This window comes from Carcharodon carcharias, chromosome 2 (assembly GCF_017639515.1).
Source record: "Carcharodon carcharias isolate sCarCar2 chromosome 2, sCarCar2.pri, whole genome shotgun sequence".
In the NCBI taxonomy this organism is placed as follows: domain Eukaryota; kingdom Metazoa; phylum Chordata; class Chondrichthyes; order Lamniformes; family Lamnidae; genus Carcharodon; species Carcharodon carcharias.
This window is the reverse complement of record NC_054468.1, coordinates 6,779,560-7,033,605: the sequence shown is the minus strand read 5'-3', so window position 1 is coordinate 7,033,605 and position 254,046 is coordinate 6,779,560. Positions and strand designations below refer to the sequence as shown.

General features: G+C 43.9%; 1 protein-coding gene and 1 pseudogene across 2 annotated transcripts; both read right to left on the bottom strand.

The window, feature by feature from the left end:
* Positions 1 to 17,322: 17,322 nt before the first annotated feature.
* abcf3 (ATP-binding cassette, sub-family F (GCN20), member 3) lies at positions 17,323 to 173,937 on the bottom strand. Of its 2 annotated transcripts, XM_041182849.1 has the most exons (22): positions 173,805 to 173,911; positions 161,597 to 161,708; positions 151,984 to 152,128; positions 137,339 to 137,415; positions 132,808 to 132,863; positions 120,014 to 120,111; positions 110,939 to 111,061; positions 98,858 to 99,124; positions 95,437 to 95,517; positions 84,829 to 84,888; positions 82,692 to 82,748; positions 68,079 to 68,101; positions 66,895 to 66,950; positions 57,690 to 57,890; positions 55,888 to 55,964; positions 52,303 to 52,347; positions 50,686 to 50,818; positions 46,504 to 46,592; positions 43,354 to 43,445; positions 24,638 to 24,770; positions 19,987 to 20,074; positions 17,323 to 18,341 (listed from the first exon to the last, which is right to left on the bottom strand). In XM_041182849.1, exons 3-22 carry the CDS (start codon positions 152,001 to 152,003, stop codon positions 18,183 to 18,185), a joined length of 1,935 nt encoding a protein of 644 aa, XP_041038783.1. In that variant the 5' UTR covers positions 152,004 to 152,128; positions 161,597 to 161,708; positions 173,805 to 173,911; the 3' UTR covers positions 17,323 to 18,182. The 2 variants fall into 2 exon arrangements, with proteins under 2 accessions (XP_041038783.1, XP_041038782.1); XM_041182848.1 differs by lacking the exon at positions 161,597 to 161,708 and having other exon boundaries at positions 173,805 to 173,937.
* LOC121275541 lies at positions 91,076 to 91,247 on the bottom strand (annotated as a pseudogene).
* Positions 173,938 to 254,046: the final 80,109 nt, after the last annotated feature.

The following is a 254,046-nucleotide window of genomic DNA, read 5'->3' as shown; positions in this document are numbered from 1 at the left end:
GGTACAGGTACTGGTGGGGACAGGTCTGTCACTGTATAACACTGGGGTACAGTACTGGGGGGACAGGTCTGTCACTGTATAACACTGGGGTACAGTACTGGTGGGGACAGGTCTGTCACTAAACTGGGGTACAGTACTGGTGGGGACAGGTCTGTCACTGTATAACACTGGGGTACAGTACTGGTGGGGACAGGTCTGTCACTGTATAACACTGGGGTACAGTACTGGTGGGGACAGGTCTGTCACTGTATAACACTGGGGTACAGTACTGGTGGGGACGGGTCTGTCACTGTATAACACTGGGGTACAGTACTGGTGGGGACGGGTCTGTCACTGTATAACAATGGGGTACAGTACTGGTGGGGACAGGTCTGTCACTGTATAACACTGGGGTACAGTACTGGTGGGGACAGGTCTGTCACTGTATAACACTGGGGTACAGTACTGGTGGGCACAGGTCTGTCACTGTATAACACTGTGGTTCAGTAGGTGTGGGGACAGGTCTGTCACTGCGTAACACTGGGGTACAGTACTGGTGGGGACAGGTCTGTCACTGTATAACACTGGGGTACAGTACTGGTGGGGGACAGGTCTGTCACTATACACTTGGGTACAGTACTGGTGGGGACAGGTCTGTCACTGTATAACACTGGGGTACAGTACTGGTGGGGACCGGGTCTGTCACTGTATAACACTGGGGTTCAGTACTGGTGGGGACAGGTCTGTCACTGTACAACACTGGGGTACAGTACTGGTGCGGACAGGTCTGTCTCTGTGTAACAATGTGGTACAGTACTGGTGGGGGACAGGTCTGTCACTGTATAACACTGGGGTACAGTACTGGAGGGGACAGGTCTGTCACTATAACGCTGGGGTACAGTACTGGTGTGGACAGGTCTGTCATTGTAACACTGGGGTACAGTACTGGTGGGGACAGGTCTGTCACTCTATAACACTGCGATACAGTACTGGTGGGGACGGATCCGTCTCTGTATAACACTGGGGTACAGTACTGGTGGGGACGGATCCGTCTCTGTATAACACTGGGGTACAGTACTCGTGGGGACTGGTGTGTCACTGTATAACACTGGGGTACAGTGCTGTTGGGGACAGGTCTGTCTCTGTGTAACACTGGGGTACAGTACTGGTGGGGACAGGTCTGTCTCTGTATAACACTGGGGTTCAGTACTGGTGGGGACAGGTCTGTCACTGTATAACACTGGGGTTCAGTACTGGTGGGGACGGGTCTGTCACTGTATAACACTGGGGTACAGTACTGGTGGGGACAGGTCTGTTACTGTATAACACTGGGGTACAGTACTGGTGGGGATGGGTCTGTCACTGTATAACACTGGGGTATAGTACTGGTGGGGACAGGGCTGTCACTGTATAACACTGGGGTAGAGTACTGGTGGGGACAGGTCTGTCACTGTGTAACACTGGGGTACAGTACTGTTTGAGACAGGTCTGTCACTGTGTAACACTGGGGTACAGTACTGGTGGGGACGGGTCTGTCACTGTATAACACTGGGGTACAGTACTGGTGGGGACAGGTCTGTCACTGTATAACACTGGGGTACAGTACTGGTGGGGACAGGTCTGTCTCTGTATAACACTGGGGTACAGTACTGGTGGGGACAGGTCTGTCACTGTGTAACACTGGGGTACAGTACTGGTGGGGACAGGTCTGTCACTGTATAACACTGGGGTACAGTACTGGTGGGGACAGGTCTGTCACTGTATAACACTGGGGTACAGTACTGGTGGGGACAGGTCTGTCTCTGTATAACACTGGGGTACAGTACTGGTGGGGACAGGTCTGTCACTGTATAACACTGGGGTACAGTACTGGTGGGGACAGGTCTGTCACTGTATAACACTGGGGTACAGTACTGGTGGGGACAGGTCTGTCACTGTATAACACTGGGGTACAGTACTGGTGGGGACAGGTCTGTCACTGTATAACACTGGGGTACAGTACTGGTGGGGACTGGTCTGTCACTGTATAACACTGGGGTAGAGTACTGGTGGGGACAGGTCTGTCACTGTGTAACACTGGGGTACAGTACTGGTGGGGACAGGTCTGTCACTGTATAACACTGGGGTACAGTACTGGTGGGGATAGGTCTGTCACTGTGTAACACTGGGGTAGAGTACTGGTGGGGACAGGTCTGTCACTGTATAACACTGGGGTACAGTACTGGTGGGGACAGGTCTGTCACTATAACACTGGGATACAGTACTGGTGGGGACGGGCCTGTCACTGTATAACACTGGGGTACAGTACTGGTGGGGACAGGTCTGTCACTGTATAACACTGGTGTACAGTACTGGTGGGGACAGGTCTGTCACTGTATAACACTGGTGTACAGTACTGGTGGGGACTGGTCTGTCTCTGTATAACACTGGGGTACAGTACTGGTGGGGACAAGGTCTGTCACTGTATAACACTGGGGTAGAGTACTGGTGGGGAAGGGTCTGTCACTGTATAACACTGGGGTACAGTACTGGTGGGGACAGGTCTGTCACTGTATAACACTGGGGTACTGTACTGGTGGGGACAGGTCTGTCACTGTGTAACACTGGGGTACAGTACTGGTGGGGACAGGTCTGTCACTGTATAACACTGGGGTACAGTACTGGTGGGGACGGGTCTGTCACTGTGTAACACTGGGGTACAGTACTGGTGGGGACAGGTCTGTCACTGTATAACACTGGGGTACAGTACTGGTGGGGACAGGTCTGTCACTGTGTAACACTGGGGTACAGTACTGGTGGGGACAGGTCTGTCACTGTGTAACACTGGTGTACAGTACTGGTGGGGACAGGTCTGTCACTGTATAACACTGGTGTACAGTACTGGTGGGGACAGGTCTGTCTCTGTATAACACTGGGGTAGAGTACTGGTGGGGACAGGTCTGTCACTGTATAACACTGGGGTAGAGTACTGGTGGGGATGGGTCTGTCACTGTATAACACTGGGGTACAGTACTGGTGGGGACAGGTCTGTCACTGTATAACACTGGGGTACAGTACTGGTGGGGACAGGTCTGTCACTGTGTAACACTGGGGTACAGTACTGGTGGGGACGGGTCTGTCACTGTATAACACTGGGGTACAGTACTGGTGGGGACAGGGCTGTCACTGTGTAACACTGGGGTACAGTACTGGTGGGGACAGGTCTGTCACTGTATAACACTGGGGTACAGTACTGGTGGGGACAGGTCTGTCACTGTGTAACACTGGGGTACAGTACTGGTGGGGACAGGTCTGTCACTGTATAACACTGGGGTACAGTACTGGTGGGGACAAGTCTGCCACTGTATAACACTGGGATACAGTACTGGTGGTGACAGGTCTGTCTCTGTATAACACTGGGGTACAGTACAGGTAGGGACTGGTAAGTCACTGTATAACACTGGGGTACAGTACTGGTGGGGACAGTTCTGTCACTGTGTAACACTGGGGTACAGTACTGGTGGGGACAGGTCTGTCACTGTATAACACTGGGGTACAGTACTGGTGGGGACGGGTCTGTCACTGTATAACCCTGGGGTACAGTACTGGTGTGGACGGGTCTGTCACTGTATAACACTGGGGTACAGTACTGGTGGGGACAGGTCTGTCACTGTGTAACACTGGGGTACAGTACTGGTGGGGACAGGTCTGTCACTGTATAACACTGGGGTACAGTACTGGTGGTGACAGGTCTGTCACTGTATAACACTGGGGTACAGTACTGGTGGGGACTGGTCTGTCACTGTATAACACTGGGGTACAGTACTGGTGGGGACAGGTCTGTCACTGTATAACACTGGGGTACAGTACTGGTGGGGACAGGTCTGTCACTGTATAACACTGGGGTACAGTACTGGTGGGGACAGGGGCTGTCACTGTATAACACTGGGGTACAGTACTGGTGGGGACAGGGCTGTCACTGTATAACACTGGGGTAGAGTACTGGTGGGGACTGGGACTGTCACTGTATAACACTGGGGTACAGTACAGGTGGGGACAGGGTCTGTCACTGTATAACACTGGGGTACAGTACTGGTGGGGACAGGGTCTGTCACTGTGTAACACTGGGGTACAGTACAGGTGGGGACAGGGTCTGTCACTGTGTAACACTGGGGTACAGTACTGGTGGGGACAGGGCTGTCACTGTATAACACTGGGGTACAGTACTGGTGGGGACAGGTCTGTCACTGTATAACACTGGGGTACAGTACTGGTGGGGACAGGGCTGTCACTGTATAACACTGGGGTACAGTACTGGTGGGGACAGGTCTGTCACTGTATAACACTGGGGTACAGTACTGGTGGGGACAGGTCTGTCACTGTATAACACTGGGGTACAGTACTGGTGGGGACAGGTCTGTCACTGTATAACACTGGGGTACAGTACTGGTGGGGACAGGGCTGTCACTGTGTAACACTGGGGTACAGTACTGGTGGGGACAGGTCTGTCACTGTATAACACTGGGGTACAGTACTGGTGGGGTCGGGCTGTCACTGTATAACACTGGGGTACAGTACTGGTGGGGACAGGGCTGTCACTGTGTAACACTGGGGTACAGTACTGGTGGGGACAGGTCTGTCACTGTATAACACTGGGGTACAGTACTGGTGGGGTCGGGCCTGTCCCTGTATAACACTGGGGTACAGTACTGGTGGGGACAGGTCTGTCACTGTATAACACTGGGGTACAGTACTGGTGGGGACAGTTCTGTCACTGTGTAACACTGGGGTACAGTACTGGTGGGGATGGGTCTGTCACTTTATAACACTGAGATACAGTACTGGTGGGGACAGGTCTGTCACTGTATAACACTGGGGTACAATACTGGTGGGGACAGGTCTGTCACTGTATAACACTGGGGTACAGTACTGGTGGGGACAGGTCTGTCACTGTGTAACACTGGGGTACAGTACTGGTGGGGACAGGTCTGTCACTGTATAACACTGGGGTACAGTACAGGTGGGGACGGGTCTGTCACTGTATAACACTGGGGTCCAGTACAGGTGGGGACAGGTCTGTCACTGTATAACACTGGGGTACAGTACTGGTGGGGACAGGTCTGTCACTGTATAACACTGGGGTACAGTACAGGTTGGGACATGTCTGTCACAGTATTACATTGGGGTACAGTACAGGTGGGGACAGGTCTGTCTCTGTATAACACTGGGGTACAGTACTGGTGGGGACAGGTCTGTCACTGTATAACACTGGGGTACAGTACTGGTGGGGACAGGTCTGTCACTGTATAACACTGGGGTACAGTACTGGTGGGGACAGGTCTGTCACTGTATAACACTGGGGTACAGTACTGGTGGGGACAGGTCTGTCACTGTGTAACACTGGGGTACAGTACTGGTGGGGACAGGTCTGTCTCTGTATAACACTGGTGTACAGTAGTGGTTTGGGCAGGTCTGTCACAGTGTAACGCTGGGGTACAGTACTGGTGGGGACAGGTCTGTCACTGTATAACACGGGTACAGTACTGGTGGGGACAGGACTGTCACTGTATAACACTGGGGTAGAGTACTGGTGGGGACAGGTCTGTCACTGTATAACACTGGGGTACAGTACTGGTGGGGACAGGTCTGTCACTGTATAACACGGGTACAGTACTGGTGGGGACAGGTCTGTCACTGTGTAACACTGGGGTACAGTACTGGTGGGGACAGGTCTGTCACTGTATAACACTGGGGTACAGTAATGGTGGGGACAGGACTGTGACTGTATAACACGGGTACAGTACTGGTGGGGACGAGTCTGTCACTGTATAACACTGGGGTACAGTACTGGTGGGGACGGGTCTGTCACTGTATTACAATGGGGTACAGTACTGGTGGGGACGAGTCTGTAACTGTATAACACGGGGTACAATACTGGTGTGGACGGTTCTTTCACTGTATAACACTGGGGTGCAGTACTAGTTGGGACAGGTCTGTTACTGTATAACACAGGGTACAGTACTGGTGGGGACAGGTCTGTCACTGTGTAACACTGGGGTACAGTACTGATGGGGACAGGGCTGTCACTGTATAACACTGGGGTACAGTAATGGTGGGGATGGGTCTGTCACTTGGGATTGGAGCAGTAGATTTGGCCTGAAATTGGAGCATGTGATATTAACAAAAGGACCTCTTTGAAATTGTCTATGTAAATGAGATGTTTAAGCTGCTTGAACAGGGAAAACGCTTCATTTAAAGTAACAGGGATTTAATATGCCCACTGTGCAGTGTGCACTGCTGTCACACAATGTCCAAACACTGGTAGTATTTATGGCCTTCACTGCATCCTTCTCTGGTTCAATGGTATCTGTCATCCCCTTTTGGGATGTGAGCTCTTTATCTACAGGGGTGTTGCCTCTTTTCTCTGTCCACTTGTGTGACGTTGTAACACAGGGCATATCAATAGGATCTCCTTGTGACTGGAACGGACTAGTTTTATCTTTCATGTGCCCTCTTGTGCCTTCAATCTCTCCCTGGTAAAAGTGAGTAAACACTGACCCAGACTGGGCCAGTTCAGAGTTGCTGTGCCAATATCTAAACTTAGAGGGCACCACTGTAATAAAAAACACTTCTCCCTCTTGAATTCATACTGTAGAGAAATAAAATAATAGACTCACTGCACACTCAAATTGAATTTTCAGAATTAGTTTCTTGTCTGCCCAATAACTACTGGTAATACTGCATTATAGCCTCCTGCTAATCTGATTCCAGTGTTAACCTTTAATTGAAGTCACTCCCTCCAATATCCCACGTGCATGGTTTAGTAGTAAGTCCTGCTGAGTTCTAATGAAAAGCATTGTTGCAGCAGTAATAAATGTAAATCAATGATCACCTGAATATTTAACTAACTGTCATTGTTTGAATCACACTGGTTTCAGGTATCCTTTCTGAATACTTAACCATACTTCAAAGACTATGGGCCCTGACAACATTCTGACAAAGGTACTGAAGACGCGTGCTCCATTATAGCTCTGCCCCTAGCCAAGCTGTTTCAGTACATCTACAACACCGGCGTCCAGCTGACAAAATGGAAAGTTGCCCAGGTATATCCTGTCCCCACAAAAAACAGGACAAATCTAAACTGGCCAATTATCACCCATCAGTCTGCTCATAATCGTCAGCAAACAGATGGAAGGGGTTGTCAACAGTGCTATCAAGCAGTGCTTACTCTGCAATAACCTGTTCACTGATGTTTGGTTTCTGCCAGGGCCACTCAGCTCCTGACCTCAATAAACCCTTGGTCCAAACATGAACAAGAGCTGAACTCCAGGGTTGAGGTGACAGTCTCTGCCTTTGACATCAACGCAGCATTTGACTGAGTGTGGCATCAAGGAGCCCTAGAGAAACTGGAGTCAATGGGAATGAGGGGGGAAACTCTCTGCTGGTTGGAATCATACCTAGCACAAAGGAAGATGGTTGTGATTGTTGGAGGTCAGTCATCTCAGCTCCAGGACATCACTGCAGGAGTTCCTCAGGGTAGTGTCCTAGGTCCAACCATCTTCAGCTGCTTCATCAATGATTTTCCCTCCATTATAAGTGGGGATGTTTGCAATGTTCTGTACCATTCACAACTCCTCAGTAACTGAAGCAGTCTATGATTGCATGAAGCAAAACCTGAACAATATCCAGGCTTGGGCTGGTAAGTAACATTTGGGCCACATGAGTTCCAGGCAATGACCTTACACAAGATAATCTAACCATCTCCCTTTGACACTCAATGTCACCACCATCACTGAATCCTCACTATCAACATCCTGGAGGTTAACATTGACCAGAAGCCAAACTTGCCCAGTCACATAAATACTGTGGCTACAAAAGCAGGTCAGAGGCTGGGAATTCTGCAGGGAGTAACTCACCTCCTGACTCCCCAGAGCCTGTCCACCATCTACAAGGCACAAGTCAGGAGTGTAATGGAATACTCCCCACTTGCCTGTACAAGTGCAGCTCCCACAACACTGAAGAAGCTCTACACCATCCAGGATAAATCAGCCCTCTCGACTGGCACCCCATTGACCACCTGAACATTCACTTATTGCAACATGGACAAACAGTGGCGTCAATGTTCCATTGGTAGCAAGATCTAAACCCTGACTTAGGCCATCTGGAAAAACAAGGGCAGCAGATGCATAGGAAATCCACCATTTTCCTGCCTGCACCTCCAAACACACCCCCCCCTCCCCCTCCACTACCCCCTTAACCCGTGACTCCCTTGAGTGTCAACAATCTGTCTAACTCAGTGTTGGAAAAATTCAATGACCCAGCCTCCACAACTCTTTGTTGAAGAGAATTCCAAAAACTAAAGACCCTCTAAGCAGAGAAATTTCTCAACTCCATCTTAAGTGGGAGACCCCTTATTTTTAAACTATGTTCCCTGGTTCTAGATTCCCCACGAGGGGAAACATCCTCTCGAGATTTACCCTGTCAAGCCCCCTCAGAATCTTATATGTTTCAATAAGATCACCTCTCAATCTTCTAAACTCCAATCAGTATAGGCCCAACCTGCTTAACCTTTATTTATAAGACAACCGCTTCATCCCAGGGATCTGTCGAGTGAACCCTTCTCTTAGGTAACTGTATCAGAGCGGGAAGAGAAGTTATGGCACTTGATTTTCTTGTCCCAAGAATTCTGCGATCAGTTCTACATCCCCTGGCCAGCATTAACTAACACAGCAATAACACTTTAAGCAATGATTATTCTTTGTTGTCTCACTTCCCTCCCCTGAAAGCACAGTAGGACAAATGGACCATTTTATTGGCATCAGTCCCTTCTGCCATTTTACCTTTCTCAAATTAAATGTGTCCAGAAGGTTTTTCACCATGGAGACAGCATCCCTTTCCCATTTGCTGATCACAAACTTGGAGTTTCCAGTAGGGTTATAGTTCAGTGATGGGTGGGGTAAGCATCATGGTTCTGTGTGCCTGCCAACCCCAGGGGCACAGAAAACTGTTTGAATGCTCGAGTTATCCCCAGAACTCAGTACAGAACGGGAAGCTGATCTCATCATTCTCATCCGAATGGATCTTATATATGGCCTTACCAAACACCTTGCCTGAGTTGAAACCCTCACCCATACCTTTGTTAACTCTAGACTTAAATATTGCAATGATCTCCTGGCTGACTTCCCATCAGCTCATCCGAATCTTTGCTGCCAGCATCCTAACTCGCTCAAAGTTCACTTCACAGTTACCACCTGTGCTCACTGACCATTTTGGCTCCTGTTACAGTGCGGCCTTGATTTTAAAATTCTCATTCTTGTTTTCAAACCCCTCTATAGCCATCGCCCCTTTCCATCACTGTAACCTTCTTTAGCCTCACAATCTATGTTCCCTCCATTTTTTGTTTTGGAGTGTGCAGGTGATATTTTTAAATACATAGCCTCCTTAATTGTTTTTGCACAGCTGCACTTGCATGGTGACCTAAAGGGGTCAACTTGTGCAGGACCTGCATGAACACTTTAAGATTGCTGCACAACTGCGCATTGTCCACAACCTTGAGATCTGTGTTCCTTCAATTCAGGCTTCTTGCACATTCTTGATTTTAATTACTCCACCAGTAGAGGCTGTACCTGCTGCTACTTGGGACCAATGCTCTGGAATTAAGAACTACGAGTAGAAGTAAGCAATTCAGCCCCTCGAGCCTGCCCTGTCATTCAATATGATCACAGCTCATTTCTGCCTCAACTCCAATTTCCCGCCCTCTCCCCATAACCTTTCAACCTGTTACTAATTAAAAACCTGTCTATCTCCTCCTCAAATTTATTCAGGGTCCCGGCATCCACTGCACTCTGAGGTAGTGAATTCCACAGATTCACGACCCTTTGAGAAAAGTTATTCCTCCTCATCTCTAATTTAAATCTACTACCCCTTAGCCTAAAACTATGGCCTCTCGGTCTAGAACGCCCCACAAGGGGAAACATCCACTCCATGTCTCTCTCCTTTAGCATCTTATGCACCTCAATTAGATCTCCTGTCATCTTTCTAAACTCTAGTGAGTATAGGCTTAAACTGCTCAATCTCTCCTCGTAAGACAAGCCCTGCATCTCTGGAATCAATCTAGTGAACCTCCTCTGAACCACCTCCAATGTAACTACATCCTTCCTCAAGTAAGGGGACCAAAACTGTGCACAGTGCTCCAGGTGCGGTCTCACCAATGCCTTGTACAGTTGCAACAACAGTTCCCTATTTTTGTACTCTATTCCTTTAGCAATAAAAGCCAAAATTCCATTTGCCTTCCTTATTACCTCCATAAATTCCCTCCATAAACCTCTCCTCTCTCCTCCTTTAAGACACCCCTTAAAACCTACCCCTACCTTTTTGTCTGAGCTTTTGATCATTGGTCCAAATATCTCTTTCTGTGGCTCAGTGTCAAACTTAGACCAGTCCTCCTGCACCCAACCCATCCTAAATGTTTGATTATGTTCATGCATTATCATGACATTTGTTGAAACTTGTGCTGTGAAGATAGAATATTGGGATACCCCTTACACAGGACCAAGTCGTTCTAATCAATAGTTAGATTAGTGTGAAACTCAAAGCTGTACAATACCCAATTCTGCTAATCTGATGGGCATGAATACCATGGTAGATCTGTAGGAGTGAGCAGCTCCATTTTAATTCATAGAGTGTTCAGCTGGGGTTTGGAGCGACAGTATAGTACACTGTCAAGACCATTTATGGCCCAAGTACCCAAGAACCTACCCCGTTGAGAGCTAAGAACGGAGCAGCGCTCGTCAAGGACAAGAGAGGCAGTTAGCACTCGGTAGGAGGGCTTTTGAGGATATCCTCAGCCAAGACTCCGTCCTCGACATGAGTGTCCTCAACCACATCCCATAGCACACTAACCACCACCAGCTCAGCACAATCCCAGCCTGACACAAGGTTGCAAAGGCCATTCGACAGCTAAGAACCAACAAGGCTGCCGTCGCAGACAAAATACTAAAATAAGGCAGAAAAGTACCATTTGCACGAATACGTGGCCTCAGCTCCCTCATCTGGAAGGAGGGGAGCATGCCAGGGGATCTCTGAGACGCCATAATTGTGACCATCTTCAAGAAAGGAGACAAAGCTGTCTGAGGTAACGTTAGAGGGGTATCTCTGCTGCCCGCCACAAGGAAGGTTGCTGCAGGGTCCTTCTGAATTGCCCTCTCCCCACGGATGAGGAGCTTCTAACGGAGTCACAATGCAGAATCCGTCCATCAAGTGATACAGTGGACATGATCTTAACAGCAAGGTAACTTCAAGAAAAATGCAGAAAGCAGCAGCAACCCCTATGCATGGCCTTCCTTGACATCACAAAGGTCTTTGACTCTTATCAACCGGGAGGGACTGTGGAGCATCCTCCTCAAATTTGGCTGCCCACAGAAACTCGTCACCATCCTCTGCTTGCTGCACAATGACATTCAAGCCGTGATCCTTCCCAGCGGATCTGCCGCAGACCCAATACTAGTGCAAACTGGGGTCAAGCAAGTCCGTGTCATCACACCAACAGACTCTTCCAACTTTCTTGCTGCAGCACTCCATCCCATCTCCAAGAAGCTCCCCACTGTAGTGGAGCTACTTTACAGGATGAGCAGGAAACTACTCAACCTATGTCACTTCCATTCCAGAACCTAGACTATTGCAACATGTCATCGAATTGCAATACACTGATGACGCTTGCGTACATGCACACTCAGAGGCTGAACTCCAAACTATCATCGACGCATTCACGGGAGCGTATAAAAGAATGGGCCTTAGACTAAACATCTGGAAGACAAAGGTTCTCTAGTAGCCTGCTCCCGCTGCGTAACACTGCTCCCCGACTAACAAGATCCACAGCAAACCATTGTTCCTCTCCCTTACCACCCAGATACATTATCATTCCTGTAACACTCACAGAGCTGAAATCAGCCAATATCACAGACTAGCGCTTAAACCAGGTTGTCAGTTATGGCTCTGTGTACACTCTCTGCTGCCGAGTCAGAATATCATGGGTTCAAGTTTCTCTCCAGAGACTTGAGCACAAAATCTAGGTATGAAAGGGACATTGTGTTTGGCAAATCTGTTAGAATTTTGTGTGTGTAACTAGCAGAGTAGATAAAGGGGAACCAGTGGATGTAGCATACTTGGCTTCTGAAAGCACATTCAATAAGATGCCACACAACAGGTTCTTGCCCAAAATTAGGCTCATAAAACCGAAGGAGGATGTGAGTGGGTGGGGGGACACACACATATTAGTTTGCATGGAGGATTGGTTAAAGGACAGAAAACAGAAGGAATAAATGGCACTTTTTCAGATTGGCTGGCTGTAACTAGAAGGGCAATACAACAATCAGTACTTGAGCCTCAACCGTGGGGAGAGGGCAATTCAGAAGGACCCTGCAGCAACCTTCCTTGTGGCGGACAGCAGAGATACCCCTCTAACGTTACCTCAGACAGCTTTGTCTCCTTTCTTGAAGATGGTGGTACTTGGCATGGATGAAGAGCCCCAAGTGCAATGTAATCAAGTTTGCCGATGATACAAAGCTAGGTGGGTCAGTTAGGTACGAGGAGGATGCAATGAGGTAGAAATTCCGCTGGGGTGGTAGCCTGAAATGAATGGTATTGGATCAGACACATGCCCTGGTATTCAGTTTCATTGTAGTCAACTGCTGCTCCAACTTTTTACTCTTAGCTTCTGGTGGGAGACATATGGGAACACCACCACCTGGTCTTGCTAGTGACACCCACATCCCATAAAAGAAGAATATATAAAAAAATACTCCGACTGATTTATCAGTAGTTCCATCAGTATTGATTTTAATCCAATCGAACATCCAAACCTCTTCTGATCATTTAAATTAAGAGTAGTAAAAACCTTCTGTCAGTATCTGACCAGGCATCTTGACTCGAATTTTAATTGATAACATTCATTTCAGATATTGTGTGGCTGCTCTCCACCTCCCTGAGTCCCACCAGTTTCAAAGGCATTCTTGCAACTCTTGTGGTTAAAGGGCTAATATATACATTAGCCGGTAACTGCGTCTGACAAGGTTTCATCCCCCAGCCCCCAACATTGTGGCTATAACATTCCCATCTTCGAGTCCAAACACTCAGCTCAGGTTCCTTGGTCATAAATTAGATTTGCTGGTTCCTACCAAAAATAGAACAAGGGTGTGGATGCCAAATGAGAACAAATCAGGATACAGACTAACTTGCCTCGAGTGGTTGAATAGCTTGCCAAAATTCACTCTGCAGGCAGAACGGCGACTTAAGTGAAGTGTATCGGGCAAAAGGCATCTTCCAGCACCAGCCTTCAGGAATTGGAGAAAATCAGCACCAAAAAAATGCTTGAGATATGCTTTTCCCACCCAACTGTGCAGAGATTGAATGATAAAGAAATGAAATTGGGATTTCAAAAATCTATAAAGGCAGTGAAGAGGAGTCAATTATTAGTGGAATTTTACATGGGCTGTTTGCCCTGCCTGAGAGATGAATTGTTAGCAATTTGAGATGTTTACTGGAATTTTGTTTAAATCAGGATCGGTGTGTAGTCTCAGTTACTGCCGCTAATCTGAAATACAAGAGTGTCAAAAGCAACGACCACCTAAAGGAAAAACTGTTCATTTAAGAGAAATAATCCCACCCTGGAGTGAGCAACACATGGTCAATTCCATCAGAATTATCCTGGTAAGAGGTGGGAACCGTAGTTAAATGTTTGGATGCTCATATCACTACCTGATTCATAACCAGATTGGTGACACTACCCATCTTATCTGTGCTAGTTTTGAGATTCCCAGCATGAATCTGAACTGCTTTGTCCATGTGGACCTATTTCAATCTTAAAGCTGCACTCTCTCTGGATTTTAATCAAACTCCTTCAGAGTTGCACTGCATCCTGAGATTTTACTGCTTTAAAAGAGTACTTGTGCTTTGACTGCAGTCTGTGAATTTGCAGATTACTGTATCAGCAGCACTGAAAGATGTGATAGAACCATAGAAAAGTTACAGCACAGAAGAGGCCATTTGGCCCATCTTGTCCATGCCAGCCCGAGGAGACCCAGATGCCCTTTCTAACCCCACCTTCCTGTATCCAGCTCTGCAGCTTACAGCACTTAAGGTGCAGATCCAAGTACTTTTTAAAAGAGTTTAGAGTTTCTGCCTCTACTATCAACTTGGGCAGTGAATTCCACACACCCACTACCCTCTGCGTAAAAAAGCTCTTCCTCATGTCCCCCCTACACCTTCTGCCACTTATCTTGAATCTATGTCCCCTGGTTCTAGAATTCTCCACCAAGGGAAACAATTTTATCCTGTCCACTCTATTTGTTCCCCTCATAATTTTGTACACCTCAATCAAGTCACCTCTCAGCCTTCTTTGTTCTAAGGAAAATAACCCCAACCTGCCCAATCTCTCCTCGTAGCTACACTTTTCTAACCCTGGCAACGTTCTTGTAAGTGATGGGGCACTTTACAAGCCACATATAATCATTCATTAATAATGCCCTGGCCCGTCTCAAGGTAACTCACTGGTTATTCTTCATGTCTGGGGCTAAAGGGTTAAACTATGAATTCAGGCTACACGGTTGGTAGTTAATTAGCTGTAGTCCATGAGGGACCATAGGCATCTCTCTGTTAGAGAAAGACGATTGCTTAAAAAGCTTGAGCAGCACCATTCCACATCAAGCATAGGTTCAGCTGGAATGAGAATTGAACCTGCACCATTGGTGTTATTCTGAACCACATGCTAGTTATCTAGCCACCTGAGTTAACAAGTCTCCCAGGCTGTATGGACTAGTTGGAATTCCATTGAATGTAGATGATTAAGGAAATCGAGGGATATGGGTTTAAGACAGGAAGGTGGAGCAGGCTCAAGGGGGCCTACTCCTATATCTTACGTTATGATCCAATTGAGGTATTTGCGATTATTAAAGGTGATTTGATAGGGTAAAGATAAACTATTTCCTCTGAGGGAGGAACCAAGAACACAGGAATAGAGCTGGAACCCACGTAGGTTCCCACAGCAACACCTTTTATTTGGAGAAAGTAAGTTGAGCTGAAGGAGAAGTTGTTCAATGTGAGAACAATGTCTCCTGCCCTGTCACAGACCTTCCCTCTTGTTCTTTTTCCATCCTCTCCATTTTATCTGCTTAAAATCATTTCTAACTTTTCCCAGCTGCGAGAATGGATGTTTTTTAAAAAAATATTTTGGGGAATATTGTGTTATTCTGTGAAGAAGGCTGTCTGTCTGTGAAAATTATTTAATTAAACTGGAGAAAAATGACGAGACACATTGTCTGGGAGGTTTAAGACATGAAAGGATAGAGGCGTTAGGTTTGTGCATTTCTAATAGGATATTATGGTGGGTTTGAGATATGAGTAAATAGGTTAGATCTAATATTTGCATTTTTAGATAAGTTGAGAGCTCATTTGAATATCAAAGGGAAGTCACAGGTCACAAACATTTTTGCATCTTACAGGAATCCCATTGGTAAAAGAAGGAAAATTACATTTTATTGACCCAAAAGCAGAGGCAAAATAGAAGAATGAAAGATTTTATATTCGGAAGGGTTTTTAGTTTCAAATAAATGCGAGAACACGGGAACCCAAGGTGAAAGGTGGAAAAAGATATTTTAGAATTGGTTGTTGGCTGGGTGAGGAAGATCCCCTAGAAACAGTGCTAGGCTGGGAGAAGATTCAAACTGAATCAGCCATCCAGCCAAGCTAGAAAAGTCTTAGCCTGCAAAAAGTAGTCTTGTTCTGAAGTCTTGGATTTCCACAGCAGAGTAGAAGAGAGTTTAAGAGGTCGTGTGTTATGCCTTTCTTAAAACTGCAGCAGTCTGCCATGGGTAATATTACTGGATTTCTATAGTTAAACATCTATAAGGGAGTGTTGCCTGGAAGGTGTTTATTTGTGGGTCTGACCAAGTGGGGAGCCTTTTGCAGGAATGTGTTGTAAGACTAATTTTAGCTGTGTAACTGCAATCTTATGTGCCTAAGATTTTTTTTGTAATAAAACTTTTGATTTTAATTTTTAAAATCCCAAATCCCAGAAGTGTCACTGGACTTCTTGCTGCTGAGACCAGTATGTTTGCTTCTTGTTTTCAGAATACAAAAAAAAAAGGGTTTGGTCTATAAGCCAAGATTCACATTGAGATTTGGTTTGCAATTAACATCTGCTGTAGTCATAACACAGTTCTTTTGAAAGGTTATTGACCTAGAGTTAACCCTGTTTCTCTCCACAGAAATTTGATACAGGCACTCAAAATCATGAGGGGTCGAGAGAGAGAGTGGATAGGGAGAAACTGCTCTGATATAGGCTTCAAGGCAGGTCACCTCTCTGGAGTTTTTCCAGGTAATTCTGTTCCATCCCCACCCCCTTTCTGTTTCTTCCCCCTTCCTTTTGTTTTTTTCCCCCCAATAATTTATATAGATTTTTCTTTTCCCACCTATTTCCATTATTTTTAAATCTTTTATGCCCCCCACCCCCACTAGAGCTATACCTTGAGGGCCCTACCATCCATTCTTAATTAGCACAGTCGTTTAGATAATATCACCAACTTCAACACCTCTGTGTCCTTTTATTCCTTTGTCTGTGACATCTTTTGATGATCTGCTCCTATCACTGCTTGTTTGTCCCCAAAACCACACCAACCCCCCTCCAATTCTCTCCCCCCACCCAACCCCCCACCTTAAACCAGCTTATATTTCACCCCTCTCATTGTAAAGAAAAATCAGTTCTGTTGAAGGGTCATGAGGACTCGAAACGTCAACTCTTTTCTTCTCCGCCGATGCTGCCAGACCTGCTGAGTTTTTCCAGGTAATTCTGTTTTTGTTTTAGGTCACCTCTATATTTCATTTTAAGGTTGAAAGCAAAAGAGTCTCTACAGTTTCATCTAAGTTCAGTCCCTGTGAAAAAAAGCAAAAAGAAAATGCTGGAAATATTCAGGTCAGAATGCTGAAAGGTCATTAAACTGAAATGTTTCTCTCCACATATGCTGCCTGATCTGCTGAGCATTATTTGCTTTTATTTCAGATTTCAAGCATTCACTGTGTTTTGCATTTGGACCAGTCCCTGTGATATTGGGGATCATCCTTGTAGTTCTTATCTAGAATTTCCCCCAGTACCTTCCTGACCTGAACTAGACACAGTGCCTAAGGTGTGAAACTGAGCTGATGACTATACACTACGCCTTAGTCAATAGCAAGGCTCATCCCATGGATGGACTGTCCACAATCAGCACTTTTGAGAGAGATGGGGAAAAATTATTCTGTAATGGATAGTGGGGTGGGTACATGATACATCTGGTGAATCATTGGTAACAAAATACATCAACTAAAGACAATTTCTGAAAATATTTATGGTAGCCAAATGATTTGTTGATGTTACTCAGTTTAAGAGAAAGTCCACTCAGTGTAGCCTGGTGACACAGAGCAATCAGGACACATCCCAAAGCAGGGCACAAAGACACTGTAACAGCATAGTCAGTCATATTCCTCAGCACTCAAAACAATTTCACTCGTCGCCTAAAATCTCGTTCAGTGTTGAGACCGCAGGTTCTGGGGATTTCACCAGAACTGACCCAGTCTGCATTGAACAACAGGGAACTTGCAGCAAATGAGGTTTAGATGAAGAGTTGACTGTATGAGGTGGGCACATGGCTCCCCCACTCCTCAATCATCAGCTGGGGCCACCATTGAAGATGATGCTCTCACCATCTGCATGCAGAAACATTTCCCTGAACCATACTGAATTTCAAATTTATTTGTGTCCACAAACCTTACTAATAGGGATTGCACTTCTGAAAGTGAGCAGAGGGACAAATATTTATTAATTATTACAATTATTACATTAGCAATGGGTTATTGCATTGAACTGCCATCATTGCAGAAGGTTTCCAACTGATACTATCAGCTACATTTATTTAGCAGGTAACGGTGTAGAGGAGGTTTTGGGGGGAGGGGCAGGGGGCAGTATTTTAATTTATAGATAAACAAAAGTAATAAATGTTCCAAGGCTGGAATAGTGTAAACAAATCTCTGGTTTCTAATCTGGGGAACCGAGATCAGTTCCTTAAAGTGAAGAAATGGGAGGTGCCAAAAATCAGCCATATTCACAGCCCCGCTCGATGAAAGCAGCCAGTCGGAGTCAGTCCTCGCAGCCCAGCTCAGCTCAGCTCAGAGAGGTTGGGCTGAAGGTCGCAGTCTCATAGAAATCCCTCCTTGCGGAATTGTTCCTGGAGAATGTCTTTGTACTCGTCGAAGCCGCCATCCACTCGCTTCACAGTACCACAGCCACACACCCACAGCTCCTTACACACCCTCCGGATCAGCCTCTCGTCATGAGATACCAGGATCACTCCACCCTGCCAGAGCACACAACATTAATGTAGCAACTGCAAATTCAACTTCAGCTTCGTAAAGAACAATGGACATGGGCCCTGGCACAGTGGGTAACACTCTCACCTCTCAGCCAGAAGGTTGTAGTTCAAGCTTCACTCCAGAAAGCCGAGCTCAATCCAGACTGACACTCCCGTTGCCAGTCCTGAGGAAGGTGCCTCTTTCAGATGAGACATTAAAATGACCTCTCAGGTGGGTGTGAAAGATCCCACAGCCAATATTCAAACAGCAGCAGTGCAGTTCCCCCTTGTGTCATGGCAAATATTTATCTCTCAATTAGTCTTTATTGCAATAGGGATGGAATGTAAAGGTAGGGAAGTCTTGCTACAACAGTACAGGACATTTAGACCACACCTGGAGTGGAGGGCAGAGGGGAGGAGGGGGGGGGGGCGGGGGGGAAGAAAGAGAGGAGGGGTGGGGGGGGGGAGGAAGGAGGGAGGTGGTAAGGAGGGAGGGAGGGAGGTGGTAAGGAGGGGGAGAGGAAGGGGGTGGTAAGGAGGGGAAGGAGGAAGGGGGTGGTAAGGAGGGGAAGGAGGAAGGGGGTGGTAAGGAGGGGAAGGAGGAAGGGGGCGGGGGGGAGGAAGGGGGTGGGGGGGAGGGGTAAGGGGAGGAGTGGGCACTAGATAGTGATCAGGAATGACTGTGGTCATTCCGCCCCCACTTCACTGCCATCCCTCTAACTGTAATCAGGCTGACACTCCCAGTGCTAGTACTGAGGGAGTGCTGCACTGTTGGAGATGTCGGTTTTCAGATGAGACATTAAACCAAGGCACCCTTTGCCTCCACAGGTGTAAGTTAAAGAACCTGTGACACTATTTTAAAGAAGAGATGGGGAGTTATATCTGGTGCGCTGGCCAATATTTATCCATCAACATTAGAGAAACAAATGATCTGGTCATTATGGCTTTGCTGTTTGTGGATCTCTGCTGTGTGAAAATTGGCTGCCATGATTCCTACATTACAACTGTGACTCCACTTCAAAAATACTTCACTGGCTGTGAAGGGAAGATGGTGACATAGTAATCCAGAGACCCAGGCTAATCTTCTCGGACACAGGTTCAAATCTCTCCATGGCAGCTGGTGGAATTTAAATTCAATTAATAAATCTGGAATATAAAGCTAGTCTCAGTAATGGTGACTGTGGAACTATCATCGATTATTGTGAAAACCCATCTGGTTCACTAATGTTTTAGTTGACGGGCAATGTGATTGGCACAGGCTTGGAGGGCCGAAGGGCCTGTTCCTGTGCTGTACTTTTCTTTGTTAATGTCCTTTAAGGAAGGAAATCTGCTATCCTTACCTGGTCTGGCCCACATGTGACTCCAGGTCCACAACAATGTGGTTCACTCTTAACTGCCCTCGAAATGGCCTAGCAAGCCAATTAGCTCAAGGGCAGTTAGGGGTGTGCAGCAAATACTGGCCTTGTCAGCAATGCCCACATCCCATGTTAAGAAAAAAAGGGCTTTGGCAGGTCCAGTGGTCATGAAAGACATTACAGAAATGCAAGTCTTCCTTGTTACAATAATTTAAGTTTGAGTGTTAGCACTGACTAGTAAGTTGCCTGGATAAAGTTCTGATGTTTTTGGAAACAGCCCCTGCAAACATTATTACCTTAAACTTCTGTAATGCATTTCCCAATGCCTCAATGGTCTCCATGTCCAGGTGGTTTGTAGGTTCATCCAGTATATAAAAGTTCGGGCTGGAATTTGAAAACAAACACAAAATACTTCAGAGAAAACAACTGAAATAATGACACTCACAGACGATCAATAAGACAAGAAGGGGGAGATGATGGTGTAGTGGTAAAGTCACTGAACTACTAATTCAGAGGCCCAAGCTAATCCTCTGGGGATACGGTGGAATTTAAATATTCAATTACTAAAAAACACAAATATAAAGCGAGTCTCAGTGATGGTGACCATGAAACTAAATCGAGTGTTGAAAAAACCCACTTGGTTCACTAATGTCACTTAGGGAAGGAAATCCGCCATCCTTACCCGGTCTGGTCTACATGTGACTCCAGACCCACAGCAATGTGGCTGACTCATAACTGCCCTCTGAAATGGCTGAGCAAACCACTCAGCTCAAGGGCAATTAGGGATGGGCAACAAACACTGGCCTTGCCAGTGACACCCACATCCCATGAAGAATAAATAAAAAAAACGCTGAGCATAAAGGTTGCACATTTATCCACAGTTAGGATTCTCCCAAATGTCAGTCATTAGCTGAGAAACACAAGGAGTTAAAAAGGAAGCAAGGAAAGACCAGTTGATTTGTGCAATGAGAAATCTTCAATAGTCAGCACAGGTGCAATGGGGCAAATAGTCATCTTATGCATTTTACAATTCTGGGTCAGGAAGATTCTAGTCTGGGCTCAACAAGCTGATATCAACCGAGGGCGGGATAGAATTTACAACAGACTATATGTTCAGGAGAGAGGGGAAAATGATAAATCAGGGCACCTCCTCCTGATCATTATCCAGTGAAAGTGTGCATGTGTGGCCGCCATGTTGTACAGCAGCAACTGGGCTTGGAAGTAACCTGCTATACTCAGTGAATAATATCCACAGGGTAACAAAACCAGAGGGTGTTCTAATCCCAGCTAAATTCAAAGTCTTCAGGAGATACAGGAGGTACAAGGATAATCACGGGGGATTTTGACCTACAGATAGACTGGAAAAATCAGATGGGCAAAGATAGCCTAGAGGAGGAGCTCAGGGAATGTTTTCAGGATAGTTTCTTGGAACAGCACGTTCTGGAGCCAACCAGAAAGCTGGCTTTACTAGACCTGGTACTGTGCGACGAGATGGGATTAATTGATAATCTCAGTGAAAGCACCCCTAAGTAGTAGCGATCATATTATGATTGAATTTTACATTCAGTTTGAGGGAGAGAACAGTGGGTCCAGGGCTAGTATTTTAAACTAAAATAAGGACAATTATGGGGGTGTGAAAGCAGAGCTAGCTAGAGTGAACCGGCAAATGAGCTTAAGGGATAGATCCTTGGGAGATGCAGACATTTCAAGGGATATCTTAGAATACACAATAGATACATTCCAAAGAGAAAGAAAACTTCCAAGGGGAGGATCACCATCCGTGGTTGCCTAAAAATGTTAAAGGCAGTACCAAACTTAAAGAAAAAGCATATAGCTGTGCAAAGGTGGGTGGCAAGTCAGACAATTGAACAGGATGTAACGTACAGCAAAAAGTGACAAAATGATTAATAAAGATGGAAAAATTAGAGTATGAGAGAAAGCTAGCTGGAAATATAAAGACAGATAGTAAGAGTTTCTGTAAATATTTAAATAGGAAGAGTTAAAAGGAGAAAGTGAGTCTGAGGAATTAATAATGGAAAGTAAGAAGATAGCAGATGAATTGAGCAGGTATTTTGCATCAGTTTTCACTACAGAGGATACGAGTAACATCCCACAAATAGCTATAAATCAGGAAATGGGAGGGAGGAACTCAGGAAAATTACAATCACAAGAGAAATGGTATTGAACAAATTTTTGGGGCTGCGGGCTGACAAATTCCCGGGTCCTGATGGACTTCATCCTAAGGTCGCGAAAGAAGTGGCTAGTGAAATAGTTGATGCATTGGATTTAATTTTCCCAAACTCCCCAGATTTGGGGAAGGTTCTACCAGACTGGAAAATAGCAAATGTAACTCCTTTACTCAAAAAGGGAGGGCGACAGAAAGCAGGAAACTACAGGCCAGTTAGCTTAACATCTGTCATAGGGAAAATGTTAGAAGCTATTAAAGATTTTATAGCAGGTCGCTTAAAAAAATAAGGCAATCAGGCCCAATCAACATGATTTTGCGAAAGGGAAATCATGTTTAATCAATTTATTGGAATTCTTTGAAGGAGTCACATGTGCTATGGATAAAGGGGAACCAGTGGATGTACTGTACTTAGAGATTTCCAGAAAGCATTTGATGAGTTGCCACATCAAAGGTTATTGTGGAAAATAAACGCTCATGGCGTAGGGGGTAACATATTGGTATGGATAGAAGATTATTTCAGAGAGTAACCATAAATAGGACTTTTTCTGGTTGGCGGGTGTAACAGGGATCAGTGCTGGGGCCTCAATGTTTTACAATTTCACTTGGATGAAGGGACAGATGGTACCATTGTTAAATTTGCTGATGGCACAAAGATAGGTAGGAAATTAAGTTGCACCGCCGACATAGGAAGGCTACAAAGTGACATAGATAGGTTAAGTGTGTGGGCAAAGAATTGGCAAATAGAGTATAATGTGGACAAATGTGAAATTGTCCATTTGGCAGGAAGAATAAAAGAGAAGCATATTATTTAAATGGTGAGAGATTGCAGAGCTCTGAGATGCAGAGGGATCTGGGTGTCCTCATGCATGAATTACAAAAGGCTAGCATTCAGGTACAAGTAATTAGGAAAGCTAATTGTTATGACTGATGCAGTTGGTAAAGCTGAGTTATCTAAAAATCCCACAGGGAAATTTTAAACAACAGTCATAACCTATAATTTTAAGTGTTATGTTTGAGATGCGACTCTAAATTCAGGAATCAGATCGCTAGTTCTTGAGGTTTTACATTAAGATAAATGAAACATTTTATTAATTTACAGAGGTTAAAATATATATATATATACACATGGCTACAAATTACAACTATCATAACTTTTAACAAATTCCCAAACTAATCTCCATTAAGGGAACAGCAACCCATAGACTTAACCAGACACCAGGCAAAGCATTTTCACTTTACAAATTCAAAATTAGGTTCTTTTCAACTTTGGTTCCTGTGGAGCCAGTTGGAGGCTCCACAGGAACCAAATGGAGGCTTACAGCTGCCTTTAATCTCACATTGCCTCTGCTCTGTACCCCTGAAAACTGCTAAAGTTATACCAACCACCACAGATTGAATGTAAACTCTCATTGTATCAACAACCTCTGAAATAAACCTCTCTAACAAGAAAATCCCTTTCATAGTACCAATTTTATTAGTAATATAAACATATGGCTTGGTATCTGCTAGATAGGTATCATTTTTCACCCCACTTCTTGAATGCTGTATTCAAAAAAATGCAAATGCACACTATCTCTTTCATATCAAAACTAGTACACATCAAAGCACCCAGACTAGCTGGCTTTAATCCAATTAAGACACACACACAACACAGACTAAACCTCTATTTTAAAAGAAAAATCTTTTCCAATAATATTATATACATTAACAGCTTCATGGCACTAATAGAATTTTTTTGTTTATTGCGAGGGAAATTGAATACAAAAGTAAGAGGTTATGTTTCTGCTGTACAGGGCACTGGTGAGACTACATCTGGAGTACTGTGTACAGTATTAGTCTCCTTATTTAAGGAAAGATGTAAATGTGTTAGAAACAGTTCAGAGGTTTACTAGACTAATACCAGGAATGAGCGGATTGTCTTATGAAGAAAGGTTGGACAAGTTGGGCTTGTATCACTGGAGTTTAGAAGGGTAATAGGCAAATTGATTGAAAGGTATAAGGTCCTGAGGGCTCTTGACAGAGTGGACATGGAAAGAACGTTTCGACGTGTGAGAATCTAGAACTAGGGGTCACCATTTAAGACAGAGATGAGGAGAAATTTTTTCTGTCAGAGGGTCGTGAGTCTTTGGAACTCTTCCTCAAAAGGCAGTGGAAGCAGGGTCTTGAAATATTTTTAAGGCAGACTAGATCGATTCTTGATTAACAAGGGGGTGAAAGATTTTATGAGTAGGCAGGAGGCTACAATCAGATCAGCCACGATCTTACTGAATGGTGAAACAGGCTTGAAGGGCCCAGTGGACTACTCCTGCTCCTAGTTCATATGTTTGTATGAGACAACCGGGGCAAAAGAGAAACAAAAGGATTATCACAAGCTGCTTAACCTGCACAATCTCCTTGGACGTAGGCTGGAGAAAACCAAAGTTCCCCACCAGAAAAGGGAGGGTGGCAGAGGGAGAGATCAGGGTGGGGAAAAGGGATAGATCGGGGCAGCAAGGCAAAAGGTGACCTAGCTGAGAGAGAGAGAAATGGGGTGGGGGGTCACAATGTCCATGCTCATGTGTGAAAGATGAAGAAGGCAGTCGGTGCTATGGGAAACCTAAAGAATCGGCACCTTCAGGAAGAAGGAAGAGAAACAGTGAATGAGAGGAATGGCTGACTCTCCAGACTGAAAATTAGGAATTTAGTATTTATTCTGCAGCAAAAGACAGAGTGAGGCATGCGAACCAATAAACATCGACCAGGAAAGACATGATGGTTACCGGGCCATTGTCATCTGTGCAAACGCCACTCTACTCTTCTGTCCTCCTGATAAACTGGCAACTGGTCGGACAGCCAGGTCTCCCGATATCCCATAGCCACCCAGCTGGTGCCGGTACTCCTCCTCCGGCCTCCCTGCAAACACGGCAAAAACAAGTTAGAAGTAGCAAACGAGTAGTGTCCATCTGGTGCCTGTGATACAACGACACTCCAGCTAGTGTTCAGAGCACCAGGGCGCAACCAGAAACCAGAACCCAAACTCAGGAACACTGCACACACCTCTCTACTGCAGCCTCATACCTTGGCTTATGGAGGCGGCATGTATGAGGGGCAGGGCCTCCCAAAGACGAGTGGGGGGAGGGGGAGGGGGGCTTTATCTCAAGGAATGGTGGAGGGTGGGTGGGTTGCCCTGAGGAAAAGCTGGAGAAGAACCTCCCAAGGAACGGCCAGGAGTCCCTCCCAAGGTACGGGGGAAGGCGTGAAGTAGATTTACAAGGATGGTACCAGAAATGTAAGGGTATCCATTAGGGAATGTCAAATAGATTCAGCTCTTTTTTTCTTGAAAAGAGAATGCTGAGGGCATGATTTAGTGCGGGTCCTTAAAATTATGAAAGGTTTTGAAAGGTACATAAACACTGAAGTGTTGTGGGGAAGAGGAAAATTAGGGGTCATAAACATAAGATAGTCACCAAGAAATGAAATGAGGAATATAGAAGAAGCTTCTTTACCCAAGGAGTGGTGGGAATGTGTAATTCACTACCACATGGAGTGGTTGAAGCAAATAGTATAGGTACAATTTAAGGGAGGTGGTGTTGGTCTCGAGGTATTGTCACATGACTAGTAATCCAGACACAGGGTCATGCTCTGGGGACCCAGGTTCGAATTGAAATACAATCAATAAAAATCCAGAATTAAAAGTGTCACGATGACTATGAAACCATTGTCAATTGTCGTAAAAACGCAGGGAAGGAAATCTGTCACGCTTACCTGGTCTGGCCTACATGTGATTACAGATCCACAGCAATGTGGTTGACTTAAATGCTCTTTGAAATGGCCTGGCAAGCCACTCAGTTGTTCAAACCACCAGAAGGACAATAAGGAATGAAACTGGATTGCCTACCCGCACTGATCTAGGGCGGAAGCGATAGCGGCAAACTTAGCCCTGTCAACCCTGCAAAGTCCTCTCTACCAACATCTGGGAACTTGTGTAAAAATTGGGAGAGCTGTCTCACAGACTAGTCAAGCAACAGCCTGATATGGTCATACTCACGGAAACATACCTTACAGATAATGTCCCAGGCACCAGCATCACCACCCCTGGGTATCTCAAGGAACGGTGGAGAGTGGACAGATCCAGCAGAGGTGGCAGCACAGTGGTATATAGTCGGGAGGGAGTTGCCCTGAGAGTCAACATTGACTCCAGGCCCCATGAAGTCTCATGGCATCAGGTCAAACATGGGCAAGTAAACCTCCTGCTGATTATCACATACTGCACCCCACCTCAGCTGATGAATCAGTGCTCCTCCATGTTGAACACCAACTGGAGGAAGCAGAGGGTGGCAAGGGTGCAGAATGTACTCTGGGTGGGGACTTCAACGTCCATCATCAAGAGTGGGTCGGTAGCACCACTACTGACCGAGCTGGCTGAGTCCTAAAGGACATAGCTGCTAGAACAGGGAAAAACATATTTGACCTCATCCTCACCAACCTGCCTGCCGCAGATGCAATTCTCCTTGACAGTATCGGCGGGAGTGACCACTGCACAGTCGTTGTGGAGAAAACATCCCACCTTCACATTGAGGATACCATCCATCGTATCCTGTGGCACAATCAAACTGATAAATGGGATAGATTTCAAACACATCCAGCAACTCATGAGGCACTGTGGGCCTTCAGCAACACCAGAATTGTAATTAAATACAATCTGTAACCTTATGGCCCAGCATATCCCCCACTCTACCATTACCATCAAGCCAGGGGATCAACCCTGGTTCAATGAAGAATGCAGGAGGGCATGCCAGGAGCAGCACCAGGCATACTTAAAAGTGAGGTGTCAACCTGGTGAAGCTATAACGCAGGAATACTTGCATGCCAAACAGCATAAGAAGCAAGTGTTGGACAGAGCTAAGAGATCCCACAACCAACGGATTAGATCTAAGCTCTGAAGTCCTACCATATCCAGTCATGAATGACGGTGGACAATTAAATAACTCACTGGAGGAGGAGGCTCCACAAATATCTCCATTCTCAATGATGGAGAAGCCCAGCACATCAACGCAAAAGATAAGGCTGAAGCATTTGTAACTATCTTCAGCCAGAAGTGCCCAGTGGATGATCCATCTCGGCCTCCCTCTGGTGTCCCCAGCATCACAGATGCCAGTCTTCAGCCAATTCGATTCACTCCACGTGATATCAAGAAATGGCTGAAGGCACTGGATACTCCAAAGGCTGTGAGCACTGACAATATTCCAGCAATAGTACTGAAGACTTGTGCACCAGGACTTGCGCCAGAACGACCCTAGCCAACCTGTTCCAGTACAGCTACAACACTGGCATCTACTAGGCTATGTGGAAAATTACCAGGTATGTCCTGTACACAAAATGCAGGACAAATCCAACCTGGCCAATTAATGCCCCATCAGTCTACTCTCCATCATCAGTAAAGTAATGGAAGGAGTCATCAACAGTGCTATCAAGCAGCACTCGCTTAACAATAACCTACTCACTGACACCCAGTTTGGGTTCCACCAGGATCACTCAGCTCCTGACCTCATTACAGCCTTGGCTCAAACATGGACACAAGAGCTGAACTGCTGAGGTAAAGTGAGAGTGACTGCCGTTGACATCAAGGCAGCATTTGACCGAGTGTGGCATCAAAAGGCCTAGCAAAACTGGAGTCAATGGGAATCAGGGGAAAACTCTCCACTGGTTGGAGTCATACCTAGCACAAAGGAAGATGGTTGTGGTTGTTGGAGGTCAGTCATTTCAGCTCCAGGACATCACTGCAGGAGTTCCTCAGGGTAGTGTCCTCGGCCCAACCATCTCCAGCTGCTTCATCAATGATCTTCCTTCCAACATAAGGTCAGAAGTGGGGACGTTCACTGATGATTGCACAATGTTCAGCACCATTCGTGACTCCTCAGATACTGAAGCAGTCCATGTCCAAATGCAGCAAGACCTGGACAACATGCAGGCTTGGGCGGACAAGTGGCAAGTAACATTCGCGCCACACAAGTGTCAGGCAATGACCATCTCCAACAAGAAAGAATTTAACCATCGCCCCTTGACATTCAATGGCATTACTGTAACTGAATCCCCCACTATCAACACCCTGGATGTTACCATTGGCCAGAAACTGAAATGGACAAGCCATATAAATATTGTGGCCATAACAGGTAAGAGGCTAGGAATCCTGCGATAAGTAACTTACCTCCTGCCTCCTCAGAGCCTGTCCACCACCTACAAGGCAGAAGTCAGGAGTGTGTTGGAATACTCCAATTGCACAGAAGAGTGTAGCTCCCACAACACTCAAGGAGCTTGACACCAGCCAGGACAAAGCAGCCTGCTTGATTGGCACAGCACCCACAAACATTCACTCCCTCCAGCACCAAGCACAGTAGCAGCAGTGTGTACCATCTAAAAGATGCACTGCAGGAATTCACCAAGGCTCCTTAGGCAGCACCTTCCAAACCCACAAGGGCAGCAGATACATTGGCACACCAGCACCTGGAGTTCCTTTCCAAGTCACTCACCATCATGACTGGGAAATACATCACCGTTCCTTCACTGTCGCTGGATCAAAATCCTGGAACTCCCTTCCTAACAGCACTGTGGGTGTACCTACATCACATGGACTGCAGCGGTTCAAGAAGGCAACTCACCACCACCTTCTCAAGGGTAACTAGGGATGGGCAATAAATGCTGACCCAGCCAGCAAAGCTCACATCTGTGAATGAATAAAAAGTCCTAAATGACATAATTGCTAGACTTGGTCTGCAGCCAGCGGTGAAGGAACCACCAAGAGGGAAAAACGTACTTGACCTCATCCTCACCAACCTGTCTGCCGCAGGTAAATCTGTTCATGACCTTATAAGTAGGAGTGACTTTCTCCACAAAGGCTGTCCGGTGAAGCCCCAGCTTCACATTGAGGACACCCTCCTATGGTGGTAGACAATTAAACAACAACAAAGAGAAAGCCTTAGCGGTCAATTCGTCTAGGGAATAGTGTGTAGATAGCCTGGATCATGTTGAGATCAAAAAAGAGGAGGTGTTAGGTGTCTTGAAGAATATTAAGGTGGATAAGTCCCCAGGGCCAGATGGGATCTACCCCAAAGTACTGAGGGAGGCAAGGGAGGAGATTGCTGGGGCCCTGACAGAAATCTTTGTATCCTCACTGGCTACAGGTGAGGTCCCAGAGGACTGGAGAATGGCCAATGTTGTTCCATTGTTTAAGAAGGGTAGCAGGGATAATCCAGGAAATTACAGGCCGGTGAGCCTTACGTCAGTGGTAGGGAAATTATTAGAGAAGATTCTTCGTGACAGGATTTACTACCATTTGGAAGCAAATGGGCGTATTAGTGAGAGGCAGCATGGTTTTGTGAAGGGGAGGTCGTGTCTCACTAACTTGATCGAGTTTTTTGAGGAAGTGACAAAAGATGATCGACGATGGAAGGGCAGTGGATGTTATCTACATGGATTTCAGTAAGGCCTTTGACAAGGTCCCTCATGGTAGACTGGTACAGAAGGTTAAGTCACACAGGATCAGAGGTGAGCTGGCAAGATAGATACAGAATTAGCTTGGTCATAGAAGACAGAGGGTCGCAGTGGAAGGGTGCTTTTCTGAATGGAAAGATGTGACTAGTGGTGTTCCGCAGGGATCAGTGCTGGGACCTTTGCTGTTTGTAGTATACGTAAATGATTTGGAGGAAAACGTAACTGGGCTAATTAATAAGTTTGCAGACGACACTAAGGTTAGAGGAGTTGCAGATAGTGAAGAGGATTGTCAAAGGATACAACGGGATACAGATTGGTTGGAGACTTGGGTGGAGAAATGGCAGATGGAGTTTAATCCGGACAAATGTGAGGTAATGCATTTTGGAAGGTCTAATACAGGTTACGATTATACAGTAAATGGCAGGACCCTTAAGTGCATCGACGGGCAGAGGAATCTGGGTGTACAGGTCCACAGGTCACAAAGTGGCAACGCTGGTGGATAAGGTAGTCAAGGAAGGCATATGGCATGCTTGCCTTCATTGGCCGGGGTATTGAGTATAAAAGCTGGGAAGTCATGCTGTAGCTGTATAGAACCTTGGTTAGGCCACACTTGGAATATTGCGTGCAATTCTGGTTGCCACATTACCAGAAGGATATGGAGGCGTTGGAGAGGGTGCAGAGGAGGTTTACTAGGATGCTGCCTGGTCTGAAGGTTATTAGCTATGAGGAGAGGTTGGAGAAACTCGGATTGTTCTCACTAGAGCGATGGAGATTGAGGGGTGACTTGGTAGAAGTTTACAAAATTATGAGTGGCATGGACAGAGTAGATAGTCAGAAGCTTTTTCCCAGGGTGGAAGAGTCAATTACTAGGGGACATAGATTTAAAGTGAGAGGAGAAAACTTTAGAGATGATGTGCGGGGCAAGTTTTTTACTCAAAGGGTAGTGAGTGTCCGGAATTCGCTGCCAGAGGAGGTGGTGGAAGCAGGTACGATAGTGGTGTTTAAGAGGCAGCTTGACAAATACATGAATAGGATGGGAATAGAGGGATACGGACCCTGGAAGTGCAAAATGTTTTAGTTGACGGGCAATATGATTGGCGCAGGCTTGGAGAGCCGAAGGGCCTGTTCCTGTGCTGTACTGTTCTTTGTTCTAACCCACTGGAGGAGGAGGCTCCATAAACTTACTCATCCTCAATGATGGGAAGCCCAACAGACCAACGCATAAGCTAATGCTTAAGTATTTGCAGTCATTTTCAGCCAGAAATGCCATGTGGATGATCCACCTCGGCCTCCTCCAGAAGCCCCCAATATCACAGACGGCGATCTTCAGCCAACTGGATTCACTTCATGCGATAATAAGAAATGACCGAAGGCACTGGATACTGCAAAGGCTAGAGAGCTGACAACATTCTAGCAATCGTACTGAAGACTTGTGCTTCAGAACATACTGCACCCCTATCCAAGCTGTACCAGTACAGCTACAACACTAGCATCTACTTGGCAATGTGGAAAGTTCCCCAAATTTGTCCTCTGCACAAAAAGCAGGACAAATCAAACCTAGCCAATTACCGTCCCAGCACTCTACTCTCGATCATGAGTAGGAAGGGGTCACAACAGCGGCACTTGCATAGCAACAACTTGCTCACTGACACCTGGTTTGGGTTCTGCCAATATCACTCAGTGTCATGAAGGTATTAATGTATATAATGATATAGGAAAATATTTTTCTTTTAAAATAGAGGCTTAGTCTGCAGGTGTGTCTTAATTGGATTAAAGCCAGCTAGTCTGGGTGCTTTGATGTGTAATAGTTTTGATATGTAAGAGAGGTAGAATGCATTTGCATTTTTTTGAATATAGTATTCAAGAAGTGGGGTGAAATCTGGCACCAAACTAGCAGAGACCAAGCAATATGTTTATATTACTAATAAAATTGGCACTATGAAAGAGGTTTTATTGTTAAAAGAGATGGAGTTCAAAGAGACTGGTGATACAATGAGAATTTACATTCAATGAGATGTGCTGCATATAGCCAATAGCAGTTTTGTGTGTGCAGGGCAGAGGCAATGTAAGATCAAAGCAGCTGTAAGCCTACAACTGTCTCCACAGGAACCAAAGTGAAAAGAATCTCATTTTGAATTCCTAAAGTGCAAATGCTTTGCCTGGTGTCTGGTTAAGTCTATGGGTTGCTGTTGCCTCAATGGAGATTAGTTTGGGAATTTGTTAAAAGTTATGATAGTAATTTGTAGCCATGTATATATATTTAACTCGTGTAAATTAATAAAATGTTCAATTTAGTTTAAATAAAACCTCTTGAGAACTGGTGGTCTGATTCCTGAATTGCATCTAGAGTTGCATCTCAAACATAACACTTAAAATATATAGGGTATGACCATTGTTTGAAGTTTCCCTCTGGGATTTTTAAATAACTCAGCTTTACCAACTGCTGGGTCAAAACAACTGGGGGCTCTTGCCAGGATAAAAATATTTTAATTCCTTGACTGGTTTGGAATTGGTGAATCTTAAGTTTACAAGTACGAGAAGCACTTTGAATTCAGGAGTTGGCAAGGTATTTAGAATGCTGAGACTGCAAGATGACTTTTAGCAATTGCTAAGACTTGTCTGGGAGTACAAGAGATAATTCTGATTGGGTTGGAAAAAATAACCAAACGTAAGGTAACAGAATTGGCAGTTAAGTTAAAATTGGGGTTACCTGAGGGTGCTAGCAAAGCAGATATAATTAAAAATATAGCACAGCATCTACAGTTGCAAGTGAAACCTGACACTAGTGCGTCACAGCTGGAGGTAGTGAGACTTCAGTTGCAAATGAAAAAGCTTAAATTGGAAGCAAAGGACAGAGAAATGGCTTTTAAAAGGAATTAGAAATTGTGAAGTTAGAGGAGGAGGAAAGAGAAAAAGGAGAGGGAATTCCAACTGAAAATGTTGGCAGTTAAAAAAGAGATGTCTGTAGGTGAGGGGGAATTTTCGCTACAGTGGGACCCAGTGGGGTGATGTTTAAATTTATACAAGCCCTTCCAAAGTTTGAGGAAAAAGATATTGAAGCATTCTTAATTTCATTTGAGAAGCTAGCTAAACAGATAAAATGGCCACAGGAAAACTGGACATTATTATTACAGTCTAAGTTGTTAGGTAGGGCGCACAAGATATATGCTTCGCTATTTGAAGAAATAGCAGTGAATTATGATGCGGTGAGAAAGGCTATTTTGAGTGCATATGTGTTGCTTCCTGGCATACAGACAGAAATTTAGGAATATGAGAAAACAGCCTGGGCAAACATATACTGAGTTTGAAAGAGTAAAACAATGTGGATACGGGCATTAAAAATAGAGACAACCTATGCAGCTCTTAGGGAAGTCATTCTTTTAGAAGATTTGAAAGATTCAATCCCTTCAGTAGTAAGAACTCACATAGAGGAACAGAGGGTTGATTCTGTAAGACAAGCAGCAGAGATAGCTGATGGTTATGTTAGTTCATAGAGCTAAACCTGTTTTTGGTCACCCTTTCAACCTGGAAAAGGATAAAAAGCAGGAAAGAGCAAATGGAAGACAGGTGAAGTTTTAGTTGGAGTGGTAGAAAAGTTGCCCATTGCAGGGGTTCAATTTATTCTGGATTATGATATAGCTGAATTGCAAATGTGGGTGATGCCTATGGTAGTTGAGCAGCCTGCAGAAGTGTTTTCAACAGAGGTGTTACAGAAAGAACATCCTGGATTGTTTCCTGATTGTGTTGTAATGAGATCAAAGGCTCATAGGGAAGAACAAGACAAACGAGATAAGCAGGCAGTTCAAAGGCAAGAAGAATGTGTCAAAATCCAATTCGCTGGCCAGTGTGTTTGATAACATTGTTCAAGAGGAAGGGATACAGGACAAGTTAGCTGAAGTGTTTAACTCAAAGAGATTAATGGAGTTACAGAAAAAATGGTTTGCAATTAAAACTGTTATATCAGAAAGCTTATTAAGAAACAGAAGCAAAATATATTCCAGTATGTTATTATCTTCGGGAAGGTATTTTGATGAGAAAGTGGAGGTTGGATCATGTCTCAGCAAATGAAAGCTAGAGGGAGGTGCATCAGATCGTTATCCCATAGAGTACAGAAATGAGTTTCTGAGGATTGCTCATGAAATTCCAATGGGCGGACATTTAGGAATTAGGAAAACAGGAAAAGATAGAGGTATTTTTTTGGCCAGGATTGCACAGGGATGTAGTCAAATTCTGTAGAACCTGTTGTACGTCAAATAACAGGAAAATCACAAGCAGTGATTAAGCCGGTGCCTTTAATCTCAATGCCAGCATTTGAAGAACCTTTTACCAGGGTCATGATTGATTGTGTAGAACCCCTCCCTGAGACTAAAAGTGGAAATCAATATTTATTGACAATAATGGACGTGTCTACCAGGTTTCCTGAAGTGATACCTTGAAGAAATATTACAAGATTATGGAGGAGTTAATTCAATTTTTTTTTTACAAGATATGGTTTACCTAAGTAAATACAATCAGATCAGGGGTCAAATTTCATATCACAGCTGTTTAAGGAAGTAACAAACTTTTATCCCAAACTGTTCAAGTCAACAGCTTATCATCTGGAGTCACAAGGAGCTTTGGAAAGACAGCATCAAACTTTAAAAACTATGATGAGAGAATACGCTCAGGATTATCCACAGGATTAGGATACAGGAATTCCATTTTTTGTTATTTGCTATTAGAGACGTCCCTAATGCATCGCATGGTTTTAGCCCTTTTGAGCTAGTTTATGGTCATGAGGTAAGGGGTGTTACTCACAAGAAGAGGTTGTGGTGGAAGAATTAATCCAGGCTTGGTTAAAGCTGGTTTATTTCCAAGACAACAATTCAGTGCTACTAACTTCCTAGTAGCTTCTACACAAAGTGTTCCAGCTGTGCCTTTTTATTCTATTCAGTTGGATAATTAATGCCCATCACCTGTTTAACTATCAATTGGTTTTAACAAGATGATTGCCATCTTTTCTTTTTTAAATTAAAACTAAAACCTGAACACTTTTTTAAACAGAAGGAAATAATATCACGTATTTCCACGTCTATAATTCCCGAATTTCTTTTACACACAATTATGAAACAAAAACAATTTTTTTCACTGCATCATTATAAGACACCCCTTTTCCAACACATTTAATAATTTTTTTTAGAGCAGGCACTTCTTTTTGTAAAACAGTCTGATAGTTGGTGACTTGCTGCAACCCATTTTATCTTAGAGATCTCTTTTCTTTCCAACATCTCCTTTATGCTGGCTAGGTCTATTTGCAGTCTTTTTTCCGTGACACTTTTCATGGAATGAATGTTGTCCCAAAGAGACTGGTTATCAACATAACATTCTGTGGGCAAACCTTTTCCACATTGGCCCTTATATAATATTTCTGTCAGTATATTGGATAAGTAAACCCCCATATCTAATGCCTCTACTAAGGTTAATGATTCAGCAGCTAAGGTGCTTTTCATTACCCTTTTTATTTTCTTGACCTCCCAAGCCAGTGGACAACATTTATCGTTCTTTCCCACCAAGGATATGATGAACCCGGCTGTGCGAGAGAATATGATGAACCTGGCTGTGCTGGAGCACCCACCTGGAAGACTGGCATGTGAAGCATCGCTAAAAATGACCAACCTCATATCTTCCGGATCACCCCAGGCTGGAAACTTAAAAAAAATTAAATCTGAAAGATGTGTGCTCAAGTGTTTTATTTGCTCTCAGAACGTGCTCAACAGTACATTATTTCATCATGGTACTCAGCTCCAACACATCATTAACTAGCGTCAGGCCTAGTCCGAGTGCACAACCAGTTCAAAACTGCCCAATCAAACTTCTCAACTGCTCCATTTCTTCCTTGGTAGCTGGATCCTCTTTTTGTGAGGATCTACCATGAGTTATTGGAATATAATTAACATTTTCTAGATAAGATTGTTGATTCAATGTCACTCCTAACTTGCTCTGCTTAATGTCTAAACCCATGTATTTAAAAGCCCCAGAAGCCTGACTTCTGACCTGAAACTTCTCCTTTATCTTCTCAATTACCCACCGTTCAAGTTCTACAGAGCCTCCCCACAGGAAATCACCAACATGCATGATAAAGATCCCAGCTAGATTCTCCTTATGGTTCCAGTAGAACATCACAGGGTCTGCCTTTAACTGAATGCAACCCGATTTCAACAGGACAGACCTCACAGAAAAATACCACACTCTTGATGCATTATTCAGTCCATAAAGACACTTATTCAATTCCCACAGCTTTCCTTCTACATCCCCGGCTTCTTTGGGTAGGTTAAAAAAAACTCCCCTTTGAAACTTCTCCCCCTGTAAAAACTCAGCCTTTATATCAATCGCTTTGCACTCCCGGGAATAGGATGCCAAAATAGCTTTAAAAAAATCTTCAACTCACTTTCCCCGCATTAAGCGAGTTCACTCTGACATCCTGATCACGTCTCTCTTCAAAGCCTTGGGCTAATCTCACTTTGGCCTTATATGTGCCGTCTGGGAGTACCTTTTCTGTACAGATCCATCTGAGAGATAAAGCTGGCTGTCCTCTATCAGGTATTTTAGAATATACCCCAAATTCCTTTCAACTTTCTAACTCTTTCCATTTGGCTTCCTTTATCAGCTTACTTTCCAATTTATTAGCAGCTACTAGAATCTCTGTCAAGTAAGGACTTCTCCTTCTATTGATATTGCTAGCTTGTTCTCTAGTCTTCCTTGTAAAACTACGGCCTCTACTCACATTCCTCTCTATTTCTGGACTGCTACTATATGATCGTTCCCCCCCATGTGAACAGAACTCCGTTTGTAAGTCCGTGATTTTTTTCTAGGGTCACGACCACTTTCTGGTCCACGGTCAGAACTCATGCTGCACTTTCTGGGTGTCCACATCTTCACCTCGGTTTGCTAATCGATAGGTCTTGTCTCCTGTCCTTCATCAACATTAGCCAATGTTTGTATTTACCAGTGGCCTTTCCTGCTCGCCCTATGATAGGGACCACACACTGGTCCCTTCTGGCTGTATGTTACCTTTGTTCCTACTTTGGGCAATTGCCCTTTTGGACCAATAGCATTGTCCTGTACCTCAATATTACTTTGTTCATAGTCAGTCAACCCTGTATCTGCTGTTGTCTGCTCCTCATAACTGCCCAGTGTATGTGTATGCGAAGTGCATGGTGCCTCCTCGTGTTCTATGTCCTGCTCAGAGCCTGTAAAAGGTATAGTCAATACCAATCAACCGTGAAGAATGTACCCTAACAGTTTGATTACCGTGTTGCACAATCACTACTTTCCTATCACTCCCTATAAGCTTGCCAGCTCCTTTCTACTCTTTCTGACCTTCCCTTTCATAATATACCATGTCTCCTTGTCTAAACTGTTTTCCTGATGGTCTTATGCAGTGTCGTAGGGCCCACTGAATTTTTTCCGAAACCTCAGCTTTAATGAAAGCTTTTCTGCCTGCATGCAAAGTGTTCAGATGAGCAGAAAAGGTGAAGCTAATGCTAGTCCGTTGTAGAGCAGGGGGAGCATCTGACAACACTGAAGGTAACTTCGGATTTCTTCTGTACACCAACTGATACGGACTGTACTTCCCAACCATTTGCAGAGAGTTTTTTGTCGCCCACGCTAGCACCATTTGCAGTTTACAACCTGGTTGATCAGCTAATATTTTATGTAACACGTCACCTATTACTGCATGGTTTCTTTCACAAAGACCATTACTAAATGGGCTCTCAGCTGCAGTGTGCATGACTATGATGTTTAAATTCTCATACATATCTTGAAATTCCTCATTGGCGAATTCCCCACCATTATTTGTGAGGCACTTTGTTGGGTGTTCCTAATCCTGTTCCTACCCATTTCTCCATGATCTTATCGACAACAGTCCTTTTGTCAAATCTGGTTGCCATATCTATGAAGTGCAGTAAAAAAGATAACCCTATCCTTGTCCCAAACTTTCAAGTCCATCGCCACTGCATCATTAAACTCCCCGGCTAGTGGCAAGCTCACAACAGGATGCAGTGGTGTCGTGATAGTTAAAGTATAGTTCATACTGAGCAGTGACTCGTTCAATAAGATCATCAGATCCTTTATCAACCACTCCTACATCTCGAAGCAGAGTCCTCAGTTTCTGTGGTGCCGGATGTGCAAACTGTCTATGTCATTTCCAAATGATCTTTTTGTCCACCAAATTCTCCTTCTCAAGAGTTAACAAAACTTTTTGATGAGAAATCTCTGGCTTCCTTATTAGCAAGCAGTGGCCTGACAGGGTAAAATATAGATCCACATTTTTCCCCCAAACACGACTGCTCTATCATTCTTTATATCTAGCGTCATCTGAGCCTCTTTCATCGCAGATTGACTCAACAATTGTGGTATCTCGCTAGAAACCACATCAGTACTGATAAACAGATTCATCCCTGCTACCTCACAAGGGAGGACCACCCGTTTGGAGGATGTCAATGTATTGTCATCTCCTAACCTGAAGCAGGTAGAGATTTCATACTCCTTGACCTTCCGCCGGTCTGCCTCATCAAGAGACTCCAGATAGCAGTCAAGCCAGTCCATGCCGCACACCGTAGAAGTGCAACCACCGTCCAGAACTGCACAGTTGAAGGAATCTACCATCAAGATACTCATCACCAGATTCAAACCCTCAGTTATCAATATAATTCCACCATGGCAGTCACCATCATAATTTTCAGTTTCAGATGAATCCGTCTCGTGGGTCACTTCAAAAACACATTTCCTTCGTTGTGGGCAGTTCATTGCGTAATGGTACTGGGAATCACACCAAAAGCAGCGATTAACCATTCCCCGTGCATTTTTTGGGGTTTAAGTGTCTCTGGTCACCATCCCAAACACGCTTTTTGTCCTGACTCTCAAATTGACTAGGGTTGTGACCATTTTCAGACCTCTTGTCATTAACCCCATCTTTGTATTGGAATCTTCATCTAACATCTGGTCAACCGTAAAATTCAGTCACCGTCGAATCCTCTATCCTTTGTTTTACAGCATAGTTGTTCACATTTGCTAAAAAAGTGGCAGGAATGACTGTTCCCCCAGAAATCTTTTTAGGGCAGCAGCCATTTGATCTAAGAGAGGTTCTTTCCCCTGGAACTGAACCCCCGTTAGTACTAAAAGACTATCAACATGGGAAATGCGAGTCCAGTAATTTAAATGCCAATGCTGACTCTGGAATTTCAAGTTCAAATCTCTGGAGTCTCCTGTACCATTTATCAAAATCCATGATATATTCTTCCATGGACTGATCATCTAATTTCCTAAACCTATCAAAGATCCTCCAAGCTTCATACGCTTCCAATAACTGATCCTTTTTGTAGAACTTATCCAAAAATTGTATCAGACTGCTTAATCCCTCTTCATGATCTAAATCATCCACTTTCCACTCTGAAAATACTTTACTCCTTATCTTACTTTTGGCTGGTAATAACACCAAAGCTATACCTTGCTTCTTCTGGGTATAGCAGTTACCCGGGTCCACATTTCAACTTCAGCCTTCCATTGCTGATAAGGTTCAGAGTCACAAAAAAACCGGTGGATAGTCAAAGCTTGTGATTTTGCATTGTCCTTTCGCCATTCCATAACTTAAATTGTTAGCAACAGTGCACTTCTTTTCCCTCAGAGGACTGAGACAGAAAGCTTCATACACAGCAACCAATCAGCAAAGCTTAAAGTTCAGCCTCTGCTACCACGTTGCTCACAATAAGAGGTTGTGGTGGAAGAATTAATCCAGGCAGGTCTCTTGGTTAAAGCTGGTTTATTTCCAAGACAACTCTTTAGTACTCATAACTTCCTAGTAGCTTCCACACAAAGTGTACCAGCTGTACCTTTTTATTCTATTCAGTTGGAATAATTAATGCCCATCACCTGTTTAACTACCAACTGGTTTTAACAAGATGATTGCCATATTAACAAGGGAACCACTGAAATTAATTCATGAGAAATTGGTCAAAATTCAGAAACAATTTTCCTGGAATACATATCAAATTTCAGGGAAAGATTGAACAGAGCATGTGAGTTGGCTAGGGAACATCTAATGATATCACTGCAAGTGATGAAAGTGAAAGCAAATAAGAAAGCTAAAATTCAGAGTTTTGTTTCTGGAGAGAAAGTACTAGTTTTGCTACTAGTGCTAGGTGATTCCTTAAATGCAAGATTTAGTGGGCCTTACAGGATTGAAAAGAAATTGAGTGAAATAAATTATTTAATAAATACTTCAGTGAGAAGAAAGAAGCAGAGGGTGTGACATGTAAATATGCTTAAAAAGTACTTTGGCAGGGAAGAGGAACAAGAAGAGATATTAGTGATGGTGCATAATGAGAAAGAGGTAGAAGTGCAGGATTCTGAAATTGATTTTCCTCTAATCAAATTGGATAATGGGGGGTTGCTTGAAAATTTAAATGAAATATTAAGTTACCTTCCAAGCAAGTATCACAGTGATTTGGAAAAGCTATTGCAGTCACACAAACCTATTTGTGGAAATAAGTTGGCAAAGACGCATTTAGCTTTACATGATGTATATGTAAAAATGTCATCTTCAATAAGGCAACAACCTTATAGATCAAATCCAGCAAAGTTATCACAAGTACAAAAAATTGATTTCATGCTTCAAAATTATATAATTTGAGTCTAGTTGCAGTAATTGGAGTTAGCCTGTTGTACTGGTACCGAAACCGGATGGAACACAAAGACCGTGTGTGGACTATTGAAAGGTGAATACGATGACAAAAGCGGATTCATATCCCATACCACGGCTGGAAGATTGCACTGAGAAAGTGGGACAATCAAAATTTATCACAAAGATTGACTTGCTAAAAGGATATTGGCAGGTTCCATTTTCAGAGAGAGCAAAGGAGATATCAGCTTTTGTAATGCCAAGTCGACTATATCAGTTTAAAGTCATGCCATTTGGTATGAAGAAAGCACCTGTGACATTTTAAAGACTGGCAAACAAAGTAATTGCAGGTCTAAGCTTTTATATATTGATGATCCAATTATTTTCAGACTAAAGGAGCAGTTATAGCATCTGGGAGAATTACTTACTTGACTACAAGAAACTAATTTGGGTTTGGCCAGAAATTTGTACTAAAATTTAGACAAGTGGTTGCTCCACTGACTGAATTATTTAAAAAGAACAAGTTTCAATGGAGTGTCAGAACTCATTCGATAGTTTGAAAACTGTATTAGCTATGACACCAGTTTTGGCAGTGTCCAATTATGCCAAGCAATTCAAGTTGGCCGTTGATGCAATCAGCACAGGCACTGGGGCTGTACTGTCACAAGATCACGCCACTGGAATTGGAAAACCGATAGGGTACTTTTCACAGAAGCTGAATGTACAACAGGGAGGATATTCAACAATCGAACAAGAGACTTTGGGTTTAGTGTCAGCATTGCAGAATTTTGAAATTTATGTTGCAAACAATTCATCAGAAACAATTGTTTATACAGACCTTAATCCTTAATACATGCATCTGGTAATGTAATAGTGTAATAAGTATAGGAGATAGTGTGAGATGGGTTATTAAAATGAAGCCGTCTTTTAGATTTATGATAGTCCATTTTTTGATAGGGAGGGGGATGTCATGAAGCTATTCATGTATACAATATTAAAGGAAAACATTTTTCTTTTAGAATAGAGGTTTAGTCTGTCGGTGCGTCTTAATTGGATTAAAGCCAGCTAGTCTGGCTGCTTTGATGTGTAATAGTTTTGAGATGCAAGAGGGGGAGAGTGCATTTGCATTTTTTTGATTAGAACATTCAAGAAGTCTGGCACCTAGCTAGCAGAGACCAAGCAATATGTTTATATTACTAATAAAATTGGCACTATGAAAGAGGTTTTATTGTTAAAAGAGATGGAGTTCAAAGAGGCTGATGATACAAAGAGAATTTACATTCAGTGAGATGTGTTGGATACAACCGATAGCAGTTTTGTTTGTGCAGGGCAGAGGCCATGTAAGATCAAAGCAGCTATAAGCCGACAACTGTCTCCACAGGAACCAAAGTGAAAAGAACCTCATTTTGAATTCCTAAAGTGAAAATGCTTCGCCTGGTGTCTGGTTAAGTCTATGGGTTGCTGTTGCCTTAATGAAGTTTAGTTTGGGAATTTGTTAAAAGTTATGATAGTAGTAATTTGTAGCTGCGTGTAAATATTTAACTTGTGTAAATTAATAGAATGCTTCATTTAGTTTAATATAAAACCTCTCGAGAACTGGTGGTCTGATTCCTGAATTTAGAGTTGCCTCTCAAACATACCACTTAAAAATATAGGGCATGACCATTGTTTAAGTTTCCCTCTGGGATTTTTAAATAATTCAGCTTTACCAACTGCTCGGTCATAACACTCAGCTCCTGGCCTCATTACAGCCTAGTTTCAAAAAGGACAAAAGAGCTGAACTCCTGAGGTGAGGTCAGAATGACTGCCCTTGACATCAAGGCAGCATTTGACCGAGTGTGGCATCAGGGAGCCTCAGCAAAACTGGAGTTAATGGGAATCAGGGAAAACTCTCCACTGGTTGGAGTCATACCTAGCACAAAGGAAGATGGTTGTGGTTGTTGGAGGTCAATCATTCCAGCTCCAGGACATCACTGCAGGAGCTCCTCAGGGTAGTCACCTAGGCCCAACCATCTTGAGCTCCTTCATCAATGTTCTTCCTTCCATCATAAGGTCAAAAGTGGGGATGTTCGTTGATGATTGCACAATGTTCAGCACCATTCAGGACGACTCAGATATTGAAGCAGTCCATGTCCAAAAGCAGCAAGACCTGGACAATATCCAGGCTTGGGCTGACAAGTAGCAAGTAACATTTGTGCATCACAAGTGCCAGGCATTGACCATCTCCAACAATAGAGAATCTAAACATTGCCCCTTGACATTCAATGGCATTATCATCACTGAATTCCCCACTGTCAACATCCTGGGGGTTACCATTGGCCAGAAACTGAACTGAACTAGCCATATAAATACTGTGGCTACAAGGGTGTATCAGAGGCAAGGAATCCTGTGGCAAAGAACTCACCTCCTGACTCCCCAAAGCCTGTCTGCCACCCACAAGACACAACTCAGGAGTGTGATGGAATACTTTCCACCTGCCTGGATGAGTGCAGCTCCAACAATTCTCAAGAAGTTTGACACCATCCAGGACAAATAGCCCGCTTGACTAGCACACTAACCACCACCTCCAACATCCACTCCTTGCATCACCGACGCACAGAGGCAGCAGTGTGTACTACCTACAAAACATGCAATGCAAGAACTCACCAAGGCTCCTTAGACAGGACCTTCCAAACCCACGACCACCACACCTAGAAGAACAAGGGTAGCAGACACGTGGGAACATCACCACTTCGAAGTTCCCCTCCAATCCACACACCATCCTGACTTGGAAATATATCACCATTCCTTCACTGTCGTGGGTCATAATCCTGGAACACCCTCCTTAGCAACAGTGTGGGTGTACCTGCACCACACGGACTGCAGCAGTTCAAGAAGGCAGCTCACCACCACCTTCCCAAGGGCAATTAGGGTTGGGTAGTAAATGCTGGCTTAGTCAGTGACGTCCACATCCCATGAATGAATAAAAAAAAAATTCAAGGGGAAGTTGGAGAAAGGAATCGGAGGTTATGATGATTGAATGAGAGGAAGCTCGTGTGGAGCATAAATGCCAACATAAGCCTGTTGGGATGAATGGCCTTTTTCCGTGCTGTTTTTTCTTTGTAATTCTAAATTGTAAATTGTCTTGGGGCCTCCTGAAACCAACATGGAATCAAGAGACAGCTAATGGCAGAAATGCCCATGAGTGTGTCCTGACTTTCAGTAAAAGAGTCCTCAATCCAGGATTCTGCATTTCGCCACTGTATCCAGCTTGGGTGTTTTAAAGCAGAAGATTAAGCTTAGCAATGCTCAGTTATCTTCTCTATCACCACCCCTACCCCGCCACAGATTCTTAGTGCTCCTTACCTGGAAATTTTGATGCCAAGAGTTCGACTGAGTTGACATTCATTTCTAACTGGTCCACATGGTGCTGACAAAAATAGCCAATTTTTAAATTCCTGTCCAGAGAAAGCAAAAAAAAAAATGAGGAAGGTGCAGTGACAGCGAGAATTGTCATTTCTTTTCCTTTTGTCCTGATGCAGTGATTTGTACTGAGACACGATTCCATCACTTTATCCATCCCTCCTGTCAGCACCTCAGGCAAGAACAATCTGCTAACACTCGCTGCCCTTATTCAAAACACCTTCAGCAATACTTACATAACAAAAGGCCATTTTGACTGAAGTATCCAGCATAGACATGGAATTATTGTCCTGTTAAACCAAATATAATATAGCCCTGGAACCAATTTGAAACATTCATTTTTCTGACTGTAAGATTGCTCTGTCTTCATTTGGAATATGATATAATGAAAGGCTGAAATTAACACTGTGCTGCCAAAGTATGAGAATGTGGGCAGATTCCAATCTCCTGCAGATCCACTTGTCAAAACATGACACTGAACATGAACCAGAACAAATGTTTCAAACATGGGTGCAGATGCTGATAGAAAACAGCCTGAGACAAAGGAAAAGTGGGGACAATGGAGAGGCAGAGAGTGCTACACACAAGGGAACACAGCACAGGGGGAGAGGGATGGAAAAAAGATAGGGTGAAAGTCAGAGCAAAGGCGCAGGGTGGTGAGGGAGAGATGGAGACACAAAACCCTAGATAATATCTTAAAAATAACAGGGCATGTTTAGAGGGAATCCCCATGGACAGACGTCAATAAAATCCCAGTCAGGTAGCTGCCAATCTATAACCAAAACAGAATTACCTGGAAAAACTCAGCAGGTCTGGCAGCATCGGCAGAGCAGAAAAAAGTTGACGTTTCGAGTCCTCATGGCCCTTCGACAGAACTGAGTAATATTAGGAGAGGAGTAAAATATAAGCTGGTTTAAGGTGGAGGGGGAGAAGTGGGGGGGGCGGTGTGGTTGTAGGGACAAGCAAGCAGTGATAGGAGCAGATAATCAAAAGATGTCACAGACAAAAGAACAAAGAGGTGTTGAAGGTGGTGATATTATCTAACGAATGTGCTAATTAAGAATGGATGGCAGGACATACAAGGTACAGCTCTCTGGGGGTGAGGTGGAATAAGACTAACAGGGCATAAAAGGTATAGATTTAAAAATAATGGAAATAGGTGGGAAAAGAAAGATCTATATAAATTATTGAAAAAAACAAAAGGAAGGGGGAAACAGAAAGGGGGTGGGGATGGGGGAGGGAGCTCAAGACCTAAAGTTGTTGAATTCAATATTCAGTCCGGAAGGCTGTAAAGTGCCTAGTCGGAAGATGAGGTGTTGTTCCTCCAGTTTGCGTTGAGCTTCACTGGAACAATGCAGCAGGCCAAGGACAGACATGTGGGCAAGAGAGCAGGGTGGAGTGTTAAAATAGCAAGCGACAGGGAGGTTTGGGTCATTCTTGCGGACAGACCGCAGATGTTCTGCAAAGCGGTCGCCCAGTTTGCGTTTGGTCTCTCCAATGGTCACTGCTTGTTTGTCCCTACAACCACACCCCCTACCTGTTTTTGAATTCAGTTGGGAATGAACTGAGAAAGGGAAAAGCTCCCAGCTCACTTTCTCTTTGCCTTGCCTGAAACCGTGTGATTGTCAGTGTCCAGCTAAGAATCTCAGTGGAGCCTGTCTGTCTTTGGAATCCTGAAAGGCTGAGACGAGGAGGCTTGATCCGTCTCTATTTTCCTCCATGCCGAAGCTCCGTTGGTGAGAATCTCCAGACCTCTACCGGGACTAATGATCAGTCTTCACACGAGGGTGCTCCAGATAGACAGCGTCAAAACACTTTGAACTTATCCTTTTTTCTATAAAGTCTTCTCCAAAGCCCATTTCTGCAGAGGCCCCTATGTTTATTCTTTGTGTGTGTGTGTGTGTGTGTGTGTGTGTGTGCGCGCGCGCGCGCGTGTGTTTGTGTGTGTATGTGTGTGTGCGCACATGCATGGACTTGCTAAGGAATTTTAAAAGCGATAGATAGTTATACCTCCAGGTTACAATCAGTTCTTGCAACTTGTTTTAAAAAAGTTTTGTTTTATAATAAATCAATCATTGTGAGTTTATTGAAAGAAGCCTTGTTGAAGTCTCTTTTATTCTGGGTCTGGTCCTTGTAGCTCAATCACGCTTTTGAGTCATTAGCAGCAGCCTTAGACTGACTGTGAATAGGGTCTCCTCCCCCAGTGGCCCACTATACACTGGCTGTGAATGGGGTCTCCCTTAGTGGTCCACAATACACTGGCTGTGAATGGGGTCTCCCTTAGCAGTCCATTATGCACTTGGCTGTCATCATTGTTTACATAACAGTTACAGCATTAAGTAATTTTTTTGAGATGTTTGGAGGTGCACTTAGACACTGCATAAGCTGGGATCATGCTCCTTAAGAACAGGAAAATTTAAACCTGTTCAAGATTATGAGGGGCTTTTTGTAGAGTAAATATGAAGAAACTGTTACCAATGGCAGGTAGATTGCTAAGAGAATACTGACTTAAAGCAATTGGCAAAAGGGTGACAGGGAAGGTACAGAGAGCTTGTTATTACACAGCAAGCAATTCAACAGTAGCTTTAAAAGGGAATTATAAAAATACTTGAAATGAAAAAGAGGAAACTATATTCTCTAGAGTTTCAAAAAAATGAGAAGTGATCTCACTGAAACTTACAAAATTCTTACTGGGCATGACAGGGTGGATGTGGATAGAATGGTTCCCCTGACAGGTGAGTCTAGACCAGAGGGCACAGTCTCAGAATAAGGGGCAGGCCTTTTAGGACTGAGATGAGGAGGAAATTCTTCACTCAGAGGGTGGTGAATCTTTGGAATTCACTACCCTAGGGTGCTGCGGAAGCTCAATCACTGAGCATGTTCAAGACAGTAATTGATAGATTTCTGGATACTAACGACATCAAGGGATATGGGGATACTGCATTCAAGTGGCTTTGAGGCAGATGATCAGCCATGATCTAATTTAATAGTTGATTTAATTGTATGATTTTAGTACTGTATATATCCCAGGGCTTTCTTTTGAACCCTTTTATGACTGGCTGAAGAGGTTTGAGATGTTACCATAGACTGTACCTGTGTGCATGTCTGATACCCTGAACTGGTGCCAGGTCCCCGAGCAATATCCTTAACAGTGTTGTTTTACCAGCGCCATTCTCTCCAACCTGTTGACAGAAGATTGTGGTTAGAGATCGACAACAAAAACAGGCTTTATAGCATTAACCAGAGCAGTCTGGAGGGTAGAAGGCCAAAGTACTCATTAAGGCAAGTTTACTGAAGCATGTGTAAGAACACAGGAACAAGAGAAGGCCATTCAGCCCCTCTAACCTGCTCTGCCATTTTAGATCATGACTGATCTCTACCTCAAAGCCACATTCCTGCACTACCTTGACATCTTTAATAGCTAGAAATCTATCTATCTCCATTTTGAATATACTCAATGGCTAAGCTTGCACAGTCCTTTGAGGTAGAGAATTCCAAAGATTCACCACCCTCTGACTGAAAAAATTCCTCCTCATCTCAGCCCTAAGTGGCCTACCTCTTATGTTGAGACTACGTCCTCTTGCTCTAGACCGTCCAGTCAGGAGAAATATCCTTCCTGTATCTACCCTGTCAAGCCCAGTAGGAATTTTGTATGCTTTAATAAGATTACCTCTCATTCCTCAAAACTCTTAGAGTATACAGGCCCAGTCTCCTCAGCCTCCCCTAATGGACAATCCCACCATCCCAGGAATCAGTCTTGTGAACCTTTTTGTTACATTACCTCTATGGCAAGGAGACCAAAACTGTACACAACCATCCAAGTACGGTCTCACCAATGCTTTATACAATTGCACAAAGACTGCTCTACTCCTGTCCTCAAATCCTTTTGCAATTAAGAGCCAACATACCATTTACCTTCCTAATTGCTTACTGTATCTCACATTAGATTTCAGTGACTTATGAACATGGACACCCAGGTCCCTTTGGACATCAATACTTCCCAATCTCTCACCATTTAAGAAATAGTCCCCATTTCTGTTTCTCCCTACCAAATTGGATAACGTCACATTTTCCCAAATTATGTTTGCCATGTTGCCCAGTCTCTTAGCCAATCTAAATCTCCTTGAAGCTTCTTTGCCCCCTCTTCACAACTCACATTCTCACCAAGTTTTGTGTCATCAGCAAACTTGGGAATATTGCATTTGGTCTCCACACTCCAAATCACTGATATAGATTGTGAATAGCTGGGGCCCAAGCACTGACCCTATGTCACGCAGCCTGCCAATGCCCGAATGACCTGTTTATTTCATCTCTGTTTTCTGTCCTTTAAGCAATTCCCAATTCGTGCCGGTATATTACTCCCAAACACATGTGCTCTAATTTTGTTTACTAACCTGTTGTTTGGGACCTTATTGAAAACTCTCTGAAAATCCAAATATGCCACATCCACTGGCTCTTCCTAATCTAACCTGCAAGTTACATTCTCAAAAAACTCCAACAGGTTTATCAACTTTCATAAATCCACATAGAAAATCAAGGTAAGGTTGGGCAGAGTCAAAGTGTCCAGTTATCACATCCTTTATAATAGATTTTAGCATTTCCCTGTTGCTGATGTCAGGCTGTCCCTGTTTTTGCTCTCCCTCCTTTCTTAAATGGTGGGGTTACAATTGCTACCTTCCAATCTGCAGGAACTCCTTGAGAATATATAGAATTTTGGAAGATGACCACCAATGCACCCACTTTCACTACATCCACCTCTTTCAACACTCCAGGACGTAGATCATCAGCTCTAGGTGATTTATCAACTTTCAGTCCCATTAATTTCTCCACACTTTTTTTTGCCTAATACTAAATTCTTTCAGTTCCTCATTCTCACTAGTCCCTTTGTTCTCTAGTATTCCTGAGAGGTTTTTTGTATCATCCCCTGTGAAGACAGGCAAAGTATTTGTTTAGTTTCTCTGCCATTTCCTTATTCCCCATTATAAATTCTCCTGTCTCTGCCTGTGGAGGACCCACATTTATTTTTGCTAATCCTCTCCTTTTACACACCCACAGAAGCTTTTACAGTCTGTTTTTATGTTTCTCACTAGTTTATTTTTGTTTTCTATTTCCTCCTTCTTAATCAGCTTTTTGGTCCTCCTTTGCTGAATGTTAAGATGGTCCCAACCCTCAGGCTTACGACTAATTGGGCAACTTTATAAGCCTCTTCCTTTGATCTAATACAATCTTTAACTTTCCTTGTTATCCTTGGTTGGATCACCCATCCTGCTGTGTTTTTGTGCCTCTAAGAAAAGTAAATTGGTTGTAAACACCAGCCATTCCCTGTCTACCATCATACCTTTCAGTGTAGCTGCCCAACCTACCACCAAAGTTTCCTTTGTTTAGATTCAAGACTCTGGTTTCGGATTGAACTTCATTATTTCTATATTTAATGCAAAATTCTATCATATTAGTCACTTTTCCCCAAAGGCTCCTTTAAAATGAGATTAATTAGCCTTTCTAATTGCACAATACTGGATCTAAATTAGCATGTTCTCCAGTTGGTTCCATAACATACTGTTCTAGAAAACCATCTCGTATACATTCCAGGAACTCATCCTCCACAGCATTACTGCTAATTAGGTCTTTTTGTAGATTAAAGTCCCCCATGATTACTGTATTACCCTTGTCACATGCACCTCTAATTTCCTGATTTATACTTCATTACCACTACTGTATGGTGGCCTATAAACAACTCCTACCAATGTCATAAAAGCAAAATACGCAGATGCTGGAAATCAGAAATAAAAACAGAAATGCTGGAAAAGCTCAGCAGGTCTGACAGCATTGTGGAAACAGAAACTGAGTTAACATTTTGAGGTCGTCTGACTCTTCTTCAGAGCTCTTAAGTCATATGGACTCGAAACGTTAACTCTGTTTTTCTCTCCACAGATGCTGCCAGAGCTGTTGAGTTTTGCCAACATTTTCTGTATTTGTTCCTACCATTGCTTCTTGCCCCTTCCTGTTTCTTAGCCCCACCCAAATTGACTCTACATCTTCATCTTCTGATCTAAGATCCTCTCTTACTAATGTATTGATCTAATCCTTTATTAATAGTGCTAACCCACCTCCATTTCCTTTTTGCATATCTTTCCTGAATGTCAAATATTCTTGAATATTCAGTTCCCAGCATTGGTCACCTTGCAGCCATGTCTTGGAATAACAATTAGATCATATCTGTTTACTTCTATTTGTGCCATGAATTCACCTAATTTGTTGCAAATGCTGCATGCATTTAGATACAGTGCCTTTAATTCTGTCTTTTTATTATTTTCGCAAACTCTAGCCTTATCTGGTGCACTCTTAACTTTGTGTACACTGTCTCTTCCTGCCACACACTGATTATCATTTTCGGTATTGCCACCGCTCTCTCTTGCTTTGTCCTCTCTTTAATTTAAAACATCTTTTTTCACTTGACCCCTCACCCATTTAGTTTAAGGCCCTCTCTAACGCCAACATTTCATTTGCCTTCCTAATCACCTGCCTATGAAGTTTTAACTCATGTACCAGGACATCCAGATCCCTCTGTAACACAGAGTTCTTCAATGTCTCTCTATTTACATAGTATATTGAATAACACACGCAACTCCCATAGACCTTTGAATGCACCATTGTGCGTGCATGTGATGTATTTCAACCACTCTGTCCAAGGCCCATTTAAACTGACTTTATGACCACAGGGCATTGAGCAAATAAATGCCATGAAAGGCATTCACTGCTCCAATACTGGTTCCCATCACTACCTGCCTTTCCAGCCCCTCCCCATGGGCAATCTTTGTGGCTTCTCTTCTTCATCCTAAAAGAATCGTTCCCATTGCTGAATTACAGTTCTATGAATACCAGCCACCCTCTGGTAGTTTGGCTAAATGGCCAACACGAGACAGTAATCCTATTTGACCATGGGAAGAATCACATCCTTATCCAATACCACTGCACCCCGGCTTTCTCCTTCCCACACTCACTAAGCCCAGGGCGCCGAGGTCAGCTGTTGTACCTATACCACTGCACTGGCTGCAAGTCAAATTGGCAAAGGCTGGGAAACATACAGGGCTCTTTCCAGATGTCTATTTAGCAGCTTCTCTGCAGATTTACGTGATGAACAATTTGGGGAAATATAATTACTTGGCTGCAGGTGGACAATGGATATTCAATCTAACAGAACAAAAGATTATCTGTGCTCAAGCAAAAATAGTGCAAATCGCAAGTCTGACACAAAACGAGAAAAAACATACGTACAATACAAATCCGTGAGTCCTGATCGGCTGACACAGAGAGATTTATGAATATACGATGCTCAGGGGAGTAGTTAAAATCCACTTCAGTCAGCTGTAATATTGGAGGGGATAACTTCTCAAAATTATCAGGAAACCTGCAGAGGAATACAAAGCATGGAGTTGAATCATTACACACACAGGGAACACAAACACAGTGTCAAATCACAAACACAGCTGAAGCATAGGAGCTTCATGCTCTGGGAAAAATAGCCAGTCAAAATATTACACATTCTACTCTCCCAGCCTCCACTTTTCCAAGTTTCAGCGATAATTCACCATATCCCACACTACAAGTCTGCCCCTCCCTAGACTGGGACTGAACAGAGCACAATTCATTCTTTGATTGAACTAGCACATTGCAAACTTAAGATTTTTTGGTATAGAGAAAGGCCATTTGGTCCTACCAACTGGCCCCTTCATAAAGATTTGAAGCTCACCTACCCACCTTCTCACCATATCCTTCATTCCCACCTAACTACCATGTATCCCTCAATTATTGCATTTACCAAAACACAGTTGTCATATCCCATTTATACTATGCCCTTGGTAATTTATCTTGTAACTCAATTAAGACCATAAGACGCAGGAGCAGAACTGGGCCATTTGGCCCATCGAGTCTGCTCCACCATTCAGCGAGATCATGGCTCAACTCCACTTTTCTGCTTTTTCCCCTTAACCCTCGATTCCCTTACTGATTAAAAATTTGTCTATCTCAGCCTTGAATATACTTAATGACCCAGCCTCTACAGCCCTCTGTGGTAAAGAACTCCACACATTAACAAACCTCAGAGAAGAAACGCCTTCTCATCTCTGTCTTAAATGGGTGACCCCTCACCCTGAGATTATGCCCTCTGGTCCTAGACTCTCCCACAAGGGGAAACAACCTCTCAGCATCTGCCCTGTCAAGCCCCATAAGAATCTTAAATGCTTCAATAAGGTCGCCTCTCATTCTTCTAAACTCCAATGAGCACAGGCCCAGCCTACTCAACATCTCCTCATAAGAAAATCCTAATTCTCTTTGGTTTACAAAACTCCCCCCTCCGCACCCCACCCAAGCCCAATGACTTTCCTTCTCATGCTTAAGGACATTTTTCATTCTTGTCTCTTGAATTTGATCCCTTCATCACAGGGAACAATTTGTCTGGTTCATTTTCATCAATGCCCTTAATCTTTGAAACTTGATTTGGCAAATATTTTCTCAAAGAAGCCAAACCCAAAATACCTAAAAATTTCTTCAAAATATAAAGCTCTGGCCAGCTTGTAATTGGGGTTGTTACTCCCAGAGCGGCGATATCCTCTATACAAGCATAAAGTTTCATCTTTTCTCTTCTATGTTATTTAAGCTTATAAATGACTTTGTGCCATCTTAGGGTATGCATGTGCCCTGCAGGCATTGGTGATTCAGTGTTAGAATTCATGCCTGCCACATAGGAGGCCTGGGTTTGAATCGTGCCCAATGCAGGAACTTTTATTGGCTTTATGATTGGACAGCTTTTCCTAAAGAACCAGCACAGAAAAAATGGGCCGATGGCTACCTTCTGTGCTGCATCAGTCTATGATTTCTTTGCACTCCACTAACCTTATAGTCACCTCCAGCTCCTTTTCAAGAGGCTTCAGCTCTGGCCTGAAGGAATGAAATAATAGATACAAGTTCAAGCTGCATGAAAAACAATTAAATAACTCAAGTACAAAATGCAAAAATAGGTCTAGAACTTTATAACAAGACAGTCAGTGTCTCAGAGTAAAGGCAGGTTGGCAATGAAGGTGGATCCTTTGATTTGGATTGTCAGAGATTCCACCAAAAAGAGTAACCTGTCCTTCACAGACTGTCTGATTCACCTCCATCATTCTGTAGCTTGAGGTTTCTAATTGAACATGAAATGACACCGTACTTTTTTAATGAATTGTAAAACTTGATTCTTAAAAATCAAATTTTAAACATTGCACCCTGTGAAAAGCAATTGAAGGTTAAAAATTCCTTTCCTTTGGTTTAAGGCAGGTTATTAAAAAAATCTTCAGGGAGAATGAAAATCTACTGGATCACCTATGTGTTTAAGATGCTCATTTCATTTTTTAAAATTATTCATTTACAGGATGTGGGCTTCACTGGCTGGGCCAGCATTTATTGCTCATCCCAAGTTGCCCTTGAGAAGGTGGTGGTGAGCTGCTTTCTTGAACCGCTGCAGTCCATGTGTTGTAGGTACACCCACAGTGCTGATAGGAAGGGAGTTCCAGGATTTTGACCCAGCGACAGTGAAGGAACAGTGATATATTTCCAAGTCAGAATGGAGAGTGACCTGGACGGGAACTTCCAGGTGGTGGTGTTCCCATCTATCTGCTGCCCTTGTCCTTCTAGGTGGTAGTAGTCGTGAGTTTGGAAGGTGCTGTCGAAGGAGCCTTGATGAATTCCTGCAGTGCATCTTGTGGTTGGTACACACTGCTGCTACTGTGCATTAGTGGTGGAGGGAGTGAATGTTTGTGGATGGGGTGCCAATCAAGCGGGCTGCTTTGTCCTGGGTTGTGTCAAGTTTTTGAGTGTTCTGGGAGTTGCACTCACCCAGGCAAGTAGGGAGTATTCCATCAAATTCCTGACCTGTGCCTTGTAGATGGTGGACAGGCTTTGGGGAGGCAGCAGGTACGTTACTCGTTGTGGGATTCCTAGCCTCTGACTGGCTCTTGCAGCCACAGGATTTAGATGGCTAGTCCAGTTCAGTTTCAATGGTAATCCCCAGGATGTTGATAATGGGGGATTCAGCGATGGTAATGCCATTGAACGTCAAGGGGCGATGGTTAGATTATCTCTTGTTGGACATGGTCATTGCCTGGCACTTGTTTGGCACGAACGGTACCTGACATTTGTCAACCCAGGCTGGACATTGTCCAGGTCTTGTTGGACATGGATTGCTTCAACATCTGAGGAGTTGCGAATGGTGAACATGGTACAATCATCAGCCAATATCCCCACTTCTGAACTTATGACAGAAGGATGAAGCAACTGAAGATGGTTGGGCCGAGGACACTACCCTGAGGAACTCCTGCAGTGATGTCCTGGAGCTAAGATGACTGACCTCTAACAACCACAACCATCTTCCTTTGTGCTAGGTATGACTCCAACCAGTGGAGAGTTTTCCCCAATTCCCATTGACTCCAGTTTTGCTAGGGCTCCTTGATGCCACACTCAGTCAAATGCAGCTTTGATGTCAACGGCAGTCACTCTCACCTCACCTTGGCAGCTGAGCTCTTTTGTCCAAGTTTGAACCAAGGTTTTAATGAGGTCAGGAGCTGAGTGGCCCTGGTAGAACCCAAACTGGGCATCAGGTTATTGCTAAGCAAGTGCATCTTGATAGCACTGTTGATGACCCTTTCCATTACTTTACTGATGATTGAGAATAGACTGAAGGGATGGTAATTGGCCGGGTTGGATTTGCCCTGCTTTTTGTGTACAGGATATACCTGGGCAATTTTCCACATAGCCGGGTAGATGCCAGCTTGGCTAGGGGCGTGGCAAGTTCTGGAGCACAAGTCTTCAGTACTACTACCCTTACCTGATCTGGCCTAGATGTGACTTCAGACTCGCAGTTATGTGGTTGACTCTTAACTGCCCTCTGTAAAGGTGTGGTATGCCACTCAGTTCATAGAAACATAGAAAGTAGGGGCAGGAGTAGGCCCTTCAAGCCTGCTCTGCCGTTCAATATGATTATGGCTGATTCTCTATCTCAATGTTTCTCTATCTCCTGCGCTCTCCCCATATCTCTTGGCACCTTTAGAGTCCAAAAATGTTTCCTTCTTAAATATACTCAGTGGCCTGGCCTTAAAGCCTTCTGTGGTAGAGAATTCCATAAGTTCACCACCATCTGAGTCAAGAGGTTTCTCCTCATCTCAGTCCTAAATGGCCTACCCCATATCCTGAGACTGTGACCCCTTGTTTTAGGCCCCCTAGCCAGAGGAAATATCATCCTCACATCCAGTCTGTCCATCCCTGTCAGGACTTTATATGCTTCAATGAGATTTCCTCTCATTCTTCTAAACTGCACTGAATACAGGCCTAGTCAGCCCAATCTCTCCTCACACAACAATCCTGCCATCCCAGGAATCAGTCTGGTGAAACTTCATTGCACTCCCTCTATGGCAAATATATCCTTTCTTAGGTAAGGAGACCAAAACTGCACACAATACTCCAGGTGTGGTCTCACCAAGGCCCTGTACAGCTGCAGTAAGACATCCTTGCTCCTGTACTCAAGTCCTCTCGCAATGAAGACCAATATACCATCATCACTGCTTGCTGCACCTGCATGCTTGCTTTCAGTGACTGGTGTACAAGGATATCCAGGTCCCTTTGTACATCAACATTTCCCAATCTATCACCGTTTAAATAATGCTCTGCCATTCTATTTTTCCTACTGAAGTGGATAACTTCACAGTTATCCACGTTATACTGCATCTGCCATGTATTTGCCCACTCACTCAACCCGTCTAAATCACCTTGAAGCCTCTTAACACCCTTCTAACCCTCACATTCCCAACAAGTTTCATGTTGTCAGCAAACTTGGAAATATTACATTTGGTTCCCTCATCCAAATCATTGATATATATTGTGAATAGCTGGGGCCCAAGCACTGATCCCTGCAGTACCCACTAATCACTGCCTGCCACTCTGAAGATGACCCATTTATTCCTACTCTCTGTTTGTGTCTGCTAACCAATTCTCAATCCAAGCCAATATTACCCCCAATTCCATATGCTTCAATTTTACACACTAACCTCTTATGTGGGACTTTATCAAGGGCAATCAGGGATGGGCAAATGTTGGCTTTGTCAGTTACGCCCACATCCCATGAAAGAATAGTCAAATAAATTGAGCTAATTGCCCTTCAACACATTATACTATAAATTAGGGCATTACTTAAGCTCAGCCTCTCATCCACAGAACTGTGGTAACTGTGTTAGCACTGAAGGATCAAATCAAAGCAGCAATGCCTATTGTGTTTTGCAAATTAGTCCTTGAGAAGAGATGTGCCCCTCACAGCTCTCCAAGCCCCAACCCCCAGCTTTTCATTTCAACAACAGCCTCAACGGTGCAAAGAACAATAAGCCTGATTAGCAATGGTTCCTTATTTTTAAACAGTCTTTCTAATGTTCATTATCGTGAGCACCCAATACTTACAGTTTCTCCAACAGTTTCAGCTTGCTCTGTACTTGTGAAGCTCTGTTGGCATTGTATCGGAATCTGTCTATGAACACCTAACAGATACAAAAAGATTGGGCATTCTAAGAAAAAATGTTCAACTCTTGGGTCTACAAATTCTCCAGATCCGTTAGCATAAGAAACAGGAAGTAGGCATGCTCTGGAGCTCTGAGACTCTATTCTACCATTCATTTACATTATGAATGATCTGTACCTCAGCTCCATTTATCCACTTTTGCTCCATATCCCTTGATGCCTTTTTCTATCAAAACTCTTACCAATCTGAGTCTTGAGAATTTCAACTGACTCCCCAGTTACTGTCATGTGGGAGAGTTCCAGGTTTCCATGACCATTTGTGTGAAAGATGCTTCCTGATGAATTGCCTAGCTCTAATTTTAAGAGCGTTTTATATTCAATTCGCCAGCAGAGGGAACAGTTTCCCTGTATCTACCCCAATGAATCATTTCATTTTTGCAAAGTCCAAACATTATACAGTGACAGGCCTGTCCCCACCAGTATTGTACCCCAATGTTATACAGTGACAGACCTGTCCCCGCCCCAATACTGTACCCCAATATTATACAGTGACAGACCTGTCGCTGCCAGTACTGTTATCACTGTATAACACAGTGATAGACCTGTACTCACCAGTCTCTGTATTGTTTAGGTCTTACAGGTTAGTTAGATTCCAAATTAAGAAAACCAGTGATACTTCTGGTATTGTCCCCAAGAGTAGAAGTTTAATCATTATGGTGTAGGAAAACTAATTATGGTTCTACATCAATTGACTGGACTGCTCCCAGACAAATCCCATCTTCAAGTGCTGCAACTAAATGGTCTTTTAAGATTGCTGAGGCAGCGTTTTACACATTGGAATCTCACATGAAGAAAACGGAAATGAAAAACATCAACACGCCAAAGAACTGTCCAACAGGCCATTTATTCCCCAGATATCCCTCCTTGATCGAAAGTGTTGACTGGTATATAGTTCGATGGATGCCTACTGCTCTCCGATATCCTGTCCAATTTACCATTCTTTGCATGAGGCTCACAGCAACTGTTACCAAGCTATTCAACTGAGCAGGCATCATGGGCAGGTGGTCAGATCCTGTTATCATCCAGGTTCCACAACTTTCAACTGGAGTCTCTGGTCTGTGATCAGGAGCTGCCACTCCACTACCCCTCGCACAAGACCACGGAAGCTGTGGTCAATGTAACAGCCCAACTGCTTTCCCAGGGTAGGATTGACTGATACAGCACCAACTAGGGGACTGGACATGGGCCTTTGCAGTGTGTACAGACCAGCAGCACATTGGGATGCCCAAATACTGCCCACTGAGGGAGTTATTTGTGAAACAAAAGCTATAAAATGACAACAGTTCCACACTCTGGTCTTGAATTTCCCACATGCACATCCCCACAAGTTAGACCCAGAAACACACCCATTCCCCAATCTCAAAAAGATTAAGTTTCATCACATGAAACATTATTCATGCACCTCAGGCACAGAAATGTTCAAGTACCTGCAATCAGGGAAACGCCACAATTTTTAATGTGACTAATACTAATGCCATAAAAATATTTAGAAAATAGAAAACACAGAACCATCTCAATGAGGATAAATAAAAAACACTGAAAAATTCACGTGCCCCAAATCCTGTAATCTTTAAGTCATGTAACAGGTTTGCCCCAAGGTTAGGTGGATCTCTGGGCATAAATATGGAGGAAATTCAAGGCCAGCCATCCTCTGATTCCTCGCCTGCTATGGTGAACATATATACCTGTATATGCTCTCTGTATTGCTGCTGAGCCTCGTACTCCCGCTGCTGGTTCTTCAGCCTTTCCTCTTTTGTCTTCACAAAGTTCTCGTAATCGCCCCGGTAGGTTTCCAGACGCTGTGAATGCAGGTAAACAATGTCGGTCGCCACTGCATTTAGGAAGTTGCGATCGTGCGACACGACCAAGATTGTGGATTGCCAGGTCTGAAAGAAGAGAGTCCGGTTTTAGCAGAAAGATCATTCAATAGACAACACACACACAGAGAGAGAGACAACTGTGTGAACAGGACAGTCCGCAGCAAGGCATGAGCCAACTCAGGACAGTCCGCAGCAAGGCATGAGCCAACTCAGGACAGTCCGCAGCAAGGCATGAACCAACTCAGCCAACAATTCACTTCGATGTATAAGATGTCGCAGGATGAACTGCTTTGAGAGACTCAGATAGAATGGCTATAGCACAGAAGGCCGCCATTCAGCCAGTCCTGTCTGTGCAGGCTCTCTGCAACAGCAACTCAGCTAGCCCCACTTCCCGAACCTGCAAATTTCTTCTCTTCTGGTGCTTAGCCAATTCCTTTTGACTTCCACAATTGAATATGCCTCCACCATACTCTCAGGTAGTGAATTCCAGATCCTAACCACTTGTTGCATAAAAATGTTTTCCCTCATGATGCTGTTAATTTTTTTTTTGCATTAATCCCTCTGCTTTCAACCATTCTGCCAATGGGAATAGTTTCTCTTTATCGACTCCGTCTAAGCTCATGCTTTTGAGCACATCTATCAAATCTCCTCTCAACCCTTTCTTCTCCAAAGAGAACAGCCCCACCTTCTCCAATCTATCCATGTAACTGAACTCTCTCACCTCTGGAACCATCCTCACAAATCTTTTCTGCAACCTGTCGAAAGCTTTTACATCTTTCCTAAAGGGTGGTGCCCAGAATAGGCAGAACCAATGTTTCATAAAGGTTTATCTTGCTTCCTTACTTTTGTACTCTATGCCTCTATTTATGAAACCCAGGATCTCGAATGCCTTTGTAACCAATTTCTCAATCTGCCTTGCAGCCTTGAATGATTTGTGCACATATATAGCAGTTCTCTGCTCCTGCATTCCCTTTAGAATTGTACCCTTTATTTGATATTGCCTCCCCTCATTCTATCAAAATGTATCACTTTACATTTCTCTGCATTTCATCTGCCGTTTGTCCGCCCATTTCACCAATCTATGACCTCTTAAAGTTTATCACCAGCTTCCTCACAGTTCACAATACTTTTAAGTTTTGCGTCATCTGCAAAATTTGACATCAAGTCTGCTAACCCTTGGGAAAGCCCATCATACATCGTTCTCCAATCTGAAAAACAAGCATTCACCACTACACTCACTCATCCAACTTCGTAGTCACACTGCCAGTGCCCTTTTTATTCCATGAGCTTCAATTTTGTTGGCAAGCCTATTACGTGCCACTTCATCAAACGCCTTTGGAAGTCCATATATACACAGCATATTATTCATCATCATAAACCTTCACTCCCTACATCACCAACACACTGTAATAACAGTGTGCACCATCTACAAGATGCATTGCAGCAACTCACCAAGACTACTCTGACAGCACCTTCCAAACCCATGACCATTATCACTTAGAAGAACAAGGGCAGCAGGTGCATGAGAACATCACCTGTAACTTTCTTGCCAAACCACACATCATCCTGACTTGGGACTATGTCAATGCTCTTTGATTGTCAGAGTGAAAAATCTGGAACTCCCTTCCTAACAGCACTGTGGGTGTACCTACACCACATGGACTGCAGGGGTTCAAGAAGGCGGCTTACAACAACTTTGCCAAGGGCAATTCGGGATGAGTAACACATGTTGGTCACCGCATTACAAGAAGAATGGGATCACACGAGTGAGAGTATGGAGGAGATTTACAAAGATGTTACTAATGACGAACACATTCCAGGAACAATTAAAAAAAGCAAGTGTGTTACCCTTATAAACCTTCAGTCACCTCATCAAAAAACTCAACCAAGTTAATTAAACAGAATTTGCTCTTAACAAATCTGCACTACATGGAGTGTGAGTAGGGAGCAGATGAGGTGTAAGAGTTTCAAAACTCAGTTCTGAAAAACAAAACAAGCTCAGCAATTGAAGAAATATGCTCTAAAAGTAAACGAGCGTTTCAATTGTGTTTCAGAACATTCAAGCAATGATATTAATAATCATCTTTAAAAGGTACTCCATGGCAGAACAGCCTTGCACAATGTAGAGACTGCAAAGCATGTTGCAGTTCCTCAAATGACTGGAATGTCAGGCTGCTGATCTGAGAGTGGAGTTGAGAATTTAATTCAATGCTTTCAGTCATTGTTTTTCCATTCACCTTTGTGAGCCCCACCATCCTGAGTGGAAATAAATTCTTAATGCTCCTCTCGTCCTCTTGCCAATTATTTTACCTATATGGCACTCAATTATTGACCCTTCTGTTCAGGGAAATAGGTTCCCCCTATCCACTGTCCAGGCCCCTCAATTGAATCTCCCTTCAGTCTCCTCTGTTCCAAAGAAAACTCCTCCAATCTATCCAACCTTTCTTCATGGTTAAAATTCTCCATTCCTTGCAACATCTTTGTAAATCTTCCCTATACTCTCACTCGTATGATCCCATTCTTCCTGTAATGCGGTGACAAGGCAAAACTTCCACAGCCATTTCATCATTTCCCTGTTCTGTCCTGCAGAAGTTCTTATTCTGATGAAGCTGCTAGTCTGCAGTGACTGAACAAGTAAAAATCCATTAGTACCACCACAGGAGACCGAGGGGTTTGGAGTGCCACATCTGTCACTCCATAATTCTCCGATAAAAGCAAAGTACAAATCCAATGGCTTGCCTCTAATATATAAAGGCCTTATAATCAAGGCCATTGGTTTACAATGACAGAGTTAACTTCCATTTTTAGTGCACAAGATTTCAAGATTTTCACATGTAATCTCAGGGAAGTAATATGTGAAGCTATTTCTCTCTGCAAGGTGAAAACCACTGGCACTGAGCCAATGATTAGCCACACCAACATGGTTGTAATATCGAGAGATGTCAAGTGACGACTTTAAAATTGCATCACTGGCTAGAAAATGCCATGGTCATGAAAGTCGCTATATAAATGCAAATCTTTCTCATTCAAATTCCCTTATCATTGATGGTCATTCCTCAGACAGCCAGCCCCAGTTTCATTTTATTCTTCGGCTCATCCGACGCCTCAACAAGAAACTTTTTCTGTTTCTCTCAAGTGCTAAGGAACGCAAGCTACAACAACTCATCGACACCAACACCCATCTAGGACCCTCCACCCCGGCCTGTCCCTCCGTCCCCACCCCATCTTCCAATCCCAGCCCCAGCCGTGTATTCACTATACCCCCTGACCTTCCCCTCTCCGATGCTGAACGTTCAGTGCTCAGCAAAGGACTTAGTTTCATACCCTTACGCCCTCACCTCAATGAATTTCGGGCTCGGCATGATACTGAACTCTTCTTCCGCCGTCTTCGTCTCCGGGCTCACTTCTTTGGGCAGGAGTCCTCTCCCAGTTCAACGGATCCTTTTACCCATCTTCAATATTCTCCCTCCACCTGGACCCCTCCCTCTGGATTCTTACCTTCTCTCGATCTTTTTATTGAGAACTGTCGGCGCGACATTAGTCGTCTCAATTTCTCTGCTCCTCTCACCCATTCTAACCTGTCTCTCTCTGAACTTACTGCACTCCATTCTCTCAGGTCCAACCCTGACATTGTCATCAAACCCGCTGACAAGGGTGGTGCTGTTGTTGTCTGGCGCACTGACCTCTACCACGCGGAGGCTGAGCGTCAACTCGCAGACACTTCCTCCTACCTCTCCCTGGACCATGACCCCACCACTGAACATCAAGCCACTGTTTCCAGGACTGTCACTGACCTCATCTCCTCTGGGGATCTCCCTCCCACAGCTTCCAACCTGATAGTTGCCCAACCTCGGACGGCCCGCTTCTATCTCCTACCCAAAATCCACAAACAGAACTGCCCCGGTAGACCGATCGTCTCAGCTTGCTCCTGCCCCACAGAACTCATTTCTCGTTATCTTGACTCCCTTCTCTCTCCCCTTGTCCAGTCCCTTCCCACCTACATCCGTGATTCCTCTGACACCTTACGTCACATCAACAATTTCCAGTTCCCTGGCCCCTACCGCTTCCTCTTCACCATGGACGTCCAATCCCTCTACACCTCCATCCCCCACCAGGATGGTCTGAGGGCCCTTAGCTTCTTCCTCGAACAGAGGCCCGAACAATCCCCATCCACCACTACTCTCCTCCGTCTGGCTGAACTTGTTCTCACGCTGAACAATTTCTCCTTCAACTCCTCTCACTTCCTCCAAATAAAAGGTGTGGCTATGGGTACCCGCATGGGCCCCAGCTATGCCTGTCTCTTTATGGGGTATGTGGAACATTCCTTGTTGCAGTCCTACTCCGGCCCCCTTCCACAACTCTTTCTCCGGTACATCGATGATTACTTTGGTGCTGCTTCATGCTCTCGTCAGGACTTGGAAAAATTTATTAATTTTGCTTCCAATCTCCACCCCTCCATCATTTTCACGTGGTCCATCTCTGACACTTCCCTTCCCTTCCTTGACCTCTCTGTCTCAATCTCTGGTGATAGACTGTCCACCAATATCCATTACAAACCCACCGACACCCACAGCTATCTCGACTACAGCTCCTCACACCCCACTTCCTGTAAGGACTCCATCCCATTCTCTCAGTTCCTTCGCCTCCGTCGCATCTGTTCCGATGATGCTACATTCAAAAACAGTTCCTCTGACATGTCCTCCTTCTTCCTTAACCGAGGTTTTCCACCCACGGTCGTTGACAGGGCCCTCAACCGTGTCCGGCCCATCTCCCGCGCATCCGCCCTCACTCCTTCTCCTCCCTCCCAGAAACATGATAGGGTCCCCCTTGTCCTCACTTATCACCCCACCAGCCTCCGCATTCAAAGGATCATCCTCCGCCATTTCCGCCAACTCCAGCATGATGCCACTACCAAACACATCTTCCCTTCACCCCCCTTATCGGCATTCCGTAGGGATCGCTCCCTCCGGGACACCCTGGTCCACTCCTCCATCACCCCCTACTCCTCAACCCCCTCCTATGGCACAACCCCTTGCCCACGCAAAAGATGCAACACCTGCCCCTTCACTTCCTCTCTCCTCACCGTCCAAGGACCCAAACACTCCTTTCAAGTGAAGCAGCATTTCACTTGCATTTCCCCCAACTTAGTCTACTGCATTCGTTGCTCCCAATGTGGTCTCCTCTACATTGGAGAGACCAAACGTAAACTGGGCGACCGCTTTGCAGAACACCTGCAGTCTGTCCGCAAGAATGACCCAAACCTCCCTGTCGCTTGCCATTTTAACACTCCACCCTGCTCTCTTGCCCACATGTCTGTCCTTGGCTTGCTGCATTGTTCCAGTGAAGCCCAACGCAAACTGGAGGAACAACACCTCATCTTCCGACTAGGGACTTTACAGCCTTCCGGACTGAATATTGAATTCAACAACTTTAGGTCGTGAGTCCCCTCCCCCATCCCCACCCCCTTTCTGTTTCCCCCTTCTTTTTTTTCCCAATAAATTATAAAGATTTTCCTTTTCCCACCTATTTCCATTATATAAAATAAATAAAAAAAAAAACCCACTAGAGCTATACCTTGAGTGCCCTACCATCCATTCTTAATTAGCACATTCGTTTAGATAATATCACCAACTTTAACTTTAACACCTATGTGTTCTATTGTACTATTGTTGTTGACATCTTTTGATGATCTGCTTCTATCACTGCTTGTTTGTCGCTACAACCACACCAACCCCCTCCACCTCTCTGTCTCTCTATCTCTCCGCCCCCCACACACACACCTTAAACCAGCTTATATTTCAGCTCTTTCCTGGACTCGAACTCAAGTTCTGTCGAAGGGTCATGAGGACTCGAAACGTCAACTCTTTTCTTCTCCGCCGATGCTGCCAGACCTGCTGAGTTTTTCCAGGTAATTCTGTTTTTGTTTTGGATTTCCAGCATCCGCAGTTTTTTTGTTTTTATTACAGCTACACACTTGCTGTGTTTTATTATTGAACAGAGTCATTCAATATGCAATATTTAAATTTATTTGCAGGGAGAGAATAGCTTTTAAGCTCTAAAATGAAATATCCTGCCATCACATTAACATATGAACAATAAAGAGCTCAGAAATTCAGGAAATGTATTTTACTTAAACATGGAGCGGTGGGGAATTGGAGGCGTGTGTCAAACAGCGATGAGCAACATAGCAGAAAATAGCAGTGACAACGCAGCAAAGGCTTAACATTACAATCCCAACCTATCTCATTCAGCTTCACTGCTTCCGTTGTCTGCTTTTGCATATTCAGCATATACTTGTGTAGGCCAGGTTCAGAGTCTCTCACTTCCCCCACCATCATATTACCTAATTCATCCTAATATTCATGCCTAATAACAGGCATATATGGCTTCAAGAGATTTTGCTTGGCGGATAATGAAATGATTTCTCTATCCGAAAAGCCCAAACACAATGGAGGACCTGCGGACAGGTCATGCGCTTGGCAATTATAACATCTCATTTTCTTCCTGTCATACTTGGCTGCCTGGTCCTGTCAGTGTGTCTCTATCACAAGGCTGGCCATGGGTTAAAGTCCCACTCCAAGAGACTCCAGCGCAGTGTTACATTGTTATAGATGCCAGCCTTAGGATGAGACAAGAAACCGGTGCCCCATCTGTTTGTTCCAGCAAAGAGTAAAAGTTCCACGATGTAGTCAGAATTAATAAATTATTCTCCTTCAACAAACACCAAAAAAACTAATTGCCATTCTTCTCACAGCTGGTTTTATGTAAAATGTCTACTTCAATTTTCTAAAATGTCTACTTCATTTTTCTATTGTCACTGTACTTCAAAGCAGTTGACTGTGCATTTGAAGCTTTCAAATACTTCAGGAATGGTAAGGTGCTATATAAATGCAAGCTTTTCTTTCAAACGGGTAGATATTAGCCTTAAAACAACAATAATTTGCATTTATACAGTGTATTTAACATAGAAAAACATTCATACATGCATTAGGAAGAAAACGGATGTCAAGCCGAAGAAGATGTTAAGCAGCATGATCAAAACCTTGCACAGAGCTGGGTTTGGAGGTGGTACTTAAGATGACAGGAGGTGGAGAAACATAGGGTGGGAATTTCAGATTGCACAGCTTGGACAGTTGAAGATACTTGGGGGATCAGAGAGTCTGGGTGGTGGGAAGGGGGTTTTCGTAGAGCTGGAGGTGGTTACAAAGATAAGGATGGGTGAAGCCATGAAGGAATTTAAACACATGGATGAGAATTTTAAATCTGAGCTATCAGGGTACAGGGACTTGACGTGGGATATGGTAAAGGATACAGAATCTTCTAAGAGCTGAAGCTTATTTTGGGCAGAGGGCATTGGAATAGCCCAGTCTGGAGGTGACAAAGACACAGATGAGGGTTTCAGTAGGTGCGAGTTGAGGAGTAGAGGTTTTTTTTTTAAATAGGAAGGATGTAGGAATGGAAACTGAGTGCAGCTTGCAAAACGGAAACCAAAGTTCAGTCTTTTTCAGCCTGGAATAGCAGCCAAAGGGAAGGCAGATCCAGTAGGTGATGGGAAGGGGAGGAAACAGGACAGAAGAGTCTAAGAGGAGAAAGAAGGGAAACAGAAGTAATGGGCCTCGGTCCAGAGCCACAGCCACTAAACTACTGGCCACTCAAATGGCCTTTCTGGATCCCATGTTAGCTTCTATTGTTGATCGTTCTCTTTTCTCAGATACTGCCCACCACTCATTCATAACTGCCTATCCTTAGCCCTCTGTCTTTGCAAACTCTCTCTAATGACAATCTCTAAACTTCATTCCCTCTCCTTCTTCCCTCTCGAAGTCTTTGAATGTATTGGCGCTGTCCAACTCAGTGTCCATCTTTCCAGGAACTCCACCTTTGAATTCTTACAATTAGACTTGCGCCCCAGCAACAGTCCCAGAATGCCTCTTATTAAAGTCTGAAATGGCATCCCTCCTCGTCTTTCTCATCTGCAGCCTTTGATACGACTGACCACACCATCCTCTTCCAACGCCGCTCCACTGACATCCAGTTAGGTCGGACTGCTCTCACCCGTTTCCATTCTTTTCTATCCAGTCCTAGCCTGAGAATCATCCACAATGGTTTCTCTTTTTGCTCCTCCACCATTACCTTTGGTACCCCCAAGTTACAATTGTTGGCCCCCTCCTTTTTCTCATCGACATGCTGTCCTTAAATCATCTGAAAGCACGGCGTTACTTTTCACGCATATGCTGATGGCATCCAGCTCTACCTCACCACCACCTCTCTCAACCACACCCCATCATCTCTAATTTGCCAGACTGCTTGTCCAATATCCAGCACTAAATAAGACCATAAGACATAGGAGCAAAAATTAGGCCATTCGGCCCATCAAGTCTGCTCCGCCATTCAATCATGGCTGATAAGTTTCTCAACCCCATTCTCCCGCCTTCTCCCCGTACCCTTTGATCCCCTTACCAATCAAGAACCTATCTATCTTGGTCTTAAATACACTCAATGACCTGGCCTCCACAGGATCTATAAGCAGATCTTTCTTCCAACTATATATTGGCAAGACCAAAACCACTGTCCTTGGCATCTACCACAAACTCTGTTTCCTAGTCATCAACCCATCCCTCTGTCTAAGGCTGAACCAGACTGTTCACAACCTTGGTGTCGATATCTAACTTTAAGTTGAGTTTCCAAACACCATATCCGCACCATCACTAAGTCTGCCTATTTCAACCTCTGTTACATCACCCAATTCACATCAAATCAGATCATCTGTTGCTGAAACCTTTATCTTTACCATTGTTACTTTGGACTTGACCATTCTAAAATACTCTTGGCCAACCTCTCACATTCTATCCTTCATAAACTTGATTTGGTGGGGTAGTGGGGTGCGGGGGTGGGGCAAGAATGGCTACAAAACATTGAAAACTGTAAGGAAATTCAACAACCAAATACAACTGCTTTAATTCTGAATCATAAAGAATGAAATGTTTTATTTTCAACACAGTATGTTCGGCGCTAGAGGGAATGTGAGGAAGAACAGAGTAGCTTTCAATTCTGGAACAGAGCAAGGACTCACCTGTAGGTAGTTTTCCAGCCACAGGATGGCTCGCACGTCCAACATGTTTGTAGGTTCTAAGAACGAGAACTTATTTAGATGAAGATAAGTGGCACCAGTGAAGTATTTCACAAGCAAAACAAAGTTAACAACACACGGTTACTAAGGGCTTGCATACTGCATGCGAACAATAACCTCTCTACCAAATATAGCGACACCTAGCTCATTCATTCTTCACCCTCAAATATCTCAGAGGGTATAGTATATGGCTAGAACACAAAATTTTTCAAAAATGTGTACCAGATGGGCACTGTAGGCAAGGCCGCATTCACTAGCCATCTCTCTTCTCCCAAAGAGAATTAAAAGCCTAGGGCTTAGCGTGGGACTGGAGTCATGTGTAGCCTAGGCCAGCTAAGAGTGTCAGGTTCCTGTCCTTGAAGTTACATTCCTGAATGTTTATATTTAGGAAGGAAAATTGCTGACCTTACCTGGCCTGAGCCTAAATGATTCCAGTCCCACACCAATGTGCTTGACTCTTAACTGCCCTCTGGCATGGCCTAGCAAGCCACACAATTGTGTCAAACCACTGAAAGAATAAATGAGCAATTAGGGATGGACAATAAGTGCCAGGTGTTTGGAAGTTGTGCAATTCGCACTTTCATTCCTTCATGGCTGGGAAGCAATAAGAGGAAGTTGTCTCACTGTCCAGCTTGGCTGTAGCCATTATATCTACTGCTGCCTAGTGAATCCACTCTGCAGGACTTTGCTCACCATCTATAGTGACACCACCTCATTTACAATACTGTCCAGATTAGAGCTGTCGACGTGTCCCCTTGGGAGAAGTCCAATAAGCAGCAAGAGATGTAGCTTCTTCTCGAGTTTGGGGGCGAGGTGTGGAAGACCTGGCCCCTTAACAGTACAACTAGAGTGAAGAACTGGATGTGTATGAGAACTGCAGGTGCAACCATGTGTTCTAATATTATGGTAGCGTAAATTAATGTGTCATCAGATGTATAATAGTACATAGAAAAACTACTAAGATTTTAAGTCACTTGTACTTCAAATACTGACGAAATAGACCTATTAAGTTCATACAACACTAACTATTTAAGGGCAGTAACACTTAAACCCACTTCGTTAAATGTCAAACGTTTTGCAGCACTGCTGAGGGGTGCGATACATGAGTACCAGTACAGTCAACTTACCATCTAGTAACAGAAGATCAGGCCTGAAAGAGAGGGAGACAGACAGAATATAATAACTCAGTCAATTACCTGAAAGAAGATCAAATTGATCACTGCAGTGAAGGTTGGGCCCAAATTGGAATCCTGATCTCAACCTAACAACCAGTAGAAGAGCTACAACTCTCACTAATAGCCTGGGGCTGACAAAACGCCAAGTTTCAGCATCTTCAGGCAGTGAAGAGGACTTGTGAGCAAAATCACAAAACAAAACAAAAAAAGGCAGAGTGAACTTGAGGTATTGAGTGAACTACTAAAACACATGATGTCAGATCACAAGGATCCACAATAGTGTTTACTTCATGTGCCATACGGTAGCACAGTGCACCAGATACTTTCTACTGCCAGAGCTGTGTTGTACAGTCGGTTTATTAGAGTGCTTTGAGGAAGTAAAAAGCAACATGGATAAAGGGGATCCTGCAGACTCCCAGAAAGAATTTGACAAGTTACACATCAAAGGTTACTACACAAAATAAGAGTTCATGGTGTAGGGGACAACATATTAGCAAGGATAGAGGATTGGTTAGCTAACAAGAAACAGAAGGCATAAATGAATCATTTTCACATTGAGAAGAAATAAAGGGCTGGACAGGGTATAAGGATGTTTCCCCTGGCTGTGGGTTCTAGAACCAGCGACACAGTCTCAGAATAAGGGGCAAGACATTTAGGACAGCAATGAGGAGGAATTTCTTCACTCACAGGGTACTGAATCTTTGGAATTCTCTACCCCAGAGGGCTGTAGAAGCTCTTGAGTATGTTCAAGGTAGATTTCTAGATGCTAATGATATCAAGAGATATGGGGATAGCACGAGAAAGTGTTGTTGAGGTAGATGATCAGCCATGATCTAGATGAATGGCAGAGCAGGCTCATGGGGCCAGATAGCCAACCCGCTCCTAATTCATACGAGCATATGAAATAGAAATAGGTCATTCGGCCCCTTGAGCCTTATCCGCCATTTAATAAGATCATGTTTGACCTGTTTGTGTTTCGATGTCCGCATCCCTATCTATCCCCAATAACTTTTGATTCCCTTGCCTAACAAGAATCTATCTACCTCCACCTTAAAAATATTCAATGGCCCTGCTTCCACCCTCTTCTGGGGTAGAGAGCTTCAGGGTTGCACAACCCTCTGGAGAAAAAAATTCTCCTCGTAGCAAGTTAAATGAATTGATAGCTCACAATGAAGTAAATAAATATGATCTGATCACCATCATGATGACATGGCAGCATGGTAAGGATTGGGTCCTGAGCGTTGAAGGATACATGACATTGAGGAAGAACAAGAAGCTGGGTAAAGGCAGAAGCGTAATACTGTTGATCAAGGATGGCATTTGGTGCAATAGTTAAAGACGACTTTGGTTCAGGAGATCAGGATATAGAATCAGTTTCGGTTGAGATGAGGAATAGGGAAAGAAGTCACTGGTGGCAGTGGTCTACAGGCCCCCTAACTGTAATCGCAATGTTGGACAAAGTATCCAAGAAGAAATATTGGACGTTTGTGACAAAGGGACAGCAATAATCATGGGCAATTTCAATCTACATATAAACTGGAAAAATCAGTTCGGCAGTAGTAGCCTGGATGAGGAGTTTATAGAATGCTTTCGAGATAAGTTTCTTAGAGCAGCACGTTCTGGAACCAACCAGACAGTAGGTGAAGCTCAACGCAAACTGGAGGAACAGCACCTCATCTTCCGACTAGGCTCTTTACAGCCTTCCGGATTGAATATTGAGTTCAACAATTTTAGATCATGAACTCCCTCCTCCATCCCCACCCCCTTTCCGATCCCCCTTTTATCCAATAATTTATATAGATTTTTCTTTTCACACCAAATCCATAATTTTTAAATGCATTTCCATCCATTGTTTTATCTCTACCTTTTAGCCTATTTCGATCCCTTCCCCCCACCCCACCAGGGCTATCTATACCTTGCTTGTCCTGCTTTCTACCCTTAATGTCAACATTAGCACATTCCTTAGATAATAGCACCACCTTCAACACCTCATTGTCCTTTTGTCTATGACATCTTTTGGTTATCTCCACCTATCACTAGCCCTCTATCCAGCTCTACCTGTCCCACCCACCCCTTAAACCAGCTTATATTTCACCTCTTTTCTATTTTTCCTTAGTTCTGTTGAAGAGTCATACGGACTCGAAACGTTAACTGTGTTCCTCTCCGCAGATGCTGCCAGACCTGCTGAGTTTTTCCAGGTATTTTTATTTTTGTTTTGGATTTCCAGCATCCGCAGTTTTTTGCTTTTATCAGAGAGCAGGTTATATTAGGCTTGGTATTATGTAATGAGACAAGATTAATTAATGACCTCAGAGTGAAGGCACACCTAGGTAACAGTGTCCACAATTTGATTGAATTTTACATCCAGTTTGAAAGGAAGAGCGGGTCTAAGGCTAATATTTTAAACTTAAATAAGGGCCACTATGTGGGCATGAAAGCTGAGCTCGTTGAAGTGAACTGGGGTACTAGGCTAGGAGGTAGATCAATAGAGAAACAATGGCAGACATTTAACAGGATATTTCAGAATACTCAGAATAAGTATATTCCTAGTATATGGAGAAATTCTAAGGGGAGGACCCACCATCCGTGGTTAACTAAAGAAGTTAAGAAAAGCATCAAACTTAAGGAAAAAGCATATAAACTGTGTAAAGATGAGTGGCAGGTCATATGACTGGCTGGAATAAAAAGAATGGCAGAGAATGACTAAAAGGTTAATCAGGAGAAAGAAATTAGAATATGAGAGGAACCTGGTTAGAAGTGTAAAAACAGATAGCAGGAGTTTCTACAGGTATTTAAAAAGGAAAAGTGAGTGTTGGTCCTCTTGAGTGTGACAATGGGGAGTTAATAGTAATCAAGGGGGATAGTGGTGTAGTGGTAATATCACTGGACTAGTAATCCAGAGGTCCAGGATAATGCCCTGAGGAGATGGGTTCAAATCGCAGCTGGTGGAATTTATAACCAGTTAATAAATCTGGAAGTGAAAGCTAATCTCAGTAATGGTGGCCATAAAACTATCATCGATTGTCATAAAAATTCATCTGGTTCACTAATGTCCTGCAAGGAAGGGAATCTGTCATTCTCACCTGGACTGGCCTATATGTGACTCGAGACCCACAGCAATGTGGTTGACTCTGAAATGACCTCATAAGCCACACAGTTCAAGGGCAATTAGGGATGGGCAACAAATGCTGGCCTTGCCAGCGATACCAGCATCCCATGAAAGAAGAAAAAAATTAATAAGAAAATGGAACTGGGTACAGCAATTAGAAGAAAAAACTGTGTCAACTCAGTGGGAGGCATTCAAAGTTGAGATTCTATGGACACAGTGCAGACATGTCCCCACAAAGGAAAAGGGTGGTGCTGCCAAATCTGGAGCCCTTTGGTTATCTGAAATCATACAGGCCAAGATAAAGTACAAAATGAAAGCTTATGACAGTCACAAAAAGCTTAATACTTTAGAAAGCCTAGTGGAATATAGAAAGTACAGGGGTGAAATAAAAATGGAAATTAGGAAAGCAAAGAAAGGATACGAAAAAACATCGGCAGGTAAGATCAAATAAAATCATAAGATGTTTTACCAGCGCATTAAGAGCAAGAAAATAACTAAGGAAAAGGTTGGGCCTATCATATAGATTGTCACGTTAACTAGTCAGTTGATGCAGATGATGTGGCAGGGTTCTCAATGAGTATTTTGTCTCTGTCTTCACTATGGAGAGGGATGATGCAGACATTCTAGTTAAAGAGGAGGAGTGTGAAATATTAGATACAATAAGCATAGTGAGAGGGGAAGTACTGGAGGGACTGACACTCTTGAAGGTGGATAAATCACCAGGGCCAGATGGATTGTATCCCAGACTGTTAAAGGAAGACAGGGAGAAAATAGTGGATGCTCTGAATCATTTTCCAATCCTCACTAGATACAGGCGAGGTCCCAGAGGATTGGAGATCTGCGAAAGTTGTACAATTAATAAAAAGGGTGCAGGATAGGCCAGAAAATTATAGGCCAGTCAGTCTGATTTCAATGGTGGGCAAATTATTGGAAACAATTCTGAGGCAGAGGATAAACTGTCACTTAGAAAGGCACAGATTGATCAGAGATAGCATAGTTTTTTTTAGGGGAAGATCTTCTCTTACTACTTTATAGAATTTCTTGAGGAAGAAACAAGGAGGATTGATGAGGGTAGTGTAGTGGATGTCTACATGGATTTCAGCAAGGTATTTGACAAGGTCCCACATGACAGACTGGTCAGGAAAGTGAGATCTCATGGGATACAGGGGAAGGTGGCAAGTTAGATCCAAAATTGACTCCATGACAGGAAACAAAGGGTAATGGTCAATGGATGTTTTTGCGAATGGAAAATGGTTTCCAGTGGTGTTCCACAGGGCTCAGTGTTGGGGCCCTTGCTGTTTGTTGCATATATTAATGATTTAGACTTAAATGTGGGAGGCACGATTGGGAAATTTGCAGATAACATAAAAATTGGCTGTGTAAATGATAGTCAAGAGGGTAGCTGTTGACTCCAGAATCACATCAATGGTTTGGTTGAGTGGACGGAGAAGTGGCAAATGGAATCCAATCCAGAAAAGTGAGGTAATGCATTTGGGGAGGGCAAACAAAGCTTGGGAATACACAATAAACAGGAAGTTATTAAGAGGAAGTGAGACACCTTGGAATCCATGTCTCCAAGTCCTAAAAGGTGGCAGGACAGGTGAACAAGGTGGTCAAGAAAGCATTTAGAATGCTTTCCTTTATTGGGCGAAGTATTGAATACAAAAGCAGGGATGGAATGTTGGAACAGTATAAAACACTGGCTAGGCCACAGCTGGAATTTTGTGTACAGTTCTGGTCACCACATTACAGAAAGGGCATAATTGTTCTGGGGAGTGCGCAGAGGAAATTGCAGCTATGAGGCGAGATTTGGTAGGCTAGGGTTGTTTTTTTTTTTAAGAACAGAGGAGGCAAGGGTGGGGGGGGCTAACTGAGGGGCCTAGATAGAGTAGACAGGAAAGACTTGTTTCCCCCGAGCTGAGGGGTCAATTACCAGGGGTCAGAAATTTAAGGTGATCGGTAAAAGGACATGAGGAAAAGCTTTTCCACCCAGAGGGTGGTGAGCGTCTGGAATTCACTGCCTAAATCGGTGGTTCAGGCTGAAATGCTCAACTCGTTTAAGAAGGTACTTGGATCAACATCTGAAGTGCTGTAACCCGCAAGGCTATGGACCAGGTGCTAGAAAGTGGGATTAAAAATTAGTGGCTAGTTTCTTTTTTCTTCTGTTGGTTGACACGGACATGACAGGCTGAATGGCCTCTTTCTGTATCATAACTTTTCCATGGCTCCTATCCTCAAAGCAACATCCTCATAAATCTCCTCAGTTGCCTCTCTCCTGGGATCACATTCCTCATGGAATAGGATCACAAGAACTATATACTGCACTCCAGCTATAAGGAATTCATTCAGTCCAACTATTTAGACTTGATTCTGAGGTAAGAAGCACCCTTCGACCATTAGAGTTTGCTTCCTGACACTGAGCCAATTTGGGGGGAGGGGGGGAGGAAGAGGGGAAAGAAAATAGTGGTAGGAGACTCGATAGTAAGGGGAACAGGCAGGCGTTTCTGCGGCTGTAGATCTGACTCCAGGATGGTATGTTGCCTCCCTGGTGCCAGGGTCAAGGATGTCACTGAACGGCTACAGGGCATTCTATAGAGATCGTGGAACATATTGGTCCCAATGACATAGGTAGAAAGAGGGATGAGGTCCTGCACGCAGAATTTAGGGAGATAGGAAACAGATTAAAAAACAGGACCTCAAAAGGTAGTAATCTCTGGATTACTTCCGGTGCCACGGACTAGTGAGTATAGAAATAGGAGGTTAGTCCAGATGAATGCATGGCTGGAGAGATGGTGCAGGAGGGAGGGCTTTAGATTTCTGCGACATTGGGACTATTTGTGGGGGCAGTGGGACATGTACAAGGCAGACGGGTTGCACCTGAACCAGAATGGGACCAACATCCTTGCGGGGAGATTTGCTAGTGCTGTTGGGGAGGGTTTAAACTAACTTGGCAGGGGGATGGGATCCTGAGAGGAGGTTCAGCAGGGGGAGATGCATAACCAAAATTAGGAGAGAGCAAGTGAGTTTGGAAGGCATAGAAATTATAGGCCAGTTAAAGCACAAGGGAGTTTGGCAAGGTTGGATGGTATTTATGTTAATGCAAGGTGTCTGACGAATGAGGCAGATAAGTTGAGGGCACAAATTAACACGTGGAAGTATAATGTCATTGCTGTCACAGAGACATGCTGAGAGAGGGGCAGGATTGGCAGCTCAATATTCCAGGATATTGGGTCTTCAGGCGAGACAGGGAAGGAGGTAAAAGAGGAGGGGGTGTCGCAATATTGATCAAGGAATCAATTACAGCAGTAAGGAGGGATGACATCTTAGAAGGCTCCTCAAATGAAACCATATGGGTAGAACTGAGAAACAAAAAAGGAGCAAACACATTGCTGGGAGTGTACTTTGGGCTCCCAAACAGTCAGAGAGAAATAGAAGAGCAGATATGTAGGCAAATTTCAGAGAAGTATAAAAATAATAGGGTAGTAATAGTGGGGGATTTCAACTTCCCCAACATTAACTGGGTTAGTCATAATGCGATAGGTTAAGAGGGAGCAGAATTCTTAAAATGCATCCAGGAAAACTTTTTAAGCCAGTACGTAGAAGGTCCTACAAGAGAGGGGGTGGTCCTGGACTAAATTTTAGGGAATGAAGCCGGGCAAGTGGTAGAGGTATCAGTGGGGGAGCATTTTGCAGATAATGATCACAACTTCATTAGATTCAAGGTTTTTATGGAAAAGGACAAGGATGGACCAGAAATCAGAGTTCTAAATTGGGGGAAGACCGATTTTAAAAAGATCAGGTATGATTTGGCCAGAGCGGACTGGGAGCAGCTACTTTTGGGTAAATCTGTGTCAGAGCAGTGGGACTCATTCAAGAAGGAAACAGGGAGAGTACAAGGCCAACATATTCCAGTAAAGATAAAGGTGGGACCAACAAATCCAGGGAACCCTGGATGTCAAGGGATATACAGGATTGGATAAAGAGAGAAAGGGAGGCTTATGGCAGATACCGAGGATTCAAAACAGCGGAAGCCCTGAAGGAGTATAGAATGTGTAGGGGGGAACTTAAAAAGGAAATTAGGAGAGCAAAAAGGGGGCATGACAAAACATTGGCAGGTAAAATAAAGGAAAATCCAAAGTTATTTTACAAGTACATTAAGAGTATGAGGATAACTAGGGAAAATAGTAGGGCCCATTAAGGACCATAGTGGTAATTTGTGTGTGGAGCCGGAAGACGTAGGTAGGGTTCTAAATTAATACTTTGTGTCAGTGTTCATAAGTGAGAGGGATGACGTGGGTATGGAAATCAGGCAGAAGGGCTGTGATATAATTAAAGAAATTGGCATAGAAAGGGGGGAGGTTCTAAATGGTCTGGCAGGCTTAAAAGTAGGTAAATCTCCTGGCCCGGATGCAATGTATCCCAGATTGTTGAGTGAGGCAAGAGAGGAGATAGCAGGGGCACTGGTTATAATTTTCAATAACTCTCTGGCCACAGGAGAGATGCCGGAGGACTGGAGGACAGCCAATGTGGTACTGGTTATTCAAGAGGGGAGGAAGGGATAAACCAGGGAACTACAGGCCAGTCAGTCTAACCTTAGTGGTGGAGAAACTATTGGAAGCAATTCTGAGGGACAGAATTAATCTACACTTGTAGAGGCAGGGATTAATCAAGGACAGTCAGCATGGTTTTGTTAAGAGGAGGTTATGTCTGACCGATTTGATTGAATTTTTCAAAGAGGTGACCAAGTGTGTAGATGAGGGCAATGTATTTGACGTAGTCTACTTGGACTTCAGCAAGTAAGGTCCCGCATGGCAGACTGATAGTGAAGGTAAGAGCCCAAGGGATCCAAGGCAATTTGGCAAATTGGATCCAGAATTGGCTGAGTGGCAGGAAGCAGAGGGTGACGGTCGAGGGGTGTTTTTGTAACTAGATGCCTGTGTCCAGTGGGGTTCCACAGGGATCGGTGTTAGGTCCCTTGCTGTTTGTGGTATATATAAACAGTTTAGACTTGAATGTAGGAGTGTTGATCAGTAAGTTCGTAGATGACACAAAAATTGGTGGGGTGGTAAATACTGAGGAGGATAGCCTTAGATTACAGGAGGATATAGATGGGCTGGTCAGATGGGCTGATCAGTGGCAAATGGAATTTAATCTGGATAAGTGTGAGGTGATGCACTTGGGCAGGACAAACAAGGCACGGGAATACACAACGAATGGTAGGAACCTGGGAAGTACCAAGGATCAGAGGGATCATGGTGTGCACGTCCACCTGTCTCTTAAGGTAGCGGGACAGGAGATAAGATGGTTAAGAAGGCATATGGGATACTTGCCTTTATTAGCTGAGGCACAGACTATAAGAACAGGGAGGTTATGCTGCAACTGTATAAAACGCTGGTTAGGCCACAGCTAGAGTGTTGTGTGCAGTTCTGGAATCCGCATTATAGGAAGGATGTGACTGCACTGGAGGGAAGATCACATCTGGAGTACCGTACAGTTTTGGTCTCTTTATTTGAGAAACAATATAACGCATTAGCAGTTCAGAGAATGTTCACTCGACTGATTTCTGGGATAAAGAGGTTACCTTATTAGGAAGAAGTGTTGGACAGGTTGGGCCATTATCCATTGGAGTTTAGATGCATGAGAAATTACCTTATTGAAAGAGGAGATTTACCAGGGTGTCACCTGGGCTGGAGAGTTTTAGTTATGAGGAGAGATTGGATAGACTGGGCTTATTTTCCTTGGAGCAGAGGAGATTGAGGGGGGACATGGTTGAAGTGTATAAAATTATGAGGGGCATAGATAGGGTAGACAGGAAGGAACTTTTCCCCCTGGTGGAGGGATCAATAACCAGGGGGCATAGATTTAAGGTAAGGGGCAGAAGGTTTAGAGATGATGTGAGGAAGAATTTTTTCACCCAGAGGGTGGTGGGAATCTGGAACTCACTGCCTGAAAGGGTGGTAGAGGCAGAAACCCTCATAACATTTAAGAAGTATTTGGATATGCACTTGCGATGCCATGGTATACAAGGCTATGGGCCTAGTGCTGGAAAACGGGATTCGAATAGTTCGGTACCTGTTTGACCGGCGTAAATGTGATGGGCCGAAGGGCCTTTTTCTGTGCTGTAAACCTCTATGACTATGAGTATTAACATCAGCTGGGATCGTAACACTACCTCCTTGTTATTTTCTCAGAAACTTAAATCAAGTTAGTTAGGCGCAACCTTGCCTAAAAAATTCATGCAGAATACTTGGTTAATTAGTGCCTTCTAAATGATGATTAATACTGCCTCAAATTTTTCCAACTTATCAACATGGTTTTGTGAAAGGGAATTCACATTTGACTAACTTCTTAAAGATCTTTGAGGAAGTAATAAGTGATGAGGTGCCACATCAAAGGTTACTACACAAAATAAGAGCTCAAGGCGTAGGGGGTAACATCATGGATACAGAATTGGTTAGCTAACAGGAAGCAGTGTGTAGAGATAAATGGGTCATTTTCAGGTTGGCAAACTTTAGCTAGCAGAGTGCCACAGGGAGCAGTGCTGGGGCCTCAACTATTTACAATATACATAAATGACTTGGACGAAGGGAACGAATGTACGGTTGCTAAATTTGCTGTTGACACAAAGATAAGTAGGAAACTAAAGTGCGAGGAGTGCATAGTCTCCAAAGAGATTTAAGCAACTGGGTGAAAAATTGGCAGATGGAATTTCATGTAAACTTGTTCACTTTGGCAGGAAGAATAGAAAAACAGTATATTATTTAAACTGAGAAGGATTACAAAACTCCACGGTACAGCAAGTGATGAGAAGCTAAATGGGGTGTTATCATTTATCGCAAGAGGAATGGAATATACAAGTTGGGATGCTTTGCTACAATTGTACAGGGCGTTGGTGATACCACATCTGGAGTACTGTACAGTTTTGCTCTCTTTACTTGAGAAACAATATAATGCATTAGAAGCAGTTCAGAGAATGTTCACTCAACTGATTTCTGGGATAAAAAAACCTTATTAGGAAGAAATGTTGGACAGGTTGGGCCATTATCCATTGGAGTTTAGATGCATGAGAAATTATCTTATTGAAACATACAGGATCCTGAGGGGCTTGACAAGGTGGATGCTGTGAAGGTATATCTCCTTGTGAGAGAGAGAGACAAGAACAAGGGGACAGTTTAAAAATAAGGGGTCTCGCATTTAAGGCAGACAGGAGGAGAAATATTTTCTCTGAGGGTTGTTAGTCTATGGATTTCTCTTCCCCAGAGAGTAGTGGAGGCGAGGTCTTTTGAATATTTTTAAGGCCAAGTGTGATGGATTCTTCATTGACAAGGGAGTCAAAGGGTATAGGGATAGTGGAACTTTAGTTTCACCCCTGCGCTTTCTTCTTTAGGCTTTCTGTATCTTATATAAGCTTGTCTTCTTTGCCTTATCTTACACTGTACAGACCTTGACATGCAGAAAGGAATTTAGCTTTGGGAATCCCACCCTTTTTGTTTGTAGAAGCATATTTATTCTGGTGGCTATTTCCTCCTTGAATAACTATCACTGCTCAGCAACTTATTTACCTTCAAGTAGCTGTTTCCAGTTCACTTTTTGCAAATCTCGTCTCAGCTTAGTAAAATTGGCCTTTCGCCAGTCTGACTTTTACACTTTGTCTGCCTTTATCAGTTCCCATATCTATGCTAAATGTGACTCCATTATGCTTGCTACTATTAAAATTATTTGTCAGTGATACCCCCCCTCCACTTGGCTAGTTTCATTCCCTAGAACTGCTTGTTCCTTTGGCCTTGCAATGCACTGGTTAAAGAAAAAAAATTTTCCTGAATGCATCTTCAGAATTTTGTGCCCTCTAGACCATTTACAACGCTCTTATTCCAGTTAACGTTAGGGTAGTTGAAATCCTCTACTATTACTGGCCTGTTGTTTTTGCTTTTCTCAGAAATCTATATATTTGCTCTTCTATCTCCCTCTGACTGTTGGGTCTATAATATATTCCCAGCTGTGTGATTTTGCCTTTTTTTGTTTCTCAGTTCAATCCAAATGGCCTTATTTGATGCTCCTTCTAGCATATCATCCCTCAGGTGTCAGCTGTGTCTCAGTTGGTAGCACTCTCGCCTCTGAGTCACAAGGCTCTGGCTTCAAAGTCCCACTTCAAACTTGAACACAGAAATCTAGGCTGACCCTCAGTACTGAGGGAGCGCCATGCTATAGGAGGTGCTGCCTTTTGGAGGAAACACTAAACCGAGGTCTTATCTGCATGCTCAGGTGGATGTGAAAGATCTTGTGATACTATTTCAAGAACAGCAGGGGGTATATCCCTAGTGTCCTCATCAATATTTATCCCTCAATCAATATCAGAAAAACAGGTGACTGTTTGTGGGATCTTACTGCCGACTGGCTACATTACAACAGTGATTACATTTCAGAAGTACTTTATTAGCTGTAAAGTGCTTTGAGACATCTGGTGGTTGCAGAAAGCACTCGATAAATTAAGTCTTCCCTTTTAGCTTTTTCCTCATGGCTGTAATTGATTCTTTAACCAATATTACAACGTCCCCTTTTCTTTTAATGCCCCCTTCTATTGCATCTGAAAACCCTATAACTAGGAATCTTGAGCTGTTATTCCTGCCTTTCTTCAAGCCATGCTTCAATAATAGCTATGATAGCTTCCAAATGTCGAGTTGCCTCCTCAGCTCATCTGCTTCATTCACTAGATTCTTTATATTGAAGTATTTACTGTTATGTTCTTCTATTTGAAGTAAATGTACCAATCACATGACAAGGATTGATGAAACAGTAATGTGGGTTCTATATTTGAAGATAAGACTATATACAAAATTTTAACTAGGAAGCCAAGGGTCTAATCTCTACTGCTGCTACTTGCAGACTGCATAAAAGTCATGGGACTGATACATCACATCCCGTGGAGGCGGTAATGAGTCTCACCCTGAAAGCTAAATGTACCTCATATCACAACATTTACCGTTCATTGCTGAGCAACACCTTTGTTGTCTATTTTCTAGCTTTTGTTTTCTCTGCCTTCTGTGCTCCACACAGCACTGCTAATCTTCCTGCTGCTTATCCAGCTACGAGCAATCTGATCTTGAAGGTCTCAGAAGCCAAGCTGTGCTTAGCGACCAGTCTATTTCTCCAGGTTTCATCACTTATACGGTGCCTGGAGTACTGTGACCCTGCTTAGTGTCTGATAACAGCATCTGATACAGAGGTTACCTGATCAAACCTCCTGCCTTGAAGTACACTAGTTTGGGACTGAGCCTGGAAAGAGCATGATACATCGATGCCTATGTACCATAGTGCTCTGTTCTGCCATTAATTCCCTTCTGTTAGAAAAAAACTGGGTAGCAGTGCCCGCTTGCTCATAACATGAGATTCTCCAGCAGTTTAGTGTCTGAATCCAAAAGATGTCCCAGGACTATTTAAATATCGTCAGTTAATATATTATTTAGAGTAAATTACCACTATATACAGCTGGAACCAGGGCACTATCCTATGGTTGGAACACATCTCACATTCTGGAGGGTAGATGGGTTGATGGAGATAGTGAAGTTGGTTCCCACGGTCTCCTGAAGTTTACTGTGGGGACGAGAGGAAATTTCCCGGTTTTATCCATTGATTTTATTCTTTGCCTTGGGGTGAGTGGGGATAGGATGGGCTTAACAATGAGAGAAGATTACCAATGGGACCAGACAGGATCAACAGACCTTGTCATATGTTCCAGTGTACATAGGAGTTACAGCCCACAATAATAAGGGTGTTTGCATTAATCTATTCGGGACTAACTCTGGATTGGCATTGCCACTTCCATGCTGATTCTCTCTGAATCAATATGACAGTGCCACTGTAATTCAAGCCTGTGAACTGCTCTTTTGTCTGGTGGGTCAGATTGCTGTCCAACTTCAGAGAAACCCCAAGACAATAGTATAACAATCTGCCAACATTCACAGATGAAGCCAGCAGATTCTCTTGATGATGCGGATATGGACTTTCAAAAGGCGTTTGTTTAAGCTCATCATCACTTTTTAAGAAGAACTGAAGCCAATGGAATAAAAGAGGCAGTAGCAGCATGGATACAACATTGGCTAAGGGCTGTTTTTTGGAATGGAGGGAGGTATTCAGCAGTGCTCCCCAAGGTTCAGTATTTGAACAATTGCTGTTCTTGATATACATTAATGACTCAAACTTGAGGACAGAGAGTATTATTTCAAAATTTGCACATTACACAGAACTTGTAGGTGTAGGAACTTGTAGGTGCAGTAAACACAATGAGAAATGGGCAGTCACATGATAGATGAAACTCCACACAAAGTGTCAAGTGATGCATTCTGAAAGGAAGAATAACGAGACACAATACACATAAAAGGATGTAATTTTAAAGGGGGTTCAAAAGAGAGAAACCTGGGGGCGTTTATGCACAAACCTTTGAAGGTGGCAGGACAGGTTAACAGAGCGGTTAATAAAACATGAGATCCTGGGTTTTATAGACGTACAGAGTACAAAAGCCAGGGAATTATGCTAAACCTACAGAACAAAGTAACCTGGCTCCAGCTGGAGTATGGCACTCAATTCTAGGCGTCACACTTGAGGAAGAATGAGAAGCTTTGGAAAGGATACAGAAGAGATTTACGAGAATGGTTCCAGGGATGAGGGGTTACTATTACATGGATAGGCTGGAAAAACTGGGATTGTTCTCTTTAGAGACTAAGTGGAGGTTTGACAGAGGTGTTTAAAATGAAACATTTAGGTAAAGTAAATAAAGAGAAATTGCTTCCAGTAGCTGAAGGATCGATAACCAGATCAACCAGATTCAAGATGATTGGCAAAAGAACCAGAAGTGACATGAGGTCAAACATTTTTATGCAATGGGTGGTTTGGATTTGGAATGAACTGTCTGAGAGGATGGTGACAATTACAGATTTCATTGTAGCTTTCTAAAGATGATTGGATAAATACTAGGAGGAGGAAAAAGGGTAGGGATATGGGGAAAGAGCGTGGGAATGGGACTGATAGATGGCTCTTCAAAAGAGCTGATGGGAAATCGATGGGCCGAATAGCCTCTTTCTGTGCAGCACTGTTCTATGTTTTAACACATGTAGCTTGGGTATAGCATACTCCATATTGTTTAGAAAGCTTTCTCCTTTGAGTGCAATCCCAGCATCAAACTTTGACTGACTTCATAAACAAATTTAGGCATAAGAAAATGAGTTTAAAATTATTTTAAATTGAAGCTAGCTTCAGGATAACAGAGGAACAGGTGTAGACCATTCAGCACCTTGAGTCCGTTCCACCACTCAACTGAGGTCAAGGCTCATCCATATCTTAACTTAATTTACCTCCCTTTCTTTCACAGCCCTATTCAACGCTTGACGTATTAAAACTAGCTGACTTCCTGGCTTTAAAAGAAAACATAAACTGGGCGCCATGGCAAATCAGCCACTTACTTGGCAAACAGTGCTCTGGCCAAAGCCAGCCTCATCCTCCAGCCTCCAGAGAACTCTCTGAAACAGAAACACAAAGTTAACTTTGAGACTTGAAAAGAAAACTTAACAATTACTTCAAGATAATTAAAAAGGGCAGGCTGCACAAGTGAAATGAAGCTTACTTAAAGTCTGAAAGAAAAAGGATGCATATTATCTAAATGGTGAGAGATTCCAGAGCTCTTTAAGATTCAGAGGGATCTGGGTGTCAGAGTGCATGAATCACAAAAAGCTAGTAAGCAAGTACAGCACGTAATTAGGAAAGCTAATAGAATGTTATCATTTATTGTGAGGGAAATTGATTACAAAAGTAGAGAGGTTATGCTTCAGTTGTACAGGGCATTGGTGAGACCATATCTGGAGGATTGTGCACAGTATTGGTCACCTTATTTAAGGAAAGATGTACAGATGTACATGCATTAGCAGTTCAGAGAAGATTTACTAGACTAATACCAGGAATGGCAGGTTGTCTTATGAGGGAAGGTTGACAGGTTAGGCTTGTATCCACTGGAGTTTAGAAGAGTAAAAGGCAACTTGATTGAAACCTTTAAGGCCCTGAGGGGTCTTGATAGGGTGGGTATGGAGACGATGTTTCCTCTTGTGGGAGGATCTAGAACTTGGGCTCAATGTTTAAAAATAAGGGGTCGCCATTTAAGACAGAGAGGAGGAGAAATTTTTTCTGAGAGTTGACAGTCTTCGGAACTCTTCCTCAAAAGGCGGTGGAAGCAGAATCTTTGAATATTTTTAAAGCAGAGCTAGATAGATTCTTGATTAACAAAAGGGTGAAAGGTTATCTGGGAAAGCAGGAATGTGGGGTTGAGGTTACAATCAGATCAGCCATGATCTTATTGAATGGCGGAGCAGGCTCGAGGGGCCAAGTGGCCTACTCCTCCTAATTCATATGTTTGTAACTCTGGGTAGATAGTAATTTAATATTTTCTACTATAAGATCATGGATTAATCTGCTGACATAGTGTTGCAACCTTTAAAGTCCTGATGGGTCAATGAATTAACTTAATAAACATAACAATGGGTGACTGGCTGTGAGGGAATAGAATGAGCTTTCTCTTCTTTAAACTATTATTTCCAATAACGTGTGTTTAACAATAACGTGTACATATATAAGCTAAATTGTAAAAGCCCGCAAAATGCAGGGCTGAGGACACTTGTATCCTGTCATGAAGGAATTGATGCAAAATCAATGTCATGCAACGGAAGAAGAATTATTTTTCCTCAAGATGTTGAATGTCATAAAAGTGCTTATGAATGTTTGAAATTGCAAGCTGGAGTGGCAACTACCATTGAATGTGGTAAAGTTCACAATTTAACAATGAGGTAGGTGGCTTGGTGACAGCTGAATTGGACAGAGCAGGGTCATAAGATGGAGGGAGAACAGGGTGACTCTGCAAGATGTTCACTGGGCAAAGGGAAGTGGGATATTTACTGTGCAGAGGGGCTATGCAGAGCAAAGGACCCCATGTGGAAAATAGTGATATGCTCAAGGAAATTAGAGATAGGATTTTCAGGAACAGTACAGAGTTAGAAACCAAGGCAGTGGCACCTAGCTTACATGGGTGGCTGGCAGGAATCCAACATCTATCTGGCGAAAGAAGCTCAAGACACAAATGTGTTACTCCTTCCAGTGGCCTAATAGATATATGATCATTTTGGAACTGTAACTTACTGCCTGGACACTGCTATGAGCCAATAAATAATTTCCGGTGACCAGGTGGTATCAATATTTGAAGCCCTTGAAATTCTGACACTATATCACTAGCAATTACAATTCAAAGGTACTTCATTCATTTTAAAGCACTTTGGGACCTCCTGAGGTCATGAAAGGGGTTACAGGAATGCAAGATTTCTTTTTACTATTGTCTAAATGGCTAATAAATATGAAGTAAAACAGGGAAGAGGTTGCATTGGAGGTTGCACCAGGCAATAATTAACCTAGGTAGAGACCAGTATTGATTGTGCTCCTGATATTATACAGCCTTGTGATGCTGGTTCTCATTGATAATATAGTGTTTGCCTGGCATTCTGCCACAAATACTAAGTCAGCAGCTGACTCAAAAGAAGTTTTTTTTGTGCATTGTCTCACCTGGTCATCTGTTGCTGCATCTTGGAACTGAACCCCAAACCAGCCAGAATTACCGAGGCCCTAAAATAGAGAAAGAGACCGTCAAATCAGACAGATGCAGATTTTTGTATTGTGTTATGGTCCACGCTGATGTTACTACTGGACAAGCCAAATCCCAGGATGGAACCTGGCTTGATAGATCCTAACTATTTTTTATTTAGATTTTTTTTTGAGTGTGGCTGCTGAACAGAGTCACTGGAGTCATCTGATGAACTGTTAATAAAAGAATAAAACATTTATTAAACATGAACTATATTATAATACTCATTCACCCACATCCAAACCTTTACAGATATATACAGATTTGTAAGGATAATACAAGTTACAAAAGCTATCTTATGCCCTACTATTCACAGTAAGTACACAGTCCATGTAAATCAAGAGGCGACCAGTGGTCAAACACACCACACACTGAAAACAATTGACAGATGCCACCATAAACAGCTGCTATGGATCTTTCCTCAACTCCCCCCACCCACTCCCAGACACTTATCACACCGTGAGCCAACTGGTCTCAATGAATTCCATCCGAGGGCTTCCAATCTTCACTCTAAAACAACTTGCTTGGAATCTTCTCCCAAATGACACTTTCTCTTAGACATCTTCCACAAGGGTCCACCTCCAGGGTTTCGAACTCTCCTTCCGATGCTCCTCTGCCCAGATCACCACGTGCATTCAAGCTTCTTTCCACACACTCTCTCTCACTGACTCAGCCATGCCAACAGAACACCACTGCTTCACATGCTCATTGTAAAGAGTTACAGGCCTTTGGCTGTCCCCTTGGATCTTCTGGCTTCTCACAAGCCCACAAACTGCTTTAAATCTGTGTCCTGCAGCTTTCTCCCTTTAAGCTTGGAACCTTTCATTGTTCCTCACTCAGCTTCACTAAACAGGGCCTTTTCCAGATTCCTGTCCTTGTCTTCGACTTAACTGTCCACTTGGGACCTTTCCTATTCCACTGCCCCGGGTTTGGGGACTTGCTTCTTTTTGGAACCTGCTTCTTGCAGTTCTCTCTCCTGTCCTGCTTCTCCTGGCAACTGCTTCAACTTTAGTTTGGGACTTGCTATCTGTCCCTCTCTTGTGCTGCTTCTGCTAGTAACTCCTTTCAACCTTGGAGCACACCGACCAACTGCACTCAAACGGAACTGAAACTACATTTCTGTCTCTGGGGGGGGCCCCTGTTGCTCGGCAACAGTACAGTTTTTTCCCAGCTTGTTTGTCTTACTTTCCCTTCAAGAGTCATAAAATCGCATTACAATGCTGGCATCTTTTAAAGTGAAGCTAAAACTCAAAAACTCAAATTCTCCCTTTCTTACACACATATACAGAAATATAAATCAAACTTCATTCCTACAACCGACAAACACAAATATAACTTACTTAAAATATCTCTATTGTCTAACATTTGGAATTGTTCTAAGTGAGAGGTGAAAGCAGGAGAACATGAAAGAGAAACAAATATGTCCAGTGAATTTCATTAAGGAAGGGGAGAGGTGAAGGGGTAAAAAATGATCTAGGGCAAAATGGTTTAGGGCAATACAATTTTGCAAGGCCAACTCTCCACACGTTCCAATCCAAACAGCCAAATTATCTCAAAACTCTCTAAACATTTCCACTGTTCTCAATTACGCTAAATACCAAAATGTGTCAATATATTGCTCTGGAAAACCTCATTGCTCCAGCACGGTACAAACTTCTCACAGAAAGCTTTACTTACCCCTTCTTTAAAAAAAAAAACACATGTACAGAAATGTCCACACAAAAAGAATATTTCTTTTTGTCTTCTCAAAGAAAAAGACGTCCACCCCTCTTTGAGGATCTCCAGTAACATTTTGGAGTTCACTCCTCTTTTCGTGAAGCAGTCGCACAATTGGTAGCTGCTACCAATCCATTTGATCTTGGCCATCTCCTTATTCTCTAGCATCTGTTTTAAGCTTGCAATGTCAATTCGCAATCTCTTTTCATGAACAAACTTTGTAGACTGAACATTTTTCCCACAGTGACTTGTCTGTAAGACATTTGATAAGGTACCTTTCCCGAATACCCTTATCCATTTAAAATTTCTGCCAGCACCTTCGATACAAAGAATGCCACACCTGCCACCTCAACAAGGGCGAAAGTCACCGCTGCAAACGTAATTCTCACAACTCGTCATATCTTTTTACATTCCCGTGCCAAAGGGTGACATTTAACATTTCCTTCATGAGAAATATCACAAGTCCTCCTGCACTCGAAAATCCATCACATCGATTTGCATAAGACGCGCCACTAAAAACACAATCAGTTTCATTTTTCTAAGATCACCTAAAGACGGGAATTTCAAAACACACTGCTCCATTTTTAATTTTGTCAATGTCTTGTTTGCCCAAATCATTTCTTCAACCTCGGGATCATTCATTTTAGTGCTCAATTCCAAAATGTCAAAACTGACGTCTGGCCTTGTTTGCCTAGCCTACTGAGTTGCCCAGTTAATCTTCCGAGTTCCTCTTTTCCTATTTCAGAAGCCACTGTGTCTTTCTGGGAGGCCCTACTACAACTAGTTGCAATGGGAGTGACGTTCTCTAAGTAGGCTTGCTGATGTACAAGGACGTGTGATCCGCTCTGCCTGATTTCCAACCCAATGCACTGAAATGCACTGGAAGTCTGGCTTCCAGCTCTGAACTTGGTTCTGCGCCCATTAATGACAACCGTTTCAAATCTGCTACCGCCACCCCACAAAAAAATCATCCACATGCATCACAAAGATGCCTGCAAGCTTCCCTCCGTGGTGCCAATAAAACACGGCTGGTCTGCCATCAACTGAAGACAGCCCAACTTGAACAAACCTGACCTCACTGAGAAATACCAAACTCTGGAGGTGTCATTTAAACTGTATACATATTTGCTTAGCTTCCAGAGTCCCTTCTGCGTTTGACGCCTCTTTTAGTGGATGAAGAAAAACTTCCCTTTGAAGTTGGTGTCCCTACAAAAAGGCAGCTTTAATACCGATTGAACAGAGCTAAAAACATCTTCAGAGTAGCTTTTCCTGCCATAGATGAATCTACTCCTATATCCTGGTCACCCAATTTTCCTTCAAACTCTCGTGCCACTCACTCGGCTTTAGCTTTATAAGTCCCAAAAGGAAGCACCTTTTCTGTGCATATCCATCTGAGATAGAGCTGGTTGTACCCTATCTGCCACCTCAGTGTATAGCCCAAATTCTTTCCAACTATGCAGTTCTTGCAATTGGCATCCTTTATTAATTTATCAACTGATTTGTTTGAAGCTACTAAGACTTCTTGATCACATGGGCTTCTGCTCCTTGTAGCATTACCAGTCTGTGCCATTTTCCTTGACCTTGTAAGCTAAGCCCTCTATCCTGCCCTCTTATCACGCTCCAGGCTATTACTGCTTGATCTCCCTCTCCTATTTATGGACGTTCTTTCAATAGTTGGCAATCTCTTCCAAGAGGCATGTTCACTCCCAGACCCACAGTCTAAACTGATACTGCATTTTCATTTTTTTTACTTCATGTTCCCAATCCATAGGCCCAACCTCCTGTAATTTATCTCTTACATTTAACCAGTTTTTATGTTTTCCAGTGGCCTTCCCTGCTCTACCTATAATCGTCGCATCTCTCCATTGACTGGCCCCTTCTGGCAAGTATGTAACTTTAGTGCCAGCTTTTGACAGTTGTCCTCTGGGGCCAATAGCCTCATCTTGCTCATCCAAACTGCTGTGCCCATCTTCAGATAACCTGTCAACTTCAGCAACGTTCTTACAATCATACAACATATGGGTATGAGAAGTACATAGTTCCTCATCAATTCCTATAATTCTTTCCAGAGCGGCAAATTTGTAATCTGCACCAACTAACCTCGATGAGTGTACCCAAATAGTCTGGTTCCCACGCTGTAAAATGACTGTTTTACCATCCTATAACTTTTCCGGGGCCTTTCCACTCGTTAAGCCCTTTCTCTTTTATGGTATACCATGTCTCCCTGATTGAAAATCACTTGATGGTGGTACATTATGTCCTAAAGCTTGCTGAATTCTCTCTGAAACTTCGGCTTTAAGGAATGCTCTTCTGCCCATGGGAGTCCATTTAAATGTTCAGAAAAGGTAGAGCTAATCGTAGGTCCCTTCCAAGCTGGGGGAATGATCACTCAGGACTGAAGGAATTTTTGGATTTCTACCAAAAACCAACAGATATGGACTATCGCCATCAACCATCTGCAGTTAATTCTTGGCATGGACAGCCCATGCTAGAGCAGATGTTAACTTACAGCTTGGTCGATCTGCTAAAATCTTACGAAACATTTCATTTATCACCGCGTGGTTCCTTTCACATGCTCCGTTACTAAAACGGCTTTCTGCTGCTGTATTCATAACTATTATATTCATGTTTTCGCACATATCCTGAAACTTATCTTCAGCAAATTCCCCTCCATTACCAGTGAGGAATTTTGCCGGTGGTCACAATCCACTTTTCCATAACCTGGTTCACAATTATTTTCTTTACTGTATATGATTGTCGACAGGCTGAACCTTGTTGCCAAATCTACAAAAAGTAAAACAAAAATGTTCTTTTCTTTAAACCACATCTTTAAATTCATCGCAAAACTTCATTGAAATCTCTCACTAAGGACAGACTCACTATCGGCCGTGACTGAGTCCTTTTGTATTTCTTACATATATCACACCTATCGCTTATCTCCTCTAAGTTTAGTGTACTCTCTATCCCTTATTCCTTCATCCCTTAGCAAAATTTTCAATCTTTGGGGAGAAAGGTAGGTGAACTGACGATGCAATTTTAACACAATAAGCTTTTACTCCTGCAAATTCCTATCTCCTGATGCTATTAGCACTTCTTTAATTTCCTTAGTAGAAAAGTTAGGTTTCATTAAAGGAATGCAGAAGTGTCCATATTGCGTAAATTGTAAATCCACAGGATTTCCAAATACAATGGCCTTGTAATTTTCCATTTCCGGTTTCACTTACGCTTTCTTCATCGATGGCCTACTCAACAGTAACTGTACTTTGCTGGACACTATGCCCATGCTGATGAAATGATTGGCTCCAGTTATCTTACAGGGAATTAATACCCTTTTTAAAGATTTTAGGGTGTTATCATCTCCAAATCTAAAACTGGTGGCACTCTCAAATTCCTTAACCTTATTGCGGTCCTTGTCATTTAAGGAGGCCAAGTAGTATTTTAAGCAGTCTATTCCAGACACAGATGTGCATCCACTATCTAACACTGCACAATTGAAGGACTCTGCAACCAAGACATTCAGCATTGGGCTGAAACTTTTTGAACTAATACAATGCTCTCTCTTTGGCCAATATCTCCATCTTCTTCTTCCGGGTCTTCTATCTCATGTTTAATTTCGAACACCTTATTATATCATTTAGGGCAGTTTATTGCATAATGTTATTTTGAATCACATCTCAAACACCGACTGACCGCACCCTGGGCATTTCTAAGATTCATTCTTTTGTTGTAATTCCCCAATTCCTTTCTCCTGCCACAATTGTTAAAGGTGTTTCTGTCCTCAATTTTTCTAGTTACAAATCTCCTTTCATACTGACATCTGCGTCCTGTTTCTAAACAACCTCACCATCCCGTTAACATTGTATCCTCCATTTTCTGGCTTAACAGAAGCCGATAACTTAAATGCCAGCACTGATTGGGGAGTTTCTAGATGGAATTTTTGCAATCTTTCATATAGTCCACTGAGTTCCATTATGTAATCCTCCAACTTCCTAAATTTGTCACAATCTGACCACGCTTCATAAGCACTTAATAAATCATCCTTTTGATAGATCTTATTCATAAAATCTAATAATGTATCGAAACCTTCATCCAAGTCAAAATGCTCAAGCTCCAACTCAGAAAATACTTTGCATCTTATTTTGCTTTCATACGGTAGCCTAAGTGCCATGGTTACTTCATTCTTCCACTGGCCATATGGTTGGTGCTCAGAAAACATTGGTGGGCAATCACACCCCAACACTCTACATTTTGATTCAGCCATTTTTGAGTGACTCCAAACCACTCTGCTCTTAAAATGAACTCCAAATACAGTCTGTTGTCCGAAGAAAACATGGTTTCCAATCTTTTTTACTTACAATCAGTAACCATCCTCTGCTACCGCTGTTAAACTCCAATGGCTGCTGGCAACAAAGACCGAGACCAAGACTGACTCCTTCGAATAGAGTTCTTTTTCGGAGCGCCGAGACAAATGATCACCAGCAGCTCCAAGAAACAAAAATTGTGCTTCCAAAATCTCTTGATATTGATTCCGCATGGATAAAGCGCAAGCATAATACTCTCTACAGAGAGAACTCACCCTGGGTACTTAGGTTGTTAACTGATAATTAGCAATTGAGCTCTTTGTGAGTTAACTGCTTCCTTCCCCAACATGGATTAAGGATTGACTAACAGGCAGAAAACAGATTAGGAATAAACGGGTCATTCTCATATTGGCAGGCTGTGAACAGTGGGTATCGCATGGATCAGCACTTGGGCTCCAGCTGTTCACAATATATATCAATGATTTGGATGTGGGGGCCAAATGTACTATTTCCAAGTTCGCAGATGACATAAAGCTATGTGGGAATGTGTGTTGTGAGGAAGCTGCAAGGCGGCTTCAAGGGGATATGGACGGGCTTAGTGAGTGGGCAAGAACATGACAGATGGAATATAACGTGGAAAATGTGAGGTTATCCACTTTGGTAGGAGGAACAGATGCACAGGTATTTACTAAATGGTAAGAGATTAGAAAGTGTAAATGCCCAAAGGGGTAAGGGTGTTCTCGTCAATAAGTCACTGAAGGCACACATGCAGGTGCAGCAAGCAATTAGAAAGGTTGATGGTATATTAGCCTTTATCTCAAGAGAATTTGAGTACAGGAGTAGTGAAGTCTTGCTTCAATTGCACAGAAACTTGGTTGGACCACACCTGGAGTACTGTGAGCAGTTTTGGTCCCCTTACCTCAGAAAGGATATTATTGCCATAGAGAGAGTGCAGTGAAGGTTCACCAGACTTGTTCCCGGGATGGTGGGGCTGTCCTATGAAGAGAGGTTGGGGAAACTGGGCCGGTATTCTCTAGAGTTTTGAAGAATGAGAGATGATCTCATTGAAACCTACAAAATGCTTGAAGGGATAGACAGGGTAGATACAGGTATTTGCCCTGGTATAGAACCAGGGGACACAATTTCAAAATAAGGGGGAAGCCACTTAGGACTAAGATGAGGTGAAATTCTTTTATTCAGAAGGTTGTGAATCTTTGGAATTCCCCACCTCAGAGGGCTGTGGAAGCTCAGTTATCGAATATGTTTAAAGCAGAGTTTAACAGGTTTCTAAATATCAATGACAAATGAATGTGGAGGTAGTGTGGGAAATAGGCATTGAAGTGGATGATCAGCCATTGAAGGTGGAGCAGGGTCAATGGGCTGAATGGCCTATTCCTGTTCCTATGTTCCTGTACAGGAGGCAAGTATTTTTAATGCCCTATTCAACAGATAACATCTCTGCTACTGCAGCATTTCCTCAATTCGGTGAGGACCTGTGGCATTGTGTCCACCTGTACACAAATCACAAAACTCGTAGACAGATAAAAAAAAATGCAATGTTGCGAATTACCTCAAGGACGCTAGGATACAAAAGGAGTAAAAATCACAGAATCGTTATGGTGCAGGAGGCCGCCACTTGGCTCATCATGTCTGCACCGGCTCTCCGAATGAGCAACTCACCTATTACCATTCCCAACTTCTCTCTGTAACCCTGCACATTCTTCCTTTTCAGATAACAGTCTAATTCTCTTTTGAATGCTTCAATTAAATCTGCCTCCACCACACTCTAGGGCAGTGCATTCCAAACCCTAACCACTCACTGTTTAAGAAAGTTTATCTTTAATGACTTTTCCACATATGCACCTCATTTGGAGTTGAATCTTTTATTTTATATTGACTCTTCATGTATTTCCTACCAAAATGAATCTATTCGCACTTCTCTGCATTGAACTTCATCGACCACCTGCCTGCCCATTCCACCAGCCTATGCCCCTTTTGAAGTTCTACATTAACCTCCTCACAGTTCACAATGCTTTCAAGTTTTGTATCATCCGCAAACTTTGAAATTGCGTCCTCAGGAAAAGCAAGAGTCCCGACACTGACCACTAGGGAAATTCACAACAAGCCTTGCTCCAGCATGAAAACATCCATTAACCATAACTCTTTGTTTCCTATCACTCAGCCAATTCTGCGCCATAGTGTTACTGTCTCTTTTATTCCAGGAGCTCTAACTTCACTCACAAGTCTGTTGTGTGGCAATGTATCAAACGCCTTTTGGAAGTCAACAGCATTGCCTTCATGAACCCTCTCTATCAACTCTTCAAACTACTCCAGCAAATTAGTTAAACATGATGTCTCTTAAGAAATCCATGCTTTCCTTAATTATCCAGCATTTGCCCATGTGTCTATTAATTTTGTCCCTAATTATTGTTTCTAGAAGTTTCCCCACTACCAAAGTCAAACTGACTGGCCTGTAGTTGCTGGGCTTATCTTTACACCCTTTTTTGAACAAGGATGTAATGTTAGCAAATCTCCAGTCCCCCAGGACTACCTGAATCTCAGGAAGACTGAAAAATTATGGCCAGTGCCTCTGCAATTCCCACTCATTTCTCTCAGTTTCCTTGGAGACATCTCATCCAGTCCCGGTGCCTTATCAGCTTTACGTACAGATAACGTATCCAATACCACCTTCTCTTCAATTTTAAATCCATATAGCGTCTGAATTACATCCTTTTTCACCATGGCCTGGCTGGAATCCTCTTGCTTGGTAAAGACACATACAAAGCATTCAGTATCTCAGCAATGCCCTCGGCTTCCATGTGTAAATCCCCTATTTGGTCCCTAATAGGCCCTTCTCCTCTTTTTATTATTTATATGCCTATACAAGACTTTGGGATTCCCTTTTATGTTAGCTGCCAGTCTCTTTTCATACTCTCTTTTTGCTTCGTCCCCTCTGCTCTGAACCTTCTATATTTAGCTTGGTTTTCAATTCTATTTTTGACCTGACACTTGTCAGAAGCAAACTTTTTCTTCTTTATCTTCATTGCTATGTCCTTTGTCATCCGGGGAGCTCTGGATTTGTTTACCCTACCTTTCCCTTTTGAATGAATGTACCTTGACTCTGCCCGAATCATCTCTTCTTTGAAGGAAGCCCAGTGATCAGCTACCATTTATCCCGCCAACCTTCGATTCCAATTTATTTTGCCCAGATCCATTCTTACCCATTGAAGTTAGCTTTCCCCCAGTTAATTATTCTTACTCTGGACTGCTCTTTATTCTTTTCCATTGTCAGCCTAAGCATTATGATACAATGATCACTGTCCCCTAAATGTTCTCCTACTGACACTTCATACTCTTAGCACACCTCATTTCCAAGAACAGGCCTAGCAGTGCCTCCAACCTCGTTGAACTGGGAACATACCGAAGAAAATTTAAACACTCTGGGACCTCTTGTCCCTCTCTGCCCTTTACACTACGACTATCCCAATCTATATTTGGATAAAGTCCCCCATTATAAGTACTTCATAATTTATGCACCTCTCTATAATTTCTTTGCAAATTTGTTCACCTACATCCTTCTCACTAGTTGGTGGGAAATTATGCAGCATTTATAAAAAGGTCCTGGCAGACCCCATCTGGGGTTCAGTTCTGAGCACCATAGCTCAGGAAGGTTACTTTGACTTGGAGGAGATGCAGCACAGATCCAACAGAACATTACTCCAGGGTTCAGTTATAGTTAAGTGTTGCATAAACTTGCCTTGCTCTGAGTTTAGAAGGCTCAGGGGTGACTTAACGTGTTTAAAACATTACATGGGCTTGATTGGGTAGATAGAGAAGAAACTACTTCTTTTGATGGGGCAAACAAGATGGAGGGGACATAATTTAAAAATTAGAGTTAGAGAATTTAGGAGGGAAAATCAGGAGGCACTTTTTCACACAAACAGTAGAGGGAAGTCTCCCTCAAAAATCTGGGGAGCAACTAGAGTTTGAGGTTTAGATATATTTGGTTGAGTAAGGGTGTCAAGTGCTTAAGTGAGTAAATTCGGCTGTGAGGGACATTTTAGCCATGATCTCACTGAATGATACAAAAGGCTCTTGGCCTCCTCCTGTTTGTACGTTCTATCGTGCATTCTCATTTGCTCCTTCATCTATCACCCAAAGGTGCCAAATCATGGATTCCCAAATAGCCCCTCTGGTCCTGCCGAACGCCTGTTCTTCACATGCTGTGTCAGTAGGCTATATGGCTGGGGGAGGGTGCCTAGGATAGGGCAAGGGTAGACAATAGTTAATTCCAATCCCATTCTCATTTGTCATCCAAACACACACACTTCTCAGCTGGCTCTTTGGGTCAGAGAAGTTGTGGTTGATTTTCAAGTCTCTCCAGGTTACTGATGTTATCATTGCTCCCTTTGCAGAACTGTTCTTTTACCTTCAGTGTGTCTTGATACATTACTCTTACTTCCTAAACTCTGAAACAAACTGTCGTTTTCAAAGGATTCATTCTAAACGCACCTGGCTGGGGCCTTGTCTGCTTCGATCTCCTCCAACTTTGCGTAAATTTCTGTTAGTTTGCCGCTCTCTGTACCATCACTCCTATAAGAGAAAGTCACAAGAACAGTTAGATCTGCAGCTTGCAAGTTGAACTCCAACGTTACTAACTCAAAGGTAATATACATCTTTTCTTTACCCATTTTCTCTCCACTAGAACTTACACTGCAATACAGTATGTGATGTGCTAGATACCCTAATCACTCCAGTTTAATGATTGTGTTTCACGTCCAAGAGCATTGACAAGCAGTACAAAGCCAAGCCCAATCCCACACTCATTTGACCGTCACACCCACACTTTCTCATCTGGACAACACCGTCCAAACCCACGACCTCTTCCACCCAGAAAGACAAGGGCAGCAAAAGCGCGGGAGCACCACCACCTACAAGTTCCCTTCCATGGTACACACCATGCTGACTTCAAACTAAATCGCCATTCCTTCATTGCCGCTGGGTCAAAATCCTGGAACTCTCACTCAAACCCAAACAGCTCTGTGGATGTACCTACACCTTGTGAAATGCAGCTGTTCAAGGTGGCAGCTCACCACCTTCTTCTCAAGGGCAATAAATACTGGCCAAGCCAGTGATGCTCACATCCCAGGAACAAATAAACAATAAATAGGGGGGTCACTGGAGCATTAACCCCAAGCTGGTGTGCCTGTGCCCTTCCCTTGCTCAGGTGGCATTTAGATCAGTACTAGCACCTAAGGAAATCCAACTGGAGGTCAAATTTGGGATTTTCTTCTCTTTATGTTGCAGCTTCATACTGACTACCAACTGAGAAACTGGGGCTCTTCTGTTTGTAATAGCTGACTTCAATTCATGTGTTTCTCTGAAGTTTGCAAAGCTGGGCAAAATGCCAAGTTCCGTGAAGCTCACCACAGCTTCAGGGGAGCCAGATTACTAAGTGGACCAAAAAAAGAGGCAAAGGCAGCCCTTAATTTGATAGGGCTCTTCTCACACAGGTATTGAACAGCTGAAGTCAAAGAGTACCAATCAAAGCACGTGAATAAAGCACTTCATTTCCCCTTAGAACAGAATGCTTGCTGTAGCAAATGATTCATTTCTCATTGATATGAGAGCTGCTAAACGGGAATGACCGGATGAAATCTTTTCGCTGACTGAAATCCACTGCAGCAGATACAGTTTTTCTTCAATTCTTCAACTGTAACTATTGTAAATCTAATGTATCGATGCTACTAATAATTTAGAGCTTAATAAATCTGTTTGGCTGTTTACAGCCCAAATCATGGTCCATTGAGTGCTTATTCTACTGCCTCAAAGTTAAGAAAGATTGTGAGATAAAAGCAGTAAGCAAAGATACAGTGATGACTCCCTTTTGTGTTTTAATTAGCCTTGGCATGGAGGTAGCACTCAGCCAGGGTCAGAAGGTTGTGGGCTCAGACTTCACTGCAAAGTCCCAGTCACGTAGCATTCTAAACTCGAGTCTAAAGTACAGAAACAGGTCTACACAGACATTTATGCTCCACATGAGCCTCCTCCCAATTCAAATTCAACCCTAACAGCATATCCTTCTAATAAATAACGGCTAATGAATAATGACCAGGACATAGAATAATAGAATTATAAAATGGTTGCTGCACAGTAGGCTATTCAGCCCATTATGTCCATACCAGCTCCCTGCTCGTCCCACTCCCCAACCCTTTCCTTGTAGCCCTGCAAATTATTTCTCTTCGGGTGTTTACCCAACTCTCTTTTGAAAGCTCAGACTGAATCTGCCACCACCACACTCTCGGGCAGTGCATTCCAGATTCGAACCATTCCCTGCATTATAAAAAAGCTCTTCATGTTGCCATTGGTTCTTTTGTCAATTACCTTAAATTGGTAACTCTGGGTTCTTGATCCTTCCACCTATGTGGACAGTTTTTCTCTATTTATTCTGTTTAGACCCCTCATGATTCTGAGTACCTCTATCAAATCTCCTTTTAGTCTTCTCCTCTCTATGGACTACACAGCTTCGCCAATCTATCCTTGTAACAGAAGTCCTTCATCCCTGGAACCATCCATGTGAATCTTTTGTGTACCCTGCTGAATGCCTTGCATTCTTCCTAGAGTGTGATGTCCAGAATTTTTAAATTTTTAAAAATTCTTTCATGGGGCTTGGGTGTTACTGGGAAGGCCAACATTTGTTGCCCGTCCCCAATTGCCCTTGAGTAGGTGGCGAGTTGCCTTCTTGAACCACTGCAGTCTATCCAGTGCAGGTACACCCACAGTGCTAATGGCTTGGTACAACTGAATGGCTTGCTAGGACATTTCAGAGGGCAGCTTAAAAGTCAACCACATTGATGTGTCTCTGGAGTCAGATGTAGGCCGGACCAGGTAAAGATGGATAATTTCCTTCCCCAAAGGACATAAGTGAACCAGATGGTTTTTTTATAATAATCGTGATGATCTCATGGCCAACATTAATGTGGTTAGCTTTCAGTTCCATATGTTTATTATTAATTAAATTTATTAACTAGTTTAATATAAATTCCACCAGCTGCCATGAAGGGATTTGAACCCATGTCCCTATGACATTAGCTTGGACCTCTGAATTATATTCGAAGCCAAAGCAGTGTTTTATAAAGGTTCATCACCCTTACTGGCTTTTGTACTCTATATCTGTCCTGGGGAGAAATAACATACTTGGTTTAACACCTCATCCAAAGACAACACCTGCAATAGTGCAGCACCTCGTAATATATCAGATTACCAGTCTATAGTTTGTGCTCAAGTCCCTGGAGCGAAATTGGAATCCACAATCTATTGACTTCAGAGTCGAGAGTGTTACCACTCAGGCAGGCTCACAACGTACTGAGGGAGTGCAACACTGTCTTTTGGATGAAACATGAAACCAATGGCTCACTGCTGTTTACAAATTCAAGAAGATGGCTCACCACCACCTTCTCAAAGGAAATTAGTGATGGACAATAAATGCTGGCCTAACAGTGAAGCCCACAAACAGTGAAAGAATAAAATAAGGGCTGCCATGTTTCCCAGAACAAGATAGGGACCATAATTCTCCAGTGCCTCATTGGCTTGAAGCACTTTGGAATATCCTGAGCCCGTGAAAGGCAAGACAGAAATGCAGGTTCTGCATAAATATTGGGCTTGTATCAAATTACATAGATAGTAGACAGGTTAGAAGCACAAGCCAGCCTATTGGAACCAAGAGCTCATCTACAGGAGTGTTCTGAGGTTTTGAACCCGACGGAAAAAAACCTCTGGTATATGAATATAAAAGGGCCAACACATGGGCCATGAGACTGGATCAGGGAGGGCCCTCAATCATCAAGCAGGGTAGTTCAGAGAGAAACCCAGTCGTCTGAGCGCTGCACGTTTACAGAGCCCTTGTGCCTTTTTTCTGTGGATCTTTACTTACACGCCACTGTTCAGCTTTGCAGTCAGTTCTTTCTCTGCCTTCAGCAGGCTTTCACGCACCGTGTCGCACTCTAGCACACTCTGAAGTGCCTGTGTTTCATCACCCACCACTTCCTGCTCCACGTGCAAGATGCTGATGTGTGAAGGGATGCGTAGACTCCGCGCCGACATCATCTTCAGCAGCGTAGTTTTCCCCAAGCCATTCCGACCAACCAAGCCATAACGTCTGCCATAAGCAAGGTGCAAATCAGCACCAGTAAGTAAGCTCCTGAAATTAAGAGAGATTGAAAAAATTTTAAATACTGTTGTTTTCCCCAATATTTTAATAGGTTCAAATAACTTTTAGTAACTTCCAAATGGAAATTGGATAAATAATTGAAGAGGAAAAATGTGCAAAGCTGTAAATGAGAGAAGCGAAGGGCAAATTGGGTTGCTCTTTCATAGCATCAACTTGGGCACAAAGGGCTGAATGGCTCCCTTTTGTGCTGTATGATTCTATGGAGAAGCGTTTGTCCAATTCCTTCTTAAAAATTGCTATTGAATCTGCTACCACCTGTCCTTTCAGGCAGTGCATTCCAGGTCACAGCCACAAAATTGTTACAGTGCAGGAGGAAGTCATTCGGCCCATCATGTCTGCACCGGCTGTCAGAATGAGCACTACGACTCAGTGCCATTCTCCTGCCTTTTCCCCGTAACCCCGCACATTGTTTCTATTTAAATAATCATCTAATGCCCGCTTCAATGCCTTGATTGAACGTGCCTCTACCACAATTCCAGGCAGCGCATTCCAGACCCAAAGCACTCGCTGTGTTAAAAACTTTTTTCCTCACATCGCATTGCTTCTTTTGCAAATCACTTCAAATCTGTGCCCTCTCATTCTGAATCCTTTTACAAGCGGGAACAGTTTCTCCCCATCTACTCTGTCCAGCCCCCTCATGATTTTGAGCACCTCTATCAAATCCCCTCTCCAAAGACAACAGTCCCAACTTCTCCAATCTATCTTCATAACTGAAGTTTCTCATCCTTGGAACCAGTCTTGTGAACCTCTTCTGCAACACCCCTTTCTAAAGTGTGGCGCCCAGAACTGTACACAATACTCCTACCAAGGTCTCACGACTGTCCTTTACAAGTTCAGCACAACCTCCTTCCTCTTGCACTCTATGCCCCTATTAATAAAGCCCAGGAAAGTGTACGCTTTATTAATTGCTCTCCACCTGTCCGGCCACCTTTAATGACTTATGCACACGTACAGCCAGGACCCTCTGTTCCTGCACCCCCTATAGTGTTGTACCCCTTATGTTATACTGTCTCGCCATGTTCTTCTTACCAAAATGAATCACCTACACTTCTCTGCATTGAACTTCATCTGCCACCTATCTGCCCACTCCACCAACTTGTCTATGTCCTTTTGAAGTTCTACACTGCCCTCCTCGGCAGTTTACAATGCTTCCAAGTTTTGTACCATTTGCAAACTTTGAATTTGTTCCCTGCAGACCAAGATCTATATTATTAATATATATCAGGAAAAGCAAGGGTCCCAATACCAACCCCTGGGGAACTCCACTACAAACCTTCTTCCAGCCTGAAAAATATCCATTGAACCATTACCCTCTGTTTCCTATTACTCAGCCAATTTTGTATCCATGTTGCTACTGTCCCTTTTATTCTAAGAGCTATAACTTTTTGCACAAGTCTGTCGTGCAGCACTGTGTTGAATGCCTTTTGGAAGTCCACGTACACCATGTCAACAGCATTGCCCTCATTAACCCTCTCTGTTACCTCTTAAAAAAAGTTCCAGCAAGTTAGTTAACCATGATTTCCCCTTTCCAAATCCATGCTGACTCTTCCTAATCAACCCACATTTTTCCACCTAGCAATTAATTCCATCCTGAATAATTGTTTCTAGATGCTTCCCCACCACCGAAGTTAAACCGACTGGTCTGTAATTGCTGGGCTTACCCTTATAACCTTTTTTGAACAAGGGCATAATGTTTGTAATTCTCCAGTCCACTGGCACCTCCCCCAAGTCTAGGGAAGGCTGCAATTTCCACTCCCTTCAACGTCCTTGGATGCATCTCATCCAGTCCCGGTGCCTTGTCAACTTTAAGTGCCGACAGTTTATCCAACACTTCCTCCATATCAATTTTGAGCCTTTGTAGTGACAGTGTTTCCTCCTCTGTCACCGTGGCCTGGATAGCATCTGCTTCCTTGGTAAAGACAGATGCAAAGTATTCATTTACCACCTCAGCCATGCCCTCTGCCTCCATGTGCAGATCCATCCCTAGTTGGCCCTACTCCTTCTTTTACCACCCTTTTACTATTTATGTGCCTATAGAAGACTTTGGGATTCCCCTTTATTTCAGCTGCCAGTCTTTTCTCCTAATCCTTCTTTGCTTCTCTTATTTGCTTCTTCACCTCTGCTCTGAACCTTCTGCATTAAGTTTGATTCCCAATTGTATTTTCTACCTGACACCTGTCATAAGCACATTTTTTCTTCTTTATCTTAATTTCTATCTGTTTTTTCATCTAGGGGTCTCTGGATTTGCTTGCCCTATCTTCCCCTTCTGAAGGAATATACCTTGACTGTGCCCAAATCATTTCTTCTTTGAAGGTAGCCCATTGTTCAGCTACAGGTTTTTCCCACCAACCTTGAGTTCCAGTCTATCTGGTCCAGCTCCATTCTTGCCTCATTGAAGTTTGCTCTCCCCCAGTTAATTATTCTTACTTTGGATTGTCCATTTTCCTTTTCTACCATCATCCTACATCTTATGATACAATGATCACCATTTCCAAGACCCAGGTCTAGCAGTGCCTCCTTTCTTGTTAGAGTGGACACATAATGCTGTAGAAAATTTTCCTGAACACACTCTAGGAACTCTTGCCCCTCTCGCACTTTACATTAACACTATCGCAGTCTATGTTCGAGTAACTAAAGTCGCCCATTATAACTACTCTATAATGTTTGCACGTCTCTGTAATTTCCCTGCAGATTTGTTCCTCTATATCCTTACCACTATTTGGTGATCTGTAGACTACACCAAGCAATGTAATGGCACCCTTTTTGTTCCTTAGCTCCAGCCAAATTGATTCTGTCTTTGAACCCTCTGGGACTTCATCTTTCTCCAGTACTGCAATGCTCTGCTTAACCAATGCAGCCACCCCACCTCCTTTTGACCTGCCCTATCTTTTCTAAACACCTTGTACCCAGGAATATTTAACACCCGGTTCTGCCCTTCCTTGAGCCAGGTCTCTGTTATCGTCACAACTTCATATTTTCACATGGCAATCTGCGCCTGTAACTCCCTAATCTTATTTACTATACTTGGTGCATTCACATACATGCATAGTAACCCTGATTTAGACTTCAACGCTTTCTCCCTCACTCTGACTCCACCTATTTACTACTCTTTATTCTAGTGCTATCTGTCTCTCCCAGTATTTTGTGCACCTTGGTATTCGCTCCTGGTTCCCATAACCCTGCCAAGTTAGTTTAAAGCGCCCCCCCAAGAGCATTAGCAAAACGCCCCAAAAGGAACTCAGACCTGGCTTTGTTCAGGTGCAACCCGTCTGGCTTACAAAGGTGCCATCTCCCCAGAGCCAAGCCCAGTGTCCCAGGAATCTAAAGCCTTCCCTCCTGCACCATCTGCCTTATCCTCCTAGTTCTGTACTCACTTGCACAGATTGCAACAACTCACTGCGCAGAAGTTGTCTCATTTTCCTCCTGGTTCTTTTGCCAATCATGATGAATGTATTTCTGGTTACTGACCGTCCTGCCAGTGCAAACTATTTGCTCTATCAAAGGCCTTCCATTTGGAACAACGTTTAAAAACTATTTTGAATACAACTAACTACTGACCAAATTCGGCCCTGCTAAAATGATGCTTTAGCAAGGGTCCAAACTGCTTCATCAATCAAAAGTAAAGAACACAAAGAACACATTGAACATGTTGGAGTTTTGTCAATGGTTCAGTGGGTGCTGTGAATCAGGTATATAGGCCAGGGAGGTTTCAACTTTGACCCCTGATACGCTCAGGATTCTCTGAGTTCAGCAGGCAACTCCGCATGGGCACCGGAACAGACTTGCACAAGTGCCTCTAGTGTAGCCAAGCAGGAGAGGGACTGGAGATAGAGGAAGCAGAAAAGGATTCCCAAGAGGTGTTTCAAGGAAGTTTTTGAGGATGGACAGAGATATTCCCAACATGTGTGAAAGCAATATAAGCAATTAAGGAGGTGGGAATTCACAATAGAGCAGAACCAAGCAGCATGGAGGATGTAAAAGCGTTGTCATGGTGCGATACATGAAGGTCGTGCCAAGGACTGCAGAGGAGGGTGCGCATTTTGAAAATCAATGGAGCCAGTGGACATCAGCAGGGGCTTGAAGTAATAGGTTTTTTTTACATTCATGGGATGTGGGCATCGCTGGTGGGGCCAGCATTTATTGCCCAATCCCTAACTGCCCTTGAGAAGGTGGGTGGTAGGCCTTCTTGAACCGCTGCAGTCCATGTGGTGTAGGTACACTCACAGTGCTTTTAGGAGAGAGAGTTCCAGGACTTTGACCCAGTGACAGTGAAGGAATGAAGGTATATTTCCAAGGCAGGATGGTGAGTGGCTTGGAGGGTAATTTTCAGGTGGTGGTGTTCCCATGTATCTGCTGCCTTTTTCTTTCTAAATGGTAGTGGTTGTAAGTTTGAAAGGTGCTGTCTAAGAAGCCTTGATGAGTTCCTACAGTGCATCTTGTACATGGTGCACACTGCTGCCACTGTAAATCAGTGTTGGGACGGATTGAATGTTTGTGGATGGGGTGCCAATCATGCGGACTGTTTTGTCCTAGATGGTGTTGAGCTTCTTGAGTGTTGCTGGAGTTGCACACATCCAGGAAAGTGGAGAGTAATCCATCACACTCTGACTTGTGTCTTGTAGATAGTGGACAGGCTTTGGGATGCAGGTATTAGAGTGTTGGATGAGGTGGAGTTCTCAGAGTGGACTTGAGGAGTTTGTAAGGGCAACACTGGGTAAAACTAGGCAAAGGATAATGAGTCAGAAGAGGATTCAGTGGGGTAAAGTGATATTGGGATGGAGACAGGACTTTGTTGGTGGTGATGGTAACAATCTGGATGAGAGATAAAAGCAAAATACTGCGGATGCTGGAAATCTGAAACAAAAACAAAAATAGCCACAAAAACTCAGCAGGTCTGACAGCACCTGCGGAGAGGAACAGAGTTAACGTTTCGAATCCATATGATTCTTCAGCAGAACATGAAGAGAGACTACATGTGAAATTCAGTGTTCAGCTCAGAGTCAAGCAGCACGCCACAGCTGCCAATCACTGGCCCAGACATGGACTCAGCAGCTCAGCAGATTGGGAACGCAAGATTTTAAATCAGAGACAACTCAACAAAGTAGAGGCAGGGGCAAGAGATTTAAAACTCAGACAGCTAGCATAATACAAAGAGAGAGATTTAAAGTCAAAGACTGTCCAGCAGGATACGTATAGGGAAAGGAAATTTAAAATCAGCAGCATATGCCGAGACTGTATTGAGGAGGGAGAGCGACCCTTTAAGTGTCACAGAATCATGAATGAAAGCAGCTGATAGGACTGCACTGGTTAGAAAGAGAAAGATCAAAGGGAAAACACAACAGATACAAAATTGCAGCACTTAAGAAGCTCAACACCATCCAGGACAAAGCAGTCGGCATGACTGGCACCCCATCCACAAACATTCAATCTGTCCCAACACAGTGGCAGCAGTGTGCACCATGTACAAGATGCACTGTCGGAACTCATCAAGGCTTCTTAATATTTAATAGCCGGGTGTGTCCGGTACGTGTGTTCAGAGTAATTAGTGTGACAAACACAAGCGGGCTGCAAAAAGGTGAAACCTTAAGTAGTAGCCTGCGCCTCTTCGTGCATTGCGAACCCAACTCATCCACTCACACCTTATTGTATTCCCTCAGCGCAGCTCATTGATGCTCACAGCAATAAAACCCCTGTGCCTCAGAGTTCTCCCTTCACGGAGCAGTATGGTGCACGAGTTTACTTCTCTGAGACACGAAGCAGTATGGTACACGAGTTTACTTCTCTGAGACACGGAGCAGTATGGTACACGAGTTTACTTCTCTGAGACACGGAGCAGTATGGTACACGAGTTTACTTCTCTGAGACACGAAGCAGTATGGTACACGAGTTTACTTCTCTGAGACACGGAGCAGTATGGTACACGAGTTTACTTCTCTGAGACACGGAGCAGTATGGTGCACGAGTTTACTTCTCTGAGACACGGAGCAATATGGTACACGAGTTTACTTCTCTGAGACATGGAGCAGTATGGTGCACGAGTTTACTTCTCTGAGACAGAAAAACATCTTACAAGTAAGTGGCAGGAATTAGTTTCTGTGGAAAGAGGAGGGGGTGGAACTGAGTGAAAATGCTACCATTAGATCTGTATAGATTGGTCAGAATGCATCACTGCACTCTCCCTCAATGCCTTTAAAATAACTCCCTAAAGGAGAGACAATATTGCATAATAAGGGGACCCTTTGCAAACCATCAGGGATACAGGGGAAATGGAGGGGACTAAAAACAGGACTAGGTCATATGGCCTCAAGTCTGCTCCACCATTTAATAAGATCATGACTGAATCTTGACTTTCCCACCCAACCTTTGATTAACAAGGGAGTCAAAGGTTATCGGGGGTAGGTGGAATGTGGAGTTGAAGCCACAATCAGATCAGCCCTGACTGAATGACAGACAGGCCTATTTCTGCTCCGAATGCGTATGTTCGTATCTCCATATACATCAATTTCCTTAAAGTCCAAGGGTCAATTGATCTAAGCCTAGAATATACTAAATGACTGAGCATCCATGGCCTCTGAGGTAGAGAATTCCAAAGACTCTCGACCTTCTGAGTAAGGAAATTTCTCAAGTCAATCCTAAATGGTTGGCCTCTTATCCTGAGTGTATGCTCCCTAATTCAGCACTCTCCAGCCAGGGGAAACAGCTTGCAATTATCTACCTTGTAAATCCCTCAGAATCTTATGTTTTCATGAGATCACCTCTTACTCTTCTAAACTCCAATAGTATAGGCCATTCTACTCAATCTCTCATCATCGGAGATCCTCTCAGCCCAGGAATCAATCTACTGAACCTTTGTTGTGCCTTTTCTAAGGCAAATATATCCTTTCTTAGGTATGGAGCCAAATATGTACACAATACCCCAGGTTGGTCTCACCAAAGTCCTGTACAATTTGGGCAAGGCTTCCTTAATCTTATACTCCAGCCCCCTTGCAATAAAGGCCAACATACCATTAGTCTTCCTAATTGCTTACTGCACCTGCATGTTAACTTTGAGTTTCTGTACAAGGGAACTCAAATCCCTTTGAAAATGAGCATTTTATAGTTTCTCACCATTTCAAAGATACAATATTCTTCCGAACCAAAAAGTGAGTAACATCCCAATTTCCCCCCCCCCCAAAATCATACTTCGCCTTTATTATTGAATTGTACTAAACTTGTTTATTTTGTTCAATTGTGAGACAATTCAAACAAGCACTGATGTAATTTTGCTGCAATTAAAACCCAAGAGGCTTTTGCTCTAAAAGAAACACACCTGGGAAAAGCTGAAGTTTGCAGGGGAGACATCTAGTGTAGAACAACTCTGGCACTGCAAACTTTCTCAGCACAAGAAGCCATTCAGCCCGAAGTGTTATAAGACAGCTATCAAAACAAGTTATTTAGCCCCATTCCCTTGAATTTTCCCCATTTTGTCAACTGTGTTCGAGCCAATTCCCTAAAATTTCCATTAGTAGAGGGGTCAATACCCAGATTTAAGGTAAGAGGTAGAGGGCTAAGAGGGGAGTTGAGGAGAAATTTTTTCACCCAGAGGGTGGTGGGAGTCTGGAACTCTCTGCCTGAAAGGGTGGTTGAGTCAGAAACTCTTGTAACATTTAAGAAGTATTTAGGTATTCACTTGCATTGCCATAGCCTCCAGGGCTATAGGCCAAGCGCTGGAAAATGTGATTAGTGTAGTCAGGTCTTTGTTGACCGGCATGGAGATGATAGGCCGAATAGCCTCCTTCTATGCTGTAAACGCCTATGAGTCTAATCTATCTACTTAGGTCCATTTCCCTGCCCTTTCCCCAGACCCTTCAAATATTTAGAAGCTGTTGTGGATTCTGCTTTCCCCACCATTACTGGTCAGTTGTTACACGGCCCAACAATTTGCTGCGCTTGAGAAGGCCAATTATGGATGGGCAATAAATACTGGCCTAGCCAGCAACGCCCAAATCCCATAAATGAATTTTTAAAAATTAATCGAGTGTTTTCATGAGTCTATGGCTGCACAGTGACATCACAAATCCCAGTCCGAATGGAGATGATTGGATAATTCCCCTGTTAATCATACCTGGAAACTGCACCACTCTAAGTGACTGTAATTGGTATTTATGCATACAAGTTGCATTAGATGACGATCTTCCAATCACTGCATTTTGCTGGAGAAATAATCCTGCTGTACTCGGGAGACAGTGCTGCAGTTTCGGTCATAAGTTCAGGGCCTCAAAATTAAAACAATAAGTCTCGCCCTGCTTCTAACTCACTGGCTGACCGGGTGTTAACATTCATTGTTAATTTATTCCTTTCTATACACCACTTACAAGTAATTAGCCATCCTGTGGTGCTCACTTCTTAATACAAGGTTTAAAATGCTCCACAGGGCATTTTAGCATATCCAATATCAAACTGCTTGTTCAAAAACTAATTAAGCACCTGATGATAGTTCCACTAAACATAATTCGCTTATTTGTCGCAGTAAAGGCTTCCTACAGGCCTGAATAGCCAAGTGGTTATGGTACTGGGTTTGAAACCCCAAGATCAAGAGTTCAAATCTCACAATGGCAAACTATGAAACAATGTAACTTCATCTGAAACAGATGGAAACAGGTTTACTCAAAAGAGTATCAAGAGTTCAAATCTCACAATGGAGAACTATGAAACAATGTAACTTCTTCTGGAAACAGATGGAAACGTGTTTGTACTCGAAAGAGTTACTGACAGATTCCCCTCTTTGCTTGGCGTAAATAGCCAAGTGGTTATGGTACTGGGTTTGTAACCCTAAGATCAAGAGTTCAAATCTCACAATGGCAAACCATGAAACAATGTAACTTCATCTGAAACAGATGGAAACGGGTTTGTACTCGAAAGAGTTACTTTAGGCCTAAATGGCCAAGTGGTTATGGTACTGGGTTTGTAACCCTAAGATCAAGAGTTCAAATCTCACAATGGCAAACTATGAAACAATGTAACTTCATCTGAAACAGATGGAAACAGGTTTACTCAAAAGATTATCAAGAGTTCAAATCTCACAATGGAGAACTATGAAACAATGTAACTTCATCTGAAACAGATGGAAACAGGTTTACTCAAAAGAGTATCAAGAGTTCAAATCTCACAATGGCAAACTATGAAACAATGTAACTTCATCTGTATAAACAGATGGAAACGTGTTTGTACTCGAAAGAGTTACATTAAAGGTTCCTTTAAACTTTGTCCTTGGTTTTACGGCTGACCTGAATTAGGGGCTGTGCCTGATTTATCCCAATTTTGTTGATTTGGTTTTCATTTAAAAGATTATCAAGAGTTCAAATCTCACAATGGCAAACTATGAAAACAATGTAACTTCATCTGAAACAGATGGAAACGGGTTTGTACTCGAAAGAGTTACAGAGGGTGCTAAGAGGTTTCTCAAGGGTTTCTGCCCCTAACTACCTCAATGTTGTGTAATTGAGCAGGGACGAGCAATTTTCCTGAGAGCAACAATGTCCCTGAAGGTAAGTGACCTGCCAGCAGGTGTGCTGGCATAGTGACAGATCAGTTCAAACATATGGATGCATGGGACTGGAAACAGTGGGAATTCCCAGGCTCATTCTGCTCCAAGGCCTGCAAACACTCATTTTGTAATCCAAGAACAGTTTTATGCTGCACGTACTGCTGACTGACAACACCTATAAGTGTGGGTTTTCAAACTGGGGTCTGTGGACACTGTGGGGTCGGCGGAGACTTTGCAGTGCCCTCTGCAAAATAATATGAAAGTGCTTGTGCCCACCCAGGACATCATGGTCAAGAGCAGTGAGTAAGCAAAATGAGCAGTGATCAGAGGCAGGCATGGTGCAAGCAGAGTGCGAAGAATGATTTCATGAATGCCAATGTCAAACATCACACCAAGGATAGACAGATTGTAATGAGAAGCAGGCTCATCCATCTCACTGAATGCCTGATTCTTTATCAGTATTATTAAAACACTGCTTACATGCAGTACTTACAATACAATACTCTATATGAATTCTCATTTGTATGGGAGGAGAGGGATCTGCAATTACTGATCCATTTAAAGAGGTTTCCTTTAACCAAAAATGCTCAAGAACTACTGACCTATAGGACAGCAGAAACACTGCTCTTGACCACTCCACTGTTGCTAAATTGTCAGACTGCTTATCTGGCATTCAGCACTGTACAAGCAGAAATTTCTTCAAATTAAAAACTGGGAATACCAAGGCCATCATCATTGGTGCCGTTAGAAACTCCACTGTCCAGCTGCTGACTCCACCCTGACAACTATCTGAGGCTGAATCTGACTCTTTGAAAACTTGGTGTCACATTTGACTCCAGGATGGCCTTTCAAACACTCATCCGCATCACAGAGTCAGTCCTACCCTCCCATTCCATCCCCGTAGCCCTGCAAGTTTATTTCCTTCAAGTGCTCACCAATTTCCTTTTATAATATTTGATTGTTTCTGCATCTACCACCCAGGTGGGTAAGAGTTTTCCAGGTCATTACTACTCGTCTCATAAATAAATTCCTTCTGCATCTCTTGCCCAAAACCTTAAATGTGTGGCCCCTAGATAATTTGTACCACCAGATAATAGGAAGCGTTTCTTCTGGTCTACCTTATCTAAGCCTGTCATAATTTTGTATACCTCTACCTAATGTCCTCTCAATCTCTTTCACTTCAAGGGGAACAACCCCAGCCTTTCCAACCTAATCTTGTAGCTAAAACTCCATATTCCTGGAACTGTTTTGCTAAATCTCTTCAGCACCATCTCAAGAGCCTCCATGTCTTTCCTAAAATGTGATGACCAGAACTGGATGTAATGCTCCAGTTGGGGACTAACCAGAGCTTTATAAAGGTTCAGAATATCACCAAGACTACCCATTTCTCCCTCCAGTATGTCAACCAACTCTGCCAATGTCTCAGCTCATCTGCGCTGAAAACCTCATTCATGCCTTCGTTCTCTCTTGGTTTGACTATTCCAGTGCAGTCCTGGTCTGCCTCCCACATTCGATCTTCCATAAACTTGAGGTTATCCAGATCTTAATTGCATCAAGTCCTGTTCCCCTGTCACCCCTGTGCTCAAGTCCTAGTCAAGCAATGTCTCGATTTTAAAATCCCCATCCTGCTTTTTAAATCCCTCCATTGCCTCACCCTCCCAATCTCTGCAAGATTCTCCAGATATCCTTTGGGATGTCTCTGCTAATATAAATCTGGCTTCTTGAACAAGACAAATTTTAATTGCTCTACGACAGATCATTGAACCTTCAGCTGTCTAGGCCATAAGCTAAAAAATTTGCCTCCTAAACCTTTCCAACTCACTAGCGCTCTTTCCTCTTTTAAGACAGTCCTTAGAAACCTACCTCTTTGACCAAGATTTTGACCATCTACCTTACATGGATCAGTGTCAAATTTTGCTTTATAACATAGTAAGGCATCCCAAAATGCTACTTAGGTATGTTGAAGGTCCCAAATAAATACAAGTTATTACTATTGCTGTATAAACATGGGAGGCCAGGACAAGAGAGGTACCTCTTCCATCATCCAATGGTCAAAGGAAAGGTACCAGAGCATCTCTCACACAATGGCCATTATATATACTTCGTAGGAATTGCTGGACAAAAATAAATCAAGGTCCATCTAGTTCACCTTCTACCATCTGGTAGTCACATGATACAACAATGGTTGGATAACATGACAATCAATCTCTATCAATTAGAACCAAATACGTTCAGTGTTCAGCAGCAGCGATACTCACCTGTCTCCATAGGAGACATCGAAATTCTCGATTTTAATATCGTACGACTTGTTCTTTCCTGAAGCTTCCAAGCGGCTTTCTTTCTTATTGGAAGCTTGGCTGGCTGAGGCTTCCTCAAGAACCCTGGAACAAATTAGAGTATAACCTTATGTCCAAAGGCTAACACAACTGAAAAGCCATTACTAGCCAAGCATCATTCACTGAATTATTTGTCATAGGCTACAATCACGAGTAGGATATTGTTAATGGGCCACTCTTGGAAGTGATGTGTTGATGCCCGCAATTCCCAACACTGCAAACTGCTGACCTCACCTATACCACCAGAGCAGTTTTTGAATAGCTGTCAATCATCCTAGACAAATAGAAGCTTTCTTGCACAAGATATTGGAAATACGTTCCTGCTTTAGGATTTTGCCATTTTCTTATGTTCTGGTTGTGATCTTTATTTTAAAAAAGTAAGATTCTTGGTTACCCATGGCACCACATTTTTGGATTATTTCTGGGACACGGGAATTTTGATACTTGCCCAAGGTTTCAACATAGGGTGTTTGTTCCATCAATCTGAGCTGGAATCAGTCGCAGATCGCCAAGATAAAAGGTCAGTGTGGTAGACATGTATTACAAATCTAAATATTCTTCTATTCCTCCCAAGTGAATATCTGGTATCCCACAAGCACAAGAGATGGTCATTTGGTCCTTACTGCCAACAATGAACCTATCTTGCAGTCCCCACACGATTTTCATATTCTTCATAATTAAATAATTATCAAAGGCCCCTTTGAGTCCTACAGTTGATTTAGCATCAACCACAATTTGTGGCAAGGCATTCCACATTCCAATAACTCTTTGTAGAAACAAGTTTCTTCCAGTTTTCCCCTTTATTGAGTGCTTATTTTGAATTAATGGCTGTACATGTCTTGGATATTTGAAGCTTGATCACTGACCTTCCTCTCACTACCCCATGCTTATTGCCATTGTCATCATCACTGTTATAACCCCCACTCAAGAAAACCACACTAAGCCCGTTAACAGCTACCCTATTGTCAATCTCCGGTGTTCTTTAAATTTTTGTTCCCTCCCTGCTCCATAACAATCTTCCTCAAATCTCTGTTCAAATCTGTCCAATCCTGCAGCAGTTCAAGAAGGCAGTATATCACCATCTTCTCAAGGGCAATTAGGGGTGGACAATAAATGCTGACTTAGCCAACTATCCCCGCATCCCATCAATGAATTTTTAAAAATCCAACTTCCACAGCACCAAAAGCCCCAACAGGAGTCATGAGCAACATTCACTGCCACTGTGGTGGATTATCCTTCCTCATCATCTCTGCAGCATTTCACATGTTGGCTGACACCATCCTCTTCTATTGACTCATATTCATCGTCCAGCCCCATGTGACTGCTGTTGCTTTGTAGCACACTTACCAATCTCGAGCAATGGCTTCTCTTCCTACACAGATCCATCCTTCGCCCTGTCACATGGGGTCAGCTTCCACAGGTATGCTAAGGATATTGCGATCTACCTCGCTTGCATCTGCGCTGTCAGACTGTTCACTCCAGGTTTCCTGGTTACCCTGCCAGGAGCTGATCTCTCCTTTAATAAAGCTATCGGTAGTTTATAGGTTAAATTATGAGATCTGTCTGTGTTTATGTTTTGCTACCCGACAGTAAAGAGTACATGCTAATTCAGTGAACTAATGAGAGTATCAAGTTTATCTCTTCTACGACTGCGTCAGCAGTTAGTGTGTGTATGAAGTCACACAATTTGGCTCATGGGACTGGGAATAGCTGTTGGTGCTGACCATGAGAAAAATATCTGGCAAAACCCTAAAGTCAAACAGTGCAGGATGTCTAATTTGGACTGCATGGCTCTGTACCACATCAGGCAACACATTCAAACACTGAGCCACAGGAAGTACCAGATATTCACTTACGGTTATTAGTTTACCACACTGTCCTTTCATCTTGGAGATTTGCGACTGATTCCAGCTCTGATTAATGGAACAAACACCCTATTTTGAAAAGTTCAAAGAACGCTGCAACTCGGGCAAGTCTCGAACTTCCCCGTGCCCCAGAAATAATCCCAAAATTTGGCACCACGAGTAATCAACAATCTTACTTGCTTAAAATAAAGAACAAAAAGAAACATCAACATATTAGAACAGGAATGTTTTTCCAATATCTCGTGCAAAAAAGCTTCAAAATTGTCAGCTCAGAAGCCACATCAAAGCCAGCAGCTTCAGGAAAAACCACACTTCAAAGGAGTCTTTGAAGTTTATCCATTAACCCAGTGCGATTTGACAGTTTCTAGGGGAGAAACTCGTTTGAACAGTCCATCTAAGAAAGGAAAATGAAACAATATGTGGGAGACTGCACATTTTCAGCATTCAAATCTTCCAGATATTTTCATTTCATATTATATATGTCACTTGAAAAGAAAGTGACAATTTCAGCTAGCATTAAGCAAAGCATACAAAAAGTTTTATTCATTTATTTATGGGATATGGGGGTCTCTGGCTAGGTCAGCATTCAATGCCCATCCCTAACTGCCCTTGAGATGCTCAAAGCAAATACAACCACATATCTATTCATTTTAAATACCAATATAAATGAAGTTTTGGCAAGGCAAACAGACTTTCCACAGATGAGTGAGAGTCAGTGAAGGAGAACACCATATCTTACAAGTCCCTTAATCAGTTCAGGAGGATTCCAGATCCTCCCCATGCCCAATATCACAAACAAGGCTTCGGACCAAAATGTTCCACTGCTTCTTTCTGGAACAGTGGAGCGAGTCTGCCTGCCAGCAACACTGGGAATGGGAAGCACGCAAAGCACAGATGAGATCCCTGCTGGGTGATTTCAAAGAGGCAGAACATGTGCTTAGAGGAGCTGAAATAAGGCCATGGTTTATTTATTTTTGGTGAGAAAACAAAATTTTTTAAAAAGGCACTATACTCCCTGTGCTGTGCACTTCCTCACAACACTGCACCAATGTTACCCTTTGACAGGTGAATAAGCACAGCCTGGAGCTGACACCAAGTCAACTTTTCCTTCCCCTGTAAGCAGTGCCTGTTTCTGGTTTGCTGTCTTGCCACAACAGCATGGCTGAAATAAGTGACTCAACATTGAGAACTGGCACCTGTGACACTGACTAGTTAGAATCAATCACACAATGCAGCTAGGCCTGTTAATAACATTTTTACAATCTGTTTGCAATGTTGCAGGGTTGTGTTAGAGGCACGTGATGAGAAACTTAATGCATGGGGAGTGGAGGTGGTGGGGGAACATTACACAAGATTGGTTCAGATGAAAAGGCACTTGGACCTATTTGACCACATTTTGCTTAATTTGCAATCTCGGTACATTAAAACAATTCAGTGGGTAAAGAATTCAAATATATTGGCCATGTGATACAGCATCATATAAATGTGATCACTGCTTTTACAGAATACCAACCCAACCACCATCCCATCACAACATCTACCCAGGGCCCAATGCCCCGGCCTCACCTATCTTGCTGATAAGCCATTCCAGCCTTCCAGAGTCTGTTTGGTGTCTGTTCTAAACTTGTCTTGATGTTCTGAACCTGCTGCTTTGACATTTCAGTTTTTGTAATTTTTTAAATATATCTTAAATAAAATTAAGCTCAGGAAACACTCAAGATGGCAGGCAAGTGCAATGGGTGGCTCAAGTCTGATTTATCTATTAGTGTATTGGATAGATGAGTGTCTACAGAGACCTCAAGGCGGCATTTAATCAGGTTAGTAACAAAAATAAAAGCGCAAAGAATTGGAGGTAGCCTTGTGACATGGGCCGGTAATTGGTCGACAGGTAAAACATGAGGAGCAGCAGGAAACATAATACAGGAACGCGAGCAGGCCATTCATTCCCTTGGGCCAGTTCCACGATTTGCAGATGTGACTATTGGTGTTTCCTGGGAATCTGTATTGAGGTCTCAGCGTATTGATAACATATATTAATAACTTGGCTGAAGGCAAGAGAAGGGGAACCAGAGAATTATAGACCGGTTAACCTAACATCTGTCGTCAGGAAATTAGCAGAGTCTATAATAAAGAATAGAATGACTGGACACCTGGAAAATTTTTAGTTGACCAGAGAGCCAGCCTGGATTTGTAAGTTATAGGTCGCAACTGACAAATCTGAATTAATTTTTTGAAGATAAGATTGAAGTAATGGCCAGGAGAATGTCTATGGATGTTATTTATATGGACTCCAAGAGAACATTGGATAAAATCCCTCATTAAGAGACTGTTAGTTAAAGTTGAAGCTCATGGATCAAACTTGTAGAATTTAAGGCAAATTATTGATTTAGTTAGGAAACTAGTCGAGTAGATAGGGAGGGATAGTGGAATGCTATTCTAATTGGCAGGATGTTACTAGTGGTATCCTGAAAGGATTTATGTTGGGGCCTCAACTATATAACTTAGATTATGGAATAGAAAGCCACATATTCAAGTTTGTCAATGACAAAGATAGGCAGCATAGTAGGCAGTGTAGATAGAAGCATAAAATTACAGCGATATTAATAAATTTAGTGAATGGGGAAAACCATGGCATATGGAATGCAATGTAGACACTGAACCTAAAAAGATAGAACAGGATACTTTCTAAATGTTGAAAAGCTAGAAATAGTGGTGGGAAATCTTTCAAACCCATGATCTGTACCACCTAGAAGGACAAGAGCAGCAGATTTATGGGGATCACCACCACTTGCATGGTTTCCTCCAAATCACTCGCCATTCTGACTTGGAACTATATCGCCGTCTCGTCACTATCGCTGGGTCAAAATCCTGGAACTCCCTAAAAGCACTTTGTTTTGTTTTTAATTCATTCATGTGACGTGGGCATTTCTGGCTGGGTCAGCATTTATTGCCCATCCCTAATTTCCCCTGGGGTGGTGGCGGTGAGCTGCCTTCTTGAACTGCTGCAGTTCATGTGGTCTAGGTACACCTGCTGTTCTGTTAGGGAGGAAGTTCCAGAATTTTGACCCAGCAACTGTGAAGGAATGGCGATTATTTCCATGTCAGGATGGTGTGCGGCTTGGAGAGGAATTTCCAGGTGGTGGTGTTCCTATGGATTCTTCTAAATGGGAGCAGTCATGGGTTTGGAAGCTGTTGTCTAAGGAGGCTTGGTGAGTTCCTGCAGTGTATCTTATAGATGGTACACACTGCTGCCACTGTGCATCAGTGGTGGAGTGAACGAACATTTGTGGAAGGGGTACAAATCAAGCGAGCTGCTTTGTCCTGGATGGTGTCAAGCTTCTTGAGTGTTGTGGGAGCTCATCCAAGCAAGTGGAGAGTATTCCATCACATGTACCTTGTAGATGGTGGACAGGCTTTGGGGAGTCAGGAGGTGAGTTACGCACCGCAGGATTCCTAGGCTTTGACTTGCTCTTATAGCCACAGTATTTATATGGCTAGTCCAGTTCAGTTTCTGGTCAATGGTAACCCCCAGGATGTTGATAGTGGGGGAAATCAGTGATGGTAGTGCCAAGGGACAATGGTTAGATTCTCTCTTGTTGGACATGGTCATTGCCTGGCAATTATGTGGCACAAATGTTGCTTGCTATTTGTCAGCCCAGGCCTGGATATTGTCCAGGTCTTGCTGCATTTGAAGATGGATTGCTTCAGTATCTGAGGAGTCACGAATGGTGAACATTGTCCAATCATCAATGAACATCCCCACTTCTGACCTCGTGACGGTCATTGATGAAGCAACTGAAGATGGTTGGGACGAGGACACTACCCTGAGGAACTCCTGCAGTGATGTCCTGGAGCTGAGATGACTGACCTCCAACATCCACAACCATCTTCCTTTGTGGTAGGTATGACTCCAACCAGCAGAGAGTTTTCCCCCTGATTCCCATTGACTCCAGTTTTGCTGAGGCTCCTTGATGCCACACTCGGTCAAATGCTGCCTTGATGTCAAGGGCAGTCACTCTCGCCTCACCTGAGGAATTCAGCTCTTTTGACCATATTTGAACCAAGGCTGTAATGAGGTCAGGAGCTGAGTGATCCTGGCAGAACTGAAACTGAACATAGATAAGCAGGTTATTTCTAAGCAAATGCCACTTGATTGCACTGTTGATGACCCCTTCCCACTTTACTGATGATGGAGAGTGGACTGATGGGGCAATAATTGGCCGGGTTGGATTTGTCCTGCTTTTTATGTACAGGACATACCTGGGCAATTTTCCACATAGCCAGTGTTGTAGCTGTACTGGAACAACTTGGCTACGGCCGTGGCAAGTTCTGCAGCACAAGTCTTCAGTATTATTGCTGGAATGTTGTCAGGGCCCATAGCCTTTGCAGTATCCAGTGCCTTCAGCCGTTTCTTGATATCATATGCAGTGAATCGATTTGGCTGAAGACTGGCATCTATGATGCTGGGGACTGCTGGAGAAGGCTGAGATGGACCATCCACTGAAGATTGTTGCCTCCAAATCACTTGCCATTCTGACCTGGAACTATGTCGCTGTTGCATCTTAATTGCTGGGTCAAAATCCTGGAACTCCCTAACAGCACTGTCAGGTTTTTTGCACTGTAACAAAACCACAAACTGCAGCAGTTCAAGAAGGCAGATCAGCACAGTGATTAAAAAGGTATTTGAGTTTTATAAATAGACACAGAGTACAAAAGCAAAAAGCTGGGTTGAACTTTAATTAAAAAACTGCATCACCCTGAACTGGAATAGTGTGTCCAATTCTGGGCATTGCAATTTAGGGAGGAGGTGAAGGCTTGAGAGATGGTACAGAAAAGATTTACACCAATGGCTCCAGGGATAAAGGACTTTAGTTATGTGATAGGTTGAGAAAGCTGGGATTGCTCACCATCACGAAGAGAGGTGAGGTGTTCAAGATTATAAAAGAGTAGATAGAGAGCAACTATTCTTGTTGGCTGAAGGGTGGAGAACCAGGAGACATCAGTGGAGGTGAATGGGGAAAGAAGACACAAGGAAGAACTTTTTTTATAACTAGCGAGTGGTCAGGATTTGGAATGCACTGCCTGAGATTGTAGTGGAGGCAGATTCAACCATGATTTTCAAAAGATAAAATTGGAATCTCTGAAGAGAAACAATTGCAGGGTTATGGAGAAAGGGGAGAGAGCTGACACGGACCTGATGCGTCAAATGGCCTCCTTCTGTGCTACACCATTCTATGACTCTCAAGGGAAATTCTGGGAAATAATGCTGGCCTTGCCAGCGATGCTCATATCCCAAGAACAAATAAAAAGAAGTTTCAAAGAGATTTGGAGGGCCAGATACATGGATAATTTGAAATTTCTGATCAGGCATAGAGAGTAATCAAAAAAACTAATAGAATGCTGACCTTTATATGGAGAGGATTACAAGGAGGTAAAAGTTAAACTAAGTCCTGGTTAGACCACGCTGTGAGCACTTTGTACTGTGAGAAATGGGAAACCTTCAGAAGGATATATTAGCCTTGGAGGGAGTGCAGTCTTGTTTTACCAGAATTAAACATCGACTCCAAGAGCTATATTATGAAAAGAGATTCCACAAGCTGGAGTTGTATTCCCTAGGATCTACAAAGATAAGGGTGATTTGATCAAAGTTTTAAGATTATAAGGGAAACAGATAGGTTAGACAGAGAAACTACTTCTGCTGGCTGGGGAGTATTGGACTTGGGAGTATAATTTAAAATTAGAACCAGAGCTTTCGGGAATGAAGTTAGGGAACACTTTTACACAAAAGGGCTGTAGAAGTTAGAAAGGTGAAACTCTCTTCCTCAAATAGCAATTGGTGCGAGATCACTTGTTAATTGTTCCTATGCTACTACTTAAGAATAAAGAATTATATGCCCAAATTTGTTGGTTACATTAAATTAGAAGGCACAGTGAGTTGTGTGGATGGCAACAAGAGTTACAAAAGGGACACAGACAAATTAAGTGACTGGACCAAAATATAGCACTGGAGCTCAATGTGAAGATTGTCTACTTTGAATCTGGGAAAACACAGGTTGAATATTTTCTTCATGGTGAGAGACTCGGAACTGTAAAGAAGCCAATGGAATTGGGTGTCCATTACAAATAACAAAGCTCTTACAGAGACACAAAATATGTTCCTATGTTCCTAAAAGTAACTGAAAAGGCAAACAAAATATTGGCTCGAGGGGGCTTGAATACCCAAGGGAGCAATGCTTCAGTTATGCAGAGCCTTAGTCAGACTCTATCTGGAGTACTGGATTCAGTTTTGGACACCCAACTTTAGATGGATGTATTGGCCTTTGAAAAGGTAAAGTACAAATTCACCAGAATAGTAACAATTCCTAAAGGGTTAAATCAGGGGGACAGCTTAGTGTAAATTTGGCTTTTCTTCCCTATAGTTTAGAAGGTTGAGGGATGCTCCAAATCCAGATACTTAATATGAAAAGGGTAAATGCAGAGAAGCTATTCTCTCTGATGTGGGAATCCAGAACAGGACAGCATAATCTTCTAATTGGAGTGTGGCCATTCAGGAGTGAAATCAGGAGGCAATTTTTCACATAAAGGATGGTGGAAAGCTGGAACTCTCTCCCCCAAAAGGCTGTGGATTATGGGGCAATTCAAATTTTCAGGATTTCTGTTGGCTAAGGGATTCAGGAAAGATGCAGAAAAGGCATGTAAATGGAGTTGAGGTACAAAACAGTCTTAATCTAATTGAATGGCAGAACAGGCTTGAGGACTGACTGGCCTTCTCCTGTTCCTATCATCTTAGAATAAGAGTCAGTTGATGTTTTAGGTTCAGTATTTTCCAGAACTGAAATATATTATGGTTGAACTGCAATTAATAAGGAGCAGAAAACTTTTTCAAGGTTGAAGAATCTGAGCTTATTAAAAAATCTCTTCCCCTACTCCATATACACTCAATATTAGCAAAGCTCTGCTTTGTACACAGCCCACTTCCTCAGTTCCAGCAAACAATGCACAGAAAGCCAAAGTAGCCATAATTTGCCATCAGGCCACTTATCTGTGGAGAAGGAGGAATCTGCAGTCATATCAAACCCAGAAGCTCATAACTGCTTTTAGAAAGCGCGCAATCAAATCTCAATGTACTTACAGAGGACTTGCTGTCTTCTGTGAACTCTTCTCTGTCCTCTTTTCTTGCTTTGCTTTTAGTCGGGCTTCAGCTTTTTCCAGCTTCTTAGCATCTACTGTCTGAAATCACATGACATGAACACAGGAGAAAGTGAAATTCTTAACTCAAGAAGAATATCTAAATCTCAGTGATGTTACCATTTGAAAATGGGATAACCCAAATGTTTTACTTCCCCCCCCCCCACAACTCTTCTCCCCCTAACCCTAAAGTTTTCCCCCTTCTCCCTTGTAGATGTTGATCTCCTCTCTTGGATACATAACTGCATTCAACCCTCAACCAAGTAGCCATTTTTCATGCACTGCTCTGGGCATTGGATGTTGACAGGTTATTTGACTAGGAGGGGCTGGGACAGGGTAACTCAATCATGTCCAACAGTGTCCTCACTGACACTCCCCATGAACCCATGAGGAGAGCAAGCAAGAATCTTGACTATTTTTTTCCTCCCTAATGCTGGGCACGAAGGCCAGATTAAGCACTCAAACTTGGATTGGATAACTCAGTACAGGCTAGAATCCATAATTAAGCGGGGGTTATAATTTTCTCAGCATCTTGCTATAATGTGATCAGGGAGTCAGGGCCCCTGGATTTGTGAAAGGGAAATTGTGCTTAACTAATTTATTAGAATTTTTTGAGTAAGTAACAAGCAAGGTGGATAAAGGGGAACTTGGATTCCAAAAGGCATTTGATAAGGTGCCATATGAAAGGTCGCTACACAAGATAATAGAACACTGTGTAGGGGGTGACATATTAACATGGATAAATAAATTGGTAGACTGACAGCAAACAGAGAGTGGGGATAAATGTGTCTTTTTCAGGTTAGCGAAGTTGTAACCACTGGACTGTCACAGGGGTCAGTGCTGGAGCCTCAACTACTTACAATCAATATCAATGACTTGGAAGAAAGAACCAAAGGCATGGTGTCATCAGCAAATTTAGAGGTGATTTTATTGAAACATATAAGATCCTGAGGGGACTTGATAGAGTAGATACTGGGAGGATGTTTCCTCTTGTGGGGGAGACTAAGACTACGGGACATAGTTTAAAAATAAGAGGTATCCCTTTTTAAGACTGAGATGAGGGGAAATTTTTCCTCTGGGGGTTGTTAGTAAGTGGAATTCTGTTCAGAAGAGCAGTGGAGACTGGGTCATTAAATTTATTCAACGTTAGGTGGATTTTTGATGGACAATGGAGTCAAGGCTTAAGGTGCATACCGGAATGTGGAATTCAGACCATAACCAGATCAGCCATGATCTTATTGAATGGGAGTACAAGCTTGAAGGACCGAATGGCCTACTCCTCCTCTTAAGTCCTATGTTCCTATATCTAGCTAATAGTAGCATCCTATTCAAAGGATTGCTTCCAGGCTACTGCAAGCCCATCTGATTTACTCGCTCTTTGAGCTAAAAGAAACCATTTGCATACAGTGATGCCCTGCAAAGTCATACACAAAGAACACAAAGTGGCCAAAGTTGAACAGGCAATGGAAAGAATTGCAACAACACAGATCAGGGTCTAATGTTGGTGCTTGTGGCTTAATTATATTGTTACATCAAGTTCACAGACAGCACGGGAACATGTCATTTGGCCCAACAAGTCTCTGCCGGTGTTTATAATCTACACAGGTTTCCTCCCATCCAGCGCCTTACACATGAGGTACAGGGTCTAAAGCTGTGGCCTCCCACTTAGTAGAGTTGCCAACTCCAGGAATGTTATTGACTCTTCAGAAATTAAAGAATAATCTCATTGACTGCTGTGAGCATCCTGAAAAAAAACATTGGGGCAATAAAAAAGTATTGTCTGTTATTTTTCATTTTCATTAATTATTTTTGTCAATTAATTACAAAACATGGATAGGCTGTTTTACTGAGAGGGGCTGTTGGAAGCAGGAGGTCATTTGCTGAATCCTCCAGAAATATAGCCAATCACGAATATATAAAACCAGAGTTGCCAAACCCATCGCTCAGTGGTTTCTTTTGGCAGCTTTGAAAGAACTGGGATTGAACAAAAAGAAAACTACATGGATAGAAGATTGGCTGTCTGGCAAGAGGCAGAGAGTGGGGATAAGGGGGTCCTTCTCAGGATCGTGGCCAGTGACTAGTGGAGTTCCGCAGGGGTCAGTGTTGGGGCCACAACTTTTCACTTTATACATTAATGATCTAGATGAAGGAACTGAGGGCATCCTGGCTAAGTTTCCAGATGATACAAAGATAGGTGGAGGGAAAGGTAGTATTGAGGAGGCAGGGAGGCTGCAGAAGGATTTGGACAGGTTAGGAGAATGGGCAAAGAAATGGCAGATGGAATACAACGTGGGGAAGTGTGAGGTCATGCACTTTGGTAGGAAGAATAGAGGCATAGACTATTTTCTAAATTGGGAGAGAATTCAGAAATCTGGAGTGCAATGGGACTTGGGAGTCCTAGTCCAGGATTCTCTTAAGGTTAACTTGCAGGTTGAGTCAGTAGTTAGAAAGGCAAATGCAATGTTGGCATTTATTTCGAGAAGACTAGAATATAAAAGCAGGGATGTGTTTCTGAGGCTTTACAGGGCTCTGGTCAGACCACATTTAAAATATTGTGAACAATTTTGGGCCCCGTATCTCAGGAAGGATGTGCTGGCCCTGGGGAGGGTCCAGAGGAGGTTCACGAGAATGATCCCAGGAATGAAAGGCTTAACATATGAGGAATGTTTGAGGACTCTGGGTCTATACTCGATGGAGTCTAGAAGGATGAGGGGGGATCTGATTGAAACTTACAGAATACTGAAAGGCCTGGATAGAGTGGACATGGGGAACATGTTTCCATTAGTAGGAGAGACTCGGACCCGAGGGCACAGCCTCGGAGTAAAAGGAAGACCTTTTAGAACAGAGATGAGGAGAAACTTCTTTAGCCAGAGAGTGGTGAATCTATGGAATTCATTGCCACAGAAGGCTTTGGAGGCCAGGTCATTGAGTGTATTTAAGACCGAGATAGATAGGTTCTTGATTGGTAAGGAGATCAAAGGTTACGGGGAGAAGGCGGGAAAATGGGGTTGAGAAACTTATCAGCCATGATTGAATGGCGGAGCAGGCTCGATGGGCCGAATGGCTTAATTTCTGCTCCTATGTCTTATGGTCTTATGGCAATGAATTGGATCTTTGAAAACTCAAAAGCAATTCCTGATGATAGTATAGTGAGGGGGATTTACACAATTCTCTGCCGCAAAAAGCAAGAGTCTGGGCAGCGGTGTTGCCTGCCCGATGCCAAGGTTCGGGACATATGCTCAGGGCTGGAGAGAAACATGCAGTGGGAGGGGGAGGATCCAGTTGTTGTGGTCCATGTAGGTACCAATGGCATAGGCAGAACTAGGAAAGAGGTTCTGCATAGTCAGTATGAGGAGCTAGGCACCAAATTAAGACGCAGAACCTCAAAGGTAATAATTTCCAGGTTATACCTGAGCCATGTAAAAATTGGCATAGGGCAAATAAGATTAGAGCGATGAATGTGACATCACAGGAAAGAAGCAAGTTGATTGGTTGGAGGAGCTAGCTGTTTGGTGTCCAGTGAGCAGCTAGTAAGTGTTTAAGGTTTATTCTATTCCTACGGTTTAAAATAAAGTAGGAACAGTACTTTTGGTAAGGTTTATTAAGTAGAGCCAAGTAACATAAAATTAATAGAAGTAAATCAAAGTAAAATAAAGTAAAAGTAAAAGAAATAAATTGAAGCCATGGCAGGACAACTAAGTCATGTGGAATGCGTGTCCTGTAATATGAGAGAAGTCATGGGCGCTCCTGATGTCCTAGATGACCACATGTACAGGTAGTGTCACCAGCCGCAGAACCTTGTGCTCCGGCTCTCAGAGCTTGAGCAGCGGCTGGAGTCACTGTGGCACATCTGCAAGGCTGAGAGCTACATGGATAGCATGTTCAGAGTGGTGGTCATGCCGCAGCTGAGGAGCCTGGGGGCAGAACGGGAATGGGTGATCAACAGTCAGTCCAAGAAAACTGGGCAGGTAGTGGAGTCCCTGCTCACAAATCGGTTTTCTGTTTTGAAAGCTGGTGAGGGCACAGGTTCCTCAGAGGAGTGCAGTCAGAGCCAAGTTTGTGGCACCACGAGTGGCTCAGCTGTACTCGAGCGGAAGAAAAAGAAAGGAAGAGCCAAAGTGATTGTGGTTTTGTTAGTTAGGGGAACAGGCAGGCGTTTGTGGCCGTAGACATGACTCCAGGATGGTATGTTGCCTCCCTGGTGCTAGGGTCAAGGATGTCACGGAGCAGCTGCAGGACATTCTTCTGGGGGAGGGTGATCAGCCAGAGGTCATGGTCCACGTTGGTGCCAATGATTTAGATAGGAAAGGGGATGAAGTCCTGGAAGCAGACTTTAGGGAGCTGGGAAGGAAAGAGAATGAAAAGCAGGACGTCTAAAACAGTAATCTCAGGATTACTTCTAGTCCCACGTGCAAGTGAGTAAATGAGCGATTAAACGCGTCGCTGGAAAACTGGTGTAGGAGAGAGGGCACCACATTTCCGGGGCATTGGGACCAGTTAAGGGAAAGCTGGGAACTGTACAAGCTGGATGATCTACACCTGAACAAGACTGGGATGAATATCCTCACAGGGAGATTTGCTGGTACTGTTGTGGGCGGGGTTAAACTAGATTGGCAGAGGGGTGGAAACATGAGGGCAAAGTCAGGGCCAGGAACGGGAGATGGAGAGTTAGTGAATGACTCTGAAAGACAGAAGCACAGGTTAAAAAGTGTACAGCACAGGAATTTGGCAGTGTTAAAAGGTATATATGTAAATGCAAGGCATACAGCAAATAAAGCTAATGAGCTGAGGGCACAGATAGACACATGGCAGCATGATATCATTGCTATAATGGAAACTTAGCTAAGGAGGGGCAAAAATGGCAGCTCAACCTCCCTGGATATAGGGTTTTCTGACAGGATAGGGAGGAGGATAAAAAAGGTGGGGGTGTAGCATTATCAGTTAAATAATCCACTACAGCTGTGAGGAGGGATGACATACTAAATGAGGCGTCAAATGAGGCTATATGGGTTGAGGTCAGAAATAAAAAAGAGGCAGCTAGGAGTGTACTCCAGACCCCCAAATATTGGAAGAGAGTTAGAAGAGCAAATATGTCAGCAGGTTTCTGAGTGCAAAAACATTAGGGCAGTAATAGTTGGGGACTTCAACTACTCTAATATCAATTGGGATACGAACAGTGTGAAGGGCACATTGGGCGCAAAATTCTTGAACTGCATTCAAGAGAACTTTTTTAGCCAGCACACAACAAGCCCAATGAGAGTGGGTGCAACTCTAGATTTAGTCCTAGGGAGTGAAGCTGGGCAAGTGGATGAAGTAGCAGTCGGGGGACCATTTTGGAGATAGTGACCATAATACAGTTAGATTTAGCATCGTTATGGAGAAGGACATAGATAGCACAGGAGAGAAAGTTCTAAATTGGGGGAAGTTAAATTTTGTGAAGCTCAGAGGTGAACTGGCGAGAGTGGACTGGATACAGCTATTAGAAGGAAAAACTGTGTCAAATCAGCAGGAGGGGTTCGAAAGCGAGATTCTATGGGCACAGTGTAGGCGTGTCCCAACAAAAAAAAAAAGGGTGGTACTGCCAAATCTGGAGCCCCCGATTTTCTAGAAGCATACAGGCCAAGATAAAGCAGAAAAAGAAAGCTTATGAAAGTCACAAAAGACTTAATGCTGTAAAAAGCCTAGAGGAGTATAGAAAGTGCAAAGGTGAAGTGAAAATGGAAATTAGGAAAGCAAAGCAAGGATACAAAAAAATATTGGCAGATAATATCAAAGAAAATCGTAAGATGTTTTACCAATACGTTAAGAGCAAGAGAATAACTGAGGAAAGGGTCGGGCCTATCAGAGATGTACAGGCGAACTTGTGCGTTGATGCTGAAGATGTGGCAGGGTTCTCAATGAGTACTTTGTCTCCATTTTCACTAAGGAGGGGGATGATGCAGACATTCTAGTTCATGAGGAGGTATGTGAAACATTAGATACAACAAACAAGAGAGAGGAAGTACTGGAGCGACTGACATCCTTGAAGGGGCATCAGTCACCAGGGCCGGATGGATTATACCCCAGGCTGTTAAAGGAAGCCAGGGAGGAAATAGTGGATGCTCTGAGGATCATTTTCCAATCCTCACTAGATATAGGCGAGGTACCAGAGGATTGGAGGTCTGCAAATATTGTACCATTATTTAAAAGGGTGTGAGGGATAAGCCAGAAAATTACAGACTCGTCAGTGTACTTTCAGTGGCGGGCAAGTTATTAGAATTAATTCCGAGACACAGGGTAAACTGTCACTTAGAAAGGCACAGATTGATCAGGGATAGTCAGCATGGTTTTGTTGGGGGAAGATCGTGTCTTACTAACATAATGGAGTTTTCTGAGGAAATAACAAGGAGGGCTGATGAGGGTAGTGCAGTGGATGTGGTCTGCATAGATTTTAGTAAGACAAGGCAGACTGGTCAGAAAAGTGAGATCCAATGGGATACAGGGAAGGTGGCAAGTTGGATCCAAGATTGGCTCAGGAAACAAAGGGTAATAGCCGATAGATGTTTTTGTGAATGGAAAACTGTTTCCAATGGTGTTCCATAGGGCTGAGGACTGGGGCCTTTGCTGTTTGCTATATATATTAATGATTTGGACATAAACGTGGGAGGTATGATTGGGAAATTGGCAGATGACACAAAAATTGGTCATGTAGCTGATAGTGAAGAGGATAGCAGTTGTCTCCAGAATGATATCAACGGTTTGGTTGAGTGGACAGAAAAGTAGCAAATGGAATTCAATCCAGAAAATTGTGAGGTCATGCATTTGGGAAGGGCAAACAAAGCAAAGGAATGCTCAATAAACCATAAGACCATAAAACATAGGAGCAGAAATTAAGCCATTTGGCCCATCAAGTCTGCTCCGCCATTCAATCATGGCTGATAAGTTTGCCAAACCCATTCTCCCACCTTCTCTCGTAACCTTTGATCCCTCTACCAATCAAAAACCTATCTATCTCAGTCTTAAATATTGAAAGGGGTTGAGGAAGTGAGTGACCACGGAGTACATGTCCACAGGTCCCTGGAGGTGGCAAGACAGGTGGATAAGGCGTAAATAAAGCATATGGAACACTTCCCTTTATTGGTCATGGTATTGACTACAAAAGCAGGGATGTAATGCTGGAATTGTAAAAAGTACTGGTTAGGTCATAGCTGAAATTTTGTGTACAGTTCTGATCACCATATAACAGGAAGGGCATAATTGATCTAGAGAGAGTACAGAGAAGATTTACAAGAATGCTCCCAAGGCTTGAAAATTGCAGTTATGAAGAAAGATTGGATAGGCTAGGGATGTTTCCCTTAGAACAGAGGTGGCTGAGGGGTGACTTAATTGAGAGGTGCAAAATTGTGAGGGTCCTAGATAGGGTGAACAGTAAAGACTTGTTTCCCCAAGCTCGGGGGTCAATTACCAGGGGGCATAGATTTAAGGTGATTGGTAGAAGGATTAGAGGGGACGAGGAAAAACTTTTTCACCCAGAGGGTGGTGGGTGTCAGGAATTTCACTGCCTAAACTGGTGGTTGAGGTTGAAATGCTCAAAGAATTTAAAAGGTACTTGCATCTGCATCTGAAGCGCAGTAACCTGCAAGGCTACAGACCAGGTGCTGGAAAACAGGATTAAAATGAGCAGCTAGTGTGCTTGCACATGAACAGGAGAGCGAGCACATCCTGAGTGGGGCACAGCCAGAGTGGGTATTCGGAATTTGGTGCAAAGCGGGAATTCGGTGCATAGGGGACGAGGTGATCTTTGCATTTTTTCCTTGTTATCCAACTTCTTAAACCTTCAGAGCATGCTGCAGCAATAGAGGCTACAAGGGAAAGGAATCACTGGTTAATAGTGGATAAGGTATTTACTACTTTAATTGCTCATAGTTTAAGGTCTTTTTGTGGTTTACCGTTTGTATACTCTGCAGTAACGAGGATCAGGAAAGAAGGGCCCTAGAGTAATTGACTTAAAAGGTTTCATTTAAAGGGATAAGTCATGGCAGGAGAGCTCAAAGCCGTGGTGTGTTCCTCATGCTCCATGTGGGAAGCCGGGGACATTTCCAGTGCCCGGGACCAGCGTGTGTGCAGGAAGTGTGTCCAGCTGCAGCTCCTGGAAGCTCGGGTTTCAGAGCTGGAACAGCAGCTGGGGACACTGTGGAGCATCCGCGAGTCTGAAAGCATCGTAGATAGCACGTTTAGAGAGTTGGTCACACCGCAGATGAAGGGACTTGAAGAAGGAAGGGAATGGGTCACCACCAGGCAGGTGGTTCAGGAGTCCCCTGGGGTCCTGCTCACAAATCGGTATTCCATTTTGGAGACTGATGAGGGCACTGGTTCCTCCAGGGAGTGCAGACAGAGCCAAGCTTCTGGTACCACAAGCAGCCTGTCTGTGCAGGAGGGGAGGAAGGGAGGAAGAGCAATAGTAATAGGGGATTCTATAGTCAGGGGAACAGATCGGTGCTACTGTGGCCGACTCCAGGATGGTATGTTGCCTCCCTGGTGCCAGAGTCCGGGATGTCACTGAACGGCTGCAGGGCATCCTGAAGGGGGAGGGTGATAAGGCAGAGGTCATGGGACATGTTGGTACCAATGACATAGGTAGAAAGAGGGATGAGGTCTTGCATCAAGAATTCAGGGAGTTAGGCAGTAGACTAAAAAGCAAGACCTCTTGGGTTGTAATCTCTGGATTACTCCCAATGCCATGTGCTAGCAAGCTCAGAAATAGGAGAATAGCGCAGATGAATACGTGGCTTAAGAGTTGGTGCAAGAGGGAGGGTTTTAGATTCCTGGATCACTGGGACCATTTCTGAAGGGCCCATAAGGGACCAAGGGGGCAATCTATAGGTGGAGCTAGGGGACATTGCTAGAGTGTTAAATGAATACTTCACGTCCGTCTTCACCCAAGAGAATGAGGATGAAGGTATCGAACTCGGGGAGAGAGACTGCAAGGTTCTTAAGAAAATTGATATAGAGAGTGACAAGGTATTGGAGGTGTTGGCAGGCTTAAAAGTGGACAAATCTCCAGGTCCGAATGATTTGTATCCCAGACTGCTGAGAGAGGCAAGGGAGGAGATCGCAGGGGCTCTGACCCAAATTTTTAATGGGGGAGGTGCCAGAGGACTGGAGAACAGCTAATGCGGTTCCGCTATTTAAGAAGGGTCGTAGAGATAAGCCAGGGAACTACAGGCCAGTGAGTCTCACGTCAGTGGTAGGGAAACTATTGGAGAAATTTCTGAAGGACAGTGTCTATCTCCACTTGGAGAGGCAAGGTTTGATCAGGGATAGTCAACATGGCTTTGTCAGAGGGCGGTCATGCCTAACAAATTTGATTGAATTTTTTGAGGGGGTGACCAGGTGTGTAGATGAGGGTAGTGCAGTTGATGTAGTTTATATGGGTTTCAGCAAAGCCTTTGACAAGGTGCCACATAGGAGATTTATAAAGAAGGCAAAGGCACATGGAATACAGGGTAATTTCATAAGGGGGATTCAAAATTGGCTTAGTTGTAGGAGGCAGAGGGTGATGACAGAAGGATGCTTTGGTGACTGGAAGCCAGTGTCCAGTGGTGTACCACAGGGATCTGTGCTGAGTCCCCTATTATTTGTCATTTATACAAACGACATAGATGACTATGTGGGGGGTAGGATTAGTAAGTTTACAGATAACACAAAGATTGGCCGGGTGGTTAACGGTGAGGTTGAGTGTCTTGGGCTACAGGAAGATATAGACGGGATGGTCAAATGGGCAGATAAGTGGCAGATGGAATTTAACCCTGAAAAGTGTGAGATGATACACTTTGGAAGGAGTAATTTGACAAGGAAGTATTCAATGAACGGTATGGCACTAGGAAGTTCTGAGGAACAAAGGGACCTTGGCGTGTGTGTCCATAGATCTCTGAAGGCAGAGGGGCATGTTAGTGGGGTGGTGAAAAAGGCATATGGGACACTTTCCTTTATCAATCGAGGCATAGATTACAAAAGTCGGGAGGTCATGTTGGAGTTGTACAGAATCTTGGTGAGGCCACAGCTGGAGTACTGTGTGCAGTTCTGGTCGCCACATTATAGGAAGGATGTGATTGCACTGGAGGGGGTGCAGAGGAGATTCACCAGGATGTTGCCTGGGATGAAACATTTAAGTTATGAAGAGAGGTTGGATAGACTTGGGCTGTTTTCGTTGGAGCAGAGAAGACTGAGGAGCGACCAGATCGAGGTGTACAAGATAATGAGGGACATGGACAGGGTGGATAGGGAGCAGCTGTTCCCCTTAGTTGAAGGGACAGTCACGAGGGGGCATAAGTTCAAGGTGAGGGGCAGGAGGTTTAGGGGGGGATGTGAGGAAAAACTTTTTTTACCCAGAGGGTGGTGACGGTCTGGAATGCACTGCCTGGGAGGGTGGTGGAGGTGGGTTGCCTCACAACCTTTAAAAAGTACCTGGATGAGCACTTGGCATGTCATAACATTCAAGGCTATGGGCCAATTGCTGGTAAATGGGATTAGGTAGACAGGTCAGGTGTTTCTCACGTGTTGGTGCAGACCCGATGGGCCGAAGGGCCTCTTCTGCCTGTGATTCTGTCATTAGTTTCTTTTTCATCTTTTTCTGGCTGGCAGACATTATGGGCTGAATGGCCTCTTTCTGCTCAGTAACCTTTCTTTGATTCTATGGTTCTAAAATGTGGCTCAAAGACAGATGTCAGAGAAGTGGGTTCCAGTTCTTGGGACACTGGCATCATTACTGGGGAAAGTGGGGTCTGTACCATTGGGATGGTCTACACCTGAACCATGTGGGGACCAGTGCTCTCGCGAGCTGCATAATTAGGGAAGCAGAGAGGGCTTTAAACTAAACAAGGGGTGTGAGGGATCAAGCTTAGGTAGATGTGGCAAATCAAGTGGTAGATTCAAAACAGGAGACCTTGGTAGTAATATGGGATATGGAGGGTCATGGAATAGAGGAAGGGACAGATAGATAAAATCTAAGAATACATCAATAATTAAGACTAGATGTCATAAAGATAACAAAAAGACAAAACCAAAGGCTCTGTATCTGAGTGTGTGTAGCATTCATAATAAAGTAAATTACAATGTAGTAAATTAATATGATGATAGCCATTATGGAGACAAGGCTGCAGGATGACAAGGATCCTCAATATATGGAGGGGGATACAACAATCAAGAAGAATAGAAAGCTAAGTAAAGGTGGAGGGGTAGCACTGTTAATTAAAGATGGCATTGGTGCAATAGTTAGAGATGACACTGGTTCAGGAGATCAGTTTGTAGAATCATGATTATAGAATCAATGTGTGGAGATGAGAAACAGTAGGGGGAAGAAGTCACGAATGGCAATGGTCTACAGGCCCCCTAGCAGTAACCACAACATAGGAAAAAGTATACAAGAAATACTGGGTGCTTGAGATAAAGGGACGGCAATAATCACAGGCGATTTCAATCTACATATAAACTGGAAAAATCAGACTGGTAGTAGTAGCCTGGATGAGGAATTCATAGGAGGTTTTTGAGATAGTTTCTTAGAGCAGCATGTTCTGGACCAACCAGAGGTTATATTAGATTGGTATTGTGCAATGTGACAATATCAATGACCTCAGAATGAAGGCACCTGGAGGTAGCAGCAGCCACAGTATGATTGAATTTTACATCCAGTTTGAAAGGGGGAAGAATGATTCTAAGACTAGTATTTTAAACATAAATAAAGGTAACTGTGTGGGCATGAAAGCTGAGCTAGCTGAAGTGAACTAGGATATTAAGCTAGAGGTTAGAGCAATAGAGGAGCAGTGACAGGCATTTAAGGGGACAGTTAGGAATATTCAGAATAAGTATATTCCTACCATAAAGAAATATTCTAAGAGGATCCACCATCCGTGGTTAACTAAAGAAGTTAAGGAAAGCAATAAACTTAAGGAAAAAGCGTATACCTGTGCAAAGATGAGTGGCAGGTCAGGTGATTGGTCAGAATATAAAGAATGGCGGAGAATGACTAAAATGTTAACCAGGAGAAAGAAATTTTACGACGAGAGGAAACTAGCTAGAAATGTATAAACGGATGGCAAGAGCTTCTTCAGGTACTTAAAAAGGAAAAGAGTAAGTAAAGTGAGTGAGAATGGGGAATTAATGGTAAAAATAAGGAAATGGGGGAGGAAATGAACAAATATTTTGCTTCCCTCTTCCCTATAGAAGATACAAAAAAAATTCCAGTAATAGCCATGAATCAAGAGGTGGAAGGGAGAGGGGAGCTTGGTGAAATTATAACCGCGAAGGAAGCCTTACTGAGCAAAATATTGAAGCTGTGGGCTGACAGGTCTCTAGGCCCTGATGGGCTTCATTCTAGGGTCTTCTAAGAAGTGGATAATGAGGTAGTAGCTGCGTTAATTTTCCAAAATTCATCCGTGGATGAGGTTTCCTCACAAGCGCAAAAGCCACTTGGCTTTTTCCCCTGCCAGCCAGCTGTAAGGTTGGACAAGCAGCGAAAAATGTATTACCTTGTAAATGGCCTTAATAGGCCTTTGAATGGTAGGCAAGCACGATGCCAACTCTGGTACATAACTGCCAACCGAAATAACACGTGACTGCGCATTGTCGCCAGCGTGCTCACCCAACATGCATCATTTTATGCTCGAGCGTGTCGGGTGCATGCCAGCCCGCCAAGGTAAATATTTTGCCCAAGGTGTATTAACTTAGCAGGTAGTCTAACCTTAGTAAGTCTTCACTCACCGTGCCTAAATCCCTTCTCATCATCCAGATTCCTTTGACATCTTCAGTCTTGTAGTCTGCATCCAGCATATATTAAGAAAAACCCAAGAAAACAACATTAGTCCATTTTTTCCTGTGAACTCATCACGCACATTGCAAAGTGCGATACAGTGCATCTTCAGCACAAGTACACTTTGGCAAAAGGTGAGACAATCTCTTGCGGGCAGAGGGGTGAGCAATGGGAGGGGGAGTCTCTCTCTGTTTGGGCTTCAATGCAATCAGGCATCACCTTTTTTGTTTTCTACACTGTCAGCCTCTTCTCAGCTGCAGAACTGCATGTAAAAAAAAACCACAGAGCCATAGAACCATAGAAAAGTTACAGCACAGAAGGAGGCCATTCAGCCCATCTTGTCCATGCCAGCCCAAGGACACCCAGGTGCCCTTTCTAATCCCACCTTTCTGCATCCAACCCATAGCCCTGCAGCTTACAGCACTTAAGGTGCAGATCCAGGTACTTTTTAAAAGAGTTTAGAGTTTCTGCCTCTACCATCAACTTGGGCAGCGAATTCCAGACACCCACTACCCTCTGTATAAAAAAGCTCTCCCTCATGTCCCCCCTACACCTTCTACCACTTATCTTGAATCTACGTTCCCTGGTTCTAGAATTCTCCACTAAGGGAAACAATTTTATCCTGTCCACTGATTCTATTCCCCTCATAATTTTGTACACCTCAACCAAGTCACCTCTCAGCCTTCTTTGTTCTGAGGAAAATAACGCCAACCTATCCAATCTCTCCTCGTAGCTACACTTTTCTAACCCTGGCAACATTCTTGTAAACCCTCCTCTGCACTCTCTCCAGAGCTATTACGCACTTCCTGTAATGTGGTGACCAGAACTGCACACAATACTCCAGTTGTGGCCTCACCAGTGTTTTATACAATTCCAACATTATATCCTTACTTTTATATGCTATACCTCTGCAATGAAGGAGAGCATTCCATATGCCTTCTTTACAACCTTGTCTACTTGAACTGCTGCCTTCATGGGCCTGTGTACTTGTACGCTAAGATCTCTCACTTCATCTACCCCTCTTAGTATATTCCCATTTATTTTGTAATCCCTGTAACTGTTTGACCTCCCTAAATGTATGACCTCACACTTCTCTATGTTAAAATCCATCTGCCACTTTACTGCCCAATCCACCAACCCATCTATATCGTTTTGGAGATTATGGCTATCCTCTACACTATCCACTACTCGGCCAATCTTTGTGTCATCTGCAAATTTCCCAATCGTGCCCCCCACGTTCATGTCCAAATCGTTAATATATAACACAAACAGCAAGGGTCTCAACATTGAGCCCTGTGGAACACCACTTGAGACAACATTCCATTCACAAGGGCATCCATCAACCATTACCCTTTGTTTCCTGTTACAAAGCCAACTTTTTATCCAGTTTGCCACATTACCCTGAATCCCATGGGCTTTTACTTTCCTGACCAATCTGCCATGTGGAACCTTGTCAAATGCCTTGATAAAATCCATGTACACAACATCCACTGCACTACCTTCTTGTCACTTCCTCAAAGAATTCAATCAAATTTGTGAGGCAAGACCTTCCTTTAACAAATCTATGCTGACCATCCCTGACTAGTCCATGCCTTTCCACATGACAATTAATCCTATCTCTCAGGATTGATTCTACTAATTTGCTCACCACCGATGTAAGAATAACAGGCCTATAATTGTTTGGCATTTCCTAGATAGGTTTAGAATGAATATATGCACATAAATGCACAAAGTGCCTTGAGCAAGTCTGGTGAGCTGCAAGCACAAAGCCATGTGAGAATATGAGGCAGCTACAATAATGGAAATTAGCTTAAAAATGGTAAGGATCGGCACTTCATATGAAAGGATGCAGTGTTCAGAAAAGATAAGGAAGGAAAAAGGGAGATACAAGTTGCAGTATTGATCAGGGAAGATATTGTAGTGTTGGAATGAGAGGATGTCCTCGAGGGGGCAAGGACAGAATCCATTTGGTTAAAGCTGAGATGTAAAGTATGATCATGCTGCTAGGGATATTTTACAGGCCTCAAAATAGTAGAGAGAGAGAGAGAAAGGTAAGAAGAAATTGCAGGGAAATAACAGAAGTTATGCTGAACATTTATAAAGCTTTGGTTAGGCCACAACCAGAATATTGCATCCATTTCTGGTCATCATACTTTAGGAAAGATGAGAGTGTCCTTGAGAGGGTTCAGAGGAGATTAACCAGAATGGTTCATGGTATGGGAGACTTCAGCGACAAAGTTAGGGGTTGTTCTCCATGGAACAAAGTTGATTGAGGGGAGATATAATGGAGGTGTAGAAGATTATTACAGGTTTGGATAAAGGAGACAAAGAAAAACTGTTACCATTAGCTTATGGTGCAAGGACTAAGTGACACAGTTTAAGGTTTTGGGAAAGTGATGCAGAGGGCATGTGAGTAAGAACCTTTTTTACACAGCAAGTGGTAATGTCCTGGAATGCTCTGCCCACAAGGGTGGTGGAAGCAGAGGAAATTAATGATTTCAAAAGCAAACTGGATAGGCACTTGAAAGAAGTAACATGCAAGACAATGGGAAGAGCCAGGGAATGGGGCAGACGGATTTACTCCAGAGAAAGCATGGATTTGATGGGCCAAATGGCCTCCTCCTGTGCAGTAAATGACTCAAGCTCTATAAATGGTTCTGAAAATGTCGAGCTTGACTCCCTGAAACTACTCACGTTTTGCTCTTTTAAACAAAGTCCAATGAAGTAGAGTGGTGGGTTAAGATAACAGATTTTAAACTACAAAGTTGAAAGCTCCATTTCTCAGTTAAAATGTGCATATCTGAATTTGCCGTTTAGCGCTACAGACTGTACAGACCCTGAGTTCAAGTCCCCTTCTGTGCTTGTTTAAAAAATTTGTTTATGGGATGTGGGCTTTGCTGGCTAGGGCAGCATTTATTGCCCATCCTTAGTGTCCATGTTCAGAAGGCATTTTTAAGAGCCAACCACATTGCTGTGGGTCTGGGGTCGCCTGGAGGCCAGACAGGTGAGGATGGCAGATTTCCTTTCCTAAAGGACCATTAGTCAACCAGATGGGTTTTTATGAGAGTCAAATCAAAATCTGCCAAAGCAGCAGTAGATATCTTCAAACTGGTACACTGGGCCATGGACAGAAACCTGGTCAAGCAGGGATCTCCTCCCGATTGCTATTTTTAAAAATTAATTTACCGGATGTGGGTGTCGCTGGCTAAGCCAGCATTTATTGCCCATTCTTAATTGCCCTTGTTCAGATGGCATTTAAGAGTCAACCACATTGCTGTGGGTCTGGAGAAAACAGTGTTGATGACCCCTTCCATCACTTCACTGATGACCAAGAGTAGACTGATGGGGCAGTAATTGGTCAGGTTGGATTTGTCCTGCTTTTTGTGTACAGGACAAAACTGAACAGTTTTCCAATTGCCGGGTAGATGCCAGTGTTGTAGCTGTACTGGAACAGCTTGGCCAGGGGTGCAACAAGTTCTGGAGCACAAGCCTTCAGTACTATTGCCGGAATGTGGTCAGGGCCCATAGCTTTTGCAGTACCCAGTGCCTTCAACCATTTCTTGATATCACGTGAAGTGAATTGAATTGACTGAAGACTGGCATCTGTGATGCTGGAGACCTCCAGGGGAGGCCAAGATGGATCATCCACTCGGCAGTTCTGCTGAAGATTGTTACAAATGCTTCAGCCTTATCTAAAGCACATACATAAAGCACATATCTGGCTGGATAGCTAGCTGGAGAAAGCATTTAAATATACATTGTAACCCATGGAGTAGTGGAACTAGAGACAGACAGTGCACTTCTTGCATCTCGGTCAAAACACTCTGTGAATCTCTTGTGAATCCTCCCATGAAATAAATGAGATGATTTAACTCCAAATGAACAAGCACATGTGCTGAACAACTTCTTGGTCTGTATAGTTCAATAACACAGAGATAACCTAAGAATAGGTTTAACTTTTGAGATAACAATAAAGGTTTGAGCTGTTTGGCAATGATCAGAGAGAAAGGTCCCAGGTTTGTTGGGTCAGCTGATCTCACACATGACAGCAACTGGGCTCGACAAATGGCTTCCGAGCCCCTCGGACAGAAAGGGAAAACAATCAGCAACGGATTGTGCTCCCAATGCTCATCCAGCAAACCTTACTGGAAGTCCATGCGTGAACTTGGAGTTGAAGATGGGCTCAGGCTTCTCTGTGATGGTCCAGCAACAGAAAAGCTCGACGACACTCCATAATTAAGACTGTACAGAAAAATCGGTCACTTAGGTTAGATAATGAAGGCCATCTGAAATCTGAAAACCGCAGCTTGGCAACAGTCAAGTCAAAGCTTGCAGGAATGGAGGAAGCTCAGGGAGGGGAGCGGTACTGTGGTAATTTAAAGGAAGGAAATGATTAAAGAAATTGGTGATTTAGAAGATTGGCTCAAATAATACAAATTCCACAACACACAAGAAATTAGAGCACTCAAACATGTTGCTCACCAGAATGGCCAGTCATCTTCGAGAGCTGTATAGGAGCTTGCAGCAGCACATTTGATTTTGAGGAGTTGGATGTATTGCTGCCAAGTAAAAGCGAAGAGTTACATTAGCTGAGAGTCTGGGTGGCACTAACGGTAGGGGTAATACGCTTCTGGCCTGAACTGTTCATACACAAGCATGTAGAATTTCTTAAATAATTACACAATGAATCATAATGTTTAGACAGAATCATAAACGCAAGAATTCAACAATGTTGCACACAGCAGCTCCTTTTATGAGTGAGGCCCATTTGTCGCGAATTGCCTCTTCACCCATAACAAAATCCATGAGCTTCTAAGACTTTCATTCATAATCTCTCTGGTCATGAGGTCAAACTGGGGTCACGGCACTCTGTTCAGAAAGGAAAATAAAGTGGCGTTACTGGGACAAACAATTAGTATGACTTTACCCCGAGGTGGTGGTAATATCACTGGACCAGTAATCCAGAGGCCCAGGCTCATGATCTGGGGACACCGGTTTAAATCCCATCATGGCAGCTGTTTGAATTTAAATTCAATTAATATATCTGGAATTGAAAGCTAGTCTCAGTTTCATGGTCACCATGACTCATCATTGATTCCTGTAAAAACCGATCTGGTTCACTAACGTCCTTTAGGGAAGAGAATCTGCCATCCTGACCCAATCTGGCCTACATGTGACTCCAGACCCACAACAACGTGGGTGACTTTAAACAGCCCTCTGAAATGACTGAGCAAGCCACTCAGTTCAAGAGCAATTTAGGGGTGAACAACAAATTCTGGCCCTGCCAGTGATGCCCACATCCTATGCAAGGAAGAAAAAAACCCTCAAGTTTACTGTTTGCCAAACTGAAGCCAGCCTGTTCAGCTTTGCAAATATTGACACACCTCAGGTGTTGGCTCCAGGTTCTTTCTGGCTGCCACCTCACAGTTACATATAATTGCATACTTTTTTTTCATTCATGGGATGTGGGTGTCAATGGCTAGGCCAGCATTTATTGCCCTTGAGAATGTACTGCATATGAACAGGTCACTCTGTGCACAGGTGTTTGTCCTCCACAAAAGTCTCCTCCCATTCTATCTATCTGTTCTCCCTGTCCCCTTTTCCCTCACATGTGCATCAAGCCTCCCCATAAATGCATCAATTTTATGTGCTTGAACCAATCCCTGTAGCAACAACTTCCACAATCTCATCACTATTTCCTCTGCACTGGAGTGCTGCTTTGGTCTGCATTAGAGTGCATCAGTTGGAGTTTGGTGAGAGAGAGACTTTTAAGGATTAATTTCTATCTAAAGCCTAATTGTTCTTTAATTTAGCAACTAAAAGTTGTTCTTTGGGTTGGAGGTGAGCTTTAGTCCAGCTTTAAAACAGGGTTTATACAGGGCTCTGCTTGGAGCTGCAGCTAGTTAATTAGATAACTGGCTTAAACAGGTTTTCAGAGGCTAGGTTCAGACAGCATAAAAGCAAACCATCTACAGTGCTGCTTTGGGCTGCATTAGAGTGTTTCAATTGGAGTTTAGTGAAAAGGGATCCTTTCATTTACTACCTTTCCTCAGTAAGAAGAGCGGCGGCCATGGTAAATAGGACCTGGTAAGTATTTCTTCTGTCCTTAATATTCTCTAAAATAGAGGAAGTAAAAGTAAAGGGAGCAATTTAAGGGTAAGTCATGGCAGGGCAGCTCAGCCAAGTGGAATGATCCCCCTCTGTGATGTGGGAAGTCAGGGACACTTCCAGTGTCTAGGATGACAATGTGTTCACCAAGTGTCTCCAGCTGCAGCTCCTTGAAATACACATTTCAGAGCTGGAGCTGCAGCTACTGTGGAGCATCTGCAGGATGAGATTTTCATGGATAGCACATACAGTGAGGTGGTCACACCACAGATAAAGAATACACAGGCAGAAAGGGAATGGGTGGCTGCCAGACATAGTAAAAGCACTAGGCAGATAGCGCAGGAGTCCCCTGGGTCCCTCTCCCCCTCCAACATATTTTCCATTTTGAATACTGCTGGGGGAGATGGTTTCCCAGGGGAATGTAGCAAGGGCCAAGTCTGTGGCACCCCGAATGGCTCAGCTGCACAGAGTGGGGGGGAAAAGAAGAGTGGGAGAGCAATAGTGATAGGGGATTCTATGTAAGGGGAACAGATAGGCAGTTCTGCGTTCAGGGTGGTATGTTGCCTCCCTGGTGCCAGGGTCAAGGATGTCATTGAGCGGCTGCAGGACATTTTAAAGGGGCAGGGTGAACAGCCAGAGGTTGTGGTCCCTATCGGTACCAATGACATAGGTAAAGAGGGAGATGAGGTCCTGAAGGCAGAATCTAGGAAGCTAGAAAATAAATTAAAAAGCAGGACCTCAAAGGTAGCAATCTCACGATTACTCCCAGTGCCATGTGCTAGCGAGATCACGAATAGGAGAATAGACCAGATGAATGTGGGCTGGAGAGATGGTGTAGGAGGGAGGGGTTTAGATTCCTGAGGCATTGGGACCGATTCTGGGGAAGATGGGACCTGTACAAGCTGGACGGGTTGCACCCCAGCAGGACCAGGACCAATATCCTCACCGGGGTATTTGCTAGTACTGTGGGGGAGGATTTAAACTAGATTGGCAGTGGGGTGGGAACCTGAGCAGAGAGGTACAAGAGAGGGAATCAAAGATAGAAATGAAAGACAGAAAAATAAAAAGCAAAAGTGGAAGGCAGAGGAAACAAGGGCTAGCAGCAAATAGGGCCAAAGTGCAAAAAAAGATGTGCAAAAATGTTAAAAAGACAAGCTGAAAGGCACTGTATCTGAATGCACAGAGCATTCACAATAAGATAGATAAATTAACAGCGCAAATAGATGTAAACGGGTATAATATGATTGTGATTATGGAGACATGGCTGCAGGGTGACCAAGGCTGGGAACTGAATTTCCAAGGGTACTCAATATTTAGGACGGACAGGCAAAAAAGAAAAGGAGGTGGTGTGGCATTGTTAGTTAAGGATGAAATCAGTGTGATAGTGAGACAGGATATTTGCTCAGAAAATCTAAATGTAGATTCAGTGTGGGTGGAGCTAAGAAGCAACAAGGGGCAGAAAACATTATTGGGAGTTGTCTGTAGGCCTCCAAACAGTAGAGATAAGGTACAGGACAGCATAAAACAGGAAAGTAGAGATGCATGCAACTCGGGTGCTACAGTAAACATGGGTGACTTTAATCTACGTATAATTTGGGAAAACCAAATTGGCAATAATACTGTGGCAGAAGAATTCCTAGAGTGTGCACAAAATGTTTTTTTAGACCAGTATGTTGAGGAACTGACTAGGGGACAGGCTATCCTAGATTTGGTATTGTGCAATAAAAAGGGGTTAATTAATAATCTTGTTGTGCGGGGTCTTTCAGGGAACAGTGACCCGAACATGACAGAATTCTTCATTAGGGTGTAAAGTGAAGTCGTCCAGTCTGAAACTAGGGTCCTAAATCTTAAAGGAAACTACGAAGGTTGGGGCATGAGTTGGCTACGATAGATTGGGGAACTTCATTAAAAGGCATGATGGTGGATAGGCTATGGCTAATATTTAAGGAACGAATGTACATATTGCAACGGTTACACATTCCTCTCTGCAGCAAAAACACAATCAGAAAAGGGGTTCAACCATCGAGCTAACAATAGTATTAGATCCAAAGAGGAGCCATATAAAGCTGCTAGAAAAAGTAGCAAACCTGAGGATTGGGAGCAGTTTAGGATTCAGCAAAGGAGGACAGAGAGATTGACTGAGAGGAAAAATAGAGCATGAGAGTAAACTTGCGAGGAATATAAAAGACTATAAAAGCTTTTATAAGTATGTAAAAAGAAAAAGATTAGTGAAGACAAACGTAGGCCCCTTATAGTCCAAAACAGGAGAATTTCTAATATAGAAGAAAATGGCAGAGCAATTAAACAACTCCTTTAGTTCTGTCTTCACAGAAGAAGATACAAATAACTTCCCAGAAACACTAGGGAAGCAAGGGTCTAGTGAAAAGGAGGAGTTGAAGGAAATTAGTAATACTAGGACAGTAGATCTGAAGAAATTAATGGGACTGAAGTGGATAACTCGCCAGGGCCCGATAATCTACATTCCAGGGTACTAAAAGAGGTGGCCATGGAAATAGTGGATGTGTTGGTTATAATCTTCCAAAATTTTGTAGATACTGGAACAGTCCCATCAGATTGGAGGGAGGCAAATGTAACCCCACTGTTTAAAAAAGGGAGAAAACAGCAAATTACAGACCGGTTAGCCTGACATCAGTAGTAGAGAAAATGCTAGACTCAGTTATAAAGGATGTGATAACAGAACACTTAGAAAATATCAATGGGATTAGACAAAGTCAATGTGGATTTATGAAAGGGAAATCATGTTTGACGAGACTACTAGTTTTTTTTGAGGACATAACCAGCAGAACACATAAGGGAGAACCAGCGGGATATGATGTAAAAAGTATATATATATAAAAACAAAAGTAAAAACAAAAAAACTGCGGATGCTGGAAATCCAAAACAAAAACAAAAACAGAATTACCTGGAAAAACTCAGCAGGTCTGGCAGCATCGGCGGAGAAGAAAAGAGTTAACGTTTCGAGTCCTCATGACCCTTCGACAGAACTTGAGTTCGAGTCCAAGAAAGAGTTGAAATATAAGCTGGTTTAAGGTGTGTGTGTGGGGGGCGGAGAGAGAGAGAGGTGGAGTGGGGGTGTGGTTGTAGGGACAAACAAGCAGTGATAGAAGCAGATCATCAAAAGATGTCAACAACAATAATACAAAAAAACACATAGGTGTTAAAGTTAAAGTTGGTGATATTATCTAAACGAATGTGCTAATTAAGTATGGATGGTAGGGCACTCAAGGTATAGCTCTAGTGGGGTGGGGAGAGCATAAAAGAAGTAAAAAAAAATAAAATAAATAAATATTTTTTTTTTCTTCTTTTTCTCTTTTTATAATGGAAATAGGTGGGAAAAGGAAAATCTATATAATTTATTGGAAAAAAAAGAAAAGGAAGGGGGAAACAGAAAGGGGGTGGGGATGGGGAGGGAGCTCACGACCTAAAGTTGTTGAATTCAATATTCAGTCCGGATGGCTGTAAAGTGCCTAGTCGGAAGATGAGGTGTTGTTCCTCCAGTTTGCGTTGGGCTTCACTGGAACAATGCAGCAAGCCAAGGACAGACATGTGGGCAAGAGAGCAGGGTGGAGTGTTAAAATGGCAAGCGACAGGGAGGTTTGGGTCATTCTTGCGGACAGATCGCAGGTGTTCTGCAAAGCGGTCGCCCAGTTTACATTTGGTCTCTCCAATGTAGAGGAGACCACATTGGGAGCAACGAATGCAGTGGACTAAGTTGGGGGAAATGCAAGTGAAATGCTGCTTCACTTGAAAGGAGTGTTTGGGTCCTTGGATGGTGAGGAGAGAGGAAGTGAAGGGGCAGGTGTTGCATCTTTTGCGTGGGCATGGGGTGGTGCCATAGGAGGGGGCTGAGGAGTAGGGGGTGATGGAGGAGTGGACCAGGGTGTCCCGGAGGGAGCGATCCCTACGGAATGCCGATAAGGGGGTGAAGGGAAGATGTGTTTGGTGGTGGCATCATGCTGGAATTGGCGGAAATGGTGGAGGATGATCCTTTGAATGCGGAGGCTGGTGGGGTGATAAGTGAGGACAAGGGGGACCCTATCATGTTTCTGGGAGGGAGGAGAAGGCGTGAGGGCGGATGCGCGGGAGATGGGCCGGACACGGTTGAGGGCCCTGTCAACGACCGTGGGTGGAAAACCTCGGTTAAGGAAGAAGGAGGACATGTCAGAGGAACTGCTTTTGAAGGTAGCATCATCGGAACAGATGCGACGGAGGCGAAGGAACTGAGAGAATGGGATGGAGTCCTTACAGGAAGCGGGGTGTGAGGAGCTGTAGTCGAGATAGCTGTGGGAGTCGGTGGGTTTGTAATGGATATTGGTGGACAGTCCTACTCCAGTCCTACTCCGGCCCCTTTCCCCAACTCTTTCTCCGGTACATCGATGATTACTTCGGTGCCGCTTCATGCTCTCGTCGAGACTTGGAAAAATTTATTAATTTTGCTTCCAATCTCCACCCCTCCATCATTTTCACGTGGTCCATCTCTGACACTTCCCTTCCCTTCCTTGACCTCTCTGTCTCAATCTCTGGTGATAGACTGTCCACCAATATCCATTACAAACCCACCGACTCCCACAGCTATCTCGACTACAGCTCCTCACACCCAGCTTCCTGTAAGGACTCCATCCCATTCTCTCAGTTCCTTCGCCTCCGTCGCATCCGTTCCGATGATGCTACCTTCAAAAACAGTTCCTCTGACATGTCCTCCTTCTTCCTTAACCGAGGTTTTCCACCCACGGTCGTTGACAGGGCCCTCAACCGTGTCCGGCCCATCTCCCGCGCATCCGCCCTCACACCTTCTCCTCCTTCCCAGAAACATGATAGGGTCCCCCTTGTCCTCACTTATCACCCCACCAGCCTCCGCATTCAAAGGATCATCCTCCGCCATTTCCGCCAACTCCAGCATGATGCCACCACCAAACACATCTTCCCTTCACCCCCCCCATCGGCATTCTGTAGGGATCGCTCCCTCCGGGACACCCTGGTCCATTCCTCCATCACCCCCTACTCCTCAACCCCCTCCTATGGCACCACCCCATGCCCACGCAAAAGATGCAACACCTGCCCCTTCTCTTCCTCTCTCCTCACCGTCCAAGGGCCCAAACACTCTTTTCAAGTGAAGCAGCATTTCACTTGCATTTCCCCCAACTTAGTCTACTGCATTCGTTGCTCCCAATGTGGTCTCCTCTACATTGGAGAGACCAAACGTAAACTGGGCGACCGCTTTGCAGAACACCTGCGATCTGTCCGCAAGAATGACCCAAACCTCCCTGTCGCTTGCCATTTTAACACTCCACCCTGCTCTCTTGCCCACATGTCTGTCCTTGGCTTGCTGCATTGTTCCAGTGAAGCCCAACGCAAACTGGAGGAACAACACCTCATCTTCCGACTAGGCACTTTACAGCTTTCCGGACTGAATACTGAATTCAACAACTTTAGGTCTTGAGCTCCCTCCCCCATCCCCACCCCCTTTCTGTTTCCCCCTTCCTTTTCTTTTTTTTCCAATAAATTATATAGATTTTCCTTTTCCCACCTATTTCCATTATAAAAAGAGAAAAAGAAAAAAAAATTATTTATTTATATATTTTATTTTTTTTTTACATCTTTTATGCTCTCCCCACCCCCACTAGAGCTATACCTTGAGTGCCCTACCATCCATTCTTAATTAGCACATTCGTTTAGATAATATCACCAACTTTAACACCTATGTGTTCTTTTGTATTATTGTTGTTGACATCTTTTGATGATCTGCTTCTATCACTGCTTGTTTGTCCCTACAACCACACCCCCACTCCACCTCTCTCTCTCTCTCCGCCCCCCACACACACACCTTAAACCAGCTTATATTTCAACTCTTTCTTGGACTCGAACTCAAGTTCTGTCGAAGGGTCATGAGGACTCGAAACGTCAACTCTTTTCTTCTCCGCTGATGCTGCCAGACCTGCTGAGTTTTTCCGGGATATGATGTATTTGGGTTTTCAGAAGCTTTTGATAAAGTCCCACATAAGAGGTTAGTGTGTAAAATTAAAGCACATAGGACTGGGGCTAATATATTGGCATGGATTGAGAATTGGTAGCAGACAAGAAACAGAGTAGGAATAAATGGGTCTTTTTTGGAGTGGCAGGCAGTGACTAGTGGGGTACCGCAGGGATCAGTGCTTGGACCCCAGCTATTCACAATATATATCAATGGTTTGGATGAGGGAACCAAATGTTTGCTGGACGACACGAAAATTGGTGGGAATATGAGCAATGAGGAGGGTGTTAAGAGGCTTTAAGGTGATTTAGACAGGTTGAGTGAGTGGGCAAATACATGACTGATGCAGTACATCGTGGATAAGTGTGAAGTATCCACTTTGGTAGGGAAAACAGAATGGCAGTCTATTTAAATGGTGATAGACTGGGAAATGTTGATGTACAAAGGAGCCTGGGTCTCCTTGTACACCAATTACTGAAAGCAGGCATGCAGGTGCAGCAAACAGTGAAGGCAGCAAATGGTATGTTGGCCTTCAGTGAGAGAGTACTTGAGTACAGGAGCAAGGACGTCTTGCTGCAGCTGTACAGGGCCTTGGTGAGACCACACCTGGAGTATTGTGTGCAGTTTTGGTCTCCTTAACTAAGAAAGGATATATTTTCCATAGAGGGAGTGCAGCGAAGGTTCATCAGACTGATTCCAGGGATGGCAGGATTGTCATATGAGGAAAGATTGGGCCGACTAGGTCTATATTTACTGGAGTTTAGAAGAATGAGAGGGGATCTCATTGAAACGTATAAAATTCTGACAGGGATGGACAGGCTGGATGCAGGGATGATGTTTCCTCCGGCTGGGGGGTCTAGAACAAGGGGTCACAGTCTCAGGATATGGGGTAGGCCATTTAGGACTGAGATGACAAGAAAATTCTTCACTCAGATGGTGGTGAACCTATGGAATTCTCTACCACAGAAGGCTGTGGAAGCCAAGTCACTGAATATATTTGAGGAGGAAATAGCTAGATTTCTGGACTCTAAAGGTGTCAAGGAGAGTGTGGGAGTATGGCGTTGAGATGGAGGATCAACCACGATCATACTGAATGGTGGAGCAGGCTTGAAGAGTCAGAGGACCAACCCCTGCTCCTATTTTCTATGTTTCTATGTAACGAAATTCTCTACTTGACCTGGGAATGTTGTTTACGCTCCCTTGTTCTGGATTCACAAGTGGGTGTGGATGACATGAAGGTTATACTAAAGGAGGATAGGTAAGCTACAGTAATTAGATAAAGTACAGAAAAAGATGTCAAAGCAGATGATAGTGAGGGTACTTATAGGGTTCCAAGATGACAGACAGGATGGTGAAATGTGCAGAGCATGGCAGGTGGATTTTCCTGTGCAGAAGTGTAAAGTGATGGGAAGATTAAGACTAAGGGGTAACCTGGTGATTTCCAAGATGATGATGTCATGACTGACTGGGGATAGTGCACTGTAACATGAAGCCCAACTGTTCCCCGAGCCGCGACAAATGTGAAAAGTTTGACTAAACGACCAGATTGTCCCAATTCTACCTAACATTTAATTTAGGTTAACAGAATATGAGTTCCAGTTTGTGAACTTAACTGTTTATTGAACAAATTGTCTTTAACCAGTGGCAAAAGAAAGAAAGATGAACGGCTAATTTCTAACTCAATAACTTAAACTCTACCCCTTCTTAAACCCCTATACACAAAACATGGATTTTAAGGGCAAGATAAAACCGTTCAATTGCACCAATCTGGAGTACAGGATTAGATGGGTTGATTTTGATTGATGTCTTCCAAATGCTTGTTTGTTGTTGGTGACACAAACTGGTCTCCCAGCACTTTCAGTCTGTGGTTCACTGGTTGAAAAACTTGATTTTCAATGTCTCTACTAGTAATTTTTCCCCTTTTCCTCTTGACAGGGGTTTTCAGAGAAAGCAGCTTATAGGGATGTGAGGGATAGCCAGATAGCTATAATGGCAGAATTGCTGGAATCTTACAAACATAGGAGAGAGAGGTTTCAGGTCTTCCCTCGTTTCAGGCAATGAGCTGTACTGCCTGCACTGTTACCACACAAAACCCTGGTCACCTGGTAAGGAGCCAATTAAAATGCTGTCATTAGGCAGTTCCCCCTAGTCCAGAACTCCTTTCCGGCACCATACTATTCTCTTATGGCACCCTATGTTTCAGGATAGCAACACTGTAGATATTCCTCATCCTGTTCCTGCCAACATGCCTTTCAACTGCAGCCATTTTTTAAAGTCATAGCTTTTAAAGCCACAGTCCAATTTTAAAGCCGCAGTCCAAGAAAAATAAAAAATAGGTTCTTTAAAACGAGGTTTCGATAGAATAGATAAAGATTATTTCTCCTGGTAGGTGGGTCAATAACTGGATGCCATAAATTTAAAATAATTCGCAAAAGGTCTAGAGGGGAGACGAAAAGAAGTTAATTTGCTCAGACTTCTCGGGATCTGAAATGCCCCACCTGAAAAGCTGGTAGAAGCTGAATCCATAAATGATTTAAAAGGCATTTGAATAGGTACTTCATGAGGAATTTACAGCAGGGTGAACAACAAAAAGCAAGAATATGGGACTAAGCACAACTGCTCTTTTAAAGAGCCAGCACAGAAACAACAGACTAATGGCCTAATTGTGTGCTTTTAGTATCTATGAGATGGAAACAGCTTCTCTACACCCACTGAGCTGCCTCATAATTTCAAATCCCTAGCAAGTTTCCTCTCAGGTCTTCTCTTTAGCAGTGAAAACAGCAATAGCCTGCTCAATTTTCCTTGATTGTGCAGCTCAATATCACCAGTGAGGAGCACTTTGCAGAGGTGTGGAACTTTGGGGTGGTTTTAATGTCAGCTTCCCCTCCACCTCAGAACTCTCATCAGTACAGATTTTAGCTTCAATAACATCAACCATTTCCGACCCTCTGTCAGCTAATTTGCAATCCACACTGTTACCACCTTGTGGCTCAAAGTCAAACAAGCTCCCTGCCACTAATATTCAAAAACTGTACGTCACTTAGAGGAGCCTGGCCATGACCTTGTCCGCACTGAGACGCTCATCCCCAGCATTCACAGCCATTGGATCCCAGTGTCCGAGGAAACAGGCCAGGACTCTTCTTTGCCGACTTAAATCCCCGCGCCAACCTTGCATCGCTGCTCATATCCTCTGATTTTCCAACACCAACCTACTTACATTCCTTCTTCTGCTCACTCCTCCAACACTGACACCTTCTTTCAACCATTCTACACCACTGCCTACAACTGCGACTCTCCCCACCTCCCCTGCAATCACCTTGCCTTCCAAAGCCTCCATAGAACCTCTCACTTCACTTTCGTGTAATGTGGGGAATTGTATCTCCTTTCACATGAAAATGTAAAAACTTTAAAAATAAATATTTGATAGAATTTGCATCTTGAAGGTTGTTCCCCTTTTCTGCACGGAAGTATTCGTTTTTACTGGGCAAGTGCCAAATGCTGCAGAGTTTACAGCAAGTGGAGAAATCACAGATGAGAAGTTGTAGCCCATCACAATGTGACATAAGAACAAAGGAGGAGGCTATTCAGCCCGTTGAGCCTGTTCTGCCACTCTATGATCATGGCTGGGTATCCGCTTCAATGCCTTTCCCCTACACTATGTCCATATCCCTTCATGTCATTGGTATTTTATATCATTGATAGATTTCTAAATACCATACCAATCTCTGCTTTAAACATACTCATTGACTGAGCTTTCACAGCCCTCTGGGGTAGCGAATTCCAAAGATTCATAACCCGATGAGTAAAAAAAAAAAATTCTCCTCATCTCAGTCCTAAGTGGCTTCTCCCTTTATTTTGAAATTGTGTCTCCTGGCTCTAGACTCCCCAGCCATGGAAAACATCTTACCTGCATCTAGTCTGCATATCCCTTTAAGTATTTTGTAGGTTTCAATGAGATCACCTTTCATTCTTCAAAATTCTACAGAATACAGGTCAAGTTGCCCTAATCTCTCTTCATAGGACAGTCCTGCTATCCCAGAAACAAGTCTGGTGAACTCTATTGTACTCACTCTATGGCAATAATATCCTTCCTAAGGTAAAGGGACCAAAACTGCACATACTCCAGGTGCAGTCTACCAAGATTCTATACAAATGGGGCAAGACTTCGCTACTCCTGTTCTCAAATTCTCTTGTGATAAAGGCTAACATACCATTAGCCTTCCTAATCACTTGCTGCATCTGCATGTTAGCTTTCTGTGACTTATTGATGAGGACACCCATGTCCCTTTTTCTAACCTCTTACCATTTAAGAAATACTCTGCATATCTGTTCCTCCTACCATAGAGGATAATCTCAATTTTTTCCACATCATATTGTCAAGTTTTTGCCACTCACCAAGTCTGTCCAAATCCTCTTGAAGGATTTGCAAAGATCCTTTGCATATTCCCAACAACACACATTCCCATCTTGCTTTGTGTCATCTGTGAACTTGAAAATATTACACTTGGCCCCCACAACCAAATCATTGATATATATTGTGAACAGCTGAGGCTCCAAGTACTGATGCCTGCAGTACTCCACTAGTCACAGCCTGCCAACATAAGAAAGACCCGTTTATTCCTACTCTCTTTTCTGCCTGTTAACCAATCCTTAATCCATGCCAGTATATTACCACCTATCTCATATCCTTTAATTTTGCTAACCAACATCCTGTTTACTTTATCAAAAGCCTTCTGAAAATCCAAATATACTACATCCACCGACTTCCCTTTATCAATTGTTAGTAACATCCTCAAAAAAACTCCAACTGGTTCATTAAACTTGATTTCCCATTCATAAATCCATGTTGACTATGCCCAATCAAATCATTGTTATCCAACTGTCCATTTATCACATCCTTTAGAATAGATTCTAGCATTTTCCCTACTACTGATGTCAGGCTAACAGGTCTGTAGTTCCCTGTTTTCTCTCTCCCTCCCTTCTTAAATAGTGGGGTGATATTTGCTGCCTTCCAATCTGCAGGAACCATTCCAGAATCATTAGAATTTTGGAAGATGATCACCAAAGCACCCACTATCGCCACAGTTAGCTCTTTTGACATTCTGGGATGTAGTATATCAGGTCCTGGGGACTTATCAACCTTCAGTCCCATTTATTTCTCCAATACAACCTTCTTACGAATAGCCATTCTCCCTAGTCCCTTGGATCTCTAATTCTGGGAGATTACTTGCATCTTCCTCAGTTAAGACAGACACAAAGTAATCGTCTAGCTTCTCTGCCATTTCCCTATTCCCCATTATGAATTCTCCTGACTCTGCCTGTAATGGACCCACATTTAGCTTAGCCAAACGTTTCCTTTTTATGTACCTATAGCAGCTTTTACAGTCCGTTTTTGTTTCTTGCCACTGTACATCCATATTCTATTCTCCCTTTCTTTCAGTTTTTTGGTCCTCCTTTGCTGTATTTTAAAATGCTCCCAATCCTCAGGTTTATTACTATTTCTGACAATTTTATGTGCTTTTTCTTTTACCCTTATACAATCCTTTGTTAGCCATGGTTGACTGGCATTTTTGGGCTTTTTCTGCCTTGAAGGAATGTATAGTTGCTGTAAACTATATAATAATTGTTTAAAGGCTATCCATTGCCTGTGTACTGTCATACCTTTTACTGTATTTTCCCAATCCACCTCAGCCAATTTGTCCCTCACACCTTCATAATTTCCTTTGTTCAAATTTAACACCTGGCTTCAGATTGAACTACCTCACTTTCAAACATAATGTAAAATTCTATTATATTATGGTCATTCATCCATAAAGGTTGCTTGACAACAATATTATTAATTAGCCCTTTTTCATTACATAATACTAGATCCAAAAGAGTCTGTTTCTCAACATACTGCTCTAGAAAGCCACCCCTAACACACTTGAGAAGCTTGTCCTCCACAGCATTAGTGCATATTAGGTTTATTCAGTCTATATGCAGATTGATGTCACCCATATTCACTTTATTACCCATGCTACATGTTTCTCTAATCTCCTGATTAATACCATGCCCCACATGACCACCACAATTTGGTGGCCTATAAACAACTCCTACTAATGTTTGTTGTGCCTTGCTATTTCTTAGCTCCACCCAAACAGATTCCACTTTTTGTTCTTCCGATCTGAGATCCTCCCTTACTTGGCTCCAGCTACACTCACCTGAGGAACCATCAGCCTCACCAGTATCCAAAATGGAAACCCGATTAGCAAGCAAGAGAGACTTGGGGACTCATGCACTACCTGCCTCGTTCTCTTAAGATTGCCTGACGGTCACCCATTCCCTCTGCCTGCTGTGTGACCACCTCCCTAAACATGCTATCCACATAGTTCGCTGTCTTGCAGATGCACAACTGTGACCTGCCATACCATAACTTTAAAAACTATTTAAGACAATTAGAATAAGTAGAATAACTTACCAGTTACTCACCAATCAAGCTTCTCCCTCTGTACCAAAGAAAGAGCCAACTACTGAAGGCTAAAAAAAGGAGGAAGCACCTCCCTCACTGAACTCCCACTTTACACTCAATGCACCCAAAGCAGCATACTCAGTGTGGACTAAAACAGCACTGAGGAAGGCCTCTTTTTATGCTGCTTGAAATTTAATTGAATTTAAGCTAGCTACCTAATTAACTAGCTGCAGCTGCTCTCAGGGAGCTTGTATACCCTTGTTTTAAGGCTGGAATAAAATTTAGTAGTTTTTAGTTAGTTGTTAAATTAAAGAAAAAAAATAGACTTTAATATGTAGAAATTAGCCATTAAAACACTCTCACTCACTAATTTTAGTGACACACCATGCCCACTGAACAAGGCACAAGCATGGCTAATCTAGACTGCTTTGTGTGCTGCTGGAGTATATGGCTTTGCCCTGCTATACCTGACGCAGGTTTTGACAGTGGGTGTTTGAAAAGCATTCCATTTCCAACCACTTTCTTCGTGCTGACAAAACATTCATAACCCAAAAAGTCTGAATGAAAATATTTACTCACAGTTTAAGGGTGTTAAACATTTTTTGACAAATCTCTCGTACATCATCTTCATTTTTCGAGACTGACACCTCCTGGAGAACATCACCAATTGCTTCAAAAATCTCATCAACGGATTCAAAATCAGCAGCGCTGCTGTCTAACACACCTGAGAAAGACAACACCTCATTCTTAGTAAGTGTTTTAATATACAGTCACAAAGCTAAGCAAAGTGGGTACTCGCGCACACAACAAATTGTACACCACACAATAAAATTTGACCAGTTGAGGCACCAAAGATGACGACAATTTATCAGCACTGTCAGTTGAATTTCAGTGAAGTATAATGCTGGGTGTATGGAATTCTCATACATTCTCCATTTGAATGTGAATCAAGCAGCACAATTACAGATATTGTTCTTTCAAACTTACATTGTGCTCAAATGTGTACATTGTGCCATAACAACGTGAAAGCAAAATACTGCGGATGCTGGAAATCTGAAATAAAAACAGAAAATACTGGAAAAACTCAGCAGGTCTAGCAGCATCCATGGGGAGAGAAACAGAGTTTAACATTTTGAGTCCATATGACTCTTCTTCAGAGCTAGAGAAGTAGAAATATGATGGATTTTATACTGATTAAGAGTGGATGGAGCAGCTGGTGCAAGATAGGGGGTCAAGGATAGGTGGGAGCTAAGGAGAGAATGACAATGATGTCATGGACACAAGGCAAAGGTAATGTTAATGGTAGTGATAAAGACTAAAGAAGGTGCTAATAGTGGCATAAAGGTAAGATAGCAGAATGTTAATAGCAGAACAAGGTTCAACGCTCTGAAAGCACAACATAGAAACCAGTGACAGATAGCCCTGTGGGGGTAATAAAAACAGAAAATGCTGGAAAAACTCAGCAGGTCTGACAGCATTTGTGGAGACAGAAACAGAATTAAACCGTTTCTCTCTCCACAGATGCTGTCAGACCTGAGTTTTTCCAGTGTTTTCTGTTTTTATTTCAGATTTCCAGCATCCGCAGTATTTTGCTTTTACCCCTGTGGGAGTTTAGGGTAAAAGGGGAATAAATTTAAATTTTTTTTTTTAATTTTCACATGGATTAAAAAAGGTATAAAGATAGAGAAGAGAGTTCATGGTCTTCAGTTGTTGAAGTCAATGTTTAGTCCAGAAGGCTGTGAAGTGCCTAACTGGAAGATGAGGTGCTGTTGCTCCAGTTTGTGTTGGGCTTCACTGGAACATCGTCACAGGCCGAGAATGGACACGTGGGCACGAGAGCTAGATGGTGTGTCGAAATGGCAAGAAGCAGGAAGGTCCTGGTCATGCTTTCGGACTGAACAAAGGTGATACACAAAATGGTCAGCTAGTCTGTGTTTAGTCTCCCCAATGTAGAGTTGACCGCATTAGGAGCAGCGAATTCAGTAGACCAAGTTGAAGGTCTAAGTAAAGGAATGTTTGGGCCCTTGGACAGTGAGAGGAAAGAGGTAAAGGGGCAGGTATTGCACCTTCTGCGATTACATGGGAAGGTGCCATGGGAAGGGGATGACGAGTTGGAGGTGATGGAGGAGTGGACCAGGGTGACCAGGGAGGGAACGGAATGCTGACGGGGGCGTGGTGGGGGGAAGTGAGGGGAAGATGTGTTTGGTGGTGGAATCCAACCAGAGTTGGTGGAAATGGCGGTGAATAATTCTTTGAATGCGGAGACTGATGGGATGAAAAGTGAGGACAAGGGCAACCCTTTTATGGCTCTGGGGGGAGGGATGTGTGTGAGGGCAGAGGTGCAGGAGATGGGTCAGGCATGGTTGAGGGCCATGTAAACCACAGTGGAGGGGAGGGAAACTTCAGTTAAGGAAAATGGAAGACATGTCAGAAGTGCCATTTTGGAAGGTGGCATCATCTGGTGGCGGAGGAACTGAGAGAATGGGATGTAGTCCTTACAGGAAGCAGGATGTGAGGAGCTCTAGTCAAGGTATCTGTGCAAATCAGTGAACTTATAATGAATTCTGGTAGACAGTCTATCACCAGAAATGGATACAGAGGTCAAGGAGGGGAAGGGAAGCATTGGAGATGGACCATGAGAAGCGGAGGGGTGGATATTGGAAGCAAAAAACAAATGACAACTTTTTCCAGGTACAGACGTGAGTGTAGAGCGGCATAGATACTGTCATCAAAGTACCAAAGAAGTGTGTTGTGGAAGGGGGCCAAAGTAGGACAGGAACAAGGAATGTTCCACATACCCCACAAAAAGACAGGCATGACTGGGGCCCATTCGGGTAATCATAGCTATACCTTTTATTTAAAGGAAGTAAGACAAATGAAAGGAGAAATTGTTCAGTGAGAGAACAAGTTCAGCCAGACGGAGGAGAGTAGTGGTGGATGGGGATTGTTCTGGCCTCTGTTCAAGGAAGAAGCACAGAGCCCTCAGACCATCCTGGTGGGGGATGGAGGTGTAGAGAGCTTGGGCAGTCTATGGTGAAGAGGTGGTGGTTAGGGCCAGGAAGCTGGAAATTGTTGATATGACAGGGAGCATCAGAGGAATCGTGAATGTAGATGGGAAGAGACTGGACAAGAGGAGAGAGAATGGAATCAAGATAGGAAGAAGAGTTCCGGGGGGGCAGGAACAGGCTGACGCAATGGGTCTACCAGGACAGTCCTGTTTGTGGATTTTGGGAGGAGGCAGAAGCGGGCTAAGTGTGGGGTTGAGAGACTGAGGTTAGAAACTGTGGAGGGAAGATCGCCAAAGGAGACTTGTGCCACTTTGTGCCACACAGCTTCAGGATTAGGTACAGGTCTGTCACTGTATAACACTGGGTACAGTAATGATGGGTGCAGGTCCATCACTGTATGGCACTGGGGTACAGTACTGGTGGGGACAGGTGTCACTGTATAACACTAGGGTTATGGTGGGGACAGGTCGGTGACATTATAACATTGGGGTACAGTACTGATGGGGACAGGTCTGTGACTGTATAACACTGGGGTACAGTACTGGTAGGGACTGGTCTGTGACTGTATAACACTGGGGTACAGTACTGGTGGGGACAGGTCTGACCGTATAACACTGGGGTACAGTACTGGTGGGGACGGGTCTGTCACCGTATAACACTAGGGTACAGTTCTGGTGGGGACGGGTCTGTCACTGTATAACACTGGGGACAGTATTAGACAGCACAAGCGTGTCAGCATATAACTCCAGGATTGGACTGGTGGGCCCACATCTGTCACTGTATGAGACTGGGGTATAGAAATGAGGACCAATCTGTCACTGTAAACCACTGAGGTCCATGTCTCTTACCTTTGGTGGTAGTAATGAGTAATTTGAGGCAATGAACAAAGAAAATTGCACAACAAATTCCTTAAGTGTGATTTATTTTTCTTAACAGCATTTCAGTACCTGTACTGAACCTTATTAAACTAATCAACTCACTGACAATACTAAATATTTTTGAATTCACAGTGTAGTGTATCTTGAAATGAGCAGAAATCTTACATCCATATATTATCTGCTTTAAGTATGGAGTGTGAGCAGCAGAGTCTGTACAGAACCAGCAAAATGAATGGAAAAGACATGCAACGATTGGTTTATTGGATAGCATATCGGGCAATTGACAGAAACAAATATTGGAGATATGATCTCCTGGTGTTGCAATGTTTGCCCCATTGTTTGGTCCAATTCTAAATTTGCCCATTTCCTAACCACCGGCTCCATCCCGCTCCTTGGCAACAGTCTGAGATTAAGCCAGGTTGTTCACAACCTTGATGTCACATTTGATTCCAAGATGAGCTTCTGGCCTCACACTTATGCCATCACTACCGCCTATTTCCACCCCGCAATTCCTCCCAACTTCACCCCTGCCTCAGCTCATTTGCTGCTGAGACCTTCATTCACACCTTCACTACCTCAAGACCCAACTGTTCCAGTGCACTCCAAGCTGGTCTCTCACATTCTACCCTCCATGAACTTGAGGTCAACTAAAAGTCTGCTGCTTATGTCTTAACTTACACTAAGTCCCAGTCCCCAACACCCCTGTGCTCATTGACCTATGATGCATCCGAGCAAGATTTTACAACTCTTATTCTGTACAGTTCACTATTTGTGAGGTTTCTGATTTTGGTAGGACAGCTACACAACACCATTTTCAGCAACATTAATTGTATAGTGTCATTTGGATGCAAATTTACCAAACTAAGAACAAAGTACTTTGTAGCAAATAAGATGTAAAGTGCCTCAAGTTTACATCACACGATATTTACACCAACTGCAGTACACCATCAACATTGGGAATACAAAATATCATGGTCCAGGACATAGCCATGCCCCAAATCAGCATTGACAATGTGACGCTGAAGGTTGTTGACAGCTTCACATATCTAGGCTCCACAATCACCAGCAATCTGTCACTTGATGTGAAAATTAACACAGATTGCAAAAGCCGCAGCTATGTCCTGATGAGTAAGAGCGTGGAACAACAGCAACCTGACCGAGAACACCAAATTTTGAGTTTACCAAGCCTCAGCGCACCCTTCTATAGTGCTGACAATATACTCGAGGCACATGCCTTTGTTGTCTCGGACATATTCGTGCCATCTCTTGGCAGGACAAGGTCACCAACTCAGAGATCCTGGAAGTTGCTGATTCCATCAGCAAACACTCATTGCTAAGCCAACAGTGTGCTGGCTCAGCCACGTTCATTTGGATGACAGCCATATGCCCAAAGGCCATTGGGTCACGGCCACTTGGACATCCATACCTCCACTACAAAGACACTTGCAAGCAAGATCGTAAAATGGCAGACAGTGACACAGATAGCTGGGAGACAACTGTCGATGTCAATGACCTCTGGCGTCAACTGTCTGGTGCAGTATTGGAAGAGGCAAGTTTTTAACAGAAAGCTCAGCAGACCAAGAACAGAGGCCAGAGGGAAAAAAAGAGGCTAGTAAATCATGCACATTCTGAGTCCAACAGCTTCACCTGCAGCAAATGTGGCAGAGATTGCCATACCAGAGTGGAGCTCTTGAGCCAGGCAAAGTTTAACAAACCTCTGTCTCGTGAAATGGAAGGCTGCCAAGACTGCAGGATAACTGGATTCAGTACAATGTAAAATTCAGAACTCTTCCAGACAGCCAGCTGGACCACTGGCAGTAAACTGGATCACTGCTATTAGGAACAACATAGTGAAGGTTTGTAATCAGACTTTCGCAGCTGACAATATATGTCGGGTCTGCTAGATCTGCATTACACTAAACGGGTACAGGTCTTAAACTGGCACTGCAGCATAACTGCACCCAAGATTTGAGTTCCAGTTTTAAAGGAAAGCTGTCATTCATAAATACTGTACTGCAATAAGCTTTGGAAAAACAAATATGAGGCATAGGGCTCAATCTTAGAATTTCATTGCACTGTAGGAGGCTATTCCTCCCCTTCTCATGCCAGCCATCTGAAAGAATGATTCCGAGTCCCATTCCCATTGTCCTTTTAATTTTATTCAATTATTTATTCACACACCCTTTAAAAGCCATCCGGGATTTGCTTTCCCAGTTTCTGGTGTAACATTCATGTCCCAACAACGTTATGCACTAAAAAAAAATCTTAATGCTGTATCTTTCTTTCTGATGTTCATCTCCAATTTATAAAGTCTAGTTACTGGCCCAAAAACCAATGGAAATAATTTTTCAGCATGTAATCAAACTCTCCTAATTCTGAACATTTCCTTTTAACCTTCTCAGTTAGAACTTCACTATTAGTTAGAACTCCTCAGTTAGAACTTCCTCAGTTTTCACAGTAGAGGACACCAGTACCACCCCAATAGTAACAGATAGTGCAAAGGATATAGAGAAGGAGGAACTTAGAACAATCACCATCACTAGAGAAAAAGTACTGAGGGTCTTAAAGGAAGTGGCAGCGGAGATAGTGGATGCGTTAGTAATAATGTTCCAAAATTCCCTGGATTCTGGAAAGGTTCCAGTGGATTGGAAAAATGCTAATATAATGCTAATATAACGCCCTTATTCAATAAGGGCGGGGAGGCAGAAAGTAGGAAACGATAGGCCAGTTAGTTTAACGTCTGTCGTTGGGAAATTGTTGGAATCCATTGTTAAGGAAGTAGTAATGGGGCATTTGGAAAGTCAAAATGCAATCCATCAGAGTCAGCATGGTTTTATGAAGAGTAAATCGTGTTTGACTAATTTGCCAGAGTTCTTTGAAGATGTGACAAGCAAAGTGGATAATGGGGATCCTGTAGATACAGTATATCTGGACTTCCAGAAGGCCTTTGATAAGATGCCACACAAAATATTAATACACAAGATAAGATCACACAGAGTTAGGGGTAATATATTAGCTTGGATAGAGGATTGGCTAACCAACAGAAAGCAGAGAGTCGGGATAAATGGGTCTTTTTCTGGATGGCAAGCTGTAACTAGTGGGTGCCACAGGGTTTGGTCCTTAGGCCCCAACTATTTACAATCTATATTAATGACTTGGATTCAGGGGTAGAAGGTACTATAGCTAAATTTGCAGATGATACCAAAATAGGTGGGAAAGTAAGTTCCAATGAAGAAATAAGAAATTTACAAATGGATATGGAAAAGTTAGGTGAATGGGCCAAAATTTGGCAGATGGAATTTAATCTGGATAAGTGTGAGGTTATCCATTTTGTTTGGAAGAATAAAAAGGCGACTTATTATTTAAATGGAGAGAAACTTCAGAATGCTTCAGTGCAGAGGGATCTGGGTGTCCTCGTACATGAATCGCTGAAAGCTAGTTTACAGGTACAGCAGGTAATAAGGAAGGCAAATGGAATTTTGGCATTTAGTGCTAAAGGAATAGAGTACAAAACTAGGGACGCGTTGTTTCAACTGTACAAGGTGAGTGTGCACCTGGAGTACTGTGCACAGTTTTGGTCCCCTTACTTGAGGAAGGATGTAGTTGCATTAGAGGCAGTTCAGAGGAGGTTCACTAGATTGATTCCAGCGATGTGGGGCTTGTCTTATGAGGAGCGAACGAGCAGTTTAGGCTTATACTCGCTAGAGTTTAGAAGGATGAGAGGAGATCTAATTGAGGTATATAAGATGCTAAAGGGGATAGACAAAGTATACGTGGAGCAGATGCTTTCCCTTGTGTGGCATTCTAGAACAAGAGGCCATAGTTTTAGACTAAGGGGTGGTAGATTTCAATCAGAGATGCGGAGGAATTACTTTTCTCAAAGGATCGTGAATCTGTGGAATTCACTACCTCAGAGTGCTGTGGATGCTGGGACGCTGAATAAATTTAAGGAGGAGATAGAAAGATTTTTAATTTAGTAATGGGTTGAAAGGTTATGGGGAGAGGACAGGAAATTGGAGTTGAGGCCAAAATGAGATCAGCCATGATCGTATTGGATGGCGGGGCAGGTTCGAGGGGCTGAATTACCTATTCCTGCTCCTAGTTCTTATGTTCTAACTTGAAGAGCCACAGTTTCTCTTGCCTCTGCTCCTAATTAATTCCTCTCATCCCTAATATCAGCTTTGTGAATCTCTTGCGCACTCTTTTCATGAACACCGCATCCTTTCTAACAAAGGAAATAGAAGTAGACCATTTGGCCTCTTGAGCTTGCTGAGCCTTTCAATAATATCACAGTTGATCGCATCAATGCCTTAACTCCACTTTCCTGCCCTGCACCCCCATAACACTTGACTCCTTGAATATATTCAGAATTTTGATCTACAAGGCTGGGTTAGACAATGACCCAGCCTACACTACTCACTGGGGTAGAGAATTCCAAAGAAAAACAACCCGCAAAAGGGATTCTTCCTGAAGTAGAGCACCCAAAACGGGACACACTTTTCCAGTTGTGAACTAGCCAATGGTTTGTATAGGTTTGGCTATTGTAATCCATAAACCAGTGAAATTTAATATCCTATTTTTTTCCAGCTTTGCCCTCCCACTTTTCAGGATATGTGCATCTGAACACTCAAGTTTGTCTGCTCATTTTAAAATTCCACCATTTAGTATATATCACCTCCCCTTAATCATCCTCATAAAATCACTTTCCAATTCTCTGCACTAAATGTTAATTTGCCATCTATCTAGCAAATCATTAATCAGTCTACATCTTTTGAAGTCAGCTGCTCCTCTTCATGGTTAACTAATCTATTTGTGTAGATGCAAATTTTATTCCTGTGCCCCTGTAGTAAATGCAGACAATTTTTATACATCGTGAAAAATAGTCCCAAATAAGACCCTGGCTTATATCCTGCAGTCCACGTAACACTCATTAATCATTATCTCAATTTTCTTTTGGTCAACTTCCAATCCATGCTAGAAGACTTCCTACTTGCCCCCGTTTATCACCAAGCCTTCAGTGAGACATTTTATTAAATGCCCTTTAAAAATCCATGGACTGAACACCCACTGCATGCCCTTTATCAATACACTATTATTTTCTCAGAGTTTGATTAAATTTTTCAGTCAACTTGCCTTTCAGAAATGCATGCTGTCTTCAGTTAACCACTGTTTTACCGTGAACATTAATTTTATCCCATATTATGACCTCTAGAATCTTACTTCCTGCCCCAACATTGGTCTCCGTTAACTGGTTTATTTATTTTTCCCCCTTTTGATAGATTGGCAACTCTCTAGCCCTTTGACATAACTTTCATATTTATGTATGTTGAAAGATTGCGAAGAGAGCCTCTGCTGCTTCCCTTCTGACATCCCTCAGCAGTCTAGGGTGCATGTGAATGGTACAAATCATATAACATAAGGCACTGCATAAAACACAAAGGATATTGCCTTAAAAGACAATTTCCATTCATATCCAGTCCAAACTCATTATGCAAAACTAAAGGTTCACATCTCCTGCACTGAAGGAATCCAAGAGGAACAGGAGGCCATTCAACCACCTGAGCTTGTTCTACCATTCAATAAAGTCATAGCTGATATGAATCCTAACTCCATCTAACTGCCTTGGCTTCATATCCTTTCATACCCTTGTCTACCAAAAAATGTATTAATTTTAGATTTAAAATTAGTGATAGAGCCCCAGCATCTCCTGCTTTGTGGGACAGATTTCCATGCATCTATCATCATTTGTGTGACGTGTTTCCTAACTTCTCTCCTGAATAGCCTGGCTCTGATCTTAAGGTCATCGCCCCTTAACCTAGACTTCTCCACCAGCAAAAGTAGTTTCTATCTGCACAGTCAATTCCTTTAAAAACATCAAAATCTCAATCAAATCATTCCTTTACCTTCTATGTTCCAGGCTTGGATGCATGTTGGAAGGACACAAAATGTCATTCAAGAACACTACTACCTGAGATCTGAGCCATATTGTTGTATCTTTCAGCTGACCATGACAACTTGATTAAAAATAGGGAGGTCAGGAGGAAGTAGGAAAGAATACTTTTCCATCCAATTGGAAGAGGTGTGGTACAAGTAACAAGGGAAGACCACTGAAGCACACACGGGTTCAATAGCAGAAACTGAGGGATTTGATGAGGCGGGTAGAAGGGGGTCAAGGTATATTTTTTGTTTCTCAAAATTTTCATGTCATAAAAATAAAATACAAGAGGGACAAGCATCTAATTCTAGAAAGCTAGGGGAGCAGATGGAGCTAAATAACTTGGGTTCAGATGAAAGGTTTAAAAGTACCTTTCCCAGTTGGGAAGTCGAAGATCGGTGCCACACTGCAGCCTTACTCATGGTAGCTGGCAGCGCCCATCATCACAAACAGCTTACTGACCTTAAAAAATCCAAGGGAAACCTAATGGGGATCATAGTGAAAAAAACAAGTCAAGGTCTGACAAACATTTGAATAGGTTTAGTTCACTTCAAAGTGGTTGACCTTTTTGCATGGGGGGAGAAAACATTCACAGGAATTTCTGTGATTCTGAAAGAAAAGTGACAGCTATTCAAAGGAAAACAGAGCTACCATTGTATAAAGTCCTTATTAGCATACAGCAACAGAAATAACATACTGAGAAGTTTAAAGATACAGAAAGAACATAGAATTTCAAAGATACTGCAGACCCAAAGTACAGGTTTGCCCAGCTCTCCAGAGCCCAGTTTGAAAAACAATGTGCTGTGACACCTAATGTGACAATGTGACATCTAATCATCAATGACACCCTGACCATATTCAACACACTTTCTCTTGTGGCAATTGGTAGATCAATGTTTGGTGCACTACTAGGTCTCTATTCAAAGCCAGCAAGATTGTGGGATTCAATGCTGGTCACTCTCCTCTTGCTCTGCAGCAAAAAGAGGAATCAGAATGAGGATTGTCCAGTCCTGCACACAGCACATTAAGACAGGGCACTGTCAATCCTGTTATTTTATGTTCTCTTTTTGTGCACATTGACCTTCAGTTGGCAACTGTATAGTTGAAATTGGTAGCCTAAAACACCAGGAAATCGCACAGGCTAAATGAAGTCCCACAGCACCGTTGTGTCACCGCTTGGTAAGTCAGACAATATAGCAGTGCTTAAATTTTATCTGCTATGACCCCATCTTAATGCTTTAAAATTGGTGTGACCCAAGAGTAAGTGTGGGTGGGGCAGGGGGTGGGGAGTTATTGAGCGATGGAAAGTGGGGAGGGGAAAGAGTTGTTGAGTGGAGACAAATAGTTTTTTCCACAATAGTTGTGAAAACTATGATGGGACCTCGGAGATAAGAATCGTGCTTGTATGGGTAATGGAGCCTTGGCACCAATCCCAGGTCTATCCTGCCACTCACCACAGCGCAAAAAGTACCTCCTCCATTACGAGTGCACCCAAGGGAGTCCCTGATTAACCAGAGTGCTGGATGCCCAATCAGGGCAGCAAAAAGCTGTCACATTGACGAAAAAATTCAGATCGTGTCCAGAGTCTCTGCTTGACAATCACTATTGCTGCCTCAGAGCTTGTGAACGCAAATGATAGACCTACAGTTTAGGAACTTTTGTGATACAGTAGTTTATAATGAAGTTTACAGACGATTCTAAAATTGAAGGCACTGTAAATAATTTTGATATCCACTCCTACTTTAGGCAAGGATACAGTCTCAGAGGGAAGACTTGGTGTTTGCGATGCTTCTGCAGTGTACACTGTTAAAAGACACTTGCATCTATATGGAGCCTTTCATGCTCTCAGAACCTTGTAAAACACCATCGCTTTTTGAAGAGTAGTTAACTCCTGTTCTCTTGGGCAAAACACAGGAGCCAATTTGAATGGTGAGGTGCACTCTCTTCTGAAAGCAGTCACCACCTCACATGGTAGCTTCCCTCTTTCCCTACAGCACAAAGCAGTTTTAGATTGTTGCCAAGAACACAAATTCCTGTAGATAAACATACATTCTTGCCTTGCTGCTAGTGTTCCCTACTACCAGTTTGTGCCAAATAATTTTCCAGGCATACTGCATGAAGTTGTCCCCTTTCCTCCAGACAAAGTGCTTCACAGTTTTGGCCCTCCAATTCCATGGAAGAGCCCAGTACTTGGAACACAAGATTACTAAACCCCCCAAGTCAGAAATCCGAAAGGCTGGATTGACCTTTCAGTGTTGTCTCTTAGTGGGTTGTTCAGCAGAGAAAGCTTCTAACAGTGGAGGCCTTGATGTAGATTTCTGAAGATATATTATTCCAGCTCATTCGCTAAAACCCAAGAAAGGTTGAACAGATTGGGCCTTAAACCATTAGAGTTTAGAAGAGTGAAAGGTGATCTTATTGAGGCATACAAGATCCTGAGGGGACTTGATAGGGCAGATACTGGGAAGATGCTCCCTTTTGTAAGAGAGACTGGAACTAGGGGATACAGTTTAAGAATAAGAGTTCTCCCTTTTAGGATGGAGATGAGGAGAATTCTTTTCTCTCAGAGGGCTGTTGGTTTGTGAAATTCTCTCCCCCAGAAAGCAGTGGAGGCTGGGCCATTGAATTTATTCAAGGCTGAGATAGACAGATTTTTGATAGACAAAGGAGTCGAGGGTTATGGGGGTCAGACAGGAAGGTGGAGTTGAAACCACAATCAAATCAGCCATAATCTTATTGAATGGCGGAGCAGGCTCGAAGGCCTGAGTGGCCTACTCCAAAGTTCCTATGGATTTTGGTGCAGGATAAGATATAGGCAGCAGAGTTTAGGATGAGCTGGATTTTTCAATGGCTGAAGGATGGAAGGCAGGCCTCGAGAGCATTGGAATAGATGGGACTTGAGATAATAAAGGGATGACAAGGCTTTCAGCAACAGAAAGGCTGAGGTGAAAACAGATGTTATGCAGGTGGAAGCAGATGGGCTTTGTAATTGAGAGCAAACAGGGTCAGAAACCTAGCTCAGGGTTCTCCAATAGGAGGCCAAGGTTGCAAACAGAGTAGTTTTGTTCGAGTCAGTGATTTGGGGCAGAGGATTGAATAGTTGTCTAGAGTGTGAAATTTGTGACTGGATATGGGGACAATGGGGGCCAAATGTCGGTCCAAAGCCAATGGTTTTGGTCGTAACAATATTTGGCTGGAATTAAACTGCAGTTTGCCCAAGACTGGGTTTTTTTTCCAGAAGGGGAGACTGAATAGTAACCAGGAGAGTTATCCCTGGCTGATCCCTTCCTTCCCTATTTATCCCATGGGCAAGAAAGCAAGTATCACACCAACTACTGTTACCCAAAACTCTGAACAGCTAAGACACACTGAGGATTTGGCCAATCACAATTCAGCCAGAAAGATGAGAAACAATAGAAATACAGCAAGAAATTTCAATACTCTCACCCAAAAATGTAGGAGTCAGCTCAAATCAACCCAAGCATGTTCTTATCTCAGTTTAAGGCTAAGTGATCTGATGCAAAGTGCTTAATCTGAAAGTAAGCTTACTTATGTTAAATTTGTATAAAATACTGGTTCGGCCTCATGTAGTACTGCATCCTGTTCTGGACGCCACACTTCAGGAAAGATGTGATGGCATTAGAGTACAGAAAATATTCAAGAGAATTGTTCCAGGGATGAGGAACTTTAAATATATTGGAGAAGTTGGGGTGGTTTTCCTTGGGAGAGAAACCAGAGATGAGTTGATGGAGGTATTCAAAATCATGAGGGGTCTGGACAGGGTAGATAGGGAGAAATTGTTCCACCCTGTGAAAGGATCAAGAAAAAGTGGGCACAGATTTACAGTGATTGGCAAAAAAAGCAACGGCAACATGAAGAAAAGCTTTTTCATTAGGGAGTGGTTAGGATCTAGAATGCACTGCCAGAGTGTGGGGTGAAGACAGGGTCAACTGACGCATTCAAAAGGGATTTAGGCTGTTATCTTCAAAGGAAAAATGTGCAGGGTTACAGGGAGAAGGAAGGGGAATGGCACCAGGTGAATTGCTCATTTGGAGTGCTAGTGAAGACACCATGGGCTGAATGGCCTCCTTCTGTGATGTAACAATTCTGTGATTCTATCCCTGGATATTTCTGCTAATTTACAGGACATAGAAGTTATTACTTTAACAATCAGCATCAAGTGTTGACTTTAGCCACTTGCTCCCTTTTACACAGCAGGTGATTCACATTGGGGTTTTTTTTGTATAAATGAAGTTCAAAAGGATTACATTTGAAAGACAACTGTAGCTGCCAGTTTTAAACTAAAAGTAAACGAAACACATAGCAGAGTGAACTAGCAACTTATAAAAGGGAGGGAGGGAAAAATGTTAAGCTAACAAATCCAAGTTATGTCTTGCCCAACCTATGGAGTTAGTATCACCTTGTGTTTTGGGAAACAAGGGTAGCTGGGGAGGAAGCTGTTAAATGATCATCAGTGATGCAGTGTTGGAGCCTATTAGTTTATGTTAAATGGATTGCTAAGGTGGCACAGTGATAATGTCACTGGATAAGTAACTCAGGCGAATGCTCTGGGCACAAGGGTTCAAATCCCACAGCATTCAGTTAATAAATCTGGAATATAAAGCTGGTCTCTGTAATGATGACCATGACAACTATCATCAATTGTTGTAAAAACCCATTTGGTTCACTAGTGACCTTCAGGGAAAGAAATCTGCTGTCCTTATCTGGTCTGCTGGACATGTGACTCTTTGAAATGCCCTATCAAGTCACTCAGTTCAAGGGATGGGCAACAAATGCTGGCCTTACCAGCCACATGCTATGCTACTTTGGACCAGATTCAAATAGCCATTCGGCTTGACTATTTCCAGACACATCCATCATGCCCAATGGAACTTTATGAGATTGAATATACAGCAGTCAGGCCTCTGCAAGGTTTTACGTTGCCTATGTCCTAACTTGCACCAAGTCCAATTCCCCATCACTCCCATGCTCACTGACCACATTGGCTCCCAGTCAAGCAATGCCTCAAATTTAAAATTCTCACTCTTATTTTCAAATGTCTCTATGGCTTCATCTCTCCCTATCCCTGTAACCACCTCCAGTTGTACAATCCTGAGATTTCTGTACCCCTCCAATTATGGTCTCTTGCACATTCCCAATTTTACTCACTCCACTGTTGGTATTCATGCCTTCAGTTTGGCCCTAAACTCTCGAATTACCTCTCTATACTTCTCCGTTTCCCTATCTCACCTCAGTAAAACTACCACAGATCAAGTGGTCATCTGTCCTAAGATTTGATGTGGCTTGGTGGCAAATCTTGTTTGATGGTGCTTTTGTGAAGTGCTTTGGGATATTTTACAGCATTAATGACACTATATAAAAGTTACTGATGGCTTGACAAAATAAACAGCACCTATTTCCAAGTAATTATGTTTTCAACCTACTGTTGTTTTCCATTTGCCCAGCATGAATCAATATCGATTACAAAGTGGCACTGGTTGTTTTTGGACACTAAGGGAATTAAGACATATAGGAAAGTGAAGATGAGGATGGAGATCAGTGATAATTTTAGCAAATTGCAGAGCAGGCTTGAGGGGCCATATGACTCCAAACCTCTCCCCTGCTCCTATTTCTTATATTGTAAGTTAAAAATTGACGTGTTTTTTTTCTTCCGCTTATGAAAGGCGAGAGATAGAGCTCTGGAGATGGGAGTATTACTACTTCAGGCTAGGACTCTGTAGGTAGGTCACAGAGATTCAAAAGACCTGAAAGTGATAAGGGCTCTTAACTGAGTAAAATATATGAAATGCTTAATACTTCACTGCTTACAAAAACAGAAAATGCTGGAAAACTCAGCAAATCTGACAGCATCTGTAGAGAGAGAAAGAGTTGACGTTACATGTCCGTATGACCCTTCTTCAGAGCTTCACTCCTTCTGGTTTCACAGAATCCCACAATTCTTCAAAGTGGTCATTCTTCATGTTTTTTTCTAATTCATTCTCAAAATGTGGGTGTAGCTGACCAGGCTGGCATTCAATACTCATCCCTTGTTGCCTTCACAAAGATGGTAGTGCATGTCCTCCTTGAACCACTGTGGTCCGTGTGAAGATGGCTCTCCCACAGTGCTATTAGGCCAGGAGATCCATTATTTTGACCTAGTGACTATGAAGGAATGAACAGTGATCTATGTAAACAGACTGAAGGGAGACTTGGAGGAAAATGCAGAGGTGCTGGTGTTCTTATGCATCTGCTGTTCTTGCCTATTAAGTAGTGACAGGCATGGGTTTGGAAGCACTGTGGTGTATTCTGAAAAGAGTACACACAGCAGCCTCGGTATACAAGTGGAGGAGAGGACTGCTGAAACCTTCATCCATTCCTTTGTTACCTCTAGACTCGACTTTTCCAAGGCACTCTTGGCCGGCCGGCCTCCCATGTACCTTCCTCCGTAATTCTGATGTCACACAAAACTCTGCTGCCTGTGTCCTATGTACTGACTGACCAACATTGACTCCCAATTAAGTAATGCCATGATTTTAAAATTTTCACTCGTTTTCAAATCCCTCGCATGGCCTCGCATCTTCCTATCTTTGTAATTTCCGCCAGCCTTACAATCCTCAAATATCTTTGTTCCTCCAATTCTGGCCTCTTGAACAGCTTCAATTTGGTGGTTGTGCCTAAACTTCTCTTTCACCCTTTAAGATGCTTCTTAAAAGTTACCTCTTTGACTAAGCTTTTACTAATCTACCCTTATATCTTTATGTACCTCAGTGTCAATTTTTGTTCGCAGGAGCATTAGAATCGATGGCAACAAAAATTGCTGGAAAAACTCAGCAGGTCTGACAGCATCTGTGGAGAGGAAGACAGAGTTAACGTTGCGAGTCCGTCTGACTCTTCAACAGAACCCTCTGATGAATTCTGATGAAGAGTCATACGGACTCGAAACGTTAACTCTATCTTCCTCTCCACAGATGCTGTCAGACCTGCTGAGTTTTTCCAAAATTTTTGCTTTTGTTTCAGATTTCCAGCATCAGCAGTATTTTGCTTTTATATCAGAATCGATGGGATGGTTACTAAAAGCAACATATCAATGCAAGTTATTTTCATTGCAGTGGATGGAGTACCAATCAAGGGGACTGATCTATCCTAGATGTTGTTGAGCTGGACACAGGTAAACAGACACAACGCCACCTTGTGTTTAATCTTCAGGTCAGCTCATTTGTATATGCCCGATCCCATACATTTTTTGTTTGAGGATTTTACTTAATTTTCACATGAAGACAATCATTGAGAGCTGGAGAGGGCAAACAACTCAAAAAGAAATATGAGAGTTGGACCTTACAGAAAGCGGAGGCCAACTTGCTAAATAGCTTTGAAACGTGGGCTTAGAGAATGAAAAGGATCAGCTGGACAGGAAAAGTAACAATTGAATAAGTGCTGAGAGTGAAAAAACTAGCAAAAATGAACATAATTAGGAACAGAGAGTCCAAGTGGGCACATCTTAAGCGGAAACAGATTTGTAAGTGACGTTAAGGAGGGATATTTCAAGGAAAAAGAGGAAGAGGGAGGAAGAGAACATCAATGCCGGATGGCTTGAAAATTGAAGGAAGTAATTAGAAAATGAAAATCTGGCACAGGGTAGAGAGACATGGAAAGACAGCTATGAGCCAAGGACCTGACTTCAGGTAGAGCACATGTGATGATGATGATGGAGGGCAAAAGGTCTCAATATAGGAAAAAACATGCCAGGGAGAAAAATATTCTGGTGATTCCCTTACAAGTCATAGTACTGTCATGAAGTGCTGTGTGAAACATATGCCGGGTCAAAACAAAAAAACTCCGGATGCTGGAAATCCAAAACAAAAACAGAATTACCTGGAAAAACTCAGCAGGTCTGGCAGCATCGGCGGAGAAGAGTTGATGTTTCGAGTCTTCAACAGAAGGGTCATGAGGATTCGAAACGTCAACTCTTTTTTTCTCCGCCGATGCTGCCAGACTTGCTGAGTTTTTCCAGGTAATTCTGTTTTTGCTGGTCAATCTGCATAGGATCTTCAGCACTTGGTTTAAAATTAATTTTGGTCAATCTAATACCAGAGAAGGAATATGTACAATTAAAATTAACGTTCAACAAAAAGATCTGAATAAGAGCATGAACAATTCTTTAAAAAAAATCAGGGATCTTTCTCCGTAAATAGGCAACTGTGCTTTCACCCTCAACAATTTAATTTTGCTTGAGGGCACAATCTAGAATTTTCTAAAAGACTACTTTCTATAAAAGCCCATTTTCTCCACTTACCTCCAGCTTTAGAAATTGAGGCATTTGTTAGGTTTCCAATTAATTGTCATTAGTAAGTAAACATCAAAAGACATTATTTGAATAGCACCTAATCCTGTTAAAGATTCAGTGAACTGAAACATACAATGAATGACTGAGATATCAGACAAGGAGCAAAGAATGACTTGTACCCTGTCTACAATGACCAGGATTCTATGAGTAAATATTAAATTTAGGGTGCACCCAGGGTTTTAACAGAATCAAAATGTCCAGTCACAGCAGAACAGCAACCAGCAAGGCAAACAGAATAACAAACTATGCAGCCAAAATTCAAGCCTTGTGAGGTAGTGTAGAAAAGACCCATAAGCCTGATCATTGGCATCAGCAGTTACTAGGAAAGGCCCGAACTTTTCAGCCTTGAAAACAGTGAACAGTGAGGTGATTTAACAGAGAAAAATAAGATCAGTGTACAATTTTGTTCACTATCAGGTGCACTGCCTGAAAGTGTGGGGCAGGCAGATTCAGTCATGGTTTCCAAGAGAATTGGACAAATATCTGAAGTGAAAACAATCACAGGGCTACGGGGAAAAAGCAAAGGATTGAAACTGGCTGAGTTGCACTTACAAACTGAATGACGACCTCCTGTGCGGTAACCTTTCCACAATTCTATGAGCAGCCAATTTGCACACAGCAAGTTTGCACAAATACCAATGTGATAACATTCCAATAATGTCTGAACATGCTGATTGACATTTGCATATGGACACTGGAGAGAGCTCCCCTATTATTCTTCAAAATAGTGGTTCTGGGCACTTTAATGTCAATGTGATAGAACAGTTAAGACCTTGGTTAAACATCTCATGACAGCTGGCATTTCTGGCAGTGCAGCACACCTTCAGTACTAACCCTCCGACAGTGTGGCGCTCCCTCAGTACTGACCCTCCGACAGTGTGGCGCTCCCTCAGTACTGACCCTCCTACAGTGTGGCGCTCCCTCAGTACTGACCCTTCGACAGTGTGGCGCTAACTCAGTACTGACCCTCCGACAGTGTGGTGCTCCCTCAGTACTGACCCTCCGACAGTGTGGTGCTCCCTCAGTACTGACCCTCCGACAGTGTGGCGCTCCCTCAGTACTGACCCTCCGACAGTGTGGCGCTAACTCAGTACTGACCCTCCGACAGTGTGGCACTCCCTCTGTACTGACCCTCCGACAGTGTGCCGCTCCCTCAGTACTGACCCTCCGACAGTGTGGCGCTCCCTCAGTACTGACCCTCCGACAGTGTGGTGCTCCCTCAGTACTGCACTGGGAGTGTTAGTCTGGAGCTTGTGCTCAAGTCTGTGAAGTTAGTAATTGAAACCATGATCTCTGATGCAGGAGAACAGTACTGGCCTCTGACCAGGAGGTGAAAGGGAGAGAGGAGCTTGGTGAAATTTAAATTGCTAGGAAAACGGTACTGAGCAAACTGATGGAGCTGCGGCTGGCGAGTCTCCGAGCCCCGGTGGACTACATCCTCGGGTCTTAAAAGAGGTGGCTAATGAGGTAGTCGATGCGCTGGTATTAATTTTACAAAATTCGCTAGACTCTGGAAAGGTTCCATCAGACTGGGAAGTAGCAAATATAAGCCCTCTATTCAAGGGAGGGAGGCAGAAATCAGGAAACTATAAGCCAGTTAGCTTGATGACTGTCATGAGAAAGGTGTTAGAATTAATCATTGAGGAGGTTATGGCTGGGCACTAAGAGCTCAAGACAATCGGAAAGAGTCAGCATAGCTTTGTGAAAGAAAAATCATGTTTAACCAATTTATTGGAGTCTTTTTGAAGGAGTAACATGCACAGTGGATAGTCATAGTCATAGAGGTCTACGGCACAGAAAAAGGCCTTCGGCCCATCGAGTCTGCGCCAGTCAAACAAGTACCTAACTATTCTAATGCCATTTTCCAACTCTAGGCCCACAGCCTTGTATGCCATGGCATCTCACGTGCACATCCAAATACTTCTTAAATGTTATGAGGGTTTCTGCCTCTACCACCCTTTCAGGCAGAGTGTTCCAGATTCCCACCACCCTCTGGGTGAAAACATTCTTCCTCACATCCCCGCTAAACCCTCTGCCCCTTGCCTTTATTCTATGCTCCCTGGTTATTAATCCTCCCACCAAGGGGAAAAGTTCCTGCCTGTCTACCCTATCTATGCCCCTCATAATTTTATACACCTCAATCATGTCCCCCCTCAATCTCCTCTGCTCCAGGGAAAATAACCCCAGTCTATCCAATGTCTCATAATTAAAACTCTCCAGCCCAGGCAACATCCTGATAAATCTCCTCGGCACTCTCTCTAATCCAAACACATCCTTCCTATAATGCGGATTCCAGAATGCACGCAATACTCTAGCTGTGGCCTAACCAGCGTTTTATATAGGATAAAGGGGAGTCTATAGACATACTGTACTAGGATTTCCAGAAGGTATTTGATAAGGTGCCACATTAAAGGTTATTACGGAAAATAAAAGCACATGGTGTAGGGGATAACATATTAGTATGGATAGAAAATTGGCTGGCTGGCAGAAAGCAGGGAGTATGCATAAATGGGTCTTATTTGGATTGGCAGGATGTGACGAGTGCAGTCCCACAGGGGTCTGTGCTGGGGCCTCAACTTTTTACGATTTACATCAATGGCTTAGACGAGGGGAGTGAAGACATGCTAGCTAAATTTGCAGATCACACAAAGGTAGGTAGCAAAGAATGCTGTGAAGAGGACATGAGAAGGTTGAAGATGGATATAGGTAGGTTGAGTGAGTGGGCAAAGATCTAGCAAATGGAGCAAATGTGGGAAAATGTGAAGTTGTTCACTTTGGAAGGAAGAATAAAAAAGCAGAGTAATACTTAAATGGAAAACGGCTGCACAATTCTGAGGTGCAGAAGGATCTATATGTTCTAGTACATAAATTAGTATGCAGGTACAGCAAGTAAGGCAGCTAATGGAATACTATCCTTTATTATGGGAGGGATTCAGCATGAAAGGGTGTTATGCAGTTATACAGGGCATTAGTGAGACCGCACCTGAATACTGTGTGCAGTTTTGGTCTCCCTATTTAGGGAAGGGTGTAAATGCACTGGAGGCGGTTCAAAGGGGGTTTACTAGATCGATACCTGGAATAAGTGGGTTTTCTTATGAGGAAAGGTTGGACTCGTTTCCACTGGAGTTGAGAAGAGTGAGCGGTAATTTGAAAGAAGTATACAAGATCCTGAATAGACTTGACAAGGTGGACATCAAAAGGATGTTTCCTCTTGTGGGTGAGTCCAGAACTAAGGGGGGGCAACATTTTAAAATTAGGGGGCGCCCTTTTAGGACAAAGACGGGGAGAAATTTTCTCTCCGAGGTTTGTGCGGCTTTGCAACTCTCTGCCTCAGGTGGTGGAGGCGGGGACATTGAATAGTTTTAAGGCAGAGGTAGGTAGATTCTCGTTAGGCAGGTTATCAGGGGATTAGATGGGAGTGTGGAGATCGAAACACAAGAAGATCAGCCACGATCTTACTGAATGGCGGAGCAGACTCGAGGGGCCAAATGGTCATCTCCTGTTCGTATTTCTTAGGTTCTTACGACCCATGGCTAACCTTTGGAATGAGATGGTTTACGGTGCGAACCCGAAGAGGGAACTTGGGTTTACTGTCTGATGGGAGGGAGAGCACACCCATAAGACACAGGAGCAGAAATCAGGCCATTCGGCCCATCGAGTCTGCTCCGCCATTCAATGATGGCTGATAAGTTTCTCAACCCCATTCTCCCATTAACCTTTGATCCCCTTACCAATCAAGAACCTATCTATCTCGCTCTTAAATACACTCAATGACCCGGCCTCCACAGCCTTCTGTGGCAATGAATTCCATAGATTCACCACTCTCTGGCTAAAGAAGTTTCTCCTCATCTCTGTTCTAAAAGGTCTTCCCTTTACTCTGAGGCTGTGCCCTCAGGTCCTAGTCTCTCCTACTAATGGAAACATCTTCCCCACGTCCACTCTATCCAGGCCTTTCAGTAAGTTTCAATCACATCCCAACCCCATCCCATCCCATCCCATCCAGTATAGACCCAGGACCCTGTGACCCAGGCTGACAGCTCCAGAAAGCCAATGGCTGGCGGCGCAGGGAAGTGAAATCGCCCCTCACCCCCCCGGGCTCCTCCCAGCCGGGCCCCGGGCCCCGGGCCCCGGGCCCACTTCTCTGTGGAACACGCAAGGAGAAAGTACGGGCCGAAAACCTGCGCCAGTCCCCGGGGTCACTGGCGGCCGCGGCCGCGGCCCCCGCCCCCCCTCACCTGTCACGTATTGGAAGAGCTCGGAGTCGATGTCGGGGAACTCGTGCCTGATGATCTCCACATAGGTCGCCATGTTCCCTCCGCCTGCCTGCCGGCCGGCTCGTCAGGATCGCGCCTGCGCAGTGCCGCCGGCCCGCGCAGCCTGCCGGGACCTGTAGTTCCCAGAACAAAGCGGCGGGCATCCGCGGTCAACGGACTACGATCCCCAGAGGGCAATGCAAAGGCGGCCGCCGGGCGTCCGGAATCACATGATGAGAGTGGGCGGGGTAGCGGCCTGTGATTGACAGGAAGGGATGGGTCCGGCTGGGGGAGCACAGGGCCTGTGGGCAGCAGGTTGACCACATCCAGGGTCGTTGTTCATGCCCGGTGGACAACTCGTTATTGATTCTCTTAACACCCGAACCTTGTCACTGTTTTCCCATCAAGTTATGATCAAACTGTGCTGTTCATTTGGTTTTTTTTTTCCTTCTCTGCAGAATTTGAGCCAAGGGACGTGGAATTCATCCAAATTCTGTGTGTGTGGCTGAAACAGGCCAAAGCTTGAAAAGTGCTGGTAAAAGTAAGATTGTTGCTTCTACCTGGCAAAGGGTCTGGGGTTGGGGCTGGGGCTGGGGCTGGGGCTGGGGTTGGGGTTGGTGTTGGGGCTGGTGTTGGGGTTGGTGTTGGGGTTGGGGTTGGTGCTGGGGCTGGGGTTGGGGTTGGGGCTGGGGTTGGGGTTGGGGTTGGGGTTGGGGTTGGTGTTGGGGTTGGGGTTGGTGTTGGGGCTGGGGTTGGGGCTGGGGTTGGGGTTGGGGCTGGGGTTGGTGTTGGGGCTGGGGTTGGGGTTGGGGTTGGGGCTGGGGCTGGGGTTGGGGTTGGGGCTGGGGTTGGGGTTGGGGCTGGGGTTGGGGTTGGGGTTGGGGCTGGGGTTGGGGCTGGGGTTGGGGTTGGTGTTGGGGCTGGGGTTGGGGTTGGGGCTGGGGCTGGGGCTGGGGTTGGTGTTGGGGCTGGGGTTGGTGTTGGGGTTGGGGTTGGTGCTGGGGCTGGGGTTGGTGTTGGGGCTGGGGTTGGGGTTGGGGTTGGGGCTGGGGTTGGGGTTGGGGCTGGGGTTGGGGCTGGGGTTGGTGTTGGGGTTGGGGTTGGTGCTGGGGTTGGGGTTGGTGCTGGTGTTGGTGTTGGGGTTGGGGCTGGGGTTGGGGCTGGGGTTGGGGCTGGGGTTGGTGTTGGGGTTGGGGTTGGGGCTGGGGTTGGGGTTGGGGCTGGGGTTGGGGTTGGGGCTGGGGTTGGGGTTGGGGCTGGGGTTGGGGTTGGGGTTGGGGCTGGGGCTGGGGTTGGGGTTGGGGCTGGGGTTGGGGTTGGTGTTGGGGTTGGTGTTGGGGCTGGTGTTGGTGCTGGGGCTGGGGTTGGGGCTGGGGCTGGGGTTGGGGCTGGGGTTGGGGTTGGGGCTGGGGTTGGGGCTGGGGTTGGGGTTGGGGCTGGGGTTGGTGTTGGTGTTGGTGTTGGGGCTGGTGTTGGTTTTGGTGTTGGTTTTGGTGTTGGTTTTGGTGCTGGGGCTGGGGTTGGGGTTGGGGTTGGTGTTGGGGTTGGTGTTGGGGCTGGGGCTGGGGCTGGGGTTGGGGTTGGGGCTGGGGCTGGTGTTGGTGTTGGGACTGGTGTTGGGGTTGGTGTTGGTGTTGGGGTTGGTGTTGGTGTTGGGGTTGGTGTTGGTGTTGGGGCTGGTGTTGGTGTTGGGGCTGGTGTTGGTGTTGGGGCTGGTGTTGGGGCTGGTGTTGGTGTTGGGGCTGGTGTTGGGGCTGGTGTTGGGGCTGGTGTTGGGGCTGGTGTTGGGGCTGGTGTTGGGGCTGGTGTTGGGGCTGGGGTTGGGGCTGGGGTTGGGGCTGGGGTTGGGGTTGGGTTGGGATTGGTCTGTTTGGTTGCAGATTGGGTTTGGATTATTTTGGAGGGAACACGGCGTCTTATGTGGAGATCATCAGGATTGTCATTTTGTGTGATCTTGCTGTGCAAACATTGGGCGCCGTGTTGTCCTGCGTCGTCCAACAGTGTGACCTGCCCAAGGACAGGAGCTCTGCTCGTTTTCACCGTGCCTCGGAGCTGTTCGATCTTTTCCCCGGTGTCACCCCTTCAGGCGTGAACCTTGCTGGGGTGGCCGGTTCTCTTGGCCAGCGGCACAGCCTGGATGTTGGGCAGGACTCCGCCCTGGGCGACGGTGGCCCCCTCCCGGCGGCTTGTTGAGCCCATCGTCGTTGCGGGTGGCGAGCTGCCGGTGGCGGAGGTGGGGTGGTGGGTGGGGGGGGAGAGGATGATGCGGGTCTTCTTGTTGTCGTCCCGGGCCGCGTTTCCGGCCAGCTCGAGGATCTCGGCCGTCAGGTACTCGAGGATGGTGGTCAGGTAGACGGGGGGGCTGCGGCCCCAACACGCTCGGTGTAGTGACCCTTGCGCAGCAGCCGGCAGATATGGCCGACGGCGAACCGGAGGCCGGCTCTGGAGGAGCGGGTCTTGGCCTTGGCGGGCCTTTTGCCTCCTGTTTTACCGTGACCAGACATCTTTCAGGATTAGCTCTCGTTAGGAGCCTCCCATTTTCAATTTCAATGAGCAATATGACTGGGGAGAAGAATACAAGATAAAAGCAAAATACTGCGGATGCTGGAAACCTGAAACAAAAAACAGAAGATGCTGGAAAAACTCAGCAGGTCTGACAGCATCTGTGGAGATAGAAACAGAGTTGACGTTTCGACTCCGTTTAACTCTTCTTCGGAGCTAAAAGGAAGTGGAAATGTGATGGAATTTATACTGTTTAAGGGGAGTGGAGCAGGTGAAGCTGGATAGAAGGCCAGTGATAGATGAGGGCAAAGGAGAGATTGACAAAGATGTCATGAACAAAAGGACAAAGGGAGTGTTAATGGTAGTGCTAAGGGCTAAAACAGGTGGCAATAGTGACAAAGGTAAGAAAGCAGAATGTGATAATAGCAGAACAAGGGGTAAGCGCTCTGAAAAATTCATGAACAAGTAATAGATGGCCCGCAGAGGGGGATGGTGGTGGGGAAAAAAAGGTTCGAATATGGGATAAAAAAGGGGATAAACAATGAATAAAAATGAAAAAATAAATAAAAACGTGGATAAAAAAATAAAAATGAATTTTGAAAAAAGGGGTGAAGTTAGAGGAGAGTTTCATGGTCTGAAGTTGTTGAACTCAATATTCAATCCGGAAGGCTGTAAAGTGCCTCGTTGGAAGATGACAGTTTGCGTTGAGCTTCACTAGAACATTACAGCAGGCTAAGGATGGACATGTGGGCATGAGAGCAGGGTGAAGTGTTGAAATGGCAAGCGACAGGAAGGTCTGGGTCATGCTTGGGGACAGACCAAAGGTGTTCCGCAAAGCGGTCACCCAGACTGTGTTTGGTCTCTCCAAGAAGACCAAATGCAGAAGAACACAAGGGGTGTTTTTTCCATTGCTTTCTTCATGTGTAAGTTTGAGGATTATACAAAGCTTGGAAGCATTGTAAGTTGTGAGGACAATAGTGTAGAACTTCAAAAGGATGTAGACAAGTTGGTGGAATGGACAGATAGGTGGCAGATGAGGTTCAATGCTGAGAAATATAAAGTGATTCAGTTTGGTAGGAAGAACATGGGGCGACATAATAAAATAAAGGTAAAATATTAAAGAGGTTGCAGGAGTAAAGAGACCTGGGTGGAAAAGGTAATTCAAAAAAGGTGCAAGGTTTGAACATATCCATTTTGAATATTGCTGAAGAAAGAGACATGTCGAAGCTTTTCGTCTTCATCAGGACACTTCGCAGAAATATCAATATAAGGGGAAAACAGTTTATGCTGTATGAGAAGAGATTGCTGATTGGTTGGCAAGTGGACTCTGATTGGTAGAGGCGTTGCCATGGAGAATGTCAGTGATGGTGACTGACAGAACTGCCAAGCCTTGTTGAAATTTAAACAGGCAGCTTGACACTGATTGGTCAAGACATTACTATTGGCTGTCAATTGTTAGGCTCCCTTTAGCTAAACAAAATAAGTGACAGCCATTCGCTGACTCATTCCGCAGGACAGTGCTTTGACCATCACTCACCTTGTCCCGCAGCTTATTATTGTCATGTCCTGTGCTCCCCCTCATCACCCCCATCATGCCCAAGCCCTTCAACTGCACCACAGGGAGGACAGAGCCAAGACAGAGACTGGCCATGCGGTTCAGCGACACTTCCCTGCAGATTCTCCTCCAGGCCACCAGGGAACAGTAGGAAGTGTGCTTTCCTACGGATAGCAAGAGAAGACTCACCCGCATGACCAAGGCAGCCTGGACAGAGATCACAGAAGAGGTGAGCAACCGTGGAGTCCTTCACAGATCCTGGGTCCAGTTCAGGAAAAGGGTCAACAAGCTCCTCTGGTCTACCAGGATAAGTGACATTCACATGTTATCAGTGGGTCTCTCATGGGGTCACCGAGCAATGTATCTGCAAGTGGGCAGCTAGGCCTGAATGCATGATCAGCATCAGGACCTTGGCAATTGAGGCCAAAACATTTGACAGTTTGGCTTGAGCGAGCACTTGGAACCAACGTACTACTGACGGGCCAGTATGTGTGATGGGGATGTGTGCAGACAAGCGGCTTAGGGGGTCACTGACATGTCACTAAATCTGCAATTTGTCATGCAGGAGAAGCACACCCACAACTCAAAGAAGAGGGCAAAGACTGGAGAAGGAGTGCCTGATCTGAAGGTTCTGATCCCAGCTGAGGAAGAGGCACTTCGCAGGAAAGCAGAGTGGCCAAGCAATCGCTGACAAGGTTGGAGTGGCCGTGCTAATGTTAGGCTTCTGATCACAGCCATAAGAAGCGTGCTAGACATGCAGCAAACGCCGGGAGGAAACATATGGCAGAGAAGGCGCAGGTTATGCGCCACTTTGTGTGGACGATGGTGGAGTCCATGAACGCCATGTGTTCTGCCATGTCTCAAGCACATGAGGGCGTGACTTCCTGAATGGAGAAGTTGGTGACTGCTGTGGAGAGCCAGGTCCAGCAGATGACCCATGTACGCTGTGACCTGCCTTCCATCACTCTGGCCATCGGCTTCATGTAGCAGTGGCTAGACGAGAGGGGGCAAGGCACCTGGACCTCCCTCAGGCCCCCCCTTCTCCTCGGGGAGACGGAGGTGCCATCACACAGATGGAGGAGTGTGTGCTAGCTGTCCCAGGGTCTTCCTCTCAGTACATCCCTCAGGTAGGAGGCCTCACCTCCTCATCTCCTGCCATTGACCTCATTGTCTGCAGTAGGTGAGGCTGAGAAGGATGTCCATGCACCCGTGCAGAAGACCTCCCAGTTGGTTGGAGCCCTCAAGGCCTCAGACCTCCAGAGGACACCCACCAAGGTCATTGCAGGCAACGGGCCAGACTGCCTCCACCTCAGCTGCTAATGTTGGGGCTGCAGCAAGGCTTGGAGGCCAAAAGTGAAAATTTAACAATGTATGAGAGCATAAAGGTGGCAACATTCACCTTGTCACATGTAATTATTACATATTACACTGGTTTCACTGTTCATGTGTGCATCATCGTCATTTGGTGGGGCTAGCTTCGTCAGAGAGTTAATGATGCTGGCATACCTCATACTTGACATGCGTTAATGGCTGCAGAGGAGCTACGAACATATAAACAAGGAGCAGGATTAGGCCATTCGGCCCCTTGAGCCGGCTCCACCATTTAATAAAATCATGGCTCATCTGATATTAACTTCAAATCTGCACGCTGGTCACCCCCCGATAACCTATCACCCCCTTGCTTACCAAGGATCTGTCCGCCTCTGCCTTAAAAATATTCAAAGATTCTGCTTCCACCACCTTTTCAGGAAGAGTTCCAAAGATTCACGACCCTCTGAGAGAAATAAATTCACCTCATTTCTGTTTCAAATGGGCAACCCCTCATTTTTAAACAGTGACCCCTGGTTCTAGATTCTCCCACAAAAGGAAACATCCTCTCCACATCCACCTTGTTAAGACCTCTTAGGTTCTGATATGTTTCAAGCAAGTCGCCTCTTACTCTTCTAAACTCCAGTGGATACAAGCCTAACCTGTCCAACCTTTCCTCACAAGACAACCCGCCCATTCCAAGGGTTAGTCTGGTAAACTTTCTCTGAACTGTTTCCAATGCATTTACATCCTTCCTTAAATAAGGCGGTGTACTGTACACAGTATTCTAGATGTGGTCTCACTAGCGCTCCCTACTTTTGTATTCAATTTTCCTCGCAATAAATGAGAACATTCTATTAGCTTTCTTAATTACTTGTTGTACCTACATACTAGCCTTTTACGATTCATGTATTGGGACACCCAGATCCCTCTGCACTCAGAACTCTGCAATCTCTCACCATTTAGATAATATGCTTCTCTTTTATTCTTCTTGCCAATGTGGACAATTTCACATTTTCCCAGATTATATACCATTTGCCAGATCTTTGCCCACTCACTTAACCTATCTATATCTTTTTGTATCCTCCTTATATCCTCTTCACAACTTACTTTCCTACCTATCTTTGTGTCATCAGCAAGTTTGGCAACCATCCCATCCATCCCTTCATCCAAATCATTTATATAAATTGTAAACATTTGAGGTCCCAGCACTGATCCTTGTGGCACACCACTTTTGCAAACCTAAAAAAGACCCATTTATGCCTACTGTCTGCTCTCTGTTAGCCAGTCAATCTTCTATCCATGCCAATATGTTACCCACCTATAACATGAGCTTTTATTTTCCGCAATAGAAACATAGAAACCAGGAGCAGGAGTAGTTCATTCGCCCTTCGAGCCTGCTCTACCATTCATTATGATCCAACTCAATAGCTTGCTCCCATTTTCATAGAAACATAGGAAACAGGAGCAGGATTAGGCCAATAATGTTCTGGAAATCTAATTATCGTGCATCCACCGGTTCCCCTTTACCCTAGGCACATGTTACTTCCTCAAAGAGCTCCAGTAAGTTAATAAAACATAATTTCTCTTTCACAAAACCATCTTGCCTCTGCCTGATTACCTTGACTTTTCCAAGTGCCCTGCTATATCTTCATTAATAATAGCTTCTAACATTTTTTTCCCTATGACAGTTGCTAAGCTAACTGGCCTGTAGTTTCCTGCTTTCTGTCTCTCTCCCTTTTTGAATAATGGAGTTACATTTGTTATCTTCCAATATAATGGGACCTTCTCTAAGTCTAGGGAGATTCAGAAGATTAAAATCAATACATCAACTATCTCACTAGCCACTTTTAAGACGCTAGGATGAAATCCATTCGGACCTGGGCACTTGTCAGCCCACAGCTCCATCAATTTGTTCAGCACCTTCCGTTTCTTGATTGACAGCTGCTTCTGGGATGTTACTTGTATTCTCTATAGTGAGGAGTGATGCAAAATATCTGTTAAATTCATCTGCCATTTCCTTGTTTTCCATTATCAATTCTCCAGACTCGTTTTCTAGAGGATCAACGCTCATTTTGTTAACTTTTTTAAATAATTATAGAAATTCTTACTAACTGTTTTTATATTTCTGGCTAGCTTTCTCTCGTGCTCTAATATTTCCCTCCTTATTAATCTTTCAGTCATCCTTTGCTGTTCCTTATATTCTGTCCAATCTTCTGGCCTTCCCCCTATCTTTGCACAATTATATACTTTTTCCTTAATTTTGATACTATCTTTAACTTTTTTAGTTAGCCACAGATGCTTTGTTTGTCCCTTGGACTTTTTCTTACTCATTGGAATGCATCGATTCTGTGTATTCTGAAATGTCCCCTTAAATGTTTGCCACTGCATCTCTATTGACCTATCCCTTAACCTAATTGGCCAATTCACTTTAGCCAGCTCTGCTTTCATGTCCTCATAATTGCCTTTAAGTTTAAAAATATAGTGTTGGAGCCACTCCTCTCTCCCTCAAACTGTGTGTAAAATTCAATCATATTATAGTCGTTGCTACCTAGGGATGCCTTCACTATGCGATCATTAATTAATCACATCTTGTTGCACAGTACCAGGTCTAGTTTAGCCTACTGCAATGTTCTAGTGAAGCTCAACGCAAACTGGAGGAACAGCACCTCATCTTCCTTTAGGTACTTTGCAGCTTTCTGGACTGAATATTGAGTTAAACAACTTTAGATCATGAACTCTCTGCTCCATCCCCACCCCCTTTCCGATCCCCCTTTTTCCAATAATTTATATATATTTTTCTTTTCCCACCTATTTCCATTATTTTTAAATTTATTTCCATCCATTGTTTTATCTCTACCTTTTAGCCTATTTCAATCCATTCCCCCCACCCCACCCCACCCCCATTAGGGCTATCTGTACCTTGCTTGTCCTGCTTTCTACCCTTAATGTCACCATTAGACCATATCTTAGCTAATATCACCACCGTCAACACCTCTTTGTCCTTTTGTCTATGACATCTTTTGGTTATCTCCACCTATCACTGACCCTCTATCCAGCTTTATCTGTCCCAGCCCCCTCCCGCCTTAAACCAGCTTATATTTCACCTCTTTTCTATTTTTCCTTAGTTCTGTTGAAGAGTCATTCGGACTCGAAACGTTAACTGTGTTCCTCTCCGCAGATGCTGTCAGACCTGTTTTTGTTCTAGTTTTTGTTCTAGTTTAGCCTACTCGCTGGCTTCAGAACATGCTGTTCTAAGAAACAATCCCGGAAACATTCTATGAACTTCTCATCTAGGCTACCTTTGCCCATCTGCCTTTTCCAGTCTATATGAAGATTAAAATCTCCCACGATTATCGCTGTGCCTTTCTGACACATTCCCATTGTTTCTTCCTTTATGCTCCATCTTCCCATTATTATTAGGGGGGCCTGTACATGACTCCCACAAGTGACTTCTTGCCTTTATCATTTCTCATTCCTACCCAAACTGTTTCCACTTCCTAGTTCTCTGAACTTAGGTCATCCCTCTCTATTGTGCTAATACCATCGTTAACCAATTGAACCACCCCTCCACCTTTTCCTCGCTTCCTATCCTTTCTAAATGTCCTATACCTTTTAATATTCAGATCCCAATCCATGTCCTCTTGCACCTATGTCTCTGAAATGGCTATCGAGTCATATTTATTTATTTCTGTGTGCTCTCAGTTCATCTGTTTTGTTTCAAATGCTTTGTGCATTCAGATACAGAGCCTTTAGTTTTATCCTTTTATTCCTTTTATAACCTCTAGTCTCATCTGTTGATTTACTGTTTGATTTGGACTTTCTATCCCTTCCTGTCAAGGTCTTTTTTTTTATTTCCTGTCATAATACCCTTCTCTCTTGCCTTGCCTCTGACAGAATCTCAGAATCTTTACAGTGCAGAAGGAGGCCATTCAGCCCATCAAGTCAGCATTGACTCTGAAAGAGCATTCTACCTAGTCCCATTCCCCTGCCTTATCCCCGTAACCTTGCACATTCTCTCTTTTCAGGTAGCAATCCAATTCCCTTTTGAATACCTTGATCAAACCTGCCTCTACCACCCTTTCAAGAAGGCCATTCCAGACTCCAACCACCCTCTGGGTGAAAAAATTTTCCCTTCATTACATTTACTGCTTCTGCCAATTATTTTGAATCTCTGCCCTTTCGTTCTTGATGTTCTCTTGAGTGGGAACGGTTTCTCACTATTTACCCCATCCATACCCCTCAGGTTCTTGAATACCTCCATCAAGTCTCCTCTTAGCCTTCTTTTCTCCAAGGAAAAGAGCTCCATACTCTCCAATCTATCCTCATAGGACAGTTCTTTATTCCTGGAATCATTCTTGTGAATCTCCTCTGTACTCTCCCCAGTGCCTTCACATCCTTTCTGAAGTATGGTGCCCAGAACTGGATGCAATATTCCAGATGAGGCCTAACTAGAGTCTAATACAAGATTAATATGATCTCCTTACTCTTGTGCTCAATGCCTCTATTAATAAACCTAAGATACTATATGATTTATTAACTGCTCTCTCAACATGCCATCTTCAGTGACCTATGTACATATACACCGAGGTCTCTCTGATCCTGCACTTCCTTTAGAGATTCTCCCTTTATTTTACACTGTCTCACGATATTCTTGCTGCCAAAATGGATCACCACACACTTCCCTGCATTGAACTTCGTCTGCAACTTGTCTGCACAATCCATCAACATGTCCACGTCTTTTAAAGTTCAGACTATCCTCATCACAGTTGATGATATTTCCAACCTTCGTATATCTGCACATTTTGAAATCATGCCCTGCACACCACAGTCTAGGTCATTAATATATATCAGGAAGATAAAGGGCCCCAATACTGACCCTGGAGAGTTCCTCTACATACCTTCCTCCAATCTGAAATACAACCATTTATCACTACTGTCTGTTTCCTGTCACTCAGTCAATTTCTTATCCAAGTGCCTACTTTCCCTTTTATTCCATGACCTAGGATTTTGCTCACAAGTCTGTTGTGTGGCACTGTATCAAATGCCTTTTGAAAATCTACATACACCACATCAACAGCATTTCCCTTATCAACCTTCTCTGTTACCTCCTCAAAAACTCCAGCAAGTTAGTTAAACATGATTTTCCCTTAATGAATCCACGCTGGCTTTCCTTAATTATCCTGCACTTGTTTAAGTGACTATTGATTTTTATCCCGAACTATAGTTTCCGGAAGTTTCCCTGCCACTGAGGTCAAACTGACTGGTCTGTAGTTGCCGGCTTTATCCTTGCACCCCTTTCTGAACAAGGGTGTAACGTTCTCAATTTCCCAGTCCTCTAGCACCTTCACTGTGCCTAAGGAAGACTGGAAGATTATCACTAGTCCTTCTGCAATTTCCACTCTCACGTTCCTCAGTATCCTAGGATGCATCTCAATCAGTCCTGGTACCTTATCTATTTTAATTAAAGATGGCCTTTTTGACACCTCCTCCTTCTCAATTGTAAATTCTTCTAGTGTACCAGTTATTTCCTCTCTCACTTTGGCCTGGGTAGCATCTTCTCTACTCTTTGATTTACCACACGTTCCCAAATTTGTACCCCATCCCCACTACTTAGTTTAAAACCCTCTCTACTCCCCTAGTTATGCGACGCGCAAGAACGCAGGTCCCAGCACGGGTTCAGGTGTAGACTGTCCCAATGGTACAGATCCCACTTTCCCCAGCATTAGTGCCAGTGCCCCACGACCTGGAACCCACTTCTCCCACACCAGTCTTTGTGCCATACATTCATCTCCCTAATCTGATTTGTCCTATGCCAATTTGCACCTGGCTCAGGTAATAATACAGAGATTATGACCTTTGAAGTTCTACTCCTTAATTTGGTGCTGAGCTCATACTGACTATGCAGAAGTTCCTTCTTTGTCCTGCCTGTATCATTGGTACCAACATGGACCATGACAGCTGGGTCCTCCCTCTCCCACTGCAAGTTCCTTTCCAGCTCTGAGCAGATGTCCTAAACCCTGGCACCAGGCAGGCAACACAGCCATATGGACTCTTGCTCTTTGCTGCCAAGAACAGTGTCGACCCCTTTGACTATACTGTCCCTAATACCACTACATTCCTAACTCTGCCCCCACTTGAATGGCTTCCTGTACCACGGTGCTGTGGCCAATTAGCTCATCCACCCTGCAGCCCCCACTCTCATCCAAACAAGCTGAAAAAACCTCAAACCTATTGGACAATTGCAAGGGCCAAGGGTCCTGCATTCCTACCTTTGGGTCCCCTTACCTGCCTCACTTGCGGTCACACCCTCCTGTCCCTGACCACTGACCAAATCAGAAGACCCTATCCTAAGGGGTGTGATTGCTTCCTGGAATAAAGTGTCTGGGTAACTTTCCTCCTCCCTGATATGCCACAGTGTCTGCAGCTCGGCCTCCAGCTCAATAACTCGGAGCCAAAGTTCCTGCAGAAGTTCTTCTGTCTCACTCAAGCGAAGTCTCCCCTCACTGACTGTACGCCTCTTACATTTCTCTTATTATGGAGGAAGCTATGTTGTGTTTTGTCTTTATAGGATGTTTCATGCTAGAGTCCAGTCTTGTACTTGCCATTCTGTGGGACATGGCTCAGTTGGCCCTCTCTTAGATGCACTGTCAAGGAATTTATCCAAGATGACTTCCTAAAGGGACAATTAAATTGTTGTGGGTGCACTCAAGCCCTATAATAATGTTGCAGCTTGGAATTCTCAATCGTGGTAGGTTGATTGATGTATGTCCTGGTGTGAAACAGATATCCACAGGAACAGAATTCACTAGAAAGTGTATGTGACAAACGTCCTCTCATCTTGCTGTTCTTGGTGGCGGAGGATGCAGGTTCAGAGATAACTCCTGGAGAGAGGCCGGCAAGGGTTTTAGAGATATCCCAAGCAGGCAACAGAGTTCCTTCGATGGACCATTGCCTCAACCTTGGGCAAATTTGGTCCATATTAGGTTGTTCCTGGTATGCCTGGCATGTATTTCCATGCCCCTGACCTCCAGTAAAGGCTCATTCATGGCCTCTTCCTCAGGCTCATTCAATTCATCCTCATCTGAGGAGGAGTGCTGCTGTTGCCACGGCGCTCTACATTGCATGGCTACTTTGTGCAGTGCACAGAGATCAAATCTATTCATGATACCCCCTTTTGGTGCATACTGCAGAGCCCCTCCAGACCAGTCAAGGCAGCAACAAGTGCATTTTATGCTGGCGAATGGAATTCTCTACCCCAGAGGATTAAGGATGCTCCGTTTTTGAATATATTTAAGGCTGAGATTGACAGATTTTTGGTGTCTCAGGAATCTGGGGATATGGGGAGTGGGCAGGAAAATGGCAAAATATCAGCCATGATTGCAGGATTGAGGGGCCGGGTGGTCTATTCCTGCTCTTATTTCTTATGCTGTTCCAGCCCAGGAATGGGGAGAAGAATTAACCATGCTTCTCACTCCAGATCACCAGTTCATGGGTGGATGTTGAAGGAAAGCACACCTTTGAAGGCAGTACAGGATCAAGTTCAGTTCTGATAACTTCTCCCCAGACTCCCATTCTAGAAAAGTTGGTCTAGGTGCCTTTTTTTTTTGGTTATGTTCCTGTACCAATAATCCAGAGAACACAAGTTTAAATCCCACCATGGCCGTTTGAAAATTTAACATGACAATATTTTTTAAATAAGTAAATAAAAAACTGATGTCAGTAAAATTAACCATGAAGCTGTTGGATTGTCATTTAAAAACCCACCTGGTTTCCTCATTTCTTTTCGGAAAAGAAACCTGGATAAAAGCAAAATACTGCGAATGCTGGAAATCTGAAATAAAAACAAAATACTGGGAAATACTCAACAGGTCTGACAGCATCTGTGGAGAGAGAAACAGAGTTAACATTTCGAGTCTGTATGACCCTTCTTCAGAAGTAAAGAGAGGTAGCAATGTGATGAAATTTATACTGTTTTGGGGGGGTGGTGGAGCAGGTGAAGCTGGATAGAAGGCCAGTGATAGGTAGGGGCTAAGGAGAGACTGACAAAGATTTCATGGACAATGTGGTAATCTGAGGTGCAGTACATCTTTAAGGGAATGTGAACAGATTGACTATGTGATTGTATTACCCAATGGCTGTGTAGCACGGGCTTCACTGTTAATCTGTAGTTTTAGAGAAGTGTTTGGTTTGAGAAAACACTTGTGTTAGTGCTCCATTACTTATGTTAATGAACAGCACGTGCTTCATCTTACAATGGTCTCTTTGTCTGCATCATCATGATTACCAATTTACTCATCAGTAGATAGGCGTGCAACTATGTTCGCTGAGCAAAGTGACCCGACAGAAGGAATATAATAACTGGTGATGAGGCAAAACACGAACAGTCGATGACACTAAAGAAAGCCATAGAAATTAAACAAATGTAAATCAGCCATACCTCGCAGGCGATTGTTAGTACAGCCTTCATTGTAGTCATCGAAGTTCTGTCCCTCCAGTCTGCCGCAGTTTGGCCCTATCGAACCGTTTGATCAGACCACCGATGACTAGCCACATGACATTGAACGCCTTGCATTCCTCTTTTTGGCCAATGACATTTCGGGGCAGGGGAAGAGGTGAACGATCCTCTTATTGACGTGTGGCAGTAAATATATGGCCTAATTCATATGGATGGGGTTCTGATGAAGTCATACGGACTCGAAACGTTAACACTGTGTTCCTCTCCGCAGATGCTGTCAGACCTACTAAGTTTTTCCAGCTAATTTTGTTTTTGTTGGCCTAATTCATAGTCTAACGGCATCCAACGGTCCCCAGATTCTGAGAGCTTTGATGAATTGGTAGGTCTTATGAAAAGCCACTTTCATCCGAAACCCTTAGTAACAATGCAGCATTTTAAATTTAATTCGAGGTGTTGTGTCCCCGGAGAGACGGTCGCTTGCTACGTAGCAGCCTTAAAACAACTGACAGAGCATTGTGAGTTCGGGACATTGCTTAGTTACATGTTAAGACACAAATTTAGTATGTGGGATTAATTAAGACGCCTTTCAAAAACGGTTGTTGTCGGAAACAAATTTAGACTTCAGCAAGGAGCTAGAGCTGGTGCTCACAATGCAGAGCGCAGTCAGGGACTCGGATGCAATCAAAGGAGCACAAAATGGCTCCGTCTTTCACATCAGGAGGGAAGCACAGGTTAGAAACGGTGCGAAAGCGCTGGGCTCCACAGAAAGGCACAAAACAGCCATTGTTAACAGACCAGCAAAAAGCAATGGTTTAACAGGGAAAACCTACAATAACAATGAAATGGAACCAGACAGACTGCAAACAAACAAAAATTTAAAGAATGTTTCTTCTGCCATTGTGATGGACACATTATGCGACATTATAAAGGCAGATTAAGACAAACCTTTAAGTAAAAAGGTAGAAATTGTGAAATACACATAATAGAGGAAACAGAATCAGATATTTACTCACTATATACTTGAATCTGCAGTTGAGTGCTGTGTTTGGCTGCAGTAAAGAGCTTAGTTGGAGCTTGGTGACTGAGGGTTAAATTTTATCTAAAGTCTAGTCTTTCTTTAATTTAGCAATTAACTAAAAGTTGCTGTTAGGGTTGGAAGAAGGTGAGTTTTAGTTCAGCCTTAAAACAGGGCTCAGACATCAGCTTGCAGCTGCAATTAGTTAATCAGATAATGGCTTCATCAGGTTTTCAGAGGCTATGTTCAGAGAGTATAAAAGTAGGCTATCTTATAGTGCTGACTTTGCCCTTTTGGCTGCAGCAGAGTGCTTCAGTTGGAGTTTGGTGACTGAGGGAGTTCAGTGAGGAGGGAGAAGGTTCTACTTTCTTCATCTACCTTTGCTCAGAAAGAAGAGCAGCAGCCTTGTTAAGTAGGAACTGGTGAGTAAATTAGTAAAGTGGAATATTTTTAAAGTTTCTATACTTGGATTTAACTGTGCAGTGCCAGGAATAAGGGACATTTAAGGGCCAATATAATAAAGTAATATAAATAATCCAAAGTAGAATAAAGCTAATGTAAGGGAAGTAGAGTTAAGACATGGCCAGGATGCTCAGTCACATGGAATTCGTGTCCTGTAATATGTGCAAAGTCATGGGCACTATGGGTGTCCCAGACGACAACATGTGCAGGAAGTGCTGTCAGCTGCAGAAACTTGAGCTTCGGGTTTCAGAGCTCGAGCGGCGGCTGGAGTCACAGTGGTGTATCCGCGAAGCTGAGAGCTACATGGATAGCATGTTCAGGAAGTGGTCACACTGCAGCTTAAGGGCCTGGAGACAGACAGTGAATGGGTGACCACCAGGCAGGCCAAGGGAAGTAGGCAGGTAGTGCAGGAGTCACAAATCACAGTGCAGAAGAGGCCCTTCGGCCCATTGAGTTTGCACCGACACGTGAGAAACACCTGACCTACCTACCTAATCCCATTTACCAGCACTTGGCCTATAGCCTTGAATGTTATGATGTGCCAAGTGCTCATCCAGGTACTTTTTAAAGGATGTGAGGCAACCTGCCTCCACCACCCTCCCAGGCAGCGCATTCCAGACCGTCACCACCCTCTGGGTAAAAAAGTGTTTCCTCACATCCCCCTAAACCTCCTGCCCCTCATCTTGAACTTATGGCCCTTATGACTGTCCCTTCAACTAAGAGGAACGGCTGCTCCCTATCCACCCTGTCCATGCCCCTCATAATCTTGTACACCCCGATCAGGTCGCCCCTCAGTCTTCTCTGCTCCAACGAAAACAACCCAAGTCTATCCAACCTCTCTTCATAATTTAAATGTATCATCCCAGGCAACATCCTGGTGAATCTCCTCTGCACCCTCTCCAGTGCAATCACATCCTTCCTATAATGTGGCGACCAGAACTGCACACAGTACTCCAGCTGTGGCCTCAGCAAGGTTCTATACAACTCCAACGTGACCTCCCTACTCTTTGCAATCTATGCCTCAATTGATAAAGGCAAGTGTCCCATATGCCTTTTTCACCACCCCACTAACATGCCCCTCCACCTTCAGGGATCTATGGACACACACGCCAAGGTCCCTTTGTTCCTCAGAACTTCCTAGTGCCATGCTGTTGATTGAATACTTTCTTGTCAAATTACTCCTTCGCCTCACACTTTTCAGGGTTAAATTCCATCTGCCACTTATCTGCCCATTTGACCATCCCATCTATATCTTCCTGTAGCCCAAGACACTCAACCTCACAATTAACCAACAGGCTAATCTTTGTGTCATCTGCCAGCTCTGGAAAATTGACTTTCCATTTTGGAAGTTGGTGAGGCTGCTGGCTCCTCAGTGGAGTGCAGTCAGAGCCAAGTTTGGTGGCACCACGAGCAGCTTGGCTGTGCAGAGGATGGGATGGTGAAAGAAAAAAGAAAGACCTATAGTGATGGGGGATTCATTGGTTAGGGGAACAGGCAGGTGTTTCTGTGGCCATGTACATGACTCCAGGATGGTATGTTGCCTCCCTGGTGCCAGGGTCAAGGATGTCACGGAGCAGCTGCAGGACATTCTTCTGGGGGAGGGTGAACAGCCAGAGGTTGTGGCTCACTTTGGTACAAATGACTTGGGTAGGAAGTGGGATGTGGTCTTGCAATCAGAATCTAGGAAGCTAGGTAGAAAATTAGCGAGCAGGACCTCTGATGTAGTAATTTCCGGATTGCTCCCAGTACCATGTACCAGAGAGTACAGAAATAGGAGGATAAGTCAGATGAATGTGTGGCTGGAAAGGTAGTGCAGGAGGGAGGGCTTTAGATTCCTGGGACACTGGGACTGGCTCTGGGGGAGATGGCACCTGTACAATCCACACAGGTTGCACCTGAACAGAGTTGGGACTGAGTTCCTTGCGGGGTGTTTTGCTAGTGCTGTTGGGAGGGCTTTAAACTATCTTAGCAGGGGTGTGGGAACCGAGAGAAAATATTGGAGAGGAATACCAAGGTGCACAAAATACTGGGAGAGACAATAGCACTAATAGTAAGAGAATAGTACGTTAATAGGTAAAGTCAGGGTAAGCGAGAAAGGTACAAAATCTAAATCAGGGTTGCTATGCATGTATGTGAATGCATGAAGTATGGTAAATAAGATTGGGGAGTTACAGGTGCAGATTGCCATGTGGAAATATGATGTGGCGATAAGAGAGACCTGGCTCAAGGAAGGGCAGAACTGGGTGTTAAATATTGTCGGGTACAAGATGTTCAGACGAGATAGGAAAGGAGAAGGGGTGGCTGTATTGGTTAAGGAGAGCATTGCAGTGCTGGAGAAAGGGGATGTCCCAGAGGGTTCAGGACAGAATCAATTTGGCTAAAGCTAAGGAACAAAAAGGGTGCAATTACATTGCTTGGTGTAGTCTATAGACCGCCAAATAGTAGATGGATGTAGAAGAACAAACCTGCAGGGAAATTACAGAGGTGCAGCATTATAGAGTAGTTATAATGGGGGACTTTAATTACCCGAATGTAGACAGGGACAGTGGTAGTGTAAAGGGTAGAGAGGAGCAAAAGTTCCCAGATTGTGTTCAGGAGAATTTTTTACATCAGTATGTGTCCAATCCAACAAGAAAAGACGCACAGTTGGACCTGGTTTTTGGAAATGAGGCAGGCCGACTAGATCAAGTGTCAGTGAGGAAACATTTAGCAGACACTGATCGTTGAATTGTACGTTTTTGGATGATGATAGGAAAGGACAATAGGTAATCCAGAGTAAAAATAATTAATTGGACAAGAGCCGACTTCGATGGGGCAAGAACAGAACTGGGCCAGATAGACTGGAATGAAAGATTGGCAGGAAAAACTGTAGCTGAACAATGGGCTACCTTCAAAAAAGAATTGGTTCTGGCACAGTCCAGGTATATTCCACCAAAAGGGAAAGGTAGGGCAAACAAATCCTGAGCTCCCTGGATGAAAAAGGAGATTGAAATTAAGTTAAAGAAGAAAAAGTGCACTTGTAACAGGTGTCAGGTCGAAAATACAATTGAGAACCAAGAGGAATACAGAAGGTTCAGAGGGGAGGTGATAAAGCATATTAGAGAAGTGAAGAGGGATTTTGAGAAAAGATTGGCAGCCAACGTAAAGGGGAATCCCAAAGCCTTCTATAAGAATATAAAAAGAGTAGAAGGAGGAGTAGGGCTGATTAGGGACCTAAAAGGGAATTTACACATGGACAAAGGGGCCATGGCTGAGGTATCCGTCTTTACCAAGGAAGCAGATGTTACCCAGGCCATGGTGACAGACAAGGAAACTCTGTCACTAGAAGGGTTGAAAAGTGATAAGGAGGAAGTGTTGAATAGACTGTTGGTACTTAAAAGTTGACAAGGCACTGGGAGCGGTTGAGATGCATTCAAGGTTATTGAAGGAAGTGAGAGTAGAAATTGCAGGGGCACTGGCCATAATCTTTCAGTCTTCCCTAGACTCAGGGATGGTGCCAGAGGACTAGAATTGTAAACATTACACCCTTGTTCAAAAAAGGTTGTAAGGAGAAGCCCAGCAATTACAGACCAGTCAGTTTAACTTGAGTGGTGGGCAGGATTCTAGAAACAATTCTTTGGGATTGAATTAGTAGTCACATGGAAAAATATGGGTTGATAAGGAAGAGCCAGCATGGATTTCTAAAGGGCAAATCGTGTTTAACTAACTTGCTGGAGCTTTTTGAAGAGGTAACAGAAAAGGTCGATGAGGGTAATGCTGTTGATGTGGTGTACATGGACTTTTGAAAAGGCATTTGACACAGTGCCACACAACAGACTTATGAGAAAAGTTATGCTCGTGGAATAAAAGGGACAGTAGCAATGTGGATACAAAATTGGCCAAAAAAGTAGGAAGCAGAGAGTAATGGTCAATGGATATTTTTCAGGCTGGAGGAAGGTTTGTAGTGGAGTTCCTCAGGGGTTGGTATTGGGATCCTTGCTTATCCTGATTACGGATGATATGAAGCTTGGGAGTGTTGTGAACTGTGAGGAAGAAGGTGTGGAACTTCAAGAGGACATAGACAAGTTGGTGGAGTGGGCAGATAGGTGGCAGATGAAGTTCAGTGTGGAGAAGTATGAGGTGATGCATTTTGGTAGGAAAAACATGGACAGGCAATATAAAATAAGGGGTGAAATTTTGAAGGGCGTTCAGGAGCAGAAAGCCCTGGGTGTATTTGTGCATAGATCATTGAAGGTGGCAGTACAGTTGGAGAGAGCAGTTAATAAAGCATATAGTATTCTGGGCTTTATTAATAGGGGCATAGAGTACAGGAGCAAGGAGGTTATGCTGAATTTATGTAAGACACTCATTAGACCTCAGCTGGAATATTGTGTACAGTTCTGGGCACCACATTATAGGGAGGATGTGAACACGTAGGAGAGAGTGCGGACGAGGTTTACAAGAATGGTTCCAGGGATGAGAAACTTCAGCTATGGGGATAGATTGGAGAGGTTGGGACTGTTCTCCTTGAAGCGGAGAAGGCTGAGAGGAGATTTGATAGAGATGATCAAAATCATGAGGGGGCTGGACAGAGTAGATAGGGAGAAGCTGTTCCCACTCGTAAAAGGATTGAGAACGAGAGGGCACAGATTTAAAGTGACTTTACAGAAGAAGCAAGTGTGACAGGTGAAAAAACTTGTTCACACAACGAGTGGTTTGGGTCTGGAATGCGCTGCCTGGAAGTGTGGGGGAGGCAGCTTCAATCGAAGCATTCAAGAGGGCATGGGATAATTATTTGAATAGAAACAATGTGCAAGGGTACGGGGAAAAGGCAGGGCAATGGCACTAGTTCATAATGCTCATTTGGAGAGCCGGTGCAAACATGATGGGCGAATGGCCTCCTTCTGTGAAGTTAAGATTCTGTGATCCTATACAACTCAAAAATGTAAAGCAGAGCCAATCTATGTGACAGTGAAATTCGACAAGAAACCCATCTGGTTGGAGGTGGATACAGGGGCATCTACGACAGTTGTAGGGGAACAGATGTTCAAATATCTGAATGAAGGAGACCACCCATTACATCTGGAAAATTCAGATGTTAAATTAAAGACATACATGTAAGGGGTTTATGCAAGCTTCCAGAACAGTATGGGAATCAGCCTGTTAATCTAACCCTAATAGTGGTAGCAGGGGAGGATCCAAGTCTACTGGGTCAAAACTGGCTGAAGGGAATAAAGTTGGAGTGGACTGAGATTTTTCAACTCGGAATGAAAGATCTGCAAGAATTATTACAGAAACATGCCTCGGTTTTCAGGGAGGAGCTTGGGAAGATTCAGGGGCTGCAAGCTAAAATCCACGTGGATCCTGAGGCAACCTCAGATTCATGAAGGTGAAGCCAGTCCCCTATGCGCTGCGAGGTAAAAGTTGATGTCAAATTAGGCTGGAAAGGTTGGGAGTCTGACAGCCTGTACGATTTTCCGAATGGTCAGCACCCATAGTTCCAGCACTGAAGCCTGACCAGAGTGTGCAAATATGCAGGGACTACAAAGTTGACTGTTAACAAAGTGACCAGGTGAGCCAGGCATTCTTTACAGATAATTGATGAATTGTATTCCAAGCAGGCAGGGGGAACCGCATATACAAAGCTCGAAATGAGCCACGCTCACCAGCAAATCAAACTAGAAGAGGCCTCACAGAACTTTTTGACTTTCAATATACATAACTGGTTGTACCAATATACCCGGTTACCCTTCAGAGCTCATCGGCTTGTGCCTTTTTCCAATGGACCAGGGAAGACTTACTTCAAGGACTGCCCCATGTTGTGGTTTATCTCGATAATGTCCTATTAACAGGACTAACTGATGAAGCACACCTGGCTAACCTGGTAGAGGTGCTGAAGCATTTCTCACAAGCTGGAATACATTTGAAAAGAAAAGAAAAAAAATGTCTTCTAAGTAAACTGAGTGGTTTACCTGGGTCATAGGGTCAACTCACAGGGCTTCACCCAGTAGAAGAAAAGGTGAGGCGCTCGCACCGAAAAACGCCACAGCACCCAAGTCTTTCTTGAGAATGATTAACTATTATAGCTGTTTGCTCCCAAATTTGTCCATTATACAGTTTGCTCAGGAAAAACCACAGATGATCTTGGCAAGCTCCACAACAAGAGTCTTTTATGACGGTAAAGCAGTTGCTACGTTCATCGGCCCTGTCAGGACATTTCGACCCAAAGGAAGAATTAATTTTGACCTGCAATGCATCCCTTTAGGGGTAGGGGCAGTACTCTCCCACTGGATGGTTCCGAAAGGCCCATTGGTTTTGTCTCAAGAGCACTCAGTGTTGCAGAACGAAGATACTCACAAATAGAGAAAGAGGGTTATCCATCGTATTTGACGTTAAGAAGTTCCACCAATACATCCATGGTCACCACTTCACCATCGCATCCGACCACAAGCCACTACTAGGCTTGTTCAGGGAATATGAGGCAATACCCTCAATTGTCTCTGCACACACCCACAGGTGGGCATTGATTCTTGCTGCTTACGAATATACTTTTACCCGCCGGCCGGGAAGCCTGATTGCCAATGCCGACATACTGAGCCGATTATCTCTAAAAGACAGCAATGTGAACGTCCCAATTCCCCAAGAACTTATCTTGTTATTAAACTTTCAGGATTCGTCACCAATACATGCCAAACAAATAAGAGAGTGGACAGACGGCGGTCCAGTTTTGTCTCACATAAGGGAGCAAGTCTTGCAGGGATGGTCTAATGAGTGAGTCTGACAAAATGAAGCTTTTTTTAATAGGAGATACGAGCTCACCTGCCAGGAGAGCATCTTGCTGTGGGGAGCAAGAGTCACTGTGCCTTCGAGAGGAAGAAAGCCATTACTGACCAAATTGCATAGCGCTCACCCCGGCATCTCTAGAATGAAAATGTTGGCGCGCAACCACTTATGGTGACCAGGGATGCATACAGAAATCGAAAACTTAGGAGCTGCATACAGTGCCAACAGGTACAGAAATTGCCCCCTTCGGCGCCATTGCATCCCTGGGAATGGCCTAGGTGGCAATGGGTCCGTCTCCACATTGACGACCTGGGGCCCTTTTTGGGCACAATGTTACTCTTGATCATAGACGCTCACTCAAAATGGATGGGTGTATACGAAGTAAGATCACCCAAGACACCAAAGACAGATTGCGTCAGAGTTTTGTGTACACAGGTTACCGAAGTTAATAGTGTCTGATAATGGAATGGCATTCACCAGCGGGGAATTCCAAAGACTTGCAAGTCTCAATGGCATCACACATGTTAAAACCTCGCCATACCTACCCGACATCCAGTGGGTTGGCCAAGAGGGCAGTCCAGACCTTCAAGTCTGGAATGAAAAAACGGGATGAAAATAGGGAGCAGCTGTTCCCCTTAGTTGAAGGGTCAGTCACGAGGGGACACAAGTTCAAGGTAAGAGGCAGGAGGTTTAGGGGGGATGTGAGGAAAAACTTTTTTACCCAGAGGGTGGTGACGGTCTGGAATGCGCTGCCTGGGAGGGTGGTGGAGGCGGGTTGCCTCACATCCTTTAAAAAGTACCTGGATGAGCACTTGGCACGTCATAACATTCAAGGCAATGGGATAAGTGCTGGTAAATAGGATTAGGTAGGTAGGTCAGGTGTTTCTTATGTGTCAGTGCAGACTCGATGGGCCAAAGGGCCTCTTCTGCACTATGAGATTCTGTGATTCTAGGATGGAGACTTTATTGCAACTAGATTATCATATTTCCTATTCAACTATAGGACTAAGCCACACACAGCCATCGATATTACCTCCACATTGATGAAGAGACGTCTCAGGACACATTTGAGTCTCATGAGGCCGCATTTAGGGGACAGGGTAGAGAGAAGTCAGGAGGCCCAGAAAAATGGACACGATTACCACAGTCATGAAAGAAACATCACTGTTGGAGACGCAGTTTTTGCAAAGAACTTTAGAGATGAGCCAAAGTGGCTGTCAGGTGGTTAGTGCTGTGACAGGACCCCTTTCCTATCACATATCAGTCGAAGGTTGGATAATTAGAAGACACGTAAATCACCTCAGGAAAGGGAAACAGATCTACAAGAAAGGATGCGCCAAGCATTCCCATTTGAGTCTACACCACCTGTGGGAGGAACTCCCCTTGGTTTGGAAGTAGCTGTAGGATCCGTTGAGCCTGAGAGAGTCGACGAAACAAATTTGCAGGTTCCTACTGGAGAGGCTAGTGGACAGATGACTCCTGAGAGGGAGGCCTTGGATCGACACGTTTGAAGAAGCCTCCAGAGAGACTGAATTTGTAAATAGTTTATTTATGTAAATAGTTGATATATTGTAAAGATTGTAAATTGTACCTTCGAGTAAAGGGGGGTGGGGTGGGGGGGAATTTGGTAATCTGAGTTGCAATACACCTTTAAGAGAATGTCAACAGATTGACCACATGATTTTATTACCCAATTGCTGTGTACGTTGTTAATCAGTAGTTTTAGAGTAGGGTTTGGTTTGAGAAGATACTTGTGTTAGTGCTCCGTTACTTATGTTAATGAACAGCACATGCTTCATTTTACAGTGGTCTCTTCGTCTGCATCATCTTGATTACCAACTCGCTCATCAGTAGATAGGCGTGCAACCATGTTCGCGGAGCGACCTGTTAGAAAGAACATAACAGACAAAAGGAGTGTTAATGGTGGTGGGAATGGCTAAAGGAGGTGCTGATAGTGGCATAAAGGTAAGAAAACAGAATGTGTTAATAGCAGAACAAGGTTAAGCACTCTGTGAAAGAACAACATGGAACAAGTAACAGATGGCCCTTTTGGGGGCGAGATGGGGCTGAGGTGGGGAGGGGGCAGCGGTTAAGGAAAAAGGATGGAAAAAGGGACTTTAAAAAGGGGACAAAACTATGAATAAAAATGAAAATAAGTGGATAAAAAATAAAAATATTTTTTTAAAAAGGAGATGAAAAAAGGGTGAAGATAGAAGAGAAAGCTCATGGTCCAAAGTTGTTGAGTTAACATTGAGTTCAACATATTCAGACCATGAACTCTGTTGTGGAATTTTGTATTGCTCGGGGGTTGGAGTTTAAAAATAGGGAAGTCTTGTTACAACTGTACAGGTTATATGTGAGGCCATACCTGGAATAGTCAATGTGGAAGCAGACCCATGGCCTTCCAGGCCATTCCCAGGGATGCAATGGAGCCAAAGGGGGCAATTTCTGTACCTGTTGGCGCTGTATGCAGTTCCTGACTAAGTTTTGGTCCCCATATTTAAGAAAGGATATACTGGCATTGGAGGCAGTTCAAAAGAGATTCACAAGGCTGATTTCTGGGTTCAGGGGGTTGGCTTATCAAAAACGGCTAAACAGGTTAGGCCTTTATTCATTAGAGTTTAGAAGAATGAGGGCTGATCTTATTGAAACATACAAGATTCTGTGGGGGCTTGACAGGGTAGATGTTGGGAAGAGGTTTCCACTTCTGTGGGAATCTCGAACTCGGGGACATAGTTACAGAATAAGGGGAAACTCATTTAACACTGAGATGTAAAGGAATTTCTTCTCTCAAAGGGTAATGAATGTCTGGAATTCTCTACCCCAGAGGGTTATGGAGGCTAGATCACTGAAAGTATTTAAAGAGGAGGTAGATAGATTTTTGGAAATATCAGGCGATGAGGAGCTGGCGCGAAAGAGGAGTTGAAGCCTGGGGCAGATCAGCCAGGAATGGTGGGGCAGGCTTGAGGGGCTGAATGGCCTACTCCTGCTTCATATATTCCATGCAATCTCAGTGTGTTACTGGGGCAATTGTGCCAACATAAATGGAGTGATATTTCAGAATGATTTTGTCATTTTGCTGGAAAACAATTGACAGCAGAGAGCACGACAGCTGACAACCATTCTGGTCTTCACCCAATGCCATATTATTATGGGATATGGGCATTGGTGTCTGGAGTGACCAGACCAGGTAAGGGTCATTAGTGAACCCAGTGGGTTTTTAAACAATAATACTTTTAATTGCTGATTTTTTTTTTTACTGAATTCAAATTTCACCATCTGCCTCATGGTGGGATTTGAACCCAGGTCCCCAGAGCATTAACCTGGGTCTTTGGTATACCAGTCTAGTGATAATACCACTACGCCACAGCCTCCCCTTATAATATCTATTGTTAACACTGCCATCTCAAGCCAGAACAGCACCATCCTCGGTCCATGCTCAGTTGTGGCAGTTGAAAGTGTACAATTAAACCCCTGAGCGCCTCTGCATGAGCGAGGAGTTAAAAAAATCAGCCCCATCTGTAAATGATTGCTATCCAGTGGTACTTACTGGAAAGTGTATTGGGTGTGAACGTGATGTTCATCTATGATGTCTCCCACAGGAAGAAAAAGTTGCAGTTACATAACGTCTTTCACAATCTCAAGACATCTCAAAGCGTTTCACAGCCAATTAAGTTCTTTTTGAAGGACAGTCAGAGTTGCAATGGCAGCCAATTTAAGATCCCACAGGCAGCAATGTTGTCCATGGAATAAATGTTGACTAGGAAACTGGGCAGAATTCCCTTGTTCTTCTTTAAATATAAAACATTCCACTGTTGCTGATCAGGGATTATCCTTTCTGCGTCTGCTCATACAGGTTTAATACGGCAACAAAAATAAGCTTGGCTGGCCAAGTTTTGTGAAACCAGCTTGGGATAGGATCCCTGCACATGAAAGCTGAAACACACTGAGCAGAGCAAGAGACCAGGGGTCAGAAACTCAGCCAGGAAAAGGTGGGGAAGTGGCACTAGGTGTTCCTGCAGAGGGCCAGCACAGACGTGATTGGCTGAATTTCCTCCTCCTATGCCGTAACCATTCTATGACTCAATGAATCAACTCTAAAATGCCCTCTCCTGACCCTTAAAGGAACAGAGCAACAGGAGGAGGTCGCTCAGTCCCCAACTCTAATTCATAGGGACGTAAGAAATAGGAGCAGAAGTAGGTTGTTCAGCCTCTTGAGCTTAGCCCACCATTCATCTAGATCATGACTGATCTTCCATCTCAATGCCATTTTCCTGGCTCTATTCTCAAATCCCTTGATATCTTTAATATCTAGAAATCTATCAATCTCAATCTTGAATGTACTCAATGACTGAGCCTCCACAGCCCTTTGGGGTAGAGAATTCCAAAGATTCACCACCCTCTGAGTGAACAAGTTCCTCCTCATCTCAGTCCTAAATGGCCTACCTCTTATTCGAAACTACGGTCCCTGGTTCTCAACCCCCAACCTCCAGCCAGCAGAAGCATCCTTCCTTCATCTAATCTGTCGAGCCCTGTAAGAATTTTGTGGGCTTGAATGAGATCACCTCTCATTCTTCTAAAACCTAGCGAATACAGGCCCAGTCTCCTCAATCGCTCCTCATAGGACAATCCTTTGATCCGTGGAATCATCTGGTGAACCTTCGTTGCCCTCCCTCTATGGTAAGTACATCCTTCCTTAGGTAAGGGGACCAAAACTGTACACAGTACTCCAGGCTCTGTACAATTGCAGCAAGACATCTTTACCCCTAAAATCGAATCCTCTTGCAATCCTTTTTTGCTATTTAATTAAATGATGGCTGATCTGTATTTTACCTCTGTGTACCCATCTTGGTTCCATATCCTTAATGCCTTTACCTAACAGAAATCTATTGATCTATGTCTTGAAATTTTCACTTGCCCCCCCAGCATCCACAGCTTTTTGGGGGATGGTGTTCCAGGTTTCCATTTCTCTCCATCTACCGTATCACATCCTTTAATAATCCTAAGTACCTCGATTAGATCACCACTTAATCTTCAAAACACAAGGGAGTATAAAGCTAGTACATGCAACTTGCCCTCATAATTTAACTCTTAGCTCCAACACCATTATGCACACCAGTAAAACCTTGAGTTGCTTTCAGCTTCCAATCACCCCATGTTCACCTTAAAATCAGCAGTGAAGGGAGTTGGGTGGGGGGGGTTGGGGTGGTGCAGAAGATGGAAATTCTAGCTAAATATGCCTGTAGCTGACAGATTTTCTGTATATTTTGTAAGATTGGCAGAATTGTAACGTGAATTAAGGTTCAAAAGTAACGTCACTCTCTGGGCTGACAGTTCTTGGCTCATTCATTGGCACGGAAACATAGTTTCATAAACAAATCTACTACTTAAATCTCACCTTTGGCTCATTTTGGTAAACTTCTAGCCAATGAGTTCAAGTCCCCCACCAGAGACTTGAGCACACAATCCAGTTCACACTCCAAGTGTAGTGCACTGCCGGAGGTGCTATCATTTGGATGAGATGCTATATCATGGCTCTGTCTGCCTCACATGTGGACATATAGGAGCCCATAGCACTATTGGAAGAAGAGCAGATCAGTTTTTACTGTTTGCTGACCAATGTTTATCACTCAACCATCAGCACGAAAATAGATTATCGAGTCATTATCACTTTGTCCTTTGTGGGATCTTGCCTTATAAAAATTGCTGCGTTTTCCTACATTACAACGTTAGGTGTAAAATGCTTTTTGGGTATCTTCAGGTACAAAACACAGTATATATTCAAGCTATTTCTTTCAAACATCGGGGCCACATTTGATATGTAACATTAGTACTAATTTGAATATCAAAAGCAAAACTACAAAAAATTAATAGATCTAAACAATTCATCCCCACTTTGTCACAAATATAAGTCAGTTGAATGTCCAACATTCTCCATATTCTCTCTGTCTTTTTGATTTTCTCTGGAAAATGTCGAGAAGTATAAACCCTTTGACTTGTGCTCTGCTGCTGTAAGGAGGCTAACAGACTCTTCCAAGCATAAACTGTCTTCAGTCAACAACTACCTAAGATTAATTTATCAAAGTCTGGCAGACCTAATGTTTTACAAATAGAGAAAACGGACTGGTTATTTTGAATCATATAAGGGAGGCTTACAGTAGTTTAATTAAATCATTTGTTTCTTTCCCACCATGAAATGTTTTCAATGAAATGGAAAATTCCAAGCGCAGTTTACACAAGCATGATAAGATTGAACGTGACAGAATCTAAAGAGAATTTCCCATAGTCAATGAAGGAGTAAAATCAGAACCTATTGAACAGGGGCTAAAATCAAACAGTTACTCAGCAAAATTTCATGTTCCTGGATATTAGGGTAGATTAGAAATTAAACTCCTATTTCCAATTTCCCTTATGTGCAGTTTCTACTTCGTATCTAACCCCGTGCTGTACCTGTCCTGGGAGTGTTTGATAGGGACCTTGTAGAGGGAGCTTTACTCTGTATCTAACCCCGTGCTGTACCTGTCCTGGGAGTGTTTGATGGGGACAGTGTAGAGGGAGCTTTACTCTGTATCTAATACCGTGCTGTACCTGTCCTGGGAGTGTTTGATGGGACAATGTAGAGGGAGCTTTACTCTGTATCTAATACCGTGCTGTACCTGTCCTGGGAGTGTTTGATGGGACAATGTAGAGGGAGCTTTACTCTGTATCCAACCCCATGCGGTACCTGTCCTAGGAGTGTTTGCTGGGGACAGTGTAGAGGGAGCTTTACTGTGTATCTAACCCCGTGCTTTACCTGTCCTGGAAGTGTTTGATGGGGACAGTGTAGAGGGATGCTTTACTCTGTATCTAATACCGTGCTGTACCTGTCCTGGGAGTGTTTGATGGGACAATGTAGAGGGAGCTTTACTTTGTATCTAACCCCGTGCTGTACCTGTCCTGGAAGTGTTTGATGGGGACAGTGTAGAGGGATGCTTTACTCTGTATCTAATACCGTGCTGTACCTGCCCTGGGAGTGTTTGATGGGGACAGTGTAGAAGTAGCTTTACTCTGTATCTAACCCCATGCTGTACCTGTCCTGGGAGTGTTTGATGGGGACAGTGTAGAAGGAGTTTACTCTGTATCTAATACCGTGCTGTACCTGTCCTGGGAGTGTTTGATGGGGACAGTGTAGAGGGAGCTTTACTCTGTATCTAATACCGTGCTGTACCTGTCCTGGGAGTGTTTGATGGGGACAGTGTAGAAGTAGCTTTACTCTGTATCTAACCCCATGCTGTACCTGTCCTGGGAGTGATGGGGACAGTGTAGGGGGAGATTTACTCTGTATCTAACCCCGTGCTGTACCTGTCCTGGGAGTGTTTGATGGGGACAACGTAGAGGGAGCTTTACCCTGTATCTAACCCCGTGCTGTACCTGTCCTGGGAGAGTTTGATGGGGACAGTGTAGAAGTAGCTTCACTCTGTATCTAACCCCGTGCTGTACCTGTCCTGGGAGTGTTTGATGGGGACAGTGAAGAGGGAGATTTACTCTGTATCTAACCCCGTGCTGTATCTGTCTTGGGAGTGTTTGATGGGGACAGTGAAGAGGGAGATTTACTCTGTATCTAACCCCGTGCTGTACCTGTCCTGGGAGTGTTTGATGGGGACAGGGTAGAAGAGGCTTATCCAACTCACTGCCCGTGGCCGGTTTGTGGCCCCCGAGGCCTCTGAACTCAGCCATTCAAAACTGTTGGACATTCAACTGACTTATGTTTGAAAAATGCTCGGCCTATCAGCAACAAATGCTGGGGAAACCAGCCTGTGATTGGATGAAGAGGAAAGACTGGGGATGGTAACTTTTGAAGGCAAGTTCCAGGGCCTGGAGCTGGAGTGTGGGGGCCAGGTGGGCTGGAGCGGGGCTCAGGTAGGCCAGAGAGGTGAATGCGGTGGACCGGAACATGGCGTGAGGCGGGCTGCAGCAGGACATGAGGCAGCTGGAGTGGGTCCTAGGCAAGTCCGAGCGGGGTGTGAGGAGGCCGGAGCAGGACCCACTGGCATCTGAGTGAGTGACTGGAGGCTGTGTGAGGAGGGGCGGAAAAGTGTGAAGGGGGGTGGAGACAGAGTGTGTGATGGGAGAAGAGAGTTGGGGGGCAGAGAATTTGTGGGAGATGAGAGGGTGTGTGGCAGGGGTGAGTGTGTGTGTGTGTGTGTGTGTGTAGGGTCGGGGTGAGTGTGTGTGTGTGGCGGGGGTGAGAGGGAGAAAGTGTGTGAGGGAGAGAGAAAGTGTTTGTGTGTCTCCCCCGCACGCTCTCCGTCCCCCACCCCCGCACGCTCTCCCTCCCCCTCCCCCGCGCACTCACTCACAGAAGCCAATGGTCTCCGCCACTTTAAAAGCTTTGCCTTGGCCCCACCGTTCTTATCTTCTCCCTCTTTGCTACTCACCCAATTGCAGGCTGGATTTTTTCAGCCTCTCAGGCAGCCAATCAGAGAGAAACCAGCCTGTGATCCACATCTGAGCAGTTTTACAGCATTTTTCTCATATCTGTCACTTGAATGTCCAGCTTTGGTGGACCACATTGAGTTTAAAAGTCTGCTTGCAATCGAAGGTTCTGGAGCTCTGATGCACTCCAGCAGCACTACACCACTGAGTGCCCTGCCATAACCTCCTTCATAGATTCTAGCATTTTCCCCATGACAGATGTTCGGCTAACTGGCCTGCAGTTACCCAATTTCTGGCTCCCTCCTTTTTTTCAATAGAGGAGTTCACAGAGTCACAGAATTGTTACGATGTAGAAGGAGGCCATTCAGCCCATCGTGTCTGCACCTGCTCTCCGAATGAGCATTATGACTTCGTGCCACTGCCCTGCTTTTTCCCTGTACCCTTGCACGTTGGTTCTATTCAAATAATCATCTAACACCCTCTTGAATGCCTTGATTGAACCTGCCTCCCCCACACTTCCAGGCCGTGCATTCCAGACCCGAACCACTCGTTGTGTTGAAAAGTTTTTTCTTCTGTCACACTTACTTCTTTTGAAAATCATTTTAAATCTGTGTCTTCTCGTTCTTCATCCTTTCACGAGTGGGAACAGTTTCTCCCTGTTAACTCTAATCCAGCCTCCTCGTGGGCCGGGATTTTCTTTGACCACCGGTGTCGGGTGTGTTCAGTGGCGTGATCAATTTCACAACGGCGTGAAACCAGTTCGCGATCGTCCACTCAGCCCGTCAATGGCGGCCATGTTCCCCACCATCGGACGTCGGGAACCTCGTTGTAATACATCAGCGTATCATTATTCCGCCAGAACCGTTCCCCCTCCCCGCTGGATCGTCCACCCACATCGGCAGGAATACACGCCGACGTGTTTCACAATGGCTCATAAATGATGTGCACCTGGCGAGCTGCACTTCTCTCAGGACTTCGAGGTTTGTTTGCCTATCTCACTTCGTTCAGCACCCGTGGGCATCAGCGCCAGGCTTCACAGACAGCACCACATCACTTTTAGGTGCAGGGGGGGTTGTTGGGGGGCAGGTCTCTACCTACCAGATCAGCCGTATGTGGGTGATTTTTCAACGGCTGCAGAGTTAGGGCTTACTTGGGGAAGGGGGAGAAGTGGCCTCAGGCAAGGGGAGAGGCTGCAGGGCCAGGGCTGTACTGGGGAAGGGGGGTATCCCAGGGTGTGTGTGGGGCAAATATTCATCTGTGCAAGTGGCCGCAGGATGGTGAGGGCTGATGAGGCAGCCTCCAGAGGAGATGAGGCCAGATGGAGATGTGAGGGTGTGTGTGTGTGAGAATGGGTGGTGATGCCCCTTGAGCTGGCAGTGAGTGAGATGCCAGTGAGTGTGTGATGGGCTTGTGAGTGTGTGAGTTTAGAGTGATGGGATGGTTGCCTTACCCTGGCTGCACAGATGAGATCATTCATCCTCTTATCTGCACTAGATGGCCGACCTCTTCTGTGCAACATTGACACTGACCACCACTGCCACTGCCTCCCAAGCCTGGTTGGTCAGGCTGCTGCCCACCCTGCGGCCAAGTGGGGGTAGGGGACATCAGTGCGGGCCTCCACAGCATCCAAAAAGCGTTTCAGTGACGTGTCACTAAAGCTGGGGGCTGCAATCTTTTTGCCTTTCATGGACATCTCCCCTGCAGCACTGAGATGCTTACGTGTAGCTGGATTTTAAATATGGCGTCCAGTGTGATGAAGCGGCGAGATGATGGCATGGTGGGTGAATGAGAGCCTGCCCGCTATCGAAACGGTGTGGGGTTTCCTGGGAATGCATAACTAATGCGGCGGGCTTGGGATTATACAGCGTGAAAGCCCGCCATTGAGGCTGGTGGGTAAAATATTATTTTACCCCCACACTACCACACTTGGTGCAAATCTGGGACAGTTTGGCCCATGATTTTGAACACCTCCATCAAATCTCCTCTTAGCCTTCTCCTCTCCAAAAAGAGTCCCTACCTCTCCAATCCATCTTCATAACTTAAGTTTCTCATCCCTGGAACCATTCTTGTAAACCTCAGCTGCACTCTCTCCAATGCATTCACATCCTTCCTATAGTGTGGCACCCAGAACTGTACACAGTACTGCAGCTGAGGTCATACTAGTGTCTTATAAGCTCAGCGTAACTCCCTGCTCTTCGGCTCTGTGCCCCTATTAATAAAGCCCAGGATACTGTATGCTTTATTAACTGCTCTCCCTATTTGTCCTGCCACCTTCAATAATCTACACACATATCCACCCAGGTCCCTTTGCTCCTGCACCCCCCTTAAGAATTGTACCCCTTATTTTATACTGTCTCTCCATGTTCTTTCTACCAAAATACATCACCTCACACTTCTCTGCATTGAACTTCATCTGCCTCCTATCTGCCCACTCCACCAACTTGTCTATATCCTTTTGAAGTTCTACACTGTCCTCCTCACAGTTTGCAATGCTTCCAAGTTTCTTATCGTTCGCAAACTTTGAAATTGTCCCCTGCACGCCAAGATCTAGATCATTAGAATATATCAGGAAATGTAGGGGTCCCAATAGCAACCCCTGGGGAACTCCACTACAAACCTTCCTCCAACCTGAAAAATATCCATTGACCATTACCCTCTGCTTCCTATTACTCAGCCAATTTTGTATCCACATCGCTACTGTCCCTTTTATTCCATGAGCTATAACTTTTACACAATCCTCACAAGTCTGTTGTGTGGCACTGTGTCAAATGCCTTTTCAAAAGTCCATGTACACCACATCAACAGCATTACCCTCATCAACCCTCCCTGTTACCCCTTCAAAAAAACTGCAGCAAATTAGTTTAACTTGATTTCCCCTTTAGAAATCCATACTGGCTCATCCGAATCAACCCACGTTTTTCCATGTGACTACTAATTCAATCCCGAATAATTGTTTCTGGAATCTTCCACACCACTGAAATTAAACTGACTGGTCTGTAATTGCTGGGCTTATTCTTACAAACTTTTATGAACAAGGATGTAATGTTTGCAATTCTGCAATCCTCTGGCACCTCCCCTGAGTCTAGGGAAGACTAAAGGATTAAGGCCAGTGCCTCTGCAATTTCCTCTCTTGCATCCAATGATGTTGAAGAAAGTATCTCATCCAGTCCCAGTGCCTTGTCAACTTTAAGTATCGAGTTACATTTGTTATTTTTCAATCTGATGGATTCTCTCCAGAATCAAGGGAATTTTGGAAATTTACAGCCCATGCATCTACTATCTCTGCAGTCACTTAGGATCCTAGGGAGAAGTCCATCAGGTCCTGTTGACTTGTCAACCTTTAGTTCTCATAGTTTTCTCAATTACCCTCCCCTGGTGATGGTAATTGTTTTATGTTCCTCCCTCCCTTTTACCTCTAGATTTGCAAGTATTTCTGGGATGTTATTTGTGTCTGCTACAGTGAAGAGAAACATAAACTATTAGTTCAACGCTTCTGCCATTTCCTTATTTTCCATTATTTATTTGCCAGACTTGCTCAGCAACAGTCACTTTAGTTGCTTTTTTCCTTTTACATACTTGCAGAATCATAGAAACTCTTACTATTTGTTTTCATATTTCCAGCTAGCTTTCGATCGTACTCTAATTTCTCCCTCTTTCCTACTTTTTTAGTCATTCTTTGCTAGGTTTTAAATTCTGTCCGATCTCCCGACCTACCATTAATCTTCACAGAACTGTATGCTTTTTCTTTCAATTTGATACTATCTTCAACTTCCTTAGATAGCCATGGATGGTGTCTCCTTTCCCTAGAGTCTTTCTTTCTCACTTGAATGTATCTTTGCTGAACCTTATGAGCTAGCGAGTGGAGTTTGGAATGGGGACTGAAAACAGAACACACTCATTTTCTAATTGGAGGAAATTTCTTCGCATCCAGTACTGGATGCTAGATAAACAGTCTCCTAATTGAGAGACAGTGGAGGAGTCAAGACAGGTGATCATTAGGTAAAGCTGGGTATCGTCAGCACTTTCAGATGATGTTATTTTGGGGCAGCACGTGGGTGAGAAATAGGAGGGGGACAAGAATAGATCCATGGGGGACACCCCCGAGGTAATGATGCAGGAACAGGAAGAGAAGCCAGTGCAGGTGATTCGCTGGCTATTATGAAATAGATAAGAATGGAATCAGGTGAGAGCTGTCCCACCCAGCTGGACGATAGTGGTGGGGTGTTGGAGGAGGATGATGTGGTCAACCTTGTCAAAGGCTGCAGATAGATCAAGAATGAGGAGGGAAAGTTTACCTTTGTCACAGTCACATAGGATGCCATTTGTGACTTTGACAAGAGCTGTTTCAATACCATGATAGGGGTGGAAATCTGATTGGACGGATTCAAACACTGAGTTTCAGGAAAAATGGGAATGGATTTGGAAAGTGCAAACATGTTTGAGGACTTTGGAGAGGAAAGCGAAGTTGGAAATGGGTAGTTTGCAAGGATGGTGAAGTCCAAGTTTTTTTATTTTTAAAGGAGAGGAGTAACAACAGCAGATTTAAAGTAGAGAAGCATAATCCTGAAGAGAGTTCGGTGTTCAGTTTAGCAGGAATAGGACTTGGGCATCAGGAGATGATGAACAAGATGAACACAGAGAGGAAATAAGGAGCTAGGAGAGAAACTAGAGAAAGATGCAAGCTCAGGACTAGGGCAGGGCTAATTACAGAATACTGAAAGGCCTGGATAGAGTGGACATGGGGAAGATGTTTCCATTAGTAGGAGAGACTAGGACCCAAGGGCACAGTCTCAGAGTAAAGGGAAAACCTTTTAGAACAGAGATGACGAGAAACTTCTTTAGCCAGAGAGTGGTGAATCTATAGAACTCATTGCCACAGAAGGCTGTAGAGGCCAGGTCATTGCGTGTATTTAAGACCGAGATAGATAGGTTCTTGATTGGTAAGGGGATCAAAGGTTACGGGGAGGAGGTGGGAGAATGGGGTTGAGAAACTGATCAGCCATGATTGATTGGCGGAGCAGACTCGATGGGCCGAATGGCCTAATTTCTACTCCTATGTCTTATGGTCTTATGGGCGAGACTTTTAGAGGATGTTTGGCCAAGTGGGCTTGTGGAAGAGAGGGATGTGGCAGAGACAGCTGATCTGATGGTCTTGATCTTAATGGCAAAGAAGTCCGTGAGCTCCTTACACTTGTTGTTTGAGTTGAGGGTGGAGGACACGGGGAGAGCAGTTTAAGAAGACAGTTTGCATTAGAGGAAAGAAGCCAGGGGTTGCATTGCATTCAGGGATGATCCTGGAATAGTGAGCAGAGTCAGATGACAAGAGCTGGACTCGATAGTATTTTATGTGGTCCAGGCTGTCCTGGCAGTGAATGACTAAACCAGTTGTTAGCCATTTCCTTTCACGCCTGTGTCCCTTAAACTGAAGGGAGTGAAAATGAGAGCCATGCCAGGGGGAATGGACAGGGTGAGAGAGAGAGTAATGGTTTTATTGAGGGCTAGGATATCAAAGTTGGAGGTCAGGGAATGGTTGTGCAAATAAGAAGCTGCAGAAATGTTGTGGCAAACAGAGACCAAAGACTGGAGAGTTTGAATTTTGAAAGTGCAGCTGTAAGTGAATTGTGGGTCGTTTCTCCAGGGTTGGATACAGAAGGAGGTAGGGTTGGGGTATGGAAATGGGATGTGGGTGGTGAGTGATACAAGGAAGTGATCAGAGATGGCCTTATCTGTGATTTGATACAAATCCGTGCTGTCTCTGTCCTGGGAGTATTTGATGGGACACTGAGCACTGACATGGAAAGTCCCTCCTTCCATATAGCACTAAACCACACTGCCCCCACACTCCCAGCTCCTGTAATCACCTGACAAAGATGATTATGATCATAGAAAGAGTGTTTACACCATCTTATTGAACTGCTTATCAGCCCAGGAATCCTTCCACAACTTCATACTGTTCATTAAGGGAAGAGTGCAAAGATACCAAAACAACAAACTAAGTAGGTGATTCATTCAGCCCATTGGAATCCAGCCACATGACTTATATCAAGAATAACATCTCCTCATGGATCCTGAAGTTTGGATTAACAACTCATGTTCCCATTTTAAAAGAGCAATGGGAGGTGCTTCAAGATTTCTTCCATATATATTAACATTTTGAAATATTTAAACAAAAGTGTAACAAACTCCAACATCTGGTTCTTGGTAAATTTCCAGGAGCAGTCTTGCACTTAGACTTTTTCCAGATGTTGACACTTCCAAGTTGACCCAATACATTAAGCTTGTGTGATTTATAAATTAGGTTGAAGAATCTGGCTGAGTGCTTCAGCAGAAATAACTTTTACAATTCTCTACCCAATCCACATACTTGGTACTGTAACTGCTTCTTCCCCTCCAGTGCCCTGCTTTTCTTTGCTGCAGGTGTCGATTCTGATCGGGGTCCCATTCTGACCACTCTGTGTGCGCTTGAGACTTGTCCTTGTCTGGTGTCCATACACACACATTTTAACACAAATTGGCTGAGAACGATCAGGCTTGGAAGCCCTGGCTTACTTTTCATTCCCCCCTGGCCAAAGACGGTCTTACGCTTGATCTGACATGTGAGTAACTATCTAGCCATCAATGGGTCAGCAGAATCATGGGGTGGAATTTTCTCTCCAGCCCACGGTGGGTTTTGTGGTGGGCGGAGATGGAAAACTTGGAGTGAGGCCAAAAATTGGAAACCCACCAGCAGGAAAACAGTTTGGAATTATCCCCGTTGCCATTTTCATGGCAGGCAGATGGTGACTCGGGTTTCCTGCTGATCCCTGGTGGGAATCTCATTTGCATTCATTACCAGGTCATGAATGCTTATTAAAAATGTTACTCGCCAGAATTGCGTAGCGCCTCCCAATCTAGCGCCACGTCAGCAGGAAATTGGACTGGCCTGAAACATGTTTGGAAATAAGTGGCATGCAGCTGTCAGGCCTCACTTCGCTCCTGACTTCGAGGTGAATGCAATAGTCATAGAAACATAGAAAATAGGAGCAAGACTAGGCCATTCAGCCCTTCAAGCCTGCTCCACCATTCATCACGATCATGGCTGATCATCCAATTCAATAGTCTGCTCCCGCTTTCTCCCCATATCCTTTGATCCCATTTGCCCCAAGAGTTATAGCTAACTCCTTCTTGAAAACATACAATGTTTTGGCCTCAACTACTTTGTGTGGTAGCGAATTCCACAGGCTCACCACTCTCTGGATGAAGAAATTTCTCCTCATCTCAGTCCTAAATGGTCTACCCCGTATCCTCAGACTCAAAGCTTACCTGCAGCAGCATTGCTCCCGGTTCTCTTCAAAGCCAGTGAGATGCTGCACTGGTTGGGGTGTAGGCTTGCTCTCCTCACTGGCTTCCTCCACTGTCAGGGAGGGTGTTATCTGGTGGCTCAAGCAGGACAGCAACCCAGGCAGAAACCAGCATTGCAACTGGGGGGGTGTGGGGGGGGGAATAGGGAGGGACGAAAACATGAGGGACAATGGGCAAAAGTAGGGTTGGGGGGAGGAGACACGGGGGACAATGGGCAAAGATGGAGTTGCAGGGATCTACAGGGGACCGTGCAGCATCTCGCAGGCCACCACATATAAATGCAGTAAGGCTCATTATTATGTGAGGTTCACACTTGATGAAGGTACCAGGTTGTTAGGTTTAATGGGTTTGCAGCTATTTCAGGCTTCTCTAGAGTGCAGGGTGTAATCGACTGCATGCATGTGGTTTTGAGGGCTTCATGGCATCAGCCTCTGATGTTCATCAACCAGAAAGGGTTGATGAACTCCATCAACGTTCAACTGGTGCACGATCACCGGAAGTATATAATGCACTTTTGTGCCAAGTACCCTAGGAATTGACATGACTCACACACTTTGAATCACTCCCAGGTGCCTCACATATTAGAAAGACCTCTGAGAGTACAAGAATGGCTACTTGGGGTTAAGGGGTACCCACTCAAACGCTGGCTCATGAGTGCCTTGGATGAGCTCGCAGTTCATAGCTCCACAGGATCCATAATCAAGCAGACTATTGGCATCCTGAAGAAGGGCTTCTGATGCTTGGACCATTCAGGTGGAGCTTTGCAGTACACTCCAGAGAGGATCTGCCACATCATTGTGGTCTGTTGAGCCCTTCACAATATTGAGTTTCAAAGTGGGGAATCCCTTGCCAGAGGGAGAAATGGAGGAGGCTGAGAGCTCCTCAGACAATGAGGAGCAGGAGGGCCAGGAACCTGAAGAGGGAGATGAGGGTCAGCTTCCCTGTGATGGTGCCATTGAAGAAGCATGACTTGAAAGATGTGCCCATGTCACACTGATAGCCACAAGATTCCAGGAGGAGTGAGGTGCAGGCAACGGGAGACAGCCATGTTCCTCCTGTCCCTTAGTGCTATGCCATTGTACTCAAAGGGATTTACAACCAGTCTTATTGACAACGAGTTGTGCGTTCGGACCTGCACCTTCAACACTCGTGATTCACCAGGCCACGAACTCTGGAAAGGTTAGCGGAGAATCCTGTACGAGTGCCCCCTGAGAAGGGAAAGTCAACATAACAGCGCAAACACTGTATCAAAGGACTGGATGCAGTCATCACCACCTTAATGAGAAACTACAGTGGACAGTGAGATGAGCACATGGTTAGAGAGATCATCATGGCGTCAGGTCTTGTACTTTGACACTACCACTGAGGATACACAACTGCAGCTATCCTTTCAAGACTTCTGAGCAGATCTCACACAATGTTGTCTTGCAAGCAATAAAGGTTAGAACCACATTTAGCACACACTTCCAATAAAGGGTTTAACACATCTCCCTGACATCACACAATGTAACTATACTGAGTGAAGTTGACATCACATGAATGTAAGGCTCATAAAGGGAGGTGATCACTGAGTGGGAGAATGGCTAGCCCTCACTATAAGAGGGCACATATATGAATATGCACGACGCTTTCAAATGACCAAAACATTCTCATTGACATCAGATGAATTTACAAAAGTGCAAGGTTTATACAGTGATCGAACACCCGTGACCCAGAAGTGACGTTAATACTTCTTAATCTTCCTAACCCCACTGCTATGCCTGGCTGCAGCCCCAACATCCGCCGCAGAGGTGGAGGCAGCCTCTGACTGCTATGTCCTGCTGTCTGTGATGACCTTGGCGATGTCCTCTGGTGCCCCAAAGCCTGGAGGACCCCGACCTGATAAGGGTCTCCTACTCCGGGGCAGATGCACCCTCCTTGGTCTGACCAGCTGGAGTTGATGGAGGTCACAGGTAGAGGGGATTCGGAGCAGGGGGACACTCGTGTCCTGTGTGGAGGCCCCCGGTTGTCTGGCAGACACTCCTCCTCCCTGTGGGTGCCCAAGGAGCTCTTTCCAACTCCTTGAGGAGAAGTGGCGCCTGGAGGGAAGTCAATGTGCCTGCCTGTCTCTCGCCTAGCCACTGGTGGGCCCCACTAACCCCTATAGCCATGGTGTGCAGGCCCAGGTACAGATCCAGCAAAGCATGCTGGACCACGGTCTCCAAGGCAGTTGCCACTCTTCCCGTGGTGACCTCGAGGCACTCGCATGTCAGTGCCATGACATTGCATAGAATGCATGAGGACTGCTCCATCCTTCGCTCTAGTCTTTCTGAGTGACTCTTGGCATCTTTCCCAGGTTTTCCGCCGTCTGCTGTTGCATCTCCAGCCTTGTGTTGGCGGCCGCTCGCAGAGGCTCGTCATCTGACTTGGGGTCAGCAGGTGTCTGATGTCCAGCAGACCTCCGATTGCCAGCTATCTAGGCTTTCACCGCCTCGGACTGCTGCAGAGATGGGTCAGTGCGGTGTTCTCCAGAAGACGGCACTGAGCCTAATCAAGAACGATGACCCACCGAGGTGTGTGTGTGTCTTCGCTGGTGGAGGGTAAGGGTGAACGCAGTGACAGATCTTCTTGGCTTTGCTGCTCAGCATCCCCCTCTGAGGGGGGTTATGCTAGCCCCCCCCTGGTGTTCCTGGACCTGCTGGTGCCTGTAAGAGAGAGAAGACAGATTTAGTTCATGAGCAGGCAGAGTACAAGATTGCATGTCATTCACAGTGAATGTCAGGAGGTGATCAGCTCAAGGAGGCCTCATCCATACTAAGTTGCTGTGAGAAGCCGATCTCGCCTTCCCTGTCCTCTACAAGCCACTTTGGTGGCATCCTCCTCAAATCTGGTGAGCTCGGTGATGTTGGCCATCCCTCCTGCCATCTGTGATCTCTCCCTTCTGTTGTGGGCCAGCTTGGGCTGCATGAAGACAAAAGAAAGGAGTGTGATGGGTAGGGGTGGCGCTGAGGTTGGGAAGCATGCATGCCTCCTGTGTGTGGTGAGCCCTCCCCAGAAAGGGCTGAAGATAGAACTTGTGCAGCATGGTGGATGAGATGGTGATGGTGGAGAGAGTCAGTGCTAATATATGTCCCCTACTAATCTTTTTAAAATTATTCATTCATGGGATGGAAGCATTGCTGGAGTCACCTGTAGGCCAGACCAGGTAAGGATGGCTGTTAGGGGGAAGATAGTAAGTGAAAATTTATGGTAAGGGAGAATTTATTATAAGGCAACGAGTTACTTAAATAAGAATCTACAGGCAGGCCAGTGCAAACCAGTAAATCAAAGGTTAAACACTTAAACCAGATGAACTTTGTACACCGCACAGCTTGCAATCACAAGCAAGGTCCTGGGATCTAGACTGGACATGAAGGAATTAAAATTAAGATAGATTGGGTGTCCTGGCAGTCAGACTGGAGACTTAGGTTGGAAAACAACTAAGATTAAGTGTGCTCTTCAACAGATAGGGGAAGGACAGATGGTCCCAGCTTAGATAGGAGGGAAGGACTCTGCGTGGGTGAAAAGTGGGAAGTACCTGATTCCAGAGATGTATGTGATCAGTAAAGTATAAATATGCTGAACACTTGTAATTTAGCAGAGTGCTACCTCAAGCTGCCTTGAGATGGTTCTCTCCTTGCAATTGCTCGAATAAAGGATCGTGACCTGTACCTGAGCCTCCTGTGGTCCGTTTGTCAAAGACACCACAACAGTTTGGCGTAGTCGGCAGGATACTCAGATCGGATCCTCGGGACGGCCCTACAAAGTGGGTGAGTATATTTTATTTACCACGTGCAGTAAGCCTACCCGAGAATAGTCCGGCCGAGTATCAAAGAATCGAGAGGAGGACTCAGGACAGGACGGGGAGAAGAGGCACCGAGGTAGGAGGCAAGAGCTGTGATGACGGGCTAGCAGTGTCGAAGCCACACATGGAGGCCAGACCAGTACCCGAAGCAGGAGGCGGAGCCGTGCTGGCTGGTTACGGTTTGAAATATAACCGTAACCGAAGCCGCGCAGGGAGGCCAGACCCCTAATTAAAACGCAAGTAACTAAATTGTCAGAGCCACATGAATTAATTGTGCAGAGACAAACAAAATAGAATGCTGTTAGGAACACAGGAGACAGGCAAATAGGAAAATGCTAGGGAACTTGATTGGGGAACCCCGGACTCCATCACGAGATTCATAGCAGAACAATAGTAAAAATTAATCAAGAAAATGTGGAAGGATGATTGGGACCCGAAAGGTCCCCTACTGCATTTTCTGTAACTTAATAAAATTAATTGATCCAAGTTACAAGAGCTGTTTTTGCTGAAGAGAGAGAGAGAGAGCGGAGGTGCCCTTAGGGGGGGTTAATGAGCAGTGACATGCAGGACCAGAGGAAATGTGAGCTTCAGCCAGTTTGATTGTCCATATAGGTGGAGCCTCCAAGATCCCTTTATTCCCCCCATTGCTACTTGAAGTTTCATTTAGAGTATGAGTTTTAAGTCGTTAAGTTCAATATTATAGGAACATAATTACATACCTTTTTATGTTTTTCTGTGCAAGGAAGCATTCGTATGTGAGATTTAATGTGTTTTCTTCCGTAAATTGTTATTTGTGTGTGTAGTTCAGCACTTTAGAGTCAAAAGCCCCATATTAGATTAAAGGAAAAGTATATTCAAACATTCCAAAGTTTTGAGTGTAAGGTTTGAGTTGAGATTTGGGGCAAAAATCACAACTTGAAGATATTGTAAAGCTAAAACAGGGTTAGATGAACCAACCTTTGTACCACCCCCTTTGCAGACTAGCATCACCAGCTTCTAAGCTGATTGGGATTGATACTTACGAGTTATTATTCTAAAATTCTGAGGGAAAAAAAGATTACCTGAAATTCAAAAGGATTCTAGGAAAACCAAAAGACATAAACACACGGTCTAGGTGGTTCCACTGGATAAAAAGGGGTTTCTTTTGAAGAGATGAATTAAATGTGAAAGGAAATCTGCATTCCAACAGCACTGTCATTTGAATTTGGAGCAATCTTGAGCTGTAAAGTGCAGTGTAATTTAATAGGTTACTTTGAATAACGAAGATGCTATCCAAAGATAAAGAATGTGTCGATAAACATATGGGACTTCTAATCTGGATACAAATCATTACACATGAAAAAGAGGTTGTTTTCATTTTGATAATGAAAACTACAGTTCTTACAAAGTTTAAAATTTGAGGTTTGGTTCGTGATCAAGTTCTCAAAAGGGAATTTTCATTTTAAAAGGTTTGACAACAATTGGCACTAGTTCAAATGCTGCAAGCTTTTGTATTTGTAAAGTCTGTTCCCAAAATATGAAGTTAAGCTCAAGACCTTGACAAAGTTTGGCCGAAATCCAATTTTTGGCCGAGTTAATGAATCTGGGATAATTCTAAAAGAAACGGGTCAGACACAATTTAGTGGGTTACTTTTGAGACAATAAAATATTGTTTGAGAAGAAGATAAGGAAGCAAAACATGGCAATGCCTGATTTCTGTTTTTAAAACTATTGTGAGAATATTTTATTGGACTTTAAAGTCTCTCCAGGCAAACTGAATGAGATAAGATGGTAGCTGTTGCATGTGTAAAATGGTATGAGGCAAATAGGAGAAAGAGTTAGGGAAAGAGGACACTGTATACAAACTGTTTTAAGGGAAGTGAATTTGATAATCTGGCCATCAACTGAGACATTGGAAACACACAGGGGGAGATAAGCTAAGATCTAGAGACAGAGATCCTTGTTGACACGGAATAGTTAATACGACCTAAAGAGTAAGATTGACACAAAGATTGGCCAGGGGGTTAACAGTGAGGTTAAGTGTCTTGGGCTACAGGAAGATATAGGCGGGATGGTCAAATGGGCAGATAAGTGGCAGATGGAATTTAACCCTGAAGGGTGTGAGGTGATACACTTTGGAAGGAGTAATTTGACGAGGAAGTATTCAATGAATGACACTAGGAAGTTCTGAGGAACAAAGGGACCTTGGCGTGTGTGTCCATAGATCTCTGAAGGCGGAGAGGCATGTTAGTGGGATGGTGAAAAAGGCATATGGGACACTTGCCTTTATCAATCGAGGCAAAGATTACAAAAGTAGGGAGGTCTTTTTGGAGTTGTATAGAACCTTGGTGAGGCCACAGCTGGAGTACTGTGTGCAGTTCTGGTCACCACATTATAGGAAGGATGTGATTGCACTGGAGGGGGTGCAGAGGAGATTCACCAGGATGTTGCCTGGGATGAAACATTTAAGTTCTGAAGAGAGGTTGGACAGATTGGGTTGTTTTCGTTGGAACAGAGAAGACTGAGGGGCGACCTGATCGAGGTGTACAAGATTATGAGGGGCATGGACAGGGTGGATAGGGAGCAGCTGTTCCCCTTAGTTGAAGGGTCAGTCACAAGGGGGCATAAGTTCAAGGTGAGAGGCAGGAGATTTAGGGGGAATGTGAGGAAAAATTTTTTTACCCGGAGGGTGGTGACGGTCTGGAATGCGCTGCCTGGGAGGGTGGTGGAGGCGGGTTGTCTCACATCCTTTAAAAAGTACCTGGATGAGCACTTGGCACATAATAACATTCAAGGTTATGGGCCAAGTGCTGGTAAATGGAATTAGTTAGGTAGGTCAGATGTTTCTCACATGTTGGTGGAGACTCGATAGACCGAAGGGCCTCTTCTGCACTGTGCAATTCTGTGAAACATTTTAAACGATCAAGATAATAGAGAAACTGAACTCAAGAGAAGCTTAGAATGATCATGGTCAGGGGAAAAAAACTTAGAGGTAAAACTATGTGGAATCTGTAGTTCATGCAATTGAAAGGTAAGGAGAAATAATATTTAACAACAGTTTGCCACAAGATGGATACAGGTAAAGGGAAAGCTGGAAAAAGGCTAAATAGATGTATTGCTGATTGTATTAATGTGCCTGCGAGCTACAAAAAGTAAGGCCACAGGATTAACACTATGATGACAGACAGAGTTAAGCAGCTCCCAGAGAGAACTGTCACTGGGAGTGAAGATACTGAGCCATTGAAAGATAGGATAAGAAGGTGCATTGTAGAGTGGTGTCGGCAGTTTAAGGAATTGAGGTCCGACATTCCACAGCTGCAGGAGACAATAGTCTGGAAGGAGTGGAGGGGGCCTATCCAGATGGATTCAGATCAGAGAACTCATTTCACAGGAAGATTAAAGAAATGTATAAATTTAAATATAAACAGAAATTCCACATTCCCTACCAGCCACAGAGCTCGGGGATGGTGGAAAGGATGAACTGAACTTTAAAAAAAAATCAATCACACAAAGAATTCAAGAGACAGGGAATATTCTAATGCGCCTTAGGACTACTCCAAGCAGGACCACGGGGTTCACCCATTTGAAATAATGACAAGGAGAGCAATGCAGTTACCTGAGGGAATCATAGTAGGAGTGGGAGATGTAGGACCACTAAAAGGAAGGATGCAAGACTATGAGAGCGAAATAAGTTAGCAATTGCAGGAGTTAAGGAAGGAAGTCAGAGACTGACATGTGATTAAGGATATGGAAATAGGCAAATCCAAAGAGCAACAACGGACCCAGTGGGGATTAAGGTGATGGTCAAGGTGAGCTCGGAGCGAACAGGCATGGACCATACGAGGTAATTATGACAGGAGATACATGCGCACTTGTAGATTTGAGAATGGGAAGTAAATGGAGGCATTACACACAGTTAAAGATACATGACAATTGATCAAGCGGTAACGCGGACAATGGGAGCTGATGGTTAATGTCTCCATAGGTTTACGATCCTGATCGTGGGTGTGTCAGTACTGGCAACAAGGTCGAGGATCATCACTGCTCATCCCGCACCACAGGAGGAACTTTGGTACAGCACGGACAGTGCTGAATGTGACACGCAACGCAATGATAAATGTAACAGTAGGAGAACAGGTGTTTTTGAATTGTAGTAAGGGTTTGCTTCAGATCGAGCTTGGGAGGTCCACCCAAAAGAGAAGATTAGCACCACTACCCAACACCTTCCGCATCTACTTTACACAGTCTGAGTAGAGATAATTGAAGCCCCTCAAACCACATCGACTGACCCACCTTGTCCGTCTATGCATCCAGGGCTGACGAATGGTTTGGTGCTGGTTAATCAGAAGTTTTCTATGATGATGTACACCATGAGCTGGTACCCGTAGTCTTGAACATATCTGGAATTGCCCCACCCCAGTGGTGCTCAACCCATATTTGAGCACCATATTCAGCTGTAATGGGCCAGCTGATGACTGAAGCATCTCAGTTCGATGGTGAGATGCGATCAGGCTTGGGTGGGAACCGCGTTAAGTGCAGCCTGATAAACGATGCCGCTACAATATTCAATATAGGGACATCAGTGGTTAATTCAGAACCTGGCAACTGTTGATCAGAAGGTCCGGACCCTGAGCTTTAAGCTTAAGGAGATTCTAGAGTAGGGACAGGGAATTCATAACATCCAATTAAACACAGACCAGGACATGACGCGGTTAATCCAAAACCTGGCTACCGTGCTCGAAAGTCATGCAGGGACCATCAATAAACTGACTGAGATAGAGAAAAATATTTTAGACGAAGCGAGCAAAAATGATGTTTGCAGCGCCTACGGATCTTGGACACTGGAACAAGCCCAAGGGAATTTAAGGCAGATTAATGAAGGGGTAGTTCCTTTATGGGTAACTAATGAACATTTATTTAATCTTTCGTAACACAAGGATCATGACTTGACCGGTTGCCAGCTCAGAGGTTTAACACGTGTTTATAGAATGAATGTTGAATGTATAGTGAATAATAATATACTAATAGGCATTTTATTAGTAATACTTGTCATACCTATGTCAACACCCGGCAGGACATTATATAGAGTAGAAAATATTGGGGCTTATACGGGAGGATTATTATGTTAAGCATCACAGTATTCTGCCATACGCAGTAGACATAGAAGGGAATATAGTTAGTACCACATTAGAAGAGTGTAGTATAGAAGCCACCGCAGTAGTATGTGCACATCCAATATATGAGACGGAGGAAGTGAAGTGAGGATTTAAAGCAGCAGCAAACTGTACAATGGAAACTATATGGGCTGCAAAAGAACCAACCCATGTTGCATATGCAGGGGATGGGAGATATTGTATCACCACGTGGCAGCAGAAGATTCAATACGGGAGCAACGGGATATGCATCATCCACAATCATTCAGTGTGCCACACCCACAGGCGCCAACAAGGGTAGGGAAAGTGGAACTGGTCGAAATATGCAATAGACGAGCGGCTACTATTCAGGTCAAGGAAAGCCTTAAGGATAACCTGACAGTATTTGAACCAGTTGTCCTATGAAATTCCCATTACCAGAGCATCTAACCACGATTTGGAGACAGGTTCAGCAGTTATATAGAACTTACTATACAAAGCAGCAATAGGTTAGAGCCTCAAAAGAAGATATCGAGCAAATAGATTCCTCTAAATAGTGGTGGTGGAATTGGGGCTCAAATGTGCAAATACACCCGTGGATTCAGATTATCTCCCAAGCCCTGGTTGTGATTCAGCTGATATTAGTTATATATTTAACATTCTTGATTTATCGTACCTGAAGGTGGCAAAAGAGGTGGCGCTGGGGGAGTTTTAACAGGTGGAGAAGGAATTTAGTAAGCCTGAGGCCTGAATTGAAGGGCCAGATGATACAGCTGGTCTGTCGATACCTTTTACAACCCAAAGCTGGATGACATGTCAGCTTCAATGGGCAGTGGTGTGTAAAGGGACGGTCAGTACCACTGTCGATGGCTACCTTGAGCTCGGCCAAGGGCCAAAAGGGGGGACTGTTAGGGGGAAGATAATAAGTGAAAATTTATGGTAGGGGAGAATTTATTATAAGGCAATGAATTGCTTAAATTAGAATCCACAGACAGGCCAGTGCAAACCAGTAAATCAGCAGTTAAACAGTTAAATCAGATGAACTTTGTACACCTGCAGGGCTTGCAATCACCTGGGAGCTAGACTGGACATGAAGAAATTAAAATCAAGATAGATTGGGTGTCCTGGCAGTCAGACTGGAGACTTAGGTTGGAAAACAACTAAGATTAAGTGTGCTCTTCAACAGATAGGGGAAGGACAGATGGTCCCAGCTTAGATAGGAGGGAAGGACTCTGCGTGGGTGAAAAGTGGGAAGCACCTGATGCCAGAGATGTATGTGATCAGTAAAGTATAAAAATGCTGAACACTTGTAATTTAGCAGAGTGCTACCTCAAGCTGCCTTGAGATGGTTCTCTCCTTGCAATTGCTCGAATAAAGGATCGTGACCTGTACCTGAGCCTCCTGTGGTCCGTTTGTCAAAAATACCACAACAATGGCAGATTCCAGTCCCTAAAGGGCATTAATGAACCAGATCATTTTTTATGACAATTGACAATGGTTTCATAGTCATCCACTACGCCTCCACCTCCCCAGCGGCAGCGTGAGATAATATTGTGAGATCCCTGAGCAGTGTAGCCCTTTGAGTGCATGATGCCATGATGAGAGTTTGATACTGGAGGGAGCTGAAGGTTAGCTGACCATGGTGGAGTGGATGAGATCGTTCATCCTCTTCCCACGCTGGATTGCATCACGGGGGTGGTTGCCAGCTGTGCTGACCTGCTCTGCTATCGCCTCCCTGGCTGGAGATGTGAGGCCAATGTGCTTCCTGGAGCCACTGGGTACAACACATCCTGGTGCTTGCGCACTCCTCTGGTTAAAGCCTCGAGGGAGTCATGGTGAAAACTCGGTGTAGTTGCCTTTTTCTTGTGTGCAGGCATCTCAAAACATCTCCTGAAGACAGCTGGGCTGGAGAGAGTGAAATGGGTGTGTTCGGGTGGCGTTTATATATGGCACACAGACCTTTAATCCCATTATGCAACGGCGGGGAGGACAAATCAGTTCCCGTCCCACCATGTGATTCAGAGAGATACTCGCCTATGCATAATTAATTAGCTTCCAAACACAAAATTGGACGCGATTTCCCCGTCACTCTGACCAGCGGCACTTAGTTTTAAAAACGGAAAATTCCACCCATAGCAACAAGTCAATTATATCATTGCTGATCTGTATCATAACTCCATTTACCAACCTTAATAATTTTACCTAATAAAAGTCAATTGATCTTAGGCTTGAAATTTTCAGTCGGTTCCCATCATTGACAGCTTTTGTGGAGAGTTTTCCAGATTTCTACTATCCTTGTGTGAAGGAGTGCATTGTGCGATCATCCCTGAACAGCCTAGCTCTAATCTTATGTTTATGCCCTCTTATTTGGTCTCCCCCACAAAGGGAATAGTTTTTCTGTAGCTACCCTATCGGTTCCTTTAATCATCGTAAAGATCCTAAGTAGATAACCCCTTAATCTGCTAAACACAAGGGTATACAAGCTTAGTCTATTCAACCTGTCCTCATAATTTTGCCTTTTTTTAAATTCATTCTTGGAATGTGGCTGTGGCTGATAAGGTCACCGTTTATTGGCCACCCCTAATTGCCCTTGAGAAGGCTGTGATGAGCTGCCTTCTAAAAGTGCTGCTTAAACACTGAAACTAGTGTCCCGTCAATCGTGACAAGGGCAGGGACAGCACAGGTTTGTATCAATCAGGGATAAGGCCATCTCTAATCACTTTCTTCTATCACTCACCACCCATACCCTCTCCCTTCCAAGCCCCAAACCACCCCCTTCAGTATCTACCCTGGAAAAGCTGTACCCAATTCACTTACATAAGTTGCCTGGTTGATTTTAACTGACCACCTGTGGTGTATGTTACAATCGAACCGTCAATGTCAGCATTGTTTGCCAAGTATGTTCACTTTGGTGAGATGTTAGAGGATGGACAATGCCAAGCCTTTTAGATGGTGCTTAAGGAACAAAACTGAAGCTTTAAGGGAAACTTTAAGGGAAACTAAAGAATTCTTTCTAATTTCTAGAATCTTATTTTCTCGTAATTTTTTCAACGTGTTCTCCCAATCTCTATAGGAAGAAAACAGGGTTATGTCATGCTCCAATCACACTGGCATTTGAGTATATTTTCATCTAACATAATACTCACTGCTTGCTAAATTCCCTGCGGTACAAGTTTTGGTTGTCCATATCACCAATGTCCAATAAATGTAACTTTCAGCCTGCAAGTGTTGAAAAAGTGGAATCTGGGTTGGTATTTTGTTGATATGGCAACAATACCAACTTGCATATGTTAAGTATGTCTAATGTAACCAGGGCTGGATTTTTACTCTGGCGGGATTTTATGTTCCCGCCGAAGTCAATGGAATTTAGAACAGCTCGCCGCAATTAACAGCCTCACCCGCGCCGTGAAATTCCGGCACTGATATCCCCAGATGTACACAGTGTGCAACCCAATCAGTGTTGAGTTGGAGGAGAGACAAGCACTCAATGCATCAGGCTTGGAAAACTCAAGCGTCGGTGGAAACTGAAGACTGCGTGGGGTTTCCATTCCCACCATCCGAAGAGTCGGCGGGGAACACAACCCCATTGACTCTGCCTGTCCTGCAGCCATTTCACGTTCGAATGCGTGTCAATTGGCTGCAGGCAGGACATCCATCCCTCATAAAGACAAAAAACTGCGGATACTGGAAATCTAAAACAAAAACAGAAATACCCGGAAAAACTCAGCAGGAGACCTGCTGAGTTTTTTCAGGTATTTCTGTTTTTGTTTTGGATTTCCAGCATCCGCAGTTTTTTGTTTTTATCTCTGTGTTTAATTGACTGCCACTTCTCTTCAAGAAATGCCTACCTTGAAGAAGTTTTGTTCCACTCTCTGTCAGGATTTTCAAATCTCTCTTAGATAATAGCACCACCTTCAACACCTCTTTATTATTTTGTCTGTGACATCTTTTGGTTATCTCCTCTTATCACTGCTTGCTTGTCCCAACAACCCCCCCCCCAACCTTAAACCAGTTTATATTTCACCCCTTTCTTATTTCTATTTAGCTCTGTTGAAGGGTCATGAGGACTCGAAACGTCAACTTTGCTCTTCTCCACTGATGCTGAGTTTTTCCAGGTACATCCATCCCTCACTCAGGAGGAAGTCCTGCCTTAAAAAGCTGCTGGATTGATCAGCAAGCTCTCTAATCCCTGCAGCGACAGGAGCTCCAGTGCACTGAAGAGGAAGTGCTTGAAGATACCTCAGCCTCAGTCTCTGGACTAGACAACAAGGTAAGTTTTCGGGGTCCCAGGGCAGAGAGGGGTAGGGAAGGCCTGTGCAGGGTGGTGGTGGAAAGTGGGCGAATGGAGTGTTGGGTGAGAGACCGAGGTTTGGGGTGGGGGGGGTGGTGGATGGAATGGAGGTTCAGCAGCCACTGGAACTTAAGGGAGCGGGTGGCCCAAGTTGGAATGGGGCTTCTGATGGAAGAGCATCTGCACCACCTCCCCCCCCCCCACGCCTTTCTTGCCCGAGGCCTAACCCTGATCATTTTCAGGCTTCCCCCACAGCCAGGAAATCCTCTCGGCAGCCTAAAAATTGAGGCTGGGTAGGTAAGGGCCTGAAATAGGGCAAGGACGGGCATTCCATCCGAGGCCTTGCCTGCCCCAGCGTAAAATCGCTGCGAGCTCGGGACAGACAGGAACCCAGCAGGAAGCCTGGCCCCTCTATTTCATGCTCCACCCCCACCTAAAAAGCCGCTGGCAGGGGAGCATGATATTCAAGCCCATGTTTCAGAGATGGAAATTGGTAGCATTGATAAGGGACTGGGTCTATATGTATCCCCGAAAGGTCTTCTTCTGTTCCTTCCAAAGGGCAAATTCCCCACTTGCACACTCTCCCACCTGCCTATATCCCCATGGTGTTGAATTCGATACTCGTCACACTATCAACATCCTGAGGATTACCATTGACCAGAAACTGAACTGGACCAACCATATAAATACTGTGGCTACAAGAGTAGGTCAGAGGCTTGGAATCCTGCAACGAGTAACACACCTCCTCACTCCCCAAAGCCTGTCCACCATCTACAAGGCACAAGTCAGGAATGTGATGGAATACTCCCCACTTGCCTGGATGAGTCCAGCTCCCACAACACTCAAGAAGCTCGACATTGTCCAGGACAAAGCAGCCCTTCTGCAAACATTCACTCCCTCCACCACCAATGCACAATAGCAGCAGTGTATACCCTCAAGATGCACTGCAGGAATTCACCCAGGCTCCTTAGACAGTATCTTCCAAATCCACGACACTACCATCTGGAAGGACAAGGGCAGCAGATAGATGGGAACACCACCACCTGGAAGTTCCCCTCCAAGTCACTCATCAGCCCAACTTGGAAAAATATTGCGGTTCCTTCACTGTCGCTGGATCAAAACCTTGGAACTCCCTTCCTAACAGCACTGTGGGTGTATCTAAACCACATGGACTGCAGTGGTTCAAGAAGACAACTCACCACCACCTTCTCAAGGACAACTAGGGATGGGCAGTAAATGCTGGCCAAGCCAGAAAAACCCACATCCCATGAATGAATGTAAAAAAAAAACTGTCTCTACTGTGACTTATTCTTTTCCAGAACTTCAAAACTGAGAAACACCTCATCTATATTAACCTTGCCCTCATTCTATGAAAAACAGATTTTAAAACCTAAGTAAGTTTGGCATTGTCTCACCAGAACTTGCTGCTTGACCTCCTTTTCTTCCTCATTTATCACTACTGTCTGTTTCCTGTCACTCAGCCAATTTCTTATCCAAGTGCCTACTTTCCCTTTTATTCCATGAGCTTGAATTTAGCTCACAAGTCTGTTGTGTGGCTCTGTATCAAATGCCTTTTGAAAACCATATACACCACATCAACAGCGTTGCCCTCATCAACCTTCTCTGTTACCTCCTGTTATGACCGAGATGGGAGGAATGCACAAATGATCAAGCCCCCCTATTCCGCAGGCCGTATCATTAATTTAAATGTTTAATTTTCTCACTAAGATGGCCAATTATGTACCTATACCTCTAGGTTTCTTTCAAAAACTCAGAATGATTAATTTATTTTAACTCAAAACTTCTTTTAACAAGTTGCAAGTACTGGTCAACACTATTGTAATTGGGAAGTATAATTATCTATCTCTTCCTAAAGAATTATCCCAGCACACACACACACACACACACACACACACACAAACAGGGAAACAAAGGTCAAACAGATCGAGTGTTGACCTGAAGATCCCTCATGTGAAGATGGGCCACTGGTCCTGATGGATGTCTGGAAGTTCTGACCAGCTAGACTTAGCTTTGCAGGTCCAAATGCAGACACTCAGATGAGGGTTCTCTGGCTACAGGTTGACAGCCACACACAATTGCAGATAAGGTAGACAGAGAGAGCCAATTAGGGTAGCCTTCCTTCCCCAGCTTGTTCGCCAACAAAACTGCCTTCAAAACAAGCAGGTTCACAACTTAAATGTTTTCCTGTCACCCATGTGATTTCCAGCAAGTTACCAACCTTCCTTCTCTGTTTTTTTCTCATCTATTAAAGTGGATGCTGTTCAAAACAAACAACCAGATCCCCCTCAAGTACCATAAAGGTCAGGTGATTTCTGGGAAGGGGCCTGCTTGCTGACAAGGTGAGCTTATGACCTATTTAAAAAAAATCCCAGATTAGCATCCAAATGTCCAGATCATGCCGTATCCTTCCATTTTGTAAAAGAAAAATTCAGTCTTGAGAGATATGATTCTAACACTCCTCAGAAAACTCCAGCAACTTAGTTAAACACGATTTTTTTCCCTTAATGAACCCATGCTGGCTTTCCTTAATTATCCCACACTTGTCTAAGTGATTAATTAATTTGACTTGGACTATAGTTTCCAGAAGTTTCCCTGCCACTGAGGTCAAACTGACTGGTCTGTAGTTGTTGGCTTTATCATTGCACCCCTTTTGGAAAAAGGGTGTAACATTCACAATTCTCCAGTCCTCTGGCACCTCCCCTGTGTCTAAGGAAGACTGGAAGATTATCACGCGTGCCTCTGGAATTTCCAATCTCACTTCCCTTAGTACCCCTGAATGCATCTCATCCGTTCCTGGTACCTTATCTATTTTAAGTAAAGATAGCCTTTCCAACACCTTCTCCTTCTCAATTCTAAATTCTTCAAGTGTACCAGTTACCTCCTCTCTCACCTCGGCCTGCGTAGTATTTTCTTCCTTGGCAAAAAACAGATACAAGGTACTCATTTAATACTGCCACTATTTCTCCTGCATCAACATGCAAGTCCCCTTTTTTATCCCTAATCGCCCCTACTTTTACCACCCTTTTATTATTTACATGCTTATAGAAGATCTTGGGGTTCCCTTTTATGTTAGCTACAAGTCTCTTTTCATGCTCTCTCTTTGCTTTTCTTACTAGTTTATTCAGTCCCGCGCCCCCTGGTCCTTCTATATTCAGCCTGATTCTCCATTGTATTTTCTACCTGATATCTGTCGCACTCACTTCCTTTTCATCTTGACCTCTATCTCTCTCCTCTTCCAGGGTGCTCTGGATTTATTTTTCTTATTTTTCCCCTCAAGGGAATATACCTTGACATTTCCTGCAATACTTTTTCTTTGAAGGTAGCCCAATGTTCAGCCACCGTCTTTTCTGCCAACATTTGATTCCAACTCACTTGACTCAGATGCATTCTCATCTCATCGAAGTTGGTTTTCCCCCAATTAATTATCCCTGCTCTGGATTGTTCCTTGTCCTTTCCCATGGCCAACCTAAACCTTATGATACAATGGCCACAATCCCTTAAATGCTCTCCCGCTCATATTTGATCCACTTGGGCCAACACATTCCCCAGAACCAGGTCCAACAGTGCCTGTCCTCTCGTTGGACCGGAATCATACTGCTGCAGAAAATTGTCTTGAACACATTCCAGGAATTTGCAACTCTCTTATCCCATTGTACTATTCCCACCCCAGTCTATATTTGGATAAATGAAGTCCGCCATTATAATTACTCTGTAATTTTTGCACCTCTCTAAGTTCTTCGCAAGTTCATTTCTATACATCCCTTCCACTGGTTGGTGGTCTATATATTACAGTGATCAATGCTATTGCACCTTTTTCATTTCTTACCTCTAGCCAGAGAGATTCTGTCCTTGACCCCTCTGAAACATCCTCTCTCTCCAGTACCGTACTGCCACTCCCCCCACCCTTTTGTTCATTCCCTATCTCTCCTAAACACCTTGTACCCAGGAATATCTAACACCCAGGCCTGCCCTTCTTTGAGACAGGTCTCTGTAGTAGCAATGATGTCATAATTCCATTTGTCAACCTATGTCTGCAGTTCCCCAATCTTATTAACCACATTCGGTGCATTCACATACATGCACGTTAACGCTGATTTAGGCTTTTTTACTTTCCCCTTTAGTCTTACCCCATCTAATAGCTTACTACTGTCTACTCTAATTCTACCAAACTCTCCAAGTCTTCTATTTACCTTGATGCTACTGCCTGATCATCAGGAAAATGGCAGTCATTTTGTGCAGAGCAGAATGCCACAGATAGCAACGACAGAAGGAACAGTTAATCTGTTTTAGTGACGTTAGCTGAGGCCAGGATACTAGAGAGAATTCCTTTGCTCTTCACCAAGGAGTACCAGAGGATCCTTTCCATCTGAGAGCCCAGAGGGGGAAATGAGTAGAATCTATCATTAAGGGCTGAGTGACTGAGCACTTGAACAAATTGGAGCTGAGCACAGAGAATCAGAGTAAAATTAGCAAGGGTAGGCCACGTCTGTCTAAGTTGGTTCAATTTTTGAGCAGGTCACTAGCATGGTGAGTAAGAGAATGTGTACAGTTATATCTGTATGGACTTCCAAATGGTACTTGATATGGTTCTGCACAAGAGATTCTCAGCTAAGATTAAAGCACACAGGATTGGAGGCAACCTTGTATTATAGCTTGGAAATTGAGGAGTTCGGATTGTCATATTTTGGGAATCCAAACCGTGCCTCCATGGAAGGTGGGCTTGGTAATAGGTTAAATTCACAGGGCAGCAGGTTAATACGGATATAGATAAAGTTCCAGGCAGAGCAGCTGAACAAGTAGACAATGAAGGTTAGTGTGACATTCTAATGATTGGTCGCACTTGTTGCTGCATCTGCTCCCTTCAGAACAATTCAGCAGAGTTAGGCTGAGTTAGGCTGGTGGATTGCCTCGAAGGTGGGAGTGCGGGGCACTAAAAGCTGACACCGAAAAGCTGATATTTAATTAAAAATATGAGCAACTTATGAAAAATCTCGATTTTTAAAAAATATAGAAGATTGAAAATTAGAGGCATTCTGGAACCAAAGATCCTTGAGAGACTTGAAATACAGCAGAGAGACATTAACAAATGATCTTTCATTCAAACAAACTGACCCACTGAGTTGGGATAGTGCAATGTTTCGATGTTTTTATATTATCATAAAGACATGCTCACTTGATGAAAATAAATCCAATAATAATTACTGTTCTGCATTTTCATCTAGCAGACCATAAAGCAGCTGAACAATTCATATCAAGTCTTTGCTTTGACCTCCTTTGGCGAGGTTGAAAATATACAAGCATGAAAGATGCACTGATGCAATCCAACTCTCAAGGGTTTGCTTTTATGTTCCAGAGTTATGCTATTGTACAGGTGTGAGTATTGTACAATGGTTATGTTGTTGTACAAGTACAGGGTAATGGAATCAACCACCACAAGAGGCTTGGATCACTTATGGGAGCAACTGATTAACAACAACAGTGTCGCAAAAGTATAATAATTCTTGCAATATTATTGTCATTTATTGTAAATGTAGGTTAATAGTGGGGTTTGGGTGGTTTCTCTGGAGTGTGTGTGGGATTTAATTGAATTGGAGACAGCTGGTCTGGAGGCTTTGACACATCAAAAGAAGCTCGGTTTGAAATGCTAAATACATAATCGTGACTGAAATCTTAGATTGTGAGGTGAGGAGAATTTGCATTTTTAGATAAATCAGGGCAGTTTGAATTTCAAAGAGACGGTAAGATGTTACACCTAACCAGAGAAGCTAGGCCAAGCAGTGTGTTTATTTTTCCTCAAAGGTTACTGACAACATTAGCACCATGAAAAGATTTATATTATGAGAAAGGTAAAGCTCTAAAGATACATGGAACAATGTGATTTATGTTAAAAAGGAGAATCATGTATAAAGGAGAAGAGGCAATGTGTCCAGGAAGGCATTGTAAGATCTACCAGAAGAGTGAAAAGCCTCCAATATTTATGCATCAAGCCTGCTGTTCACAGAAACTGAAGCTGGGAAAAGCCATTTTGAATTCTACTGTCCGGGGTATTGTGTTGACTTGCTTGGATCTGTTTAAATCTATTTCTTTTACCATTGCCTTAATGGGGGTGTAACTGGAAGCTAGATTAATTAGGGGCTTTAGGGGTTATTATCGTAGTAATTTGTAGACCTATGTATGTGCTTGAAATCTTTTCTTTTGTTAATAAATATTTGATTTAGTTTCCGAAAAAAAATCTCTGAAGTCTGGCTAGACTTATTACTACTGAATTCAGGGCATGCACTTTGAAATAAATACATATTGCAAAATCATTATTACCACGTGGTCAAGTTTCCCTCGTGGGTTTGATCCACCTGGCACACATCGTCTGCTGCATCGTGACAAATAGGGGGCTCTTTGCGGGATATTTGAAATTCCTTGATTGGTTTGGAGTTGATGAATCTTAAGGTTGCAAGCACGAGAAGCACTTTGAATTCAGGAGTTGGTGTGAAGGATTTTTTAAGTGGTGAGATTGCAAAAATGGCTGTATCCATGGCTAAAACCTTATTTTGGAAATAGAAGATATAACTCTGATTGGGTTACAAAAGGTATCTAAGGGTAAGTTAACAGAGTTGGCAGATAAATTGCAGTTGAGATTACCTGTAAGGGACAAAGAAAGCAGATAATATTTGAAGTGATAGCACAGCATTTAATGTTGGAAGTGATACCTGATACGAGTGAGTCACAGCTGGAGGCAGTTAGAAATGAAGAGACTTGGATTTGAACAAGCAAAGGAACTGAGAAAAGTTGAATTGGAGGCAAAAGGAAAAGGAAAAAGAATGGGGAATGAAGAAAACTGGAACACGAGGCAGCAGAAAAAGACAGGTTATTTCGAAAAGAAATGGAAGTGCAAAAACTTGGGTTGGATGTTTTGTGCCTGCTGGCAGTGGGTGTGACAGGTGACATGTGTGGACAACATGGCATGATTGGTTTCACAATGGCGGGAAGGCAGGTTGTGATCTTCTGCGCAGCCTGCCAACGGTGGGCCGCATTTCCCACCAACGATGATCGGGGAGCTGATTGTGATACATCAGCGTATCATTAAAAGGCCATCTCGCCAGGCCCCTGGACCTGCCGATCGTCTGTCCACGCCGATGGGAAAGCACGTCGACATGTATCGCAACGGCACACAGGCAACGCGGACTTGGCGGCCTTCACCTTGGGGGAACTGAGGTGAGGGAGCAGCATTGTTCGCCAGGGCTGCCTGTTGCTTTGCAGGCTTCAGGGGCGCTGGGAGGTCCGGGTGAAGTGCCGCCCTGCCTTGGAGGCGACTGTTGTCTGGGTAGGGGGGGGGGGGTTAGTGTCTGGGGGCAACTGCTGCCCAGCCTCAGAGGTGACTGTTTTTGGGTGGGTGGGGGAGGGGAGTGGGGTGTCCAGGGCCAATTTTTGCCCTGCTACGGAGACGACTGTTACTGTTGTTGGTGGGGTGGGGGTCAACTGCTGCCCTGGCATTGGATCCCGCAAACAAAAAATCGAAGTGGGGGGGCAGAGTAAGCGAGGGATATGGCCACACGTGAGGGACACCTGTATAAACTGACCATCCCTCTGCAACTGAGGTGGATCAGGCACAGCCACAGGGACACGATTGGGGTTGGGCTCCTAGCCTGCCCACCCACACAAGCAACGCGGAGGCAGCAAAGGGCCACCAAGCACTCCAGACCTCCCCCCCACCGCCCCCCCCCACCAGTCACAGACTGCAAGTCTGAGGCCACTTTACTAGAGCGTGGAGCAGTGGTACAACACACGTTGTACAATCTCCTCGCCAACACTGGCCACGTAGCCGTGACTGCTGGAGGTGCTCACAGCCCCTTGCAATCTCAGCATCCCGGTTAGGAGCTGTCTAACCCAAGTCACAGGCTGACAGGGCAGCCATGCAGCGCACTCATCTGTGGCCATCCAAGGAGTGGCCAGCACTTCCCGGGAAGTGTTAATGGGCTGTCACACAGCGCCAGGAAAAATGCTAAATACACCCATGCTAACTATGTCCCCCATTCTTTCATGCCGCAGGAGGACCGCATCAGGAGCATGGGGTCTGGTGACCTAGCAGTGTGCCTGATGGCCTACAGAGAGCAAAGAAGACGGAGGAGAGAGTGGCTGAGGCGTCTGGCCATGCAAAGGCAGGAGCAGCAACCTCAGGAAGAAGGGACTATTGGGGCTCCTACACATACTGCCCAGGAGCGACAGTGAGTCGTGGCTGGTCAGCACCTAGTGACACCCAGGGCCTGTAGATGCTGCTTTCATTTCTGCAGATGACCAGAATCAGTGTTTCCAACAACTGCGCCTGTCTAGGGACCTGTTCACTCACATCTGCCACTAACTGCAGGACTTGGCACCAAGGGGACATGGAGGGCATCCAGTGCCAATGGCTGTGAAAGTGACTGCGGTGCTCAATTTCTATGCCAGTGGCTCCTTTCAGGTCTCAGGTGACCTCAGTCGGAGGAGGATGATGACGACATGCAGTGAGGACACTTCATAAATCTTCACTACTCATCAGAACAAGAAGCCACAGGCAGGGAGACATTCTCGAGAGTTTATTGGCAATAGTGAATAGTATGTACAAGTGATTAACACCCGTGCACAGGCTGTGCAACTAATTCTTCTTAACTTTCCTTAACTCTGCTCTTGGTGCTCCCCGGACATCCACAGCAGAGGTGGGGGCAGCCTGCTGACTGTGACGCCCTGTCTGTGATGCCTTTGGCGGATGTCGTCTGGAGGGCTGAGACTTGGAGGTCCGCATCCTGCTTTCAGGGTCCTGCTGCGGAGTAGAGGCCCCTCCTCGGCCTGTGAAGCTGGAGCCGCTGAGGTCACAGGAAGAGGGGAATCGGATGGGCCGGTCACTCCCGGAGTCAACTGGATGGATGGGCCCGGAGTGTGCACCTGCTGAAACTCCTCCCTATGGGTGCCTGAAGGCCCCTGGCTGACTCCTTGAGGAGAAGGGGGTAGTTGGAGTGAGACTGAGCTGCCCTACACCTCTCTCGCGTACACACTCTTGAAGGCCAACTATGGCGTCAGCAATGGACTTGAGCCCGTGTAGCAGTCCAGAAGTGATGTCCTGGACAAAGGTCTCCAAGATGGCCGCCATCCTGCCAGTGTTGACCTCAGTACGTTGGCATGCCGGCGCTATCACCTCAGATTGAAGGTGGACAGATTCCTCCGTTGTGCCTTGCAATCTGAGGAGTGTAGCAGACATCCCTTGCTGATGTTCCTGAGCCTGTCTTTGCAGCTCCAGCAACTGTGACATGACCGAGTCCAGAGGCTTCTCATCTGACTCGGACTCAGCAACGTTCTGGCCTCCAGCAGCCCTCTGAGTGCCGGGGACCTGGGAAGTCCCTGCCTCCACCTGCTGTGGATCGGACAGTCAATGTGCTCACCAGATTGTGACCCCGAGGCTACTCTGAAGCAAGGTCCCACCGAGGTGTGTGTCTCTGCACTGGTGGAGGGTGTGGGTGAGCACCGTGATGGGACTTCAGGGAGGATGCCTCCAGATTCCTCTTCAGAGATTTCTTCGGGGCTTGATTGGAGGCCCTGGGTCATGGACTCTATCGGCTGTTTGGCAGATGTGCCTGTGAAAGCAAGGAGAGATAATGAATGCGTGGCAGTGACCTGTGAAAGAGGACACATCACTCACAGCATGGTTGTCTGATAGATGTTGCACTGTTGGATCCTCACTTGGTAGAGCAGCACCAACCCCACCGTCAGCACAGGACTGGTCCAGAGCCCCACCGGCCAGTTGGATGGCTCTGTTTTCAAAGTCCGTGAGGACCTTGATTTCGGGCATTCCTCCACCGGTCTGCAACCTCTCCCTATTGTTGTGTGCCAGCTTGTCCTGCATGAATTGAGGTGGAGAGAGTGTAAGCAGGACACCTGCCAGGCCAGATGCTAAGTATACCTGGCATGTGTGGGTGGTGGGTGGTCCCATGGATGTGATGAGGACATTGATGGAGTGTGAGAGAGTGAATGATGATGTCCCTGAGATGACAGTGAGTGAGGGCCCTGTAGATGGGTGATGGGTTTGTGAGTGTGAGAGTTGAGAGTGATGAGAAGAGTGACTTACTCTGGCGGAAAGGAGGAGACCATTCATCCTCTTGCAGCACTGGGTGGCTGCCCTCTTCTGAAAGGCATTGGCGCTGACCACCGCTGGCCCCACCTCCCAAGCCGAATTGGTCATTTTGCTGCCCGTCCTGCAGCCAGAGTGGGGGGTACTGGCCTGGGGAGGGGAGGGGGGGTGGTGGTGGGCGGGGTGGGGGTGCTGCAGTCTTTTCTCCTTTGCTGGCCATGTCTCCCGGGCAGCGGTGGTGAGCTGGTGGCGATGAGCGGTGTTGCTGGCAGCTGCCTTTTAAACAGATGCTGAGGGAACTTCTGATGATGAAAATCCATTAACCTCAAACCCAGTGGGGAGACGTTTAAATTTGTGCAAGACCTTCCAAAGTTTGAAGAAAGAGGTGTGGAGGCGTTCTTTATTTCACTTGAGAAGATGGCTAAACAGATGAAATGGCCACAAGAGAACTGGACATTGTTGTTACAGTCTAGGTTGGTGGGTAGAACACATGAGGTTTATGCTTCACTGTCAGAAGAAATATCAATGGATTATGATGTGGTTATTTTGAGTGCATATGAGTTGGTTCCTGAGGCATAAGAACATAACAACATAACAACATAAGAAATAGGAACAGGATTGACCATTTGGCCCCTCAAGCTTACTTCACCATTCAATAAGATCATGGCTGATCTTCAAGTGTTTCAATTACCATATCCCATCTAACCCCGATAACCTTTGACTAACTCCAATAACCTTTGACTAACCCTGATAACTTCTGATGGCAGAAATTTAGGAATATAAGGAAACAACTGGGCAAACTTATATTGAGTTTGAGAGAGTAAAATAAAGTAATTTTGACTGGTAGATATGGGCATTAAAGATAGAGACAAAATATGCAGCTCTTAGAGAAGTAATTCTTTTGGAAGAATTTAAAGATTGAATTCCTTCGGTAGTGAGAACTCATGTGGAGGAACAGAGGCTTAAAATGGTAAGACAAGCAGCAGAGATATCTGATGATTATGAGTTCGTTCATAGATCTAAACCTTTTTTTGTCACCCTTTTAAATCAGAGAAGGATAGGATGTGGGAAGGTGAAAAGAAAGCTGGGTAGTCAGGGAAGAGAAGGAGTAGGTGGAAATTCCCAGGAAGCTTTTCCTCAGACAAAAAAAGGAAGGTGCTGAGTGTAGAAATGACATTCAAAAATTGAGGTATTTTCATTGTAATAAAGTTGGGCACATAAAGTCCGCGTATCGGAAATTACATGGAAAATCTTTTGGAATTATTGGGATGCAGAAAGGTTCTGGAAGTAAAAGTACTGTGGGTTCTGAGGCTCAGGCACAGGCAAAAAACAGTGGTTTGTGTACAGGTAAAACAGGGAGAATTAGTGATAGGTAAAGAAGTGGGAACGTGTTCACAATTTACCCAAGAGAGTTCGTAGGAACAGGTTTCAGAAATGTTTAAAGATTTTGTATGTGAAGGGGAAGTCTTTCCATGTACAGGCTGGAGTAGGTAAAAATATTAACATTTAAAGAGACACAGAGGCTAATCAATACTTAATGTTATGGGATAATAATATTTGTTGTTCAGAGCGAGTATTGCAGGAACATGGAGATGCTGAATCTATTCCATTGTGAAAGGTAAATTTAAAGAGCAAATGGAAAACAGGTGAGGTGATTGTTGGGGTAGTGGAAAAAATTACCATTGCAGGGATTCAATTTATTTTAGGTAATGATATAGCTGGGTCACAGATGTGGGTGATGCCTATAGAAGTTGAGCAGCCTGTAGAGGTGTTTTCAATGTAGGTATTGCAGAAAGAGCATCCTGGGTTGTTTCCAGATTGTGTAGTAACAAGATCACAAGCTCACAGGTTGAAACAGGAAGACCAGAAGTTAAAAGGCAGGGAAAAGGTGCTGAAGTTCAATTAGCTGATGCTGCCTTTGATAAGACAAGAAGAAAGAATGGAAGATAATGCAGCTGAGGTATTTAGGTCAAGTGAGTTGACAGAGTTACAGAAAAAGGATCCACAATTAAAACAGTTATATCAGACAGCTTACTCAGAAACAGCGCCTGAATGTATTACAGAATGTTATTACCTTAAGGGCAATGTGTTGATGAGAAAATGGTGGCCATATCAGGTTTCAGCAGATGAAAACTGGATGGAAGTAAATCAGAATGTTATACCATTTGGATATAGAAATGAGATCCTGAGAATAGCTCATGAAATTCCAATGGGGGACATTTAGGAATTAGACATAGGTGAAAATACAAAAATGTTTTTGTTGGCCTGGATTGCATAGAGATGTAGTCAAATTCTATAGGACATGTCAGGTGATAGGGACACCACAAGCAATGATTAAGGCAGCACCTTTATTTCCAATTCAAGCATTTGAAGAACATTTTACTAGGGTCATGATTGATTGTGTAGGACCCTCCCCCCACTTCGCCCCCCCGACCACCCCACCCCCCCCCCAACCGGCCAAGACTAAAAGCAGAAATCAGCACTTACTGACAATAATGGATGTATCTACAAGATTTCCTTTAGTGATATCTTTGAGAAATATTGCAAGAAAGAGAATTGTGGAAGAGTTGACAAATTTTGTTTTACAAGATATGGTTTATCAAAAGAAATATAATCAGATCCGGGTTCAAATTTCTTGTCACAGCTGTTCAAGAAAGTAGCGAACAGTTTGAGGATAAAACAGTTTAAGTCAACAATGTATCACCCTGATCATAAGGGGCGTTGGAAAGAAGGCATCAAACTTTAAAAACTATGATGAGGGTGTTTTGTCAGGACTATCCATAGGATTAGGATAGGAGAATTCCATTCTTGTTATTTGCTATTAGGGATGATCTTAATGCATCGAATGGATTTAGTCCTTTTGAATTCGTCAATGGTCATGAGGTAAGGGGACCACTGAAATTGATTCATGAGAAATTGGTGCGTCAAAATTCAGAAACTACTCTCATGGATTTTGTATCAAAATTCAAAGAAAGATTAGACAGAGCGTGTGAGTTAGCTAGAAAACATTTAAAGATATTGCAGCAAGTGATGAAACTGAAGGCAAATAGGAAAGCTACAGCTCGTAGTTTTGTTGCTGGGCAGAAATTGTTAGTTCTGTTACCAGTACTGTTGGGTCCTTTAAGGCAAGGTGCAGTGGGCCATACTGGATTGAAAAGAAACTGAGCTAAGTAAATAATTTAATAAATACTCCAGGTAGAAGAAAGAAGCAGAGAATGTGTCACGTAAATATGCTTAAAAGGTACTTTGACAGGGAAGAGGACCAACAGGAGGTATTAGTGGTTGTAGATAAGGAGAAAGAGGTAGAAATGAAGGATTCTGAAATTGGGTTTCCTCCAATCAAATTAGATAATGAGGAGGTACTTGAAAATTTAAATGTAATATTGCGTTACTTTCCAGACAATGTCAAAGTGATTTGGAGAAGCTTTTGCAGTCTCACAAAGCTATTTGTGGGAATAAGCTGGGGAGGACAAATTTAGCTCCACATGATGAAAGTGTAGAAGTTTTATCTTCAATAAGGCAAATTCTTATGCATTAAATCCAGCAAAATTATCACAAGTACAGAAAGAAATTGGATTCATGCTTCAAAATGACAACACTGAGTCTAATTGCAGTAACTGGAATTCACCTATTATGAAGGTACCAAAACCAGAAGGAAAACAAGGACTGTGTGTGAACTATAAAAAGGTGAATGCAGTGACAAAAGCAGATTCATATCCTATATCATGGTTGGAAGACTGCATTGAGAAAGTGGGACAATCAAAGTTAATCACAAAGTTTGACTTGCTAAAAGGATCTTGCTAAGTATCGTTATTGGAGAGAAGAAAGGAGATATCGGCTTTTGTGACACCAAATGGACTATAACAGTTTGAAGTCATACCATTTGGTATGAAAAATGCACCTGCAACATTTCAAGGACTGACAAACTGAGCAATTGTGCTGTTTATATTGATGACCTGATAGTTTTCAGTCAAACGTGGGAGGAGCATTTATAACATCTGGAAGAATTATTTAATTGACTACAAGGAGCTTATTTGGTGATAAACTTGGCTAAAAGTTAGATTGGAAAAAGCACAAGTTATATATCCGGACCATACCATTGGACATGGTAAGGTCGCTCTAAGATATGTGAAAGCCAAAGCTATTGTGGATTTCCCAGTGTCTAGAACAGAACGAGACGTTTTGAGATTTCTGGGCATGACTGGGTTTTACCTGAAATTTGTACTAAATTTTAGCCAAGCGGTTTCTCAACTATTAAAAAAGACCAAGAAGTTTCAATGGACACTGGAGTGTCAGAAAGCATTTGTCAGTTTGAAAACGGTATTGACTACGACACCAGTTTTAGGAGTACCCAATTATGCCCAGCAATTTAAGTTGCCCATTGGCTCAAGCGATATAGGCATTGGGGGCTGTACTGTTACAAGAAGATGACACTGGAATTGAGAAACCAATAGGGTAATTCTCACAGAAGTTGAATGTACAACAGGGAAGATATTCACCGATTGAAAAGGAGACTCTGGGTCTGGTGTTAGTATTGCAGCCTTTTGAACTTTACATTGCAGAACCAATTGTTTATACAGACCACAGTCCTTTAAAGTTTCTGGACAAATTTTGAGACCAAAGTGCAAGGCTATTCAGATGGAATTTATTACTGCAACCATTTAATCTACAGATTATACATGTGGCTGGACAAGAATATCTCATTGTAGATGCATTGTCAAGAGTTTGAAGCTCAACGGGAAAAATGGGCATTTAGGACCTGGACACTGGACTGAAATGATTTTGTTTGATACTAGGGATTTGTATATATACTGTTATGTTAAGGCATGCATCTGGTAAAGGATGGGAACTGAACATCCAGGGGTATTCAATATTCAGGAAGGACAGGCAAATAGGGAAAGGAGGTGGGGTAGCTCTGTTAGTAAAGGAGGAAATCAATCCAATAGTGAGGGAGGATATTGGCTCGAAAAATCATGATATGGAATCCATTTGGGTAAAGACAAGAAATGTCAAGGGGCAGAAAACATTGGTGGGTTGTGTATAGACCCCCAAAAAGTAATGGAGATGTAAGGGAAGGTATTAAACAGGAAATTAGAGACACATGCAATAAAGGTACAACAGTAATCATGGGTGACTTTAAGCTACATATAGATTGGACAAACCAAATTAGCAATAATACTGTGGAGGAGGATTTTCTAGAGGGTGTACATGATGGTTTTTTAGACCAATACGTTGAGGAACCGACTACAGGGCAGGCTATCCTAGACTAGGCATTGTGCAATGAGAAAGGATTAATTAACAATCTTGCTGTTCCCCCTTGGGGAAGAGCAACCATAAAATGATAGAATTGTCCATTAAGATGGAGAGTGAAGAAGCTGAATCTGAAACTAGGTTCCTGAATCTAAATAAAGGGAAATATGAGGGTATGAGGCACGGGTTAGCAGTGATGGATTGAGGAACCTTACTAAAAGCGTTGATGGTAGATAGTATAGCTAATATTTAAGGAATTAATGCATGAATCACAAATTATTCATTCCTATTCGGCGCAAAAATAAAACATGAAGGATGGCTCAACCAGGGATTACAAAAGAAATTAGGGATAGTATTAGATCCAAAGAGGAGACATATAAAATTGCCAGAAAAAGCAGCAAGCCTGAGGTTTGGGAACAGTTTAGAATTCAGCAAAAGTGGACAAAAAGATTGATCAAGAAGGGGAAAATGGAGTATGAGAGTAAACTTGCAGGGAACATAAAAACTGACTGTAAAAGCTTCTATAAGTATGTGAAGAGAAAAAGATTATCAAAGATATGTAGGCCCCTTTCAGTCAGAAATGGGGAACAAAGAAATGGCAGAAGAATTGAACACATATTTTGGTTCTGTCTTCACAAAAGAGGACACAAATAATTTCCCAGAAATATTAGGGAACCAAGGATCTAGTGAGAGGGAGGAATTGAAGAAAATCAGTATTAATAAAAAAATGGTGCTGGAGAAATTAATGGTGTTAAAGGCTGAAAAATCCCCAGGGCCTGATAATCTACATCCCAGAGTGCTAAAGGAAATGGCCCTGGAAATATTGGATGCATTGGTGGTCATCTTCCAAAATTCTATAGACTGGAGCAGTTCCTACAGATTGGAGGGTGGCAAATGTAACCCCAGTATTTAAAAAAGAAGGGAGAGCAAAAATTTACAGACCAGTTAGCCTAACATCAGTAGTGGGGAAAACACTAGAGTCTATTATAAAATACATGGTAACAGAACACCTGGAAAGCATTAAAAGGATTAGACAAAGTCAGCATAGGTTTATGAAAGGTACATCATGCTTAACTAATCGACTGGAGTTTTCTGAGGATGTAACTAGTGGGAAAGATAAGGGAAGACCAGTGGATGTCATGTATTTGGATTTCAAGAAGGCTTTTGATAAGATCCCACATAAGAGGCTAGTGGGCAAAGTTAAAGCACATGGGATTGGGGGTTATAATGGCATGGATTGAGAATTGGGTGACAGACTGGAAACAGAGAGTGGGGATAAATGGGTCTTTTTCCAGATGGTAGGCAGTGACTAGTGGTGTACCACAGGGATCAGTGGTTGGGCCCCAGCTATTCATGATATATATATAAGTGGCTTAGATGCGGAAACCAAATGCAATATTTCCAACTTTGCTGATGACACAAAACTAGACAGAGATGTGAGTTGTGAGGAGGATACAAGGAGGCTTCAGGGCGATTTAGACAAGTGTGTGTGGGCAAACATATGGCAGATGCATTATAACGTGGATAAATGTGAAACATAGAAACATAGAAAACAGGAGCAGGAGTAGGACATTCAGCCCTTCAAGCCTGCTCCACCATTCATTATGATCATGGCTGATCATCCAACTCAATCGCCCGCTCCCGCTTTATCCCCATACCCTTTGATCCCTTTCACCCCAAGAGCTAAATCTAATTCATTCTTGAAAACATACAATGTTTTGGCCTCAACTACTTTCTGTGGTAGTGAATTCCACATGCTCACCACTCTCTGGATGAAGATATTTCTCCTCATCTCAGTTCTAAGTGGTCTACCCCATATCCTCAGACTGTGACCCCTGGTTCTGGAATCCCCCACCATCAGGAACATCCTTCCTGCATCTACCCTGTCTAGTCCTGTTAGAATTTTATAGGTTTCTATGAGATCCCCCCTCATTGTTCTGAACTCCAGCAAATATAATCCTAACCGACTCAATCTGTCCTCATATGTCAGTCCCGCCGTCCCAGGAATCAGTCTGGTAAATCTTGCTGCACTCCCTCTATAGCAAGAACATCCTTCCTCAGATAAGGAGACCAAAACTGCACACAATATTCCAGGTGTGGTCTCACCAAGGCCCTGTACAATTGCAGCAAGACATCCCTGCTCCTGTACTCGAATCCTCTGGCTATGAAGGTCAACATACCATTTGCCTTCTTTACCGCCTGCTGCACCTGCATGCTTACCTTCAGCGTCTGGTGTACAAGGACACCCAGGTCTCGTTGTACATTCCCCTCTCCCAGTTTATAGCCCTTTAGACAATAATCTGCCTTCCTGTTTTTGCTACCAAAGTGGATAACCTCACATTTATCCACATTATACTGCATCTGCCATGCATCTGCCCACTCACTCAGCTTGTCCAAATCACATTGAAGCATCTCTGCATCCTCCTCACAGCTCACCCTCCCACCCAGATTTGTATCATCTGCAGATTTGGAGATATTACATTTAATTCCCTCATCTAAATCATTAATATATATTGTGAATAACTAGGGTCCCAGCACTGATCCCTGCAGTACCCCATTAGTCACTGCCTGCCATTCAGAAAAAGACCTGTTTATTCCTACTCTTTGTTTCCTGTCTGCCAGCCAGTTTTCTATCCATCTCAATACACTAACCCCAATCCCATGTGCTTTAATTTTACATGCTAATCTCTTATGTGGGACTTTGTCGAAAGCCTTCTGAAAGTTCAAATAAACCACATCCATTGGCTCCCCCTCATCAACTCTACCAGTTACATCCTCGAAAAATTCCAGTAGATTTGTCAAGCATGATTGCCCTTTCGTAAATCTATGCTGACTCTGTCCGATTCTGCCGCTGTTTTCCATGTGCTCAGCTATTAAATCTTTTATAATGGACTCTAAGATTTTCCCCACTACCAATGTTAGGTTGACTGGTCTATAATTGCCTGTTTTCTCTCTACCTCCCTTTTTAAATAGTGGGATTACATTAGCTACTTTCCAATCTGTAGCAACTGTACCAGAGTCTATAGAATCTCGGAAGATGACCACCAATGCATCCACTATTTCTAGGGCCACTTCCTTAAGTACTCTGGTGTGTAGATTATCAGGCCCTGGGGAATTATCAGCCTTCAATCCCATCAAGTTCCCCACCATTTCCCTGCTAATACTGATTTCTTTCAGTTCCTCACTCTCACTAAACCCTGTGTTCCCCAACATTTCTGGTGTATTATTTGTGTCCTCCTTTGTGAAGACAGAATCAAAGTATGTATTTAGTTGGTCAGCCATTTCTTTGTTCCCCATTATAAATTCCCCTGTTTCTGACTGTTAGGGACCTATATTTGTCTTCACCGATCTTTTTCTCTTCACATACCTATTGAAACTTTTACAGTCAATTTTTATGTTCCCCGCAAGTTTACTCTCGTACTCTATTTTTCCCTTCTTAATCAATCCATTGGTCCTCCTTTGCTGAATTCTAAACTGCTCCCAATCCTCAAATCTGTTGTTTTTTTCTGGCCAATTTGTATGCCTCTTCCTTGAATCTAATACTATCTCTAATTTCCCTTGTAAGCCATGTTTTGCCACCTTTCCTGTTTTACTTTTGCGCCAGACAGGAATAAACAATTGTTGCAGTTCACCCATGCGCGCTTTGAATGTTTATCATTGCCTATCCACCGTCATCCCTTTAAATAATGTTTCCCAATCCATCATAGCCAGCTCGCATCTCATACCATTGTAGTTTCCTTTATTAAGATTCAGGACCCTAGTCTCAGAATCAACTATGTCACTCTCCATTTTGATGAAGAACTCTTTCATATTATGGTCACTCATCCCCAAGGGGCCTTGCACAACTGGATTGCCAATTATTCCTTTCTCATTACACAATACCCAATCAAGGATGGCCTGTTCTCCAGTTGGTTCCTCAACTTATTGGTCCAAAAACCATCCCGTATATGCTCCAGGAATTCCTCCTCTACAGTATTGTTACTAACCTGATGTGCCCAATCTATATGCAGATTAAAGTCACCCATAATTACAGATGTTCCTTTATTGCATGAGTCTCTAATTTCCTGTTTAATGCCATTCCCAACATCACCACTACAGATATAAAAACAAAAAAACTGCGGATGCTGGAAATCCAAAGCAAAAACAAAAACAGAATTACCTGGAAAAACTCAGCAGGTCTGGCAGCATCGGCGGAGAAGAAAAGAGTTGACGTTTCGAGTCCTCATGACCCTTCGACAGAACTTGAGTTCGAGTCCAAGAAAGAGTTGAAATATAAGCTGGTTTAAGGTGTGTGTGTGGGGGGCGGAGAGAGAGAGAGAGAGAGAGAGGTGGGGGGTGTTGGTGTGGTTGTAGGGACAAACAAACAGTGATAGAAGCAGATCATCAAAAGATGTCAACAACAATGGTACAGAAGAACACATAGGTGTTAAAGTTAAAGTTGGTGATATTATCTAAACGAATGTGCTAATTAAGAATGGATGGTAGGGCACTCAAGGTATAGCTCTAGTGGGGGTGTTTTTTGTTTTTTTAAAAAAATAATGGAAATAGGTGGGAAAGGAAAATCTTTATAATTTATTGGAAAAAAAAGGAAGGGGGAAACAGAAAGGGGGTGGGGATGGGGGAGGGAGCTCAAGACCTAAAGTTGTTGAATTCAATATTCAGTCCGGATGGCTGTAAAGTGCCTAGTCGGAAGATGAGGTGTTGTTCCTCCAGTTTGCGTTGGGCTTCACTGGAACAATGCAGCAAGCCAAGGACAGACATGTGGGCAAGAGAGCAGAGTGGAGTGTTAAAATGGCAAGCGACAGGGAGGTTTGAGTCAATCTTGCGGACAGACCGCAGATGTTCTGCAAAGCAGTCGCCCAGTTTACGTTTGGTCTCTCCAATGTAGAGGAGACCACATTGGGAGCAACGAATGCAGTAGACTAAATTGGGGGAAATGCAAGTGAAATGCTGCTTCACTTGAAAGGAGTGTTTGGGCCCTTGGATGGTGAGGAGAGAGGAAGAGAAGGGGCAGGTGTTGCATCTTTTGCGTGGGCATGGGGTGGTGCCATAGGAGGGGGTTGAGGAGTAGGGGTTGATGGAGGAGTGGACCAGGGTGTCCCGGAGGGAGTGATCCCTACAGAATGCCGATAGGGGGGCTGAAGGGAAGATGTGTTTGGTGGTGGCATCATGCTGGAGTTGGCGGAAATAGTGGAGGATGATCCTTTGAATGCGGAGGCTGGTGGGGTGATAAGTGAGGACAAGGGGGACCCTATCATGTTTCTGGGAGGGAGGAGAAGGCGTGAGGGCGGATGCGCGGGAGATGGGCCGGACATGGTTGAGGGCCCTGTCGACGACCGTGGGTGGAAAACCTCGGTTAAGGAAGAAGGAGGACATGTCAGAGGAACTGTTTTTGAAGGTAGCATCATCGGAACAGATGCGACGGAGGCGAAGGAACTGAGAGAATGGGATGGAGTCCTTACAGGAAGCGGGGTGTGAGGAGCTGTAGTCGAGATAGCTGTGGGAGTCGGTGGGTTTGTAATGGATATTAATGGACAGTCTATCACCAGAGATTGAGACAGAGAGGTCAAGGAAGGGGAGGGAAGTGTCAGAGATGGACCATGTGAAAATGATGGAGGGGTGGAGATTGGAAGCAAAATTAATAAATTTTTCCAAGTCCCGTCGAGAGCATGCAGCGTCACCGAAGTAATCATCGACGTACCGGAGAAAGAGTTGTGGAAGGGGGCCAGAGTAGGACTGGAACAACTAATCACCACTACAGTTTGGGGGTCTATATACAATCCCCACTAACTTTTTTTGCCCCTTATTGTTTCTCAGCTCTACCCATATAGATTCCATATCGTCGGAGCTAATATCTTTCCTCGCTATTGCTTTAATTCCCTCTTTAACCAGCAATGCAACTGCACCGCCTTTTCCTTTTTGTCTGTCCTTCCTAAATACTGAATACCCCTGGATGTTCAGTTCCCATCCCTGGTCACCCTGCAGCCATGTCTCTGTAATCCCGACTATATCATACCTGTTTACATCCATTTGCGCAGTTAATTCATCCACTTCATTGTGAATACTCCTCGTGTTAAGGCACAAAGCCTTAAGGCTTGTCTTTTTAACATTACTTGTCCTGTTCCCACTATTTTTCACTGAGGCCCTGTTTGATTCTGGCCCTTGATTTCTCTGCCTATCACTTTTCTTATTCCCTTTTCTGTCTTTTGTTCTTTGTTTGATTCCCCCTCCTCTGACTCCTTGCATAGGTTCCCATCCCCCTGCCATTTTAGTTTAAACCCTCCCCAACCACTCGAGCAAATATTCCCCCTAGGACATCAGTCCCAGTCCTGCCCAGGTGTAACCCGTCCAGTTTGTACCGGTCCCACCTCCCCCAGAACCGGTCCCAATGTCCCAGGAATCTGAAACCCTCCCCCTCATACCATCTCTTCAGCCACATATTCATCTGATATATCCTGCTATTTCTACTCTGACTAGCACGTGGCTCTGGTAATAATCCTGAGATCACTATCTTTGAGGTCCTACTTTTCAACTTGCTTCCTAACTCCCTATATTCTGCTTTTAGGACCTCATCCCTTTTTTTCACCTATGTCGTTTGTACTAAAACAGTGGTTTGTACCACTGGCTGTTCACCCTCCCCCTTCAGAATGTCCTGTAGTCGCTCTGAGACATCCTTGACCCGAGCACCAGGGAGGCAACATACCATCGTGGAGTCTTGTTTGCGCCCACAGAATCGCCTATCTATTCCCCTTACAATTGAATTCCCTATAACTATTGCATTCCCACAATTTTTACTCCTCCCCTGTGCAACAGAACCAACCGTGGTGCAACGAATTTGGCTGTTGCTGCTTTCCCCTGATAGGCCATTCCCCCCAATAGTATCCAAAGCGGTATATCTGTTTTGCAGGGGAATAGCCACAGGAGATTCCTGCACTGCCTGCCTAGTCCTCTTGTTCTGCCTGGTCACCCATTCCCTTCCTGCCTGTGGACTCTTAGCCTGCAGTGTGACCACCTCTCTATATGGGCTATCCATGATACTCTCCATCTCGTGGATGCTGCACAGTGTCCCCAGCCGCTACTCCAGCTCCAAAACCAGGGCTTCCAGGAGCTGCAGCTGGAGACACTTCCTGCACACATGCTGACCCCGGGCACTGGAAACGTTCCTGGCTTCCCACATAGAGCAGGAGGAGCACACCATGGCTTTGAGCTCTCCTGTCATGATTTACCCCTTTAAATTAAATTAAACCTTTTGGAAGATACTTAACATCAAATAAGATCAATTACTCTAGGGCCCTTCTTCCCTGCTCCTCGTTGTTGCAGAATATAGCCCTTATGAACGATGAACCACAAAATAAGACCTTAAAAACTATAAGCGACAAAAGTAGTAAATAATTACCCGACCGTGCTCATGGTGCTCAAAGGATCACCTCATTCCCTCCTCACCAAAAGCACTCAGTCACCAAATTCCAACTTAAGCACTCTACTGCAGCCCGAAGCAGCACTCCAGTGCAGACCAGTGAAGTTATATGCTTTGGTGTGAAAAATGGAAAGGCAGGGTATTATTTAAATGATGATATATTGGAAAATGTGGATGTACAAAGGGATCTGGGTGTCCTTGTACACTAGTCAGTGAAAGTAAACAGGCAGGTGCAGCAAGCAATTAGGAAGGCAAATGGTATGTTGGTCTTCATTGCAAGAGGATTTGAGTTCAGAAGTAGGGATGTCTTACTGCAGTTATACAGGGCCTTGGTGAGACCATACCTGGAGTATTATGTGCAGCTTTGGTCTCCCTACCTAAGAAAGGGTATAGTTGCCATAGAGGGAGTGCAGTGAAGGTTCACTAGGCTGACACCGGGGATGGCAGGATTGTTGTATGAGGAGAGATTGGTTCGACTGGACCTGTATTCACTAGAGCTTAGAAGAATGAGAGGGGATCTGATTGAAACATATAAATTTCTAACAGGGCTAGACAGGTTAGATGCAGGTAGGCTGCTTCACCTGGTTGGGGAGTCTAGAACCAGGGGCCACAGTCTCAGGATACGGGGCAGGCTATTTAGGACTGAGATGAGGAAAAACCTCTTCACTCAGGGTGGTCAACCTGTGGAATTCTGTACCACAGAAGACTGTGGAGGCTGGGTATTCAAGAAAGAAATTGATAATTCTTTGGATATTCAGGGTATCCAGGGGTATGGAGAGAAAGTGGGAATATGGCGTTGAGATAAAGGATCAGCCATGATCATATTGAATTGAGGAGCAGGCTCAAAGGGTCGAATGGCCTACTCCTGCTCCTAGTTTCTATGTTTCTCACGTGATTTACATTAAAAGGGAGAAACATGTATAAAGGAGAAGAGGCTATGTGTCCAGGAAGGCATTCCAAGATCTTCCAGAGGGGTCAAAAGCCTCCAGTATTTGTGCATCAAGCCTGCTGTCTACAGAAACTGAAGCTGGGAAAAGCCATTTTGAATTCTACTGCCCAGGGTATTATGTTGACTTGCCTGGATCTGTTTAAATCTATTTTTTACCATTGCCTTAATGGGAGTGTAACTGGAAACCAAATTGATTAGGGGTTTTAGGATTTATTATAGCAGTAATTTGTAGACCTATATATGTGCTTGAAATTTTTTCTTTTGTTAATAAATGTTTAATTTAGTTTTCTAAATAATCTCTGAAGTCTGGGTAGGCTTATTACTACTGAATTCAGGGCATGCATCTTGAAATAAATACAAATTGCAAAACCATTGTGACTGCGTGATCAAGTTTCCCTCATGGATTTGATCCACCTGGCACACATCATCTGCTGTGTCATAGAGTCATAGAGGTCTACAGCACAAAAAAAAACCATCGGCCCATCAAGCATAGCAAAAACAGCCACATTTATTTTGTGCCTTTAACATAGTCAAACGTCCCAAGATACTTCATATGAGCATTATCAAACAAAATTTGACACAGGGCCACACAAAGAGATATCAGGACAAGTACCAAAAGATTGTCCAAAGTGGTAGGTTTTAATGAGCATCTTTAAAGAAGAGAGAGAGAGATTGAGAGGCGGAGAGGTTTCAGGAGGAAATCTGAGAAATTAGGGCAAGGGGATCTGAAGGCTCGGCCACCTGTGGTGGGGGTAATTAAAGCTGGAGGGCTTTATATCGTACGTTACACTTGGGTTCCAGTTACCTTTTTATAACTTGAACACAAGTTCTTGAGGAAGTAACCCAGCAGAATAGTTCAGGGATCAAATGGTTTTTTGATTCACATCCTTTCACTTTTGACATTTCTGTGTGGAATCGCATTGGTTTGTTTTTCACAGGGAAACGCCATTCTTCTTGAGCTCTCTGCCCGAAGGCAGGTCCTCAAGGATTCACCGAGCCTCAGCAAAGTGGTGTGATTTTTCTTTTACTGTGGGTCAGGGTGAAGAAGCAGGTTTCTTTTGGAACAGGGATCCAAACCCGTGTTGTTGGTATTAATCTGATCCACACGCTAGCCGTCTAGCCAGCTAAACTAGCCGGCCCCTGTGGCACTCTTATCCTGAAGGAAAATATTTAATGATTGGTACTCAGTTTAATGTGTTTTGAAATAAAACAGTGACACATTTTTGATCTTTGCACAATAAGTGATTAACCAAAAACTGTTGGGAGTGAATTTCTGTTTATTGTAAAACATTTCAGTTAAATTTAACTGATCCCAGAAAGGAGAATATTGAGGGTACCTGAACTCTAATCCTCATTCACTTTTGCCCCTGTCTGTGACCTTGCATCATGTAAATGCTGCTTTTGCCCATTTCCCCCCTTTCCTAAGGGCACTGACTCTTGTTGGGAGCAGTTCCACAAATCCTGGTGAAAAGAACGATTTTATATTTATTACCAACTTCGACACCCTCAGTGCATCCTAAAGTGCTTCACAGCCAATGAAGCACATTTTGGAAGCACAGCCATTGTAACTTTACAGCCAAATGTGGCAGCCAACTTTGTGCACAGCAAGATCCCACAACAATCAGGTAATTTTAAAGTGGCCTTGGTTGAGGGGTGCTTGTTGATCCAGGACACCAGGAGAACTTCCCTGCTTATCACAAAATAGATCCATGCGATTGTTTTAAATCCACCTGAGGGGACAGACATGGCTTTGGTTTAACATCTCATCCAAAAGATGGCGTCGCCAACTGCCTAGCATTTCCTCAGTATTACACTAAAGTGTCAATGTGTATTATGTGCTCCAGTCTCCGGAGTGAGCTCATGGCCCTACTGTGCTACAAGGCGCTTCGCATGAGCATTATCAAACAAAATTTGACACAAGGCCACATAAAGAGAGATCAGGACAAGTGATCAAAAGGTTGTCCAAAGTGGCAGGCTTCACGCTGACGTACAGCTGCCTGTTGTCCCGATTGACCATTCATCACGTGATTCTAATAAGCTTTTTGACTGTCTGAGGTATCAGACTTGGGCCTTATTTTCTTGTTATGCACAAACATAATGGGAGTTACTGGAAAGCGACGACTAGTGGGAATACTGCCTGATTAGTTCCCTTAAAAACCTACCAATTGATCCCCTTTATACAATAGCAATTGAAGCCCCTCACAGCACAGACTGGGCATTGTGCTTTGGACCGTCTTGACCTGTATGAATCAGGCACTCGCTGGTACAGCTTGCTACATATTCAAGGTGTTCCTTTACTTTATTACACAAACCTTGGTGTAAACTGAGAAGACAGGAACAGAAATTCCCCTCAAGCAGCATACCTTCCTAGGGTCGGATTTTAGTTGGCCTCCATCCAATTGGCATATAGCTTGTTTAAAATCAGAGTGACCACAATTTATGTTGTTTGAGGAATGCTGAATTCTTTGTTACTGAGTTGGATCCCATTATTTTTTATGAGTAGTGCTTATTATGGAAAGCCAAAAGCAGATACCCTTTCACTAAACAACCACAGTTGCATGCAACAGTGTGTTTTGCTGGCTGTGCATCATGGATTGGCATTGCCTATTCTGCACGCAGATATCACGCAACAGAACACCTGACATATCTTAAGCAGGTGAAGGCATGTCAATGTGTATCGGTAACATCCAACAGCTAATAATAATACATCGACAAAAGAAATGGCTTGCAATTATATAACACCTTTCACAATCTTTACAGCTCATAAAGTACTTTTTTGAAGTGTAGCCACTGTTGTTTTTTTTTAATCTTTCATGCGATGTGAGGGTCGCTGGTAATGCCAGCATTTATTGCTCATCCTTAATTACCCTTGAGAAGGTGGTGGTGAGCTGCCTTCTTGAACCGATGTAGTCCTTGTGCTGTTAGAGAGGGAGTTCCAGGATTTTGACCCAGTGACAGTGAAGGAATGGTGATAAAGTTCCAAGTCAGGATGATATATTCCCTACATCTGTTGCCCTTGGCCATCTAGGTGGTAGAGGTGGCAGGTTTGAAAGGGCCATTGGTGTTTCTATACCAGTATGTATATGGTACAATGCTGCCAATGTGCATCAGCAGTGGAGGGATTGAATGTTTAAGGTGGCGGATGGGGTGCCAATCAAGTGAACTGCTTTGTCCTGGATGGTATCGAGCTGCTTGAGTGTTGTTGGAGCCACAAATGGAAAGGTGGACAGATTTTGGGGAGTCAGGAGGTGGGTTACTCACTGCAGAGTTCCTGACCTCTGACCTGCCCTTGCAGCCACCATATTCATATGGCTAGTCCCGTTCAGTTTCTGGCCAGTGGTAACCCTCAGGATGTTGATAGTGTGGGATTTGGCAATGGTAATGTCATTGAATGTCAATGAGAGATTGTTAGATTCTCTCTTGTTGGAGATGGTTATTGCCTGGCACTTGTGTGATGCCAATATCACTTGCCTCTTGTCAGCCCAAGCCTGAATGATGTTCAGGTCTTGCTGCATATGGGCATCGACTGCTTCAGCCTCTGAGGTGTTGTGAATGGTACTGAACATTGTGCATCATCAGCTAATATCCCCATTTCTGACCTTATGATCGAAGAAAGGTCATTGATGAAGCACCTAGGATCTTGCACACTAGCCCTGCAACTATATCTTGGGACTGAGATGATTGAGCTCCAACAATCGCAACCACCTTCCTTTGTGCCATGTATGAATCCAATCAGTGGAGCGTTTTCCTCCTGGTCCCTATTGACTTCAATTTAACCAAGAGTACTTGATGCCTGGATGTCAAGGGCAGTCACTCTCACCTCACCTCATAATGTAGGGAATGTGGCAGCTGATTTGGATGAAGAAAGCTTCCACAAGCTGCAAGTGATAATGACCAGATAATCTGTTTTAGGTATTGATTGAGGAATAGACATTGCTGCTGCTTTGAAAGAGAGTACCTCCAACAGCACAGCACTCCCTCAACGTTGCACTTGGAGTGTCAGTCTAGATTTTGTGCTCAAGGCTCTGGAGTAGGACTTGAACCCACAACCTTTTGGCCCAGAGACAGTGCTATCATCGAGCGATGATGAACGCATCTACTAGAACAGCGTTGTTGAATAAAAATGATTGACAAGCTACAGGTGTTGCTCCAGGAACACTCTTTTAGCCACAGGTTCTAATTTTAGTAGAAAATTCCTCATGACTAAGTGTACTTCATACATGGATATTTCCTTAATAAGCATTCCCCAGCTTTCAGTAACCAAGAAGTAAAGCATTCAACTATTTTTTAAAAATGTATTAGTTCATGGGGTGTGGACATTGCAAATCCCTAACTGCCCTTGTGAATCAAAACACATTTGCATTCTCTGCCTTTTCCCTCATCGTTTTGGCAAGAAATGCACAAAATGGTTAAAATTCACCTACATATTATGTGTGACATCACACCACCAATGGCAATGTTTTTTTACAGTAGGCAAAGTGCTTTTTGAAGAGTAGTGTTCCCTTCCTTACCGCGCTGTGGATGCACCTACACCACATGGACTGCAATGGTTCAAGGAGGCAACTCATTACCACCTTCTCCAGCGACACCCACATCTCATGAAAGAATAAATAAGAAGTCACTGTTGCAATGCATTAGCCAATTTACACACAGCAAGCTCCCACAAACAGCAATACAATAATAACCAGATAACCTGTTTCAGTTGTGTTGCTTGAAATCTAACTATTGCCCAAGCACCAGGGAAATTCCTTTGTTCTGCAAACTAATTGTCATGAACACTACTCAGAAAATGGCTCATCTTCAAAAACTAAGGACATTCTGGAAGAATTTGTATTTAGAAGACTGTCCCTTAAAGGGTTAATGCAGGACTCTGATTGCTATTCCTGGAAAATGCATCTTTTTACAAGAAAGGGTAATTAAGCAGTTGAAATAAACTGTAAACCTCTTGACCTGGGTGAGTGGTGTACAAAAGAGATCAAGTGGTTTTTATGGCTCTAAAAATAAAAGCCTGGAAGACTGTGTTTCAAAAAGTTGGTTTTGGTTTTGCTTTGAGAAGAACCAATTGCTTGAGAAGGAAGACAGCAGCTTTTTTGCAGCCCAGGGCCTGTCCACAGCCAGAAGTGAATATAGGCTGCTCCTGAGATGCCCTACCTGCTGGAGTAGAATACCCTCGAGTATTCCTTGAGTCTGCCAAATCATTGATTGTTTCAAGGATCAGTGCTGCGAGACAAAGCGTATAACCTGAACACCATTCCAAGAAATCCACTGCCTTTGAACCATTGACTTTTAACCTTGGGCCGAATTCCTCCATTTCTATTTTTATTTCATTGTTTTTGTGTGTGTGTGTGTGTGTGTGTGTGTGTGTGTGTGTCTTAGGGTATCTCAAAAGAGTAACTAGTATAATTTCATATTCTAAACTGAATGTTGATAAACTTTGTCTTTCTATTTGAC

What these genes read in the sequence shown, in the direction of transcription:
- abcf3 (XM_041182848.1), bottom strand. Translation starts at nt 173,877, where the DNA reads ATGGCGACCTATGTGGAGATCATCAGGCACGAGTTCCCCGACATCGAC. An exon ending in GCCAGAGCACTGTTTGCCAA is followed by an intron (nt 68,102 to 82,691) that starts GTAAGTGGCTGA and finishes CCTCTCTTTCAG; the next exon opens with GCCTGATCTTCTGTTACTAG. An exon ending in GGTATCAGACATGCACACAG is followed by an intron (nt 43,446 to 46,503) that starts GTACAGTCTATG and finishes TTCTCTGGACAG; the next exon opens with GAATTTAAAAATTGGCTATT.